The following is a 288358-nucleotide window of genomic DNA, read 5'->3' as shown; positions in this document are numbered from 1 at the left end:
ATCATCCTTCATTACACTACCCTGTCTCCCAAGATGAGCTGCATCACAAATAAGGTCACCAGAAATGACACCCTTATGCCTAGCTAAGAAAATAACCACCTCAGTTGGACAGTGCCACACTAGATGCAAGCACAGCACTACGATGGAAACTAAAAACCGCAAAAAGAAAAAAGCAGAACATGGGTGTCCTCCATCTACTCTCAAAGGACCTTAAAACATTCCAGTCAAGATCAGAAAAGATCAATCCCTCCTCCAATTTAGAAAGGACTTGAAAACTCACCTTAAATAACACTACACCTCACAATGTTAAAAATCGCAATCCATTTTCTGCGCACCATTGCTCTGTAGTTCATGTTGCACTGTATACACACGTGCATGAAAAGAAATAAAAAATAAATTTATAAAGCGCAATACAATTACCTGAAGGTGTCAAGGCGCTGGCTCATCATGTAAACATATGCCGTGGGGTCTTAATTCTGAGTCAAAGGTTAAACAGCCATGTCTTCAGCACCTTCTTAAAGGTTAATAGGTGAGTTTAGTCTTTTAGCCTTAGGGGAAAGAGTTCCAGAGTTTGGTCCTCCCGACTAGAAAGCTTCTACCGCCCCAGCGCTTTTCTTGAACCTGGGGTCACCAGATTATGGACCTGAACTGAGCGTAGCTGACGTGCGGGAACATACAGGCGAAGATTTTGCTTTAAATGCTATGCAAAGGGCTTTAAACTCAATCTGTCGCTTCACTGGTAACCAGTGCAATTCTCTTTAGGCGGCAGTGGCCGATTTATGTTTAGGAACGTTCAACAAAAGACGGGCAGCAGCATTTTGCACGATCTGTAGTTTAGTCAGGCATTTGGACCTGAGGTCGATAAAAAGACCGTTGCAATAATCGGCTCTGGATAAAACCAAAGCAGTGATCACCAGCTTGCGTAGATCAGCTGGAATAAAAGGGAGGATCTTTCTCAAAAGTTTTAGCATATAGAAGGATGCTGAGGTCATCTGGTTCACATGACCTTCAAAAGTGAGCTTTGAATCAAAGGTGACACCTAGGTTTTTACCTTTTTTGGGGGGGTGGGCAGAGGGCCCGTTCCGATGGCCATAGGGCTGGGGACCAAAAGGTGGGGTTGCTTCCAAAGAGTAGAGTCTCAGTTTTGTTGGAGTTTAACTTCAAACAGTTAGTAGCCATCCAGTCTCCAACTTGACGGAGGCAGGTATAAAACTAAGATGCCCTGTCCGATGGTGAACCTGTCACTGGTACCACAATTTGGGTATCATCCGCATAGTATATTGTTAAGAAGCCCAGGCATCTAATCAGCTGCGCCAATGGGGCAACGTAGACGTTAAAAGGGGTAGGGCTTAATAATGAGCCCTGAATGAGCCCCACAGGATAGTGTCAAGTCATGAGACTTGAATTCAAAAATATCTCAAAAAAATTCTCAGTCACACAGAAAGGATCTAAGTAGGGGGAGAGCTTTTCCTTCCATGCCTATCCTCCCAAGGCATTCCAGTAGTTTTGTATTGACTGACAGTATCGAATGCAGCAGAAAAGTCAAGCAGCACAAGTGCTGCATTACCCCTGCATCGTCCGTCTGACTAATCTGACCTGATGCAGAGATCAGTGCCAGTTCCGTACTGTGGTGTTTCCGGAAGCCGAACTAGGTGGTATCCAGGAAAGCATTTGTCTCGATATATTCAGATAGTGCTGCGTTCATGGCCCTCTCGACTGTCTTAGTGGGTAGGAGTAGTCTTGAAATTGGCCAATACTTATTAGGATCAGCCTTATCAAGGATAGCTTTCATTAAAAGGGAAACTACGGGGATGGGAGGAGCTACGCTAGCAACCAAGATGGCCGCTTAGGCTCCCGGCTCCGCCGACCTCCGTACTCAGCCAGATAATCCTGTCATATATCCTGATCGTACGCCCGACCTCCGAGTAGATGAACCGTTGCTGAGTATGATGGAGCAATCCCGGGAATTTTATCGCCCTGAATGACGGAGTTGTGTCGTGTTTTGGATCTCAGCCTAACCCAGCATGTGAGCCGGGGCCTCGAGTACTGGCCCAGCCGGGTTACAGTTGAACAACATCAGCCGTGGGACTCAGACAGGGTCCGGTCTCTCGCAGTGGAGGTTATCCTGTCCCGATTCTGATGGCAGTCGTTTGGCCTGATTGATATCGAAGGAGTGGTGTCAATTTTCTTCTGTGGCTCTGTGGGGGGGGGGAGTCCCCGTCCTGGCTCCCCGGTTTGCCGCCCCCGGAGTCTGCTGGGTTGGGGCTCTTGCTTGCGGTAGCGGGACACACACTGAGACTGTTTGTCCGACGATGCACCCTCCGATGCCGTCCTCTCTGCTCTTGCTTATTCCCCCGGAGAAACCGGGCTCTCCGGGGAACACGCCTATGATTGAAATCGACAGAGCGGAGATGGGTCGGCCGAACTGTGAACCGTCATTGAAGACCGTATTGGCCGCCATCGGGGCCCTTCATTCACATCTGGAAGCCATTGTTCATAAAATGATCGCTGGTATCATCGAAGCCGGGTGCCCGAGTACGGACCCTGATTCATCACAAGAACAACAACGACCTGAATTTTCCACAAGGTACATAGTGCCGGAGGATGAGGACCCCGTGCTGGAAGAAGTGTTGATGCCCTTGGCTAGAAAGCAGAGTGCTTGCGGACTTGGTTCTTTGACAGTATCGCAGCAATCACCATCGCTGCCGATTGAGACTGATCTACTTGGTTTTTCACTCCTGGGGACCTCCATTAGTGACTATCGTAAGGCAAAGACGTCTTTTCCCTCCCTTGCGGTTTTCCTACATCTACGGAGGAAACAACATCTGGACTTAATGTAGGTGAGGGAGATCATACGTGTGGCTGAGGTTTGCAAAGACTCATCGTTTTTGACCTGTCCCAGACTGATCTTTATTGCACTCCTTTCGAACTTTGATTCTCCTGGGATTGTGATGGTGTTGTCACATGAGGGATCGGAAGGGCCAAGGATGAGATTGTTTGCCTGGGTCTGATTTCGGGGCTTTAGAGGACACGGGATCTGTCACCATAATGTTTGCGGAAGGTTGGGCGGTGTTTAACGTCTCCCCTGTGTAGCTCTGTCTATAACTTCTGACTACTTTTTAGTTTCTACAGGGGTTGTTCGTTGCTGGCGGGGGGAAGGGAGACCGGGAGTCTGTATGAAACTCTCCTCCTCCGTTTTCTTTTCTACTTTTAGAACTTAGTTAGTTGGGGCGACAGGCACACTACTAGTTGGGGTTAGGCGATAGCCATATGCAGGGGTGCAGGGTGGGGGGGATGGGCCTATTGTTTTGTTTTGTTTTAGCTTTAGTTCTTATGGTTTCCTTTTTTCCTCTCTCTCTTTCAGTTTCTCTTCAATAATATTGGGAATTATCCTGCACTTGTCTATATTCTAGTATCTGGTGAACGTGCTTCTTTTACTATCCTGATTCTATGGGTGGGTGGGTTCTGAGGACTTGTGCCTGAGTTGGGTGGTAGATTGAAATGTCGTAAATCCTGTTTTGTAATTATTAGCACAGGCGTCTCAGCTACCCCCTTATCGCAGCGTGTTTATCCTGTTTTTGTACCGATTCGCCTATTATTATGTTTGAATGTATGATACCAAATATGTCTATTCATATTCCTTGTTTTTAAAACAATAAAAAGATTTATAAAAGAAAAAAAGGGAAACTACGGATGCTAGTTTCCATTTAGTAGGAAAGTTGCCTGAGGAGAAAATTTGACTAAAAATGGGGGAAAGATGAGGAGCAATTGTTTGTGATAGAAGATTAAAAATCATTGGGGGGCAAGGGTCTAGTGGTGATCCCGATTTGGTAGATAGAAGTAGTTTGATGACCTGTTCAGATGTTAGAAATGGAAAATGTAATAGTACATAGATTTTGGGGTGGTTGGCATGGCTCCTCTTTCATGTTAGAGGTGACCGACGTATCTTGTGGGACGGTCGCACATAGATGCAGGGATGTAGAGAAGCCACTGTAAACTAATTTAAGTTTATCCTGGAAGAAATTAGCCAGGGAATTATAGAAAGTCTGGCTTACTGGAGTGTTGACTATTTCAGAGGGTTTGCCTAACTTTTTTACTGTAGCATATAATTATTTACACGTATATCCATACACACTGGAAGCCAAGAACCACACTTCCCAAGGAAAAAGCAACTGCTCAGAAAAAAACAACTCCTAATTTACTATGTAAGACAGAGATACACAATCCACTATAAAATTTAAGTTACAGACACAAAGAAGAAATGCAATATTGGAAATGTGGCTTTATTATACAAGGTAAGGGTCTTCATTAAGTAACTCCATGGCTGCTGCTGCAAAGGTATATGTCCTTATTGATCACCTCTTGGTTTATATTATTGATAGAAGACAGACCTTCTAATGTCTACAGTTTCCACTACTATGTCTCTTCACAAATCCCACACAGGAAGATATACCATATCTCCTTTACTTCCAATAAGTAAATACACAAAGGACCAACTCCCATTTCTAAGATTAGACGTGGAGCTTCAAGCAGCATTGGACTACTATTTTGTTTTTAAGATCTTTTTATTGTTTTCAGATTACTTGTACATTTATCCACTTTGCATACAGTTCGGGTTCAGTATTGCATGGTATACATTTCAAATACACATTGTTATATATTAGGATCCGTACATCATCATCATAGACACATCAGTTTGGTCAGGGTACCTATTCTATCCATCCCTACTACTTTGTGCGTTTATTGTACCGCCATTCGGCTCCCTCAGGCACATTTCTACTTTAATTATCCCACACGATCTAATTGACATATCACAGACTGCTGTGTGGTTAAACAGTACACCGAAGCATGTATTATACCACAGTCCCCAATCCACAGACATATTTAATTCCAAAACATCATTACAATAAGTGCTTTTCTACTACCAGCTATTTCAAGGAGCCTCAGTTCTCGTCCCTCGGGTGAGCAATCAGGTAACATGTCAACAGGCCCCATATATCATTGGGTCTGGAGGACACAGGTAGCAGCTCCGCATAAGTAGCTATCCTTTCCTGGCACGTTATCAAGTCACCTAGCCACATCTTGAATTTAGGCACCCGCCCCCTACCCCATCAACATGCCAGTCTCCTTTTGGCTAGTAAGAGCGCTACAGCAACAAATCAACGATGTTCTGCGTGTAGGGGTTTGACATACCCTAGTAAGGCCAACAGGGGATCAGGTTCCAGTGGAGTATCAATCATCAATTGCAGTGCGTGAAACACTTGTACCCAATAGTCCTGGACACTAGGGCAGTCCCATGCCAGGTGTAGAAAATCTGCCCCTTCAGCGTGGCATCTATCACATCTATCATCTACTCTAAGTTTATACTTGTACATCCTGGCCGGGGTATAATATAGCCTGTGTAAAAATTTGTAATGTATAATTTGGAGTCTGCTACTCGCGGGGACGCGCTCGGTCTGCAAGCAACATGTCTCCCATTTTTCGTCCGATAGGGCAGTTCCCAGCTCTTCTCCCCATCGCGTGCACGACATCGCGGCTGGAAGCTTTCTCTGCGTGTTTATTGTCGTGTATATCTGGGAGACTAATCTTTTGGCTGTGGGTTTATTCATGATGAACTGTAGGGGGGCCAGCACTCGAGGCTCCTCTGGAAAGTTAGGAGTAAGCATTAGAATTCCCTGCCTTATGCTAATGTGCAAGAAGACGTCAAGAGGTGTCTTCTGCTAAGTTTGAAACACATGATCAATAGCAAAAAACTTGCCTTCAAAGTACAGATCCCCCCAGTTATTGATGTTGGTCTTTTGTTTAAATTTATGAAATACATTCTCCTGTAGCAGTGGCATGGTCGGGTGGTATGCTAAGGGTAGCAACGGTGAGTACAACAGGGGCACATCTAGCATACGTCCAATACGTTGCCATGCTGTTATGGTGCATGCTAGGGCGTGGGGCTGCCTATCTCGATACCCTACAGGAAGGTATAGCGCTCCCTCAATAGATGTGGGGTGTGCCAACCAATGCTCTGCTGCCACCTGTGGCATGTACCTCCGTTGCTTCACCCAAAACCACAAGTAATGTGCCTGTGCAGCAGTAAAATATAGTTCAAAATTCGGTATTCCAAACCCTCCCTTCAAGTAAGGCTGTGTCATTATCTCCCACTGGAGTCTGGGCTGCTTACCTTCCCACACAAGGCATATCATCTCTGATTTAAGCGTCTTAAAGAAGTGCGCTCTCGGGTTAAAGGGTATGTTTAAAAATAAATACAGTATCTGGGGGATTATAACCATTTTTATTAATGACGCACGACAAGCCATTGACAAAGGCATGTAACGCTGTCTGCAATTCGAGTTATGGCTGTCCCATAGTTCACTCTCATAAGCTCCCCCCTATCTCTGGCGACTCTGATCCCCAAATATTTCAAGTCCTCCTCACACCACTCTAATGGATAGTCCATCGAGAAGCGCTTAGTAGCTTCTGTAAGTTGGAAGAAACTAGACTTCCCCCAGTTTATCTGGACCCCGGAAAGTCGCACAAACATTATGAACTCAGGCAGTATCGGATTCAAGTTTTGTTGTGGGTCACGGATATACAAGGTAATGTCGTCGGCGTATAGGGATATGAGAATTTGGCATTGAAAACATTGTAGGGCCTTGTCATTATGTGTTTGCTGTAATTTCGCTGCCAGCGGCTCTACAGCGATGGCAAATAGTAATAGGGATAGTGGGCACCCCTGTCTGGTCCCTCTTGTTATACTAAATGTTTGCGAGGTATGCCCATTGATCAGAACTTTTGCTGCTGACAAGATGTATAGGAGTTTGATCCATGACAGAAACAATGGCGGGAACCCCATTTGTAGCATCACTCCAAAAATGTAATCCCACTCTATGGAGTCGAATGCCGTATTGGCATCTAAACAAAATCGCCGCCAGAGGGAAGTCCGGGGACACATTGTTTAGGATCGCGAAGAGCGTCCTCAAATTATGGGAAGTGGCTCTTCCGGGTATAAAGCCCGTTTGGTCTGGCAATATTAAATTCTCCATGAGCAGGCTCAGTCTCGTAGCAATGAGTTTGGCTAAGATCTTGGCATCACAGTTAAGGAGGTCAATATGAATCGCAGTGCTCAGGTGCTTTTCCCGGCTTCAATAATGATAATATGAGAGCTTCCCTCATTGTAGGAGGTAGATGTCCAACATTCAGCACATCCTCATACACTTCCCTAAGAATGGGAGCTATCAAGTAAATATAAGTTTTATAGAACTCAGCTGGCATCCCATCTGTGCCCGATGCTTTGCCAGATTGCAGACTCATTATTGCATCCCTCACCTCGTCCAACTCAAATAACGCACATAAAAAGGCCCTCTGCCCATCGCTAAGCCAGCTCAAGGCCACATCCCCAAGAAAGCTATCCAGATCAAGGTTGTCTTGCATTGTCGTAGTATAAAGCTGTCTATAATACCCCAGAAATGTGTTAAGTATAGTGGTTGTATCCCGGCATACCACTCTTTCCAAATTTTCCATTTCTGTTATGTAATTGGAACAGCGAGGTTGCCTCACTTTCTGCGCCAAGATCCTGCCAGGCCTGTCTCCCTCTCCATAGTTCCTGGCCACCCAATACATACCCTTAAACCTTGCCTCTCGCTGTGCGTCCTCCGTATACGCAGTGAGTTTCTCCCTAAAGGTAGCTTGGGTTGAGCCTCTTGGGTTCACAGCAAGTTCAGTTTCCAGATTTTTAAGTTCCGTTTCCAACTTTCGTAACGTAGCTTGTATGTCCCTAAGGACTCCAGCTCCCTTCGCTATGCAGTACCCTCACATTGGTATTTTGAAAGCCTCACACAATGTCTCCACACTATCGATTGAGTCTTTATTGCGCTTACAAAATTCACTTATCTCCTCCCGCAGTTCCTCTTGGAACACTGCATCAAGTAGCATAGGTGCATAGAGTTTCCAAGGGCTGCGTGGCACATAAAAATCGGTGGAGGAGAGGGCCATCAGCACCGGAGCATGATCTGAATAGGTCCTAGCAAGGTGCCTTGCAGCAGCTATCGCTGGTGCTATTCCCCTAGTCACTAGATAGTAATCCAATCTAGCCCAAGACTGAGCCTGCGCAGTAAAATGTGTACCTTCCAATGTCTGTGGGTGCGTGTGTTGCCAAGCGTCAGTCAGCTGATAGGCTACTATAATCTCCTTTACCACTGCCTGTGCTTTCGTGTAATGGTGTGGTGCTGAGTGGGATCTGTCCACATTGGGACTGTATGTAACATTAAAATCCCCCCCCAGAGTATGTGTGTGGTTTCCGTCTCAAATATCTTTGCCTAAAGCCTCTCAAAGAAATCAGGATTGTCTGTGTTGGGCCCGTAGCAACAGGCCAGTGTCAACGATTGGGATCCTATCCGTCCCCATGCAATACAATATGTATCCTCTGAATCCCAGGAGGCTCCCGACAGCTGAAATGGTGCTTGTTTCTTAATCAATATCGCGGTACCCCTTGCGTATGTGTAGGCTGTGGGGTTTTAGGTTCAAACCTACAATAACTGATAAAACCCCACTGAAAGAGAAATAGCCCTCACCAGTGAAAACATATAAACACTGAAAAAACACCTGCACAACCAAAAACTAAATGCCATTCAAAGGAAGGAAAAAGAGAGTGATAGAGTATTTTGTTTTCATCCTGAAGGGGCCAATACAATGTAAATGTGTTATACAAGCTAGCAGAAAGAAAAGCTGCTTGAGTTTTGTTGTTTAGGGTTTTCACTAAAATATTGTTTCTTTTTCCTTTTTCTTTTTCAGTTTTGTGGTCTTTGGTCTGAAGATGCTGGGTTTAGAAGTCTCATTTAATTATTTTATAAACTGTAGAGAATCAGGAAATATCAAAATCATATTTGATATTTTGGCTGCATTTGATTATTTAACTGACAGGTAAAATGGCTGGTTTCCTAAGAATCTTTCCTAATATGTGTCATCACATTTACCCACAGAGAATGGGTAAAAACCCTTAATACAGCCGCCCCCATACTCTAGTGGGTCAGTATTGATAGTAGGTGAATTGCTAACACCTCAGGCTTTAAACATTCAATGCAAGATATAGTGATGTATGAGAAATGGCTTGCAATGATGCATAGAAATGTCCCTTCACCACCAATGTCATTTGAAGTCAATGAAATCTCACTGTGGTACTCTGTACAAGTTCAAGATCCCTTCAGTAAAGGAGAATTTCCTCCGTAGTTTTAAAAGTGCTGCTTCATTTTTGACTGCTTCAATAACTGAGGGTATAAGCGCCCATCTCAATGCAAATGTTGCCGAACCTGCCCTGAGAATTGCAATCTTCAAGTGCACTAGTATTGGCAGGGAAAGCTATGTCAGTGACTAGAGTTAACAAATTGTGTACTGGCTGTTTTGGCGTTGTCTGTCCCAAGTGCCGTTGTTGAGAGGGCCTTTTCACAGAAGTTTACATGGGAAGGAAAGAGCGAGCACACATGACTAAAGACTCACTGAAGAAGTCTTGTATGGTGTACTAGAATAAGTTTAATTCGCAAAAATCTATTTGGATCTCATATACACGATACGTACACTGTCTATATACCATGTTCTCCCAGTGCAGAAAGCAAGCAATAATAAAAGCAAAACGTTTCATAAGCACCGGAAAAACACCTTTTCTGTTGTTTTTAGTGGTGTCAAACTGTGTAACCACTGATAACAACTGTTTTTTAATGGTCTTGAAATCACTGAAAAAACCCCACCAGAATTTACCAAAAATAGAAACTGAAAACTGGAAAGACTACGTATGCATTGTAGAATAGGAAGATAAAATTCAATGTCCCACCCATTTGCTGGCGAAAGTGTTTAATGTTTTCCGTGGAAAGTGAGTCTCTTGCAGAATCGCTATGTGCACATTATGTCTTTCTAAATACGATAGGATTTGCCTCTTCTTCCCTGGATCCCCTAGTCCCCTCACATTCCATGTGATGATGTTCAGTGTGCCTAAAGTCGCCTCAGCCATATCCTCTTAGCTCTGGTCGTGTATCGGGTAGTAACCTAACAGCGTGTCCCCTCTCCGGTTCCCCTCCCATAGCTTTGACGTAGCGTGTCGGTGATGATGCACAGAATAACTCAACAGAACCCATTCGTACCTCAAATTGTCCAATGCTAATACATACATTCTAAAAAAAAATTACTACCCAACCTCCACCCCCCTCCCGCCTCCCACTGAAGCAACCCAAAATTGCCAGCATCCGTTTCCCTACCCCCAACCTGCCTCCCCAACAAAGTCAAATAAATCTTTGATACCCCTGCACTAAGTGTGCTGTGTTCAATTATAGGGGTACTCCCTTTGGGGGCCATCTCCAGACGGCAACACAGTCACACCTCCCTCCGTAAGGCCTCCTATGTTGTTCCGCCCGGGCCCCGTTATGGAGGAAGGGGAGCCTGGATCAAATTACCTTCGAACGACTGGTACAAAAATCACAAAAAGCAGCCACTGCATCCCATTGTCACTGTGAGTCTTCTTCTGCTCCCGTCGAGGAGGATTGATGGGAACCACCAGGGCCATCCCCGCCACGGTGCATGTTTTTCACCTTGCAGAGGAAATCTTCCACTTGTTGGGGGTTGGTGAAGAATCGCTGTTTTCCTTGAAGTGTTACCCGCAATCTCGCCGGGTAGAGTAGTGCGTAATCGATTTGTGCCATCCATAGTTTTTTCTTCACGTCGGTGAACTTACGCCTCTCTTCCTGCACTATGGGCTATGGGCGTAAAATCTGGATATATCGAGAACGTGTTGCCATCGTAATTCAAAGACTGCTTGGTTCTTGCTGCTCGAAGGGCCACACCCCGAACTCGATAATTGAGCAGGCGTGCAATGATGGGCCTCGGAGGGTTACCAGGCGTCAGTCGAGGACCAAGGGATCGGTGAGCCCATTCAACTATGAACTGTGAGGAGAACGCCTCCATCCCAATGGCTGCTGATAACATTTTTCAAGTAGTCCTCCATCCTGCCTGTGTTGGTTGACTCTGGGATACCTATTACATGGATGTTATTCCGTCTGCTTCGGGCTTCCAAATCTTCGTTTTTATCCGCTATAACCCTCAGTAGTTTATCGATGCACGTAATCTGTGTTGTATGCCCGGCTGCCGTGTCCTCATTATCAGATATTCGTCTTTCAGTCTCTTTAATACGTTCCTCGTGCACGTCCATTTTGTGTGCAATTGCATCCATTCTAGACGACATGCGATCGACTTTGTCAACCACTGTTGCGAATCCTTGCCTCATTTCTTGAAGGATATTGTGCATGTCTGCAGTTTGTGATGTGGCGCCACCGTTGAGCCTCCCTCCGTCCTCATCATCCCGCCATCTTGCGTGAGCCTGGCCGATTATTTAGTTTTGGCTGCCTGGTATCGGGTTTGTCCATTTTGCCCCCGGTGTCCCGCTTCTGTGAGGGTATGTCGTTTCAACTTGCCACACTGCCTTATCCACTCGAGTGCAGAGTCAGTCCCAGGGATTGGCACTTCTCCAACCTTATAGACTCCTGTCCTTTATCCAGGTATTTATGCAGTGCACACGGGGTCAGCAATCTGTACTCTGTTCAGCCGGGGCCACCGGGAATCCGCTGTAGCGGCCGATCCTTGATACGCTCCTCTTTACCCCAGCAGGGCTCGTGAAATGACCGGCTCACCCAGCTTGCGGCGAGCGTGTCAGCTCTTCAGTATACTTCATATCACTACTATAGTGCCCCCCGTTCCTGATCTCATTGTACGCTCCCTTCTCAGGGTCACAGTGCCTTCTCCTCCACAGGCGCCATGTCGATCTTTGCGCCAATGCCGGGTGGGGGGGGGGTCACCCCGTCCCTCAAACGTCTGCCACAGCTTTTTTCCTCTTTTTATGCAACAATAAAATAACTGCCTGCACTGGCCATTGTGGCATTTAATCCCTCCGTCAAGCCATTATTCGCTGTGCAGATCGATCTCTTAGTAGGGTCGTAAGTGGCACCGTCCCGTCACCACTTCCAGGCCACACGCGCTCCGCATGGCCTCCCGCAGCTCCCGGGTGGTCCAGGCCCTCACAGTCCCAAGTCTAACCGCTTGATCTATTTACCGCTCTGCTCGCTGCCTGCTGGTATTGCAGTGCTTCTGTACACATCTTGAGGCCGCTCGAGCCGACAATACTCTCCGCCCTTCTCCCAAACGTTTCAAACTCCACTCACCACTGCTGAGTCCGGTTTCCCAGCGTTACTCACGGCTGCGACCTCCTCAGCCGGCTTCTCTTGTGCTCTAGACCACCTCTCACCTCAGCGGTGCTATAGCTTCGCAGATATTCCCACTTTCGACTCTTCTGCTCGTTGGCGTTGCGCGGTGCGGCCCAGGTGCCATTATTGAAGCTGCGGTCTCGCCCAATGAGCCACACCGCACCACACTTCCACTGCCCTGTAGCGCGGTCATCGGCCAGATCTTTTACAGGTCAGCGCTAGGGCACACAGCGTTTGTTCGAGCCCAAACTCACACCGAGGGTGCAGCGTCCCCAGTACTTCGGTTTAGCGAGGTTACAGCCGCTCTAAGTCCCAGTTGTTCAGGATAATTGAAGGATTAGTGGTCCAGGCAGCCGGAGCCTCACGTAAGTGCAGCCATACTGCATGTGCGCCCTCTAGCGCCCCAGCATTGGACTACGATGTTTCCCTGGCTGAAATAACTGATGTGGTGGGACAGATGCAGATGGGCAAGACCCAAGGCCCTAATGGTATTCTCGTCTAATGTTATAAGCGTACCTTGTCGATTCTGGGGCACCATCTCCTGGCAATGTTCAATGAAGTGTGGGAGAGAGGACAAATGCCCCGTGTCTGGTGACGATAGTGGTTCTTCTTAAGCGGGGTTGCCAGCGACAGAATGCACTGCATACAGACCGATCTCCGAGTTGAACATTGAGTTGAAGACCTTAGCCACTAAAGTGGTGAATCGCCTAGTCTGTGTCATCTCCTCCCTGAGCCCCAGAGATTAAACAGAATTTATGCCTACGCGGGCGCCTAAGCAAAATCTCCGCTGGCTTCACACCTAGCTTGACTATCTTAGGGTTTCTCTGGAGCCTTGGGCTGTCATGGCTCTTGATGCAGAAAAAGCATTTAAAAGGTATTGGGGCAATTTAGGTTCGGCCCAGTGTTTTGCTGCGGGGTTGATGTGCTATCACTGGTCCTGCTGCCAGAATGAGGATTAATGGGGCTTAGTCTGTGGTCTTTTCACTGGGGTGGGTACGAGCCAGGCTTGCCCACTGTCCCACATGTTATTTGCCCTTTCCATGGAGCCATTAGCAATAAGGTTATGAATTAGGGCGGACATAGTGGGCTTCCCAGCGGTGGAGTCAGTGCCAGAAAAAGTATCTGTCTAGGCAGACAATGTACTGCTTAACTTATCAGACCTTGCAACATCCCTGCAGCTGGTAATGTCCATGTTTCTGAACTTCAAGAGGTATGCAAGGTACAGGATTAGTCCAGGTTATTCATACTGGAGGAGGGATGAGAGGAGCTCCCACTCCAGACAGTAATCCCAGTGGTTACCACAGGCAGGCAGGGGGTATAATTGTTTCCCTTGACAAAGATTCATTCCTGGCCAGCAAGTTATTTATTTATTTATTTATTTATTTAATGTATTTTTATAGCGCAGCTGACACCTTGCAGGTTTCCTGGCGCTGGAGAATACTCTTAACTGAGGAGAACAGGACCGGTTGGCAGGCGGATGGAGTTAGGGAAATAGCCAGGTCTTGATACGTTTCCTAAAGGGGAGGAGTTGTGAAATTTGGCGGATGTCAATGGGCAGACTGTTCCATAATTTAGCCGCTGCGACCCTGAAGGATCTGCCCCCAGTTCTGACTTTGTTGTATCTAGGCACTTTTACCAGACAGGCTGAGGCAGAGCGCAGGGTTCTGTTAGGAGTGTACCAAGAAAACAAGGCTTGCAGAGGTCTGGGGCCGACTCCATGCAGAGCCTTAAAGACAAGGCAGAGGGCCTTGAATGCCACACGCTGCTTCAGAGGTAGCCAATGTAGCTCGGCTAGGGCCGCTGTGGCCGAGGATCTCCTGGTCCAGCCGAGAGCTAGCTTAGCAGCGGCCGACTGAATTCTTTGAAGCCGATCCAGCAACACAGCTGGAGACTCAAGTAACAGCGCGTTACAGTAGTCGAGGCGACTAAGAATAGTGCACCTGACTATCAATGCCCGAGCATGTGAGGGGAGGAGAGGCATAATTTTGTGCAGGGAACGCAAAAGGACTGAGCAAGTCACTACTGTTTTTGCAACCTGGGTTTCCATGCTCAGCTTGTTATTGAGCATGGCCCCTAGGTTGCGGACCGAGGTTACTGGCAGAGGTTTATCCGGTGTTTCCGGAGGCCAGAAATCGCTCGGGAATGGGCGAGGTATTCTATTTCCAGCGCAGAACAGAACCTTAGTTTTTGAGGAGTTAAATTGTAAGGAATTTTTGTGCAACCACCCAGCCGTCTCTCTTAGGCAGTCATGGAAGAATGTTAAGGGGATAGAGTCTTCTCCCTCCCAGGAGAGAATAAGCTGGGTGTCGTCAGCATAGTTGATCGTTTTTATCCTGTGGGACTTTATTAACGTGATCAAGGGTTTAAGATACACGTTAAAAAGAATGGGACTGATAGAGGATCCCTGTGGAACTCCCTGGGGCACGGATGAAAATGCGGATTGGAATGGGGGGAGGGATACAGCCTGTCTCCTGTCCCGCAGGTAGGAGTGAAACCACAGCAGAGCCGTGCCATCCACACCGGCCTCACCGAGTCTCTCCAACAGAGTCCTGTGGTTGACCGTGTCGAATGCGGCAGACAGGTCCAGCAGTATCAAAGCTACTGCCTGGCCCCTGTCTGTGCGCATACGAAGATCCTCCATGGCTGTTAAGACAGCTGTTTCGGTGCCGTGGGCTGGGCGAAAACCGAATTGGAGGTCCTCCAGGATGTGGTTCTGCTCCAGGTGAGTGGAAAGACAGGAGCTGACCCATTGTTCGGTGACTTTTACTGGGAATGGCTGGAGGGAGATAGGCCGATAGTTTGACAAACAGTCAGGACTTAAGGAGGGCTTTTTCAGAAGCGGGGTAACAAGAGCCTGCTTCCATAGAGTTGGAACATATCCGCAGTGCAAAGATTGGTTGCAGATACTGCGCGGAGTGTCGAAGAGTTCGGTTCCGAAGCTTTTCCAGATTTTAGGAGGTAGAGGGTCAAGAGGGGAGCCCGAGGTGATTCCGAGTGCCAGTCTTTCAAACTCGGTTTCTGGAATGGGGGGGAATTCCCGCAACCTTGCCATGGGGGGGGGGGGACCTAAAAGTGTTGAGTCGAGGCTAATGGTGCTAGATCCCGGGCTGTTGGGGCAGCCCAACGAGGGGGAGGTCTTCAGATTGTGGATAATGGTGTTGATTTTATCTATGAAAAATGCTGCAAGATTGTCACAGAGTGCTTGTGTAGGTGGCAGAGTCATTGTGGCACAATCTGGGTGGGTTAGATTTTTAAGGATCTGAAAGATGCTTTTAGAGCTGTTGGAGGCGTTGGCAATAGTTGAGCAAAAGTAGTTGGCTTTACTTTGCACAATAGCAGTTTTGTATGCCCGAAGGTTATCTTTCCAGAGAGATTTGTTGCTGTCGGAGTAGCCTTGCCTCCATTTTCTCTCCGATTGTCTGCAGGCTAATTTGAGGGCTCTCAAGGAGTCGTCAAACCAGGGGGCTGGTGCTCTGCTCTTAGGTTTGCACTTTTTCTGGGGAACGAGGGAGTCCGAGGTATTGGAAATCAATGTGCAGAGGGTCTTGTAGTTGTCCTCCACAGATATAGAGGGGGAGAAGCTGTTTTCCACATTGAATACAGGGCCGGCCGATCTTAATTTGTCCAGAGCTTTCCAGTCTCTGTACAGAGCATTGGGAGAGGTGCTTTGTGGCGGCCTGCTGGCTCTGCTACCAGCTATGTGGAATTTGATAAGTGCATGGTCGGTCCAGCACATAGGCAGGATGTCGCTTAGGTATACTAGCTGAGGGGAGGAGAAGATTAGGTCGAGTAGATGCCCTGCCGAGTGGGTGGGTTTGTTGACCAGTTGGGAGAGTCCCATACTTTCACAAGACATTATAAGATTATTCAAGGCAGTGTCCAGGCTGCCGTTTGGCCAAAGATTGAAGTCGCCTAGAATAATTAGCTTGTTGTGGGTGGTGGCCATGTTGGTGAGGGTGGTGAGTAGCGAGTACGACTTTTGCTGCAGGGAGTTGAAGGCTCCTGGGGGGCGGTAGCATATCATGGCAGTGAAGGTGACTCCGGACTGACAGTTTATGGAGAGGCCGAGGATTTCCGTTCCAGCGACTGGATCCATGTCTAGGATAGTTATGGACCAGGAGGCTCTATAGATAATGCCTACTCCACCACCACGACCCTTGGGTCTGGGAAGATGTAATATTTTAAAATCTTGTGGACAAGCCCAATCCAGTTCGATGTTACAGTCGGAGTGGGTCCACGTCTCAGTAAGAAATAATGCATCGAGGTGATGATTATCAATGAGCTGTAGGATTTCATTGGCGTGTTTAGGCAATGACCTAACCTTCAGCAGGCCACCCGATAGCAAACCTCTGCAGGCAAAATCATGCAGAGGGTAGGCAGTGTCGGAGAAGGAGAAATGACCTTCATGAGCAAAATCTCTGAGACGAAGTAGAGACTCACGGGTTAGATGCGAAAGGAGGGGGGTGGTCTGGGGGGCCAGGGCAAGGGGAGTCGCTCCGGTCGCGGCCGAGGCGCGGACGAGCGCAGACGAGCTTGCCTTATGCGTGCCTTTGGCGCGCAATCGTCGCGCCCGCTGCGCTCGTCCACTGCGCTTCCTGCAAAGACTCATGTTATGTAGTGGGGCTCGGTGCGTGGGAGGGGGGGGCGTGGCCAGCCGAGGTGGGCGTGTCTGGCGGGTCCCTCGACCAGGAAATGGCGGCAAGACGTGAGACCAGGGCAAAACAACAAGCTGTCTATTGCTCAGCGCTAGCGCGTTAATGCCAGGAAGTTTAAAGTGCAAGAAGGTAGTAAAATCACATTAATTACACTGCTAAAATACGCACAAGTTTTAAAATTAGCTGCTCTAGGCTTTCCGCCTCAGGAGTTTTCTCGGAGTGAAAATGCAGCGCTAGCGGTCAGCGCGCATTTATATGAGCCGGGGAGGGGGGGGCGTGGCCAGCCGAGGTGGGCGTGTCTGGCGGGTCCCTCGACCAGGAAATGGCGGCAAGACGCGAGACCAGGGCAAAACAACAAGCTGTCTGCTGCTCAGCGCTAGCGCGTTAATGCCAGGAAGTTTAAAGTGCAAGAAGGTAGTAAAATCACATTAATTACACTGCTAAAATACGCACAAGTTTTAAAATTAGCTGCTCCCGGCTTTCCGCCTCAGGAGTTTTCTCGGAGCAAGTCAGGAAAGGTCTATCGAGAATTTCGGCTCAATTTGTTGCCGCGTCTATCCCTCTCCCTGATGGGCAGGACCATCATTTCCAAGATGATAACAGTGCCCAAATTCCACCATTTCCCTCAGAATACTTCCTATCAGATACCTGGCTCCTTTTTTAGGTCTCGCCTAGCGATGCAGCGCATACGCTCCTCGCCATGGAAAGCTCTATTGTTGTCGGTTTTGTGTCCGAAAGGAGACAGGAGATGTGCACTCCCTTACCACAGATTGTGCACGTGCACTTCATCTCGCAGCGTCACTACCTCCTTGTTATTTATTGTTATATTATGTTATGTTAAAAATATTTTTATAGCACACTTACACCGAACGGTTTCATGGCGCTGTGAACACTGGGTGAGCAAAACATTAAGACAGTGTAGTGGATTTAGGAAGGATCAGAAAGGGAAATGTTTATGCATAAGCTTGACAGAACAATAAAGTTTTCAGAAGGGATCTAAAATGGGGATAAGAAGGAGTGAGTCTCAGCTCAGTGCATTCCACCGAGACGGGGCAAGAAATGAAAATCTGAGACCGCCGTGTTTTTTACGGTTAAATGTGGCGGTGGTAAGTAGGGCCAAGTGAGAAGAGCGGAGATGACGCAGAGGAGAGTAACGATGGAGAAGAGAGGATATAAAAACAGGACGAGGCCGGCCAGGGCTTTAAAAATAATGCAGCCAAGCTTGAATTCGCTGTGTTTGGCCACTGGGAGCCAATGAAGGGATTTGAGTAAGGGACGAACATGGCAGTGTCTGGGCTGATGGAAGACTAGTCTCGCGGCCTGATTTTGCACCAGCAAATTAATTAATTAATTACACCAGTCCAAAATTTCTACAATTGACTGCCAAAATTCAAATTCTATGTGGCACTATGACAGGCAGGCTGCGGGGAAAATTATTTTTTATAAAAGTTCGCTCTCGGGGTATGTTTCAATTATAACACCCTCACTAGAAATTTTGGACTGGTGTAATTAAATGATACAAATACAACAGTGTTTTGTCTTTGTTTTTGATTATAATATGTTTTTGTAAGATGTTTTTCATACAATTTTGATTCGCACAATATACTGAATGAAATGTGTATTCCTCCTATGCATCAAGAGTAATGAAGTTGTTTGAAATGAAGTTGAATCAATACAAATATGAAAGTAAAGTACAATGATTTTTTGCGTTGTATTTCGAATCTGCAGTATTAATTAGCAGTACTGAAATTGGTGGCCTGGTACCCTTTGTTTGAAAAAAAATATCAATTTGCATATGTGTCATCGATGCGTAAACACCAGACATGCATAATCATCAGATAGGGCGCACTGTGACATGCAAACGTGCCTTGTATTCTGGTCCTAAAGAGGCTTCTTACTGGGTTCTGTTAATCGTCCTACTAAATATACACACATCCGGTCTCTTTCACATACCCAACAAACGTTTCACACAACTACCAAAACAAGCATTTGCAATGCAATAGGTCTCGCACTGATGCGAGTTTGAGCTATTGAGATTGCAAATAACAATGCCTTTTTATTTTTGTTTTCGTTTTAAAAACATAAATAAAAAGCATTGTCATTTACAATGCTACTATCTTAAACTTGTGTAACTTCGAGACGTATTGCATTGCAAATGCTTGTTTGAGACAATTGACTGTACCTTGCACACACTTCTCTGGGACAGGAGCCCGTCCCCGAATAGCTGTATGAATATTACAGAGAAATATGTGCAATGGGCTTGTCTCCCTGCCAGATCTAAAGACTTAATACTGAGCAGCCCACCTACTGGTAATCAACAAGTGGGCTTTTGCCAGTAGAGAAGATCCTGGAGCAGTCTCTGAGGGAACCCAAGTCCTATATACATTTTGTATATGGCAAGACACACAGACCAGAGCTCTTGGGACAGTCTCAGGCAACACTGGAGGCATGGGATAGGGTGTGCGATGTGTGGGGGAACAGCACACCCACACCAAGATGACCCCCTCTTTAGAAGGGTGACAAGTTAAGGGAAGTGGGCAAGTTAGTGGGGTACTTAAGGTGGGATGACGTAGGTATTTCAACCTGGTTTGGGAGGAAGGGATGACATTTTTCACAGATCTGCAGGAAGAATAAGAATTAGACCCCTCACAAAGGTTTCCCTAATGTAAACTAAGACATGCTCTCCGAACAGAAGCAAAAGATTGGGAGGCCCTAGAGAGCGATAACCCCATTGAGAAAAGGGCTTTAACCGAGGCAATACCGGACCAGGTGGTTTTCCTTGCTTATTGTACACTTATCAATAACAGGCCTGATCATTTCACATGACTGAGGGCCCGTTGGGAGTCCAAGTTGGTACAATTGGACGCCGTGGACTGGGTGGGAGCTTTGTGCATCCTCGGGAGACTGCAATAAAACAAGTTTCAGGCACATTTAGTTACAAATTCTTTCCAGGGTGAGTTATGATTGAAGTCGCTTCTTTAAGGTGGGGAGGAGTCCCACGCCTGATTGATTGAGGTGTAGGGATGTGAATAGGGCCTTCTTCCATACATTGTGGTCATGGCCCTGCATACAGGAATATTGCTGTGAGGTATCTGAGGTGCTGTCCAATATCCAGGTGTTGGTACCTTGAACACCCCAATACACAATTCTAGGTATCCCGGGCAAATCATTGCCACTTTTTAATTCATTTTTGTATGTTTTTTATGACAAGAAATGATGTGTTGAATATTATGTATATTTTTTATAAAACTATGATGTTTTTAAGAAGTGATTATCAAATTGGAAATATAGTCTTGATACGTCTCTTTTTGTTGCGTCTTACATAATGACATTTATTGTGTTCTTTCAAAACTATTCAATTGCCTAGGAGTTACTTTTCTCATATATAGTTACCCTATCCTGGGAATTGTTATATCAATTGTTCAGGGGGTCCTTGCTCTTTTCATTTGTTCTGCTCCGAAGGACACGCCTCTTCTCTTCCCCGGGGTTTCCACTGGCAAAAAGGGATGTTGCGAAGAAATGGGGGAGCTTCCTGACGCCCACCAAGCACATGCGGATTACAGGTATGACTCAATGTATGGAGGCAGAATGGGTGGTGTACACAGCCAGAGGTTGCCTGTGGAACTTCAAGAAGATATGGGAAAGATGGATTTCTTATTTTGGACATAACTGCCAAACAGGCGTGGCCATTCGATCTCCCCCACCCCTCCCTACGGGGCTCCTCTGCTCTTTGAAGACCCAGATGAAGGGGGAGTCGACGTACTTTCCAACCGCTGAAGGGCTTGGTAGTTTCCCCGCATGGTAATCGCTCAGCACCTATGTATTGGGTCGTGTGGTTAACCTGCTATATGTTGATTGGGCAACTGTACTGTAAGCCTTGTGTACCTGTCGTGTCGTGGGTGGTGGATCTGAAGTGAATGTTTCAAGTTGAAATAGTTTTAAAAAGAGGCCCACCTACCACTCCTTACACCAACAGAATACTCTTACTGGAAAATATAAAAAGAAATCAGAACAAGCACAAACCATAGTAAATCTCACACTGCAACATCTGACCCAAGTCAAGGCAGCAGGTGAAGGAACACTTGCCCACTGCACCCAATACCCCAGGCTCTCTGAATGTAAAACACGATCCATTGCAATGGGGATAAAACACAACTATAAATGCCCAGCATATACAGCTGACAAATTCACCAATCAAAGAACATTACTGTATTAGGTTAGATGCAATACCCTGAGCATCCAAAGTTACAAAAATACAATATATGTGTACAAAAAGTTTCTTTGTTCCTAGTTCATTTATTTCCTTTTTTCTTCACATTTCAATTGTTCTTATTTCTTAGTACACTTCATAATCACTTGGATAGCTTCTAACGGCATTACGCACGCATGGATGGAGAACGCTCTTTCGGATGGTGTAACAAGACACAGAAATAACTGGGGAACTGCAATTTTACCATTCGAGTTTAACCTTAATAAAAATTGATGGCGGAAGCCCTGATGAAGTCAGAGGTGATTACGTACTTTACTAACAAAACACGTGCCGGCTACAGATGCTATTCAAGTGATTATGAAGTGTACTAAGAACAACAATTGAAATGTGACGAAAAAAGGAAATAAATGAACAAGGAACAAATAAACTTTTTGTACACATATATTGTATTTTTGTAACGGTGGATGCTCGGGGTATTGCATCTATTTGAAGTGACCGAGGTTTTCTCAGACAAGTTGGGAGTGCTGGTGGCCACTCTTTTCCCCTTGGAGCACCATCAATTTTGAGAGATTAATTTCGGAACACTCTAAGTTTGCGCTAGTACCTAACCTTGCCACATCATATAACTGTATTAGGTTATGTGGGACCACTGCTTCACATACACTATCATTATGAAAATCTCCTCTTGCCTACTTCTGCCCTGATCACGCCTACACGATCACTACACTATATAGCAAGATATACTAAATTTTCTTCTCAGACATATCTATGAACAGTAGTCTTCTTCGCTGCCTTCAAAGTGTTAAATGAATACCACAACCACTTCTGCCTCCAATAACGTTAGCGCCATAAAATAGATACTATCAGCCTCACAGTGAGTTCCAAAGCCAACCCTCAACCCATGGAATAAGTCCCTTCCTCACCTAAAAGCCCTTAAACTTAAAACTCGTCAAATGGAGCGCAAATGGCGCGCAGCCTACTTAGAGCATGACAGAGCCAACTTCCGTAAGGCCCGCAGGGAATACCAAAATCTCATCCTCAAATGCAAAACTGACTATTTTTCGGATAAAATTTTCAAGGCCCAAAATAAGTCAAAAGAGTTGTTCAACATCGTGGAAAATCTCAGCTCTAGCGACAGAACTTCCCTTCCTATGGTTCCTACCCAAGAGCTCTGCAACACACTCAACTCTTTTTTCTATGATAAAATCTGCATGATCAAGCAAAGCATTTCTACTACTCAGTCCCCTTTATTGTTTGCTGACACCTGTTACAACCCTGCCACTCTAGACTCTTTCCCCCTCATAGACGATATCAAGCTACTCAAACTATTTACCAAAGTTAAAACTGGCTCTCCTGATGACATTTGCCCCCCTCACATCTTGAAAGAGGTGGGCACCAATCTTCCTGAGTGCCTACTTTCTTTACTGAATGGGTCACTTGTACAGGGCAAAGTTCCACGCAAATTGAAAAAAGCTCTTCTCGTTCCCCTCATAAAAAAGGCAGGAGCCAACCCGCTAGATCCCATCAATTACAGACCTATATCGCTGTTGCCATACTGTGCCAAGCTGCTGGAGTCACATGTGTGCGAAACTATCTCCAGCTTCTTGGAAAAGTCTGAATACCTGACACCGAATCAAGCAGGGTTCCGCCCCTGCCACTCCACCGAGGCGGTCATCCTCTCGGTGTTAAACACTCTGAGGCGGAATGCAGATGCAGGAATCCATCAGGCGCTTGTGCTACTGGACCTCTCTGCTGCGTTCGACACGGTCGACCACACCATCTTGGTCGATCGTGTCGAGCAGGCAGGTCTCAGGGGCCCCGCATTGAGCTGGATCCGCTCTTTCATTTCGGACCTCACACAATCGGTCAGACTCGGCTCCTTCTCCGCTCCCATTATACCTACCACCTGCGGGGTACCACAAGGTTCCTCGTTATCTCCCCTTCTTTTTAATGTTTACTTACGCCCTCTTTTGCACTCCTTGCGTCATGCTAATGTAACCATCTTCAATTATGCGGATGATTTGCAGCTCATCTTCCCTCTCAACAACACTGACTCAGTGGACGTATTCCAAAGAACTATTTCCCACATATTGAGTTGGATGAGCTGCAATCATCTGAAGCTCAACCCGGGCAAGACCGAGCTGGTCCTGCCCGGACAGAGCCCACTAAGCTGGAACCCTAACTTCTGGCCCACTAACATGGGAGCCCCCCCCACTAAATCTTCCGTGGTCAAAAGCCTAGGCATTTTTATCAGCGAGGACCTCTCGCTAAAAAGACAGGTTGGAGCGGTGGTATCTTCCAGCATTTTTCAACTGAAGACAATAAGAAAAATTGCTCGCTTTTTCTCTTCAGCAGCCCTTACACAGATTGTCCTCTCCTTGGTTCTGTCCAGGCTGGATTTCTCTAACAGTCTTTACCTCAGCCTCCAAATTGGTGAGCTTAAACGCCTCCAGCTTGTTCAGAACCAAGCTGCCAGGCTACTGCTGAACATATCCAGAAGGCAATCCATCAGACCTGGCCTTAAGCAACTACACTGGTTGCCAGTTGAGCAACGTGTGGCCTTTAAGGCTGGGTGTATTCTGTTCCGCTCTCTGAACGACTCTGGCCCTTCTTTTATCAGAGATCTTTTAAAAAAATATTGCCCCTCCCGTCACCTTCGATCCACCTACAAATCACTTTTGATTGTTCCTCCATTCAAAAGGAAACGCCTCGGAGGCAGCTGCTTCGACCATCAAGCTGCTGTACTCTGGAATTCTCTTCCTCTCCATATAAAGCAGAATGATAACATCCTCAGCTTTAGGCAATCTCTGAAGACCTGGTTGTTTTCTCAAGCTTACTATTGATAGCACTGCTTATCCTTTGACTGTCTTGTTTGGCTCCTTCTACAGCGCCATGAAGCCTCCGGGCGTACGAGCGCTTAACAAATCCCAACTAACATTAACATTAACATTAATGTCCTATAAACTATACACTAAGGTTGCTTCTATGACACGCCACACCCACAACGCACTCTAAACATGCTGCATTAGTTCCATACAATAGCATGTGCATGATCTGTTCATGTAACAGACTGCAACAGCTTGAGTTAAGCTCACATTTGCCAACTGCACATGTGTCTCTTGCTTATTAATGTTTGCTCATTTCGAAATGTCACCTCATTCATGAAATGTCATCGCTGAGTCTAGTGGACTTTCTTGACCATGACAACAGTTGAATTTGATTAGCAGGCGCACTTCTTCATGCTTTCAAGCAAATGGATGTGCTACCATGTGCAGCCCACTTAGTTCAAAAGCAGTCACGAAGGTGGGTCAAACATCCTGCCCCATATCTTCACTTAGGCAAATACAAAAAGAGTTAAATTGGGCTATCTGCCCCCCCCCCCCCCCCCATCTGGCACATCAGCCTATGTCCTTAGGAAGTATTGGGCTGTTTTTAACGAAATTCATGGTCAATCTCTCCCATTACATGACCACCAACATCTTCGCTGGAGGACAGATCAGGGACAAAGCTCTGCCAGAGCGCTAGACACTCTAGCAAAGTCGAGCTCCACAGACTGACCTGGAGATCTCTCGCACAGCCTCTTAGGTTGTCAGCTCATACTCATCAAGTAATTCTGCAACCCCACAGAAGAATCCTGATATCCCTTGCTGGCAGATGTGAGGGCTGAACGACCTGCAGGGTCTTCCCGGTTTCTTAAGGGCTTGCTACAGACTTCTTCATGGTAGCAGATTTAGCCTCCCATGCCCTACAGAACCCTCTTCATTGACATGCTGGTCCTTTACTCTACTGGTTACCAAGCTGTAGAATATACATTGGTAGTCTTCTATAAGTAATTCCATGACTCTGGGTGCTACAGTGTCTTCTTAATTGGTTTATCTCTCAGGTTACAGGTTGAAGGCAACACAATTTCTTAGGCCTTTATCTCCTGCCAGCTGAGTCCCTTTATAGATATCAGTCACCGATTCTGCGCAGTATATCCCACCGTCATATTTTCTGACTTTACCAAGTATCCATGAATAGCATGCACAGCATAACACAAACTCAAGGCAAAAAGGTGGAGGTGCAGGGACATCTCTCGTCTGCTTCAGTGCAACCTTGACCCCACCTTGTCTTCTGACTCATTTTGCTGTCTGTATCCTTCTATTTTTCCTGTTAGCTGCTTGTTCTGCCTCGACTCTGTAACTAATCGTTCTTTCTTTGTGCTGTGTGTTCCATCCGCCTCTATCTTTGTTTAACTGCTCTTTTTTGTATCATTTGTTCCTCTCATCTGTCCCTTTTTGCATCTTTTACTCTTCTTACTGCTCCATTTTGCATCTTGGTCTCTTCTGTCAGTTTTTACCTCCCGACTTGCTCCGCAGATCGCGTTTTCCTGCCCTGCTGCTCCCGCTGGACTTTCCCGCTCTTCTTATCAGACTTTCAAGCGCTTGCTGAGTCTGTCAACCCCGCCCCCCCTTCCCCCACTCTCCAAGACCCTTCTCGATGGAGGATGCAGCGCGACCTCATTGAGCAGGTGCCCAGACATCTCTCTTCTGCTTCAGTGCAACCTTGACCTCACCTTGCTCTCCTGACTCATGTTGGTGTCTGTCTCCTGCCGTTTTTTCCTGTTAGCTGCTATTTCTTCCCCCGACTAGATAGTTACTCTCTTTGTTTGTGCTGTCCATTCTACCTGCCCAACTATATTTACCTGCTCCTTTTTGTATCCTTTGTTACTCCCAACTGCGCCTTTTTCCATCTTTTGTTCCTCTTACTGCTTTGTTTTGCATCTTGGTCTCTTCTATCAGTTTTTGTCCTCGACTTGCTCCAACGAATGCGTTTTCCACCTTGCAGCTCCTATCATGATTTCCTGCCCTCCCCGCCAGACTTTCCGGCTCTTATGGGACGCCCACCTCCCCACCACCTCAGGCTCCTCCCACTCTCTTATTGGAGGTTGCAGTGAAGTCTTGCAGTGGTCATGCTGCAGCCCTGCTGAAGGCACACTAAAGGCAAGGCCTTAACTTAAGCGCCCCCCTGTGTCTGGACTGTGCCAGGCACCCATGTCCAAACACCTCCTGCAGCTACACTGCCGACAAACTCCATCTGCTCAAACCTGGACACCACCACAAACACTGCTGTCGAGCCGCACCTCAGGCCACGGTGGGACCCTTTGCATGCTCGCATTGCCACTTCGCCTGCCTCCACACCCGCTCCCACGGCCCAGACACGCACTGCACCCCTCACCAAGTCAGATCTCAAGATGCATATTAACGTAGGACCCCACACCCACTCTGCACAACAACACTCGCATGCATTCTCCTCAACCACACTCACTCTGAAAGCACTACACCAAAATTTGGAACCTCATTAACTCCAACTCACCAGACCTCCTCTTCCTCACCGAAACCTGGCTGAACCCTACATTGGCACCAGACATCATTGCAGCCATCCCGAATGGATAGCAAATCCTGCACCCGGTCTGAACCCATAAAACAGGAGGAGGACTCAACATCATCCACAGAGAACCCATAAAATGAGCATCTTACACTGACCCAGAAGCCAGTTTTATGAAACACATGCACTTCGAGCTTCAGACAGACAGTAAAACACTATCAAAGGCACCCTCCCTACCAGCCCACAGGACCTTGCACCCACTTCAACAACCTCCTCACCAATAACCTCGCCATGGGCATTAAAGACTTCATACTCTTAGGTGATATAAACTTTCATCTCAACGACCCCACGGACTCCAACCCCATGGTCTTGCTTAAAAATTTACAGAACATCGTTCTCACCCAGCTCGTACAAGGCCTTACCGACATCACCGGACACACCCTGGACCCAAATTTCACCTCCAGTGACAAGTTTAAAGTCAGCCACATCACTCCATTCCCATGGACAGACCACTCCATCGTCCACTTCCACATAACTAGGCCACCAACCCTCCCTACGGAGTCTAGCAAGACCCCAAGCCACTGCTGGAAGAAAGTTACAGAAACAGAATGGCTCAAATCCCTCCAAGTAAGCTACCTAGACCACACCAATGACCTCACCAACGACTCAAACAACTTCAACAACTAGTTTACCACCTGTGCCAATACCCTGGTGCCCCTGAAAAACACCAAACCCAAAAGATCCAACAAACAAGCTAGCCAGTACAGTGCTGAAATCATGGAGACTAAGAGAGGTTTTAAATAAACCAAAAGGGAAATGGAGAACCACCTGCAGAACCACCACAAGACACACCTAAGAGGACGCACCTAGACACTATCACTATCAAGTGAAAAAGACCAAGAAAAAGGCCCTGACCCTGAGAATCCAATCTATCTCCAACACCTGCAAGGACCTTTTCACCATCATCATGGAATTCACCAACTTAATAGCTGCAACCAAAACCATTACCCCTGCACAAGAACTCTGCAACAACCTCTCCAGCTTCTTTCTCGAACAAATCACCAAGATCTAAACCGACTTCGAACCTCAGCCACCCCCATCAACGTTCCCAGCCTCTTAACCTCGTTAACCAAACACTACCAACTGACAGCATGGAACCCTTTATTCATCGAGGACACTGCAGCAATAATAAAGACAGGCCCATTCAGGGGTGGCCACAGACCCCTACCCCACCATATCTACAACCTGGGAAGAGCCCTGATCAGAGCTGCACTCACTTCCATCATCAACACATCCCTGAAGACAGCCACCTTCCCAGATAGCTCGAAACATGCCAAAGTCACCGCCCTTCTCAAAAAACTCTAAGCCATCCCCAAAGTACTCAGCATCTACTGACTCATATCGCTGCCCCCCTTCCCAGCTAAAGTCACTGAGAAGACCATTGACAGATAAATCTCTGACCACTTAGAACACCACAAAACTCCTTGCCAAATTGCAATCAGGATTCAGAACCAGCCCTCATCGCTACCACAGACGACATACGCACCATCCTCGACTGTGGACAGACTGCCACCCTCATCTTCCTCAACCTCTACGTCCCTTTTAACACCATCTACCACCATGCACTCTTCACCAGAATACACGAAAAAGGAATACAAGGACCAGCACTCAAATGGAGAGCTTACTTCCTCTCCAGAAGAAGACAATGAGCCAGACTTATGCTGTGCATATCAGAACCCAAGGACTTCATATGCGGAGTCCCATTGGGATAATCACTCAGCCCTACACTTTTCAACTTGTACATGACTCCTCTGGCTAACATCATTAGAGCCTAGGGAATCAAAATCATCTCCTACGCTGACGACACCCGGCTAATTTTTTCACTCTCAGACGGCACAGTTACCACCAAGACAAACGTCAAACAATGCATGAGCAGCATGGCCAACTGGATGAAGGAAAACTGCTCAAGCTCAACACTGACAGAGCTGTGCTAATCTTCGGTAATAGGAGCTCATCCTGGGACTCCACCTGGTGGACCGCCGAACTCTGACCCACACCGACTAACCACACTAGGAACTTAGGCCTTATCCTAGACACAAACATCACCATGAAGTCCAGGTCAATGCCGTCTCCTCCTGATGGTTCCACATCCTCCACATGTTACGTAAAATCTTCAAGTGGCTCTCACTGGACACCAGACGTGCCATCACACAGGCCTAATTACAAGCAGAGTGGACTACGGCAACACACTCTACGCAAGCACCTCAACCTATCTTCTTCACTGACTCCTAACCATCCAAAATGACACTGCCAGACTCAAACTTGACCTTCTGTACCGATCCCACACCACACTACTCAGGGCGCTCAACTGGCACCCCATCCAAAAGCACTTACTGTTCACACTACACAACTCAGGACCCACATACCTCAATCACCGGCTTAACTTCCACCAACCCACCCAACAACCTGCTCAGCATCACTCTCACTCGCACACATCCCACATCCACAGAAGCAGAATGTGAGGTCAATCATTCTCCTACTTGGCTGCCAAATCCTTGAAAAATATCCCCCAACTCGTCAGGGCCTCCTCCTCCCTTCTTGAATTCAGCAAGAAGCTGAAGACCTGGCTTTTTAATTAGTCTTCTTGCGGGACCAGCAAGACTGCCTGTACTCAGGCCGAGCCTCACCACACGCTTACTGTCACTTACTCAGTGCCTGGATACCCTCACAGGTGACAAGCAGTGCTCTGCAAATCCACCTTACATTACATTACACGGTAAAGGTGGCGAGGTGTGGTGCAGCAGCCAAGGCAGCTGCTTTCGGAGCACAGGGTTCCACGGTTCGATCCCCAGCTCTGGCGGTAGCTCAGCTCAGCACCATGTGACTCTGGGCGACAGCTCACTTAATACTTCATTTCCATGACGGCTCCCAGTGCCTTGAGACCTGTAAGGGTGAGTAGTTCACGCTTTACAAATACGGGTTTACATTTTTTTTAAAACATTTTACCCAATATCAATATATATTCACAGTAGTGAAACTCGAACACAGACATATAACCAAATGCAGGGTCAGTGACCACAGATAAGAAACTGATTGAAGACTGGATAGCTGACCAGGACTAGACTTATCCGCAGCTAGCAGCCCGTCCCGACCTTGTCCGGGAGCAACAGGCTTCCCCGACCCCCGCCCGCCCCGACATTGTCCAGCAGCCCGGGCCCCCGCCCGGCCCGATATGGGTCCCCTTACCTCAGCCGCCGCTCCTCCCACCTGTCCGCTGCTCGCACCGCAGCTGGCCTGTCGGCTGCTCCTCTCGTCACCGCTCCTCCCCCGCGCCATGTCCGCCGCTCCCTTACCTCAGCCGCCGCTTCTCCAGCCTGTCCACTGCTCGCACCGCCGCTGGCCTGTCCGCTGCTCCTCACGTCACCGCTCCTCCCAATGCGCCATGTCCGCCGCTCCTCGTCGCGCTCATGGACGCCGCTCCTCCTCGCGCTCCTGACGTGAGCACGCACGTCGCGGCCGGCGCTACTCCGGAGGGACTACATTTTTTTTACTGTAAATTTTTTAAATAACTTTTTTTATTTATTTATATAGCCTATAACCATCTACACACCCTGACGATTCCAACGGTGTATCGGGTGTGTGGATTGGCGCTGTGGTTCCCGAGTTTACCTGCCTCAAAGGCTAAAAGTTCTTCCTTTATTATAGTAGTATAGATGAGACATAGGCTGGGTGAAAGTGAGATCCAGTTTCTGTTAAACTGCCCCATGTAAAAAGAAACCACTGTTGTGGAAATTTTCAAGGTGGGTCACTGATATCACAAAGCTAGATGATCTACAAAAAGATTCAGCTTCTTCCGGAGAAATAGTATATAGAAATCTATCAGTTAAAAAAGCTTTGGCAAAACGTTTCCATCTGTAAAACTTTGTATATACTCAAAGAACTGCAAAGAATTTCGTAGTCAGCTCAAAAAGATCGAATTCAAGGAAGGGTTTCATGGGAATATGAGAAGAATACCCCGATCATCCTCAGTCTGCGGGACTGTTCGTTCCCACAAAATAAGAGCAGAACAGATCCTACAAATTCAACAGTGTCCAGTAAGGTGTATTGCTTTTCATCCTCAGCTAACCTATGTTTATCTGGCAGTAAAACACTGACCATCACCTCTAATTACCGAAGCTCTTGGACGCTACACAAAGCTCTCTCTGGAAAAACATCCAAGAAATAAACTGGCACAACATCACAGCTGAGCAAGGGCCATTACATTACTGCTTGCAGCATTTTTTTATTGTCTGTCTACACTTTTAACCTTATCCATGAAGGTTGTTCCTGTGCACCCTTGAGATGATGCATTTTCCCAATGATGTCAGTACGTAGCAACGCTGAAAAAATATTGGTTTACCTTCTGTCACTTGCCAAAGATAACCCAGGAGCCATGTTGCTGTACATGTTAGTGAATCTGGGTCGTCTGGCCTGATGGGCGTTGGTCCCTCCGTATGTTCAAGTTTGTTTTTTTATGACTTTGGATGAACTTCTCATGTTTGATTTGCCTTTACAGAAATGTCCTTCTCTCTTTTAGGGCTAGACGTTACTGAATTGAGGGGCCCACTTCCATGATAAATACCAGGCCACGGTGCCTTTCCACCCGTCACAGATTAACCCAGGCCACCTTTGCAAGCAGTTCCCTGGGCATCTCCAAAAAGTGTCCCTCATCGGAAAGCAAAGCTTGCAGAGCTGGTCGAGCCTCCTCTTTCGTCCATTTTTGAGCAATGAGATATCACTTTGGTCAGTTCATCCAAGTGTAGTTATTGGAACCAATGACAGCCCTCGTTAGGTGTTAATTTGCTATTATTTCCTTCACTAGGATCAGTACAAACAAGCATTTGCAATACAATAGGTCTCGCATTTGCGAGAGTTTAAGCATAGACATTGTGAATGACAATGCCTTTTATTTATCCGTTTTGCTAATTAACACATATATAAAACACATTGTCATTTACAATGATAATAGCTCAAACTTGTAACTGCGAGACCTATTCAAAGAAGCAGCCGCCATTGTCCCAGGCTGCTCGGAAAGTGAAATCACGCATGGCGCGCTGAATGTTGCAGAAAGCATGTAGTGGCTGCAGTAGGAGAAACTCATTAAAGAAAATAGATTTTACAGACTAAAAAAGATGTACCTTGTATCAACCGAAGTAAAAGGGCCAGTCCTCCTGGGTTATCACAAATGAAGACAGGCCGGAACCAAGGAGGGACTAACAAGGCTATTAACGAATCAGAAGCCAGCATTTACGTACAGCAATGAGACAAGCCAATGACAAATATGCCCTGACTCGACCTAAAAAGGGAAGGACCAATGGGTGCCAGAGATGTAGAACCTTGCTTTCATTTCTCTTTGTCCCACCATAGGTTTCTCCTCCCATATCATATTTGCTGGGTAGCCAATGCTACTTGCACCAAGTAAGACAGGACTCATGATATCAGGCATGTCTTATAAGCTACTGTAATTGGAGACTTCCAGGATCGCTATAGACAGCCGCATCCGGTGGTCGCAAAAAGATATTATATTGGAGGCAAATTGTTAGGTCAGATTGCCTCTTTCTTAACTGATTGCTCTTAGGCAGGGAGATTGAAACCTCGCTGATATTCATTTTCAAGTCTTTGTCCTCCAGGATACCACAGAGCGCTTTCTTGAGTCCTTTGTTATTTGATCTTTATGTGACACCCTTAGTTAGCTCGTTCGATATACTACGCTGATGATACCTAGCTCGTACCTCACATAGACACTAATGTAGATTGCGTTAGGGTCAAATTTCGTGCCTGCTTGATGGCAGTATGTCAGTGGATGAAGGAGAATAGCCCAAAAATAAACTAGGATAAGGCTGAAGTTTTGGTTTAGGGCAGATTACCTTTATGTTTGAATTGGCCATCATCTACATTACATACAAGCTCAGAAACACTCTTCCGTCATTCAGGCCATTACAGGGTCTCACCTAGACTATGGCAACAGTTTTTATCTTGGAGTTCTTTGTTATGTAACTTGATGCTTACAAACGGTGCAAAATGAGGATGCTCAAATTGTCTTAGGGTTGACATGCAGACAACCTACTTCACTGCACCTTAGATAGCTTCAGTGGCTTCCCATAGCTCAACTATCGAGTTTGAAGAGTCTATGTAACGCCACAATGTAAGTGCAATTTGTACCACCTCTGGTCAGACTCTGAATAATCATTTACCCTCTCGTATCAAGTTGTAGATTTGTGCAAAACCAAAGAGGATGGCACAGGGAGCTGAGCCAACCAGTGGCCTTGAGGAAGCAGTATTAGTAGCCTCATCGCTTTCCTTGGAGAAAATGGCAGCAATTGGCTATAACCAGAGGCGCAGAATGCCCTTCATCCCTCCCAGTCTGGATTCAGAGCTGGGCATCGCACCCAATCAGCCCTCCTGGGAGTTACAGAACATCTCAGATGGCTCCTGGACATGGGTGGCATTTTCGCGATGATCCTACTGGATCTCAGCTCGGCACTTAATAATGTGTCTTATGACACCCTTTTTCAAAAGGCTGACACTCATGTGTCTTCGGGGCACTTCTGTGCCTGGTTCTTCTCCTTTCTGACGGGTAGCACTTTTCAGGTCTTCTTATCAAATGTCCTTTCTAGCACGCACTTGCTTACTTCTGGTGTTTCGCAGTAATCTGCCCACAGTCCTTTACTTTCCAATATCTATGTCTGCTCTCTGGTGGACTTAGTGGAAAGCTGTTGCCTTACTCTATTCTCATATGTGGACGATACCCAGATTATTTTCTCTTTGGCACCAGAGCGAGATTCCATCCCAGAAGATCTTAACTTCTGCCTCTGCCATGTCTCCACTTGGATGAATCCCAACTCTCTACAATTAAATGGTGACAAGACAGAAGTCATGGTTCTGGGTCAGAACCCTCAGCAGGGCCGGATTGGGAGCGCAAACCGGCCCTGGCAATTGAGTCAGACGAACCGCGCATAGCGGAGGAAATGAGGGGTGAGTGTGATGAAAACACTGTTGCTGCTTTTGGTACAGGGGCCCGATATTGCAGCACTGCTGCAAAACTAGCCCCCTGTATCAATAATGGCCCCCCTCTGGTCCGAAACCGGCCCTGCCTTTCAGGCCGACCTGGAAAACTCCTGGTGCCTGCTACAACCAGTCCAGCCCTGACCCTCAGCTCTTGGGACCCCAGCATTGGCCTGCCTCGCCTCGCTGGGATCCCTCCCTATCCCTGCCGAGAAGGTGAAGAACCTTGGTTTTGGGCTAGACTCCACTCTATCCATGAAGTCTCAGGCAGCCAAGGTGGCCTCCTCATGTTTTACTACTATGAAGTGGCTTAGAAAGATCCTGCAGATACTTCCCTTCGCTGCTCAAAGAACCGTAATCCAGGCTCTGATTACGTCCAGGTTAGAATATGGTAACATCTTATATCTAGGTGCAGACAAGTCTGTTATCAGGCGTCTTCAAGTGGTTCAGAACTCCGCTGCAAGGCTCCTGTTCTGGCTTCCTAAGCACTCCTCTCCATCCAGCCTTCTTCATGGCCTCCACCGGCTTACCATGGAGAAGCGTATCACTTTCAAGGCACTCTGCTATATGAACAAAATACACTCCCACTCCGGACCTTAGTACTTGCCTCTCCCTACCACCACCCGTACTCTATGCTCCAGCAATCAAACCCTGTTTACCGTTCTTAGAGTCAGCGGCACCCTGATGGGTGGTTGCTCCTTCGCTCTTTTGGGACCAAAGCTATGGAACGTGCTCCTGGAATCTCTATGATGCTGCACCTCTCTGGTTGCATTTTGGAAGGAGTTGAAAACCTGAATATTCTGAGCTCTCTTCTAAATTATCTTGCCCGCCGTCTAGCGCTGCGCTGGGAAACCCTCTGGTAAGCCATGCGCCATACAAGATTTAAATAGTAATAATTATGCAGCAGGGTTGACTAAATTATGTGTCAAGAAAATGGAAATTATGCAGCATAATAATGCACATTTTTTGATAGTGTTAATTCATTATTTTATAATTTTTTTACACATTGAAATACTGTTAGGGCAATTATTTCACCTAATTAATACCAGTTTAACAACCTAACACAGAAATAAGCAACTGAAAGATGACTAGTTAACCTTTTCCAAGGGCCTTCCAATGCGTGCGAACACATGTTGCAACGTTTTAAGTAACTTTTGATCTATTTGAGCTAGAAATAAATTTGTTTTGCTAAAATCTGCCGATTATGCAGCAGATGATGAATTATGTGGATTATGTGGCAAATTCATAATTATGCAAAAAAAAAAGCAGCGGCCGCAGAATCGCATAATTCCAGTGACCCTGGCTATAACTCAGGTGCCTGTAAACCTCCAAGGTTTTCTACAGTTTTTCAAGTGCAAGGCGGACATGGGTCAAACACCTAATACTATCATGCCACTGTCGATTTTTAAACAGGGAATGAGTTTATGGTAGGAGTAATGATAGCCTGGAGTACACATGCCCCTGTGAACCTGCCAATACCATTTAAAACATATTTATTTAACTTAAGTATTTATTTGTGCTCATGTTGAGCGTGGACTAGGCTCCTTGGGGTATCAGAGTGCTTTACAACGACAACGATAAAAAAAATATATATATATCATGTTGCAACAAGACGGAAATACCCCCAGTACATACACCATTGCTAGTAAAACATATAAATGTATCGGAAGCATGAATGTAATTTCCAAAATAACTCATGAGATATATATGGGTATGCTTGTTGTCACTACCAGGAAATTGAGACGAAACATTCACCCGCCAGACCAAGAAGCGAAGGTCTCTCTGCAAAAACAGACTTACATGTCCGCTCGTTGGTGTCTTTGTTGAGTATGAAAACACCGGGGAAGAGTGATAGTTGTCCTCCCCTTTCATCTTATCATTTGTGTCGAACCCGTGTTAAGACCGGGTTGGAATTATCACTGGTCCAGCGATTTTCGCACATCAGATTTTCTATCCTACAGCCCTGAAGAGTCACGGGATTACTCCCTAGTGACGAAACACGTGTCGGCTGGTTTTCTTTCTGTATTTATCTAAGAAACTTGATATAAAAATAATCAGGCGGGCAGCTAGAGCCAAATTTCGGGGGGGGGGGATAATTCTTCGAACCATAGACAGAGTGGCTGTAAGATGGGGTGAAAACACAACAAAAGCCTCATTTACAAGTAGATGGTCTTTTAAAGACCTGTTAAGTACCTGGGTGTGGCTGCAATTAGATCATCACCAGCCCCCGAAGCTGTCTCTGCCTGGGCTGACTCACACGACGGGGGGGGGGCTGAAGCCCCGTGAGCCCAATGGTTGTTGCGCGCCTGAAAATCATCATATAGAAACACCTGATGTCGACCTTCATAATTTCTCCACAGAAAGTACTTTGAAAAGTGTTTTTTACACTAAAACCAATACCCTAAACGTGTGCACAGGACTTGGTTCTAATCCTTGTTCTGGATGTTGGGTAGCCTACTACGTATTCTCTCAATGCTGTGTCGTGAGAGTTTTTAGAATATTTATTGATGAGGGTGCATAGGCATTCCAGAAGGTATGGTTGCTCCTTGCCAGATGGCTGGAGTTCATTATACAGAAGAATACATTTGCTTGGATCCTATCTGCTGTACTTCATTTTGTGAAGAATCTTGCCATAATTATATAGGAGGGCTTGACAATGAATGGTATTACACCCTAACATAACAAAAGTATTAGTGAAAAAGGACTAAATAAAAGGAATTTCAATGTATTATAAATCACAAAGATCTGAGGGGCAATCAGACCAACATACACTGAAATGACGGCAAAATTGCCAGGCATAGACAGAAGAAACCAGAGATTATCTTTCATTTTTGATCCTTTAGTTCATATTTATTGGAGAACTTGAATAGAGCCAGCACGTTTCACCCATATCTGGGCTTCTTCAGGGCATTCAAGAAGACAAGCTCTCCTCAGTTTCTTGGCTACTCCCAGTGAAATATCTTTTTAATGAAACAGAAGCTATATGGCTTATTATATTATCACGCCGCACAAATAATATCCAGATTTGTGGATGCAGAAGGTCTTCTTATACAGAGCTGTGTGACTAGGGTTCTCCGCGCACGTATGGAATTTAAAAGAGCTGTAATCAGCATCGCCAGTATGAACCGTGTTCGAATTCGACGTCAAGCGTAAGTGTAACGTGTGTCTCTAATGGGAAGCTTCCATACGTGTGCAGAGAACCCTAGTCGCACAACTCTGGAAAACTACACATGAGCATAATAGCATCAGTTTTCTAAAATAGAAAACGAGACAAGCTATTCCGATACATACAGTGCATAATACAGCAGTATTTGGTCCACAGCAGTAAAATGTGTTGTTTCAGTCTGCATGCACACAATGTGGTCATAATGCAAGATTACATGTGAAATAGAATTTGAGAGAAACTCAACATTATTGAAATATTTTCCCCATTGAAGAACATCATTATGACATTGGTACAATGACATTTAAATAGGACAGATTCGCAAAAGTAAGAAATGTAAGTATATAAAAGTTGAAACTTGTAATACATTATGCTACGACTGCACTGAAATGACGACCTACAAAGAAGAAAGTCGAGGTGGTTGAATGATAGTGTACTAGTTCTTTAAAACGGACACCAAGATTTGATTTTTCTTTTTTCTAAATTCAGTCTCTGTGGAAGGTGGATGTGGGAGGGGTTTTCATGGTTTAAGACTACCACTCAAGATTCAAGATTCAAGATTCAAAAGTACTTTATTCGGTTAAAAAGACAAGATAACCATGAAAGTAGCATGTAAGGTGCAAGTTACAAAAGGTAGAGTAAGTATTTTTCCTTTAAAATCACAAAATAAGAAAAACAACAAAATTAAATCCATATCAACAGTATTAAATTCATAAATACAATAAAAAAGATCAATCCATTTGCATTGATTTACGACATTTAAAAACCAATTTTAAAAATTCTGCAATAGAGGCAACCATAAAAACAGTATCCATTTTCTGGCACTCTGTAAACGCTAGGCGGCATCTGTAAACGTTAAGGTCTTTAAGAATAGGGATGATAAGTTTCTTTCGAGGAAAGGTATAAAATTTACAAAAAAATAAAATATGTATATCTGATTGTTGGGAAACATCATCACATGGACAAAAACATAAGTCCTTCAACCAACAATTCATCACGGGGAATGATAGTGTCCTGAAAACTATATTTAATCTAAATCGGGTCAAAAGGTACCGTTCATGATTAGACATATACAGTGAAAGATATGGCTGCAAATTCTCTCCACATATAATATCCTGGTGGGCAGAGACAGTCTTTTTTCTTGCCTCCTCTATATTTCTCTTTTCCTTGAGGTAGGTCATACACAAATATTTCAAGTCTCTTCTAGATATGTATTCCATTAATTGTGGATCCTCAAAGTATTGGGGGCAACTTATTTTTTCAAGAAAGTCTCTGACATAGCCTATCCATTTGTAGTCCCTGATGTTGTCCAATACCATGATGTCCTTAAGAATAGCCCGATTGACAACACATTCTTCATTTGTCCAAACCCTATGCCAAAGAAGAACTGGCTGAATTCTGATAATGTCGGTGACATAGGATATTCCCAGTTCAGCATGGCATATCATTGTTGCAGTACTTTGGGGTACAGACAGGATGTGACATAGAAACTTATTTTCCAGGATTTGAATTGAGGTGATATTTGAATAACCCCATAATCCTGCCCCGTAGATGGCTACCGATATACAGGTCGCATTATAAACGGTTAAAATCTCTTTTATGGGTTTTTTACCTAATTTTTTCATAAAACATTTTAGGGCCATGATAGTCTTAGAGAATAGCAGAGATCTAGCGTGAATTGCTGTAGTCCATGAGCCACTTTCATGGAACAATATCCCTAGATAAGGGAAGGTGGGGGTCCTTTCTAAGGGATTCGAGTTTACAAAGATTTGCTTCACATGCTTGTTTGTTCTGGACCCGCAATACATAGATAAGGTTTTAGAACAATTAACTTTCAAATCTAGGTCAAGCATGAAGGTGTTAAAGGCTGTGACCAAACTTTGTAAGGCCATTGGGGTGCGCGCCATTAGGACAGCATCATCAGCGTACATCAGTGCAGGGACAGGCCTACCTCTCACCATGGGCATGTCCCTGCCCTCCTGCACGAGATGTTTTTCCATTCCATTTATGTACAACAGAAATAGGAAGGGGGCTAGGACGCACCCTTGGCGCACACCCCGACCGATCCCAAATTGTCTACTACATTCACCATTTTTCCCAAATCTGACACTGGCAGTGGCCCCAGAATACAGCTCTCTCAGAAAACATATAATGGCATTGTCTACCCCCAAGTCAGCCATAATTGACCATAACTTAATGTGTGACACACAGTCAAAGGCTGATGATAGATCAACGAATGTGAGGTATAGACGTTGTTTTTTGACCTTTATATACTTCTGCTGCAAGGTGAAAAGATTCAGACCTTGCTCAATGGTCCCTAGGCCCTTTTGGAACCCAAATTGAAAGTCACTTAACACCCCAGTTTCATCGGCCCAGCTTTGTAGTTTAGCTAAAATCACTCTTCCCAGAATTTTTATAGAAGAGTCCAATAAGGAAATTGGCCTGTAGCATGTACAACTTAGCCTGTCCCCTTTCTTAAATATTGGGACTATTGTTGATGTAAACCAGGTAAGTATTGGGCTATTTGCCAGAACGGCATTAAAGAGCTGAACTAACAGTGGCCCCCATAATTCGATGTTAGCCTTATAGAGGTCAGCTGGTATACCGTCTGGTCCTGCTGCTTTGCCCCCCTTGGTCGCCTTTAAGCTTGCTGTAACTTCAGGGAGGGTCACAGTCAAGGTTCTAGATATATCTAGATTTAGCAACCCCGTCTCCTGGCCTACTTCAGAGATTGATTCCACAGCCATATAAAGGGAGGAAAAATGGGCCACCCACTCATCTTCTGAGATGGCAATTTCCATGCGTGCTTTTTGTTCATATAGGAGGGGGGTGTTAATAACCCTCCAAAAAGCCACCGGATCCTTTGATTTTGATGCGTCGCATAGGTTATCCCATGCCTCCTTTTTTATCGAGATCTTCCTATCCCTTAATGCTAGGTTATAGTCCTTCCTTGCAATTCTAATCTGGTTTACATCCTTTGGTCTATTATGAATTGCATATCTAAGCTTTGTTAAGGCCTTAGTGCACTTCCTATCAAACCATTTCCTATTGGACTTTAGGGAATTTTTCCTATTAACCCACAGTGCTTCCTTAATTTTACTGGAGATAATGCTAAAGTGGGTTATTATTTCACATTTCTCTGCATGTTCATCTAAACAGATAGAAAAGCTACTCATACAATTAGTCAGTATTTTCTGCAGGAAATCATCTGGGACCAGTCTGCTCCATTTAAGGTTATAACCATTTTGAGCACCCACCCTTACGTCCTGGACCATTTGGTTCTGACATTCTCTAATGTCAGCTGCGGTAAATAAGTTTTCCATTTTTAATACCTGTGGCAGATGATCACTCAATGGTAGATCCATAATGTTTGCTTTAATCAATCTGTTTGCAGAGCTAAGTGTGCATAAGCTAAAATCAATAATGGTTGAAGCACCTCGCCCGACAAAGGTTGGGGCAAACGTCGTTGTGTGGTGTGCTAATTCATTTACAAAGCCAAGGTTAAAGTTAAAAATCATTTCATTCAGTAAGTCGCCTAGTAGGGTGTGTTCAAAATGCGTCAAATTAACGTCTTGTTCCAGCATTAGACCACAAATACCCTTTTGGCCCTTTTTGCAGAGAGTACAATTAAAATCACCCCCCCATAATATCATAACTTCCGCCCTCTTACTCTTATCAAATTCATTTTGCATTTCTAGGGCTAGTGTATCAAGTACATCCTTAATCATGCTATCTGAACAGTTATTATAGAAATTAAAAAGAACCATCTTTAGACCCTTCCTTGTATGTATCACAATTTTTTGATAATAGCTGGATCCGGGGGAAAAAACAATTTTATCATATACTAAAAGATTAGATATGTATACAATCAACCCCCCCTTAGGTCTTCCGTGTGCTCCGCCCACCGCAGGGGTAAAGTATGTCTTGTAGCCATTAAGGTGTATCGGCGTGGTGGCCCAAGTTTCTTGAAGGGCTAATATTCCCACGTCGGTAATGGCCTCATCCCAGCTTGGATTTGTAATCTTTTGTTTTAACCCAGCCACGTTCCAAAATAATACCGTACAGGAATCTTTATCTACGGGAGACGTATCTACAGTGTCCCCTAAACTGTTGGCATGGCTCTCTTGTGTGTGCTCATTCCCCCCCTGTATTTCTATGGTTTCCTCCTCCCCGAGACAGCTTGTAGAGTCCTGGACTACGGGATTAATAGGTAGCCAATTATCTTCCTTAATCTTGGGGAGTCAGTCCACTGCTTCCAAGCAGTCAAACCGATTATAACATGGGAAAAACGGGGGAATTTGGACATTGCCTATCCATCCTGAATCATAACCCTGTGGGTGAAAATAAGGAGGCCTGCCTTTGTGTTTCACAATGTTCCAGCCATCATCATGCCTCCCATTCCACAGTGTATTGTGGTAGTTGTTATCAGGGAATTGACCAGTATTACCACCATGTCGTCGATTTTCCTTGGTCCAACTCCACCTATTGTCCGGTTGTTCACCCTCCGGGTAAAAGTAGGATAATGGCCTAGCCACAACTGACAAACCGTAGTTTCTTGGGGGCCTTGATGTAATAAATTCTGCGGTGCGGGGATTCTCAAATGTTATTACCACACAGTCACCTTGTATCCTTTTTTTATTATTATTGTACCCCACCCAAGGAGCCCTTTCAACCATAAGGATATTGCTTTTGAAGGCCGGGGGGAGAGGATAGTTATCATTTAACCAATGTATTGTTTTATTTACTAGTCCCCCATTATTTTCATATGATTTATCAGCAGGTTGGGGTACTCCAGTAAGAACCACAACATATGTTGAGGCTTCTGGTGGTAAATGTATGTTTCTACGTGTCTCCCTCTTTTCTTCATTAACTTTAACCTTAGGAATTTGCGTGGGTGTCGCTGTTTGATCATTGACGGTGGGATTTTTAGGTGTAGGTATAACTTTTGGTGGTGGGTTAGTGGTGGGTTTTGGAGGTGGAATAGAGGTAGTTTTTAAAGATAGATTGGTATTACCATCGCTTTTTGCAGCTATGGGTGGTCTATTCGTAGTTGATTTCTTTTCAGGAACTTTGTTGTTCAAATTGAAGCTAGGGGCACTAATATCTTTATGGATATTAGTCAATATTGTTTCCAGGCATCGTAGCCTGACCTCAATGGGTTCCAAGAGAATTTTTAGCATTGCAAAGATGTTATTATTAACCATGCTTAGGCTACTGCTGTCTTCGTTCCCTCCAGCTTGATTATCAACTACCCCACTTAGTTCCAGTATCCCCTCCAAACTGCTATCCAAGATAGTTTCATCTGGCAAACTTAATGTTATGCCCACACTTACCCGGGGGCCACCTGCGGCACCGTTAGTATTAGTGTGAGTGTCTGGGTTTGTGCATACATTTAATAGGGTGGGATCCGGCTGGATTGGGTCATGGATCTTACCAGTCTGGGCTTTTTTCCCTTTGCGAGTAGTGGTTTTAGTCGACTTTTGTTTACTACTCTTTAATTTGGGGATAGCCCCCTCCTTCCTCCCCCTTTCTATTAGGGTACTATCTATAGTTTCGTTTTCTATTGCCACCGGACCATTTTCCAGTAGCAAAGAAAGATTTGGGGTTGCCTCCAGACCTTCCTGAGTGGCAGGTAAATCACTGCCCTGGTCTTTATGAACCATTACAAGTGACTTTGGGACAGATACATTATTAGGTGTACAAGCATGTGCAATGTGACCCAGAGAGGAACGCTTTGCCATGGCTAGGTCTTGGGACACCCTTCTGTCCATCAGTGTGATCCCCTCATCAATAAGGGCATGCGTGCGCACTATGAAATCATCTAGGGTGCCAGTAAGTTTCTTAGCCCCAGCTAAAGCCATACTTCTAGTCTCTGGGTGATTCATGGCAGGTCCAATATGTGGCACGCTTAACAGATAAATACAACTTATAAACAATTACCGGGCCAAACCCCGTGTAACAAGAGGTTCAATTATGTGTGGCAGCCAACTTACAGTTCTGCAGTCTCGATGTCCTTTGGCTGATCACAACCGAGCAGGGTACCTGGCACAGGCCAGGCTCCTCGGGCCTCTGAGGGCCTAAGAGGGCCCGCCCTTTGCCCGGGCTTAGCCCCGGGCGTCCCGCTCGCGTCCCGCGACGCGGGTATCTGCCCGCCTTTTCAGTGTGCTCGCGCTCTCCGTGCGCGTCTCTCTACGCGCCGCCGCGAGGCCTGACGGGTGTTGTGGTTCCCGGAGCGGCGGCGCGGAGTGCTATGCCCAGATGACTCCTGGCGGTGGCGGCTTGCTCCCTGTGTGGCGGTATCGGCGGTGTCAGCGTCTTCCAGGTCAGGTGCGGTCTCCCCCGCTTGCCGGTATCTGCCCGCCTTTTCAGTGTGCTCGCGCTCTCCGTGCGCGTCTCTCTACGCGCCGCCGCGAGGCCTGCCGGGTGTTGTGGTTCCCGGAGCGGCGGCGCGGAGTGCTATGCCCAGATGACTCCTGGCGGTGGCGGCTTGCTCCCTGTGTGGCGGTATCGGCGGTGTCAGCGTCTTCCAGGTCAGGTGCGGTCTCCCCCGCTTGCCGGTATCTGCCCGCCTTTTCAGTGTGCTCGCGCTCTCCGTGCGCGTCTCTCTACGCGCCGCCGCGAGGCCTGCCGGGTGTTGTGGTTCCCGGAGCGGCGGCGCGGAGTGCTATGCCCAGATGACTCCTGGCGGTGGCGGCTTGCTCCCTGTGTGGCGGTATCGGCGGTGTCAGCGTCTTCCAGGTCAGGTGCGGTCTCCCCCGCTTGCCGGTATCTGCCCGCCTTTTCAGTGTGCTCGCGCTCTCCGTGCGCGTCTCTCTACGCGCCGCCGCGAGGCCTGCCGGGTGTTGTAGTTCCCGGAGCGGCGGCGCGGAGTGCTATGCCCAGATGACTCCTGGCGGTGGCGGCTTGCTCCCTGTGTGGCGGTATCGGCGGTGTCAGCGTCTTCCAGGTCAGGTGCGGTCTCCCCCGCTTGCCGGTATCTGCCCGCCTTTTCAGTGTGCTCGCGCTCTCCGTGCGCGTCTCTCTACGCGCCGCCGCGAGGCCTGCCGGGTGTTGTGGTTCCCGGAGCGGCGGCGCGGAGTGCTATGCCCAGATGACTCCTGGCGGTGGCGGCTTGCTCCCTGTGTGGCGGTATCGGCGGTGTCAGCGTCTTCCAGGTCAGGTGCGGTCTCCCCCGCTTGCCGGTATCTGCCCGCCTTTTCAGTGTGCTCGCGCTCTCCGTGCGCGTCTCTCTACGCGCCGCCGCGAGGCCTGCCGGGTGTTGTGGTTCCCGGAGCGGCGGCGCGGAGTGCTATGCCCAGATGACTCCTGGCGGTGGCGGCTTGCTCCCTGTGTGGCGGTATCGGCGGTGTCAGCGTCTTCCAGGTCAGGTGCGGTCTCCCCCGCTTGCCGGTATCTGCCCGCCTTTTCAGTGTGCTCGCGCTCTCCGTGCGCGTCTCTCTACGCGCCGCCGCGAGGCCTGCCGGGTGTTGTGGTTCCCGGAGCGGCGGCGCGGAGTGCTATGCCCAGATGACTCCTGGCGGTGGCGGCTTGCTCCCTGTGTGGCGGTATCGGCGGTGTCAGCGTCTTCCAGGTCAGGTGCGGTCTCCCCCGCTTGCCGGTATCTGCCCGCCTTTTCAGTGTGCTCGCGCTCTCCGTGCGCGTCTCTCTACGCGCCGCCGCGAGGCCTGCCGGGTGTTGTGGTTCCCGGAGCGGCGGCGCGGAGTGCTATGCCCAGATGACTCCTGGCAGTGGCGGCTTGCTCCCTGTGTGGCGGTATCGGCGGTGTCAGCGTCTTCCAGGTCAGGTGCGGTCTCCTCACTCATTTCTACAAGACTGACTCACTAACCTCTCACGAGAAGGTGTCATTATATAGTTTGCAATGAAGAACATGACCAAAACATATACCACCAGAAGAAAACCATACCACTCTTAAACAACTTGTTGGGAAAAAGAAGGACCTGTTCACAAGAGGAAACTAGGACACAAAGAAACATGGTGTGATCTGGAGCTTCCGTGGCAGAACCCACGTACTTATAAAAAATATTCTTTAACTTAACCAGCTGTAGATCAGGGACTGTAACTGAAGAATGTCGTAAAAAACCCAGGCGCACACAATTGATCTCTATCTTCACCCATCTCAACACAAATATTGAAATATAACATTCCTCTTCATCATAAGAAGTGACCAAAAGAGATGTGACGTCCTTTATAAAATTATTTTTTAAATAAATGCGTTAAGTACCTGCCAATAAAGTACGATCACAGTTTTATTAAAATTATATCGCAATTGTTATTTGTTTTTTAATGTATTTTTTTTGTTGAAATCATATGGTGATCAGGGAAGCCATCCATAGGCTGTAGTATGTTTTATTTCGTTTTAATGATTTTTATTAGGTCTCACCTAGGCAGCGCTTGCCCTGTCTCTTCGAGACATGCTGTTTTCATGATATGAAAACACAAAGGCACGTGACTAATGCACTGCTTTAAAAGGGACCTTTTCCCTTCCAGTACATTATTTTTATCCATATTTTATCAGAACTTGACCTTGTAATCACTGTTTTTTTTTTCAAAACCAATTTTATTGAGCAGAAGAGTATCAAGAATGTGGTATCTTCACATACCAAGATCCCCACAACAGTATCAATGCACAGTGATATACTCGTCAATCCATGAATCAAATGATGAAGCTCAGCTTTAAAGACGTCCTAGCTGCCCACCCCAACCCCAACTACTCCCCCACCCCTACCCAACACCCCCCCCCACCACACATGTACAGAGGCAACATAAAGACGGTACACATAAAAGAATCAGGTACGATGCAACCAGGGCTTTGCCATTCGGGCCAGAAATGTCACTGCGATCAAATGTCCTCCTCCTGTTCCGCCGGGGGTTCCAAGGACAGGCCGCGGTAGTCGGCCCACCGCTTCCAAATTTTGAAATGTTTGCGCGGGCAACCTCGCGCCTCAAAGACTGGCTTCTCAAGGCCCATGAAGTAGTCCAGCCCAGCCTTCCATGCAGACAGGGGGGGAGCCCTTACAGATTTCCAAGCCCGAGCCAGGTCACGCTTGGCCACGACCAGGCCCAGGAGCAACAGGAGGCGCTTATAGACGTTACCCCCTACCCCTTCCATAACGTGCAGCAGGCCTAAGCGGTGGGTACGAGGAAGATCCCATCCCAGGACCTCAGCCAGGCAACTCCATACTCCCCTCCAGAAGCCAGCCAGGCGACCACACGACCACACTGTATGCAGCAAAGAGCCAGGCACCTCCCCACAACGCAGGCACTCCGAGGACGCAATCAAACCAGCCCTCCACAGGCGTTCACGTGTGTAGTAGGCACGATGCAAGTATTTGAATTGTATCAGGCGGAGCCGAACCGCAACAGCGGTGCCACGTGGGGACTCCAGTGCCTCCCTCCAATCATCCTCGTCCAGGGCGCCCACATCCACCTCCCACGCTTCCCGAAGGGAGCTGAGAGTGGAGGAGCAGTGTGTGACAAGGGACTGATAGATCCTAGAGACCTTCTTATCTCCCAAGTCACCCATAAACACTTTCGCCTCAATGGGGCTGAACTCGGGCAGGGAGTCGAGGCCGGCGATACTCGGGGCCAGGGCATGCCTCAGCTGGAGGTAACGGAAGAACTGGGAGTGAGACATCTGGAACTCCGCACGGAGGTCCTCAAAGGACTTGAGGGCGGTGCCCGACATGACCTGGCCCAGTTGTGTAATTCCAATAGCCTCCCAGCCCTCAAACCCGGCCAAAGCCGCCAATTCCGGGAGCATGCCATTGTGCCACAGCGGCGTTTCGGCTGTCAGTTTGCCCCACCAACCCATACGGCGCAGAGACTGCCGCCACACGGCAAAGACCACTTTAGTGACCGACGGCAACCCACGGCGTATACGAGCTGAGTAAAGAATGGTGTGAAGTGTGCGATCTCCCATTAGGTGTCTCTCTAGGGCATAGGCCGGATCACCCCTGTCTCCATACCACCAGTCATTGAGGACAAGGAGGTGCGACGCCTGATAGTAGGAGAGAAGGTCGGACGTGGCCAAGCCCCCACAGTACGTGGACAGAAAGCACGTTCTCAGGGCCACCCTGGCAGCTCCGCCATCCCACAGGAAGCGGCCCAGCACCGAGTTCACCTGACGGAACCACTCCATGCCAATAGGGTGTGGGAAGTTCTGGAGTTGGTACAGCAGCCTCGGCAGCGCCACCATCTTAAAGATGGCCGACCTCCCATAGATTGTAAGGGGCATCCTGGACCATGTTTTGACATCGGTTTGGACTCGGTCCCATACCGGTAAGACACTACGTGTCCAGGCCACTGCCCGTGAAGTCGAGAGGAAGACGCCCAGATATTTCAGGCCGTCCGTCGCCACGCGCAAGTCGGCGGCCCAAGGATCGGCAACCACTCCGCCACGTAGAACCCACAGGGTTGATTTAGACAAGTTAAGATGAAGCCCCGAGACCTCGCCAAACCCACGCATGATCTCCAAGACTCGGGGACCCGAGCGCCGCAAATCAGTAAGGAACAGGAGGACGTCGTCAGCATAGAGTGCAATCCTATCAGTTAGATGGTCATTCCAGACAAAGCCACGTAGATGGGCATCCATTCGGACCCGCGCCGCCAGGGGCTCCATGGCCAGGGCAAACAAGTAGGGGGAGAGTGGACAACCCTGTCGGGTACCACGGCCGATCCGGAAGCGCCCAGAGACCGCACCGGCGACACGGACCGAGGCCGTGACATTGGTGTACAGGAGGCGAATGTATGACAGGAAGACCGGCCCTATATTGAGGCGGGCCAGCAAGGTGAACAGATATGCCCAACTCACCGAGTCGAAGGCCCGGTCCATGTCCGCAAGAAGGAGTGCGGCCTGTTCATCCCTGTCTCCCATAGCGTCGATCGCTGCCTGTGCCCGTCGGATATTATGCCGGGTAGCCCTGCGCGGCATGAACCCGGCCTGATCAGGGTGGACCAGGTCGGCAATGTGGGGCAGCAATCGGTTCGCAAGGGCTTTCGCCAGAACCTTGGCCTCTATGTTGAGGAGAGAGATCGGCCTGTAGGAGTCGTGCCGATCCGGCGCCCTGCCCGGCTTCAAAAAGACCACTATCTCGGCGTGGCGCCAGTCAGGTGGCAGCTCGCCCCGAGACCTCGCCGCCTCCAGAGCGTTGCGGAAATGGGGTCCCAGTTGAACGTGGAACTTCTTGTAGAATTCGGCAGGATAACCGCTCGGGCCGGGCACCTTCCCGGTGTTCAGCTGGCCAAGGGCCTCTCCAAGTTCTTCGGAGGTGAGCGGGGCCTCCAGGGCCGCCCTAGTCTCATCCGGGACTGCCCGTGGGAGAAGGTCATCCAAATATGAGGCTATGTCGCTCTCCACCACTGGGTCTCGGGGAGCATATTGTGCCGCGTAATAGCGGGCAAAGCTCGCCGCCAGTAAATCCGGGTCGGACATGACCGACCCGTCATCCGCCGCAAGGCCGGGCAGTTCTAGGGGTTGGAAGGTCGCCTGGCAAAGCCTATGTAACATGGTGCAGGACTTGTCGCCCCACTGGTACACCCTGCTACGCGTGGCGAGCCACGCCTGTCGGGCCTCCTCGTATAGAACCGAGGCATACGTCTGCTGGGCCTGCAGGAGCCGTCGCACGACACCCTCGTCGCCCCCGAGTCGGCTACGCTGCTCTAGGGCCTCCACTCGGGCCGCGGCGGTCACAATGGCCTCCCGATGCTCCCGCCGAGCGGCCGCACACCAAGCTATATCGATGCCCCGTATCGTAGGCTTCAGCGCTTCCCACACAACAATGGCATCGACACCCCCCACCAGGTTCTCGCGCCAAAAATGGTCGATCGCTTGGCGTATATGCGTCACGTATTCCGGCCGCTGTAGCTGCCAGGCGGACATGCGCCATCGAAATGGCTGCCGTTTAGAGGGGAGGGTCACGGTGGCCAGGACAGGGGAATGATCCGAGAGGCCCCTGGGGAGTATCGTTGCGTCCCTGACACGGCTCAGACAGGCACCCGGTACAAACAAATAGTCGAGCCTAGAGAAGGACCCATGCACCGCCGATACATACGTGTAGGCCCGCTCCGCGGGGTGGAAATGCCGCCACACATCAATCCAGCCCAGACTACGCACTGTCGCACACAACCGGGTGGGAGCAGCCGCGGGAGGGGGATCAGGCACCACATGCACCCGTCGCTGGCGGTCCAGGCTCACATCCATGACTTCATTCCAGTCACCCCCCACCATGGTCAGGACCTCTGGGATTTCATCCCACAGCGCAAACAACCGCTCAGACAATGCCCACTGCAGGGGGGGAGGGGCGTAAACACTTCCAAAAACCACCGGCTCGGAGCCCAGCAGGCCTTGAATAAAGACAAATCTACCCTGAGGATCAATCCACTGTTTCTCATGAACATAGGCCACCCTACGATGTACCAATATGGCCACCCCCCGTGAACCCCTCGCAAAGCCAGCATGGTAAACCTGTTGATAGCCGAACCTCTGGAGGCTGAGGGCCTTGGAGCCCAGCATATGAGTCTCCTGGAGCAGAAGGACATCCACCATCTCCCTCTTCCCCCATCGCAGCACAGCCCCACGCTTAATCTTGTCGAGGATACCCCGCACATTCCATGTCACCACCCGCAGGGTTTTCGAAGGAGACATAAGCGCAGTATCAGCCATTGTCGATACACAGTCCAAAACCTGGCCCTCCCTCCCACCCTGGTGCCACCCGCAAACCGACAAAAATCAAAATTGTAATCACTGTTTTGATCCATCTTTTACTTGTAAATGCCACGGAGGCAGCGAAATTCCATGTAGTTGTTTATTGAACATTTTCAAATGCAGCTGCTTTCCATTCCAGGCTTAAACAACGGCATGTGTAATTTAATAAACACCAATGTAGGCCCTGTTTATGCAACCCAATGCATTTCGAGCCTAAAGCTCTTCGTCAGGGGTTTCTGGAAAACACAATGAGATCAACTGTACCAATTGCGCAAAACAAATGTGCTATTAAAACAACAACAAAATACGGTAAACCCTGCTCACTTCCCAATCCCCTAGTGATGTGCTAACCAAAGTATTTTCAAACGCTGTAATCACGCTCCCCCTACTAAAACAAACCAGCTAATACCAACCCACAACTATCCCAAACATCACCCTAAGTGAAATAATCGTTTCTCTAATCTATACCCACTGTTTACCTTGTGAAACGCAATCCTGTGTTCTTAATACAACTGTTATCCTCCTCTCTGACTGTCTCAAAAACTGCTCTCACAATCACCCTCCTAGGCAAACCGTTATAACCAGTATTCTCACTCACGTGTCCTCAATCATCTTAAACTATCCAACCACATGATTCGATCCCAACACACTCCTACTACTACAACCCCCACAAAGCACACCATATGATTGGTGAAATCATATGGTGATCAGGAAAGCCATCCATAGGCCATCCATAGACTGCAGTATGTTTTATTTTGTTTTAATGTTTTTTTTAGGTCTCACCTAGGTAGCGCTTGCCCTGTCTCTTCGAGACATGCTGTATTCAGGATATGGGCATTAAACACACCCAGCGCTTCTGGGACCTTATTACACATTTTCATTGTTTGCGCTGGGCGCACTTTTTAAAAGGTGCACTGGGCGCAAACATTACAAATGCGCCCTATTACGATGAATGCGCTGCCCCAGGGCAGCCGTGAACTTGCGCTGCTTCCAAGGCAGCACATTCATGTGAAAACAAGGAGCTGTTGCTTGCAGCCACTCCGTGTTTTCACAGTAGAGGCGGTAACCCGCCTGCACTTTTGAAGGTGATTAGATATCCCCTTGCAGGTGGGTACAATCAGTGACTGCATCCACATGCAAGGGCTTTCCCCCTTCCAGAAGGCTGCTCTCAGGGGGTGCACTCACAGTGCGCTACCTGGATGGGAGCGCATTCCCACTGTGCCACCTGGAGGTGGCACACTGTGAATGGACCCCTTGAGAGTATCTTTGCCTCTGTGCCTGCGTCGGTAATACAGTGTGGGTGCAGAGGCAAAGGAATTTCCTCATTTGCATAGGGCACGCCCCTATGCAAATGAGGGACTGCCCCCTTATGGTATCGCTGGCCTTTTAAGTGCGCCGGCGCTATTGGTATTACTGAAGGGAACGCACACGCATCTGGCCCCCCTTCTGTAATACCAAAGTGCCTCGGTTGGGTAGTTGGCCTGTCTTTACAGATTCCTTTACTCTGGTTAGTTAATACTGTCCATATGTCTCACCTTTGTGTGCTTGGTACCTTCCCAGTGGACATCAGCAGTTGTTTTTTTGGTTGGCCATCTGTTGCCTCCTCGCTTGCACCCCCTCACTACCATCATTGCTGCTGTCCTTCCTGGTCTGCTGCTGACCTGCACAACACTGCATTGACTTTTGTAGCAATGGCACCATGCTGTTCCTTAGCTTTAAACGTCAAAAGCTAAAGTGTGGCATTCCACCAATGCTACAAAAGTGATTTTTTTGCAAAAACAAAGGCCGTGGATGCCACATCTCATTTCAATGTATTTACTTTTATAGCAATGGCGGCACAACGCACTTTAGCTTTAAACATCTAAAGCGCGGCATGCCTCGATTGCTACAATAGTAAATCAACAGAAAAAAAGGCGACTGCACAACTTTTTTTTCTATTTATTGACTTTGGGAGCAATGGCGGCACGCCGCGCTTTAGCTTTAAACATCTAATGCGCGGCATGCTGCCATTGCTACAAAAGTAAATAAATAAACACACAAAGGCAGGCGGACGCCGCATTTCTTTTCCATTTGCAAAGCTAATAGCTCTGCATTTAACTAATGTGAGACCTATTGCATTGCAAATGCTTGTTTTAATATGCTTCCAACAACACTAAAAAGATTGCTCATACCAGAACTATTGGCTTTACCAATGCATGTTTTCTTTTTCGGGCCAGAAGGTACCCCTTCGGATTGTAGGAAGGTTAACTTCGTGCAAAAGTTTGCCCTGTTCTTCCCTTTAAAAATGGACCACGCAGTGCTATATTTTGCTTCACATCCTGTGCAATCCTTGACCTTTCAATGGGTAATTTAGAACAGTAAGTAAACTAATGCACGCAGTGGGAGATTTGTAAATCGTCTGGTCCTAAATGACCCTCGTGACCCGGAAGTACTAAGTAATATACGGGGGCGCAGTAGTGATGGCATCACCTTGACCTTCCAAGATATTAAAACTAAAGCAAGGAAAGTGCATATGGCGGCACTGCGAGACGTTTTGCTACGCATTGGCACGGGAGCTGGTCCGCCATTATTTCCTATCCAGTTACGTAAACCGTTGGGCCCACATGTAGCAGACGAATAAATGGAAATGTGCTTTTCCCAGCCTGTGGCAATCCCACGAGACAGAGGAGGGGGCAGGGATGTCGGCAAAGGAGAGACGCGTTTGAGCAGACGGGAACCCTGACAGTGAGTACAGAGGTGACACGTGTTGCCCACAGGGAACCCAGACACTCAGTGCCTGACAAATGGCGGCCCGCAGCTGACCCACTGGCAGCTGCGTCCGGCCGCACGTCCATCTCTGCTGTCACACCGCGTCTTGGGAGGAAAGCTCGCTACTTGAGGCACTTGGAAGTATGTATTGATTGAAAGAGAAACGTAACCGGTTGTGTTGGACGAGTTGACTGGGCTGGGGAAGGGGGGAGGATGGGGGCAAAGGGAGAAAGGAAAGGGATAGATGAAGCTAGAAAAATAGCTCATCCCGCTATGCACAGCAGCCAGCTTAGGCTAACTGAGCGTACCTTTAACTTACTCCATGGTTTCCAGAGGTAAATCATGTCCACTAATTGAAGATAGCCTTGTGAACCGGGCCGAAAGTGTAGTTTGGAAAGTCCTCAATGATACAAATTACATGCTATCAGAGTTAGGGATTAAAAATCGTCCGGGCAATGCCCAAAAAGTGGCCCATCTTTGCATATTGCCTTTCTGCAAAACACTGCTTTGGCGAAGTTTTATAAAAAGAAGGGGGTGGGGGTTCTCTGACAGAAGCATGTTTTCTTAACTTAGATTTAAAAAAATGCACGGATTAGTTCACACTTGTGAAACACACCTGAAAACAAGTGAGACCACTTCTGCTCATGCAGGCCCCTTGCCCCCGCTCAATATGCATACAGTAATGGACTTGCCCAGCAAGAGAAAGGGAGTAACACCTCTGCCCTTTGATAAAAGGTAATGGATGCCCATTTGCCTCCAGAAAGGCCACTCAGGCACCCACTGGCCCGCTGGCAGCATCCGAACACAGGCAAATCGGCCCCCAGGCTGCCCAAAAGAGCAGCCCACAGCTGTAACTCAGATACCGGCCCCTCAGCCATTGCCTAAGTACCTGCCTTACCAATCCGACACTGTATGCTACTCAGGAGAAACCAGTGTTCACAATTTGGGCAAGAGTTGACAACATAGAGCCTTGGGTGCAGCCCTTCCAAGTTTACCAGGTTCATGCATGATGTACTGCACGAGTGTGGGTATTTTTCTATGAATTCTGGGACCTGCAGTCTTGTTTTTTACAATTTTAAGAAAAAAAAACGAACTGGAGCGCACACCTTGCATGGATCTGGGAAAATTGGCAGCTATGCCAGGGTGGGCATGGGGGTAGCTTAGTCAATAATGCAACGGGGTGTAAGGCCGAGATTTCCCAACAAAAAACAAGGCGTGCCCAACTCAAAAGGTTAGGGGGTGCCTATGCCATAGGACAGTGGTAATTTACAGAGTATGGGGTGTTTTCAGGAATTTGGAAAATAATGCTATCCAGTGTGGGAACACTGTGGGATAGTCTGGATTATGTTGTCCACTTCAGTCCAGATCCTCCTCGGAGCACTGCAGGGAAGGAAGGCCCAGGAGAGCGGACTAGCCTAAGACCATTCTTAACATCAGCAGACCAGGCTTAGGATGGGGAGCGAGAGCAGGCCTTTTAGTAGCTCAATTGGATGTGAATGAAGTATGAACACCTTTATGATACAGTAACAGGCCCTGTGAGAAATGTACTCGGCATTCAGACTTATCTCTAAAGCTCTCACTTGTGTCCCATCATGAACACTCACCCACAATCAGAACTCACCCTCACACCTAGAAGCGACTTCGTTTACATAAAGGAGTCAATCAAATCAATCAAACTTTATTTCGCATTAAAAATGCATAAAAGTACATACAATTTCATTTCTTGCACTTATTTTAACTACAGTGTTATCTATACCCATGCAGTTTCTAAAATAATAAAATAGTTATATTTTAAAATCACATTTTATTCAATTAGTTTACATCCAGATGTATAAAAATTCTTCAAAATAATATGCAAAAACCTATATGATGTAACACAACCAAATATAAAAAATTGTCAATTGCACTTAAAATCGGTAGCCTATATACGCCATTATGTATAAGAAATCTGTGTTATATAAATGCACTATATGGGTTACCAAATCCAACCATCAGTTCACAAAACACTAAATACATAAAAAGTTAAACTATACATTTATTTAGTAAGCTGTTAGTTTTCTATATTTGTACCTCGTTAGGGTATTGTGAGAATTGCAGCCCTTTTGGTTTTTACAGCAGCCTGTAAGAATGTTGCGATCATAAAACTTACAAATGGCGTTTCTAATTGTTGGAGGACTAAAAGTGTTATCGTATGACTTCGCAGAATAAACTTTCTAAAAAATGGAACGATAAGCTGTTTCCTTCCTGCCTCCTATAGAGAGCAAAGAAACAAAAAATGTGTGAAATCGATTCTTTTGATTTCGCATCACAAGGGCATACGGAAATATGATTTAATGAGTATGTGTGTGAAGGATAGCCTAGCATTAAAGGGATATAGTTTAAACAAAATCTTATCAAGATGTAGTGGTGCAGGGAGTTCTTTACAAAGGAAAAAGAAAAGTACGAACAAGGCCCAAAGGGCGCCGGGGGCATAGCCTGATGTGTCATTACTGTACGTTTCTACTTTATTCCTTTCACATCCATCATGTGTACTTTTGACTATCAAAAGTTATTTTAATCTAGATTTCGGGTAAATTTCAGAACTAGTTGGGGATTCATAAAGTTCCTCCAAACCCAGAGACCTGAGTCTGTCTAACATCGGCTAGCTAGGGGATAGTTAAGGCATAATTAAGCTTCATAATATCTTTTAAAATAGGCTGATTTAGTTGAACCACTTTTCTTTTCCGTATCGATAGCCATAGTAATAATGGGGCCATTTTGATGGTATCACTGATATAGGGCAAACCTATTTCTTTATAAGCGATAAAGTTGGAGCATGTCCCAGGGATGGGCAATAGCCTTTTGGCAAACTTATCTTCTTTGCTTTGTAATAGCTCAACTTGTGCTGTACCCCAAATTGCTGTACCATATGTAGCTACAGATATGGTTTTTGCTAGATACATTCTAACCATTTCCTGAATTGGTTTATTGCCTAGATTTTGTGCAAATTTAAAGACTGCAGGTATACTTTTAGGCATGGGGTTCGCTCTATTTATCACCATCTCTTTCCATTTTAATTTGGAGTCAAACAAAACTCCTAAATGCGTAAAGTTTTCTACGCATTCAATATTTCTTACATCTATGTGGAACCTCATTGCCCTAATAATCAAGATCGCCCTTGAGTCAACACCTCTTAGAGTATATGTCATTACACCATATTGCATTATTAACAGGTGTTGTAATTATTTCTTTTGCACATGAGTTCAAATAGCATAGGGCTTCTTTTTATATCTGGTCAATAGAATTTTGTAGGGCCATCAAAAAAAGGTGTCATATGGTGCATGAAAAAATTACAGAAACACAACATATGGGAAAAAAAAACAAATACTCTTAGGGAAAAAGGGAATGCAAGTTGAAGTTAAAATGTAATGTAGAAAGGGACTGCAGTGCTGTTATGGATAACCCCAAGGCTGTTTAAAGTCCTTTTGGGAGTTTGAGCATTGTTTTTGCCTGTAAAGGATATGCATTTAGGATCTGATAGGGACCCATTCTGAAATGTTTAATTACTGCTGCATTTGTGACCTGGCAGGACCCGACTCACTTAAAGCCCTGCAGGTGGTACTGATGTGATATGAACGTCGGGTGGGGGAAGGTCAGGTTGACCCTGCCTGCGCCTCCCACATAGCTCCTTGGGCTGCTCTGAAACCCCAGGCTCAGTCTTAGAGTTGCGCATGCTACTCTTATCACAAGGCAGATGATGCCTGATTCTGGCTCACCTCAAGGCACTCTTGGACCCTTGAGCCCGAAACAAGCTAAGCTTTCATATAGCGTCTGCCTACCCCAACATTCTAACCTAATGCACTAAAAATTAACAGCAATGTGGTGCCTTTAATGTAAAATGAGTGAAAGAAAGAGATACCCATCTAGTAGCTGAATCACACAATGTGAAAATCTGGGGTCTATCCCTGCTTCCTCACTTGAGCAAATTGTGTGATCCTCGGTGTTGGACTTGGCCTGTCCCCCGAAATGTTTTGCTTTTGCCCCCCTAATTTGAAATGTCTCCCCCATGGTAATAAACCTGTATAGGCCATGTGTGGTGTGAGACACCTTGTTAATATGTAATGTCATGTAATGGTGTGAGCACTTGTAAATTCCCCCCATGGTGTAAAATGTACCCTGGTGAAATGCTGTGTTTTTAAAATGGATGCCCAGGCTATGTGTGTGCCACCTGACTGCAGGAGGTTAGCAGTCTAGTCGTTAGGTACCCAGTCACCCCTAGCTTTTGGAGGGAAAGCCTGTCACCCAGGGTGCTCAACCCCTCCCCTTGAGCCAGTTTAGGCCAGCTTTGCCAATATTCTAGAAGGTTCTGGCACTGCCAGGGAGGAGGATATAAGTAAGGGAGAAGTGCCACCATGCAGTCGCACAGAGCTGGGACAGGAACATGAGGGGACCTGCTGCGAGGTGTTACTGCCACATGGGCCTGTGAGCTGGGCCTTGCGCCCCTCAAAAACCCCCTCCCCTCTGCTGTCCCCTGGGCCCCTGAAGTAGGAGGGCCCACCTAGGTCGCTGACAGTGTGGGGGACCGTGAACCACGCCAGCGCTGCACGGAAGAAGCCCCCCTGGAGGTGAGGAGTGTGCCCCTGGGGCTGGCTGTGGAACTGTTTGCCCCCTGTGAGGTGTGCCTGCCAGACGCTGTGCTGCGAAAGCGCTGTTTTGGGGAGGTTGGTGCCCCCAAGGAAGCTGTGGCCCCTTTGGAAGCGCTGATGCTGTGAGGCACTGCTTGCACTGGCACTGCCTGTCAAGCGCTATAGCTTGGAAGAAGCGCTGTGTGTGGAAAGCGCTATAACCTCAACCTGTGCCCTGCATAGCGCTGTGTGTTGGAAGCACCGAAGCACCATGTGGCCTGAGGGAACTGCCTCCATTCTAGAGCGCGTGGAGTCTGCGCTGATGGGGTGGTAAATAATTAAATGAAAGAGAGCCTACCCCTTACTGCTGCCGAAAATCACCGTAGCAGCCCGGGCGCCGAGGAGACTGTGGCACTGCCAGAAGATTGCGCTTGGGGCCGGAAATCACCGCCGTAGCCCGGCGCTACGTTGAGGAGACCACCCGCTGTTGTGGGCATCAGTGCCGCGGCCCCTGGTGCCAGAAGAGGGCGGCCGGTGTGAGGAGAGGGCCGCGCTAGGCCCTGAAGCTGGCCGGGCCCGCATCACTTGGCTGGGGCGCCGGTGACATCACCAGTCGGATGGTGCAGTGAGCTAAAAAACGGTGATGGATCAAGCCCTGATCTCTTGAGTGGATAAGAGTATTCTGCATCATTCAGAAACTCTGTCCATCACCACCCCCTTTTCCGAAATCGATTTTGTCCACACTAAGTGTGGGAGGGTATACTCAGACTTGAGTCCATTGCTTATTGCACCATCAGGATTCAAGCAAGCCGGGCCGACGACGGCTGAAATGCCAGAAACCGGTCCCCGGAAGCTTGTTTCCTTCCCAGTATAAGAATTGGCTTGGTAGTTTTGTTTGCCCTGTTCCCATCATGCACTGGGACAGGAACAGACTAATTTGCATGTAGCCAGGTTCTGAGCTGGGATGGTGCAGTGAGCTAAAAAACGGTGATGGATCAAGCCCTGATCTCTTGACTGGGTAAGAGTATTCTGCATCATTCAGAAACTCTGTCCATCACCACCCCCTTTTCCAAAATCACCAGCCGCTCCCCCAGCCCGCCGCGCACGGATTGGCCTATGCGGCCACGCCCCTGGAAGGCCGCGCAGGGATTGGCTGCCGGCCGACAGCCAGAGGAGGAAAAGCCGACCCTAAGCCCCGGGTCCCCGTGAGGGAGGGGAACCCGGGTGAAGGCCGCCGTAAAAGAGGAGGGGGCATCGAGGCACGTGATCGGTGCCTGCCCCAACCCCAGTCCGGCTTGGAAGTCCCCACAGGCCTGAGGGAGAGAAGCCTGCAGCCTAGCGGAGGCTGCCTCAAAGTCCCGGGTGAAGCGGGAAGCCGGCTGCAGGAAGTCTGCACTCCTGCGGGGCTCCCATCCCTTGAGGAGAGCCCCGCTCGTCGGTCCAGTGGTGCCCCGGGCCCCCGGGAGGCAGAGGGACCCGGGTGAGGAGAGCCCTGCTGTGCCCACCGATTCGGAGCAAGAAGGAGGGGGCGTCGAGGCACGTGTCGGTGCCTGCCCCTCCCCCCACCTTGCGTAAGAGTCCCTGAGGACCCCGCAGCAGAGGGTCAGAGCCCACAGGAGGAGGTGAGGGGGCCTCGAGGCACATTGTCGGTGCCTGGCCCCTCCGCAGTGAAGATCCGGCTCCCGTGTTGGGGAGAGAGCCCCGCCTGCCCACAAGCCTGAATGGGGTGGCCGGAGGCAGAAGAGGAACCCAACAGTAGCCGGTGAGTGGGGCCTTAATTAGACTGTGACGGAGTGGAGAGGGCAACGGGGCACAGGGTCGGTGCTCGCCCCCACCCCTCTTCTGTTGGAAACTGGGACTGGGCCCTGTAGGCCCTGGAGGTACGCAGGAGACCCCCTAGACTGGGCAACACCCCACAGAGGACCCGGAGGGACTCCCCGCTGTCAGTAGTCGACCGGGACTAATTGTCCCTACAGTGGCCCTGTCTATTTTGGGAGTCGGGTTGTGCTTCTGCCCCTGCTGAACCGCCCCCTCTGTTTACATTGCAGGTGACGGTGCTCTATGGTAATGCAGCTATGTTAAGGTGCCTGGCATGGTAATGGGGCCCCTGCTGGTATGATTAGGCCCATGCATTTATGGTGATGGGTGACCAATGTTAATGTGCGGTGGTGACATGCCTAATGTTATGCCTAAGCTAGGGGATTGATGCCCCAGGTGCAATGGGATTCAGGCCTGGTTCATATGTTATTGATGCCAATGCACTGCCTGATGTTTGTGTTGCAGGTTGGCAGCTAAGGAGTCATGTTCCCCAGGTCTTTTCCCTAAGCCTACAGCACTGGGGTTCTGCATGCCCTGTAGATCTTGCGAAGGAGGCCTAATGGTCCTATGGTTATACCCGCCTGCTATTAGATGCTGGGATGCCATGATGTCTTTCCTTACAGGGGTTATGCAGGATGTTGCATTTTGTAATTACAGCCTACTACCAAGGATGAAGGCCTGAGCTGGCCCTGCCTGACGCGTAGTTCTCATAGGTGGATGGTGGAAGAAACCTTGTTGTGTTTTATTACAGGTGTTCCTGCCTGATGTTAATGCAGGGTGATTCCTATTCTTTTTGCAGGAGTCGCCAATTCCAGCTATTTTGGGTTCTTACCCCTAATGTTTGATTGCATGATTAATGGGCGTCCACGCCAAGTGTTTTCTTCCCTCATATTGATGACGCTGATGTTACATGCCAAGTGCTAACCTTTTTATATTTCAGCTAGACACTATGGACTTATTTACCGGTTCAGCCTTGTTCCCAATTACCTTGTAAATAATCCCCCGGGCATATACTGCCCTGGCGCTCACTAGCGCCTTGTTGTGATTGCGGCCTATGTTATGTTTACCCTTGCAGGTTGGAGTCAATAGAGAACGTACTAATTTTCCAACTCAAGCTGGTGTCGTGCCTCTTTTGTGGTGTGCCTGGTGTGTCGTCTGTGGGTACTGCATGAGTGCTTCACATGTCCTCCTGCCCGCTTGGTTCCGTGCTACCCCCCTGGAGATTTGGTAACCCCATTTCTTACACTCTGCAAATATTTTATGTCACTGAACCTCCTTTTTTTTCATTATCACATATGAAAGTACCTTCAAGTAGATGACTTTAAGAAGTGTGCTGTACAAAAACCTTTTAAGTTTAAAATACTATAATAATGCTCCATCTATAAGAATGTATGCCACAAGGGGTACACATGACAAATGACTTGCCTCCCATTTCAGTAGTGGCATTGTAGTCAGGACAGGAGAAAGCATGAATCTGAGTTCATGTTTTAAAACTATTACTTTTAATAAATTCCTCCCAATGCAGTGATATAATCTTAAGTACTAAGGTGAAACGCATCCACATATTAAGGAAATACACTTTTTTGGAAGGTGCATTTATCATATGTTTACATAATGTTTGTTGCATGACTTACATGCCAAATATTTTCATGCCTCGACTCGTGCACAGGCTTTTAGAGCCAAGCCAGACCAGAGGCTCGGTTCTGACTCGACTCTCCTTGTTAATATGTTGGCTAGCTCACCTCTACCCATTCTGTAGCAGCAGTGAATTGATGTCACTGTTGCTGCTGAGAGCCGATGTGATTGACACTGTGAGGCCTAAACGAATTGAGTATTTATTAGAGGGGGTCTCACCGGGGTTGGCTCCCACCCCAGACACACCTACTCCCATGAAGCTACATCCCTGGGCACACATGTGACCATCACTCTGTGCGCTCTGCAGAGGAGCCAATGATTGGATGTGCTTGTTGTCTGAACAGCCCTCAGACCCACTGATGGCACATTGAGAATCCTATACGGCCTTCAGCCTCATCTTCAGAGCTCTCAATGGTGCCCGTCATAAACACCCACCCACAACCCAAGCTCGCCTAGATACCAAGAAGTAACAAATTTCACATTACACATTATTGAAGAGTACTATGTCGCATGAAAAAACTACTGAAACACATCAGGAAAAAGCAAATACTCCAAAGGAATGTAATATGAAACAAAACTTGCAAAATATAAACAGGGCAGCATCCCTGACATGGATTACCATTACCATAAGGGCTTTTACAGTTTATGTTGCGTTTAAAGTGAAGGACAGGTTTAAAGGGCCTGGTAGGAACATGTTTAAAAGTCAATTACGGCCACAACTGAGACATGCAGCCCAACTTAAAGTCCTGCTTGAAGTCAAAAATAAGATGAAATTATTTGATCTTGGTCAAGGTGAATGATGTGTCCAGAACAGATGCAATGGCACGTGGGCGGGAGAAGGTTTGCTGTTGTGGGGGACAAAGTGAAGAACAGGACGCCATTGAATGAAGTAGTGTCAACTCGAGCGCCTTGTGCGTTGTGCTACTGGTGTCATCCTGGCAAAGAGTATGTGAATGACAGTCAGGGGCCTGTGGTGACAGAGTGCAATTTCACATCAGACATGCACTCAGCAGTCTCGCAACAAGCAATAAAAACCCCACCTGATAATCACCGTCCCTGGCCGCCTGGGGCCACAATGACCCGACTCTGAGAAAGTATTGGGGGGGGGGGGGGGGGGGAGGGGGGGGGAGGGGGGAGTGGTGTTTCACCTCATACCCTCTGAAGATACGTCCCTGGGTGTGGGTATGGGGTGAAGCAGGGGGTCAGTGGAGTTGGATAAAGTATCACAGTGCAAAGCCACCTCAATTATATTGAGGCAAATTACCTCTCCTGTATAAAGCGCCCTTATGTGAGAGGACGGGGTAATTCTTTAAACAGTATCAAACTATATCAAGGTAGAGAAAGGGACAACGTGCATTTAGCGGGGATCAAAACCATAACCATTTCCTGTTTATTGTTGCTGTGCGACTGGCCCCCTAGTCAGGGCTGGCTTTAGGGCAGTGCGACTGGCGCAGCCGCACCTGGTGCTGAGCTCAGGGGAAAGGGGTGTTTCGAAATAAGTATAGATTTAAAAGCACCTGCTGCAGAGGTCTGTATCCAGCAGTTGTGAAGTCCTCCACCCTCTCCCCCACTTGACGGAACTTTGCATGAAGGAGCCAAAGTGGATGAACCTTTTTTGGAAACTTTAACACAGATTTCGTCAAATGGTGCCAAAGTTATTAGGAAAACACCAAATGCCTTTTCTATGGAAATTGTGACCTAATTATAACTACAGGGGCAGCCCTGCCAAGTGCCACACATCTCGGGTTCAGTAATGCATATTCAATGTTTTCTTGTATCCCCACAGGGGCTTAGATTTAAAACGCAATCAGCTGAGCAAGGCTGTTAATTGTGTTCTTGTGGAAATGATGCTCTGCTCGTACCACGTAGTTCACCATCACCACACCCCCAATGACACATGCAGCCTATCCAAACGGTCGTCATTGCTATTATTGGAAGTCAAGCTCTATCCCCTTATAAGTGCCCCTCATTGGTCAACCCTGAGACGCCCCTTCACCTCTGTAGAAATGTGACAGACTCACATGGACGACATGTCTACACATAGCTTTCCATTCCTCTTGAGGATCACCATTCTCAATGCCTTATGACTTTCCTGGTCACTTGTTCACACAAGGTTGTATCTTGCAGCTCGCGTTGCAGTGCTAGTAGCCCCCTGTAATGACCCCTGAGCCGTGCCCAGCAGCCTGCCTGTTGAGTGAATGCTTCATTCAGTTTGTGAGATCCAGTCTATAGGTAATAAGCAATGGCATATAGTAGCTTCCTGCCCCAGGCTTATCGGATATCCTGTCCACCTTATTAAAAGAGTATTGTATCCGATGGCACTTGCAATAAGGCAAACCTGATATCTGTCACGTTTGTGAGGGAATAACACATCTGCCAAGGTCTAAATCAAGGCCCATAGTCAGTGAGTGAATGGAAAAGTAGCCGGATGTCTGGGAAAGGAAGCAGACTTATACTGCATCTTGATGTAGTGTTCTTTCAAGAAGTCGGTTTTCAGCTATTTGCAAAATTTGGGCAGGGTTAGGGTTGCCCTGATGGATATAGAGATGTTATGTTATTGGTCTCTTGGCTCTTTGTAGTTCCCAGATCCGAGGTGCATAAATGGAAAAGGCCTGTTGCCTTGTTGCCACTGTGTTATAGCATATCTCTGAGAGTTCAACAGCCTCTGCAAGGGCCGAATGTATTTTATGACAAAGGGAGCAATTTATCCAATCAGCAAAGATGATGGTGCGAACACGACACAGCAGTGATATGAGGTGCTTCACTTGCTGCCAAAACGATACCCATATTATGCACCTGTGACCAGCATCGAGGATTGAGGTGTTCCAAAGGGATGCATTCCATCTTCAGTCAGCCAGCAAGGAAGATCGCAGTCTTGTTAATTTTTAGGCACAGTCTGCTGTCACACATCTTTTGTGACACGCTTATCATTCTGGTCGCTCTACCCAAAGCTCCCAAGTGAATGGATTGATAAACTTAAATCCATTGGTACCTCCCTTATTCTGGTCACATCAGTCAAATTCCCAAGGTTCCTACTAGAGTCCAGGCTTCGCCTAGGCACAGATATAAAGAAAGTGGCCAATATTGCCAGTAATCAGTTTTAATGAATGATTGGCCTTTCATTCCCAAATCTGACTTTAAACCTGTGATTTAGTCTTGAATTATTTCACTCACCGGCAATGGAAAAGCTAGCTAATTGGCAGCTAATTGGCCTTTTTAAATTCCACATGGTACATTTCAGGTTATTCCTACACTCTGAGCCTCCTTTTTATATGATACTGGGAAATATATTCCCATAATCCCTGTACTTGTCTCTTTGAAATAAATATCTTCCTCTGGAATCTTGTAGTCTTTTTAAAATGGTATGAATCATCTAAAAAGCACTTCAAGTGTCATCCCCCAAATAACATGCACTTAAACCGAAAAGTTCTGGGGAAAGTTGAGATCTTGAAAGTTGACCCTTCAGGCATCTTGAGGTTAGTAACCAAAAGAAAACTACCCTGAAACTCTTTTTTTCTGTGGATGGATGAGGGCAGTCCTAAATTAAACACACTCGAAAATATCAGGTGTTACCACTCCAATCTGACCTCACTCAATGCATTATAGTAAAGGTAGTCTTCAATTTTGAATTTTCATATTTTTTTCACAGTAAGTGTGAATGATATCCTGGCCTGAATGACAACACAACTTAGTTCAATTTCTTTAGTGTTGTGTCTATTCTGGACTTGAGTCTTGAATTTTGTATGTGGAATGACCTCAGGCGTCTGCCAATGTCTTGTCAGTGATGCAGAGGTCAGGTCTCAGTGTACCATGTTGGTTACGCAGAACAGAATTTATTAGCTCTGCGCAGGTATTGCTTCTGTTTGAGGCCTACAGTGACACCCAGTTTGTATACCATGTCCCTCGCTAGTATGTCACCCAGCGTTTTCAGATTGTCCTTTCCACTCCTTTATCGCAATAACTCGAAACTAGAAGACCCCTGGAAAGGAAAGACCATGGATCAACGCCCATCCAGCTAAAATCACAATAAACTGATACATGAACTAAAAAAAGAAACTATAACAATATCAATAGGAAAACGTTTCCACTTATACAGTTCCACATTAGACAAGCATTGGAAATGCAATAGGTCTCGCATTAGAAAAGTTGGAGCTATTGGTCTTGTAAATGACAAATATTTTATTTATTTGTTGGTTTTTAAAATAGCTAAATTGATAGCTTTGCCATTTACAACGCCAATAGTTATAACATTCGCGAATGTGACATCTATAGCATTTGGAATGCAACATGTTTTGTATTTACGTGACTTAGATGGCAGCTCTGGTCGTTAGGCCACACCTCTAGAGAGCAGGAGAGTGCAGCAGGGGAGAGAAGCACAGCAATGCAATAGGTCTCGCATTAGGAAATTTTGAGCTATTGGTATTGTAAAGGACACATTTTTTATTAATGTGCTTGTTTTGAAAGTAGCGAAATTAATAGCTTTGTTATTTACAATGCCAATAGTTTTATCTTTCGCAAATGTGACACCTATTGTAACACAATATGTGGTGTGAGGGTGAGGGGTGTGAGGGTGAGGGGTGTGAGGGTGAGGGGTGTGAGGGTGAGGGTGAGTGAGGGGGTGTGAGGGTGAGGGGGTGTGAAGGTGTGTGAGGGTGTGTGAGGGTGAGGGTGAGTGAGGGGGTGTGAGGGTGAGGGTGTGTGAGGGTGAGGGTGAGGGTTAGGGTGTGTGAGGGTGAGGGGTGCGATGGTGAGAGGGTGCGAGGGTGAGGGTGTGAGGGTGAGGGTGTGAGGCGGAGTGAGGGTGAGAGGGTTGTGAGGGGGTGAGGGTGTGAGGGGAGCGAGGGTGTGAGCGTGAGGGGGTGTGAGGGTGAGGGGTGTGAGGGTGAGGGGGTGTGAGGGTGTGGGGGTGTGAGGGGGTGAGAGTGAGAGGGTTGTGAGGGTGAGGGAGCTGTTGTGTGTGTGTGTTTGTGTGTGTGTATATTTGCTATTGTGGAGTTTTAGTTCTATTTTTTTGTGTGTGTGTGTTGTGTATGTGTGTGTGTTTTTATATAAATGTTTGTTGTTTTTATTTTGTGTGTGTGTTGTGTGTGTGTGTGTAATAAATGAAAATGGCAGATGTGCTAATGTTCCCTAACGTTACTTACGTTTGTTAGTGTAGCGGTCTAGTGTTTTATTGTGTTTATGTTCTTTTTTTGAATGACGTGTTTCACAGCCAATGAGATTGGTACGTTGTGTTACGTAGCGTCCTAATTGGAGCGCGTAACTTTGGAAATCCCCTGATTGTCGACCGCGCCGTTCTTGGAAGGCGTGCCGGGTTTGCTGTCTGTTGGCTGCGTCGCCTGACAGGTAATTTTTTTTTTTTTTAATATTGTTTTGTGTTTTGGTATGTATTTGTTGACTTGTATATTTTTTTCTAGTTTAGTGTTTGTTTCGGTAAAAAAAAAGTCTTCGTTAAAGTAAATTGTTTATTAGTTGACGGTGTCTCTGCTGCGTATGAACGCAATGTATAGCTTTTGGATGTTCATATTATTAATATTTTTGTTGTATTGTGAACTATTCGATTGAATATATTGGCAAAGGTTATTATTTTGTCGTAATAGTGCAACATGTTGCATAAGTGCGTGACTTACCTTTTATAGTGGGAACGTTTTTTTTTTTTTTTAGCAATTTGTATTTGTAACTGCCGTATTTTTTCGGGTAGTATTGTGTTGTTCAAATTTGCAAATTTTGTTTATTTTTTCTGTAGCATAAATTTCGAGGGCGTAAAAACATTTAGAGAAGTGATTGTTTGTTTGTTATTATAAGTGATTCCCGTTAGTGTTCTGTTTGTTTTGTGAGTCTGTAACATTGTATGTATTTTGCGCCACCATCGGTCAGAATCGTGTTGTTTTTGTTCAGCTATGAGTATGTTGTACACGTAGCGAAGTTTTAATTTTGTAAAGCGCCACCATTAAGATTGGTGGAGATAGAACATGGGTGTTTTGCTTTTTTTTGGGTGCACACTTCTTCTAAACGATCACGACTTTCCTCCCTCTTTCTGACCATAAAAACCTTTTTCATAGTACTTGTTGCCTCATCTGCTTTTCTTCCTGCCCATGTCTATAGCAAACATACATGTTTCGAAGCGGATGCCTGACAGTCGTATGCTGGACCCCAAACTGTGGTGTGTGGGCGGCTGTGGTGTGTGGGTGGCGGTGGTTTGTGAGCATGTGAGAGAGAGTGTGCGTGGGCGTGTGAGAGAGAGTGTGCGTGGGCGTGTGAGAGAAAGTGTGCGTGGGCGTTTGAGAGAGAGTGTGCGTGGGTGTGAGAGAGAGTGTGCGAGGGCGTGTGAGAGAGAGTGCGGGTGAGAGAGAGTGCGTGTGCGTGGGTGGGTGAGAGAAAGAGCGTGTGCGTGGGTGTGTGAGGGTGCGTGTGTCTGTGTGGGTGGGTGAGAGTGGTGCGTGGGTGGTTGAGAGTGCGTGAGTGGGTGGGTGAGTGTGTGTGTGTGTGTGTGAGCGTGTGGAAGTTGGTGTGTATGTTTTTGTATGCTAAGACTTTTTTTTTTTTAATCTGCAAATAAACATATTCTTAGCCTGTCCTTAAGTTTATAATCAGTTACTTTTTATCTTGTACCGTCGACTAGATCTGCTGCAGTAAATTTCCCTATCAGATGATTGTTACATGTATGTGTTTGAGTCAGCAACGTTTGTTATTTTTCCTCGTACTTTATTTGTTTTTTGATCAGAAAGAAGATATGTGTTGCATTAGGTGAACTAAAGGAAGAGACATATATATTGCATTCTCTGCATTAGAGCTGGTCTGTGTGGGTGGGTGAGAGTGGTGCGAGGGTGGTTGAGAGTGCGTGAGTGGGTGGGTGGGTGAGTGTGTGTGTGTGTGTGAGCGTGTGGAAGTTGGTGTGTATGTTTTTGTATGCTAAGAATTTTTTTTATAAAAATCTGCAAATAAACATATTCTTCGCTTGTCCTTAAGTTTAGAATCGGTTATATTTAATCTTGTGCCCTCGACTAGATCTGCTGCAGTCATTTTCCCTATCAGATGATTGTTACATGTATGTGTTTGAGTTTCCCTCAATTTTCTTGCATTTGTGCTCAGCGACGTTTGTTATTTTTCCACGTACTTTATTTGATTTTTTATCAGAAAGAAGATATGTGTTGCATTAGGTGAACTAAAGGAAGAGACATATATATTGCATTCTCTGCATTTGAGCTGGTCTGTGTGGGTGGGTGAGAGTAGTGCGTGGGTGGTTGAGAGTGCGTGAGTGGGTGGGTGAGTGTGTGTGTGTGTGTGTGTGTGTGTGGGTGAGCGTGTGGAAGTTGGTGTGTATGTTTTTGTATGCTATGAGTTTGAGTTTCCCTCAATTTTCTTGCATTTGTGCTCAGCGACGTTTTGTTATTTTTCCTCGTACTTTATTTGATTTTTGATCAGAAAGAAGATATGTGTTGCATTAGGTGAACTAAAGGAAGAGACATATATATTGCATTCCCTGCATTAGAGCTGTGCATTCCCTTTCCTACACCAGCTGGCAGCATTTTTTGTTTGTCCTGTAGCAATTTTGTTATTTTGTACTCGAATGTAGAAATTCCTGAACATGGAGTCAAGTGAATGTAGCACATGGCTGCGACTACTGTTATTGTATGTAGTGGTGATCAGTTAGGTAGAGTGTGGGCGGTAGAGTGTGGGCGGTAGAGTGTGGGCGGTAGAGCGGTGGCGGTTAGGGTGGTGGCGGCTAGGGTGGTGGCGGCGGCTAGGGTGGTGGCGGTTAGGGTGGTGGTGGCTATGGTGTTGGCGGCTATGGTGGGGGTGTTGGCGGCTAGGGTTGTTGGCGGTTAGCATTGTTGGCGGCTAGGGTGATGGCAGCTAGGGTGTTGGCGGCTAGGGTGTTGGCGGCTAGGGTGATGGGTGCTAGGGTGATGGGTGCTAGGGTGATGGGTGCTAGGTTGGTGGGTGTTAGGGTGGTGTGGGCTAGGGTTGTGTGGGCTAGGGTGTTGGCATCTAGGGTGTTGGGGTCTAGGGTGGTGGTGTCCCTGAGTGATGTGGTGGTTATCCCTGAGTGATGTGGTGGTGTCCCTGAGTGATGTGGTGGTGTTCCTTAGTGATGTGGTGGTGTCCAGGAGTGGTGTGGTGGTGTCCCTGAGTAATGCGGTGGTGTCCCTGAGTGATGTGGTGGTGCCTCCGAGTGATGTGGTGGTGTCTCTGAGTGATGTGGTGGTGTCCCCGAGTGGTGTGGTGATGTCCGTGAGTGATGCAGTGCTGTCCCTGAGTGATGAGTCGTGGTGTCCCTGAGTGGTGTAGTGGTGTGCCTGAGTGATGTGGTGGTGTCCCTGAGTGATGCAGTGGTGTCCCTGAGTGATGCAGTGGTGTCCCTGAGTGATGCAGTGGTGTCCCTGAGTGATGCAGTGGTGTCTCTGAGTGATGCAGTGGTGTCCCTGAGTGGTGCGGTGATGTCCCTGAGGGATGCGTGGGGGTGTCCCTAAGTAGTGTGCCGGTGTCCATGAGTGATGTTAGGGTGTCCCTAAGTAATGCGGTGTTGGCCATGAGTGTTGCCCCAGAGTGTTGTTTGTCGAGAAAGTGATTTTTAAAATGTGAGTGAGAATATGAGTATGTTTACATAAAAAAGTAGAAACGAGTTTGGGCGCGTACATTTCAAATTGAAAAAAAAAGTATGTAAGCAAATAAAAGTAAAGCACATGCTAAATGCTTGCATATCAAAACAAAAGAAAGCGTATTTGACCGTAAATTATGGGGCATGGAAGTACATGGAAAAGGCGCAGTGCGTGGTCAGAAAGGAGCCAGGGAGAACGTGTGGCGAAGCTCAAAGTAAAGTCAAGCGACCATATGGAGAGGGAGGAGGTGGGCTGCCTGCAACTCGAGGGACATAGGGAGGAGGGGGTGGTCTGCCTACGAAGTGTAATGCGTGTGGCAACAGAGGGAGAGCGCGGCGCGCGCTGGAGAGGGAGGGGGTGGGCTGCCTGGTCACTTTAATGCGTTTAGCAACAGAGGGAGAGCGCGGCGCGCGCTGGAGAGGGAGGGGGTGGGCTGTCTGGGCAGTTAAATGCGTGTGGCAACAGAGAGAGAGCGTGGCGCGCGCCCCGCCGAAAGGATGCAGGATTAAAGGAGGAGTAATGTCTAGTTTGTACTCTCCTGGCTCCGCTGTTCTGTTTACTTCTGACACTTGTTAATTGGCCCATTGTAAGGGAACAGCATGGAAATGGCGCTATCGGCATGCCTGCACCCAAACGTCGACTTCGTTTTTTATTTACATATAAAAACAATCTTTGCTCTGTTGGTAGTGATTTGCTCTCGTAGTGTCAACCTGCTCACCGCAGCCGTGAAACTGCAGGGAGAGAGAGGGGAGGTGCTGGCGGCTGGGGAGGGGGAGGAGAAATGCGAGCCTGGCTGTGTGCGGGGAGAGCGAGGGGAGGTGCTGGCGGCTGGGGGTGGGGATAGCCGTGGGAGCCTTGTAGCTTTCATGTGCACGCGCTTTTAATGTCAATGCGCTTGCGCATTGAGCTTAAATTTGACGGGCACTGCAAGGAATCGCCATGGAATCGCAAGTTGGTTAAAGTCTGTTTAAGCCCCTATAGTCTCGCAAGCTCAATGTGCATGCGCATTGACAGGCAAGACCTAATAAACGGATCTATTCCATACTCCTTCAACCAAAGCCGACCCATACGCTTCTAGCCTAAATACCTTACTTAAACCCTTAATCTGATTCCCCTCCAAAATTAACTTCCAGAGTGGTGAAACTTGAAAGCGGGTTTCCACAGCCTAGGGAGCAGCATGGTCCTGCAAGGACCCTTCCGGAGAAGCCTAGTTGCAGCATGGAAGCCGTGCATCTTTCTTGGCATCTTTCGGGCCACAGTCTCGATGACTGGGGGTGCGGGGGTTGTTGTTGGCTGCACAGGTTAAAAATAAACTTGCTCCCAGGGGATTTGCAGCCGCTTTGTCTGCATTCTCCCCTCACAGGATAACCATTTTCACCTTTCTCCGTCCAGCGTTGCTGTTTTTTGCAAACAGTATCCCTGATTTTTGCAAGTAAAGCTTGTATATTGAATACTGAATTGAATACTTCGCTAACACTTTGACTAATGTTTTTGTTAATTACCAAGGAAAGCGTCAATTTTGCGTCTGCCTTTTTTCCCTCAGGGCGAAATAATAGGGTGCACAATCCATAGGTGTGCGAGAAACAGGCTGGCCCAGGGCGTCCTAGGATTTTTAGAGATGTTCAGGAACTTCTCTCGATTGGGGTGCTGGACGGCTGTTGTACAGGGTCTAATCTAAGAAACAAATTTCAAATTCTGTGGTGCTCGGTGGTCATAAACTAGAAAATCCTGACAACATATAGTGGGATCTGTGTAGCGAGGAGAATCTCAGAGCACCAACATTCCGTGAGAATTTTAAAATAGGCCTTGGTCTTGGTGCCCTCACACACAGAATGTTTGATGCAGTTGTCATAATCCGAGTAGGGGAGATGTCTGGGTGCCCACACATATTTTACATGCAGTATCGTTATGCGGCTACTGAGTTAACATCACGTTTTTATTCACGTATTTCTACAGCTAAAGAAAGATTACATGTTTATTAAATGTGACCCGAAATACTTTCCCACAGACTGTATGGCCTCTTTTTGTGCCTCAGGGATCTACAGCTAGAATGCCTTGAATGCCTGAACGCACCCCAAGCAGAAGCAGAATTCAAAGAAGCAAATGGTCCAGGAACAGTACCTTCAGCTAAGCTACTACAAGCAGTTGTAAAGCATTCTTCTGAATATGCTACTAGTTTTTGGACCTGGGAAGCTAAAATGGCAGATACGTACACACACAAAAGAATCCTATAGATTGATGTTTGGATGCTCCCCCAGCGCCAAGAGATGCAGCCTCCATCTTGGTTTGGCTGGCCACTGGCCTCCCTGTAGTGACAGCCTAGCTTCCTATCATAGTTCTGCAATTCATTTTTTGACCCCTTCAGCCCAGAAGCTTCTTGAATCACTATTTACCAGGCTGCCCAATTAGACCCTTATGACCACTGCATGTGCTTTGCCCGGCAGTGTTCTATTGTGCTAGGAATATGATGGCACACACTGGCCCATTCAATAAAATTCAGTAACAACGTTTTGACCATGTACCTACCGCATTCCTCTGTTTTTTTACTAGGTTTGCGCTACAGAAATACCACATATATACAAGCTTGTACATAGAGTAAACCCCAAATCATTTCTCAAAATCATGCACCTGGCAGCATGTTGAGGTCTCCAAGCAGACTCTGCCTCATTCCACCCAAAAAATACACATGGGGATTGCCAGGGCTGGACAACAAATTTATTGGACCCCCCTGACAGAACCCCGCCTTCATGCATTTCCAAACAAAGCGGGAATTGGGCATTACCTCCTTGCCCGTCTTCCTCGCCACAGTATTCACTCATGAGCTTCCGGCTCCACACAGAACTCCAAGTATAAAACAAAAAAACGCTCTAGTCTCCCTCTCCCTCCTCCAAGATGGCCCCCAGTGGCTCCAGCCAATCCCATAAAGGGATACAGCTACATCCAATCGACCTGTTCTTTTTTTCTGCACTACTCCGAGTGCTGTGTTCTTGCTGGTCAGGTGAGTGGGGCTGGGGTCTTGCTTGAGCAGCCCCTTATCTCCTTGGGTATTTGTTAGGGGGAAGTTAGCTATACTGTTTTATTGTCACTTGTTACACGCTGTGGTGTATTGAATTTCGATTTTTTCCCCCTTCTTTGCCATGCACCCTGTCCTGCTATAGCGGACTTTCTGGTTCTCTTGTTTGGTGCGAGTGCGTTGGTGTTCTCGCTTCGGGTGGGGGCTGCGACGGCGCTTCCCGCTGAGCGGGTGGTTCATTGCTTTTGTGGCCCCATGCCAACCGCGCGTCCTGCTTCAGCAGGGGATTTGCGCGGTCGGGTTTTGTTACTCTTTGCCGCTTTGGGCGCTTACCTGATGGCAGTCGGTATAGCCGGCTGCGGATGTCACGGTGATGGGGCGCATTTGCTTCTTGTTTGATGGAAGTGTGGGGTCTCGTTAGGAGGCGCGCACATGACTTGCTCGGTTTTTGTAATTGCATTGTGGGCGTGCAATGGGAGTTTCCTTTGGTTACTTAGCAACCTGATGCATATATTTACCGATCAGGTGCTTTTGGTGCCTTGATGGTGTTTTGCATTCGTGTCTTGCTGTCATGGAGGGTGGTTCTTCGAATTTGGCAGTTCCTGACTCCTTGGAGGCTTCTGGTTCCGGAATGTCTGTTCCTTCTATGGAATTATTGCAGAAAATTATAAATTCTGCGGTGGCTGCTGCCTTGCAGGATAGAGTTCCTGTTCCTCCTGACAAGAAGGTGCGGGTTGATGGCGTTCCAGCTGTTGAATCTGACGCTGAGGAAGATGTTGATGTCAAGGGTCGTTTTGTGCAGGGTGCCGACCTTAAGGAGGTGCTATGGCCCACATGCATCAAGCACTTTTTCATTCGCAAACGGTGCGATTCCTTAAAATCGGCCGTTTGCGAATGCAAAAGTGCTTTTTGGGATGCATGAAGCAATTTTAGAATTCGTAACATTGTTGCGAGTTCTAAAATTGCGGGTGCTTTTAAGAAGTCGCAGATGTGCGACTTCTTAAAAGCAATGCATCATTACTTTTACAAGTGGAAATTCGCAATTAGGGTTCCAAATTTACCGAGTGGTTGAACCACTCGGTAAATTTGGAAAAAGTGTTTAAAATGTTGAAAATGCTTTTTTTTCAACATTCATGTTACGGACACACATGTCCTTAGGACATGTGTGTGTGCAACATGATGCGAAAAATACATTTCAGGGGTGCATGGGGGGGTCCTTTGGACCCCCCCCTGCACCCATGAAATTTTCTAAGTGCCACTCGCAATTTGCATTGACTCCTATGGGCCTTTTGGCCCATAGGAATCAATGGGAATTGCGAAAATTAACTTAAGAATTCGGTATTTCTTTGGGATTCGGTAAAAATTGCGATTTTTACCGAATCACAAAGAAATACCGAAAAAAATGATGCATAGCATTTTGCACTTCTTAATTTGCGATTCCTTATTTTTCGCAAATTAAGAAATGCAAAATGACACAATGATGCATGTGGGCCTATGTCACATACACAAGAACTTGGTTTTCCCTGACTCTGTTGTGCCTCTGGAGGATGATTTGTTTTCTCAGTATCAGCGTCTTGAACCTGATTCATTGCACTTCATTCTTCGTTGTTGAAGGTGTTGAAAACTGAATGGAAAGATGTGGACAAGGGCTCTTTTCCTCGTTTCCTGAATAAGCGCTATCCTCTGCAGGATTTTGCGGAAAAATTTCCTTCCTCGGTCAAGGTGGATTCCTTGATGGCCAGTATGACGTCTCATAGGACTGTGGTCTCTGAAGATTCTTCTCCTGCTGACCCTGTAGATCGGAAGGTGGATGGTGCAGTGAAGCGCACTTTTGCGGCTGCTAACTTTTCCATTCGGGCGGCGGCCTATTCCACTTACACGATCCAGTCCTTGCTTAAGGATTTTCAGTCTCTGTCGGAATTGTTGGACCAGGGGGAGGATGTATCTTCTACCCTGGCGATGATGGAGCAGCAGGTTCACCTGCTTTCAGATGTATCTTTTGATTCTTTGGGGGCGGCGGCTTCTGCAGCTGGGTCTTCTGTGGCTGCGAGGCGTCAGCTGTGGCTTTGCTCCTGGAAGGCTGATGCTGCGCAGAAAGGTCTCCTGATGAAGATCCCCTTTTCTGGGGTTAAGCTTTTTGGTTCCCCTTTGGATGAGATGGTGAAGAAGACAGCGGAGGACCATAAACTCCTCGCTCCTGAAAGGGCTGGTCGCCTCCGTGCCTTTGGTTCTCAGAGGGCTTTTGGTCCTTCTAGGAGGGGTCGGGCTGGTCAGCCCTTTCGTGGAAGGGGGTGTGGCCGGGGTGCTCCTTCCTTTGATAAATCCCGGTTCTCCGGGGCTTCTGCCTCCTCCTCTCCTTCTTCCAAATCGTGACTGGGTCGCTCCTGGCGTGGGTCCGGTTGGGGGTCGGCTCACTTGCTTCATGGACTCTTGGTGAGAGACTGTGCCAGACCAGTGGGTTCTTCAAGTGGTTTCAGAGGGTGTACATCTTGGGTTTACCCAGACTCCCCCAGACTTTTTCAGATCCACGCCTTGTCCCGGAGACCCTCTAAGACGGTTGGCACTTTTGGAAGGCATCGATTCCCTGGTGGTCAAAAATGCGGGGATTCCTGTGCCCAGCTATCTGTTGGGGTTGGGCGTGTATTCCATCCTAAATCTGGTGTCCAAACGCACCGGGGATCTTCGGCCTGCGATGGACCTGAAGTGGGTCAATACTTTCATCCCTCGCCAGAAATTCAAAATGGTTTCCCTACAGTTGATCCTTCCTCTGATGTCTCAGGGCGATTTCCTGGCATCCTTTATACTTGAGAGATGCTTATCTGCATGTGCCTGTTCATCCCGACTTTCAGCGGTTTCTCCGGTTTTGTGTCCCGGGTCGTCATTACCAGTTCCAGGTAATACTTTTTGGACTCTGCTCTTCTCCCAGGATCTTTACTAAGATTCTGGCTCCTCTTATTAGACATTTGCATGGGGAGGGCATTAGTGTTTTTCCTTATCTGGACGACATTTAAATTTCTGCTTCTTCTCTTTCTAATTTGTTATAAAACAAGGGGTAACCCAATAGGAGCCAAAGAACCTGGGTATCAAGTATTATAGTCAACAGGTGGTCCTAGACATTAATTCAAAATGCACAACGCAAATATATTTCAATTATTTTCTTTGATCAGCATCCGATTGAATCCACTATGGTTGATATAGAACAGAACATAACAGATACAATAGCCCGAGATATTAGTTGAGACAAGAAGAACACTTAAAACAAAGCGAATATGTCTCACCAAAGTCCGAGAGACTTACTTATTTAATATATATATTTTGAAAAAACAGATATAAAATACAAATATTTACAAATGGGTTCACTGTCAATTAGAGTGCACAGAAAAGGGTGAGAGTAAGTGCTCATGTGAAGGAAATGACCAAGACGGTCTGTGAAAGAACATAAGATTATTGATATGAGAACACAGGTGAGCCTGCCCTAGATCATTAAATCCCAAAAAATGTAATTCTTTCTTTCTGGCATATAATTGAGTAATCCTCCGAATTCCTTAATTGGCACAAGAGACAATGGGAAAGGGAGGAGGGGCCGGGGGGTGGGAAAACGTAGGTACAGGCTCCGGAAAAGAGGAGAATTGTTGATGTTTCAACCCAAAACAAACGGACTGGGTGACTGGATTCCTCAGGGACGGGTCTTCATTAGGACGGGGGGCTCAATGTGCACTATGATAAAGTGACCCCAATATCAGTGGGCACCCTTCACTGGTGTGTCACTTGTGCGACGTAAATCTGCACCAAAAAGGGGGTTTCCAATGTGCTGAAATTAGCACCTTCCCTAGTGTGCCACTTGTGCGACGTAAATCTGCACCAAAAAGGGTGTGTTCTCATATCAATAATCTTATGTTCTTTCACAGACCGTCTTGGTAATTTCCTTCACATCTCCTTCAGAGGTTGTCTTTTTTAGTTGTTATGCCTCTTGTTATTAAACTGTGTTTTTGCTGCATTGATGGTGTGGCCTGTTTCCTTGCATGAAGCTGATTTTCGCTTTGGTATCGGCTCATGAGTGAATACTGTGGCGAGGAAGACGGACGAGGAGGTAATGCCCCGGTTACCTACCAGTAATCTTCATTACTCCGAGTCCTTGTCTTTCTCGCCACAGTATAGATTCCCTTCCCTCCCGGCCCTGGTGGTGGCTTCATGTATACGGCTTGGTTTTTCAGGGCGATTGGATGTATCTGTATCCCTTTATGGGATTGGCTGGAGCCACTGGGGGCCATCTTGGAGGAGGGAGAGGGAGACTAGAGCGTTTTTTTGTTTTATACTTGGAGTTCTGTGTGGAGCCGGAGGCTCATGAGTGAATACTGTGGCGAGGAAGACAAGGACTCGGAGTAATGAAGATTACCGGTAAGTAACCGGGGCATTCTCAGTGGAAACCTAGGCCCTGCTGTAGTGCTGCTCAGGCAGCGAGTGAGCCTTGTTCCTGTTCTGTTTGCATTCGGTGTTATTGTAAGACAGAGTCGAGAACGACACCAGTTGATGTGTCTGGTCTGGTGTAGCGAGGTATAGTGCACATTTTATTTATTTATATATATATATAATATATATATATATATATATATATATATATATATATATATATATATATATATATATATATATATATATATATATATATATATATATATATATATATTTCTCTATGGAACATCTAGCACGACTGATTTAAGTTTTCGACCTGTAAAATTAAACAAAGTTCGGGAAGTTCCTCGTAGAAATGTAACCTCTAACAGACATTTATTCATGGCCGAAGAGTCAGAAATGTTCACAAAAGCTTAAAGCACGCATTCTTTAACTCCTGTGTGTATATGCGGCAGCTGCTCCCTATCCAACACCCCCATCCCCTTCCCCAACCCCTGGCTTTAAAAACATGCATTGCTAAACAGATTCCAGCCCTTTGTTCTTGGTGGTAGATCGCAACTCTCTCTCTCTCTCGCGCGCGCGCGCGCTCTCTCTAGCTCTCTCTGAGGCAGCTAGCACCAGGGTTGGATTGGGATTAAAAATCGGCCCGGGCACGCATAAAAAAATCGGCCCACATTTGCATAATGCCTTCCCTCAAATCACTGCTTCAGCGTAATATTACATTAAAAGGGAGGCGAAGGGGGAATATGCATGCATCAGTTTACACTAGTGAAACACCCCTGAAAACAAGTGAGGCCACTTCTGCACAGGGCCCATGCCCCGCTCAGTATGCCTATATTAATGGGAGGCCCAGCGAGAGAAAAGGGGTGACACCTCTACCTGTTGCTGCTATACGGGAGGTAATGAGCGCCCATCTCCCTCCAGAAAGGCCACTTAGACACCCATTGGGCCGCTGGCGGCATCGAACAATAGAGACACCGCCCAAATCAGCCCCCATGCTGCTCAAAAGCAGCCCTCAGGTGGAACTCGGACCCCTGCCCCTCGAGCATTGCCCGAATGCCCCCGTTACCAATCCGACGCTGGCTCGCACAAGCGCATTTCTCCTGTTAGCGCCACCTAAAACGGAACCAACTACTAACCAGGAAACAGGGAAGAGGATGTGGCTTAGTGGCCAGAGCTGCCAACTTCGGAGCTGGGGAACCAGGCACGACTCTTGGTGTCAGCTCAACTTCTGGGCAAATCACTTAGACTCACTTAATCTCCCTGTGCCTACATGAATGTGTCCTTAACTGGTGCTTATGAAAAGTGCTGGTGCTGACCACCGGGAACCACTGGCTCAAATTAAGCACTGCAGCCCATCCTGTAGCGACCTCCAACTCTGCGGTCCAGCAACTGACTTGCTAACAGCCACAACCGATCAGCACACAGAACGGCAGAACTTGTAATGTCACTCAGAAAATGTGCAATTACATTTAAACACAACATAGAATTGATGGCGCCCGCAAAGCATGGCACCCGCATTAACTAAGTATGGCAACAAGCCGTGCATTACCCCTATAACATCAGATACAACACTGCCCTTACCCTCTGTCTATTTAGACAGAGAGTAAGGACAGTGTTGCATCTGATGTTGTAGCCATAATGCACACGCTTGTTGCCATGCCATTTTTTATATATCTTAATAATGGTCACACAAGCCCCTGACTCTCACCCTCCTTGGGGGTCACTGTCCTGAATCAATCTGATATTTTTTATAATGCGTTTTCTTTGTTTGTTTCTCCTTAAAAGGCACTGCGGTCCGTGACCCACAACAGGGAATTGAAAAATATCCGTTTTTGAAATCCACATTGTCTCATAGTTATACTATTCGTTTAATTCTCCGTTTATGTCTAAACTTTTGTTTCAATTTTTTGTGACTGTGACATATTTATTTATTTTAAAAGTTTTATATGGCACTAGCTTGACCCGTAAGTATCAGAGCGCTTTACATACACACAGTAAGCAACAGAAGGACATTTTACATTACAAAGTAGGCCGGCAGTAAGGAAGCACACCAAAGAAAAAATACAGCATGGTAAAATAAATATGCAGTGCAGCAGAGGGCGAGAGAGCAATAAAAGAAAAGGTGAGAATTACGTAGTCCGGTCACTCACTATCCTTGAATGTCCAGAGAAAGAGGAGACAACTCGGATAAAGAAGACTAGGCTAGTTGACGTTGGTCATGAAAGTATTTGTTTTGGAGATGGAGTTTCAGGTCCCTTTGGAAACCGGAGAAGGAGGGGTTACATCTGAGTACTCCAGGAAGAGCGTTCCATATCCTGGGAGCGTTGCCAGAAAACGATCGGTATTGGGTGGTTTTCTTTTTCAATTTCGGAGGAATAGGAAGGAGTGAGTTGGAGCTTCTTTGTGTTCTGGATTGACCTGCTCTAATCAGTTTGTTATTTAAGTAGTTAGGGGCAGGAGATTGAAGGGTTTTGTGTGTGATGCAGGCCAATTTATAGATACATCTCCCTTCCATGGGAAGCCAATTGAGGCAGTTGAGAGCTGGAGTGATGTGTTCAAATCTTTTAACTCCAGATACGAGTCGAGCGGACATGTTCAGCACTGCCCTTAGAGGGGCTAGGTGAGCTTTTGGAGTCCCTGTAAGGATGGCGTTCCCATAGTCGATTTTAGAGAGAACTAAGGATTAGACTACTGTCTTGAGGTCATCGTGGGGTAGAAAAGGTTTCAGTTTCTTGATGTGTTTTAGAGAGAAAAGAGCACTTTTTGCAGAGTTTTTGATGGGGGCCTCCATTGTTAAGTTCTTGTCAAGGGTGATGCCTAGAGACTTAACTGAGTCGGATAGGGTAAGGGGGCAGTTTAGGGCAACCAGATTCTTGAGCCACTCTTGGATTGGACGATGAATACTTTTTGGAGAGAATAGGATTAGTTCCGTTTTGTCTGGGTTGAGCTTTAAGTGGTTAACGTAGAACCAAGTTTGGATCTCGGTTAGGGTGGTATTGAGGATTTGGATGTCGCTGGGAGACTTGATCCTGAAATAGATTTGGGTGTCATCCCCGTAAAGGTGGTAATTCACTCCGGCTTTTTTCAATATGATTGTGAGGGGCTCCATTAAGAGATTGAAGAGGGATGGGGAGAGGATCGAGCCTTGAGGGGCCCCAAGTGTGACTTGAGGTGTCTTTGAGAGACAGGAGTTAATTTTAATTTGTTGCAAGCGGTGTTGACGGAAGGAGGTGAACCATTTTAGTACTGTGCCATTTATGCCGGAACGTTTCGACAGGGTCTCCAAAAGGGCTGGATGGTTTACTGTGTCGAATGCCGCAGATAGATCAATAAGGATGAGTAGGCAGGCATCACCTTCGTCTAGGGCAATGTGAATGTCATCTGAGACCTTGAGCATAGCTGTTTCCGTGCTACAGCCTTTTCTGAAACCGGATTCAAAGGTGTCAAGGAGGTTGAACTCATCAATGTGTTTGTTGAGTTGGAGGAGAACACATTTCTCCAATGTTTTTGCAAGGAATGGGAGGTTAGAGATAGGTCTGAGGTTGTTAAGATCATTAGGGTCAGCCCCAGGTTTCTTGAGAATGGGTGTGATTTGTCCTATTTAGGGCACTAAAAACATTCACCTGAGCTACAGAGCTCTAGTGGTTGGTAACAAGGTGGGGGCACGCAACACAGTTTAATAGGAGAGCAGCTACTGGTCTTCGAAGGCAAATTGACAAAAATAAGGTCTAATGGTGTTTTTAAAGTTCACCCAAGTCTGCTCCCACTGACGTTGGGGCGCAATTTGGGAACAGCTGACTGCAGTCCAAATTTGAAAGTGGTAAGTTATTGCTTCCGAACACAGCTGGTGCCCAGTAGTAACTGCGCAACTGAGACTTAGGTTCCAATTCAGTCTTCACAAAAGTGGTTGAAACCTAATGCTGAAAATGGAGTGCTACCATCTCCCACAAAGGCAGGGGTGGTATCATCTGCTCAGGGTGATGAGGCACTGCCCTGAAATGTATCCTGCAGCTCTTCATCCCTCTTGTAAATGTGAAGCCCTCAATTTCGTTCCGGTTAGTTGGGCTGTGAGGTCCCCGGTAGAGCCTAAAGCATGAGGCCAGGGAATGTGGATTGGGTCATGCATACATCAGATCTCCTGCGTCAATGTTTGACCAGATCTTGAGGAGGGGCTGCCATACAGTGGAACCAGTTTTGATCAGTGTGTACTTCAGCCAGAAACTAGACACGTGCAACGTTTCTATGAGAAAAGGCCGGACAGGCCCCTACAAAAGCAGGGAAGCCAGGCTAGTTTCACCCTTTTTAAAGAACCCCAAGCTCATACTGCATGTCGCATGCTTTCAGAGCACAATTCATGCAACCCATAGATTTCATGCAGACAACATGTAAAGCCAAAGTTCATAAAAGACACTCACATAGAAGGGAATACCCCAGTGATGGGGGGAATGAATAGGTTGTGTCTGGAGGATGGAACAAAGGCGCGACCCCAAGTCCAGAAGAGCCTTGTGCTCTGAGCCAAATAAAAGATAAGGCGTACCCCCAGTGGATTTTTAGATGGAGGAAAACTAAAGGCAGGACGACAGAACTGCATACACAATGAAAAAAACTGTTATTACAGTACTTGATACTGAACTGTCTCACCTCAGTAGGCCATGTGGAAGCATTTTAGTTATACCCGCCTCAAACTGGAGAGGCTTGCCATCTATCTTGGTCTTTGACAGTAGTATATGATATTTCTTGTGGGGTTTTGGAGAAATATTGCTGGAATTAGTTTTTGTTTGTGGAAATAGGAGATTATAAACATCTCAAACTCTCTGTTTTACACACACACTCAAGCACACACAGACACACCAAATGCAAACACCACCTATACCCACCACCGCACCACCAACACTCTACCATACTACCAAATCCACACTACCACTATTCTACCACTACCACCCTACTAATCTACCACCTCCACCCTACAACCACTCAACCACCACCACTCTCTCACAACCACCTTACCAACACCACCCTACAACCAACACCCTATCACAACCACATTACCACTATTCCAACACCCTACCACAACCCTACAAACATCACACTAACATCAAAGCGTATGACACCTTACATGACATGTTTTGATAAAGCCAAACCAAAGTTAGCATTCAACCGCGAGGATTATAATGCAATTTAGAGTATATGGTATGGCTATATCATAGAACAGCTATAAGGACATGGTTCCGAAAGCTGCAGACAGGCTCAGCTCATGCTAGAGCCTTATCTCACATAAAACCAAGCATTCTGCCTCCAGGATTGTTAAGGCCTGCCACAGGAGTGACTTATAGGTATATATGTGTCTATATGTAAAGGTAGGTATAGGGATAATACACCTAAGCAAGGGGTGATTACACGACCTTGCCCCAGCTTAGAGATCAGCCAGTTGTGTCAATGTGAGTGGCCAGCCAGGGGTGGCATAATACATGCTGCAGCCCTTGGCAGGCCTTGGATGCACCTATGCCCTGGGTACCTATATTACACTGTACAGGGGCTCATAAGGTGACCCCATATCCAATTGGAGATGTACCTAAAGTACATGGAGTCCATTTTACAGTGAGAGCAGATAGCCTGGGGCCCTGGCCAACTAAGTCGAAAACCAGCTAAACACTAGGCAAAACATCTGGGGTAACCATAGTCAGGTATTCACCTCCCTACAATTAGCTTCTCCCTCTTCATGCGTTTGTGTATTTTACCATTGGTGCAGCAGGTGCAGTGGCACAGGGTCAGGTGCCTTAAGGGGCCCATTGAACCCTGTAAATTACTGCATATTAGCAGCACAACAACAGTCAAATTGATCACTTTCTTTGCTTGCACCTGGACTCATGGCATCCTTGGTATACTACTGGTTATTACCACTGTGCACTCTGTATACTGGTCTTTCCAAAAATAGGCATAACCCCGAGTGAGGTGTTACTGCTTCAGCTGATGGAGGGTTGTACTTTTTGGAATGGGAGTTGATTTGCTCAGGACCGTGCACAGATAAAATGATAATTATTACGAGACACTGTAATGCCAACACCTTCGTCTACCGCTTCTTGGTTCATTCAGAATTTCATTATACCAAAAATAAGTTTCCCACGTATTTCATTTAACAGTGTTGAACAGTCCATACGATTTTAACTGTAAGTGTTTTGGAATTTCAAAACAGATACACATGCATCTACTGCTTTATAAATATCCAAGCTCTATATCCATTATACTCCACCCCACATGTTGTTTACGATTCCCCAGCACGGGGAGAGGATGCCTTTACAAAGAGAAGGGTCAAGGATGTGTTGCATTTTAAAAGGCATACTAACACTATCAGTCTTTAAGCCTGTGATCTGCATGCAGTAGATGTCTGCAGTGGGTGTGTTAACCATCTGCACTACCTTACATGTTTACTAAGACACAAGAATAACGGTATAGGTGTATTAATTCGAACTGAGAATCAACCTTTTGGTTTAGAGGATGACCTAAACCTTTTGGTTTAGTAGCTAAAAGCACTTTTTCATTAGCACATTGCACTGTGCATTTTTTTTCATTGTGTTGTGGCTCACCATAGGAGCACCTGTGATTCATATGCTGCTGAATGGCTCCTGTCACTCCATTTAAAAGAGAATAAATACACTGAGATACGTGGATGCTTCACATATTATTTCATCCAGCATTTACAAATATTGTGTAGTAATTTTGTATGCAAAATATGACACTTGTGCAGTGAATACTGTACACTGTGCTGCATCCAGGTGTGTTATTGAGAGAAATTGTCGGTGTGTGATTATGATAGGATGTGATTGATAGCTCTGGATTTGAGGCAGAATGCAGGGTCAGTTTCACATACTGCCTGTCAGTGGGTCCTATAGATGTACAGACTATATGCACCTCCAATCTTGTCCTCTCTACACACCACAGAGAGTGATGGTCATGTGTGAAAATTGCAAGTGCAGGAAAGTGTTTGGAGGAATTACACAACAGTGCCAAAGGGTAACAAAATGCAGTGCTTACGGCAGGCGGTTGGTGTATGTTTGGGGATGTTGAAATAAGGCTATGAAAGGAAGTATGTGCAGGAGAGTGAAAGGATGGTGTTGAAGAGGAAAGAGATGATGTTCGAGATATGCATAGGGAGGATTTAAAAAAGATATGGGAAGAAAAGGGGTCAAGGTGTCTAACAGAGAGAGCGACTGCAGAGAAATTCGGTGTGAATGGCAGAACTTTTCAGTTCTCATTATAACAACACAATCATTGTTACTCATCTATTTGATACAGGTAACAAGCAATGACAAAGCCATTGGCTTCTTTTAGGTATAGGCCTGTTGTTGCTATTTCTGAATGTAGTAACAGCAAACTCGGAGGCTTCCAAATACTGGTCAGGTTGAGCGCTCCGTGAAAAACAGGATTCTTGTTCACATGTTTTCACCCATATCTTTTCGAGAGGATTCTTAGTTACACTTATTTTACTCCATTTTAGAGACCCCTTAGTCCATTTAAAGTAGTGCCACTGCAGAGAGTGGTATCCCCATATTATCTGTAGCCTCACAGAAGGGCCAAGATCAAAGCGTGTACGCGTCTTTTCAGTTCCTTCAAACATACTCGTACATTCAAACACTCAACATACTGATGGTGGAAACGTAGAATGAAAAGTACACCAATTGAGAATCTTCAGTAAAATATAAAATGGTACAACCTTTGGAGCCTTGTCTTTTTCTAAAACTGGAGTGTACGTGTCTGTGTGAACAATTCATGTAATTGTGTATGTATCTACATTGCAAACCTGTATCAAGACCCTGTTATGTAAAGCTGTATGTGTGGAAATGCACCTTTTTCACTCTTGTCATAAACAAATATTTAGAATGGTATTTACACCTGATTTTTGTAAGTTTCTTGGCGCACATAGCCTTGGCTGCAGTGCACAGAGAACTTATACTGCTGCACACAGAAGTAAACATTTAGAGGGAATATTGGATGTAACAGTTGTGTTTAGTCTACGACGCCCAACAAGGGCTGCAAAAATTGTTGAATGCAAGCTTCGCCTGTGGGTGTGAAAGTTTCAACTTAGCGACCCCCTCTCCCCATTCTCTTAGGTACTCCATCCAGTCTCTTTTTCTGTATATATTGATATATAGATTGCGTGGGCTTCATTTTTACCTTGTATTAGCTGTACTTATTTTATATTTGGAATAAGGGTTTCCTCATACCTCACTAGGGTTCACTTCCCAGTATTTCCAGGCCAGCCTGTACCAGAAAGGGGGGGGGTCTGCATATTTTAAGGGTGTTCCATTATATGAGGACTTAAATTGATTCTACTTATTTAGTTCCACTATGTCTGGATCCAATCCAACTGTTTTAGCAGTAGATTTACCGCAGGAGAGTGCGTCAGATTAGATATTGACACGCGATAGAGTGGCTGTGTCTCAGGCCATGCAACATTATGTTCACAAGACCATTACAAAGTCCTAGGGTCCTGTTGCGGAGAAACTCAAGGCCCTTTTTTAAGGCATGCCCCATTCATTGCTTCTAGGCGCATCACTTCCGACAGACCCAACACCTTCTCAAAAAGTCCCGTACAAGATGGCAGCTCTAGAACATTTCAAATCCGCCTTTCCTGTGGAAGATGTGTGGGAAGATTCCCCAGTCAGTATTGTCCCCTTACAAGATTTTGATCCCCTTGAAGGGGATTCAGATGTGGCTGAGAATGAGGACACCAAATCATGGCTACTGGCTCCTAAGAAAAGGTGTTTGGATGCCTCTGCAAAGGAAGGCCCATCTGGCTCCTCTCAATCCCTGTTATTAAGGCAACATTTAATCGGGAGGACATTGTCCACACTTGTTTAACAGTGGGCACCTTCCCGAAAAACTTCAACATATCTTCAGAGTAGACTGTAAAACTCCTTCCCTAAAGAGATTAGGAACAGACTGAAAGCCATAGACCTTCTCTTGAGGGCAAGGTGGCTTTAACTCCTAATATTGATCCTAAATTGTCCACTTTCAATGGTAAATTTGTGAGGGTCCCTAAAAAAGGCATTGATAGCTCCTGGAAAGCTTGCCGAGGTAAATTATTGGGTATCTCTGGTACCTTGGTGAAAATTCTGGATTTGACTTTCTTAGTGAAGGATCAAGGCACTCCTAAATCCTGAAAAAAAGTGTAAGCTGGTTGAGCCCAACAAATTGTATGCTTGTTGTTCACTTCAAACTTTGCCCTGTCACCTGAACACTGGTATTCCAACTTCCTTTGCACTGACCCTAAACTTTGCGAGCTGGCCAATAATGAAGCAGGTCCCTTGGTGGATGGCCTCTTTTTTGGGGAACCTTTTGTGAAGGAGGTGATGAAATGTGTGAGCAAGTTCACTTCTCTTTATAAGATGATGCTTGAACATGAAATACCTGGAAAAAAACCAGAGGCATTTGGCCAAACAGGAACTGTTTGTTTATTTAAACAATGCAGCAGGGTGCACAGTCACATGCATAGGGCCTGAGGACTCAATATATTCAATTGGTCTAATATGGACTGATATACAGTTCATCGGATGCAATAAAATGGTTTTTTCAATCCTTTTTTGGAAAGGGATGTGAACTGCTGTCTTTGGAGGCATAACTTGAATGTGTTGGACTAGGAACCCAGGTGGACCTCGACCGTGCGTGGACACAATACAGCCAGTAGATAGCATGTCCAGATGTCCAGCATAGGGAGCGCCCGATCACTGCGTGTGTGCTGTGTCCTGATTGGCTAAGTGTTCCTAACTTTATGTGGCATCTGATTTATGGTGTTTTGGTAACAAGCCCACCCCCGACCATGTGTGCTTTATTGGGGCCAATCTCCCTGGACCATTGTGGTGTTGCTGCGCCTAACTATGAGCTTGATCTGGGATTTCCTGCTTGCTGGCTATGTGCTACCCCACCTTTGATCTGTCAATCAGTGACCTCGGGCCTGGGTCGCAGACCCTGCCTCACCACGTATTTCTGAGTCGGGGTTGATGTGGAGATCACAATTGGTGAATTAGTCAATAAAGATGTGATTTTGTTTCTGTACATGAATGTATTGTTATCCATATTGACTTTTTCAATATTAACAAAGGCTCAAGCGGCTTTAAAAGAGGTGTTCCAAACCCACCTTTTTTCCAAGGCTGGTCGAGGCTGGGGCCGCTCTTCCAGCTGCTTACAGTCAACAGGCCCAACCTTATAAGGACAGGGCTGGAACAGATCATCAGTTTGGAGTGATGGTTAACAAACAACCCCTTTTTATCCGACACAAACAAGAGGTTTCAGAGGGTGTTTCCACTTTGTGAACGCTTGTGCAGCAGCTTCAAGCCCCTCCTACCAAAGAAAGGCTTCCCCTTTCTTCCCATGTAGAATTGGGGGCAGGATCTGACTTTTTCTCCACAACTGGATATCTATCACCAACGATGCGTTGGTGCTTCAGACTGTCAAAGGTTTTCAATTGCAGTTCTACAAAACTCCAGTTCAATCCGTCACCTATCATCAACTCCAGTTTTCTGATCAGAAAGCTTCCTTCATCGATCAAGAGTTAACCGGTCTCTTATAAAAGCAAGCCATATTCTTTCTTCATGCCATCCTGTGGGGTTTCTCAGCAGCATCTTTCTCATAGACAAGAAGGGTGGCGGATTTACCTTGTCATCAATCTCAGAATTTGGTGGCTGACTAGAACTTGAGACAGGGATGCCAGTGAGTAGAAGTTGGATCCCCTCTTGTTCTCCAGGATCATACAGAGATCAGCTGGAGACTGGATCCGCTAGCCTTAGTGACTGATGCGTTTTTACAGACATGGGCGCGTCTCAATGACCCCTTTCCTCCCTTCTCAGTGTTGCTGATGGTAGCCCTCCAGATCAGGCAGCAAACTTCAGAGGTGGTTCTGAGTTCACCTCTTTGGAAGACCCAATGTTGGTTCCCAATCCTTCTGGAACTCTCTTGCAAGTGCCCTATGATACTCCTTTGGTTTCTGTCTCTCCTTCTGAACCCTCGCTGGAATTAAAATCCTTTAGTATTATTACATCAACTCAGACTAGTGACGTGGAGACTTTCCGAACATGCTGGCAAGCACTAGGCCTTTTGGAACAAGCTCTCGACCTCATTGATAAGGCATGGGCAGGTTCCACTGAGGAAAGATACCAATCTGGTCTGTAGAAAGGGAGCTGGATTCCATTACAGCAGATGTGATTCATGTCACCAATTTTCTGGCTTCTTTATCTTCTGATGGGCTCGCTTGTCGTACTATCAATTCTTTCAGGTCGGGGATATCATCAGGGCATATGGCCGGTTCGTGATAAAGCTTCTCAGGGGAATGTGTTTTTCGTTTCCCCCTCAACCAAAATATTCTTTTTTGTGGGATGTCCTTTCTTTTCTTTAGTCCTGGGCTGATAATTCTTTGCTGTCAAGGAAACAACTTTCTGAGGAACTTACATTGTTGTTATGCCGGGTCTCTTGTAAGAGAGTACGTAATTCAAAAAGTAGCCAAGGGGGATTTAAGGGGTACCATCGGGATAGCCCCCCACTCAACAAATTTCAATATCAAAGAATCCCCGTACCCTGGACACAGGTTAGCAATAGTCTAACAGGCAGCCAAACGCTCTCTTCTGGAAACAATACACTAATCATTTGAATCCAATCTCACCCCTACTCTATATTGTTGGGTGTGTTCTGCCTATGCCTAACCGTCCAAATCAAACAGTTGTTTGTGGAGAAGAGGGGAAGGTCTTAACCAGAATTCAACTCGACAATTCCCGTGATGGCTGCTTCACTGTAAACAGTCCTTCCAACTACACTTAACAGTCAAATACCCAGAAAAATGTGTGATGAAAAAGAATGGCACCTCACAGGCGAACAACCCTCGGGGCCCTTGGCAGGTGTTACCGCTTTCCAGCCCCTTTCTCATCATCGGTTGCCATTCCTTCTCAAAGAAAAAGGAGAAATGAGTGTCCAAAAAAAAAGAACCAAAAGTATTGGTGAAAGAGAACGGGTGCACAATAAAAGAATCAAGGACACGCTCCTTGATGTGACAAAAGACTGTGATTAAAATCAACAGCTACACCAATAGCAAAACTTTATTCATAGATTTGGTGTGAACTGGTGAAATAAAATGGCTGGTAGCTTAAAGTCGCATACCAATACCTGTAGCCGACATGTTTCACTGCCTAATAAACTTTACGGCAGATTCATCAGGGCTCACCATACAGTCACTGCACCAGAGTTGGACATCATCCGTGTAGGGACTTTCGAGTTGAAAACATAACCTCAGTTAAAAACGAATGGACCCGCATCTCACATTCATACTGTGTTCGCAATCCTTCTATGTAAATAGAAAACATGTTACCCTTGCGCAGCCCCGTCCACTCGTACTGGCTGGCAAAGGATGGCTCTCTACCCTACTGTCGATTGTTGCATCAATCTGTAGATAAACATATCACAGTGTCAACCACGCTGAGTATAAAGCTGCGCTTAACATTCTTGGCCACATGCTGTTACTCATTGTGTAGTTTGGCATGTATCATTTACCCAATAGCACTTATTGGTGAAACGCACACTCAACATTCGCACTATTGGCCACTCAATGTGTAGTCCGGCATGTGTCCTATTCCCAATAGTGTATATTGCATTTTTAATGTGCCTCTGGTAACCAGTCACTCCCCTTTACATCGGACTCTGTACACAGCCCCTTTTTTTTAAATCGGGCACCACACTATATACACTGTACTCCCCGCAGCTTTTGCGCGTCATTTTAAAAACAAAAGTTTTCACTGCGTGGCGTCTCAGATGTTAATCGGGGTTCTCATGACATGCTCGTCCAGTGACCAGTCATGCTCTTTGCGTGTCGGGCTCATCATGTAATCCTGTTATTAAAGCAGTGCCTCTGACGGCCCCATATTCGATGTGCCCGGACACATCGAATATGGGGCCGTCAGAAAATATTTGATCATAAGCCAGTAAGCAATCGTTTTTCTTTGGTGGTGGATAAGCTTGAAATGTTCATAATCTGAAGCCTCTGGTCCTGAAATAGAATCGAAAATGTTATAGCATTCATGGACAAGAGTTTTCAATTCTATCAAGGACACAGAAGTGAAGATGATCCCACCCGCTAATGATGTATTGTTCTACTATTCATATGTTTTAAGCGATGAAGATGTCTTGCTCATTTGCTGTCTGTATATGCAGAATCTTTATCCACCCGATTACTCCTCGATTTTAGTATCCGTCATTTTCAGTTTCATATCAACAGCAGGAATTAAGTTGTACATTCCATAATTCAAGAACAGTTTCCCTCGCAACAGAAGAAGAGTTAAGATGGTTCTACTTGTTTATTCAAGGATTTGTTCACTGATTGGATGTTGGACATTCTATTTTATTTTGTGTTTTTTTTATAACATTCCTATGTGGTTTGTTTGTTTTTACATGGCTGCTAATCAAATAAAACAACAAGGAGAATACTTAATCTTTGCCTCTGTGTCCTTAATAGAACTGAAAATTCTTGTTCATGAATGCTATAAAATTTTCGTTTCAACCTGACCAATACCTTTCATGGCAAAAGTGAGTTGTTAAGTCTTATCAAAATGCAATGTATTTTTAACATTTTTTGGGGGTACGGGTGATACTAGTTTGTTGCACATTACTGTCACTGTGTCTTTCTGGTGCTTGGCTTGTATCTTTCTTTCTGCACAAACAATGCTATATTCTGTCCACCCTGTGACTCTTCCATGTCTTATTTCCTCTCCAAACCAAATATGTTGTACTTTTTGCTGAGGCTGTCTTTAAAACTTTTCTACTGCAAATGTTGTCCCCATGTATGAGCAGGCACTGAATCTTAACTCTGGACCCCTTCCTCCAGCTCTCCTTATTGTTTGTTTATTTCTGCTCCGCTTCTCTGCTATATCGCTTTTGTTATCCCTCCTGCAAGCTCAGGAAGGAAAAAGAAGGAAGACTACCTAAATGTCCATTTCCCACCTTCATTTTTAAAATTATGCTTTTTGATCTGTATTATTTTAGGTTTTGTGAGAAATATGAGTTTTGTTTTTTCTCCTTTTTTTTCAGATCCGAGATTTGATATTCGATCTGTAGTTTTTTAGGTCGAGGACCTAAAGGCTGCGCTTGCGCAGTCTGGGGTCGGAGGATTAATGTCTTTAGGTAGGGCAGTTTAACCCGCCTCCCTGCCCCGTCTCTCCTCCATTGGCTGGCTTCCTAAACGGAGGCCAGCCATTGGAGGAGAGATGTGTCACTTGAATTTAGCCCCGTCTTTTTCGGATTTGGGGGCGTAAGTTTTGCTGTTTTTGAGACAGTGACGTTGTGCGTCACTCAGAAACACAAAACACGCCCCCAATTCCGAAAATTTCGGCCGCCATTGTTATTTTAGTTGTTGTTGTCTTTGGGGCAGGCCTGGACGCTGTTGCGGCAGGGGAGGACGGGCTGGGGCTGCAGAATTCTTCAATGTGCTAGGAAGAGGGCAGAAACTTTACAGAAGCCCCTTGTGCAGAAGGAGAGGGTGGGCAATGAACGTACTTACAACAGAGAAGAAGTTGGTAGAGCGCTGCCCATGGGATATGGTGGGTGAAATGCTTATTTTGGAACCCAGTGGCGGTTGCTCTAGTCCTGGGGTTACACAAACGTGTGATCCTGGACACATCGCCTTATCTCCATGTGCTTTAGTCCTCCTAAAGTATGTATCGGGCACAGTGACAGTGGTGTGCATTGCTGCAGAGTCGAGCACATGGGTAGCTGCAACAATGAAACTCTTATTCCAAGTTTCACCCGGTGTCAGGGTGCCTGATCCAGCCTGGGTGTGTGGGGGTAAGGGGTAGGGGGGGGGAGTGAAGACAGATTCTCGTCACTGTGCCCCGCCGACTTTTGCCCCCACATCCCTCAGCTTGGGTCCCGCGGGCAACCAGCAGCACTCCCTAAACCGCACTCATAAAGGGATTTAAGACTTGTTCAAAGTAAATGTAATGTCGCGTTTCTCACTTACAAAATGTTCCGTATTAAACCTTGTTTAATTAATCCTTCCTTGCTTCGCCAGCTCCCTCCACTGCCGGAAAGAGGAACGTTCCTATTTTCACTTGGACTTCCAAGGTAAGCGCAATCCTAGTGCTCCTGACAATGCCTTCATGCCAATAGGTGGGCTACATGCTTTGATCCCACCTTAATGTACATATTATTTTACCATTTCTGTTCCAAGAGAATTCACCAAAGACAGTTGAACCCGTCAATCATCCCTCATTGCCCTGTGCCCCGCTCGCTTCCTGCTCCTCCTCACGGCCTGGTCGAGGCAGCGCCGGGGTATAGGAGTCCGCAACCCGCACCATGAGAAGGAAGTCCCGTGCCCTTCTCTGCTTCGCACTGCTCTGGGTGCTGGGCATCGCCTACTATATGTACTCGGGGTCGCGAGCAGCAGCGGCGGCAAGGTAATTACCTCCCCCTCCTGCCCTTCTCTTGTCTGTTCTCCACCACCCGCTGCCTCTCCGGCGGCCCTCGGCCACAGGCTCCACAGCTCCCGTTATCATTGTGCAATCCTACTGCTGGCTGCACACTGAGCCGCCGCCCCCTTCCCCCCCCCCCGTTCATTGCTCACAGGCTCCCTCCTGCAGCCATGATTCATGGCAGTGCTGTCAGCGACACTGTGATCACCCGGTGCCTACCGCGCCGGCCTGCAGAGCTACGGGGCAGAAACTAGGAGTATCTGTCGCTGTTCGGCACACAGAGTACTCCCCGGCTTGCACCAAGCTAACCCCCTCACATTCCACTCTTATTTTGCATTGTCCATAGTAATGTTATTATTTTGTGGTTGATGTGTCACTTGCATTATGTGCGATCAGCTCTTCAGCAGTTTGTGTTACTGTTATTTGCTAGTGGTGCTTTGATCTTTATTTGAGTCAAACTCTCTCTTTTACAGGCAAAGGCTCATTACCATAAACGGTTTCACAGCATTTGTCAGATGGCATCCCGCATTAACTCTCTGGTTTGTTGGATATAGGCTTTTGCAGGTTGCACACTGCAGTGGTACTGTTTTGGATTTTGTTGTGTGTTTTGCTGTAATCCCTTTTGTATATCCTGTGCATCCTCTGTAATGCATTTAGCTTGCTCTGTGGTTCGTAGTGCAGCTCTCTTGATACTATGGTAATTCTCGATGCAACAATCCTATCTGTGCTCTGATGGTGTACACACACTGGAATGGATCGAAATGCAAATATATTCATAAAGAGCTGCGGTCACCCCAAAAAGTAGATTGGTGATTTAGTTAGACCAGCTTAATGGCAACGTACAGACCCCAACTTCTGCCCATTACATTAGTCTCCAACTATTGTCGTGCCCCTTATTGCACTTTGTGATACCCCTGCCTTTTAAAATCATGGTCAGTTGTTACTTTAATATATTAAACATTCTAACACATTTTCTTTGTCTATACTTCTCACCTGGTTTGGGTTTCGGATTCTATGGTGTTTAGCAGGAGGTACAGTTCATCTTTCAAACGAACACTCCTTGGACAGCATGCTTCATTTTAAAGTGACAGACTAGGAAAATTCAATTTTACCCCAGTGACTGTAAAATGTGGCCTAGTCCCTCCAAGCGCGAAGCATTTTGGGGGCTGCAGACGCTTCCCTGATGTGCGACAGCCTCCGATTCTGTGCAGGTATTGGCGGGTGGCACGCTGTCTGTGCCACCGGTGAACTGATAGCCGTGTGTTTTACAACCGCCCGGCAGCTGAACTGCCAGTGCCCACTGGGTTAGCGAAGAGACAACGCTAATCGGTTTGACCGGCTCAGTGGGTTATTGTTCCGGGTGGCACTGGGGCCACGATTGCTGTCACCTCACGGGAAAGGGGGCGTGTGAAGCAGACAGCCTTTTGCCGGTTGATCATTCTCTGCCCAACTGAAAGTAGCCATGTCCCACTCAAGCTGCGAGGAGGAGGAGTAGTGGGCGAAGAAGAAAGGAAAAGGTAGAAGATGGGACTAATGCTTTTTACCACTTTTTCCAGGAATCTTTTCTGCTTCCTTTTGCGGGCCCTGCGTGGCTTGTTTGTTTCTTCGAGATCATTTTAAGAGAGATGCCCGCTATCCAACATGTCTGGAAACCATTTGATCCTTAAACGTCTTTCTGGCTCTCGGATCTGTTTCCCATTAAAATGCCCCTAGCATGTATGTCAGTGTCTGGACTAAACTAACCTCTCTCCTGGTTCACTGACGCTTAACTTTGCAGATTACAAGCATGTTGGCTTCCAATGTTAGTGCTTTGAATTTAACGTAATGTTGTATTTTAACTAAACTGTCCTTGATTAATAAAAAAACAAAAGAAAGTTAAATAATCTCTGGCCCTCCGTAGACGCACCTATGATCTGGTTTTTCGTGCCTTTGTTCCCTCCTGCTTGTGATCCGGTTTTTCGTGACTCTGTTGCCTCCTGCTTGTGATCCGTTTTCTGTGCCTCTGTTCCCTCCTGCTTGTGATCCGTTTGCTGTGCCTTTTTTCCCTCCTGCTTGTGATGTGGTTTTTTCGTGCCTCTTTTCCCTCCTGCTTGTGATGTGGTTTTTTCGTGCCTCGGTTCCCTCGTGCTTGTGATCTGTTTTTTTCGTGCCTCTGTTCCCTCCTGCTTGTGATCTGGTTTTTTCGTGCCTCTGTTCCCTCCTGCTTGTGATCCGGTTTTGTGTGGCTCTGTCTGTGTGGCTCTGTCTGTGTGTGTGGCTCTGTCTGTCTGTGTGTGTGGCTCTGTCTGTCTGTGTGTGTGTGTGGCTCTGTCTGTGCATGTGTGTGTGGCTCTGTCTGTGTGTGGCTCTGTGTGTGTGTGTGTGTGTGTGGCTCTGTGTGTGTGTGTGTGTGGCTCTGTGTGTGTGTGTGTGTGGCTCTGTCTGTGTGTGGCTCTGTGTATGTGTGTGTGGCTCTGTGTGTGTGTGTGGCTCTGTCTGTGTGTGGCTCTGTCTGTGTGTGGCTCCGTGTGTGGCTCTGTTTGTGTGTGGCTCTGTCTGTGTGTGGCTCTGTCTGTGTGCAGCTCTGTGTGTGTGGCTCTGTTTGTGTGTGTGGCTTTGTGTGTGTGTGTCTGTGTGTGTGTGTGGCTCTGTGTGTGTGGCTCTGTGTGTGTGTGTGGCTCTGTGCGTGTGTGTGTGGCTCTGTGTGTGTGTGTGTGTGTGTGTGTGTGGCTCTGTGTGTGTGTATGTGTGTGTGTGTGTGGCTCTGTGTGGATAGCTTTTTTTGTAGGTGGCTCTATGTGTGGGTGGCTCTGTCTGTGTGAGGGTGGCTCTGTGTAGGTGGCTCTATGTGAATGACTCTGTGTGGGTGGCTCTGAGTGGGTGGCTCTGTGTGGGTGGCTCTGTATGTGTGTGGGGTGACTTTGTGTGTGTAGCTCTGTGTGGGTGTAAATGCAATAGGTCATGCATTTGCCAGCGATTAAGCTATCGGCATTGTAAATGACAATGCCATTTATTTAACGCTTAAGCTATTGGCAATGTAAATGACAATCCCATTTATTTATGATTAAAAAAAAAAAAGATTTTATGAGCAATGCCAGTAGCTCTACCTTTAATAATGCCGAGACCATTGCATTGTAAATGCTTGTCTCCTTAGTTTGTCAACTCCCTCCAACTGCACCTGATTACCCAACGACCACTGGAACAAGGACCCTTTCCAATCTCTAGCAGCAAAGTTAGAAACCATGCGGTGATCATGCACACTGAACTCTCTCTGTCTTATATCCCATGTAAACTAGGATATGAAAAAGTCCTTCACCGTAACTTTATATAGCATTTTCCAGTACCTCAAGATCTCCCTCAACTTCGAGGCCACAACAGTCAGAGTTTTTACAGCAACAATGGCGCCAATAGACTCTACCTGTTGCCAGTGGCGACTAGCATGTAAGGAGGGTGGTGAGGGCAACAATAAATAAATACAAAATCATTCCATTTACCTTCCTTCTGGTGGGACGCCCTCCTCCTCGCTCGGGCCTTCTCTCCAGGCAGGCAGGCATGCTCCAGGAAACTGCAAAAAGCAATCCAGGCACTGCTCTCATGCTGAATGAGAGCAGCGCCAGGATTGGAGGGAGCGGCCTATCTCGCGCTCTCGAGGGCACTGGAGCCCTATGCTGTCTCTAACCCAGCTGTCTTATGATAGCTGGGTTACAGTGGTTTAAACTGCGCATGTCTGGCTGACCGTCCTAATACGGTCAGCCAAAAAGACATGCGCACTTTAACCCTAAGTGCCCTGCCTATCACTGCTTTCTGCTGCTGCCTGACTGGCAGCAGCAGAAATCAGAAAGCCCTGCCCCTCCTATTTTGACCCTCGGCCTGGGGGTTTGAAAAATAAAATGGTAATAAAGGAACTTAATTACCATTTTATTTTTCTATCTTTGAGGGCAATTTTTTTGTGGGGCGATGCTCCTCCGCCTTAACAGAAGAGCCGCCCCTGCCTGTTGCCCTAGTGTATGTATTTCAAGCACACAACTGTGTATTCTGATTATAACTGCTGCCATAAGCCGTGATCATGATGTCCCCACCCTTAAAGCTCTTCATTGTCTCCCACAGGTCAGGCATATCTCTTTCAAGGCCCTCTGCATCAGTCATCAAGCTATCCATGGGACTGGCCGATCTGTCTCCCAGCCAAACGTCTGATGATGTACACATCCCCATGTAATCTTTCAGAATTGAAAATGTTTTATCCTGCAATATGCTTAAATTGTTTTAGCACTGTCTTTTTTTTGGGTATGCCTATTGAAGCGTATGCATTGTTTGCATTTGGAATGTATTTATTTGTTCTGCAACCTGCTTACTGTGTTGTCTTGTTTTCCCTGCGCATTCTGATTGTTAATGCCCCCATGTAATTACATTTTCAAATTAGATAACGATCTATACTCGTTATTCCGCTCATAAAAAAATGTTAAAGAAATGTACTACACTGTGGCTATGTTAGACCTTACACAAGCCAAACACATCTGTAATTTGCTATAATGTTTCTTCCCTGTTCTCTCATCCTACGGTCTGGTGACACAAAACCGCAAATAAAATCCCACAGATGTTCCTCCCAAGTTTCGCTGACTGGAGCGCGGATATACGTCAGAGAACATGCCGTCTCTCCCTGGCTGTATTGTGTTCCCCCTCCCCGCCCCCCTCGGGCTGCCCAGAGCAGCCTTATCCATCACATGGCTGTCACGCTGCTCCTCTCACCCCACCCAGCAGCGGCCGCTCAGGGCCATCGCTGTGATTCCTCACAGCAGTCAGCCTTCAGCCTGCATCACCATCACACCAGGAGGGGGCATGACCCTTGACCCCTCCCCCAGGGGGGGAGACAGGAAGCCGGTGGAGAGGAGGTCACCGGGGTCAAAGAGCAAAGGTCAGAACAGACAGACAGACACCATATTGAGTCTAGCAAGAAGCAAGAGTGCGGTAAATGGTGGGCAACCTCATGGGACTGTGGCATAAACAGGCCAGCCGCGGCTCTGCGGGGCAGCAAGACAAACTCGTATTGTTTATTTCCGTAGCGCGTGCGTGCGTAGGATCATGCAAAGCACTGCTTCGGTCTCTGTAGGCCCTGGCCCTCATTATAAGTGGCCACTTAACTGCCATTTTGGGCGGAGCTCCAGCCAGTATTATGACGACCCGTGCAGTATCTCATTGGCCAAAATTGGAGAAATTTATCCCGGGAAAAATACTCGGCATTCAAGGTTAACATGTAGGAAGTTGTGCGGTAGTCACCTCTCCCGGGCCTTACTATTGATTTAGCAATTAACCGTCTCATCTCTTGTTGCTTATATTCCACACGCTGCAGCTGTTTCCATGTCCTCCCGCTGTTTCTATGTTCACTCGTTACTGCACGCATGAGTTTAGGGTTGGGGGACTTTCTATGTGGGCCACTCACAGACCCGCAGACTCTTTTGTTGGTATTTACTTGCAAGCCTCAGTCAGTTTCGTAACCCGAAAACACATTTTGTTTTCCTCTGGTCAGAGGCAGGCCTACCTGCTTTTCAAGGTTTGAGTGGAGAGGGAATGACATAAATTAAAACCACAAAAGAAGCAAACGGGAAGGGGTTTCCCTAGATGAAAAAATATTGCAATGGTAGATTGACAATCAACCATTAGCAAATCCTATAGGTCTTGCCCTTTCAAGAGCTATTGGCTATGCCATTGTGTTTTAACCATGTTGTATACCAGCGTGGTGGCTGTTCAGCATGCCCTAAAGTAAGTGGCGTAGAGTAGCGTGGAGTGGTATAGAGTTGCATGTCCTAGAGTGGCGTGTCAATGGATGTACGACATTACAACGCTTTCTTTTACATCGCATGCTTTTACAACACGGTTTTTACAACGCATACCATTACAACGCATAGTGCTTTGGGGCGCTGGATAGTGAATAGTTTACTTTACTATTCCAACTCCAGTCCCCGTGGATAGTAGGGAAGGTGTTGGACAGTAAATTAAACCTATTCCCTATCCTAGAGCGCCCCCCAGCGCAATGCGTTGTAATGGTTTGCTTTGTAAAAGTTGCGTCGTAAAGGCACTGCGTGGTAAAAGTTGCGTTGTAAAGGATGTTTCCCGTGTCAATGAGTGGGTTGTCGTAGAATGTTGTGTTGTAGAATGGCATAGAGTGAAGAGTTGTGGAGTGTCGTAGGGTGGAGTGTTGAGTGATGTGGGATGGTGTGGTGTGGAATAGAGTAGAGTTGCATAGAGTGTAGTTGCTTGGCATGACATAGAGTAGAGTAGAGTGGCGTGGAGTGAAGTGGCCTAGAGTAGAGTGGCTTTGTGTGGAATGGGTAAGAGCGACATAAAGTACAACAGTGTTGAGTGGCATAGAGTAAAATTGTGTAGATTAGATTGTGCCGCTCCCCTCTACGCCAGAATACAGTGGCGTAGAGTCTAGCAGCATAGAGGTCAACGGCGAATAATGCAGTGACATGGAATGCAGCGTATACAGAGTAGAGTGGTGCAGAATAGAGTGGAATGGCCTAAAGTGGAGTGGCATAGAGTTGAGTAGAGTGTGTGGCATAGCATGCACTAGTGTAGAGTGCAGTGGTTTAAGTAGAGTGGTTCAGAGTAGAGTGGCATAGAGTGCAGTGGCAAAGAATGCAGTGGTGCATAGTAGAGCAGAGTAGTATAGAATCCCATGGCGTAGAGTTGTGCAGAATAGAGTGGCATACAGTGCAGTCACGTTAAGTAGATGGTGTAGAGTTGAGTGCTACAGATTAGAGTGGCATAGAGTGCAGTGGCATAGAGCACATTGGTGTAGAGTGCAGTAGAGAGGTGTAGAGTGCAGTGATGTAGAGTGAAGTAGTTCAGGGTAGAGTGACAGAGTTAAGTGGCAGAGAGGGCAGTGCTTCAGAGTAGAGTGGCGTAAAGTGCAGTGATGTAGAGTTGTGTACACAGAAGTGGAGTAGAGTGGTGCAGAGTAGAATAGAGTGACGTAGAGTGCAGTGATGTAGTGTGAAATGGTGTAGAGTGCAGTGGCATAGATTACAGTGGTGTATAGTAGAGTGCAGTGCTTTAGAGTAGAATGGCATAGAGTGCCGTGGCGTAGAGTGTACTGGTTCAGTGTAGAGGGATGAAGAGTGGAGTGACGTAGAGTGCAGTGGCACCAAGTGCAGCAGTGCAGAGTGGATTAGGGTGGCATAGAGTGCACTAGCATAGAGTGGAGTAGTGCAGAGTAGAGTGCATTAGCGTAGAGTGCAGTGTTGCAGAGGAGTGCAGTGAATCAGAGTGAAGTGGTGCAGAGTAGAGTGCATTGGCATAGAGTGTATTAGCGTAGAGTGCAGTAGCATTGAGTACAGTGTTGCAGTACAGAGTGGCGTAGAGTGCAGTGATAGAGATGGAATCGTGTAGAGAAGAGTGGAGTGGTCTGGAGCGGTATAGTGTATAGTTGAGTAGAGAAGAGCACTGTAGAGTGCATTGACATAGAGTAAAGTGGTTCAGAGTACAATAGACGGGCGTAGATTGCAGTGGTATCAAGTGGAGTAGTGCAGAGTAGAGTATAGTGGCGTAGAGTGCAGTGATGCAGAATGAAGTGGTGCAGATTGGAGTGGAGTGGAGTGGAGTGGTGCAGAGTAGAGTGGAATATGCATGATGTGTTAGCACACTGCCTTTACAGACAGCACATTTTTAGTTAAAATGAGCATTACATTTGCGCAAAAATACAATTTTAGTAATAAAACTATATAGCTTGAAAACAATAATGTGTGGAAATGGCATCACCTAGTGCATTGATTTGTTTAGAGAATATTAAAATATTTTTTTTACCACACTTCAAAATTACCGTATTTTCCGGCGTATAAGACGACTGGGTATATAAGACGACCCCCCTAATTTTCTTGTTAAAATATAGGGTTTGGGCTATACTCGGCGTATAAGACTACCCCTCTTCCAACGCACACCAAATACTGCGCGAAGACAGTGGCCTCCCAGTCAGGTATGGCGTACGCTTTAGAACTACAGTCCCCTTTCTATGGCCATTAACTGTAGAGATCATGTACTGACGCTCCTCTCCTTCCGATGAACGTGAGATTTATGGCCACATCGGATACGGAGCGAGAGATGCCAGATTAGCAGACTGTGCACGCTGTGTGGATTGATTCCTGGGTAAGTTCCCCTTCGGGACATGGCGTGGGCAGACTTAGTCGATTAGCATGTTAGGCAGGACTTTGGTAGTAATACCGTTATTTGTATTCCCAGGTGCCCTCGAGGCAGTGTTGTGGCAGGTGACTCCGTCCCCGAAACGAATAAGTGTAGAAGTGGATTTTTTCACTGAGGCCAAAGAGGTAAGCAGGGCATTACCGCCGTGATATTCATGGTGGCTGTAGACGCTTAGATTGATTGTGAGACTGTGGGGGACACTGGCAATTAATTGCCAGTGTCCCCCACAGTCTCAGAAGCACCATGGGCGTCACTCAGCACACCAAATCCGCCTCACTTCTCTCATCGCTTATGGCGCAGCAGTCCAGAGCACTGTAGTACCGTCTGCAGTGGCCGCCTTCAGTAGCTACTGACCCCTGCCATCGATCTATGGGTGCAGCTCCTCACAACGTTAAGTTGCATGAGACAACACCCGGCGTATAAGACGACCCCCAACTTTCGAGAAGATTTTCAAGGGTTAAAAAGTCGTCTTATACGCCTGAAAATACGGTACCCAAAAATGTGCTTTATTTGTGCCTTCCTAATTTTTAAATATTGTCAATTATCTGCACAATTCATTTACTGACATCTAAATTTTGCAGTGTGCTAGAGAAAAGTCACTACGCTTGCAAGCTTGTCACATAAATCCTCACACTTTGAAGGTGGTAAACACCAAGCTCCCTCAGAAGACAGAGCCTGACATTTGACCTCTGTCTTTGAACACAGAAAATATGACAAGATAAGAACTTCATTTACAGGCCTTTTTACAAAATAAGGGAGCCCTCAGGAGAGTACAGTAAACAAGGTATACTCCACGGGATGGACTAACTCACAAGCTGGACAGTCTAAAACAAATAAAGCCAGCAAACAGAAAGTCAGAAAATAAGAGTTACAAGCCACAAAGTCAATGGTAAGCAATGGGCAGAATGCATTTCCAGGGAAGGTTTCAGGATGTCCACAAAACATCTTTTTGCAAACAAACAGCTGTGCTGTTGGGTAGGCTTCAACCTAAAAAACATTTCCAAAAGCAGGTTTGCCACATTTACTCAGGCAGAAGTTAACTCATAATGAAATATCTGTATAAATAAATGTTATGCTTTGCTATAGGACGAAGAGCTAATGTGACACTGATGCTAGTCGGTTAGGGGTTCTAGGTACTGAGGTGAGTTTTTGGTCCACCACAATTCACTGAGGTACTGGGTCTCTGTGCACAGTTCTGTGTATGAGCAGAATCCCTGCAACATGGCGCACCTAACGATGTGGTCTTATTTTGAGACTCTCAAGTAGTGCTTATATCAGTCCACGACACCCTCACTATTGTTTCTGGTTGACGGTGGCGACGGTTTAACCTTCCTATATATACATAGGTTTGTTCAAGTTTGATCATTTAAAAAGGTTCATTCTTTGAATTACTACCCATTTGTGCTACAATTCTTTTGCATTGTACTTATTCTCTTCTGTGTCCCTATGGCTGACGTTGAGATCTCACCGCATAGTAGGGTGGCCATCCACAATTATTTGCAGACGTATGGCGTCACCGTGGATGCCATGGCAGTCGTTTTTGTGGTGAGCGCTGAAGCGGCGTACCCTTTTGAGCTCTTCTACTCATGGGTTACCTTTCCTGCAGTTAATGCTGGTACTGGTACTTTTCACATTTATACTCCCAAGTCCGTGTCTCTGGTATACACTCCATATAGGACACTGGAGATTCCTATTGCAGCCTAGCAGCATCGAGTTTGGTTTGATGGCGCCATTCCTCAATCGGTAACGGCGGTTTGGTTAGGCCCTTTGTCTATTCCTGGGGCCATGTGGACGGTTTTGGCCGGTTACACACCGCATCCACGTTATCTAACAGCCAGTATAGCTGAGTTACGTGTACTCTATGCCTCCTTGGTTGGTGTGCACCGGGCCTTAGTGCAATATGTATCACGCAACGTCTAGGTGGGGGCACCTGGTGCTGCGGCACAACCAGTTGGACTGGCTGGGATGAAAATTAACCCCGTCATGCAGAATTCGGTTATGGGCAAGCGCCCTCAAGATAAAGAGGATATGACTTTTTGGCTTGCTGAGAAATTTGACCAACTGGAAGCAGTATTTCTTAACACACTTCTGTTGAAAAACAGAATTCCGACCATTAGTTTGCAGAAAGACTTAATACCTGAGGTGCCTGATTGTGAGACCTGGGTTTAGAAATTTGCGACAGTCTATGGTAAGTGCTTCGGCACTCCGTCAGTGGCTGTCCTACCCTCTGTCATTTAGCGTGTACAAGATGAACACGGACCGGAGGCGGCGGTTGAATTGGGGTTTAGACTCAGGGTGTTTGAGGTTGTTTCAGATCTCGTCCTTGCTAATGTTAAGGGAGATGCAGTGAACTTCCAGGTGTCTAATTCTTTACGCTATGTCCCCAATGCCGATCAACCCAGGCAGTTACCGAAAATCATTGCGGAGGCTTATAAGACCATTGGCCGCATTAGTTTGGGTGTTAAGCCTTTTGCTAAAACAACAGCTTAAAAGCAAACGAAGGGGGTGAGTTCTAATAAAGATGAACGCCCCAATTTTCCAAAGCAGAATTGGAATAAGAATAAAAAACAAGGGAAACAGCAACAGAAGTAGGGGTCACGTCCTGCATCACCAATACCTGCGTCTACTGAGCGCACATATGATTTGCGCGACCGCACTAATATTAAGTCACCTGATCGTTTTCAGGTTCCTGATCAACGTTGTCCTCACTCTTTGCAGGGTACATCGGTCTCACCTACCGGTAGAGGAGACAGTGGCAAAGGTCGGGGTGCCCAACAAAGCTGTGAGCAGCCCCATAAGACGGAAGTTAAAGGCAAGCAAGACAACTTTCCACGTCAACTAACCCAGTTTCAGAAGAAGAAAGTTGCCGCTTTAACAGCAAGGTATGCCACGGATAGTGACAACACAGCTTCGGAACCTGACATGGGCGCTGACGCTGCTAGACAGAGCAGCGGAAATTACAGTAGTGCGGAAAGCATTGCGTACGTATCTGAAGGCGACAGCAACTGACACGTTTGTTGCTGTTGAGACAGCTGACACTCGAGTGGCTCCCTCTGACAGACTTTATGAAATAGTTCTTTTAATGGAAGGTGACTTACAGTGTATGATAAAAGGGGTCTATGCCACAGCCTCAACCCCCAATATCCCATGCGACGTGAAGCAGAAGCTCCTGTGGCAGAAATCCTTGAACAATTGGAATATCAAGGTTTAATTGAAACATGTGTGTCAGCGAGGAATAATCCTCTTTTTACTGTGACCAAGCCTGATGGCTCGTACCGTTTGGTATTGGATTACCTGCCCTTGAACTCCTATTGTCGGACCTGCGTGGTACAGAATACTCACAGTTCAGCCCTTGTGGATAGTCTCGTGCGTAACCGGTTTAAGACCACACTTGACATATCCAATGGCTTTTTAAGCCATAACCTGTCCTCTGTTAGTAGTCAATGGACAGCTTTTACCTGTGGCGGTAAACAAAAACAGTTCAAAAGATTAGCTATGGGCTAGAAGAACAGGCCAGGCGTCTTTGCCGCCCGCATAGTCTCTCTTTTAGAGAGACTCGACCCTGATGCATGCTCGTATGTTGATGCCATTTATTTCAAAGATGACGAATTATGGCTGCATCTATGTTGCGTTGACCGCATCATTTGCATGTTTGCGTACTTCGGTTACAAATTTAACTTTGCAAAATCACACATTGCGGAGTACACATTGTTGTTCCTAGGCTATGAGCTCAACAATGAAAGTAGAGGTTTAGCGCCTCACTTCCTGGAGAAATGCGCACAGCTGCGTGCTCCAACAACTCTGAAAAAACTGCAATCTTTGTTGGGTTTTTTGAACTTTGGGCGTACTTAAATTCCCGATTATGCCCAGTGTATCAAACCGCTTTATGCATTGATACAACTTACTTTCACCAAATCTTGCTGGCAGCTTGAACATTTAACTATATTGCAATCGTTGCAAGCTGATCTTCTTGAACCTAAATTCTTACGAAATCGTGACAACCACACCAACCTGGTCAAAAGAATTGTGCCTGGGGAGATGAGTTTCACGTACCGGACTTTTAATGAGGGTGACACTGTCCCCATTGCCTACAAGTCACACTTGTACACTTCGGCTGAAATGCGTTTTTCCACAGTCGAAAAGGTTCTGACTGCAGTTCAGATGGCGATTCTAAAAGAACGCTCGCTGTCGCAGGGCTAACGCATGTTGGTTGTTACACCGTATCCTGCCTTGGAGGCAGTGACGAAAGCCAGTGTACCAAATTCAAAAGCTTTGCATCCTCGGTGGAAACAATGGGCAACATCTTTGACATCTCTGGATGTCACTTTCATTTTTGATTCCTCTTTGCAACTGAGGATGGATTAGTTCATCCGGCTCCTTTGACCATGCGCCCCCTTGAATAGAACAGAAGTGGCATTTATAGAGCGCATGGCAAACCATGGGCATCCCAGCGCTAGGAAGTGAAGGAAGCTTCTGAAACTTATCTGGGAAAGAGCCAGGTTTTCAGCAACTTGCGAAAGGACAGATGATTGGTTTCTTTCCGCAGCTGAAGGGGAAGAGAATTCCAGAGCTTGGCGGCGTTATAGGAGCAAAGCCGACCTCCGCTTCTGGCTCCTTTGAACCTTGTTACAAAGGCCAGGTGCAGTTCATCCGAACGTAAAGGCCTATTGGCTTGATAGGGTTTGACTAAAGGGGAGATAATCTTAGGTCCATTCCCTCCAAGCAATTTGTGAGTGATACAAAGAGCTTTAAAATGGACTCTCTCCCGAATGGGCAGCCAGTGTAGAGCTTTCATGGCAGATTTGGCTGACTGTCGGTAGGGAATTCTAATAAGGGTTCTTGCTGCACAGTTCTGAATCATTTGGAGTTTAGAAAGTACTGCCTCTGGGGCACCCAGGTAAAGTACATTGCTGAAGTCCAAGCGTGATAGAATAAGTGCTTGGACTGCAAGTTTCCTGGCTTGAAATGGAAGTAGAGGAAGTACTTTACGTAGCATTCTAAGCATGCTAAAGCAGGCGACGACTACCTTTCTGGTTTGGAATTTAAGAGTAAGGTCTGAGTCCAGCCAGAACCCCAAACTCTTTATATTTGATTTGCGAACGGGTGCTGGTCCCATTGCAGTCAGCCACATCTCAATTGGTCTAAATAGTGACGGGTTACAGAGGAGCATGAGCTCTGTCTTATCACCGTTCAGCTTCAAATAGGAATAGTTCATCCATTTAGCCACTTCTTCAAGACAAGTACAGAGGCGGGATGTGGATGGATCAGGATGGTTAAGTAAAACCATTAGTTGAGTATCATCTTCTGAGTTTTCATATAATCTTAGATTATTTTGAGTTAGGACATATCGGCTCCAAATATGGAGTTGTATTGAACTTCGCTCTACCCATCTGATATACTCAATGTATATATATATAAAAAAATACATGCAGTGGATTTCATCACCTTGGTATAATAGCTACGTACCATTGCAGCTACGTACCATTGCGGTGACAATTAAATAATAATAACAGCTTAATGCAATTTCAATGGTAAACGCCATATATATTAATTTCCTTCGTATCACACGATTTTATATAGCCATCAACATCCATATATATTATATATAATCTTTTTGAAGTTGCATTACTATTACAACTCTTAACTAAATTTAGGTAAATTGTCGAGCTATAGACTTTATTCGCGCCATCTTGAACCAGGATCGAGATATGGGAACATAGTCCGTCTTCGATCTGACTATTAGCTTCTTCCGTGAATTTTTGACAGAGTTACCATATATAAAAATGAATATATGTATTGCCACCCATTCCCCTACTTTAGGGAATATAAATACGGGCAATCATGGCGATAAATGAAAAAAGCTGAATAACCTAAGTGAAGCTGATTAATATATGCTATACAATGCCATATAATTTTTTTGGCTCTTCTTATTAAACAATTTTATATAGCTGTCTACCTTACATATAAATAAATAATCTTTGTCGGATGTCACTTTGCAAGTGCAACCTTTTACTAAAACATTCGACATTAACATTGGTCGCGATGTTTTGCGCGCCATTTTGGATCAGGATCGAGTATTAGGGATATTGTCCTTTCTCTACCCGACTATCGGTATCCCACACGATCACTTTCGCGCGCAAATTACTTCCTTTAAATATGGAAGCTCTGCAACCCTCGATACATTGTATCGCCAGGGAAGACGAGCCCCTACACGTCGGAAGACGAAGCAGCTACATCTTGCTGTCCGCCCGCTTTGAAGTTAATCAAGGTAAGCCCTAGCTATAGGATAAATCGAAAGCACGTTCAGACAGCCTTGGCTTTCTGTTGTGCGCTAATATATTACTATAACGCGATTTGCTCGACTAGTAACTAATTGAGCACTCTGATGTTATGTCTTTCAGAGTGTTTGATTTTTCCACATTACAAAGCGCAGTTTTAAAGCCACCATCCTAATTACATTGAAAACAGGCACTAGTTCGTTTGAAGATATACGAAGGTAATCTTATTTCTTATTTTTTTTAAATACCATTGGATAACTAGTTGGTATAGCCAATACTACACGGATGTGTAGAGTTATACCTTAATCTGCCACTAATTTCTAGATATATAAATAGAATACTTACACACTTACATATTTGAAATTTGTTTCTTTAGAGTCTGTTAAATCTCCAAGAGACAAGGTGCCATCAACAGCGACCTTTGCTCAAGTGTCAAGTCTACCATCTATTGTAGGCTCCAATTATAGGTAAACATTATATCTTCCCTTTTGTTTCATGTATGTATTTCAAGACCATTGTAGTTACCATTGCAGCGACCATGGTCATGAGTAGATTCTGTTTTCCTCTTTTTTCATCCATAGTGTTTTTACGGTACCCGTTGGTTGGGACACGTCGAACTCGGTTATCAAGTGTGTTTTTCATGAAATAACCTCGTCAGCAATATGTATCCTTCACTCATGGAATCATAAGGTACACAGCTGTCTTTTACGTTATGGCGCTACTATATTACTTAACAGTGCTAATTAGCCAATACCGATTTATCCTTTACTATCGCTCTTTTATACTTGGTGATAAATAGATAGCACCTGATAGTCTTTTTTGAAACTACTGGAGAGGCTATATCTACATGTGATGCGATTAGGATCATAGGACAGAGACACCTAGCGGGTACCATACATATGAATAGGTATAATTCTCTGTTCCATTGTCATGAGAAAAATAAATCCTGTAATGTCTGTATGACTAGGTACAATACTTTGTTTCATCACTACGAGGAACATAAAACCTGGAGTGCCTTCCACATGCCAAGAGCAATCGATATGCCAAACGTGTTTGTTATTAAGAACAATAAGTTTATACCATCACCTTCTAATATTATAAATTTTATTACTAGGAATCCCACTACCATTACTTTTTCCATATACACATCACGTATATATGAAGACCCCCCTTGGGTGTTTTTTGCTGCACGGATAGAAGCCTACCTTTGTGAGTATACCCTGATGTTTGAGCATTGTTGTTTTGGATCAGTTATGTTGTTTTCTCTCAACAAACAGTCATTCTGAAACATCAAGTTACATAATTATCCTATGCTGTGAACTATCAGGATTGATTCCGGTATATGCTAATAATTAGAAGTGATTCTATTTTACCATCTTAGAATATGTCCAAAAACGATGTCCCTTCATTATAAGGGGTTGTCTTTATAAACCAAAGTATAGGAGCCTTTAATGAGTCAGATACTGTACAGTTGGTAAAATACATTGCCCATCAAAGGCTTGGAGTGTACATAACAATAGCCAAGGTCAGTGTCCTAGTTAGGAATGTAGGTTTTTAAATGCATGTTAATAATACTTGTATATGTTGTCACTACAAATATTATGGATTTTTAGATAACACACATATTCTTTTAAATTGTATTTCAGGAATTAAAATTGTGTCTCCTGAAGAAGGCGGTCCCCTGCCGAAACGCGCGTCGAGCTCTTATGCTTGTTTCATTTTTTTGTGATTATTTGTATGCTTTTGTTAATATATTTCGTTATTTTATGTATTATGAATTTTATGTTTATGTATTATAAGTATTGTATGTAATTTTGACCAAGCGATTTTAAAACCTGGCATATTGGTTTGACCCCCGGTCATTTCTAATATGATTTTTAAATATATAAAATAAAAATATACCTTTTATTCAACTTCTTTAATTTTTCCCTACTATTCCTTCTGGATAATTGGCCTGTCTTATCTGTACACCCATATACTTAGACGTCCTAGGATTTTTTTCACGTATGTTATGATGTTCACTCCATAGGGGCTGTATGATCTCTGCCAGTGGGGCCATGTAGGCATTAAAAAGCGTTGGGCTTAAAGAAGAGTCCTGTGGAACGCCACATAAAAAGGGCCAAGGCTTGGTAGTGGTTTCACCCTCAAATACCTGGAAGGATCGCCCCTCCAGGAATGACCGCAACTAAGTTAAAGCTGTTCCAGACACACCCAAATGTCTGAGACTGTCAATCAAGATACGGTGATTCACCGTATCGAAGGCCGCGCTCAGATCCAAAAGGATCAGGGCAGATGATCCTCCTGAATCGAGAATTTTTCTCGATTCTTCCAAGACAGCTAAGAGAGCTGTCTCTGTGCCGTGACCGTGACGGAATCCTGTTTGGGTTGGGTGGAGGAGATAGTTGGATTCTAGATAGGCAGAGAGTGTAATATTTACATATTTCTCTAGGATTTTGCTGATTCCGGGGAGGAGGGAAATCGGACGATAGTTGGCCAAGCAGTCAGGGTCTAAGGTAGATTTCTTCAAAAGAGCCCTGACCATAGCTTTTTCCAGGAGGGGGAACTACTCCGGATAAGATGGAAGAATTAACCAAGTCTAGAATGACCGGGCCAACTGTCTCTGTTATTTGTTTGAGAATTTTAAGTGGGGCAGGGTCACTAGGTGATCCGCTTTTTACCCGGCTGGCAGTCACTAACAGACAATTATAATCCATTGTAGGAAAGGCTTCTAGGCATGTTTCCTTGTCCTCTGTATAGGGCTTATCATAATAGATAAGATTGGGGTCTTAAGTGGAAGAGAAGGATCCATAGATATTCTTAATTTTGTTATGACATTTTTTTGCCATTTCATTACAGCATAGATCTGAGATAGTAGGGGGGTCGGGGAGAGAGGGAACATTCATTAATTTCTTAACAGTTTGGAAAATTTCACGAGAGGAGTTAGTGGAAGAAGCTATGATCTCATAATAGAGAGCTTGGGTGTTTCTGATTTCAGTTTTATACGTTTTGATGGCATTCTTATTTTCCTGCTTCTTGTCTGGGGAAACATTCCTTCTCCAGCCTCTCTCTGTCTTTTCACAAATTTGTTTCAGTTCTCGAAGCTTTGGAGTGTAATAAGCCGCTTTATTAGGTCCTTTATGCAGCTTGATTGTTGTTTTGGGAAGGACTGAATCCAGGGAGTTATTAATCCAGTTGCCAAATTTCTCATTGGCCACTATCGGATCAGAGTCAGGAGCAGGCCTAGATCTCTCCAGAGTTGATATCCAAGTGTCTAGTGGGAGTTTTGACCAGCATCGGGACTTAGTTTGTACTAGTCGGGTTGGGAGACCAGGAGAAGGGGATGGGGAAGTGATCCGACCAAGGAATAGGTATTGGGGCTTGGCAGGATAGCTCCTTCAGACATGAGAAAATAGGGTCTAGGAGGTGTCCTTTTAAGTGTGTTGCTGACAGTACTTTATGAGTAAGCTGTAAGGCGGCTAGGTCTGAAATCAATTTGGTTGCATTTTTAGAGGTTACATCGTTGAAATGAATATTAAAATCTCCAAGAATGGTAAAGTTAGCAGTGGAACTTGCTAGTTTGGAGACAGTCTGTAAGTGAGTTACAGAATTGGCCTATAGATCCTGGAGGGTGGGCAGGGGCGATAGATCAGGATCCCTGAGAGAGTTAACATAGGCGTGAATCCTATTGAGAAATGAAGGTTTTCGCATTTTGAGAGAGGGCTCCCCAGGATTCTATAGATGAGGTGATTCTTTAAAATGATGGCAATTCCACCCCCTTTACCATTAGTTCGATCTAACCTCTGTATTATGTAACCGGGAGGAAGAGCTTGAACTATGTCAGGATCAACGGCTGTATTTAGCCAGGTTTCAGTAAAGAACAGAGCATCCGGGCTTTCCTCCATAAGGAGCAGGGATTCTTCCTCAGCATGTTTTGGTAGGGAACAACAATTTAATAAAAGTAGTTTATAAACTTGGTGTGGTATAGCTAAATATGAGTTGGTAGGACTAGGGTCCTGAAAATTATAAGAATAGCGCTTACATCTATAGTTCAAACAGCCAGGAGCGATAGAGTGAAGACAAGCGGGATCTGGGGTTGAGTTCAGATGTTTAAGTTGGTTTGTGCTATACCGGAATTTTCCTAATGGGAAACCACCAGGGGTTCTGGCCCCTGGTCCCGGATGGGCCCGGATGGGCGCGGATGGGTGCAGACGGGCTTGCCTCTGGCGCGCCTTTGGCGCACCCGCTGCGTGCGTCTGCTGCTCGGTCGCGTCATCAGGCTTAATATAGCTTTGGTGAGCTCAGCGACTAGAGTGCTGACTTGCAAGATGGCGGCCAAATTATGCTGGCAAAAAGTTCCCCCTCGATTCCCACAAAGTGCAAGTGAGCAGTTCCTGCAACAGTGCAATTTAAGTAGCAGGTAACGATTTTAAAATTCAATTTACAAGCTTCATAGAACAATTTTTAAAAATTCAATTTTCCGTTCTTTCTACTCAGAAAACGTTTGCGCCAGTAAAGACTCAAGCAGCTTCTTTCACGCTGCGCAGTCGCGTCATCGGGCTTAATATAGCCCTGGTGAGCTCAGCAACTAGAGAGCTGACTTGCAAGATGGCAGCCAAATTATGCTGGCAAAAAGTTCCCCCCTCGATTCCAACACAGTGCAAGTGAGCAGTTCGTGCAGCAATGCAATTTAAGTAGCAGGTAACAATTTTAAAATTCAATTTACAAGCGTCATAGAACAATTTTTAAAAATTCAATTTTGTGGTCTTTCTACTCAGAAAACGCTGTTCTCGCGCAACTAACGACTCAAGCAGCTTCTTTCACGCTGCGTTGTTGCGTCATCGGGCTTAATATAGCCCTGGTGAGCTCAGCGACTAGAGCGCTGACTTGCAAGATGGCGGCCAAATTATGCTGGCAAAAAGTTCCCCCCTCGATTCCCACACAGTGCAAGTGAGCAGTTTGTGCAACAGTGCCATTTAAGTAGCAGGTAACGATTTTAAAATTCAATTTGCAAGCTTCATAGAACAATTTTTAAAAATTCAATTTTGCGGTCTTGCTACTCAAAAAACGCTGTTCTCGCGCCAGTAACGTCTCAAGCAGCTTCTTTCGCTTGAGGATTTCCATTCTATCATTTACACTGACGGATCGGCGCAACCAGTGACAGGATCAAAGCATGCTTATTCAGCAGCCTGCACAACAGTGGTGGGTAGAATGGTGGATGGAGGGTTCAAGTCCGATGTCGTGCATACACAGACATTAGGGGACTGCACCGCCCAATTGGCAGAGCTCCGTGCTCTGTTGCTTGCACTGGAGTACGCTGACCCTTGTGTGACTACTCTGATTGTAAGTGACTCCTACTACTGTGTTCAGTCTTACAATGACAATTTATTTTTTTGGACTCAAAATGAATTTCGTGATTCCAAAGGTAGCACAATCAAACATAAAATCCTATGCAGTCAAAAAATAGGAGCGCTAAATAACTCTCTTATTGTCTTTAGTGGCTGGCTTTCTTCATTTTCCAAAAACAGAACATTAAACAAGCATTGAAAATTTACATCAAGACTCAGCGTTTGTATATAAAGACAATAAGAGAGTTATTTAGCGCACCTATTTTTTGACTGGATTGATTTACTAAGCGGTGCTTTTCCGAAATGGGACAAAAAATTGACATTTTACCCCAGGTTTGGGTGGTGCTCTGAGGACAGAGGGCATTTGGAAACAGCACGCTTAAGGCTGAAGATTTATCTGATTGGTGAACATAGGATTGGTGCCTTTCTTTTTCGCTAATAGGTCCACTGTCCAAAGTGTTGTTGTATAAATAAAATCCTATGGGTTCGAGTGGTTGAGCTTAAAGAACGGCTGCCACTCGTGTTTGTAATTCATACTCTTGGTCATCAGCGCGTAGGGGTACACGCTGTTGGTAACAGTCTTGCTGACGAAGCAGCAAAGACAGCAGTAAAATATGTTGTAGCAGCAGCAGTTACACGTTCCAAAAGTGTAGGAGAGTAGGATCTGCTTACTATGGCTACGCCCACTTTTTGCTGTGTTTCCCTGGTTTATCGACTTTAGACTGGCTGTGGCCCTGCTAATCAGGACCACAGCCTAGCTGTTCTCTCTCTAAATTGATTACCTGTACATTAGGTACACCCCAGATTGGTTACTGGGTCACCCTTATGAGTCCCTAGTATATGGTACCTTAGGTACCAAGGGCATAAGTACCCCAGAGGTCTACCAGGGGCTGAAGCATGTATTATGCCACCCCTGGAAAGCTTTCCAAAATGGCACCACAGGTCTGCTACTGCAGCCTGGGTAAGGTGGTACTTGTACCCCTTACTTAGATATAGTATACCTATATCTACCTATATATAGACACATATAAACCCATAAGTCACTCCTATGGCAGGCCTGGACAATCCTGAAGGCAGAGTGCTTGGTTTTGTGTGAGAGGGTGCCCAAGCATGAGGTGAGCCCCTCTGCAGCTTTCAGAATCCCTTCCTTATATCTGTCATATGATACAGCCATACCATATACTCTTAAGTTCATTATAACCTCGCGGTAAATGCTAACTTTGGAATGGCTGCATCAAAACTTGTTGTGTTTGGTGTCAAACACTTTAGAATACTACCCCCGCCAGTTCTGGCAGCGGGGGTAGCATTCCATCCTTCTAGAGGGAGAAGACATGTACACAGTGGTAAACCCGGTAGAAGTTAAACAGAGCCCCAGCATCACAAAATGCATGCTGCTGCCTCAGACACGAGTCTGACCTCCTGCTGCTGGACGAAACTCCGGCAGGGGAGGCCTGGACAATAGGTTTCCTGTCCAGGGAGGTGCCAGCACCTCCCCACATAGGCTTTAGTGTATTGGGGCAGGGTGGGTTGCATTCAGTGAATGCTTTTCAGACAGTGCCCGGGGCACACAAGGTGTCCCCGTGCATTTTCCAGTTCAAACCGGTTGATGGGGCACTCAGCCCCAGCTCTGGCGTGAAACTGGACAAAGGGGAAGGGGTGTAACCACCCCCTCCCCAGGTTCTCCCATAGGTGGGACCCTAGAGTTAGTCCAACCCCTAAACTTAGTATACGTATAGGAACCCAGTCCCTAGGACTTTAGATTACCCTGGATGAAACTCTGAAACAGAAATCTTGGACCTTCCACATTCCATATCAACTGGAAGACGGAAGAAATCTCTCTTGGGGTCAAGGAGTGACTCCCCTGTTCAAACAGGCACCAAAGAAGCTCCTTGCTGGTCTGCCTTTTCGAGGCTCTCGCCAGATCCCGAAGAATCTGCGTCACAGGACAAGGACTTCCAGACATCTCTGAGGCTGACACGGGTCTCCAGCGAAGCTGAGACCTGTAGCTATCACGAGAGACGTGGGACCGGAACTCCTGGACATCCTGCACATTTGCTAGTGCATCAACTTCCCGAGCTTTACCGAAGTTGTGCATTGGGCTACTTGTAGTCCAAGCCCTGAGCACCTTTTGCACCGAAGCTGAGAGGCCTACACTCCACAAGTGTTCAGTGGGCCTGCTTCCTGCATTTCTGCTCGAGGCCCCTTTGCGATCCCTGGTCCGTTGACTGGTGGGTCACCACAAAGGAATCTACTTTGTTTCTTGGGCTTCCCTGGTTGCCCCAGAAGTGCCCTAACTCCCCTCCAAAGGGTGAGTATCTCAGACCTTGCTGGTCTGCACCAAAGCCATTCTGGTCATCTTGAGTGGGTTGCTCTTGCCAAGGCTTGTTGGGTCCAATCCAGATACCGACGCTGCAGCACTCGACATCCAATGTGGGACAGCTCGAATCCAGCTCCTGGTTGTCGTCGACGCCTCCTGGAACTCGTGGCTGAAGAGTCAAGCTTCACTTACATCACTTGAAAACACCCAACATCGGCTGGCATCTTCTTGTCGCCTTCCTGGTCCCTGGCTAGTGACCCAGACTCTGTCCCCTCTGCTTTCAGGTTCTTCAGATCTCCGATCCACCCTTGGATCCATCCGGACACTCTTTGCCTGGACGCCTGCAGCACTTCTTTGCAGCTCTCCGTTGAAAACGACGACGAAATCCGACACGAAAAGACACCTATGCACCCAGCTTTTCTGGGTGAGGTAAAACGAGTACTTTAGTGCTCCTGTGGGTCTTGACTCTCAAAGTGTCCAGTACTAAAAGGGTTTCACAGTAGTCCACTGCTAAGTGTCATTATTCTTTAAAATTGTAACTCTAACTTTCTCAATAGAAGTCCATGGTGATTCGCCGCTGTGTTTAGACACTGCACGTGTCCCCGTGGGTCTCCTGCATCCCTACCGTGGGTGGTTCCTGGTTGCCCCAGCGGTTCTACAGGCTCTAGGCCTGGTCTCTATGTTGAGAGCGGTACTTATACTACTTTCTTAGTATATGGTTTATGAGGCCCCTAGGGCAAAACATATAGGGCCAGATGTAGGTCGGTCGGTAACGGCCGAAAATAGGTATTTTTGGCCGTTACCGATTGGTAAATAGGTGATAGGTATGTAGGGGGCATTATTTTACCGAATCGGTAAAATTACCGAATCGGTAATTTTACAGATTCGGTAAAATAAAAAATTGGTACATTTACCGAATGTGAGCCACCCAGATGTAGGTGGGACTCTTCAGAGTCCCAGAGGCCTTACTGAATCAGTATTTTACCATCAAATCCAATTTGATGGTAAAATACCGATTCTGGTGTGCATGCACATGTGTGCATGCACACCTATGCCATGTGACAGGCAGACCTGCCCTTAGGGCATGTATGCCTGCCACATGGCACCCAAGCCTGTTTTGGGGGTGCCAGAGGGTGTCAAAGTGACACCCCCTGCACCCTTGTGAAAATCGGTATTTACAGATTCGGTAAATACAGAATCGTTAATGCCCATTCATTCCTATGGGCTTCAAAGCCCATTGGAATGAATGTGCATTACCGATTCGGTATTTACCGAATCGGTAAATACCGAAATCATCCGATTCGGTATTCCAGCACATCTGGAATACCTACATGTCCACCCCATAGATTTACCGATTTTTAATTACCGAATCGGTAAAATTCGGTAATTAAAAATCGATAAATCTATTTCACCTAGATCTGGCCCATACTGTGCTAGTTTACTGTGTGCTAACTAAGTTCCTGTATTGTACTTTTACCTGTTTTTATATGTACCTGGTGTGGTGCTCTTTTCATTTGGTCATTCAAGAGATTATAGACTGGTAAAACAAGCTGCTTTACATTCCTTCAAGTCTTAGCCTGAAGGCTGCTCTCCACAGCTACCACTAGGATAGCTTTCTATAAAGGTTGTCTAAACCTACCATCAATAAGGGTAGTTTGGACTGGTGCATGGTGCCCACTACAATAGTGGACATCATATGCCTGGCCAACTTCTCACAAAAAGTAAGATTGATGATGACATCTTGGCAGCCATTGCTGCAACAGAGAAGGGAGGTAATTACCCTAGAGGTTTCCCTTCCAGATACTCTTATCATTTAAGTCCTGATAAAGTTCCCTATGTGAGAACTAACGATGATGGTGACAGATTGATTCCCAACGCGGACCGCAGGTCATCCTTGATAACTGCTGCTCATGAGGGTATGGCCTCGGCTCCTGCAGGCGTCTTTGCGACGGTATCTCTTCTACAACAGCGTTACTGGTGGTGCAAATTGTACGAACAAACGCATGATTATGTCCTTCATTGTGACATTTGCCAGCAGAAAAAACCTTCAACTGCTGCGCGCCCGCCCCAGACACTGTTGTACATATCTAATAAACCACTTGGGTGTGTTTATTTAGATCACTGCGGTCCTTTCTCCTCAGATACTGCGTATACGTACATCTTAGTTGCAGTAGATTCAAACACACGCTTTGTTTGGGTGTAGCCAAACGGAGTGCTGATGCCCGCACTGTCATAAGGGATTTGCGTGTCTTTATAGGAATTTTTGCATGTGACACCTTTCATTGGGACCAGGGTCCAGCTTTCGCCTCTAAGGCATACAAGGATACCATGCGTTCATTGGAGGTACAAGTCAAATTTTCGTCTCCATACAGACCTGAGGGTATTAGTGTTGTGGAGCGAATGAACCGTGACTTAAAGCTATCCTTGACAGCTAGGGTTTTAGGTACTGGCAGGAACTGGCTAGCCCATCCCTATAGTGTTCAACATGCACTTAATAATCTTCCTAGAAGGTCTCTGGGTGGGCGGGCCCCATACGAAATGCTCTTTGGCATCAAAAATGTTTGTTCCGGACCTTGAGGGTCTAGACATGGCGGCGTCTGCCGCACCCTTTGCGTAGATGACCATTCTGCTGTGTTACAGAATCTACAAAAGACCCGTGATAGTCTTGCGAAGGAACATTTGCCCTCCACGACTGATAATACACTACAGATTCCGGTAGTTGGCTGGGTAACCCGAGTTGGTGATCTGGTTCGTGAGAAGGTGGAGAACAAGAAGGAGTTTGGCCCCTCATATTGAGCACCAGTTCCTGTACTTGGCATGCAGGGCACAAGAACAATCATTTTACCTCCACTTCCTGGTCACAAGGAAAACAGGTACATCTCCATTGACAATGTCAAATTACAGCGAGTGGCCAATTCTTCCTAGTATGACACCTGCGGTCTCTTGTCCAGCAATGCAGAGAAATTCTGTTTTGGCTCCAGCGAGTACCACCAGGCCTGACGTTGGCATCGAGATGCCTACAGTTACAAATCCTTTATTGAATCCACCGGCTGGTGATCCCCTTGATGATACTGAGTATACCCCACTGACAAGTGAAGTTAAACAGTCGCGCTTTTCATTTGACACTGACTCTGCTACATCAAAGTCCCCATCAAAAGTTTTGATTTTTGCTGTTTGGTTTAAAAAACATTTTTTGATACCCTCTTGGACTTGCATTTGGCTGGTGCTTTTTTCAATTTTTTTATTCATGTCAGTTGGATTTGTGGTGTATTTTTTCTGTTTTGTGAATGGACATTATGTTAAAGAAAGAACTACAATTAGACTAATTGATGGAACTGTGGCACCCCATTCCTCATCACACATAATTAAGAGGGACCAGACTTTTGTGAATATCACTGCTTGGCCTGTCTTAGATGGGATTGGGCGGGATGATGTGAAATTTCAGATTTATGGCCCCACAGAGTTTATAAATGTCCCCAATGTGCTTCGTGTTTCAATGGGGGATGTAGTAAAACAAAACATACGCTCTGATGATTGGGACGTCCAAGCCGTAGAGGCTCTGTTATCTGATTTGAAATATTAGGCTGCTTTTGATGCTGAAGATTTGTACTTAGACTCAGCCAATTATGCAGACTTGTTTTGCTACCAACATTATGGCAATCATTTTCTGCATAAAGCCAACACGTTTAGAAATGTGGTTAATTATACACAATGGGAACATTGTCCAGATTAATTAATTAATTAATTGTGTGCTTATATAGCGCTGGAATCACTCCCGACGGGGTACCTCCGCGCTTCGACCGCTGCGAAACCCTTCCTGGCTTCCCTGAGAGATGGTCCCTTAATGGGTATCTCCAGGGTGAGACCAGGCATCCCCGGCAGTCTGGTGGGGCCGTTAGTGAAGATGAGGCAAGCTAGTGCCCAGAGTTGCCGAGTGTGATCGCTGATCAGAGTGGGCACCGAGGCGAGAGAATTATCGAGTCCGCTGACCCTGGTCCAGAAACCTGCCGCGTCGGGAATCGAACCCTGGTCCCGGGCCGTCCTCTGCTCTCGGGTCTGCCGCCTCTAACCAGTGAGCCACACTACTCCACTCATCCCGTTTAAGGCAGCTCCAAAACCCTTTTGAAAAAGGTTACTTATTTTACTGATTTTAATCTATCAAATCCTGACACATTTTATTTTAAGATGACTGCTAAGTCCTCTTCCAAAGTTAGACTGACCCACACTAAATTATTGTATTTTAACTCCTTTATTGATCAATTAGCTATAGGGGGCTATGAGCTGTGGAAAGATACTATAGATCTTAAATCTATTTGGGGTTCTAAAAGTTGGCATGTGCAAGGCACCGAGGCTTTGCATCGTGCATCTCTCATCCTGAACCATATGTTGTTTTTTAATTCGACTCTTTCTCAAATGACTTGCTTTGGATTGGCTACGTCTAAAAAATTAAATGCCCCTTCCATTCCTGATTTGGGTAAATATCCTACCTGGTACAATCACACTGATAGATCCCTTGATGATCTGAAGTCCCTGATCCTGAATTCCTCATTTAATGTTTCCAGCTTAGATTCCAAAGGTTGGTTATTATGGCAAAAAAAGTTCAGATTCATGTCAACATCATTTTCTGGGTCTGGCCCCTGGCTACACAAAGGTTAGAGTGGATCCCCATTTTGAGAGCGACCATTCTGTCACTACCTATTCTGTAGACAAGTTATGCCAGAATTGGCTCAAACATTCCACTTTAGCGTCAGTTAAGCTCCATTTGTCCAAATTGACTGGAAATGTTGATTTGAATGACTTTGTGAAAGGTCCTGCCACAGGCAGATCCAAAAGATGGATATATGCTGTTTACAATGAAGTTTGGAAACTGTCGCAAATTGAAGATGCTTCTAGATTAAGAGCTATTGGTCAAGCTAATTTAGAAGAAGTGCTTGCAGTTGTAGATAATAGCATTAACACACTTTCTTCCCGAATGTACACATTAGATAATATTGTTTCATCTGTTGTTGATATTGTGCAAGATGAAGTGTCTGTATTGTACCATGGTCAAAATCAATTATGTTCCATTATGCAGTTTGCCTGGACTTTGCAAACTTTAAAAGCTGGTAAAGTTCCATGGGACTACATGAACACGTCCTCTCTTTTTACCGTTTAATTTGACTGAAAAAACAACAATTTATATCAATGAAGGATGCTGCATATTTACTTTTGCATATTGAAAAGTTGGAAACTTTACCTTTTTCTGTAGCCAAATTGAATTCAGCAGTTTGGTTAATTCATGGGTTAATAACATTACCTTTTCCCCTGTTCAAATTGAGTGCATGCATGCAACACTATGCTATAGGCAGATATGAACCTTTGGGTAGTGCCTATCTCTATGAAGTATGGTCTCTGCCGTTTACCTATAGGTGCCTGAGGGAGGGTAAATACGTTTATTTGAATTGTGAAGAGTGCACTTCTACACCTGATCACTCACTTGTTTGTAAAAAATATCCAATTGAACGGCTCTTGTAATTCGAACGCCCCAAATTTGGCCTGCATTTTAAAGGGTACACCCGCGCCGGCTATAACACCAACTTTCACGTTGCTAGCAAACGGTAGTTATTTGCTTTTAAATAATGAAGATTGCTGTGGGATGCTGGCAGGGATTCCATACATTGTGACTGTCTCCCAACGTGTAGTCTGCTGTAAGAATGTGCTGTTTCCTCCTACACATGGGAAGCTTGATGTATCCATCTGGCCTTCCATTCAGACCTTGAAAGCAGAGTACAAGATGAGTCGAATAAGGGCTCTATTGTCACAGAAAGAAGTTACCCTTACCTCTTCGCGTGAGTCATTCGTCCTTCACATTGCAAACACCCGCACAGAAGGGCATGCCCTTTTGAATACAGATCTCCCCCTGCATTTTGGTGCTTTGATTCACACAATATTCAATGCCTCGTCGGCCATAGGCATGGCACACTTTTTTAAAATCGTGAGTTCTGGCCTTGTGACCTCATTCCAAACCATATTTGGTGTGATACCGGCATTTTTTCATTCTATTTTTCAAGCCTCTTTGGCGGTTTACCAGTAATTCTTGCCCTGGCTGCTGGTGTACTGCTGTTATTTCGCTTGCTCAGAAATGGCTGCACCGTCTGTGTCACAAGACAATCGGCCCCGGCTGCTTCAGCTTCGCAACTGGATGCTTGATTACTATGGAACGCTGCCTCTGGCTACATTGAGTGCAGCATATGGATTATCATTCCGGTTCTCCTACTTTACATGCGTACTGCCTGTCTTCTATTGCTTGGATTGCTGTTTTGAGTGGGCTCTGGATGCGTGTCTCTGCAATACAGTATCTGTTCCAGAGAGAGAGAGAGCTTTTGCAGATCCTGATGTGATTCACCTCTGCTGATCTTGGAGGTATGGGGTTCCCCATTCAAGCCTAAGAGACCTTCTAATATTATATAAAAGGTATGCAACGCTTACAACGCGCGCGTTACCACGACCTACCATTACCACGCGGTTGTAACAACGAAAGTTGTTACAACGAATTGCACTGGGGGGCGCTCGAGGATAGTAAATCATTTAATTTACTATCCCAACACCTTCCCTACTATCCACGGGGACTGGTGTTGGAATAGTAAATTAAATGTTTTAAATTTGCGCCTCCCAACGCAAGTCGCGTTGTAATGGTAGGTCGTTGTAATGCGCGGTTGGTAACATCATATATCCTATATAAAACATAGTTCCTAGCTAGGGAGGTTGGTATATAAGGCACTATAGGACCTGTTTCCACTATCATTATAATATGATTTCTCCCTTTGTGTTTTATGGAATTGTAGCAATGCTGATCGTATTATTTTAATCATATGTCTGCTTATGTTAGCAAAAATACTGCATCTTAGAGCACGTCGTTAAAAAATAAACATTTTAAACTTTTTTGTGTCTCTATTTACTCACATTTTGGACTGGTATGAGAATAAAACAAAAGAGTGTTCTTGATTCCCACCATTCCTAAGAGTATCGTAAGTCGCATGCTCTAGGTTGTCTAATCATCGGTACCTTTGCTATAGGACAAAGAGCTAATGTGACACTGATGCTAGTTGGTTAGCGGTTCTAGGTATTGAGGTGAGTTTTTTGGTCCACCACAATTCACTAAGGTTCTGGGTCTCTGTGCACAGTTCTGTGTATGAGCAGAATCCCTGCAACAGGCTGAAGCATGTATTATGCCACCCATGGGAGACCACTCAAATTGTGATTCCAGGGCTGCCATTGCAGCCTGTGTAAGCTTGTGCTAGAACCATTTACAGCAGATATGTTTCCTTAAATCTTAGGTCACTAAACTTAAAACCTAAAAGTCACCTCTAAGGCAGGCCTTTTAATCCTGAAGGCAGGGTGCTCAGTTATAATTAGGAGGGTGCCCCTGCATGAGCAGGACACCACTACAACCTTCGGAGTCCATTCTCCTGGGTTGTAAGTGCATCAGCCATTACAATACATAGAGTGGCCATGCGTCATTACACAATGGCTGTCTCTAAACTGGCTGTCACGAACTCTGTCATGTTTGGTATCAAACATGTTGCAATCATACACCTACACCGTAAACGGTGTTAGAGGTAAACACTGTGAACGGTGTTGAAGGTATGATTCCATGCACTTTAAATCTCCTCTGGGATGCCCTCAGTACTCCTGTTACCATTCTTCTGGACCCAGACAGCAAACTATGGCTGCTGCCGACAATAGACATAATTATGCCCTCATGCTGGTGAGCCGAGCTCCTCGAGCAGGGAAAGGCAAGACAATAGGTTTCCTATCACAGTGAGGTGTGACCACCTCGCAGACAGGGTTTAGTATATTGGGACAGGGTGGGGGCACCTTCCAGCGCCACTAGACTGCTTTGAAGGGTACAATTGCAAACTCCAGTTGAAACCAGTTCAGGGAGCCGTTGGCTCCCACTCTGGTGCAAAACTGGACAAAGGACATGGAGTATCCTCCCCACTGTCCAGCCCCTCGTCTGGGAGGGACCCCTGAATCCTCCCAACCCTCTCCTGAGGGTACTTAAGGGCTTACCTGTGGCTGTGTTCCTAGATTCATCGTGGGACAAGATTCAGATCCAAAACCACATCAACTTCAACCGCCTGGAATCTTTGGACTTTGCTCGACTTCGCTTTGGGAACAGAGACTGCAACTGGGAGGAATCCTACTGCTCCTGGTCTCGTCGTCCTGCTAGTCTTCTACAGCGTATGTGCCTGTCCTCCATACAGATTTTTTACAAGGCCTGTGGACAGCCAAGACACCCAAAATAATCTCCCTTGGAGTGAAGGAATCGGTCCCCTGCCTCTGCAGATATTGCAACAAAGCTGACCGGTCTGCTGTTCCTGAGCTCTTACAGACTCCGAAAGGTTCAGCAACACAGGTGGTTGTTCTGCAACTCCCTTGAGGCCTGCACTGTCTTCACAGTAAGTTTGATGCCAGAATCCCTTGTCGGAACTTCTGGAGCAGTACCCCTGTGCACCGCGTCGAATTGACGTTGCCAAGGATTGTTGACTCTCTTCACCAAAGATATTCGGGTTCCAAGGAGCTCCAGCCTCAAGCATCTTCTGCAGCCAAGATCTTCACCGGCACCGCATGCTCTGCACCGTGGGCCTTCATCCTTTGGTGAGCTGCTCAAGGTTCTCCTGCGACTCCTGTGCCTTCGGCCTGTGGGTCATCTTGAGGGTCTTATTTGGCTCCAGTGAGCTCCCCTGCTTGTTCAGGCCTGCTCTAACTTACCTATGCTTGGTGAGTCACTGGACCTTACTGGTCCCGACATTGCACCTTTTACTACAACTATGTTGGTTGCTGTTGCCAGGGCTGCTGGACACTTACCCTTTGGCTCTTGCCATCCGACGTGGGGCAGCTCGTGAATGGCTCCCGGTCTTTCACGGAGTGGCATGGTCCACACAGCTACAACTCAGAGGGACCGTCAACTCTCCTGCATCTCTGACATCGGTGGGCATTCATCTTCCGGGCCTCCTGGTCCCTCCTTAGTGGCATAGACTCAGTCTCCTCTCACCTTGAATCCACCTTTGGGTTCCACCGGACTCTTTTGCCTTCTTCGCCAGCGGCATCTTCACTGAAGTCCCCGATTGTGGTCTACGGCGGTTTCTGACATCACTTCTCACCTATGCACCTGGCTTCCCTAGTGCAGGTATCCTGATTCCTGGGGTATCCACGGGTGGGGTAACTCTCCAACTTTCTATCTTCCACGGGGTTTCTTCAAGGTGCACTGGGAAGGGTACTTTTTCTTTAAAACTGCAACCGAACTTACCTATTGACTTGCATTGAACACGCTGTTGAACTGTGATTAAAATGACCCACGAGACTCCATTTTGTGTTGCCATGCTCTCTGCAACCTGGTGAAGAATTGCTGTCCACGTCCCTGTTGAAACTTGCACAACCCACCTTCCTCCTTGTGGTCGAGCCGATTCCGAGAAGCTGCCTGTGTGCCTCACCCCCAGTGTGTCAGAGACTTAGCCACATCCTGTCCATTGTTGGCAACTCAGCCTGTCACGACCAACTCCTATGCCCTGTGACCACGCCATCTGGTCAAGGATGCCCGAGGCTGTGCCCCATGACCACACCTTCTGATCAAGGAAGCACAAGGCTGCACCCTGTGACCACACAATTGAGCAAGGAAGCACAAGGCTGTGTACATTGTGGAATCTGAGACAGATGTCCACTGGCCATGATTGCACTACAAGACTGACGAAGAACTTGTCAGATGAGGAATTTATCAAAATGTGGAACTATGTATTGTGCAAATGAGCGTTGCTAGTACTATAAGTATGTGTGTGCTGCGGATTGAAGCAGCAGTCTCCATAGAATTGTCTTTGTACCATTCTGGGACCCTGTCCTTAGCTCGAGCTAATAAATAACTTACTTCCCTTCACGGCTGGTTGTCCTTGTCTCTTTGGTAATGTATGATTTAAGCAAGAAGAACACGTAGATTCTAGGTGTCCCCTGCACCGCTGGCATTGACTTCCAAAAAGCCTGTTCTACAATTTGGCATCCAACGTGGGGCGTCTTCGGTGGTCGTCATTGAGCCTGGTGGTCGTGAGGGGTCCATGATCGAATTCCAAGAGAGGCGCGCCACTACATCGGCTGAAAATTGTCTTTGTGGGCCGAAGTCTCCGATTGCGTGATTACTCCCTACAGTGGGCTACCCGACTGCGGCCCTGACTGACGCCCCAGTTCTGGTTCCTAGTTTTTGGAGATCGAGACCTTTGTGACACTTGCCGTGCGATGGAAGATTAACGGTCAGGTAAGAGTGGGAGTGGCCCACTTCTTTGGTGAATTGTATTTTGGTTTTGGGTATTGTTCGACTTTTGCAAAAGCTGAAGCCAGAGGGTAAGTACAGTATATAGATATATAAATATTAGATTTTACCCTTTGATGTTTGGAACCAGGATACACGTCTAGAGATGCCGGGATTTAGTACGTTTCGGAAATGGTGTTGTTGTTATTGTACACAGGACTCCGCATTGGAGGAATCTTGTCCGATTCCTCCTTTGGGGACCCATAATCATAAAATCTATGCTAAACATGGTGTTGGCCCGATTATGTTTTCCTCACTTTGGCACAAATATACAAAAGGTAGTGTTGAATTACAATGGCCAATGTACGGTAGTTTTGAACCTCCTGTATTAGATAATTTAGAGGAAAAGATTGTTTCAAAGAAAAGCTAGACCTGCGATGTTTGATTCCTTTCGGGTTTGGCGCAGAGTCCAAACAGAAAGAAATCAAACTCAAAAATAACGAAGCTAAAATAATGCGTATGAGTGTGATTCAGAAAGCCCAGAATCATGATAATCAGAGAATAGAAGAGGGTAAAGTAATACAGGATAGATTAAATCGAATGCAGGTAGATGGATGTTACATTACAAAAAAGGTCCCCGAAAAGGCCCGGGACAAGGAGTATGACCCTCATGTTGAACACCCCTCCACCCTATACTCCCGCCATGTATCCAGCCCTGGATCCCGCCCAATTGATCCCCGCTACTGCTCCCGTTGTTGCCCCTGCCCATGCCCTGGTTTGTCCGATTCCTCAGCCAATTTGTCCCCAACGCCCGACTGTTCAGGCCACTGTACCAATGCAAGTCCACCCTTCTTTTTCCTCTTGTTGCACCTTCCACTGGTCCTGTAACTGTCCAACCTAATATGCCTTCAACTCCTCTTGCAACCAACCCATTTCTTTTTGACAGTCATCCAACACCTTCCCCCAGTGCAGGGCTATTAGCGAATGCATGGTCAGTGGTCCGTGATTATATCCCTTATGTAACTCCTCATAGACCACCCACTCCCAGACGACGCACCTTGTGCAGACTGATAGGTAGTACACAGGAACAACTCGATATGAGTCAACAAGCTCGTATGTGGATGGAAAATAACACTATGTACACCGCTCAGGATATATGGATGACAATGGATCAGTGGACCGCATTCAACAGATTGACATTTTTTGTGAAATGTGTGACATACTGATCCAAATGTGGGAGGATTTTGTAGAATCAGGTCCACCCCCAGGTCTGTCTGACCTTCGCCATCAGGTTGAAAAAGGGGATATTGAGGGCCCAGCACTATTATGCAATCTAATCACGTTAGTAGCCTACGTAGACTCCTTATCTGGCGTTACGTTAAATAAGGGTTTTCCAATGAGGGAGGTACAGCCTGTTTGGAGAGACCGTGTTGTTGGCATAGATGGCAACCCTGACACACCGGCAGGTTTTAGACAAATGTGGGTCCATGTCCCTTGGAAAAGGTCTGACGTCCTCCAACTTAAAAGCCAATTGCCTGACCCGCGTAAAAATCCAGCAGGTTATTATAAGGAATTGACTCAGACACTCCAATCTCGCGTAATGACTGTAGCAGATATAGATATGTTAATGGGACAGGTAGTACCGACTGAAGTATGGTCCAAAATACGCCATAATGATCAGACAGAATTTGGCCATACGTGGAAGGAATTTGAGGAAGCTGACAGAGCTCGAACTGGTGGTGAGAAACCCGATCCCATGATCTTAGCCCGTCCGGCCCAGATACTTACTGCCATGAAAAAGATGTTGACACCTCACCGTATCAATTGGGACAGATCAGCTGCTTGCAAACAGAAGAAAGATGAAAGTGTCTGACTTTTTCACTCGATTCGAAAGCACATTCACCGACTATAGTGGACAGGACATGAGTTTAGAAGGGGGACAGCGACTGTTTGCGGATAAATTTGTGTCCAATCTGTTACCAGAGCTTGGGACTAAGCTAAAAATGTCAGAAAGTGCATGGCCCATCTCCACCCCGTCTGGTATTTTGACAATGACCCAGTACTATGATAATAGGGAGAATGAAGAGCGAGATAGAACGGATAAAAAGACTAAAGACTTAAAGACAAAGGTATTACTCCAACAAGCATACCCGACCCAGACCCAAAACAGAGATGCCCCTAAGTTTCAACAATAGCTCAGAGACCTGCGCCTGTGACTCTTCGCCCACTGCTGGGACCCAACCAGTGCGCTTATTGTTGCCAGGAGGTTCATTGGCGCGACGAGTGTCTCTTGTTGGCCCAGAACAACTCTGCTCCCACTGACCGCTTCACAGGACAACGTCCCCAGAGATGACGAGGCGGACCTAGAACGCAGTTACAGGACAGGCTCCCCCTTATGCAAGAGAATAGATTTGATACCGCTAATTATGAAGACCGCAATTATTTTACTGAGGATTATGAGCCTGAAGAAGGGACAGGGTTTTTGTCCCACCAGGATTGCCAAGGACAAGGGAAGGGACCCGTGCCTATTCCTGTTGACCAAAAGGGACCGTATGTTCATGTTACAACACTGGGCTCTACGGAAAAATTCTTGGTCGACACTGGTGCAACCAAAAGTTCTATTGCTAGGTCTAAAGTCCCTGGGGCCCCCTTGTCTGGCGCAAATAACATTTCTGTGGGGTTTTCTGGCACCCCAGTATTTAGCCCTGTTTCACAACCACTGGAACTAACTTCCACATGTGGCGAAAATCTGTTGGGTTTAGATCTATTAAAAAGATTACATGCAACCATATACTGTTCTCCTGATGGGGTTTACATCACTATGGGTCCCCTTACCACACATCCAGTATACTTAGCCTCCTCAGATCCCATTCCCCCTGGAACTTCAGAATGTCCCTCCTGCTCTTTGGGCACAAGGTGATACTGATGTCGGCCTTTTGTCCATACCCCCCTTTTCTGTTACACTGAAGGAAAATGCTCGCCCTCCCCGACTTCCCCAATATAAAATACCCAAAGAAGGGGAAAGGGCATTAATCCAGATCATTTCTGAACTTGTTGACAAGGACGTGGTTGAAGAGACAAGAGGAAATGTGTGCAATAGCCCAATTTTGCCTGTCCTAAAACGCACCAATCCTTCCAAGCCCCCTGTTTATCGTTTTGCATGGATTTGCGCGAGATAAACAAAATAGTAGTACCCCAGTTTCCCGTGGTCCCAGATATCACCACTCTACTGACTATGGTTCCCCCGTCTGCATTGTTCTTCTCTGTCATTGACTTAAAAAACGCCTTCTTTAGTATACCCGTTGATGAACAGAGTAGGGACCTTTTTAGATTCTCATTGTCAGGACGAAGTTTCCGGTTCTGCAGAGCTCCACATGGATACACAGAGAGCCCCTCAATTTACAGTCAGGCCCTCAAGGGACAGCTTGATTCCCTGACCCTACCCCAAGGTACTGCACTACTCAAGTACGTTGATGATTTGCTTATAGCGGCAGACACTGAGGCATTATGTAAAGAAGCTACAATGAAATTTCTCCTGCATCTGGTACAGTTCAATCACAAAGTTTCCCTCTCCAAACTCCAATATTGTCGTCATGAGGTGACCTACTTAGGTCATCTCCTGTCGAAGGAGGGATGCTGCCTCATCCCTGAACGAATACAAACAATCAGGAAGATGCCCCCACCAAAAACGCAGAAAGAGGTACGTGCTTTTATTGGTGTCACCTCCTACTGCCGCCAGTGGATAACCAATTTTTCATTACTCATTAAACATTTATTGAGCCTCACACTTAAAGATGTTCCCCACCCACTCCCTTGGACAAATGAGTGCCAGCATGCATTTGAAGAACTAAAAACAACCTTGTGTTCGGCCCTGGTGCTAGGCACCCCTAGTTATCAGAAACCCTTCACTCTTTTTGTACACGAGCATAATGGTTGCGCATTGTCAGTGCTAACGCAGTGTTTTGGTGACAGACAATGCCCCTGTGCCTATTTTTCTGCAGTTCTAGATCCCGTAGCCCGCGCACTACCCAGTTGCTTGAGAGCAGCAGCTGCAACTGCCATATCCATTCGCCAATCTGCTGGCCTGGTCCTTGATACTGCACTTACAGTTATGGTTCCTCACGCAGTTTACACTTTATTAAATAGGACAAAAACTCAACACCTTACTAGTGCACGTTTGTCCGGATATGAATTGATTCTCTTAGCCAGTCATATCACCATCCGACGCTGCACTACGCTAAATCCAGCCACATTGCTACCCTTTGTTGATAGTGACACTAGTTCTGATCCACATGATTTTGTCCTCTTTACGGAGGAAGAGACTAAAGGCCGTGTGGATTTGACTGACACACCCCTCACTGACCCTGATGGTACCCTGTATGTGGACAGTTCTTGCTTCAAACTTCCTGATGGTAGCTGAACTGCTGCCTATGCTAGCACCACGTTACAGACAGTAGTGGAAAGTGAGAGAATACCTTACCAATCAGCACAGGCTGCCGAGTTAGTAGCACTAATAAGAGCCTGTGAATTGAGTACAGGGATGGCCGTCAACATCCACACTGACAGCCAATATGCCTTTGGAGTGGCCCATAATTTTGGGCAACTCTGAGGCTGAGAGGGGCTTTTTTACTTCTCACGGTACTAAGATACAGCATGGTCATCTGGTCAGCAGGCTGTTAGAAGCATTGACTCTTCCTTCAAAGATAGCTGTGGTCAAATGTAGCGCCCACAAGAAAGTAACTGATGACATAGGAAGGGGTAATGCATTTGCTAACCAGACTGCAAAGGCAACAGCTAAAGATGTCTCTGCCCATATGTATGTAGCTGGCCCCTCAAACTGGGTACCGGAGAAAGGGATGCCCAAGGATACTATTGAGAATGTGAAGGAAATACAGGCAGAGGCGACTAGAGAGGAAAAGGCTCTCTGGGAAGAGCAAACAGGCCTATTAAATGAGAATGGCTGTTGGATGGATCTGTCTGAACAACAGCGATGGTTGTTACCCGATGCCTATGTTTTGCCAGTGGTCACTATGGCTCATGTCCCAGCTCACATTAGTGCAAAAGGTATTTGCAAATTGCTAGCTCCAGTATGGCAAAACAAACATCCCAAAATATGCTGAGAGGTTAGTCAGGAATTGCATGATTTGTTTGATGCATAACCCGGAAAAAGGCACACCAACACCTGCTGGGAATTTTGCACCCCCATCTTACCCCTTCGAAGTGCTCCAAATAGATTACATACAGATGGAAAGATGCAACAATCTCCGATATGTCCTGGTAGTTGTGTGTGCATTTAGTAAGTGGATCGAAGCCTACCCCCTTAAGGACAACACTGCTATAAGCACTGCCAATATACTGTTGAAGGAATTTTTTCCCAGATTTGGGATGCCCAGAATTATCTGGAGCGACAACGGAGGCCACTTTACAGGGGAAATAATGAAGAAAGTGTGTATAGGGAGGGGGATCAGACAGAAATTCAATGCCGCCAATCACCCACAGTCAGCAGGTTTGGTTGAGCGCCACAATGGAACACTGAAATTAAAAATGGCAAAGATCCAGGCTGACACAGGACTGTCTTGGCCGGACGCCCTGCCCCTTGCCCTCCTATCAACTAGAGCCACGGCGCATTCCCGTACCAGACTATCCCTGTATGAGATAGTGTTTGGTCGGCCAGCAAATGTTTGGGGAGTACCCCGCCCAAACAAATATTCCGATATTGAATACCCATTGTTGATTGATTATTTACATGAATTGACCACTAACCTACGTCTCATTCATCGTCCGGTACAAGATATCCTGCCAGCCAAACTCGAGGGCCCTGGTCACACCATCCAGCCAGGTGACTGGGTCTGCATCCGAAATTTCCAGAGAACAAAGAACTTGGAGCCGAGGTGGAAGCCGCCCCAGCAAGTGTTGCTGGCTACCAGGTCTGCAGTGAAGGTGGCAGGAAGAAAAAACTGGGTCCACTGAGTGCATTGCAAGAAGGTGCCTCTACCACTACCATACGACCGGTGGGTCAAGGAAGGCCTGGGAGACGACGAATGTGAGAAAGTCCCACGCTTTGTACCCTTCAGTGACACCAACATTGCCTGGGCTATATCTAAACAAGAGGACGATGACATCCTGCAATCTGCCGTTCCTTCGCATCTGAGGTTGCGGGACATTCAACAGCCAGAGCCTTTGTTTCCTGATCAAACAACGGTCAGGTCCACCCGGTACAACCTCCGACCCAGAAAAAAGGAATGAAGAGACAAAGGGCTCTGCCCTCTGCTTGACATGGTCTGACAAATCGCTGCAGGGCTGTGATACACTGGCGCATTTTTTTGACCGGAGCCGGTACAGCGGACCGGAATGTGCCAATAGGACCGCCGGAATCACTGACCGGTGAAGCAACCACCAATCACAGGCAGCAACTAGGGAAGACAGGGGCGTAACACAGGGCCCCGCAGCCCACGCATTGTGGAGGGGCCCGAGCTCCAGGGGGCCCCCCTCAGCACAAAGTACATTATTTTACAGTAACGTCCGTGCACCACGCTGGGACGTAGTTTAAAAGTTGTGCTCCAGTTCCCTCAAATAAATGACAGGCTGGAAACTGGCGCCACTCCATCGACTCCCGTTAGAGCCACTGACACCTATTTGTGGCCACCTGGGACATTATCTGCATATGATCATGGGCATTTACTATCTTGAATTGGCGCCATCTGCTGCTCGACTGGGCCGCTAGCGCCTGTCAGGTCACGTGAACAGACTCTGACTTCGCTGCAGTGTCTGGACTCAGTGCAGGCTGTGGCAGCATGATGTGTTATTTATTTCCTGCCAGTGGACCTGGGCCCCCGGTAGTTGCTGCCACCGGCCGAAGCTTTATTGTCCTCCCTGACCTAGACAGACGGACACTTCAGGTCAGCCCACGGCAGCAGGACGGTGTGGCACAGAGTTTGTGACATCATGAGCTTGGTGTCCGACATCATGGGCCTGGCTTGCTCTGAAGATTGCTGCATGCTTCACTCGAAGTGGACGGGCCTCCTTTTCCCAAAGTTTTTAAGTTCTAAGGTAGGAACAGTTTTTCTTTGAATAATGGAGTATTGTTTGTTTCAGCTGTTTTGTTGCAAACGCCAGGTTTCACTCTCCAGATGGTGTTTCTGTTTGCTTATACTTTTGCTTCTTGCAGAGCAAAGGCCCGTGTTGTGTATTTGTGAATGGTTGCAGCCAGTGCTGGGCCCGCTTCCTTTTGTTTTACTTGTTCTTTCTTTGAGTGAGAAAGAATCAGGGGAATCGGCTCTTTTAATTACGACAATGGGGGGACCACCTCTCCCCTCAAGTACTGTGTTTTCACAAATAAACAAACACCTTCTGATAAACTTGTTTCCAGGAGTTTTTGGGCAACAAATAAAATCATGCCAATATAACTCTAATGAATAATGTTCCTGCTGAAGCACGATCAGCCTTTTGTCTAGTGGCGGTTTTCACCCACCCTGAAATACCACAGAATGTTAATATGCTTGCTGCAAATAACGTGTACATGCAGATCACAAAGTGTATTTTATGTTGGTAGGTAGCTCAGTAAGTTACTGCTTTTATCACAGAGATTCTTTAGTTACTTACAGTTATGAGCTAAAATCCTAATATAACACAATTACTTCTGAACTGAAGTGAAGAGTTTGTATTCAAACTGTATAGTAAGTTTAGAAACATGTTTTCCCCCTCCCCAGACTTTCATTATCCTCATGTTGAGAAAAGGTTTTGTTTGTCTAGAAATACATTGGGGCATATTACCAACAACTAGCGATAATTATCGCTATGTTCGTTTAGCGGCGATATTTTTATGGCCGAGCTGCGGCGAGTTTTATCGCTTAAGAACCTTGCTATTATCAAGGTTTATCTCCTAAGCGATAAAAATCGGCAGAAATGCATGAATATCGCTGAATATTACCGAGCTAATGCTCTTAGCCATGTTATCCACCTACCATTGGATAACATGGCTAAGAACTGCTCAGGGGCAGGTGTTAGCTTTTGGAGATATTCGCACTTAGGGCGATTATCTCCAAAAGTTGGTAATAGGAAATAGCGATGTTAGCGACTGTTTCCAGTCGCTAACATCTTGGCACGCCCACTTTGCATGTCATTAGTGATAAATATCACTGACATGCAAAGCGGGGCCCAAGATGGTCGCTATCTCCTAATAGCTGTCGCTAACTGGTGTTAGCGACAGCTAGGTAACAGGGAGATAATTTTATCTCCGCTTTCTTGGCTTTTAAAGCCAAAAAAAGTGGAGATAAACCCCCTTGATAATATGCCCCATTGTTCCTAGGATAACCAACCACTGTGGTACGATGTAAGTCCTGAGTTTGTGCTTCTCCAAAAAAAACACTGAAAGAATTTATAATCCTCACTGTCTTATGTAACATTTCTTTCAGACTGATTAGACACGTATGATTCATTGTCTCTCTATAATGTGTGTATGATGTAGGGTTCTGACACCCTACACTAGTAATGGTGCTTTGCAGCAGTTTAAAGATCCTCTTTTAGTTTCTCATTGCTAATATGGTGGTAACTTTTGGTATTTATCTGTTTCCATGGACTTCATTGCTTTATTGTACACGGGAGAAAGTGTCAATCTTAGGTGTCACCCATTGGTTGTTGTATGTCACTCATAATTACGCTGAAACTGTGAAAATGTCACACATAAGAAATCTCGAACCGTGGCAGCTATTTGCATTGTGCGCAGTGCTCAGCACAAAGCTTTGTGGATTTTGGCCTCAGGGTGGAGCATACTGCCAATCCCCTCATAATGAATGAAATGATGCGTGGTGCGCATTGCACAGCGTACAGCTTCGTGGATGTCAGCCTCATGGTGGGGCATGCTGCCAGTCCCCTCACAATAAATGAAATGCTGCGAGGTGCACTGTGGTCTTGGCCTCATATTGGGGCAAACTGCCAGTCCCCTCATAATGAGTGAAACGGTGCGCTGTGCGCAGCACACAGCTTTGTGGATTTTGACCTCATGGTGGGGCATACTGCACGTCCCCTCATAATAAGTGAAATGCTGCGTGGTGCGCCGTGCGCAGCAAACAGCTTTGTGGATTTTGGCCTCAGGGTGGGACATACTGCCAGTCCCCTCATAATGAATTAAATGCTGCGTGGTGCGCCGTGCGCAGCGCACTGCTTCGTGGACATGGCGTCAGGGCGGGGCCAAGGGTGGGGCAGGGCTGGACTGGACTGTATTGTGCAGTATAAACGGCTGACCAATTTAAAAAGTGTTTGCTGTTCAAAAGCAGCATCAAAATAACGCATGGTGCTGTAGCCTGACTTCAGGCAGAAGAGACATCATGTTTCTAATTTACACTCTAAAGCTTTTTAAAGGTATAACAACGGCCTCTGCAGCTGGCCCTGCATTTTTTTACGATATATGAAAGCTTTCGTAGACAAGGCCTTTTCTCTGCAAACATTTTACATGCAGCCCAGTCTAGCCTACCGGCAGCCCCGAGGGCGTTGGATTGAATGATGTTTGTTGAATGGAGAGTCCAGTGACTCTGTTCGCTGCAAGGGATGGAGGGGCTGGGTGGAGTTCCTATGGGGTTGTGATGGCACTGCTGGGTTTTTTTTGGGGTTGCTTGCTGCGACTAGGTACATCAGAGTGGGCTCTTGTCTCAGTATGTTTGTGCTGCCCTTTTGCTAGCACCTCCTTTGTTTTTCCTAGGTCACGATTGCTGCCTCTTATTAGGTTGCCATTACTGGATGGGAGATTGTTGCAACCAATTAAGGGCCGATGCCAGAGACGATATAAGGCATGGGCAAAGTGGGCTCTAGCCCAGGGCCCCAGCATTTCAGGAGGCCATCTGATAGAACCAGCTTTGTTCTGTAGAGTCTTGCTTGCCCTGATTGCTTTGAATGATTCTTAAACAGATTGTTTTAAATACAATTTTCCTTTGCTTTATTTTCACTGTGGATGATATGTGTGTCTATTAAATTGTGTAGATAAATTTGTGTTTGTTTCATGCAACATCCATGAAATAGTTTCTTTTAGATCAAATAATGACCTTGCATATGGGAAATGGGAGTGTGTCACAGAGATTATTTGCAATAATATTAGCAAACATCTGCTGTGTTACAATATTGAAAACACACATCCTAGTCCCTGAATATGTACCACATTTAGAATTTGGACAAGTGAGTCTGTGCCCTGTCAGTGACTTGGCCAAAGAGGGCATGAAAGAGGTGAAATAGAATCATAAATTCAAAACTGTTCCTTACAGGGGCCCCCAAAATATGCTTGGCCCATGTCCCCCGCAATCCTTAGGAGGACCCTGGTGCCGCCATCTGCGAATATGATGACCCAAATTACAAATTTTTGTACAAAGTTCAGCAAAAAAGCAAATTTTAGCAAAGCTTCAGAATGCTTAAACTCTGCATAAGTGTGTCTGAGGTTATATGAAATGCCCAGGCTCTTTACATCAGTTCTCTTTGTATTACAAGTGTGCCCACATCCCCTCAATGTGAAATATTACCTTAGAGAAAGAGCATAATGATGCAGAAACGAACCCAACATCTACAGATGTACTTCATCCACACATCTCTTAGTATGAATATATACCATAACATCACATGCATTTACCACGCCTGTGATTACAACGTAGTCGTTATAACAGTCGTTATAAGACGCTATACTCCTATGCTGACGACACCCAAATTGTCTTCTCTCTGTCTGGCAGTGATGATAACAGCCCTTCTGCTTTAAGGCTCGGCCTGGTACATGTGGCCGAGTGGATGCAGAGGAGCTGTCTGAAATTAAATGGGGAGAAGACAGAAGTGGTGATACTGGGCAAAAATAAAAATCTATGGGGCCCCCAACACTGGCCTAGCGATATGGGACCACTTCCTCAACCAGCTACAGTGGTGTGTAATCTTGGTTTTCTTGTTGACGACAAGTTATCTATGAGGCAACAGGCTAAAAAGGTTGCCAGGATCTGTTTTGTCACCTTAAGATGGCTACAGAAAATCTTATGGATGCTGCCCCTCTCCACTCACAGAACTGTTGTCCAGGCGCTGGTTGTTTCCCGCCTGGACTACGGGAATGTTCTCTATTTGGGAGCTGATGTTGCAACCATTAAAATTCTGCAGGTCGTCAATTTTGTGACGATTTTTATTAATAAACTGCATGATTACTTAAAATCTTTACAGTATAAGATAAAAAATAAAGCTTTATGAACGTCCCGACTCCCTCCCTCACATGTCCCATCCACTCATAAAAGTGAAAGTCACTTTAAGTTAAAATACTAACATATTAGTCCTGATTAGCTGTCCAAAACAGAGTTCTTTTAAAAGGAGTGATGTATAGGTTGCACCAGTGTTTCCCAACTGATAAGGGGAGGCACATGAAAGTTCGGTTGAGTCAATTCATGTACCAAGGGCTGTTGACGAAAGATGGATTCTTCGTGGATCTTTAAACCAACCCAGGTTGGATAACTGGGGCCGAAGGCTTCCAGTTACTTTGCAGACAATGCCGTTAAGTGGGAGTCGAGTGCCATTTTTACTTGGTGTATAAATTTCCCAACTCTGGCTATCAAACAGGTCGTGGAGACTGAGAGGCAGCAGTCCGAAGCCTCTCTGCAAGTTCTATAGTCCGTGTTCCGTAAAATCGGAAGCAGCAAGCGATGGCGGTCATTGGCCAGCTTTGTGCAGCAGCACAACAAGTGTAGCCAGGATTCTCTACGGTAATTGCATAGACGACAGGCTAAGGTGCCATCCGTACGGGCCCATTTGGGGTTGAAGTCCATGATCCTGAGGGCCAAAAGTCGAAAGTAAAAAATTTTCCTTCTTGCGTAAGTGGATACTGGGTCTTGCAGGTAAGGTTGGGGTTTACCTGGAATATATGATTTGTCCAGGGCCTGAGTTAGTGGATTTTGCCCAAGAGATGCAAGGTCAAGTCCAAAGGAAATTATCAGGACTTGGCGCTTAACTGCTTGGGCCCAGGCTGAGAATGGAATTTCGTGCAGGGGCAAACTCCTTCTTTCGATTTTCAATGCTGCAATAGCTTGTCCTACCTTTGTGTGCCAGGGGGAGCCCACCTCATCAAAGATTGATTTTAGGGAGTGCTTTAGCGAATGTTCTGGCGCTTTCACTACTCTAATATAGAGTTTTAAAATGTCCCCCAGTAATACCAGCTCAGGTCGCTTAAGGCCTATTTCTAGCCTTAATCTATTGTTCCTTTACATTTACATTTACATTTACATTTAGGCTATGTGCCCATATGCAATGGCAGGGATCAATTTTGCCCTGAGCACTGTCAACATTGGTTCTGCTGAGGGACTGTCCAAGCGATGGGATAAGCGTCTTAGCCACAGAATGGTTTTGTCAATTTTAGGTTTAAGCTCCTTCAGATGTTTAACTGCAGAGGCACTCTCAGAGACCCAGGTGCCCAGATAGTTGTAGGATGGGGCAGTGACGATACGGGGCTCCCCCAGAGACCATGAAGCTTCTTTTGTAAAGGGGTATTTGCCAAAAATGACGATTTTGGTCTTGCCCACGTTGATCCGTAAGTCATTTGACTTATTGTATAAGGCCAAACTGCTTAAGGCTCTTTGGAGCCCCACCCTAGTGTGGTCCATGATCACCGTGTCGTCTGCATACTGGGGTGTTCCCAAGACGAGCCTCCCCAGTTTTGGAGGTGCTAGGTTAGCATCTTTCAGAGCTGTCCCCATATCCGCAGTATACAAGTTGAAAAGCATGGGGGCCAAGACGCACCCCTGTTTGAGGCCCGAGTTGGTGTCAATTCTTGCAGTTGTTATTGTAGGGCTTAGCTTCACCTTGACCCAGGTGCCTTCATAGAGCGCTTTTATAGCTTTTAGCAGAGCCTGTGGTAGCCCCCAGGAGTCAAGTTTTGCCCAGAGCCGGCCCCTGTTCACTCGGTCAAAGGCTGTGGAGTAGTCTATGAAACAGCAGAACAGGGGCGTTTTGTTCCTCGTATTGGCCTTCTTCGCAAGGTAGGAAAGGGCTAAGATGTTGTCAAGAGTGGAGCTATGAGCCCTAAAGCCGGTCTGTGTGGGCGGAAGAATGCCGTTCTTGTCCACCCAGTCCTCCAGATCCCTAAGAAGAAGGCGGGCGTATATCTTTGCTTTTACGTCGAGGAGAGCTATAAGCCTGTAATTGGCCGGGTTCGTGTGGTCCCCTTTTTATGGATGGGAAATAGAATAGAACCTTTCCAAGAGGATGGCAAAATTGCTGTGGCAAAAGAATGGTTAAATAAAGGGGTGAGTCTGGATGCAAAAAAGGCTGAGGCAGTTTTCAGAACCTGGGCCGGAATCCCATTTGGGCCTGGAGCGCCATCAGTTCTAATGGCCTTGATGCACTTTAGTACCTCCATTTCTGTGAACGATTAGGTGCAGGTCGAGTTTACGCCTTCTGACGTGGCTCTTTCAGGTTTGATCATTTCTGCCGCCACCTTGGACCACGCACGGCTTCCTGCAGTGGCCTGATTTGACTCGCAGGTATACAGCCCCTTGGCATACTGTTCCCACACTTTCCCTGCAACACTATTTTCCTTTTGCTCTCCTCTGGGGGTCAGACTGTTAATGAAACGCCAAAGCTTGCTATTATCATTTCCTTTAATTAAGGAGAACACAGTCAGCCAATTCTGTTCAGTCTGCAGTTTTTTGTGGGCCCAGACTTTCTTTTTATAGTCTGTTCGCAGAGCAGCAATGGAGTATCTCCCTGACAAATGAGTGCCTTTCTTTTGTGCCTTGATTGCCTTATTTAGAGCACGCTTACACTGTGACAGGCACCACGATGTTGCACAGCGAGGATCAGAGTGGAATTGGCGACTTCTTGAGTGGTGGTTATTGCCCAGACATTCCAATAAGTCGGAGGTCAGAGTTTCCCAGAGGTGGATGATGTTCTTAGTTTGAGCTAGCTACATAGTCTAGCAGGCTATGACTGAGATTGATTGACCATTTTATTCTTTTAAGCACTTTGTGATGTTCCTCCCCCGTGGTAGTTCCAATAACTACTTGTAATTCTGCTTGTACCCGCGCCAGATTGAATGTGGCGCGGAGGGGCCTATGATCGCTTTCCTCTCTGTCGTCCACTGTAAAGTTGCAAAGATTGTGGGCAAGCCCTTCGTTGATAAAGATGTAGTCTATAGTAAAGACATTTCTAAAGGTCGGGTTGGTGGTCCATTCAGGTTGGGTCTTTTTTTGTATTCTATGGGTGGAGTGCAGCTTAAAATTTGCGAGAAATTCAGTCAGTAGGGCTGACTTCTTGCTAGGTGGTATCTCCGAAATTAAACCCAAGCCTCTGTGGTTGAAGTCGCCCGCGATTATTACATCTTGGTCCTTCCAATTTATTAAAAGATCTTCCAAAATTGAAATAAGTGATTCCATGGCCTGGGAGGATTGATACTTAATTGGGTTGAAATAACAGTTAATTAATAGAAGGGGGCGAGATTTTTGACCCGATGACAACCCACTGATTAGGATGGCTTGAAGATCAGGAGACCCCAACTTTAATTCATTCAGTTGTGTTAATTTTGCACGCATGACTTACGTAGATAGAGAGACCCCCTGACGGGCGTCCAAAGATTGTCCTTTTGGTCGCTGGTTTAAAATGTTCGTAAAAGCCACCAATGGCGGTCGTTGCCCTTGCCCAGGTTTCCTGAATACATAGTATGTCCCCCTGTGTGAGGTATTCAGGTGTAGTTATGTCCCTAAAGATGTTGCTCACCCCCGCAATATTCCATGAGATAATGGATAACTCGCGGACTAGGCCCCTAAGTGGATTTGAACAGGCGTTATTTACATGGCTGTTTATTAGGTCAGGGACACTGTCTCCATGTGGCCTCCAGGTGATCTGATGTCTGGTAATGCCGCTGCACGCTCCGTTGCCCGTCGTTTTGCTGGATTTAGATTTTTAGCGGGGTTTTTGCCCGCCCTTATTTCGCTCCTATATCTGGGCGGGTGTGCCTTATGCCTTTAAGAATGGATGACGGTTCGTGTGTGTCCTGTTGCGGCAACAGGACGTGTGGATATTTCAGTGTCCTTGGCGCAACGACTTCAATGCCCCATTCAGCGAACAGTGTTGCTTCCTTAAGGACGGCCTGTTGGACTTGCTGACTCGCAAGTCCGATTATGGTGGAATCGTCATGGGTGTCTGTCTCCAGTCTCTTGAATATCACCCACTCAATATTTTCTGAGGTGATTTGGGCCAGCGAGGCAATATGGCCAAAGAGGCGGACACTGTTGGACCTGTTCAAGATGTCAAATGAGCCTTTTGCTGTGTACCTTGGGGTTAATAATTTTATTGTTTATGAGAAAGCAATGCACTGTGATTTTGAAATTTATTCAATTATTATTATTGCATATCTTTTTGTTTAGAAAAACTGGCTGACCATCCGTTTCTGTCCTGACGAAGACAACCAAGTTTGTCGAAACGCGTTGATACACGATATACAGCCATATGTTATGAAAGAAAAAGAATTTCTCTCTTTTTGAGAACAAACAAATGAATTTTATGAAATAATATGTCTATTGTGTAATTTATTTACTTTTTATGTATATGTCTATCTTATATTTATATTAAAGTATATCCTTTTGATATCATTCCAGTCCATTGCTTAAATCATTTTTTTATTTACTTTTGTGCCATTTTTTAACATTGTTTTATATAGTCAGCCAGCTTTTGTACTCTCTAGCCTGCCTGGGTATTTATCCCTACAAGAAATACCTTGGGGTTAACTGCAGCTCATAGGTGGATTGTTTTTTTTTTGTGTGATGGAGCACAAACTCACCCCTTCACCCTGGAGCTTTAGCCTCTGGTTACTGAAATTTAAAGGGTTTTTGTGAGTGGATTCTGGCTGCTGCCCAATGGGCCCCATGCTTGATTGGCCTTCCACACTCGGACATCCTTGCCACTCCCCCTGGTCTGATGTTAAATTTAGGTAATTTTTGAGTGCGAATCCTGGTTGCTGATTCCCTTGCCCCTCAGTTGGTAGACCTACCACTCTAGACTGTACTGGCTGTGCGCCCTGTTGTAGTTTGGGATTTGTTACAGACTCATGTTTCAAAACCCAACCGGAAGGGCTGGGGGCACTTAATGGTGCGGCGACGGCCACCTGTGAAGGCCTTTGTTGGAGAGCCTCATTGGTTTGACCCTCCATGAGAGGGATTTGTTGACTTTGGGCCTCACCGCGACCAAAATGCGGCTGCCCGATTGCTTCGGAACGTTCCCAGGAGAACTTCAACATCGCTTGCTCTGCGGGACTTACACTGGCTTAAAATTTCAAGCCGGATTAAATTTAAAGCCTTATTTTACCTGTTTAAGATCAGACAGGGCACAGCCCCGAAATACCTACAGAACTTAGTTCAACCATATAGGACACACCGCACCCTTAGATCTTCTGGCAATGGAGGCTTTGGTATCCCGAGATTTAAATTTGCTAGAATGGGTGGGTGATCTTTCGCTCATTTAGGCCCCAAGCTCTGGAACACCCTACCAGTTGTCTTAAAATTAGAGAATAATCTGTTACGTTTCCGGAAGGGACTCGAGACTTTGCTTTTTGAGTGATCTTTGTCTTTAGTTAGCCCCGCTGTCCTGAGTTTGCTGGTATTACCTGATATGTTCTTTTCTTCTTGAGTCTATCCCTAGCGCCGGGAAACCCACTGTGGGTAGCTGTTGCGCGTTACAAGTTAAATAAATAAAATAAATAACAACTGCATTGTTACATCGCAACACAAGTCATTACAACAACTTGCTCTAGATGGCGTACTGGACTTTGGAATAGTATAATTTACTATTCCAACTCCAGTGTGTGCAACAGTAGGGAAGGTGTTGGAATAGTAAATTACACTATTCCTTAGTTTAGAGCACCATCTTGAGTAAGTTGTTGTAACAACTTGCGTTGTAATGTACAGCGATGTAACAACGTGGTCGTTGTAACGACCCCATTGTAAAGGTAACATGATGTAAAGACCGCTTTGTTAAGGATGTTTCCCCTTAGGAAATAAAGATTGATGAATTCTGCATTGCCCAAAATTCACAGAATTCAGAGTTGGTTGACCGCACAAAGCATTTTTCAAATGTGAGTTTGAGGTTTGTGGGTGTGTTACATGGGAAGTGGGCAGTCTGGAATTTATTTTAATATGTGTAACACTACTCTAACATGTAAGAGACATTGGTAGTATTTACACACTATTGATTGCCCTAACTTCTTTTTCGTAGACTGCCTAAGTCAAAATAGCAAATTTTCTTGCTTCATATCATCAAGAATGGTACAACCAGATGAGCAGCTTAAGAAGGGCTAAATTATAATCAAAATGCATGTTTAAAAAAAAAAGTATTTATCATTCAGATGTGAGGTAATAATTTCCATCTCCTTTGTTATTTACCAGAAAACTCATGTGAAATAAGTTGAATGAACTTTGACACTCCTGCAGGCAGTAACATAATGTAAATAATGTTGGACCAGCACAGTGTCTTAGAATCCTGAAGTCAAGTGGCTGGTAATGATGGAACACAACACTGCCTGGCTTCCTTAAATTTGAAATACACTCTATTTTTCTCAGCATTTGGCATTAATAAAGACAATCAGTTCTGTAGAGCTGCTGTGACAGTTTAAAGTTATTGTCCATCAATTTAAATTCTAATTCAGGCCCTACATAGTTGTTCTTTGTTCTTCAGCGATAAGCAGTTCCAGAGACAACAGGACCGCTCCGTTCTGATTGCTGTCTCAGTTAAATAATCTGCTCTTGACAATGTTACAAAGGACACTGTTTAATATGTTAAGAGTGTTTCCCACTTTCTCCTTCGAACTTTGAGCAAGACAATATAGAGGCCTTTCATTAAATATTGGAGGTTTCAAATCAAAATGTACTAGATTTTTGGGCGGTGGGGCAAAGTGGAAGGTGGTGGGCCGGGTGGACAGCGGGGCCCCCTTCATATACTTTGCAGGGGGGCCCCCTCAAGTTTTGTTACGCCACTGAGGGAAGACCAAGTGAGCAGACGATGAACAAAATGAACACTGAAAGCTTGAAGAGCAAAGAAATAAAGAAACAAGAGTACATAAAGACAATACGTGGCTGGTACTCGATCTATCTAATCGTACTAATGACTATTTCACTGGGACTGGCCTGCCTCTGATGGGTAATACACGCTGCCCTTGCAGCACCTCAGCCTCCTACCTCTACAGAATCACCTCATCAACATGTGTCATTACCCCCCCATGAGAAGAATAGAAGGACAGGTTTCTTTAACGACACTTTCATTCAAATGTTACACCAGCACCAGCTTGTGGTGAACATGACAAACTGTTGGGTATGTGGGCTGCTGCCCCATACTGCAAGCACCGGAATGTCCCTGATAAGCATGGGCGGAAAATCCGTTCCGCTCGCGGATTTTGCGGATTTTCGGTAAATTCGCGATCCGTGAACGCTCGCGAATTTACCGAAAATCTGCAAATTTGCACGCAGCGGATTTTTTTTTCTTGGTGATACAATTTTGCGGCGTGCGGCGTAAGTTCGCAATTGCGAACATGTAGGTGCGACGGGCAGCAACAATCTCGCACTCGCAAAATTACAAAATGTGCAATTCTGCGCAAGAAATCCACTAGCAAGCAGCATATACCTTCTGAAAATGATGATTTTTATCAGAATAACTCCTCAGGTTGACATTTGCCTGCCCTTTTTTGGGTTTGAGGCCTTTTGACTTACTTTCTTTGGATCACTTTTGGATTAGAAATCAACTTTCACAAGTAAGTTTGTTTGGGGCATTACATTTGCTGTTCTGCAGAAAAACGAGTTTTGCTAAACTGAAAGCACTCAGCAGGTGCAAAAGTTCAAAATCATCATTAGTAACCATTCCCTGTAGTGCTTCCTGACTGGGGCCCCTCCAGAGTTCAGTTGCTAGTTGCAACAATTGTATGACCCTGCTCTGACCCTCACAGCCGGATCATAGAATAGCTACAAGTAGGCCACAAAGGTCCTGGAAAAAAAAATTGCACTGCAACAGAAAGCAAATTACAGATAAGGTAGCAGGTGCCAGACTGGAATTTTAAAACAGTGACACATTAATAAATCAACCCCAAATTAATTCATGTCAGTTGAAGCAGGGCAGGTGTGCTTGCTTTCCCCCCCCATAAGCTACAGTGATGATGATGAACCAGAGGGTGGCAGTGTTGAAACAGAGGGTGCTGTGAACCTGTGATGATGAACCAGACAAACAAACAACATAGTCGCGACCGTTGCGTGCCGACAAGTAAGTTCGCAATTGCGAACTGGTACAAAATCCTCGCGAACTGGCAGAAACCCTTGCGAACACTATAAAAACAAAAAAATCCGCAAATTCGCGAGAATTCGCGGATTTTGCGGATTGCGAGTTCGCAAATACGCAAATTCGCGAACGCCAGATTTGCAAAATTCGCCCATGCTTAGTCCCTGATTCCTGCTCCTTTCTCTCGAGCTGGTTCGGCCTACGGCTGGTACACTGTGTTCTGTGATGCTTTCTATTCAGGTGATATATCCACACGATCCCTGGGGAAGATCAGTAGCAGACAAGCCTTCCGCCACATCATGGCTGCGGAGTGGTCAAGCATGGATAAAGATTCAGCAGAAAAGAACGAATGTGAGAACAATCATGGGTCCTTTTATCCATCAAACATCTACAATGGTGGGAGAAAGAAAAGTCTGCCACCTCTCAGGGATCTCCCTGTCTACCCACATCCCGGAAAATACTGCATGAAGAGCAGTGGAACAGTATGGGTGGGAGAAAGTGACTGTGCCTACACACTTTAGCTCAATGGTTTGACTCTCCCAGCTCTGATGTGTGGGAAAAAGGCCTACACCTGGCTGCCCAAGTCTTGGTCAGGCACCTGTTACATTGCTTAGTTGCCCCCCCACCTACACAGCCGATGCAAAACACCACATCCAGAAGAGAGATGTAGTTGATACCGAAGACACAGCTGGCCAAGAATTTGGTGACTTTGCAAAGGGGTTCCTCCCTTTTTTGGGCCCAAGGGTTTCCTCCCTTTTTGGGGCCCTATGGTCAATAGTCGCAATCTCCGACATTTCACCAGGGTGGTGGAGGCCACCATCAACGCAACTGCTGGTGCCCTTGGTAACATCACGGCTGAACTTCAAGCGGACCGCCTCATGACTTTACAGAACAGAATGGCGCTTGACATAATACTGGCGGATCGTGGAGGAGTCTGCACATTGATCAAAACAAGTTGCTGCATTTACATCGCTGATAATGCACCAGCAGTTTATCAAGCAATCCAGAAGCTCCATAAGATTGCTTCCGACATCCATCAGGATGAGGGTTCATGGTCCCTAACAGGCTGGTTTTGGAACATTGTATCTCAGTGGGGATGGAAGATAATGATTTGCATTGCAATCCTTGCAGCCGCATTGTTCTCTTGCTGCCTCTGTGTTCAGCGCATACCCGCGCTGTGTGGGCTCTGTGCCACCTCTTTGCCACACAAACAAGTGAATTCAAACCATCACAATGCCATGATGATGATCGAGAAAGAGGTCCAGGAGATGATGACATTGACCTGGATGACGACTGATTGTTGCCTCTGCATGGCAAAAGGAGGGACTGTTGAACTGTAATTAAAATGACCCACGAGACTCCATTTTGTGTTGCCATGCTCTCGGCAACCTGGTGAAGAATTGCTTTCCACGTCCCTGTTGAAACTTGCACAACCCTCCTTCCTCCTTGTGGTCGAGCCGATTCCGAGAAGCTGCCTGTGTGCCTTACCCCCCAGTTGTGTCAGAGACTTAGCTGCATCCTGTCCATTGTTGGTAACTCAGCCTGACACAACCAACTCCTGTGCACTGTGACCACACCATTTGATCAAGGAAGCACAAGGCTACACCCTGTGACCACACAATTGAGCAAGGAAGCACAAGGCTGTGTACATTGTGCAATCAGAGACAGATGTCCCCTGGCCACGATTGCACCACAAGACTGACGAAGAACTTGTCAGATGAGGAACTTATCATAATGTGGAACTATGTATTGTGCAAATGGGCGTGGCTAGTACTATACGTATGTGTGCGTTGTGGATTGAAGCAGCAGTCTCCGTAGAATTGTCTTTGTACCATTCTGGGACCCTGTCCTTAGTTCGAGCTAATAAATAACTTACTTCCCTTCACAGCTGGTTGACCTGGTCTCTTTGTTAATGTATGATTTAAGCAAGAAGAACCTGTAGATTCTAGGTGTCCCCTGCACCGCTGGCTTTGACTCTCCTAGTGGGGGGGGTCTCCAAAAAGCCGGTTCTACAACGCGGTCGTGTTCCCACTTTGCACACAACCTCCGTGGGGTTCCTAAATACTCACCTTGGGTGGCTCCTTGGGTCCCCGGCTCATCTATGTCTACTGTGTCCATTTTCGAGTTAGGTTGTGGTTCGCATTCCACTATTTTGGTATATGGTGTGGTCCCCCCCCCTGGGGACCACTGTGTATTTGTGCTACTTACGTGTTCTAATTCCAAAGTATTTGTGTGTAGTGTGTTTATATCTCTGGGTAGGAGATATTGCAATGTTTTTGTGAGTGTTTGTAATAAATACATATTTTTATAACTACACTGTGTGGTTCTTTTTCACTTAACCTATACCATAAGATTAAGTACTGATAAAACAAGCTGCTTTACACTCCTTCTGGACTAAGCCTGAAGGCTGCTCACCACAGCTACCACTTAGAGAGATTTCTAAGGTTGTCTAAAAACACTAAAATCACTAAAAGGGTTGTCTGGATTAGTGCGGAGTGCTACACTTACACAAGTATGCACCATAAATTAAGCCAGTCTCTCACGGCGGTGTTGATCCCCTCTGTCAAACCACTACATTTAACAGCTCTTTTGGTGATGATCAGGATATGGAAGGGGCTATGCTAGCGAGGATGCAAGGAGGTTGTCTTCTGGTGAATGCTTATTAAGACCCACTTACCCAGCTTGAGGGAATAACAGGCTTCGGTCAGGCACTCAGATAAGGGAGCTTGGACCCGAGAATGAAAACTATATAACTAAGCAGCAGAGATGGGAAGGTTGGAGGGCAGCATGATGGGGCATCCCATAACTATCTTATATAGGCTCAGCTTGGATTTCTACATCAGTAAAGCTCCCAGGGCCTACAAAGCTACGGGCAGAGCATTAGTCAGTCCAGTTTGGTCTCAGAACAAATGCTAGCAATCTTATTCTTGAGTATGCCATTATTTCTCTCCACCTTGCCCGTTGACTCTAGGCGATAAGCACAGTGGAACTGCTTATCTATCTCTAGGGCCTTGCAAATCTCCTGGACTCCAGATAAAATTAAATGTATGCCTTGAGGACTTGAGAGGCGGCTTGGACTTCTGAAATGTGGAATAAAATTCCTTTGCAACTGTCATGGCATCTGCTGTTGGACAGGGCTAAGCTTCTACCCACCCTGAAACATACAACAACTATATATGAGTATCTAGCACACAGTGGCATCTGGATAAAATCCAGCAGCAGTTGGTCTGATCTCTTTATCAGAATTATGGGACTGGCGGGTGAAACGAGTGGTTGCCCATCACTACCAACATGGGCACTCCGTGATTTAACCATGCAACTAGCGCTGGGACGCTCAAGGGCAGCCATGCGCTCTATAAATCCAATTCCATTCCATTCCATTCCATTCCAATGCCAGGGAGTGGAAATTGCAATGCGACCACTTGCCCCGAGCTGTCTTGCGACACTCCTTCAGGATCCTTTGTGCAGTTCTGCTTGATCCAGTACTGTTTCTCATTTCCAGAGGCTTGTTACTGTAGCAGAGACAAATCTTTCAGGGAAAGTATGGGAAACAATTCAGTTTGTACAGCATGCATAGCAGCATCATTAGCGTGGGCAGAGCAGCCTTTCTAGAAGCTGGGTCACCTATGGCATTCCCTCGGGGCACTTCATCATGAGGATATTGGTGGGCAGCACACTTGACTAATGCCATTTGTTGCAGTAATATGAAAGCATTTTACAAATTCTGCACATATTGATATTCTTCATTGGGATTCCAGCAGATGTTAGGAATCTCCTTTGCATCCCGAGGAGGCCAAAGTCTTGTGTCACGTCAAACGCTTACTTTGAGTCAGTGTACAGGGTTGCAGTATTCTCTGCAAGGATGCAGTCTCGAGCTAAGGCAATGCGTTTAACTACCTGAGCAGGACTGGCAAGCAGCAGTTTTCATCTATTTGATATACAGTACATGCGACTAGGACACCATTGTTTCTAAGACATGAATCATCAACGAAATACATCAATTCACAGTTTGGTATGGAAATGTGAGTTAAATCGATGAAGAGAGTTTGGGAACATAAATAATGATAAACCCACACTCATGGGGTTCTTCCTCTTCAAGGGGCAGTGGACAAGAGTCATATGGGAGGCAGACAGTAACACTGTTCCATACCTGGACAATCTGCCAAAAGAAAGGTGTGAGACATGGGTCAGGGTTACTTGGTCCCCCGAATGAAATAAAGAGACAGGAAGTCTATGCGTTCTTGTTTTCTTTATTAGACTCTCTTTTGGCAAAGCAATGTATGCAGTTCCAATGGCTCTTTATTACCATTTAATTCTGACTTTTCTTAAAATTCTTTTCCAGGTATAAAAACTCTTGGCTGCAGTTGGAGCTCCTCCTCTTTGACCTTCGTGAGAACAAAGGGTAGGTGTCTGTGTGAGTGAAAAATAAAGAAAACTAAAATAAATTAATAAAACCCCCAAAATCTTGGTTCGTTCTCCTATAACTTGGTTTTCTCTAGTCATCTTCTTCAGCATTTCTTGCCATTCTTTCTTCTTTTCTCGCCCTGTACTTCCCCCTTGATTGCAGCTTGATTGTATCCATAACAATTCTTGCCTTATCTTCTTAGTTTTTCTTTTCTAAATGTATCCTCTGCTTTCTCTTCAGGATCTCCTACAGGTAGTTTGGTTAGTGGTCCACTGGTGGAGTTTAATATAGCGGTTGGGTTTTGTTCACCCCTTTCTTTTCACAGGTTTGTCCGGGGCTGGCCTGAAAGGGGTCTTTCTGTTTTTACAGCTTTCCTACCTATTTCCATATGTTCTTTACCCCCAAAAGCCATTTTGTAGGGAAAAGATAAGAGAAAGAGAAATCACATTTCCACCCGTTCACCACCTAGTCATCCACCTCTGGAGCCATGACCCTTCCCTGGGCTGTGGTGGGTCCGGGACTTGAAATCGTGGAACTGCGGTACCTGTCTCTTTGTCTTGGGTGAGCGAGCCCGGGTCTTCCCCCTCTAGCACTCTTCTTCGAGTTCAGGCTCCTTCGGTGGGTGTTTTGGCATCCACACTAGCGTTCTTCTCCTTTTGATTTCTCTGTTTGCACACTTCCCTCTGGTCTTTGGCTTCCACTTCTGGTTTCTGTTGTTTAAAGACAGGTGCATGCATGACTTTTGCATCTCTCTCTTCTCTAGCCTGTCCTTTAGTGTCAGTGTGCTCATTTGTCCTTGCCTTCTTTTTAACAGTGGTACAAAAGGGGGTGGTGATGGACGGAGCATCTGAATCGATCAAACACTCACACCCAGTCAAAAGATCTTGGTTTAATCCATCACCAATCTTTAGCCCACTCTGCCACCCCAGTTCAGACATGGCTATATGCAAATCAGTCTGACCCTGTGCCTCATGGGAACAGTCCAGTCCGAACTGCCAAGCCATGTCTTCCCTGGACCGGAAACAAGCTTCCGAGGACCGGTTTCTGGCATTCCAGCCGTCTTCAGCCCGGCTTGCTTGAATCCAGTGGCAATGTGAGCAAGGGACTCACGTCTGAGCATACCCTGCCACACTTATGGCGGCCAAAAGCGGTACAAAAGGGGGTGGTGATGGACGGAGCATCTGAATCAATCAAACACTCACACCCAGTCAAAAGATCTGGGTTTAATCCATCACCGTTCTTTAGCCCACTCTGCCACCCCAGTTCAGACATGGCTATATGCAAATCAGTCTGACCCTGTGCCTCATGGGAACAGTCCAGTCCGAACTGCCAAGCCATGTCTTCCCTGGACCGGAAACAAGCTTCCAAGGACCGGTTTCTGGCATTCCAGCCGTCTTCAGCCCAGCTTGCTTGAATCCAGTGGCAAAGTGAGCAAGGGACTCACGTCTGAGCATACCCTGCCACACTTATGGCGGCCAAAAGCGGTACAAAAGGGAGTGGTGATGGACGGAGCATCTGAATCAATCATACACTCACACCCAGTCAAAAGATCTGGGTTTAATCCATCACCGTTCTTTAGCCCACTCTGCCTCCCCAGTTCAGACATGGCTATATGCAAATCAGTCTGACCCTGTGCCTCATGGGAACAGTCCAGTCCGAACTGCCAAGCCATGTCTTCCCTGGACCGGAAACAAGCTTCCGAGGACCGGTTTCTGGCATTCCAGCCGTCTTCAGCCTGGCTTGCTTGAATCCAGTGACAAAGTGAGCAAGGGACTCACGTCTGAGCATACCCTGCCACACTTATGGCGGCCAAAAGCGGTACAAAAGGGGGTGGTGATGGACGGAGAATCTGAATCAATCAAACACTCACACCCAGTCAAAAGATCTGGGTTTAATCCATCACCGTTCTTTAGCCCACTCTGCCACCCCAGTTCAGACATGGCTATATGCAAATCAGTCTGACCCTGTGCCTCATGGGAACAGTCCAGTCCGAACTGCCAAGCCATGTCTTCCCTGACCGGAATCAAGCTTCCGAGGACCGGTTTCTGCCATTCCAACCGTCTTCAGCCCGGCTTGCTTGAATCCAGTGGCAAAGTGAGCAAGGGACTCACGTCTGAGCATACCCTGCCACACTTATGGCGGCCAAAAGCGGTACAAAAGGGGGTGGTGATGGACGGAGCATCTGAATCAATCAAACACTCACACCCAGTCAAAAGATCTGGGTTTAATCCATCACCGTTCTTTAGCCCACTCTGCCACCCCAGTTCAGACATGGCTATATGCAAATCAGTCTGACCCTGTGCCTCATGGGAACAGTCCAGTCCGAACTGCCAAGCCATGTCTTCCCTGGACCGGAAACAAGCTTCCGAGGACCGGTTTCTGGCATTCCAGCCGTCTTCAGCCCGGCTTGCGGCTGAGTGAACTAAAGAATGGTGATGGATTAAACCCAGATCAGTTGACTGGGGGGAGTGTTTGATTTGTTCAAACGCTCGGTCCATCATCCCCTTTTGTATCGCTTTGTTCGCCCTAAGTGTTGCAGGGTATGCTCAGACGTGAGTCCCTTGTTCACTTGGCCACTGGATTCAAGATAGCCTGGCTGATGAGGATTATGAATCCGAAACCGGTCCCATGATGCTTGTTTCCGGTCCAGGGAAGACATGGCTTGGCAGTTCGGGCTGCACTGTTCCCATGAGGCACAGGGGCAGACTGATTTGCATATAGCCATGTCTGAACTGAGGTGGCTGAGTGAACTAAAGAATGGTGATGCATTAAACCCAGATCAGTTGACTGGGGGTGAGTGTTTGATTTGTTCAAACGCTCCGTCCATCATCCCCTTTTGTATTGCTTCTTTTTAACAGTGGCAGCTGGCACAGGTAAACGCGGGGGGCTGTTTAGAAGCAACAGACGACGGAATAGATATAAATAAATATAAATACAAATGCCTATTCTGTCGTTTCACCTCCCTGTCGTGCCCTGCCAAGCTTACCTGTGCCGGCCACTGCTGCTTTTTAATGTTTTCATATCATTTTCTCTTTCGGGTTGTTGCTGTGGTGCCGACGCAGGAATCCTCAGTGGGATCCCCGCTACCCCAATGGGTACGTTTTTCCCTCAAACAGTGTACAACAATCAGAATGGTTCTCTGTACAGTGTTTGAACAAGATGAGCAGCCACAGAGGGGACACACAGAGAGAGCCCACCCACAACTATGTTCAAAGCTGCGCAGTAATAGGCAACAGGCTTTTTCTAATCCCTGTGAACTTGGACCAGTACCCCATGGGCAAATCAACTACGTTCTTGACAATAAAGAGTAAAACATTTAGCATACTCAGGGATCCCCAAAGTGGGTGCAGAAGTCAGTGCTTGTTTTAGTTGCACAAAAAAGCAATTCAGCATCTTTAAACCACTCTGAGGGTTCAGGGGTGTCTTTTCTGACAAAAGGCCTGATTTATAGTTTGGTGGAGAGACATTTTTAGGAAAGGACCATTACCCATCCTCATTAGTGAGTCCTACCCATTGTTTCATTCGCTTGCATACAGTTTTTCCGTACTGGTGATGCATAGTGTGGGCAGCAGGCTATTTAGGTAGGGGCTCACTATGTTTAGGGTTTTAGGCTCCAATAACTATTTCTTATCATTCTCGCACACAAGAAAAACAGGAAAAAGGGTCTGCTGACCTTGTGCCTTAATGTAATGACTAGGACAAAGACGCCACTATAATAGTTCTGACTGAATATTTAGTTTATTGTGTATCATTCCCTCATTTTTTTCATTGAGAACATGTTTAATTCTCACAAGAACAGGCTTCAGGCCTGTGCCTCACTTTTGCTGGCAAGTCAGACTCCTAATCGCCACTCAACATGCAGGAGTTAGTGTAGAGCAAGCAGTCTCAATTCTCATGAGCACAATATATTTGCTTGCCTAAGTCTGCTGCTCTGTCGGTATGGGGAGAAAACCGATGATCCAAAGAGTCGCGTCGACCAGGCACGAGGCCCAAGAACACTAACGTGTGATGGAATGGTGACTGCAATCGGAAACACCGATGTTGAGGCGTCTGCAGCTAGATGAGAGCGGATAATTGCAAAAGTCTGTACCAGGCTCCAAGTGAGAGGAAGGAGGTAATGGCGGCCAAACGAAACCGAAACCCATGAGGCTCCGAACCTGCGTTGCAGCACCATTTCTACCACCGCCCCGACCCTGTTCGTTCAACTTGCCTAATCTGCCTGCTGTCTGCGGATGTGGTGGGCAGAGGGAAGCACAGAGGAGCGGCTAACTGTGGGAGGGGCCGCAAAGGAGTCTCACTAGAGAACGGAGAGCATTATGCAAAGCGTAGAGCTGGAAGGACCGGACACCGGAGGGATGCGCTGCATAGATACATGAGGATTGAGGCGAGAACGGGGATAAGGAGAATCACCCCTCCCAACAACAAGGAGCTCAGAGAAGACAAAGGGGAAATGGCGGACTGCAGACAAGAGCTAAACTGAAACCTACCTACGCTGCAGCAACAGCACCACTGCCGCCATTTTAGCCGGAGAGCCGGGGAGAGGAGCTCAGCGGTCTAGATAGGAAACAGCAACCTGAGTGGGGGTAAGCGCCGAGTTTTGCCCAACAGCAGCCCCGCTATCGATCACCATGGCACTCACCCGGAAGCACAGCACATCAAGTCTAAGGCGGAGGAGGGGGGGCGTGGCCGCGGCGGCAACCGTAATGGCCGCTCCGCTGTGAAGCTCCTCCGGGCGGGCGCCCACTTCGGACGAAAAAGGAATGTGAACCGCGTCCCTGCCGACACTACATGCCGTGTCCAGCCTACTGATGGTCGGGGGCAGCCAGCGAGAAGTTGCTGAGCCACTGGGGCGGCTGGCCGCAACAGCCACGGCGGAGGGGATCTGAGGCCTCCGGCCTCGGCGCCATCTTCCCTGCTGCGCTGGAGGGCCGGGTGAGTGCGACTCGGCGGACTGCGGCCGCGACCCCGCTCCTTTAGGCTCCTACCCCTGGCGGCCTTGCACGCTATTCCCCCCCCTAACCGCTCGGTCCCGTCTTTTCCCTGGTTTTCCGGGCTCTCGGGTGCGGCTGCGGCCTTGGCCCGTTAGGGAGCGGGAGCCGGGGACTGGATTTCGGACTCGTGCGGAACTGGTGGGGAGTGCTGCGGGCACGTTCGGAGGTCGGGGGGGCGGTGCGCGAGGCTGCTAGGCGGCCTGGGAGCGCTCCCTGGTAACAAACAGCGGCCCCGCCGTGTGTCCGAACAGCGCGCCACCTTCCATCGCTACCACGAGGCTTCTGCTGGCTACGCCACGGTTTGGGTGGCCTTCTCCTGCACTCCGCGGCGCCATCTTGCGCTGCCTGGTCACCACCATCTCTGCTACTTTGACTGCGGCCTGAACACTTGCCTGCTGTCCTACCCATGTGGCCGGTCTTTGAAGGTCTGCAGGTCGGCCTGCTTTACCATTGATCCCTGCTCACCACCTCTGACGCAGAGACTGCGGCCCCACCACGCGTCCTCCACGATGGGGAAAAAAGATCCAGCCCAAAGGACTCTTAACTTCGACAAGACTCTCCCTGCTGCCGACCCCCCTCCGGGACCTGCTGCAGGAGCTCCAGTGACACAGGACACTGGCGATGCGACGTCCATGATGGCCACCATGATGGGGGAGATGCGTGCAGGCTTCAAAGCCCTTGATACAAGGTTCGACAGTCTGGAACAAAAACTATCTGCCATCAACTCAACTGTGCAAGCCCACGATCGGCGTCTGGACCTGGCGGAGTCTAGAATATCTGACCTTGAAGACGGATCCTCCAAAACCCTAAAGAGACTGGAGAGGGTGGAGAAAATTCTTAAAGATGTCGCCATCAGGAACGAGGATTTGGAGGCGCGTGGCCGGCGAAACAACATTAGAATCCTTGGCGTGGCGGAGACTACTGCCACTGGCCGGTTCGACACCTTTGTGGAAAATCTCCTCATCGAATTGTTTGGTAAAGACACTTTCACGGCTGGTTTTGTTGTAGAGAGAGCTCACAGGTCCTTGGGGCCTAGACCACGCTCGGGACAGCTACCCCGACCCATCATTGCCAGAATCATGAACTTTAGGGACCGTGATGCCGCGCTTCGGGCGGCGCGAGAGATGGGCGAGGTGAGATGGCAGGGGAGCAAGTTGTCCTTCTTTCCGGACTATACTGTCATGGTGCAGGAGGCTCGGAGGAAATACACCAGCTTCAAGGCAGCTCTTCGTAACCTGGGCCTGAAATACAGTATGCTCTACCCAGCCCGGCTGAAAGTGGACATTAATGGCCGGTATCGCATTTTTGACTCTCCAGCTGAGGTTCAGGACTTCTGCCACACGTACAAGAAAGGGCCTGGATCGGCCCCTGGCTCCAGACCCACTTCTCCCCAGCAGTCAGACACGCAGGCCAGCGCTGACTTGTTTACAGACGCTGGACAGGGCTGAATGTCCATTCCGCTCCAGTTTTGGTTCATTCTTCTTCTTGCAGGGATGGCTAACAATCCTTTCATTCCTATCTGTTTATGACATTCTCATCGTTCCGTTGGACTGCCCGCTCGGGGGCTAGCGTTGCCTCCCCCCCAAGCGCGGGCTGATATGTTTTGGTTCTTCTTCTTGGGTTTCCTAGATTGCGTTATGCAGCCATTTTTGTATGCTTTTCCTACATGGCACTTGTTGTTCTGCTTTTCAGATTTGCAATTTGGGGGGTTCTGCCTCTCACGGGGTGTTGGGAGGCTGGGTGGTGGGTGGGGGCGGGGGTGTTTGTATTCTTTTTTTTTTCCTTTTTTTTTCCTTTGATTGCGAGACACATGGCACTGGTTTGTTCGATGACCACTTCTTGCCCACGATTCTAGATTTGACTCTATGGCCCGGGTAGGTTTGCAGACTGGCCCTTCTAGTCTAACATTGATGACATGGAATGTCCGAGGCTTGAATTCCACCCGGAAACGGAAGCAGGTTTTACAATATGCAGTGAGACATAAAGTTGATATTCTTATTTTACAGGAGACGCACATGGTTCATTCAGACACACCTTCCTTTGCACGGAGTTGGGGCTCCCACAGAATGTTTTCAAGCTTCAGTAGATATGCTCGTGGGGTGGCAGTTTTGATACACAAACGAATACCCTTCGTCTTGACTGGTAGCAAAGTGGATGGGGAGGGACGATATGTGATTCTTCATGGGCTGCTGTTTGGTTACAAGATCTCCATTGTAGGGGTTTATGGTCCTAATGTTGACTCCCCGGCCTGCCTTGAGGAGCTACACCTGTCTCTACTACACGCAGATATTGACCTACTGGCGATGGGGGGCGACTTTAACTTGCTGATGAACCCCGGCAGAGACAGCACATCCCCCTCCCCTGACCGCAAACCACTATCCCGCGCTGCGATGGCGGATATTTGTTCCCACTTTTCACTGCAAGACATAGAGGCTACGCGTCACACTGCCTTCCCGTCCTTCACGCACCACTTTGGCTACCACAACACGAGCACCAGGATCGACTACTGGCTCCTGTCTCCAGGCTTGGCGGGTTGGGTTACCGATTTGCGCACCCTACCGCGCACCATCTCTGACCACTCTCCGGTGGTTCTGGCGCTTGCGATTCCCAGGTTGGGTGGATATGAGCGGCAATGGAGATTTCCTGGGTGTGCACTCGCGGACCCAGTTTTCACGGAGGAGATCCGCTCGGCGATAGAAGACTATTTCGAACTTAACACTGGCTCGGTGACTGCTTGGGCTACACTGTGGGAGGGTTTCAAGGCTACCATCAGGGGGGTTTGCATTACTAAAACTGTCGGAACGCTGCGCGAAATCCGAACCACCCTGTCCCGCCTAGAAACCGACCTGTTAGCTATTGAATCCCAGATCCTGACTGACCCCTACCCGGTCGACGAAGCAAAACGTATCGAGCTCCTTTTAGAGTTCAGAGACACAGCGGATAGGGAACTGAAATATTTGGGCAAGTACCATTCGGCACGCCAATACGGCGAGGGAGACAGACCAGGCAGGTTACTGGCTCAATTACTGCGCCCTCCCCGGCAAGCGGCGTACATTACACAAATTGTTGCTGCAGATGGCACACCTCACTTCAATACTCCTGACATTTGCAACACTTTCTTGTCTTACTATAAGCACCTTTATAAGTCTGCCCTAACAGAAGAAACCCGTAACCCCGGTCCTTATATTAACGAAATAGCTATGGTCTTCTTGGAGAAGTTCATGCAAGACTTCTTGGCGCACCCCATCACGCCCGAGCTGATCGCGGAGGCGATAGACTCGCTGAGAGGTTCCTCGGCGCCGGGCCTGGATGGCTTCACGGCCGATTTCTATCAAACATACAAGGAGGAGTTGGTTCCCATTCTGGTCGAGGTCTACGCCGAGGCCCTGGAGTCCGGTATTCTCCCCCCTACGCTCCGTGAGGCGGTTATAGTCTTGCTTCCCAAACCTGGCCGCAACCCAACGGTCTGCAGTTCCTATCGCCCGCTGTCACTCTTGAACCTGGACTACAAAATCCTGGCCAAGGTGCTTGCAATGCGGCTCGCGTTACTGGTGAACTCTATTATTTCACCGGTTCAATCTGGCTTCGTCCCTCAGAGGCCGACATCCCTGAACCTTCGCACGGTCTTCTCGGTCCTGCACAGAATTGACCCAGCCGTCCCGGCAGCTGCGGTCTTTCTGGTCACCGAGAAGGCTTTTGACACTCTGGAGTGGCCCTTTTTTCTGGATGTGATGCGGAGGATGGGCATGCCCGCTATGTTTGTTGTGACCGTTGAATTGCTGTACACAGCACCCACGGCACGTATTCGCCTCAATGGCACTATCACCGACAGGTTTACTCTTTCTAGAGGTACCCGACAAGGGTGCCCCCTATCCCCTTTACTTTTTATTTTGGCTATGGACCCTCTGGTCCGACACTTTCAAGAGAAACACTTGCACAGGGGGCTCCAGTTCCGCACCGGGCCTCTTCTTTTATCGCTCTACGCGGACGACATGGTTCTCTACGTCCGCACCCCGGAGACCAACCTGCAGCCTCTGCTATCAGAAATTATGCGTTTTGGTGAATATTCAGGCCTCAAGGTTAATTGGCACAAATCACAGCTGTTCCCCCTCACCCTTGCCACCACAAGATGGCCTTGCTCCCTCCCGCTGGAATGGTGCCAGGACTCCGTTAAGTACCTTGGGATTCACATCCACTTAGATACCGTGTCCATTATTCGCATGAACTATGGACGCGCCCTCGACTTTTTGGGAGATAACACTGACAGATGGCTCCGCCTACCCTTGTCGATGCCTGGGCGCATTGCCATAGTGAAAATGGTGGTACTGCCCCGGTTCTTATATCTTTTCAACAACATTCCCATCCCTCTAACACAGGTTTTTTTTTACCCAACTGCGCACTGCCCTACTGAGACTGGTTTGGGGTGGGAAGCGCCCTCGCCTTGCCTGGAGCACATTAACACTGCCTTACGAGAGGGGCGGATTTGGAGTCCCAGACTTCCACCTTTACTACCTGGTTGCCCAGTGCTCGTATGCCCACTCCTCGTACCATCCGGATGCCAGGATTCAACATTTGAAACCTGAAGCAGACGCCGCGCTCCCAGTGTCTCTGGACGCTGTGCTCCCCAAGGGCCTTCCCCGCGATCCACATGTCATACTCCCTCTCACCACAACAACTTGGGCCTGGGACAAACTCAGACGCTTACTGCGTGTTGACACTCTGTACTCACAGGCCCTCCCGCTCCCCAATCCCCACTGGCTCCCTATAACAGGCGAAACATTGATTAGTCGCACACTCACTAAATACCAACTGACTACAATCGGTGACTCATTCCCAGATGGCCACGCTCTTTCCATATCCGAAGACCCCCGCTTCACTGAGCGCACTTTCATGGATACCTTTGTGTTTGCTAGACTCAGGGCACTGATGCGCGCTACATTTCACACTTTCCCATTGCCACCTGATGACACTCTGGCACTCACTTCCATTATCCAGAACACTTCGGGGGCCCATGTGGTCTCCAAACTCTACAAACTCTGCCTGTCCTCACTTCCATCGTCAGACGAGGCGGTTCGCGCCGCATGGGAAATGGATCTGGGCACCCAGATCTCTGACGATCAATGGGAAGCATGCTGTGCCACGACAAGGGAGGTTTCAATGAATAACAGACACAAGCTCATAAACTTTAAATTCCTTCGACGGCTATACCACACCCCAGCGTTGGCCAACAGAATCAACCCGGCTCGTCCCCACACTTGTCCCAAGTGCAACGCCCCTCAGGCGGACTTTGCCCATCTTTCCTGGACTTGCCCGAAACTACACACCTATTGGGTTGACCTGCATGACACACTGGGTGCGATTTTAGGCCGGCCGCTGTCAGTCCTACCGGAGATTGCCCTGATGGGATACATGTCCAATTTTCCCCGCAAAATTCGCAAATTGGCATCGAGCTGCTTCCTTCTGGCCAAGAGAGAGGTTGCGCTGCACTGGTGCTCGAGATGTGCTCCCACAGTTGCCGCTTGGCTACGAAGTGTGGCGTATTGCAATGTCAATAGTGTGGAATATTCTGACCAACTCCCTGCCTCCTCCCGCCCCACAGACATTTGGGGTCCATACCGTCAATACGTTGCGGGGAAAGCGTTGGAAGCACCCTCTCAGTCCCTACACCCCAATCTACCGACTGGGGTGGGCTAGACCTTGGGACCCCCATTCTGTACTCCCACTCTGGTATTGCTTCTGCCGTAGCCTGCCGCTCCCCTTTGGATGCGGACCGGGGCCTGACAGACAGGAGACCCGATGCGGTTCCCGGCTTAGGGGTTCTTATGCCAATGAAGGAGATGGTCCTTTGCTCTCTACTTTAGCCTACTTTCGGTCCTACATGGCATTTTTGTACTGTGCGATCTCCTGCTTTCGCTCCTGCTCCTCCCTGGGTGGGATGGTTCATTAATTGCTTTTATAGAAATGTGGTCATTGACAGAGGTACCACCTAATGTGATACAGAATGATTTACTGTGCTGGTCTTGCATTCTGCTTCCTATGACTATTGTCTCTCTTATCCTTTCTTTGTTTTTGGGACTACTGCTTATGTTTGCTTTGCATTTAAGTTGCTTATCAGAAAATTTTCCTATTGTAACATTTACTATGCTTCATGGTGCAACCCAAATGTTTATTTTGCTAGTGTCATCCTTATGTTATTTGAACTACTTTGCTGCCACAAGTTCAGACTCTGTAAACAGACCATGTTCATTTTAATACTGTGGTTTGCATCATTTGCCCTAATAAAATGTTTTAAAAAAATAAAAAAAATAAAAAAAGTCTAAGGCGGAGGACCGAGGCGAAAGCTGTGATGACAGTGAGAGTGGGAGTAGCACCGAGTCTGCCCAACAGCTCCGAGTCTGTAGCCCTGCAATCGCTCTTCAAGGCACTCACCCACAAGCGTAGCACAGCGGGTCTAAGGCGGGGACCTAGGCAAGACTGTGACTGAGACAACAGTGAGACGGTTCATCTCTCAACGCGATATGTAAAAGGCACATCGGTGCAGAGTAAAAAAAGCGGAGAGTGGCGCCACACTCAGCACAAGCTATACTGATGACAAGGAAGAGCTCTGGAACACCATTTACAGGACTTACGAGCTGTTGTGATCTGAAGGTTTTTCTCTTGTGGAACAGGATAAGGTACACAAGTACACAAATATAAACACATACATTGAGGTGCAGGTACACAGCGCACTGTGGATCCACTCCCACAACAAGGAATAGTGCCAAGAGCGGAACTGAAATCAAGTGCCCCCGCTGCCATTGAAGCCAGGTGTGGAGATCAGCGGACTGGGAGGAAAGAGGAGACATCAACCCCAGCGGGGTAAGCCTCGCAGTTAAACCAGGGGAGGGCGAATCTGACCGTGCCCTACGAGACGCTGTGGGAGGAATAAGACACTCATCAAGACGCTCACCTGCAAACAGGTACACACAGCGGGACTGCCAGAGGTGAGCTGGAAAACTTGCAGGTGGGGGAGGCTTAGACCCACAGAGCGACAGGGCGACAGGAGTAGCGGTCCTGGCAGCCGGCATAAGAGAGAGGGGCACGTGGGACTGCTAGCAGGCACGGGAAAGAGGAGCGCGAGGGGTGCAGAGTAAAGCGTCCAGACTGTAAAGCCGGGCAGAAGCCTGACACTATCCAGGGCAGCCGCTAAACAACCCATCAGCAACCGCATAATCGCTCCTAGAAGAGGACTGGCCAAAGAGAGAGGGCCAGATCGAGAAGGGTGAAAAGTGAGCCACCAAGCAGAACCAATCTGAGGAAGACAAGAAACTGCGCTGGGGAGACAACTGGGCACAGAGCAAATTCCCGGTACGACTAGCCAAGAGGTAGAGACCCAGTAGGCCCAATAGAACAAGGCCAGACAACCTAGCACAGCAAGAGAAACAGACAACAAGCCAACGGTGGAGCCTAAACAGCCCCAACAGACACAGGGGAAGACAGCTCGAGATCACAGAGCTCTGGACATAGAGCCAAGGAGAAAAGGGAGACTTGGCCTACACTAGGAGAAGAGAGGTCTAGCAAACATGGCGGGGAGCGAGGCAAGACTTCAGCAACAGGTTAAAAAAACAAGGGCGAACCCACAATAACTGACTCACCTATCAAGCAGAAACCAGACATCAACGGCACACTAGAGATGATCCTAAAAAAGCTAGCGGATGTTCATGATCTGGCCAAGACCAAAAAAGTAGGCCACAGACTCAATACCGCTGGAGTTAGCAGCGGTCAGGGCAGACATGCACACAGCTAACAACAGACTAACCGCAGCGGAGCAAAGAATAAGCGATATTGAAGATGCAGACCTGCAAGTAAACAAAGAACTAAAAATCCTAACAAAAGTTACAGCAACACTCCAGAAGCAAACTGTAATTACACTGATATCTAAAAACTCCAACCAAACCATTGAATCACCGTGCCACGACGAAGTAGGAAACTCTTGATAACAAACCTGAGAAGGGGGGAGGAGCTTATTCACCTAGCTAACATATAGGGCCCAAGCATAGATGACCCCGCCTTCTGGGAAGGGGTATCGCACAAACTCGATAGCCTCTCACAGGACGACCTTAGGGTGGTGGCGGGGGACTTTAACATGCCTCTGGACCACATATTCAATAGACAATCACCCTACCAATACCAACCCACAAGTGCACACTCTACACTAAAGAACATCTGCTTCAAATTCAACCTCAAGGACCCATGGTGGCTCCAGCACCCGGACACTGGGGACTACACTTTCTACTCCAATCTTCACAATTTGTACAGCAGGATAGATTACATATTAATCACAGGCCCACACACACACCTTATAGAACATTCTGACATAGCACATAAACCATTCATGCATCAGCCAAAAGCTGAGCGGATGCCACAATGAAGACATCCCCCGGAGGTAGTGTTTTAACAGTGATGTCTTAGCTACCCCCGAAAACAAAAATAAGATTGGGGAGGCCATAAGAGAATACCTCAGACACAATGATACACCGGAGACTAGCCCCACTACTTTAAGGGATGCACTCAAGGCTACAGTCAGAGGCACAATATTCGAAATTAAATCCAAAATAAACAAAAACACAAACTTACAGCTGGTCCAGCTCGAGCAGGACATCAAAAGCCTAGAAACGGCTCATGCCAGGGCCCTCACGATACTAGAATCCTAATGGACTTAACCAGAAAAAAGTATGAATGCAATAAAATCTTGAGTGAGAGAGACGACTGTGGGTTAACAAATACAAGGCCATTAACCTCTGGGAAGTTAATAGGCTGGGGAAGCTTCTAGCTTCATACCTAAAACACAAACATAACCAATTTACCATCTCATCCATCACAGACCCACACAACAAAATCCACACAAGACACAAAGACATCCTAAAGACCGTTCAAGAGTTTTATCAGGGACTCTATAAAAAAGACCGGATCCTAGATCTGGAGGTGTGCACAAAATACCTCAACAGACTTGGCCTCCCACAGCTAACCAGTGTAGAAGCACAGAGATTAAGGAAAGAAATTAGTACTGCCGAGATTGAAATGGGAGTCAAGATTATGAAGGATAACAAAACCCCAGGCCCGGACGAGTACACAGCCACCTTTTATCAAGTTCTTTCTTGAGCACCTAAAACCTACCATGAAGAGGGTGTTCAATCACTGTGCGGAGAATGGTTTGGTATCGCACTCCACGTCCGAAGCCAACATAATTGTCATCCCAAAGGATGGTAAGGAGCAATTGCTACCCAAGAACTACAGGCCCATATCCCTAATTAATGTGGACTGCAAAATATACGCAAACATCCTAGCAACAAGACTAAATCCCATCCTACCCAATCTAATAAGCAACTCAGAAGTAGGTTTCCTAAGTACCCGAATGTCTAACGACAAAACCACACTCCGCTGCCACATACTAGAACATACAGCAAAAATAACAGAGCCAGCTGTGGCTATCACCCTTGATGGACCTTCCTGGAGCAATACATGCAATCCTTCAACTTAGGGGAAGGTTACATATGGAAGGTGATGGCACTGTATGGGGACCCAAGAGCATATATCGTCATTAATGGGTCACTCTCCGAACCACTTGCGCTACAACACGACATGAGACAGGGCTGCTCACTGCCCCCTCACTCTTCCTGCTAGCATTGGAGCCCCTGACCAGCTACATCAAGGCAAAAGTGAAAATAAAGGGGGTCAACATTAACGGGGTGGAAATAAAACTGTCCGCCTACGCGGATGACATTCTTATTTTAACGTAGTAACCAAAGACCTCAATTGAGGCCACCATAGAGATATACTCAGGACACTCAGGATATAAGCTCAACAGGGACAAATCAGAATGCAAACCTCTCACCATCCACTGCACTAGGGACACCCTGGGGGGTTCGGGTCTGGCCTGGCAAACAGGGTTCATCAAATATCTAGGTATTCACTTTGGTAACGACCTCATGAGCACACTAGGCCACAATCAGAAACTATTGCTAGAAAAAATAAAGAAACCTTGGAAGCCTGGTCCCCCAAATCTATTACCTGGTTGGGCAGAATAGAAACGATCAAGATGATGATCACCCCAATGGTCAACTACCTGATGTGCATGCTCCCACCACTACTCACAGAAGACTTCCACCGTAAAGTAGATAACCTGGTCACTAAATTCCTATGGCGTGGAAAGTAAGCACAGATAAGTATCAAAAAACTAAGGCTGGATAAAAAACTGGGAGGGTTAAATCTAGAAGACTTTAGAACTATTCAAACCACATTCCTGGCAAAACAAGAAGCCTGCTGGATGTCACCCCCTCACGGATACACACCAGAATGGCTATTGGTTGAGAGAGCCATACTAAACTACCTAAACCCAATGGTGCTGCTAACAGCTGACAAACACACTCACGCCTCCAGCTCCATTTTAAAAACACAAAAATTGTCCTACTAAGAATAGATAAGAAAATGGAGAACAGCGTAAAGGACTCAAAGCTGGAGTCTCTCTGGGCCAATAGCAAGATCAGATACAAGGGAAAATGCCTAGCCCTTGACACATGGATAGAGAAAGGCATCTCCTACCCAGCCCAACTAGAAGAAGGGTGCTACCCCATCACGTTTGCCATACTGAAAGCTAAACATAAACTTCCTGACATTGAGTTCTACAACTTCCTGAAAATCAAAACGGCCTTAACCAAAGCCAAACTATTGCCTGCCAACTCGTCAATCATACAGTATATGGTGAAAATCAAAAGACTAGGTCATCGGATATCACACATCTACAAACTTCTATGCCCAAACTCCACCAAATTTAACGATAAGTCAACTAACTACTGGGTAAAACAAGGCAATATATCACTTAGGGCCAGATGTAGGAAGGCAAATACCGGTCGATAATGGCCGATTTCGGCCGTTACCGACCGGTATTTGAAGATGGAGATGTAGGGGCATGTTAAAATACAGAATCGGTAATTTTACCGATTCTGTAAAATACCGAATCGGTAAAATTACCGATTCTGTATTTTGACATGTAGGTAGCACTGCAATCAGTGCTATTGAACTGGTATCGTAGCGCTCTGATTGCCACGCATTGCACGCATTGCTCGCACTGCTAGAATTTGTTAGTCATCGTAGCGCTTATTGCCAGACTTGCTCGCTCTGCTGAATACTAAGTCATTGTAGCGCTGTACTATCAGACCATGCTTTATTATTTACTGTGCCATTATTATTTACTGTGCCACTCGCTTTGCCTGCTCTGATAATTGTTGCCTGACTATGCTGCCCAGTTTCATAGCGCTTCATTAAGGTCGTGCCCCAATATCGTCCTGTTTTGCTTTTGGCTTGCTGCCATTTTGTTGTTTGTTGTTGTGCCTCCCAGCCCGGCTCTCCACCCCGCTCCCGCCTCCCAGCTGCTCCTCCCTCCTACAGAGAGTGTAAGCCCTACCCGTCCAGCAATAGCGCTGTGACCGTCCTGAGCTTCTCAGAAGCGGTCGCTCCCCTCGCTGCTCCCTGCTCATTAAACTGGTATCGTAGCACTCTGATTGCCATGCATTGCACGCATTGCTCGCACTGCTAGAATTTGTTAGTCATCGTAGCGCTTATTGCCAGACTTGCTCGCACTGCAGAATACTAAGTCATTGTAGCGCTGTACTATCATACCGTGCTTTATTATTTACTGTGCCATTATTATTTACTGTGCCACTCGCTTTGCCTGCTCTGATAATTGTTGCCTGACTGTGCTGCCCAGTTTCATAGCGCTTCATTAAGGTCGTGCCCCAATCTCGTCCTGTTTCGCTTTTGGCTTGCTGCCATTTTGTTGTTTGTTGTTGTGCCTCCCAGCCCGGCTCTCCGCCCCGCTTCCGCCTCCCAGCTGCTCCTCCCTCCTACAGAGAGTGTAAGCCCTACCCGTCCAGCAATAGCGCTGTGACCGTCCTGAGCTTCTCAGAAGCGGTCGCTCCCCTCGCTGCTCCCTGCTCATTAAACTGGTATCGTAGCACTCTGATTGCCATGCATTGCACGCATTGCTCGCACTGCTAGAATTTGTTAGTCATCGTAGCACTTATTGCCAGACTTGCTCGCACTGCTGAATACTAAGTCATTGTAGCGCTGTACTATCATACCGTGCTTTATTATTTACTGTGCCATTATGATTTACTGTGCCACTCGCTTTGCCTGCTCTGATAATTGTTGCCTGACTGTGCTGCCCAGTTTCATAGCGCTTCATTAAGATCGTGCCCCAATCTCGTCCTGTTTCGCTTTTGGCTTGCTGCCATTTTGTTGTTTGTTGTTGTGCCTCCCAGCCCGGCTCTCCACCCCGCTCCTGCCTCCCAGCTGCTCCTCCCTCCCACAGAGAGTGTAAGCCCTACCCGTCCAGCAATAGCGCTGTGACCGTCCTGAGCTTCTCAGAAGCGGTCGCTCCCCTCGCTGCTCCCTGCTCATTAAACTGGTATCGTAGCGCTCTGATTGCGACGCATTGCACGCATTGCTCGCACTGCTAGAATTTGTTAGTCATCATAGCGCTTATTGCCAGACTTGCTCGCACTGCTGAATACTAAGTCATTGTAGCGCTGTACTATCAGACCGTGCTTTATTATTTACTGTGCCATTATTATTTACTGTGCCACTCGCTTTCCCTGCTCTGATAATTGTTGCCTGACTGTGCTGCCCAGTTTCATAGCGCTTCATTAAGGTCGTGCCCCAATCTCGTCCTGTTTCGCTTTTGGCTTGCTGCCATTTTGTTGTTTGTTGTTGTGCCTCCCAGCCCGGCTCTCCACCCCGCTACTGCCTCCCAGCTGCTCCTCCCTCCCACAGAGAGTGTAAGCCCTACCCGTCCAGCAATAGCGCTGTGACCGTCCTGAGCTTCTCAGAAGCGGTCGCTCCCCTCGCTGCTCCCTGCTCATTAAACTGGTATTGTAGCGCTCTGATTGCCACGCATTGCTCGCACTGCTAGAATTTGTTAGTCATCGTAGCGCTTATTGCCAGACTTGCTCGCACTGCTGAATACTAAGTCATTATAGCGCTGTACTATCAGACCGTGCTTTATTATTTACTGTGCCATTATTATTTACTGTGCCACTCGCTTTGCCTGCTCTGATAATTGTTGCCTGACTGTGCTGCCCAGTTTCATAGCGCTTCATTAAGGTCGTGCCCCAATCTTGTCCTGTTTCGCTTTTGGCTTGCTGCCATTTTGTTGTTTGTTGTTGTGCCTCCCAGCCCGGCTCTCCACCCCGCTCCCGCCTCCCAGCTGCTCCCCCTCGCCCCACCCCCCTCCACTATCCACTTATGACAGATACTTTTGCGTGCTGCGTTCACGCGCAGCGATTGCGCCCTATGCGCGCCGAAGGTGCGCCAAAGGTAAGCCCGTCTACGCCCGTCCGTGCCTGGACCGCGCCCAGTGCCAGACCCCCTGGCCCCTGCAAAATCCATTCCGCCCGCATAACATACGACGCCGCAACCCTCTCAGCCCTTAACCCCGGCCGCACACCAAAATGCTACCAAGCTGCCCCAGGACACACCCACGGACCCTTCACCTGCCACTCCTGCAAGTTCGACTGCATCAGGACCCACACCAAATCCACAAACTCCAAACAGAGCTCCGACACTAACCACCTAAAGTGCATCCTACTCATCACCCGCTCGGTCCACAGACACTCCATTGAACTCTGGAACCTACTCGACACTACATCGCCGGACGTCGCCTTCCTTACAGAAACCTAGATGAACGCCTCTTCAGCGCCCGACATCGCCATAGCCATCCCGGACGCCTACAAGATCATCCGAAAGGATTGCACCAACCAAACAGGAGGAGGCATCGCCATCATCCATAAGAACACCATCCGCATCATGACCAGTTCCGACGATAACTTCGCTACCGCCGAACACCTTCACTTCCAGATCCACACCGACCCCAAGACCACACTCAGAGGCACCCTCATCTACAGACCACCAGGACCCCGCACACAATTCAGCGAAGACATCACTGACTTCATCAGCCCACATGCCCTCCCCTCCGAGAACTACATTCTACTGGGAGACCTCAACTTCCACTTGGAAAAGAAAAACGACAGCAACACCACCACCCTTCTGGACAACCTGGCCAATCTCGGACTCAAACAACTTGTTAACACCCCCACCGACTTTTCCGGGCACACGCTCGACCCAATCTTCACCTCCAGCAAGCACATCTCCTTCGATCACACCACAGCTCTCCATTGGACGGACCACAGCTGCGTTCACTTCAACTACAAAAAGACCACGACCCACAACCCCCCACAACCTATTCCCCGAAGAAATTGGAACAAAATTACCACCGACCAGCTCTTCACATCGCTTCACCAAAACCCTCCTGCCAAATCATCGGACCCAAACCAAGCAGCCACCAACCTCACACAATGGATCACCCACAGCGCCGACGAACTAGCACCCTTGAAAAACCATCAAATCAAGCAAGGTAGCAAAAAAGCCCCCTGGTTCAACGATGACCTTAAGAAATCCAAGAAGTTCTGTCGCACCCTCGAGAAAGCCTGGAGAAAAAACCCAACCACTGATAACCTGACCACCTTCAAGAACGCCACCCGCAAACACTACCAACTGATCCGATCTACCAAGAAATCAGTATTCAAGGATCGACTTGACAACAACGCCCAAAACAGCAAGGAACTATTCAACATCGTCAAAGAATTTACCAACCCCACCGCCGGCACCAACGACATCACTCCATCCCAAGACCTCTGCGACTCTCTATCCTTATTCTTCCACAACAAAATCGCCGACATACATAACAGCTTTGAAAACCAGTCCGAAGACCAGTCCACTCCACCCACCTCCGAACCAAAACCGCACTCTAACAACCTTTGCGCCTGGAACCCAATCACCACTGAAGACACCATCCGCCTGATGAACTCCATCCACTCAGGATCGCCAACCGACCCATGTCCCCACCACATTTTCAACAAAGCAGACTCCATCATCGCACCCCATCTCCGCGATGTCATCAACTGTTCCTTCAACTCCGCTACCTTCCCGGAAAGCTGGAAACATGCTGAACTCAGCGCCCTTCTGAAGAAACCCACAGCAGACCCCACTGAACTTAAGAACTACCGCCCCATCTCGCTCCTACCATTTCCTGCCAAGGTCATTGAGAAAGCCGTCAACAGTCAGTTCGCCGCCTTCCTGGAATCCAACAAATCCCTCGACCCCTCACAGTCCGGCTTCCGAGCCAAACACAGCACTGAAACCGCCCTCATCGCAGCTACAGACGACAGTCGAACTCTACTGGACAATGGAGAAACAGCCGCCCTCATCCTACTTGACCTCTCCGCAGCCTTCGACACAGTCTGTCATAGCACCCTCATACAACGCCTCAGCAACGTCGGAATACAAGGAAAAGCATTGGTCTGGATCATCTCGTTCCTCGCCGGAAGAACCCAAAGAGTCCGCCTCCCCCCATTCAGATCAGAGGCCACCGAAGTCATCTGCGGCGTACCACAAGTATCATCACTCAGTCCCATCCTCTTCAACGTATACATGAGTCCCCTCGCATCCATCGCGCGCCAACACAACCTCAACATCATCTCCTACGCAGACGACACCCATCTGATCATCTCCCTCACCAAAGACCCAAACACCGCCAAAACCAACATACACAAAGGAATGAAAGAAGTAGCCGAGTGGATGAAGAACAGCCGTTTAAAACTAAACTCGGACAAAACGGAAGTCCTCATCTTAGGGTCATCCCCCTCTGCCTGGGACGACTCATGGTGGCCACCGGCCCTGGGAACCGCACCCATACCTACGGATCACGCACGTAACCTGGGCTTCATCCTGGACTCCTCCCTCTCGATGACCAGACAAGCCAACGCCGTCTCATCATCATGCTTCAACATCCTGCGCATGCTCAAAAAAATCTTCCGTTGGATCCCCACCGAAACAAGAAAGACGGTCACCCACGCACTGGTCACCAGCCGACTGGATTACGGAAACACCCTTTTCACCGGAACCACAGCCAAACTACAGAAAAAACTCCAACGCATCCAAAACGCCTCAGCCAGACTCATATTGGACATTCCTCGTCAAGCTCACATTTCCGGTCACCTGAAAGACCTCCACTGGCTCCCCGTCAACAAGAGAATAACGTTCCGTCTCCTCACCCACGCACACAAAGCCCTCTACGACCTAGGACCCGAACGCCTCAACGCGCGACTGTCCTTCTACACCCCGACCCGCCAACTTCGATCGTCCAATCAAGCCCTCGCCGCAATTCCGCGCATCCATAGATCCACCATGGGGGGAAGATCCTTCTCCTACTTAGCGTCCAAAACCTGGAATTCTCTCCCCACCCACCTCCGCCTTACACAGAACCACCTCTCCTTCAGACAGAAACTAAAAACTTGGATATTCGATAAGTAAAGTACCCCCCTCCCACAAGCGCCTTGAGACCCTCTGGGTGAGTAGTGCGCTATACAAATTTCTGAACTTGAACTTGAACAGGGGTTTAAGAATTCGTTATTTACCACCAACTAGAAGTTGGTGGTAAATAATGAAAACCCTTTAAAAAGCATTTTTTTTGCTTTTTAAACAGTGCCATGTTGCAGGGCATGTATGTCTGCAACATGTGCACCCATGCACAATTGAGGGGTGCAACAGGGTGTCAAAGTGACACCCTGCCACCCTTCAATGTTTCCCCAATTACCGAATCGGTAAATACTGATTCGGTAATTACCAAATCATACAGATTCGGTAATGATATCGGTAAATTTACCTAAATCCCGATTGCCAGTTCTTAAATACCGAATCGGTATGATTCGGTATTTAAGAATCGGTAATCTGGGATTACCTACATCTGGCCCTAAATGAGCAAGAGCTGGCTATGTTTTGGACCTCTCCCTCATGTGATAAAATCTCTCTGGTACTATCACAAACAAAATTTTGGCTACTCCAGAAGGCTTTCTGGACCCCTGCTCGATTATACTCACTAGGCCTCAGGGAAGACAATCTATGCTGGAACTGTGTCAAGGAGAAGGGGGATCTAGCACATCTTATCTATTACTGCCCAACACTCAAAACGTTCTGGGAGAAAATCTTTGATTTTATAAATAAAGCACTGGGGTGCACACTAACACCTGGATTTTCCTCACTCACCACCACATTCATGACCACAGAGCTAAGTTCACTGCATGACAGAGACCTACTAGACCTCCTACTGAGCACGGCAGTGAAACTGGTTCTGTCCAACTGGAAGGACACAACTAAGACCTCATACAAAGGCTAGGTCAACTGGGTGACGTACCTCAGAGGCGCGGATAGCAATGCGCTACAAAACTCACCCTGGAGACCAGCAACCAGGGGGATGTGGAAGTCACTCGACACATATCTAGACTCCTACGAACCCCCGTGAAGCCACTCTGACTCCCTCGCACCCCCCCACCCCCAGTGGGGTGTCGACTTTGACATAGAGCTATATACTCAAATTAGGCTCACCGCTATAGAACCTCTCTTGTATCCTCTCTTCACCTTTTCGTTCCTATTCTCTCTCTTTCTATCATCCTTTGCCTAATTTCCAAGCAAGTCAATGTAGAGGGGATTAGCTAAACATGTATACCAAAGTACCTGTATTACTGCAACACAAGCTAAGTTTGGCTAAACCCCGTAACAGAAATGCTAATGTACTTGTTTATAAAAAATGAATACAATATTTTTACATCAAAAAAGGAAAAGGAAAAGTCAAAAACTCATCTGAAGCATAGGTGCACTGTTGGATCTGAGGCAGATTATCTGGGTGTGCTGAGAGCATAGTGCAGTTGTAGGTCCTCTTTATATTAAGCTTGGTTGACTTCCTAGACAGTGATGTCGCACTACACCTCGTTCCTTCGTGTGACTGTTAGACTTGGAACTGTGCTAATCACTTAGTGGATTTTTACTGAACCTGTCTCTCCAAAAGGCATTGAATTTGGCAATCTCAATATAAATATGTCAAACCCATTTGGTCCTACAAAAATGACAGACAGTGAAGTCTTAAGCCTTAAAGGTTTATGTTCAGTTTTAATCGAGTAGGAATCGATTAATACATACAACCCCCATTAATCAATGAATCAGAATGCAAAGCTAGGTTAAAGTACAGAGTCAATCGAACAACTCAGTAAAGTTCAGGTCAGTAGCATACAAAGTACAAAATAGGAAGCAAACCAGTATGGATTCACCTTCAAGGGTCAGTAAGGAAGGCATGCGGCACATCCAAAGAGAGTACACTTTTACAGGGTTCTAAACAAATGATTTTATACATTCACTACAGTTGTACATGGTTCCCATAAAATAGACCAATCAGAGTTAAGCAGAGTGACAGAGTTTCAAGCAAATACATTTAGGAAATCTCTTGTAACTCTACAACATGGAGCTTCTCACAGACACTCCCTGTACTAGAACAAGCATTGCTGCATTATGCGTCATTTTGCTTAGGCAGCTCTGAGCAGCCATGAACAGCAGCAGTTTTACTGAAACAAAATATAATGTTCTCATGAAGGTCGTTGTCTTGCCTGTGAAAAGTACATTAAAACATTATTCTACAGAGGAATATCAGTTTATTCAGGACATGCAGGACATAGACAGCAAACATCACAAACAAGATGGAGTATGAGGCCTAACATTTCTACTTTAGCTAGAGTTCAATTTTCATTAGTGCAATGCATTTAATTTCATAAAAACATTAACACTCCCCATCCACCCCCCACCTCTGATGATTCACTAGAATCATCACAAGTCTGCCATTCCACAGAGATTTCATAAAAAAGAAGACATCAGCTCTGGCTTCTTTCATCTGGATTCTTCCAGCTCCCTCATCTCTTAGACCTGACTTTGGCTCTCCTCAAGTTCAATGTCACTCTTTAACTTTTTTCTTCCGCTCATTGCTGACAGCTTCTTTTCCCACAAATTGTCCCACTCTTTGATGAAAATCCTTTAATAAAGAGAAGAACACACGCTGACCCAATTAGGATTATTAGTATGCCTATTAGCAATAGCTTACTGATTCTTCCTTCTACACTTTCAAACCACTCACCTATCGTTGAAAACGTTTTTCCTATTGAACTAGATAAAGAAGCTATTCCCTCCCATGCACAAGTTTCTTCTAGCTCCTTAACTTCATGAGTTATATTAGTTATAATCGTAATTTATTAAGCTGGTTATCTACTTTAGGAAAAAAAGCACAGCATTGCCTTATTTGAAGCAATTTACAAATGATGCCCTCTTTTGCAAGTAGAATGACTAATGCAAGTCTATTTTGCTTTATCATAGCTCTCATGGCATGCAGTACCTATTAAGTACAATCATTGCACCTGGGGCATTAGCAAGCTAGCCTATCCACTTACGTGGAAAATTTGATAATATTTACTTCTCCAACAAAAGGCATTAAAGCTCCAAAGATGTCTCCGAATAATTGATTAAAGCTATGCCTCTTTCTCCTTAGATAGGTTTTGTTCCCTTTATTCAGATTATCTGCATGGTATATCCTTGAAAAGATTAACGCCTCATAACAACTTCCCAACCAATTAAGTGGCAACTGGAAATAAGCAGATTTGCCACAAACATAGTATATTTCTGAAGAACCTCATTTAGTGGGCTATGGGACAAGCAGGAATTACTGGGTTCCAACTGTGGTGGTTGAGGCCTTTTACTCCTGATGTCCCAGGCCTGGACTACTATGGGCTTTTATGTGCTGAGCCTGAACCTTCAGCACTTGATTCTCCGTGGTAGCATGGGTCGAGCAGTCCATGGCTTCTCGGGGAGGAGGTAAGTGTAAGGCAAGCACAGACTGACAACTCACAACACATCCAGCAACCCCAATAAATGATTGCCCAGTCAAATACTTGCTTTACGTAAAAAGAAGGATTTATTTACTAACACAAAGTACAATACAGCACAATGCAAACAATATACACAGCCTTCTTTAGGCAAGCCCACTAGTGTTACCTGGGTCAGCTTTTCAATCCCACTTCCCCATTTATAGCTGATGGTTATTCCCCATTCATGCTTGGTGACATCTAAGCTAGGCCCCGCTAATGCGTTCATGTCTCAGAAGTCCTATGGGACTCTTTAAAAAGATCTCCAAGTCCCTGTCCTAGGGCAATTTAATTCAGAACAAGTTCCCCCAGGGCTTGGCAGCCCATTTGTCAGGTTTACCTACTCTTGCAGAGTGGTGGTTTACAGTCCCCAGGTGCCCCTCTGCCGTCGGGTGGTGTCCAGACCTTGGAAAGCTGCAGTTGCGGTAGCCATTGTCCTAGTTGGCACCTCTGGTACTAAATCTCTCTTGGGGTAGGTCCGTGGTGTCTTCGCTGCATGTGGGGTCAGGGAGACAACACTTTTTCTCCTTCATAGACTCTTCTTCCTGACACACAAGTAGGGTTGCTGCAGCACACACAGTCAACTGCCCTCTTTCTTCACTGTGGTTCCCACCTGGCATACGGGGGTTGTGGGCGGCACAAACAAGGTGATGATCCTTGTGGGCCATGGTGCTGTGTCGGGCTAAGGCCCTCTGTCTCTAACAGCGCAGCACCAAGGGCAGTAACCCTTATTCTTCACAGCAGCCCCCACCTGGCAAGGGGGGCTTGAGCACATGTGCCAAGAGCCCGATCAGTTCAGCAATCCCGATTGACCAGATTCTTACATTCCACTTCCGGGATCCCATCAACAGGATGACCTCAGCTCTATCCAAGTGGATCTACTTCACTTCACATGGCCCACTGGTCTTAGGTCGGGCACAAGCTGGCACTACAGACTCCATGCGAGTGTTCCTGATCCGTCTCTGTGATGTCTCCTCTTCCTGCATGGGAGACTGGCAGACCTGTATTTCCCAGTCCTGCTCACAACAGGCAGAGCTCATGCTGAGCTTTTCCACTCTGATGCGCAGCTTCCGCTTGATGACTTGGGAGTCTCAAGCTCTATTTTTTATAATCCCTTTCCAGACACACTTGTGATTAAGTGCCTCTATAGCTGAAGTTTGTGTTCTGGGGGTTGCTTACTTTCAAGTGTCCACTCCTTTGCTGTGCTGTTCCTCAATAGAAAAGTCTATCAGAACAGGATAGTCTTGAACCTTGATCTTGATTTTGCCAACAGAGGTCCAATCCAAATCATACAGGTCCAGTGCTAAATCATACTCTTCAACCAGAATGACATTGCGTTACACCTCGTTCTTTTGCGCTGCTGATGGATAGGGATCATTGTTATTCCTTTAACAGATTTTGGTGCTCCTTGCAGAACCTGTGTTTCAATACGCATTAAATATGGGAATTTAAATATGAACCCTTATAGCTGATTTGTTCTTACAAAAGAAACAGATAGAGAAGCCTTAAACCTTTAAGTTTTATTTTCAGTCATATAGAAATCGATTATTATAGACAAAATTAATTTATCAATAAAACAGCATGCAAAGCTCAGGTAAAGTACAGAGTTAATCAAAAAACTCAGTCAAATTCAAGTCAGTAAAATACAAAGTACAAAATGGTAGCTCAATCCGACATGAACTTGCCTCGAAGGGTCAGTACGGAAAGGACTCTGACACATCCAATTCAGAGATAGCACACTTTAATATTTTTTATGAACAAAGGTTTTCATACATTCCCTACAGTTGTATATGGTTCCCTAAAATAGGCCAATCAGAGTTAAGCAGAGTGAAACAGTTGCAAGAAAATATATTTAGGGATTCACTGATAATTCCCCAACATGGAGCTTTCCACGACACTAGAACAAATATTGCTACATTATGTGTGATTCTGCTAAAACAGGTTCAGCCTTGAACAGAAGCAGCTGTCCTGAAGCAACATTTAATATTCTCATGAAAGTTGTTGTCCTGCTTGTGAAAAGTACATTCAAGCATTATTCTGCTAAGGAATGAGAATACAAGTTTATCCACCTGATACAGGTCATTGACTTCAAATGTTACAAACAAGATGGAGTTCGAGGCCTAACCTTTCTATGTTACCTAGAGTTCAATGTTCATTACTGCAATGCATTTAATTTCAGAAGAATAACGTTATCAAGAGAGCATTATGGCCATTTTTAAAAAAAAAAACAAAGCTGGCAACCCTGCCTCGTAGTGATGAGATACCTCCTTCCATGGCATTGATCAGAGTGCAGGTCTCATGTGCCCAAAGGCATTGACCTTAGACTGTGCAGAATTCAAAGGACTAGAAGACAGGCTTGATTACTGCAGGCCTCCCAGGGCTATACAGCGGGCCTTGCTAGAGAGCAGACCTGCACTGCTAAGAGGCCACCCAACCCACGTAGAGCTGAGCTACGAGTCCATCAGGAGCCAGCTCAGCCCCGGCCTAACGCATCACGTTGGACCTCACAACTTTATTCTGCAAATTTACCAGAGACAGACAGTCGCCTGGGAAACGCGGCCACTACTCGGGAGTGATTGCCAGAGGGATGTGACTGACCGAGGGTCGTTGCCCTTCATGAGGAAAGGTCTGGGGAGATGGAAAGACAGATTGTGCAGAAGGAGATGTGGCTTAACGGCCTGTGCTGTAGACTTTGGACTTGAGTCTTGGTGCTAGCTCAACAGCTTGTGATTTTGAGCAAATCAGGTAATCTCCCTGTGCAGAATAGGATCTTGTGTACTGTTCTCTTGTGCTCATGTAAAGCGCTCTTATGCCCTTGGGCCAAGTTCGCACTATATAAAGTGCCACAAAAAACTATATATATATATAGTTTTAGGGCGTGGGAGGCACCGTATGCAGACAGATTTAACAGACCCTTTTGGGCCTCTGGATATTGTAATCAGCCTGGGACAATGGACTGACAGCACCGATAGCCTCCGTTTATTTATTTCTTCAGAAGGGAATGGCAGTTTCATTGTAGGCCGCCCATCCCTGTCCCAGGAGCCTCATTCCATTCTGAGTCCTGGAGGGAGATGGGAAAGGACGTCCAGTTCTGTGGCCGGGGCACTGTCTGGCTACCCTTACTGTAAGTAAGAGCGGCCTCATGGTGCCTTTCCTATGGACAGCCTCATCAGAAAAATGTTTTAATACTTTGGAGCTGAGCGTTATTAAACACTGGGGCAGGTAGGTCTGCAATACAGCCGGCCCGGGACTCCCGACCTTAATTTGAGCTGTATACCGCCTAAAATGGCTTCTACTTCAATAGAAATCAATGTGGAAAAATGTAATTCTTCCGATTTGGTTTTCAAAATCTTTCACTTTATATGATTACAATGTTGGCATGTGTGGGCTGCGTGAATGAGGCACCCGTCGCTTGTACCCAGAATCGTCCAAGTAAGCCGCGGAAGCCCCTCACTGAGCAGGACACGCGGTTATACCCCTCGAGGGTGGCCCCCCTCTGCTTCGGCTGTAAATCTCCACCCTGTTGCTCGCAGTTACCGGAGACTTCCCAGCATGGCGCGGCTTCCTCGTGACATCTCGCTGCTCACCGCCAGCGCCCTTGAAGAGTCTACAGACAGCGCCAGGTCACTTAAAGGGGAACGGCAGACATGTTGTTTGCATGAGTCCATCTGATTCACCAAACTTTTCTGAGCAGTTTTCCATGCAAGGAGGGCGTCCTTACATTAGAACATTTTCAGCTGACAGTTACTTGCTGACAAAGCTCCTGATGTCAGTGGAGGAATTATCTGAAACCGATTATTCAGATGCAAAAATGTGCTTGTAGGTGACTCAGTGTTCATAAGAAATACCCACCAAGTTACCTCCCAACTTTCTGCCCACTGAGTGGAGTAAGGGCCGTGGGAAAGAGCAACTTTCATCTCCTAGAAAGGAACCGAGTTGGTTCAAGGTTAGTATCATACAGGACGGGGCATCCGTGCATTGGAGGTGCGAACAATACATAGGAGCCTATTTATGAGCCCTTGCGACACTTTCGCCCTGCCGGTGCGTCACTTTTTGTGATGAACTGGTGGCATAAAAAAATGGGCCATGTTGCACCCTATTTACATAGTGACGTAACTAGACAGGTGCGTCACTTTCTTAACCCTGCGCTACATTATACCTGCATCAGGTATAATGTATGCAGGGTGGGGTGTTTCCCCGCATGAAAACTTCGTAGAAGTGGCACATTGAATTCTGTAAAATTTCAGTGCACCAGTTCTATGACGCCATTGCATGAAAACCTTACGCCTGCAGGCGTAAGACTGACGTAGGCCCTTTCACTTGGGGCTTGCCCCACGTGAAAGGACACGTTGCTGGAGTTGCGTCTGCTTTCAGACACACCGCAGCAATGCACCACTTTTGTGCCTACAGATACGTCAGTAATACTGACATTATCTGTAACTCCTTGCGACATGTTGCGCCATATTTTAAATACAGCGTATTTACAGTGTCGCCGGGAGGGCGCACTGAGAACTGTCACATTGTTGCTTTGTCGCAGCAATGCAACACTTCTCATATAGGCCCATAGTGTCCCATGCTCTTGAAGAACATAACCATATCTAGTGGTGGTCCTAGAAATGCCATTGAATACCATTTCCTTCATTCCAGGAAGCACAGACACCAAGTCCATGTTTGCCAAGCTCCTTTATTGGAGAAATTACAGATGTGTAGGCTGCAATCTCACTGGACAATTACAAGTGGTTATTCTTCTAGGTTCTCCAAAGTCCGTCTTGGAGGGCCGGATCCATGCCAGATTTTTAAGATAATGACATTTATCTAAATGCGGATATGCAAAAAATCTGGCATGGATCCGGCCCTCTAGGACCTACTCTGGAGAACCCTGTCAGGGGGATGAGATCTACCAAGACCATCTGTAGGTGCCACACAGTCAGCTTCATTCCTATCGGCCTTACACCATCAATGAACTTAGGATAGTGTGAGCAAGAAGGGACCTAACTTTCAGGGACTGTTGTGGTACCACTGCTAAAGTAATGTTTGTGCTCCAAGGGTAGCCAGTATAAAATGCACAGTGTAGGAGAGTAGGGTCTGCTATCCTATGGTCACCCCAAATTTTTGCTTTTTGCTTCACTGGTTTCTGACTTAATGTGGCTGTGGGCCTGCTAATCAGACCCACAGCCTGCTGTTCTCTCTCTAAATTGATGCCAATGCACTTTAGGTGCATTACGAATTGGAACTGGTTCACCTTATGAGCCCCTGTAATAGTGCACCCTAGGTGCCCAGGGCATAGGTGTATCCAAGGCCTACCAGGGGCTGCAGCACATATTGTGCCACCCCTGGCCTGGCCTCCATATTTGACACAACTGGCTGATCACTCAGCTGGGGTAAGTCGGTGTAACCACCTCTTACTTAGGTACAGTATGTCTGTGCCTAACCCTAAACTGGACACATATGTTCCTATCAGCCACTCCTATGGAAGGCCTCATCAATCCTGGAGGCAGAGTGCTTGGAAATATGTGAGATGGTGCTCTGGCATGAGCTGAGCCTGTCTGCAGCTGTCGGGAACAACTCCCTAAGCTGTTCCGGGATATTGCCATACCATATACTCTTAAGTGCATTATAATCCTCGCGGTTAAATGCTATCTTTGGTTTGGCTTTATCAAAACATGTCGAGTAAGGTGTCATACGAATTGGAATACTATCCCCTCGCCAATTCTGGCGACGGGGATAGCATTCCACCCTTCTAGAGGGACACGACATGTGTGTAGCCTTAACCCCGGTTAAAGTTAAACGGAGCCTCAGCTTCACAAAATGGACGCTGCCACCACAGACACAAGTCTGGCCTCCTGCTGCTGACCGAAACTCGGCAGATGGTGGCCTGGACAAAGGGTTTCCTGCCTTGGGAGGTGCGAGCACCACCCCAGACAGGATTTTGTGTATTGGGTAGGACAGGGCTGAATAGAATCAGACATGCCCGGGGCACACAAGGTGTCCCCGTGCATAGGCCAGTCCAAACCGGTTCTGGGGCCTTCCAGCCCCAGTCCTGGCGCGGAGCTGGACAAAGGAAAGGGGGTGTAACCGCCCCCCTTCCTGGTTCCTCCCAGAGGAGGGACCTAGTAGGTGATCCACCCCCAGTTTGGGAATAAGAGGGGGAGCAGTGCCATTGCACAGCAGATCATCCCGAAATCAACTTAAAACTAAGAAGAAGACTGGACTTCGACATTCTGCTGCACAGAAGACTGAAGAAGAATCTCCCTTGTGGCCAAGGAGTGACCACCCTGTGAACACAGGTACCAACCAGCAACTCGACGTCTGCTTTGCCGCCGCCTCCCGCCGGAGACCGAGCCCAGAGCCCGACAAGAACCAGACTCCCAGACCTCTCAGAGCCCGATCCACAGTCCCTGCGAAGAAGGGACCCGTGGAGGCACCGAGCGACGTGGGACCGGACCTCTTGGAAGACACTCGTAAAGCTGACTGCGCAGCTTCTGAGGCATCCTCGACGTTGTGCTTTGGGGATTGAGAACCCCCACCACCGAGCAGCCCTTGCACCGAAGATCAGCCCCCCAGCATCTCCACGATCTGCGTGGGGCCCTTTTGCACTGTGCCACTCGACGCGCCATCCCGGCCACTAGCCACGTGGTCAGCGGCCATCTTGGCGACGGACCCGAAGATTTAAACAGCAGGTCTGGTTGCTCCAGACCTACCCAAGCTCCTGTGAAAAGGAGCACCCGCTCTGACCTTGCTGGTCCGAGTGAACAGCATCTTTCAACTCCTGCGTGGCTTGCATTTGCCAAGGCCTGTTTGCTCCGATCAGGTCGCCGACACCGCCAACAGCGAGAAGCCTACGTGGGACAGCTCGTGACCGACTCCTGGACGTCCTCGACCCCGGGTATCCACGTGGCTGCAGAAAGAAGCTACCCGACAACGCCTGTTTGCACCCGACATCGCCTGGTTCCAATCTGGTTCCACGGTAGTCACTGGCTAGTGACTTTGAACACTGTCCCCTCTGCTTTCAGGTCTTCACATCTTCCGATCCACCCTTGGATCCACCGGAACTCTTCTCATCGAGCCGCCTGCAGCATCTTCAGCTCCAAGCACCATCGACCAGCGTGACGAAACCCGACACAACTTCGACCCTGTGCACCCGCTTCCTGTGGGTGAGGTAACTCAGCTCCGCCGGTGCTCCTGCACTGGTACACATCCCAAGGGCCTGTGTTTTAAGTTTCAGCTCCGTAGGTCACTCGGAAGGTTCCTAACTTTCTAACTTTGTGCTTTTTACGCACCATAGACTTTGTATTGAGAAGTGCGTGCACTTTGAACGCTGCACCCGAGTCCCGTGGGCCTTTCCCGACTTAGTTAACTCCAGTCTCGAATAGCTCCAGCGATTCCCAAGGCCCTAGGCCTCTTCACTTTCCTTTAGGTATCTCTTATACCACTTTCTTAGTATATGGTTTAGGTGGCCCCTAGGGCTCATCCATATTGTGCAACTTTTGTGTATTTTAAACTGTCTTGTGATTTTACGCTTGTGCTTCTGTGCTCATAAAGAGTCCAGGGGATTTTTATAGTTAATAAATCAATATATATTTTCAATATATATCTGTGTGGTGTCCCTTTCATTTGGTATTCAAGGGGGTTGTGTATGGTATAACAGCTGGCTTCACATGCCTTTCAGAGTTTAGCCTAAGACTGCTTTGTCCACGTTACCACTAGGATAACTGGTCTACAAGGTTGAATTACAACCATCATCATAAGGGTTGCTTGGCATGGTACAAAGTGATCACTAGAATTAGTGAGCATTATATACCAGGCCAACTTCTCACATTGGTGAGCAGCGGATTGGGATCTGAGCTTGCTGTTGTTTTACCATTACAATCTTTGAGATTATCATTTGAAAGATCATACAGGTACCTGCTAGGTACATATAAAACAAGACTAGTATACATAAGTTCTACTGAACTTAGTTGTTGTAGAGCAAAGGGAGTAGCACACCCTAGCTACAACTACTAGATAGGTTTAGTAGGTAAACACCAGTGTAGGTAGATTGCAACACATCCACCCACACTAGAGCAATGTCTGGAGCAGAGGGGTCCAGTGGACTTACTCCTGTTGAGAGTGACCCTCCAAGGGCACCATCCAAATTTGCTATTTTTTCCTTTAAGGAATTAAGACAGCTTTGTGTCTTAAGGGGTCTGAAGACAGGGCCTTCCCCTACTACAGACCACCTAAGAGAGCTCTTAGACCAGTCTGAGACTCTAAAGCCCTCCAAGGCAAACCCCACAGGGGATGCTGAAGGAGGCCATCCTTCAGAGGATGACACTGTAGACACCCCTGCCCCTATCATCCTAGTAGATGAGGAAGCCTCCACCACTGGAGCTCCTCAAGTAGATGTAGAGGAAGAGGAAGAAGAAGAGGAGGAGGAGGTGGAAAGCAGTGAGTCAGATGATGACAGAGATAGTCAGGTGCTGGTCAGTAGACTGAACCAGGCTAACTTAAGTCAACTTGGGAATGAATCAGGTAACAACCCATTCAGACCCCCAGGTGGACTTAACCAGGGCCATAGGAGGAGGAGGCATCACTCAGGTGAATCCAATACCTCCCATGTCTCTAGAGGCTCTCATGGTCACTCCAGAAAGGAGATGACTAGCCCTCAGAGAAGGGAACATGAGGCCAAGATGAGAGAGGCTGAGCTTAGGATCCAGAGGCAAGAGTTAGAGGTTGCCCTGGCTAAGGAGAAACTTGCTAGAGCAAGACAGCCTAGAGAGAGTGGGGTAATAGAACCCACTGGTGGCAGCAATATCCACAAGGATAAAGACAGGTCTTTTGACAATAGAAACCTGAGTAAGATTGTGCCCCCCTACAAAGCTGGGGATGATATCCATAAATGGATTACTGCAATGGAGAGAGCCTGCAGAGTACAGCAGATCCCTCAGGAGCAGTGGGCAGCAATCTTGTGGCTCTCCTTTGAAGGTAGAGGCCGAGACAGACTCCTCACAGTTAGTGATGGGGATTCTAGAAACTACCTGGTCCTGAAGAGTGCTCTGATTGATGGGTTAGGCTTAACCACTGAACAGTACAGGTTAATGTTCAGAGATACCCAGAAGACACAGACTCAGGACTGGTCTGAATTTGTTGAGTGTGCCACTAAGGCTCTGGAGGGATGGTTGCTGGGAAGCAAGGTTACAGACTATGAAGGATTGTATAATTTGCTGATGAGAGAACAAATTTTAAATAATTGTCAGAACCAGCAGTTGCATCAACATTTGGTTGACTCAGATTTGACCTCTCCCCAAGAATTGGGAAAGAGGGCAGATAAATGGGTAAGAACCAGAGTTAAGCAAAAGAACCAGAACCAGAACCAGGGTGGTGACCAGAAGAAAACAGACCAGAAGGGTGGGGAGCAGAAAGCTAAAGACCAGAAGTCTTCAACAGGGCCCCAAACTGAGACAGAGGGTGGGTCCCAAACTTCCAAGAAGAAGAAGAAAGAAGGTCAGAAGAAACCCTGGTGTAAAACTTGTAAGAACACCTCTCACTGGACAAGTGAGTGTAAAAAGTGTGGAGCCCCCAGCACTGCAGCCCCTAAGGCACCTGCACCCACTAGTACAGTTAGCAGTGCTGGTCCTCAAGCCAAGGGTTTAGTGGGAATCACTTTGGGAACTGAAGGAGATTCTGACCTAGTCAGAACCCTTACACAGGCTGTTCTGGTTTGTGAAGGGGACATAGATTTGACCCCTGACATAAGTCCCAGTAACCTGGGCAAATACAGACAGACACCTTTGATTAACAACAAAGTGGCTCAAGCTTACAGGGACACATGTGCCAGTGTCACTATGGTGACACCTAACTTTGTGGACCCTGGACAATACATGCCAGGCGATGATTACCTGGTGACCAATGCCAGCAATGTCACTACTACACATAGTGTGGCACTTGTTAACTTTTCCTGGGGAGGGGTAACTGGCCTAAAGAAAGTTGTGGTTAGTGCTGATCTCCCAGTAGAATGTTTGTTGGGCAATGACCTGGAGAACTCTCTATGGTCAGAAGTTGAGTACAGGACTCATGCAGAGATGTTAGGGATATCATCACATGTCCTTGCTGTGACCAGGTCACAGGCCAAAAAGTGCCTCTCTGAACCTCAGGTCTTGGATCCTGGAACAATGGACCAAGTACCTCCCAAGAAGAAGAACAGGAGGGTTAAGGCTGCGCCTTCCCAACTGCCTACAAGTGAGGATCAGGCTTCACAGGAAACTGATCTTGAGACCCCTGAAGGAACTGTCCCTGAAGAACTTGAACCTGATCAGGTTGAGTTTCTGGGGACAGGGGGACCTTCTAGGGCAGACTTGGGGCAGGCTCAGTTAACCTGTCCTTCTCTTGAACCCCTCAGACAGCAGGCTGCTGCTGAGGCTGCTGGGAATGCTCAAGGTGCCCATAAAGTATATTGGGACGATGGACTCCTTTATTCAGAGGCTAGAGACCCCAAGCCTGGTGCTACCAGGAGGTTGGTTATACCTCTGCAATTTAGGGGCTTCCTACTCACCTTGGCCCATGATATTCCTTTAGCAGGACACCTAGGCCAGAACAAGACTTGGGACAGGCTTGTCCCTCACTTTCACTGGCCTCACATGTCTGAAGACACCAAGGAGTTTTGTCGCTCCTGTGAAACCTGCCAAGCCAGTGGTAAAGCAGGTGGAACAACAAAGGCCCCCCTGATACCACTACCTGTGGTGGGGGTTCCCTTTGAGAGAGTGGGGATTGATATTGTTGGTTCAATGGATCCCCCTACAGCATCTGGGCACAGATTCATACTGGTGGTAGTGGATCATGCCACCAGGTACCCAGAGGCAATTCCCCTTAGGACCACAACAGCCCCTGTTGTGGCCAGGGCCTTACTTGGAGTTTTCTCCAGAGTGGGGTTTCCTAAGGAGGTAATATCCGATAGAGGTACCAACTTCATGTCTGGATATTTGACAGCTATGTGGAAGGAATGTGGTGTAAACTACAAGTTCACCACTCCTTATCACCCACAATGCAATGGGCTTGTTGAGAGATTTAACAAGACCCTAAAGGGCATGATTAAAGGATTACCTGAAAAGCTCAGGCGAAGATGGGATATCCTTCTGCCCTGCCTTTTGTTCGCTTACAGAGAGGTCCCTCAAAAGGGGGTTGGCTTCAGCCCCTTTGAATTGTTGTTTGGGCACCCTGTAAGAGGACCCCTATGTCTTGTGAAGGAAGGATGGGAGTTACCTCTCAAAAAGCCTAAACAGGACATAGTGGACTATGTACTTGGTCTCCGCTCCAGGATGGCAGAGTACATGGAAAAGGCATCCAAAAACCTTGAGGCTAGCCAAGAATTACAAAAAGCTTGGCATGACCAAAAGGCTGTCCTTGTTGAATTTCAGCCTGGACAGAAGGTATGGGTGTTGGAGCCAGTGGCCCCAGCAGCACTCCAAGACAAATGATCTGGAGCCCATACAATTCTGGAAAAGAAGGGAGAGGTTACCTACTTGGTGGACCTAGGAACTCCCAGGAGCCCCCACAGGGTGCTCCATGTGAACAGATTAAAGGCATATGTCAGCAGGGCAGACATGGGCTTGCTCATGGCTACAGATGAGGGACAGGAGGAAGAGAGTGACCCTCTCCCAGACCTGCTCACTCAGAACCCTGAGGATGGCTCAGTTGATGGTGTGGCCTTAGGTGGCAGCCTCACTGAACATCAGCAACATGACTGCAGACAAGTTCTACAGGCATACAGGCATATGTTCTCCTTGACACCCAGTCAGACTAACTGGTGTACACATGTGGTGGACACTGGTGACAGTCTTCCTGTAAAGAGCAAAATTTACAGGCAACCTGACCACGTCAGGGACTGTATAAAGACTGAGGTGCAAAAGATGCTGGAATTAGGTGTCATTGAGCCTTCAGAGAGCCCCTGGGCTAGCCCAGTGGTTCTGGTCCCCAAACCTCACACCAAAGATGGCAAGAGAGAGATGAGGTTCTGTGTGGATTACAGAGGACTCAATGCTGTCACCAGGACAGATGCACACCCTATTCCAAGGGCAGATGAGCTCATTGACAAGTTGGCTTCTGCCAAATATTTGAGCACATTTGACTTGACAGCTGGCTACTGGCAAATCAGGTTAGCTGAGGAGTCTAAAGCCAAGACAGCATTTTCTACCCCTAGTGGGCATTATCAGTTTGTGGTGATGCCCTTTGGTTTGAAAAATGCACCTGCCACCTTCCAAAGGTTGGTGAACCAAGTCCTCACTGGGTTGGATGACTTTTGTGCAGCTTATCTGGACGATATTGCTGTCTTTAGCTCCACCTGGGAGGATCACCTGATCCACCTGAAGGAAGTGCTTGAGGCTCTGCAGAAGGCAGGCCTCACTATCAAGGCAACAAAGTGCCAGATAGGGCAGAGCAAGGTTGTATACCTGGGCCACCTTGTAGGTGGAGGCCAAGTTCAACCACTGGAGAGTAAGATCCAGACCATCAAGGACTGGTCCCCTCCAACTACCCAGACTCAGGTCAGAGCTTTCTTGGGCCTGACTGGGTACTACAGGAAGTTTGTTAAGAACTATGGGTCCATTGTGACTCCTCTTAATGATCTGACATCCAAGAAGATGCCCAAAAAGGTTCAGTGGACAGAAATCTGTCAAAAGGCATTTGATGACCTGAAGAAGGCCATGTGCTCTGCACCTATCCTGAAGAGTCCTGACTACTCAAGAGAGTTCATTGTCCAAACAGATGCTTCTGAGTTGGGAGTGGGAGCAGTGCTTTCACAGCTTAATGTAGATGGCCAGGACCAGCCCATTGCTTTCATTAGCAGAAGGCTGACCCCCAGAGAGAAACGTTGGTCAGCTATAGAGAGGGAGGCCTTTGCTGTGGTGTGGGCCCTGAAGAAGTTGAGACCATACTTATTTGGCACTCACTTCAAGATTCAGACCGACCATAAGCCCCTCCTATGGCTTAATCAGATGAAGGGTGAAAACCCCAAACTACTCAGGTGGTCCATTTCCCTACAGGGGATGGACTTTACAGTGGAGCACCGCCCAGGGACTGACCATGGCAACGCAGATGGTCTCTCCAGGTACTTCCACTTAGAACATGAAGACACAACTGGTCAAGGTTAGTCTAATGTCCCTGCGTTTGGGGGGGGGGTTATGTAGGAGAGTAGGGTCTGCTATCCTATGGTCACCCCAAATTTTTGCTTTTTGCTTCACTGGTTTCTGACTTAATGTGGCTGTGGGCCTGCTAATCAGACCCACAGCCTGCTGTTCTCTCTCTAAATTGATGCCAATGCACTTTAGGTGCATTACGAATTGGAACTGGTTCACCTTATGAGCCCCTGTAATAGTGCACCCTAGGTGCCCAGGGCATAGGTGTATCCAAGGCCTACCAGGGGCTGCAGCACGTATTGTGCCACCCCTGGCCTGGCCTCCATATTTGACACAACTGGCTGATCACTCAGCTGGGGTAAGTCGGTGTAACCACCTCTTACTTAGGTACAGTATGTCTGTGCCTAACCCTAAACTGGACACATATGTTCCTATCAGCCACTCCTATGGAAGGCCTCATCAATCCTGGAGGCAGAGTGCTTGGAAATATGTGAGATGGTGCTCTGGCATGAGCTGAGCCTGTCTGCAGCTGTCGGGAACAACTCCCTAAGCTGTTCCGGGATATTGCCATACCATATACTCTTAAGTGCATTATAATCCTCGCGGTTAAATGCTATCTTTGGTTTGGCTTTATCAAAACATGTCGAGTAAGGTGTCATACGAATTGGAATACTATCCCCTCGCCAATTCTGGCGACGGGGATAGCATTCCACCCTTCTAGAGGGACACGACATGTGTGTAGCCTTAACCCCGGTTAAAGTTAAACGGAGCCTCAGCTTCACAAAATGGACGCTGCCACCACAGACACAAGTCTGGCCTCCTGCTGCTGACCGAAACTCGGCAGATGGTGGCCTGGACAAAGGGTTTCCTGCCTTGGGAGGTGCGAGCACCACCCCAGACAGGATTTTGTGTATTGGGTAGGACAGGGCTGAATAGAATCAGACATGCCCGGGGCACACAAGGTGTCCCCGTGCATAGGCCAGTCCAAACCGGTTCTGGGGCCTTCCAGCCCCAGTCCTGGCGCGGAGCTGGACAAAGGAAAGGGGGTGTAACCGCCCCCCTTCCTGGTTCCTCCCAGAGGAGGGACCTAGTAGGTGATCCACCCCCAGTTTGGGAATAAGAGGGGGAGCAGTGCCATTGCACAGCAGATCATCCCGAAATCAACTTAAAACTAAGAAGAAGACTGGACTTCGACATTCTGCTGCACAGAAGACTGAAGAAGAATCTCCCTTGTGGCCAAGGAGTGACCACCCTGTGAACACAGGTACCAACCAGCAACTCGACGTCTGCTTTGCCGCCGCCTCCCGCCGGAGACCGAGCCCAGAGCCCGACAAGAACCAGACTCCCAGACCTCTCAGAGCCCGATCCACAGTCCCTGCGAAGAAGGGACCCGTGGAGGCACCGAGCGACGTGGGACCGGACCTCTTGGAAGACACTCGTAAAGCTGACTGCGCAGCTTCTGAGGCATCCTCGACGTTGTGCTTTGGGGATTGAGAACCCCCACCACCGAGCAGCCCCCCAGCATCTCCACGATCTGCGTGGGGCCCTTTTGCACTGTGCCACTCGACGCGCCATCCCGGCCACTAGCCACGTGGTCAGCGGCCATCTTGGCGACGGACCCGAAGATTTAAACAGCAGGTCTGGTTGCTCCAGACCTACCCAAGCTCCTGTGAAAAGGAGCACCCGCTCTGACCTTGCTGGTCCGAGTGAACAGCATCTTTCAACTCCTGCGTGGCTTGCATTTGCCAAGGCCTGTTTGCTCCGATCAGGTCGCCGACACCGCCAACAGCGAGAAGCCTACGTGGGACAGCTCGTGACCGACTCCTGGACGTCCTCGACCCCGGGTATCCACGTGGCTGCAGAAAGAAGCTACCCGACAACGCCTGTTTGCACCCGACATCGCCTGGTTCCAATCTGGTTCCACGGTAGTCACTGGCTAGTGACTTTGAACACTGTCCCCTCTGCTTTCAGGTCTTCACATCTTCCGATCCACCCTTGGATCCACCGGAACTCTTCTCATCGAGCCGCCTGCAGCATCTTCAGCTCCAAGCACCATCGACCAGCGTGACGAAACCCGACACAACTTCGACCCTGTGCACCCGCTTCCTGTGGGTGAGGTAACTCAGCTCCGCCGGTGCTCCTGCACTGGTACACATCCCAAGGGCCTGTGTTTTAAGTTTCAGCTCCGTAGGTCACTCGGAAGGTTCCTAACTTTCTAACTTTGTGCTTTTTACGCACCATAGACTTTGAATTGAGAAGTGCGTGCACTTTGAACGCTGCACCCGAGTCCCGTGGGCCTTTCCCGACTTAGTTAACTCCAGTCTCGAATAGCTCCAGCGATTCCCAAGGCCCTAGGCCTCTTCACTTTCCTTTAGGTATCTCTTATACCACTTTCTTAGTATATGGTTTAGGTGGCCCCTAGGGCTCATCCATATTGTGCAACTTTTGTGTATTTTAAACTGTCTTGTGATTTTACGCTTGTGCTTCTGTGCTCATAAAGAGTCCAGGGGATTTTTATAGTTAATAAATCAATATATATTTTCAATATATATCTGTGTGGTGTCCCTTTCATTTGGTATTCAAGGGGGTTGTGTATGGTATAACAGCTGGCTTCACATGCCTTTCAGAGTTTAGCCTAAGACTGCTTTGTCCACGTTACCACTAGGATAACTGGTCTACAAGGTTGAATTACAACCATCATCATAAGGGTTGCTTGGCATGGTACAAAGTGATCACTAGAATTAGTGAGCATTATATACCAGGCCAACTTCTCACACACAGTGACAGCCATATGTTTGTCCCATTGCTGATAATAATTATTCTAATGTCCCAATCTTCCTTGCAGTATTAGAAGTATTATTTTAAGATGATCCAGAGTGTCTCAGGGTACTCCATCAGCTGGTGGTCAGTAATCAGAGGGATGGGCAGTGGCTGGAGATGTCTGCCGTTTAATAGTTGTGCCCTATGATGACAAAGTATTGAAACAGAGCACAAGTGTTGACAGCCTGCAGAAGAAGTCAAAGATTTAGACACCTGAAAGGGCAGGATGCCCAGATGCTAGCACCGCATTGGTGAAGCACTTTCTGCAAAGCAACTTTGCCACTCATGTTTAAAGTAAGCCACTGTTTTTGTCCGGTTGTCTTGTGACAGCAACCTACACATGCACATTTTAAACAGCTCAAACCCAGCTGTCTGAAGACAGCTAGATTATGGCAAGCCAAACCTGCCAGAGCACTGTGGAGTGCCAAGTGAGGCAATTCCCACTAATCCTAGGGCAGCTCTCTTGCTGGTGAGACAGACAAAAAATGGTCCGATCGGAAAAAATCAATAAGAGGCACAGGAGAACTGAATATATCAAAATATATCCCAACTTTATATGAAAAAGAAGAAAAGCAGTCTCGTAGATTCAATCCAGAGTTACAAGGTTAGGGCAGCAGGCAAGATTTCAAAACCAGAAGATTAAGACACATACACATAATTGCATTTCTGAAAGTTTAGTTACATACAAGTCATCCTCAAACAATATTCTTATTTACACATTATATCGAAAACTCTTAGATCCACAAATGGATAAAGCAATAATGATGAGTGCTCAGAGAGTACATGGAAGCTTGTCCGTTATGCAATTTCTAAAACAGTTACTATTGACACTCTGCACAGATATCCAAACAATCCAGGCTTGATGAAAGAGCGTCGATGTTTCAACCTGACTCCTGGGGAGGAAAGGGGTCCCGGAATGCCTCAAACGCGGGTCTTCATCAGGACAAGGAAGGTGAAGGAGCGACCTATAGAGAAAGCAGGAGTCATATCTTCGAGTAAAGTATTGTGTCACTTAAAAACCCTATAGCTGGTTAAAAACAGATAACAAAACCAAGCTGCCCATACCTGGTTGCCGAAGTCATCAAACTGAGAAAATAGACCTGGATAATTCCATGAAGAAGAAGGGCCCAAAGGCTCCACTCTGATGGGTGAACAGTCTCCACTTTAATATGTGGTTGTACCAGTGACCATAATGGGGAGAACACAAGCCTTCAAATTCAGCTTAGCCGCGTGGTCCAACCTAAAATATCACAAACATGGGAGCACTGTAATTGCTGCATATTGACAAGAATGTAGAATTGAAGATTGGAGTCTCTTGCCAAGCTCAACTCGTTTCCACTCAACTAGCCATAGCTAGGAAAAGATTCACAATCGTGACTATTCATGCTGGTGAGAGCAGCACTAGGATTGCAAAAGGAGTTACTGCATCCAGTTCCTGTGTCGAAAAAAGAGGTCCGGAGTGAGGATGTCTCTGAATTCAGATACCTTTTATTTTTATTTTAATGCATTATTTTAAGCACGCACGCGCACCCCCCTCCCACAGAGATGCCAGCCACCACTGAGTCTAGGTTGCTTGAGATCCTAGAATATAAAATCAATATTCAAAAAATCTGGCCTATTTGCTATCATTTTAACTTTCTTGCTGATATCACTTCCAAACAAATGGCATGCACTACTGTACTGTGCGTCACTAAATTTATCAATCAGGATCTTGTGCAAAGCCTCATTCCCCTCTGTTTCAAATTTTGTATTTTACCCCTCTCAAAGAGAAGCCAACTGTCAGCCTTAACCACCATCAAATCAGTCAGTCAGTAAAAAAAGCTTTATTATCGGTTAAAAACCATAAAAGCAGAAATACATGATTTAGCTAAAAACATACCTTTAAACAACAATTCAATGTGGTCATAAATACACAGAGCTCCATATACAGTATAAAATAAGGTTTTAAAAGCATGAGATAAAACCAGGCCCTTCACAATTTAAAATTAACATTTCCTAAATAGTTACAGAGGAGTGCTAGTAAGGTTGTGGCAGCTTCGCGTTTTTAATTTTGGCACCTCTGATACACCACACAGAGAACAAGTATCTGGAGGTTGCAAACACAATCAGGGGGGTGGTGTCATATTTCAATAATCTAAATACTTCCCTATAATCCCTGAGTCCCATAGACTTACATAATTGGATGATCCATTTGGCTCTAGCCTTGGTGTAGAAAGGGCAGAAGAGCAGAACGTGCAGATCCGTCTCTTCAGTATTTCCACACCGTGGGCATAAGCTAGATGCTTGAAGAGCCGTTGACCACTTGTTTGACACTGCCATCACTGGGAGAGTTCCATGCCTAAATTGGACAGATAATTTCTTCGCCAGTGGGGGCTGGATAACATTCAAGAATTTCTCAGGGTGATAATTATCCTTGACCTCCATAAAGCAGCTCGTCAACCTTCCCAGAGATGGATTTGAAGTTATCTGATCCATTCGATATTGTTTGAGGTCTTTGACCAGCTTCCTCCTGGGGGTTAGGGCGGAAGTATGTTCTGGGGAGAGCCACAAAACTCCCTTCCCCAGTGCATGACTAAGCTGTTTTACATGCTATAGCCTAGGGATTTTTCCCAGGCCCTTTATGGTCATAAGGTCCCTAAGGTCCTCCCTATAGCTTAGGAGCTCAGGTGGAGACCAGAGTCTCCTCCAGTACAGTAATGGACGATTAGCGATAACCTCCTCTATGGGGACCAGACCCAAATCTAGCCGTAGCGGGGTCAAAGGTGTGCTCTGTGGGAGTCTAAGTAGGCGCCTAGTAAAGCTGTTCTTAGTAGTAGAGAGCGGGAAGCGCTGACGTGGCCCCATAGCTCTACCCCATAGAGCGCCCCACCTCTAGCCTGCACTTTATAAATTTCCACTGGCAGACCCAGGGTTCTAGATGAGCACTCATTAAAGACCTTTAAAATGCCTCCCGAGGCTTGGGCCAGCTTCATGTTAGCTTTGGCAATATGCGACCCCCATTCCATCTTGTCATTTAGGGTGACCCCTAGGTATTCAAAAGTGGAGACTCTTTCGAGCACCATGCCATCCAAGTGGGGATGGGGGCAATTATGGGCCGTTGCGTTTAAAACCATACATTTTGTCTTAGAGAGGTTGATTGCCAGGTTTCTTGTTCTACAAAAGGAGCAAAAAGCCTCCAGTGTTCACTGTATACCCGTGGAGGATTTTGATAGCAAAAGGGTATCATCAGCGAACATCAGGGCAGGAATCTTTCGGGAAGCTAGACTGGGGGAGTCTAAGTCATTCGCTCCCAATAGATGTTCGATCAAGTCGTTGAGAAACAGGGAGAAGAGCGTTGGGGCCAACACACATCCCTGCCTCACGCCCTTTTCCACCGGGAAGGGCGCAGAGAGCTCCCCAATCCTCCCAAACCTCACCCTTTCAAAGGTGCCATGATGTAAACGTTTAAATAGTTGGCACAAATAGACTGGGGCGCCCATCTCTAGCAAGATCACCCACATCTTCTCCCTCTGGACCAGATCAAATGCGGATCGGAGATCTACAAAGATCAAGTACAGACTACCGGCCCCCATAGTCACTGTCTTCCAGTAGACCAACTGTAATCTAAACAGTTGGTCGATGGTGGAAACTTTGGCACGAAAGCCCGCTTGGAGAGGTCAGGATGTGATGGTCGTCCATCCAGCACTGCAACCTCATTAGTAAAATGCGTGCAAATAGTTTCTGCAACACGTCAATAAGACTAATGGGGCGGTAGTTGATCGGGTCCAGGGGGGAAGCCTTTTTATGAATTGGAATGATCTCAGCCCCCAGCCAGGTATGGGGAATTTCCATGCCATGGAGAATGGCATTAAAATATAGGCTAATATACCGGACCCATACCTTTTGCTCACTCAAAAACAGATCTCCAGGGATTCGGTCCAGGCCTGGGGCCTTCCCTGTAGACATGCTTTTTAGGGCCGCCTGGATTTCAAGCATGGTACAAGGATAATACTCCGGATCTATTGTGTCCGATGAAACTAGGGCAGGGGTACTACTCAGAGGGGCAGCTGGGTCTGGTGGGCGGGGAGTATCAGTGTGGGCAAAGAGGGGCTTGAAGTGTGCTATCCAAACCTCTGCGCTCAAGTTAGGTTATAAAGCATGCATCCCCTCTGGCAATCCTGATCTAACTAGGTTCCAGAACGCCCTGTAGTCGCGTCCATCCAGGGCTTCAGTGGCGGTTTCCCCATGGGGGCGTTTGGGCGCCGCCCCCCCTGTTTTCTCGCCGTGCGAGAAGAAGGCAGAAACAAATGGTAGTTATTTATTTATAACTACCATTTGTTTCTGCCTGCCCTTCTCGCACGGCGAGAAAACACTACAGTCAGCAGAACAGAACTTCCTTCCTGGTTACTAACCCGACTCGAGTCTCAGGGAAGGGGGGAGTGGCTTGGGGGAGTGGCTTGCCCAATGTTGTTAATACGGACTGTTTGGACAGCCTGAGAGGCAGTCCAAACAGACAGTATTAGCAACAGAGGGCAAGCCGCTCCCCCAAGCCTCCTCCCACTTTCTGTTCTGCAGGATGCAGACTAAGTGGAATGACGTTTTTAGGGCAGCCGGCCGAACCAATCAGCGCCGGCTGCCATGGAGGGGAGGGAGGCTGCCTGCAGCCTTCCGTGACGAGAGCGGCGGCATTCGAATTTCAGGATGGCGGGAGCAGTCTCGGGACTCAAGAGTCAGAGCGGGAACTCGGGAAGCCATTGCCAAGGTAAGTTTTTTATATTTATTTATAGAGTTTTATTCTCTGTGGGCGCTGAATGAGCTTGGAACATGCTTAATCCTGTTCTCAGTGTCCGGTCATGGAGCCACGATTGCCTCTTTAGAACTACTTCACTTTCCTTCAGGGATTGAAAGGTGGAGGGAGATGTTACCAATGGATCAGTGACTACTGTTTTTGCTGGGAATACTAGTTCCTCCATCCTAGAATTTTAACGCTATAATTGTTGGTATAAACGCTAGGTTAGTACAATCATTAAGGCGGGGAAACAACTTTTTTTTAAAATAGGCCAAAGAGCAAGAGAAGTAACGAAGTAAAAAGCATGACAAAATGTCCAAGAGCTATTAATGCGAATGTAAAGGCTCCCGCGTCCAATATGGAGGACATAGAAGGACGCTACAGGCAAGTATCTCTGCCTAATATTCATCATTGTTATAGAACCTGTCTGTTAAAGTTTGACTTTCTCCTCAGTTTGTTACTTGTACAACTGCAAGGCACGAGTACCGAGAATGCCCAGACAAAACGGGCAAGAGGCCATCTTGAATGTACATAAATTAGTGTTGTCTGGGACCGTTGCAGACTATCAATTGAGTGCATTGTTGACGTCAGTTGTGCAAAGAGTGTTGTGAAACAGAGCAGCCGGAAAGAATCCTACCTACCGGTTCTGTTTCACACGTTCACAATTATACGGCAAAGGAGCGATTCCTTGCATGTCTGTTAAAAAATGCGCCTCCGATGGGAACGCTTCGCTGGGATAAACAGCGAGAACAATATCAACAGGCAGCCCAGTGGGGCTGTAAAATCAATACCGGGGCCTGCTGTTTTTAAAATAAATTGAAGTATCCGATAAGAGCAGACAAACAGCCTGCTCACTGTGGTAGTTTGTTCTGCAGCAGCAGAACAAATAAGAGGGTATGGTAAACGTTTTTTTAATGACAAAGTGCTGAGCTAGAAGGTGGCAGGCGCATTACGGCCATCAGGCTGAAAGGGCTTTATTTATTTTTATTCAATTTACAATCTGAAAATCAATTTCTGCATTGACTGACATTTTACGCCCCACTACTTTCAAATGTCACCAGCCGCCACTGTTTATATTTGTCCATCTGAGGGCCTCCCATTCCGACTTAGCCTCTGTGATTAAATTTTTGTAGGCGAGTCTTGCCCCTCTAATGCTCAGGACAGAGCCAGATTTAACCTCCCTAACAAAAGCACGGTTGGCCTCCCTACAGGATTTGTTGAACCATCAAATCTCTCATCTAATTGCTAGTCTTCCCTGGCTATCTAAAATACTTAAGCACACAGTAGACAATAGCCAATCGCCAATATTTCCATCTCATCGTAATTGACCATTTTGCTAGTATCAGGGCTAAATCAGGAAAACAGTGTGAGAGGGTCTGTTTCTTGCGCTTGCGGCGCAGTCCTAATATACAATATTCTGCTGTGTCACCTCCCACAACACCGGTCACAGTCCCAAGGAGTGTTGTAACCGCTGTCCAGGAGGAGGTCAGGTGTGGGCAGGCCCATAACATATGCGCCAGGTCAGCTACCTGTGCCAGACAGCGGGGGCACTGGTCTATAACCTTCGGATACATCTTGCTGAATCGGTGCGGCCTGAGGGAGGCCCTGTGTAGCACCATGTATTAAATGAATTTAAATTTTGCATTTTGGGAAACTTTGTTGGGATATTCCAAAAGGGAGGTCCATTCCTTATCTGATAATTCTCTCCCGATGTCAGTGATCCGTTTTTCTCTTAACGCTGCCAGCAAAGTCATTGCATGGGAGCAGATGCCCCTCTATAGCCATCGGGTCAAATGCCGCCCATTACCCATTAGGCATAGTGTGTGTACTAATTCGTGCATAGGAGGCTCTTTATTATCTGGTGCCCAGGGTTGCTTGATGTACCTATTAATTTGTGCATGTATAATATTAAGGGAACGCAGAACACCTTGTTCTCTGGTAAAGTTTTCGTGGTCTAGCAGCGTACCATCGCCGAAGAGAGTCCCCACAGTGTGTAATATTCTTGCCTCCACTTGGAGATTCTTTTAGCTGTAATTACCCCAGCCGTCGTAGGGGTTCCCAAAAAAGGGACATTGGGGGCGTAGGGAGGTAATCGGTTAGTGTAATATAGCGCCTTTTTTCAATAGATAAGGGCTACTTTTAATAAGGTGGGAGCTGCCTGTGTTGCCTGTCCCCCATGCAGCAACAGAGTATGAAGGGTGCCTCGGTCCAATGCCTGCTCTGTCATCCCTATCTCGTGGAGGTTGTGGCCTGCAGTCCAGTATGATAGCCACTGGAATTGACTGGCAAAACACTATGCCCTAAAATCTAGGACTCCCATACCCTCTCTGTCTGTTCCTAACTGGAGTTTCGAGAGCCCCACCTGTTTGCGGCCTTTTCACCATATTAAGTCTAATAATAGTGTATTCAAGGATTAAAAAATATTGGTCGAGATCGCTATCGGTAAGTTGGTAAAGTAGTATAGCAGTCTTGGGAGCATGACCATTTTTGAGACGGCCACTCTACCTGCTACTGAGACTGGCAGTAAGGTCAAGAAGGTTATTTGGGTTTTGAGTGCCCTGTTTGCCAGGTTACTGTCTAGTAGCTCCTGTGTACCTCTATATACTTGTATACCTAGGTATTTGAAAGTGGTGGGTGCTACCAGGAGTACCAGGAGACCAAAATGAGTTGGCTCTATTCGCTCTGTGGCATGGAAATAGAAAGCATAAGACTTGGAATCATTAATGGTAAGGCCCGAGATATTCTGAAATTGAGTGAATATGCCAGGAATAGGCGCCAACCCACTCTACTGGTTATCTAAATAGAGAATAATATTGTCAGCGTATAGTGAGAGGAGGTGAATGGCATTGTCTATCTGAAATCCCTGTCCAGTTGCCTCCTTCCATAGTTTAATGGCTAATGGTTCAAGTGCCAACATGAATAGAAGCGGTGAAAGCGGGCAGCCTTGGCATGTGCCGCGAACCACCGGGTAGGACTGAGAGATGTGGGCTCCTCTGCGTGCTCTCGCTGTGGGCAGTGTGTATAGCAGCTTTACCCGCCATACAAGCTCTTGTGGGATACCAAATTTCGGGAAAATTGTCAGCATGTAAGTCCAGTTAAGTGTGTCAAACGCTTGCCTCAGATCTAGGGAAATGCAGCCTGCTCTGTGATGATCCATGGTTGTGGAAGTCATTACATGATATAACCATCTGATGTTAAGGGAGGTGCTATGGCTGTGTTCAAAACTGCATTGATCTACATATATCAGTTGCGGCCAATATTGAAGTAGACGTTGGCACAATATTTTACTTAAGATTTTGTACGCAGTATTTAATAAAGAGAGATCAGTATTCGTACCTATCCCTAGAGTCTCTGCCTGGCTTTGGGAGGGAGATGACCAGTGCTTGCATTGTGGTGGGGGGAGAGAAGCTGTGTCTAGTGCTGCCTTATATAATCGTTCTAGGTGGCGGAGTAGTGCTGACGCATAGGTGTCCTTAAACTCCACTGGGAGTCCGTGCAGTCCCAGGGTTTAGTAAAGAGGGAGCTCTCTAATTGCTGCTATAATATCGTGCTTTGAGATAGGGTCTACTAGTTCTTTTTGGTGAGCTTTCAGTAATTGGGGGAATTCAAGATGGTCTAAGAATTTGTCAGGCGCGTCCTCTCCTAGTTCTTCAGTTGTTGCATAAAGTATTTCGTGATTATAACTAAATGCTCTATTTATATCATATCAGATTGAGTTTTTGCTATTGGGCCCTTAATCGTGGTTACTTCCTGTATAGGTGTGGGGATGAGTTCATCCTTCAGGATCCTGGCTAAAAGAGTGCCTGGCTTATCCGGCAGCTTTGTATTGTTTGTGCGTATATATTTGGTAGTCTATGCCGTACTAAGAGCTCGGCGTACGTTATACCTGCTTCTTGCAAGCCTACAACAATCAAGACTATATCAACAATTTTTGTCTTCGAGTTATATTGTGTATGATTTGACTGGCAATACTGTACAGTGTAATAATTGACGTGTGCACAGATCCCATGTTGTATTGTATCTAGGGACCTAGGTCCAACTTGGGGGTTTCAGGCTATTCCTCCTTTCTGGGGCACCGTCGCAAATTGGATGTTAAAAATTATAATACGTGATATACAGCAGGCGCCACAACAGGTCGTTCTCTTTAATTAGCCCTGTCTTTTGTATCACCCCTCTCATCACTGTTTGAATGCCTCCCACTCCGTTTGACGTGAAGATGTGGTGTCAGCATTTTCAGAAAAGTAAATGGAAATAATCGAGGCCAGAGTATCCCGAAATACAGAATCTTCAAGTAATTATGGTTGCAACCTCCATGTTGGAATTGGGGTAGGGATTTTCCCCAGGAGAGCGTGACCTCCAAGGAGTTATGGTCAGACAATGTTTTCCCCAGATATGTGGTATGAACTATTTGTGCTACAAGGGAAGGGGAACAGAATATCCTGTCTATAAGTATGTGCAGTTTGTGAGGGGGACAGTATAACGAATATTAACGGCAACCCAGGTTCTTAGTGCACAAACCATTAATTAGTGCCCAGCCCGTTTCCAACCCTGGAGCTTGGCCGCCTGCTTCCTGGCACCCGCTCCCTGCAGCGGTGGATGTGAGCGATCGAGGTCTATATCCCGGATTGAGTTGTAGTCTCCACCTAGGAGCCAGGGATTGTCAGCCCAGTCAGCCAAAACTGTGTTAAGGGTAACCAAGAATTTATCCTGTTCCGAGTTGGCGGAATAGATACTATCAATTACTATAAGCGTGCCGTGGATGAATACATATCTACCGTTCACATAATTATTTTGATCTTAAGCCACGAAAGGGGTTCCGTTTCGAACCCATATGGCCGCCCCCCTCGTAGATGCGGAGTATGATGTGTAAAATATTTGTCCCCTCCATTTTTTGTGCAGCTTTGCAGCTTCTGACGTAGTGAAGTGGTTCTCCTGCATTAATACAATGTGGGACTTTCTTCTATTCAATTGAGCGTATATTCTATGCCGCTTGTGCACTGATCCCATGCCCCTAACATTCCAGGTTGTTATTATGTATTTGCCTGTCACGGCCATACCTTTGTGTAACGTGTCTTATGTCCTGCCCTGATGTGATAGCCAGGATCTCTGGAGGATATATCTAGGAGTAAGTCAAATGGATAACTTCCCTCTATACAACCCAATACGAGGTTCACCCAAAAAAATATGGTAGACCAAACCATGAAACAATGTTTGCAACAATTTAACTTAAACCTTGGTGCAGTCGCTATGGAGGAGTTAGGTAGTGTTCTTTGCATTACTCTGGATTACCAAAGTTGTACACATCTGCCCGGGCCATATATCCAATTATGGCCTAAGATTCATATAGATTATGCTTGATCTACTGCAGGGTAACTTAAATTCTGTGTTAATCTCAACCCATAGTTCTTAGCCCAAGTAGACGTTTACCAGTTGCGGGTGATGGAGGAAAAGAGAGCAAGGCTGTTCTCTGAGTCCGAGTGGAAGTTGGTATCTTCAGAGGAGTCCGATGAGGACAGTGGATCTCGATCTTCAAGAGCCACCGCTGCCATGAGCGCCGATTGTTGGCTTTCCTTAACTTGTTCTGGATGGGCTTGTTCTCTGTGCTATTTGTTTTTTTTGGCATGTTTTCTCTTTTCGAGGCTTTTGCGACTTTTGCTCAGTGGTTTGTGTAGATATTTACGAGGTGTCAGGAGAGAGCGGGACTTCAATCCATTCTGCGGCCTCCTCCGGGTCCTCAAAGAAGTGCGACTTCTGTTCATGTATAACTTTTAATCATGCTGGAAATAACAACCGGCTGCTTAAATGAACTTCAGCTGTTCTTGATGAATGGAGTCAGGAAAGAGGTGCTGTTTCTGGGATCCACCCACAGAGTTTGCTATATTGACGCCATTCTTCAACTTCCCGACTTGTTTGGCAATATCACTGTATTTATCATCAAAGCAAAACATTTGGCAGTAATTTGGGACAGCAAACTTACCTTTGGGAGACATACCAAGAGCATTGTATGTTCTGCGTTCTTTTGCCTGAGGCAGTTGAAGCAACTTCTTGGATCACACCTCTTAGAAAGGAATTGTTAGAGCTAAGATTTATAGGAAATTTGACTCTGCAAAAGCAGTGCTGGGAACAGGGGGGCTTCTCAAGTTCTAAATCAAATGTTTGCAGCAGATAGAACTTTCTGTGGTGTGTCTGTTTCTTAAACTCAGAAAGTATGATAGGGTCCTTGGGCAGGACTGGCAGACATCACTGCCCTGGCTGCCAGTAGGCGAATGGATTATATTCAAATCTCTATGCTTTTTGTAATACATGGCTGGAAGTGCCCCATCATATCTTTAGAAAACAATCACCTTTTATAATTCCAAAAATGGGTCATCGATTAGTCTTCAGTATTCGGCCCTTGTCTGTACAATCCCATGTTCTTTGATTTTAGATAACTCTTCAGTTTCCAGACTAAAATTAAACTTTATTTTGGAAGGGATCCCGTCCTGCTACCCAAGCTTTTGCATAGTTTGAAATATTTTCCCTTTCAATATGCTTCTAGTTATTTTTAGTACAGCACCAAAAGATATTTTTATTTGATAGAACTGTATATAAATTATATATATATATGGAGCTTCGCCACCAACAGTTGCCTTCCAAAGACAAAAATGACGATGAGCGGACCCAAGGTTCCTGGTGCCAATCAAAGTGCTTTTATTGTGCCCAGCAAATCCGCCATGACACATTTCACTTCCTAACGAAGCTTGATCACATGACCATATATATATATATATATATTAATGTTCCATAGTTATCATAGCTGATATGCAGAGTTATAGGGACCTGGGGATGAAAAGTGCAACAGTAGTTTCAAATCTGAAGTCATCTATATTTGATTTAGCACCCCTGGAGTGGGAGAGTGTAAATCCTGACCTATTGAAAATAAAAGCCAATGTAGTGAAGGCAAGTTGGAAATAGGTTATTAACAGGCTAGGTCCTATTCAGTGGCATACCTGCTAGCACAATAATAACCCTGGCTGAAGCTCTGCAGTTCAGAACCAACTAGAAACAAGAGAAGGAAGGTGAGTTGCCTTCTGCAGCTGGCAAGGTACCACAAACAACGGTAGCGTGGCAGGCACCTTGGATATGCTTGTGGAGCGGCAGCCAGCTATCTCCAGGCAACTGACTTCGCCGATCCTTGCCAAAAAGAAATTGCAATGGTAATAGTTCCCAAAGGTGAGATCACTGGCCGTAGGCAATGCGGCTGCATGGACACAGCTGACATCCACATTGTGATCGTTGTCTGCATACACATTTCTTGACAATAATGCCAAGCAATGGATAACAACGGTAAATGAAGTAAGATGTACAATTCCCACCAAGCCTGCATTTTTTGCCATTAATGAAAAAAAGATGGTCTACCTTCTCTGGCCTGAAGACCTCAGCTTAGAACGAGCTGCGGAAGGACGTTTATGGCTGCCTCGTTAAGAGGACAAGTTTGGATGCAGACATCAGACCACTCCTCTGTTTAGAGCGGATGGTCTTTTATATTTTCTGTTTGGGACCACCAGGGTACATCTGGCTGAACCAAACAAAAACAATACCAATCACTCCCACACACTGAAAGAAAACTCCCAGGTGGTCAGGGTCATTAGTATTTTTTTTAAAACAAACTCCCACTCTGAGTTTCTGTTTGAAAAGCAAAAATGTTTGGTGAGGACCCCCTGAAACATGGCGGTTGCTGGCCTATGAGCCGCGGCAGTGACTCTTGTGAAGGCACAAGGATCACCACAGCCTAAAAAATTGGCAATAATCTGTCAGGATTGCAGACTTAATGTCCTCCACCAATCTGACAGACAGAGGACTACCCACCCAACCTTAAATCAGTCCCATGGTCTTCGTATCAACCAGCTTAACCGCATCGCTGCGGCGGTTATTTTTCCGCTGTGCAGCTTTTTTCGAAAAGCCGCGTTAGATGACGAGCTCAGATCGTCATCCGCACACGACCACCGTGGCTGATGACGAGCTGAGCTCGTCATCAGCAGCAAAGGGGTTAAGCATTGCTGTGAGTAGACAGCTGATGGTGAATGATGGTAGAGAGGAAAAGTGCAGTAACTTTTTCCCTCACTTTCTACTTTACCAGGAAAAAGATGGTTCAGTGAAAGTAAAACTCACTTCCAGCCTGGCAAGAACAACAGAAGGGTTGCAAGTGAGTGTTGATAAGTTTCCTGACTTGTTTTCCCTCCAATTTGGACTCGCACACTGGGGTATCCAGAGCAGTGGCGCCGCAGACATCATGCCTGTCAAAAAAAGTAAGATATGCAGGCTTTAGGATAAAGTAAATGTTACTCGAGCAGCTACCCTAGACTGTGTTTATGCCCACAGTATATGCCACGTTTTGTACTTTCTATTCAAGAATTATCGTATGTGGTTGTTGCACTTATATTGTTCCCTTGACTTAGTAATATGGGGGCATATTATCAAGGGGGTTTATCTCCGCTTTTTTGATTTTAAAAGCCAAGAAAGCGGAGATAAAATTATCTCCCTATTACCTAGCTGTCGCTAACACCAGTTAGCGACAGCTAGTAGGAGATAGCGACCATCTTGGGCCCCACTTTGCATGTCAGTGATATTTATCACTAATGACATGCAAAGTGGGCGTGCCAAGATGTTAGCGACTTGAAACAGTTTCTAACATCGCTATCTCCTATTACCAACTTTTGGAGATATTCGCGCTAAGCGCAAATATCTCCAAAAGCTAACACCTGCCATGAGCAGTTCTTAGCCATGTTATCCAATGGGAGGTGGATAACATGGCTAGGAGCATTAGCTCGGTAATGCATGAATATCGCTGACTTTTCAGCGATATTCATGCGTTGCGGCCGATTTTTATCGCAGTTGCGATAAACCTTGATAATACCAACGTTTATCAGCGATAAAAATCGCCGCAGCTCAGCGGTCAATTTCTGTCTCTAACCAAGCGATAATTATCGCTATTGCTTGGTAATATGCCCCATGGTCTCTAAGTGAGTCCGAGGGACCACTTTGCAGTTTTGACATGTATGTAGAGGGAGAGGATGTGATGTAACGGCCAGAGCTGGCAACTTTAGAACTGGGCAACCAGGTTCGAGTCTCGGCGTCGGCTCAAACATCTTGTGATTCTGGGCAAATCATTTAATCTCCCCGTGCTTACCAAAAAAATGAATGTGTCCTTGTGTAATGTAACTGGTGCTCATATAAAGCGCTCCAATACCTATGGGTCGAGTTTGTGCTATATCAAACTGCAAAACAGAACAGAAAAGTAAAATCAGGTATTAAAATGTAGTTGTCCTAAATGCTGGACCTGGAGAAAATTTAGCCCATTAGTAGCACCTCGGTTTCATAACCGTCAAAGATACAAAACAACCAATTAATTCATTTAGCACATTTCACTACATTCAGTATCCTTTATACTAAAATATAATATTATAAAAGCATTAAAGAAATATATCAAATTCATAAAACTTAATCCCGGCAGACTTCATGCAATTTGCAATTTCATTGCAGTTGTTGTAGTCGGTATATATCAAGATACTCCCCCAAATTGATAATCCTAACTCAGCAATGCCTACATTATTAGCTAAAATCAGCCCCAAGTTAATAGATAATGAAACTCATGCTGTCGTATAAAGTGCAATGATCGCTAAAGTGCTGTTAGGAAGGATTGGCCAATAAATGACAACTATATATACACATTCTTGTAAATAATGCATAAATACTTAAAATAGTTTCCATAGGACAACCCATACACTAAATGTGCAAAAGTTTACAATAATTTCATACACTTCTCCCGCTTTGTCCAGATGTTGACCAAGAAACTACTCACAGAGAAAACAACCAGGCCAGTTGTGTCAGTCAGTCAAGTCACATTTTTTGCACCAGTCTTGAACAAACCTAAATCAGGATACCTGCAAGCATGCCCCATGTCTCTTACATCTCTCAAGGAATCTCTATAGTCAACTAATTCCGAAGTTTTCCAGATACATATCCAAAATAATAGTGATTTTAAGTGCCCCAGATTAGATACTCTTTTCATCTTTTGATCATAAATCATATAAAGCAGGAAATACATATTGGTGATGTAATTTCTTTGCAGCCAGATGGCACTCGCTTCATGACGTATATGGAAGCTAGTGATACTGATAACTGTTATGACATTACTATCTCCACTGCTGACTGAGCCCTGAATCTCAAAGACTGGTGTAGCCAGAGGGATGTGCCTCCCTGCTGAACTTGTAATGTTTGTGTATCCTAGTTTTTAAATTCATGTTCAAACCATTGATATCAGTGGCCTACATATAATCAACAATTGGTGACCATGATTAAGCAGCAAATTGTTTCGTACATCTGAGCCTGAAAATATGCCTAACCTGTCTGGGTGAGATCTTTTTACGATCCGATCTGCTTCCCATTAGATTCTTAGTCAAATAATAATAGAATCAGGTTTGAAGGTGCATAATTAGAAACTGAAAGGGTAAAAGTGAAGGAAGGAAAATGGCTAACAAGTTTTTCTGACCTCCCTATAAAACCTATGACATTTTAGCAGAGCCACTAGAATTATGCAGCAAAAGAAGGCCAAAATATTTAGCATGGTTCCGTAAATTATGTGGCAAGAAAAGGCAAATTATGCAGCATACATTGGCATAGTATTACTTAATTATTTTGCACTTTTTACACTTATTAACACTGTCTGGGCATTGGGTGTAACTCATTGGCACCAGTTTAATACCCAAATATAGCAATATGCAGCAGAAAGGTGACCAGTCAACCTTTGTAAAAAGGAATTCCTCTGCGCAGCAACATGGGGCAAAACTGAACTGAAATTTCGGGGCCTTACTCTGCAACTATACTAAGATCTGTCCCCTGTTAGACTGCGGAAACAACAAGAATTTAAGCCAGTCACTGAAAAACGTTGTGAGTTGGGGATTCGATATCAGTGGGGTCACCCTTTTGCCCTCCGCAATTTTATGGGAGGGTAGACACGGATCACTGATATCACTTACGGAGGTGAAACACCTGGTGCCACTTGCAACCGTGCTGCCCCTCCGAACCGAGACCCTCCTGAAACCGATCTCCGACCGGCTTAGACCATGGTTAAACCACAACGCCCTGATAAACACCAAGCAGCGGCATCCACGCAGGTAAGAAAACGGGATATCATCCACCACCCCCGAAGCCTCGGGGGGATCTTCCCCTACACAATCTACTACAGGCTCCCTTTAAACCAAGCCCCTCTCTCCACTTGTGTTGGCTGTTATGCATCGACCGACCCAGTCTAGTGGACTCAGTTGCATCTTCCTGGCGGCGCTGGGCCGTGGGCCCCGAGAGAGATGCATCACCCAGGCTTCGCAGGGACATCTGCCCCCTCCTTTGGATGGCCACCCTCGACGACCATTACTCCAGGAGGGTGACTCCTCCAGTGGAACCAGAGCACTTCGTGCTGGCTACCACAAGGAGTAGGGGTCACTGTTTGGCCCTGTTGGCCCGTTGTTAATTTTGGTTGCAATATGTTTTACTTTCTAGGTCTACCCACATCACGGGTGGGCTTTCCCCAAACTGGATAGGGTTCTGCTCAATAACAGGAGAGACAGGAGGCATGGGTGCATGCCTACTGCTTCCCCCTATACTACCCTCCCCCAGTGGACCCTTTTTGTTTGTGGTTAGGCGGGAGTTCCCTTAGGTTTGCTCTTCTCTGGCGGTGGGAGGGTTAGCATCGCCCTCCTCTTCCTTATAGACCCGGTGCGCCCTCTAGAGCTATCCCCCTTCTTGATGTAGTGCCCTTTCCATGCACCACCGGCAGTCATGCCAATTGCGGGTAGTATTAAATTGATATCTCTGAATGTGCAGGATCTCCCCCAATAAGCACAAACAAATCTGATCAAATATACCTCAGTCCCTAGGGAGGTTCGGGATGGGGAGGGAGGCTATCTCACATTCCATCTCCTCAAGGGACAGCAAAAGCTTACTCCTTAACATCTATGTGCCAAATACTTCACAGGACACATGCCTCAGACGGGTTTTGAAAGAACAACTGGAAGGGGTGAAAGGTGACAATTTATTATGTGGTAAGGGGACCCCACCCTTGATGTAGTGGAGCTACATTCCAAAATGCGGGGCCTATGTCGCTGCACCTCGAGCGTGACATCGAAAACCTGGGCTTAGTCTTTGCGTGGCACTACAAGCATCCAGGCACGATGGATTACTCCTTTTTCTCACACATACTCCTACTCCCACATCGACTATGCCCTTGTCACCCATTCTCTTCTTTGTCTTTTATGTACCATAGAGATGTCGGACATCTCAATCTCGGACCACGCATACATAGAACTGACTGGGAGGGTAGTAGCTATTCAACAAAGACCCCAGCGCCCTGGCACTTACCTTCACATCTATTGCGAGGCCCAGTAGACGTGGCCGAAATTCAAAAAGGCAACTCTGAATATTTCTGCCTTAACTTTGACTGCATTCTCTTTGGGATGGCTTTAAGGCCACTATCCAGACACGATCACATCTATTGCAATCGCCCGAGGGAGGGAGTCTAAGCTAGTGGAATCCAATCTCACGACGAAAATCATACAATTGCAACAACAGGACAAAGCTAAACCCACATCTGGCACATTTTAGCTATGGAACAGATATCACACAATTTCGCAAAAACGTAGAAAAAGTTTCAACGCATATGGAAACCCCTAATCCAAAATCTGTTGGGCATTGAAATCACTTGCTTTAGCCCTGTGAAGCTTTGATCGCTCCAGCTTTTTGAGTAAATTATCACCTATGCTTCACACCGCTGCGCTCTCCCCATTCAGGTTAGGGAGAGTGCGGTACCCCATGCCCGGGATGAGACACCATCGCCCCTCCTCTCGCCTTATCTGCTGGAATCTTCGAGCTGTTCCTTTAATGTTCCACATGGCTTTTACAAAGTTATAAGGAAATGTCCTATTACTTACCAGTAATCTTCATTACTCCTTCTCCCGTTGTCCTCGTCCCCTTCATTACATGTGAGATAGTCCTATCTCCTGCACAGAAAAAAGAAAGAAGGAATGCTGGACCTACAGGTTCCAGCATTCCTCCTGACAATACCAAGCCCAGATGAAGGCAGACAAGTCATGGAGGGAGGGAGGGAAGCCATGAAGGGGCCAAGGACAACGGGACCAGGAGTAATGAAGATTACTGGTAAGTAATAGGACATTACCCCCAGGTCCCTCTAGTCCTCGTCCCCTTCATAACATGTGAGAATACCCAAGCAGAAGCCGGCCATCATCATCAACAATAAGCCACCAAAACCAACCGAAATGCAAAAAGGTCAGGGATTTATTGAACAGCAAACACAAGAAATTCAGGAGCACACAGCATTCAGCACACCCAAAGCAAAATTAACATAATCCCCCAACAAATTTTGAAGGCGATAATCTATACTACTATTATAAAGAGAGAACTTGCACCTTTGAGCCAGGTAAACTCGAAAACTACACCACCAATCTGAACACCCAAGACATCTTAGAAAACCGCAGGGCAAGCAGAAGGACATAGGCTACATAAAAATAAAAAATAAACGTTGTTTAAAATATTTAGAAATAAAAATAAAGTAGTCCCTTGCAAGTAGCGCCGGCCGCGACGTATGCGTGAGGGGAGTAGCGTCGTTCACGAGCAACAGGAAGAGCGAGGACATGAGCGCCGGGAGGAGCGTCTGCGTGAGGGGAGGAGCGGAGTTCACCAGCAACAGGAAGAGGGGAGAACATGAGCGCCGGGAGGAGCTGCGGTGCGGCGACAAGCTGAGGAGCAGTGGCAGCGCGGGGAGGAGCAGCGGATGAGGTAGCTGACAAGCGGTCAAGCAGTGGAGAGGTAAACACTCCAGCGTAGGGAGGAGCGGCGGATGAGGTAAGTCGGGACCTGGGGAGGGGTTACAAAGCCGGGGCGGGAGGCGGGAGTCTCAAGGCGCAAGGCGCGAGGCGGGAGGCGGTAGGCGCTATGCCCAATGTCGGGGTGGGGGGCGGGGGCGGCGGGCGGGAGGCTCAAGGCGGGAGGCGGGAGGCGGTATGGCCAATGTCGGGGTGGGAGGCGGGAGGGATGCGGACTGGGCAATGTCGGGGGGGGTGCAGTGCACAGAGGCTTAAAATGCTGCCCCCTTCTGCCCCGGGCAAAGCCGGGGCGGGCTGCTAGTGCCGAATAAAGGTGTTAGAGGACACCCAAGTGGCCGCACGACAGATCTCAGAAAGAGGGACACCTCCAACCTCAGCCCAGGAAGCTGCCATCCCGTGGGCAGACCGCCCCTGAACCCCCGAAGGAGGAGGAGACCCAGAAAGGGAGTAAGCCAAAGCATTGACCTGCTTCAGCCAGCGACCAATGGAGGCAGAAGGAGCTTTCCCCCCACGAGAGGACACACCAAAAGAAACAAAAAGGGACTCAGATTTACGAAAACCCGCAGTGCGGTCCAAGTAGATACTCAGCGCCCTGCAGACATCCAACAAAGACAAAGGAGGATCCCCTGGAGAGCCCAGAGCAGACCCCAACGCAGGTAACACCAACTCCTGAGAGCGATGAAACTGGGAGGAAAATTTCAGAACAAATGCAGAATCCAAACGGAGAACCACCCCATCCTTGGAAAAGGACAAAAAAGGCTCCCGAGCCATCATGGCCCCCAAATATCCCAGGCAATGGGCAGAAGTAATATCCACAAGAAAGACCACTTTGAGAGACACACACTTAACATCCACCTCCGACAGAGGCTCAAACGGAGGGGACACCAAAGCTCGAAGAACCAAGGGCAGATCCCACAAAGGAAAAGAATGACGCACCACTGGACGAGACTGAGAAAAACTACGAAGTAGACGGGAAACCAAATCCACAACATCAGACAAATTCCCCCAAGGGGAACGAAAAGCCCCGAACAGCATCCCACTGAGCCCTCAAAGTGGAAACTGCCAAACCTTTCTCAAAACCCTCCCAAAGGAACTGCAGCACCACCTGCAAAGAGCACGCCAAAGGGGACAAATCCAGAGCCACACACCAACGACGAAAATTACCCCAATGACGGTCATAAGATTTGAGGGTAGACGGGCGACGGGAACCCTGAAGAGCCACAGCCAAATGCTCTGGGAAACCCCTCAGACGCTACCCCTGCCTTTCAACTTCCACAACAACAGACGCTTCCGTAGAAGAGACAGCGATGGAGCAGATCGCGGGGGAAGGAGACAGAGGAAGAAACCAGGGACCCTGGTGCACAGCCAATAACCGCAGAGTTGGAAACCAAGACCTCCAAGGCCAAAATGGAACCACAACCACCACCATCCGATCCTCCCGACAAAGGCGGGCCAAAAACCGGGGAATCAGCACCAGTGGACGGAAGGCATAGAGAAGCCTGGACGGCCAGGGAATCGCCAGGCATCCACCCCCCAGCAACCCTCCTGATGACCCAGAGAGCAGAACCGGGGCAGCTGGCCATTGAGCTGGGAAGCAAAGAGGTCTAGAAAGGGAAGACCAAACCTACTGCACACAAGACGAAAAGCCACAGGAGTTAGAGACAACTCCAGGGAGGCTGGGAAACAACGGCTGAGGGCATCCGCCACCCCGTTGTCCACACCCTGAATATGAAGACCAGAGACAACAGACGACCCTCCGCCCAACAGAAAAGAGGAATCACCACCCCGTTCAGGGATGAGGAGCAAAACCCCCTTGACGATTCAGGTAAGCAACTGTCACTGTGTTGTCCGACCTCACTACAACATGGTGACCAAGCAACTAAAGCCGAAAACCCATCACATCCCGGAACACAGCCGACAGTTCCCTCCAATTGGATGAACAACGACTCTCCGGAAGGGACCAACGACCCTGAAGGGACAGGGAACCCAGGGTCGCACCCCACTCGAAAGAACTGGCATCCGTGGTCAGGACGACCGGGTAAGACGGCTGCAGAGGCAGACCTTGAGACAGATGAGCCGACACAGTCCACCAAAGAAGGGCAGGGAGGACAGGAGGGGACACAGGAAGAGAAACATCCAGCTCGCGAGACACAGGATACCAACAAGACAGAAGATACAACCAAAGAGGATGGAGGTGAAAACGAGCCCTAGCCACAGTAAACACTGTCGCCGCCATGAGACCCAGAAGGCGTAACCAAAGGCGAACCGGAAATGAACCCCCCCATCAAGAACCGACGAGCCAGAGACACCAATGTCAAGATCCGAAGCACGGGCAGGAACACCCTGCCGAGATCGGTCCGAAACCTGGCCCCAATGAAAACCAAGTCTTGGGAGGGAGACAGCTAACACTTGGGACGATTCAGAAGGAACCCGTAATCCCGCAACACAGCACACACTACCCCCTGAGCCTCCAACAACAGGGAATGGGACGGAGCATGGATCAACCAGTCGTCTAGGTAAGGATACACCATGAGCCCCCGAAGATGTAAAACCGCCACCACCGGCGCCACAACTTTGGTAAACACTTGCGGAGCAGACCTCAGGCCGAATGGCAGGACCTAAAACTGAAAATGACGCCCCTGAACACAAAACTTCAAGAAGAGACGTGAGCGGGGATGAATCGGGACATTGTAGTAAGCATCCTGAAATGGCCTGGAAGCACCAAGGGAATCACCCTCGGAGGAGTCTCCATGCAAAAAGGCTGAAAAACCACCCACTTGTTCAGGGCCTTCAAATCCAGGACCAGGCGGAACCCCCCTGTCAATATGGGAACCAGAAAAATCCGAGAGTAATACCCCAGTCCGACTTCCATCTGAATCGCACCCTTCTGCAGAAGAGCATCCAACCCCAGAGACAGCTCGGACCTCTTGGACAGGCAGGACGGCCAAGGAGTTGGACGAACCCCTGAGTCCGGAGGAGGACAGGAAAACTCTTTCACATGACCCATGCGAATGATGTCCAACACCCAAGCGTCAGAACAGGACTTTACCCAGACCGACAGGAAAAACCGCAGCCGACCTCCTACTAATGATCCTGGAACCCCAGCCATATAGTCAGGAACAAGGTTTTGGAGGGGGGGACTTAGCCTTCCGATCCCATCCACGACCAGAAGAAAACCGTCCATGACCCCCAGAAAACTGCCTACGAGAGGAAGGACGAAAAAAGACTTGGGTTTAGAGGAAACAGAAACAGAAGAGGCCTGCTTAAAAGAAGAAGAATGCTTCTTTTCTTTAAACAACTTATACATTTCTCCTCCAATTCCTCCCCAAACATCATTGTCCCCTTGGAAGGCAGACGCAAAGTGCAAGCCTTCTGAGCAGAGTCCGTCTTCCAGTCCCGCAAAACAAGATTGCGACCAGCAGCCACACACGCCCCACTGGAAAGGGCAGAGGCCGCACCACATCAAAGGACACATCCGAAAGGAACTCCACTTGTCGCTTAATATGCTCAAGAAGACTGGAATAGTCAGTAGCATTGTCCATAGACTGGTACAGGGATTTGAGATCTGAAAGCAAGGACTGCGAAACATAAGTCCCATAAATGCCCGCCCTCAATGCCAAATGGGAACCAGAATACACCTTCTTGAGGGATGAACCAACCTTTTTGTCCACAGGGTCCTTCAGCACCGGATCCTCCGCCAAGGAAGTGCGACCCACCTGACTGGCCACAAAGGAATCAATAGGAATGGAATCCCGCAATACAGTAGCCATATCCTGCAAAGGGTACAGTTTGATCATAAAACTGGGCAGTAAGATGCGATCAGGATCCACCCACTCCCGCTGCAGCACGTCCTTAATGAAAAGATGAATGGGCCCATCAACAGTGGCAGACCTCTGAAACTGGCGTAACAAGGGACCACCAGACGTACTGGGAGCGTCATCATCCGGAAACCCCATGTTGGACTTAACATGTTTCAGTAGCCCAGCCAACATGTCCTTGTCGACGTACTTGCCCTTGTGCTCAGAGTCACCCAACCACTCAGCCTCGCTGTCAGAGGAACCAGAAGACACCGGACCGGATACTTTAGACCGGGCCCCATCACCCCCATCTCGCAAGGAGTCTTTTGAATCAGACGTTTCAGCCTGGCATCCCCGGACTCCCTGTGACGCCGAGATTTGGCAGGAGAAGGGCAGGAGGAGGAATCAGAGGAACAGGAGCGCTCCCTATGGCGGCTTTTCCTCGTACGTTTCCCCATGAGGATCGGACACCAGCAACCCAGGCAGTGAACAAAAGCTCACAAGGAGCAGCAAAGAAGAGCAGCAAGCTGTCGAAATGCAAAAGAAATGCCAAATACAGCCCTTACAATCCGTTATGCAGTACTCACCCAAGCGGGCTCCTAAATCCCCACAAAGCGAAGGAGCCCGCCTCGGAACGCCTGACGTCCGCCTCGACATTACTAGAAGACAGGCAACACGACCCAGAAGACGGAACCAAGCAACCCGCCTTCCGACTGCCGAAAACACCGCGCCCCCCAGGCAAAGCCCGGCAGAACCAGGATGGGCATGCAGAAGACCCCAGCAATTCCACAAATAAATGGGGCCCGAACCACACACCCCAAGCCCGGCAGGGAGGGTGAGGAACCGGAAGCATACGAGGACACTCGCCCAGCAGCATCCACATGAGTGAAACACAACAGGAGCAGGAAGCTCCAGCTCCTCTCCATAGAGACAGAGACAGAAAATAGAACAGGAGGAATGCTGGGACCTGTATGCTTATGTACTCCCAAAAGGAGGGGGAGGGGTAGGTCCAGCATTCCTTCTTTCTTTTTTCTAGCAGGAGATGGGACTCATATAGAGCAGTGGTGCACAGTAGAGTGCAATGGTGAAGAGTGCAGTGGCATAGAGTAGAGTGCAGTGGTTTAGAGTAGAGTGGCGTAGAGTGCAGTGGCCTAGAGTGGAGTGGCGCAGAATGGAGTAAAGTTGCGTAAAGCTCAGCTGCATATACTGCAGTGGCATAGAGCATATTGTTTTCAGAGTAGAGTGAAGTGGCATAGAGTGGAGTGGTGCAGGGTAGACTGCAGTTGTGTAGATTCTAATGAAGTAAAGTGGTATAGAGTGCAGTAGCATACAGTGCAGTGGTGCAGAGCAGATTAGAGTGGCATACTGTGGATTGGTGTAGAAATCAGTGGCATAGAGTTCAGTGGTACAGAGTAGAGTACATTGCCATAGAGTTCAGTGGCATAGTGTGGCAGAGTGGTATAGAATGTACTGGCATAGAGTAGAGTAGTGCAGAGTAGAGTGCAGTTGCGCAGAGTGCTGTGGCATAGAGTGGTGTGAAATAGAGTGGTGCAGAGTAAAGTGCAGTGGCGTGGAGTGGTGCAAAGTAGAGTAAAGTAACGTAGAGTGAAGTATGCATGGTATGAGAGCACACTGCCAAAGTGCAAATGAACATTTTCAGTTGAAATAACCATTACATTTACACAGACATACAGTTTAACTAATAAAACTATACAGAGCACAAACAATATTGTGTGGACATGGCATCACCTAGTTTATTGACTTGTTTTGTTCATATTAAAGTACTTGCTCCCAACACACTTCAGAATTAGCAAAAAATGTCCTTCATTTGAGCTTTCCAAATTCTGATATAGTCTGAAATACGTGCCCCGTTGTTTTTTTTTTAACTCAAATTCTGTTTATTGTTTATTTATCCATCAGTACATACTTAGCATATACATAGTATATTGCCAAATTTAGTGCAGACAAGTAATAGCCAGTCGTGAATGGATTTCAGGACAACATGAAAATTGTCTGCATTGGCATTTGCATTTAAGTAATGTTACATTAAGCGTATATAAAACATTACAAGCTGCGATGGAGCGGTGTCTAATCAATGCATAATATTTCGAGAACAGCTTCACATAACTGTGTACTTTATTAGGTACAGGAACGTTTAAGTTATGCATTACCCCCAGGTCCCTCTAGTCCTCGTCCCCTTCATAACGTGGGAGATAGCCACTGCACTCTATGCCACTGAACTCTACTATGCACTCTATGCTACTCTAGTCTGCATCAATCAATCAATCAATGACATTTATAGAGCGCACTACCTACCCGTAGGGTCTCAAGGCGCTAAGGGGGGGGGGGGGGGGGGTGGGGGGGGTGCTGTTACTGCTCGAACAGCCAGGTCTTGAGCTTCTTCCTGAATGCGAGGTGGTCTTGGGTCAGACGCAGGTCAGGTAGGAGAAGGACCTTCCTCCTGTTGTTGCTCTGCGGATGCGTGGGACGGCGGCGAGGGCGTGGCTGGCTGATCGGAGGTGGCGTTTGGGTGCGTAGAAGTTGATTCGGTTGTTGAGGTAGCTCGGGCCTTGATCGTGTAGGGCTTTGTGTGCGTGAGTGAGGAGCCGGAAGGTGATTCTCTTGTTGACGGGGAGCCAGTGCAGGTCTCTCAGGTGTCCGGAGATGTGGTCGTTTCGTGGGATGTCGAGGATGAGTCTGGCCGAGGCGTTCTGGATCCGCTGGAGTCTCTTCTGGAGCTTGATGGTGGTTCCGGCGTAGAGGGCGTTGCCGTAGTCCAGTCGGCTGGTGACGAGTGCCTGGGTGACGGTCTTCCTGGTCTCCGTGGGGGTCCACCAGAAGATCTTCCGAAGCATGTGCAGGACGTTGAAGCACGACGAGGAGACGGCGTTGACTTGCATGGTCATGGAGAGGGAGGAGTCCAGGATGAAGCCCAGGTTGCTTGCGTGGTCTGTCGGTTTGGGTGCGGTGCCCAGGGCGGGGGCCACCAGGTGTCGTCCCAGGCGGAGGGCGAGGAGCCCAGGATGAGGACTTCCGTCTTGTCTGAGTTCAGTTTCAGACGGCTGGTCGTCATCCACTCGGCTACCTCTTTCATCCCTTCGTGCAGGTTGGCTCTGGTGGCGGCGGGGTCGTTGGTCAGGGAGAGGATCAGCTGGGTGTCGTCGGCGTAGGAGATTATGTTGATGTTGTGTTGGCGAGCTATGGCCGCGAGGGGGCTCATGTAGACGTTAAAGAGGGTAGGGCTCAGCGAGGATCCTTGAGGGACGCCGCAGATGTCTTCGGTGGCCTCTGACTTGTACGGTGGTAGGCCGACTCTCTGAGTTCTTCCGTCGAGGAAGGAGATGATCCATTCTAGTGCCTTCTCCTGGATTCCGACGTTGCTGAGGCGCTGCACTAGGGTGCGGTGGCAGACAGTGTCGAATGCTGCGGAGAGGTCTAGGAGGATGAGGGCCGCTGTTTCTCCGTTGTCCATCAGGGCTCGGATGTCGTCGGTGGCGGCGATGAGGGCGGTCTCGGTGCTGTGGTTGGCTCGGAAGCCGGACTGTGAAGGGTCGAGGGATCCGTTCGTCTCCAGGAAGGCGGCCAGCTGTTTGTTGACGGTCTTCTCGATGACTTTGGCTGGAAACGGGAGTAGCGAGATGGGGCGGTAATTCTTGAGATCGGTGGGGTCTGCTGTGGGTTTCTTGAGTAGAGCGCTGAGTTCGGCGTGCTTCCAACTCTCGGGGAAGGTGGCGGCGTCGAAGGAGGTATTGATGATGTCCCGCAGGTGGGGTGCGATGATAGCGTCGGCTTTGTTGAAGACGTGGTGGGGGCAGGGGTCGGTCGGGGATCCGGAGTGGACGGAGTTCATCATGCGGATGGTGTCTTCTGTGCTGATCGGAGTCCAGGCTCGGAGGATGGTGGTGGGCGGTGTTGCTGTGGTCGTGGCGTGGGTCGGTTGAGTGCTGAAGCTGTTGTGAATGTCCGCGATCTTGTTGTGGAAGTAGGAGGCGAGGGAGTTGCAGAGGTCTTGCGATGGGGTGATGTCGTTGTTTCCGGCGTTGGGGTTGGAGAGCTCTTTCACGATGTTGAAGAGTTCCTTGCAGTTGTGTGCGTTGTTGTCCAGCGGGATCTTGAAAGCCGATTTCTTGGCGGCGCGGATCAGTTGGTGGTGCTTCCGGGTGGCGATCTTGAGGGTGGTCCTGTTGTCCGGTGTGGGCTCCTTTCTCCAGACTTTCTCGAGGGCTCTGCAGTTCTTCTTGGAGCTCTTGAGTTCGTCGGTGAACCATGGGGCCTTCTTGCTGCGGGGTCTGCTAGGCGGGGTCCTCAGTGGGGCGAGTTCGTCCGCGCAGTTGCTGATCCACTTCGTGAGGTTGTCGGCGGCCTGGCTGGGGTTCGCTGAGCTGGCCGGAGGGTGCTGGCTCAGGGATGCGGCGAGTTGGTCGGCTGTGATCTTGGTCCAGCTTCTTCGAGCAACCTGTTGCTGGTGGTGGTGGATCGTGGGTCTCTTGAAGGTGAAGTGGACGCAGCTGTGGTCCGTCCAGTGGAGTCCAGTGGCGTGGCTGAAGACGATGTCCTAGCTGGAGGAGAAGACGGCGTCGAGTGTGTGTCCGGCGAGGTGGGTGGGGGTGGTCACCAGCTGCTTGAGTCCGAGGTTGGCGAGGTTGTCAAGCAGGGAGGTGGTGTTGCGGTCATTGTTGTTCTCCAGGTGGAAGTTGAGGTCCCCGAGGAGGATGTAGCCAGCAGAGGGGAGGGCGTGCGGGCTGATGAAGTCGGCGATGTCTTCGCTGAATTGAGTGCGTGGCCCCGGGGGTCGGTAGATCAGGGTGCCTCTGAGGGTGGTCTTCGGGTTGGTGTGGATCTGGAAGTGCAGGTGTTCGGCGGTGGTTAGGGTGTTGTCGGTGCTGGTCGTGATGCGGATGGTGTTCCTGTGGATGATGGTGATGCCTCCTCCCACCTGGTTGGCGGTGCGGTCCCTCCGGGTGATCTTGTAGCCCTCTGGGATGGCGATGGCGGGTGCTGAAGAGGCGTTCATCCAGGTCTTCCTGATGAAGGCGACGTCAGGGGCTGTGGTGTCGAGGAGGTTCCAGAGTTGGACGGCGTGTCTGTGGACGGAGCGGGTGTTGAGCAGGATGCACTTGAGGTGGTTGCTGCTGGTGCTCGGCTTGGTGGGTGCGGGTGCAGTGCAGGTCCGGGTGCAGGTGAACTTGCAGGAGTGGCAGCTGAAGGGTCCGTGGGTGTGTCTCGGGGTTGCTCGGTAGCATCCCGGGACTCGGCCGGTGTTGAGTGCGTTGAGGGTGGCGGCGGTGTACGTCAGTTGGGTCGGTCGGGGTCCTCGTGGGCCAGGGGTCCTGGCACTGGGCGCGGTCCAGGCGCGGAGGGGCGCAGACGGGCTTACCTTTGGCGTGCCTTCGGCGCACAAACGGCGCGCCCGCTGCGCGTGACCGCTGCGCGTTCGCATGGTCGCCATTTAAGGCCAAGTGCGCGGGTGGGCGGAGCAGCTGGGAGGCGGGAGCGGGGAGGGTACAGAAAGAAAAGGGGCGGGGTTAAGGGAGATGGCGGGAAGCGGGGAGCGGGGAGGGATGCGACGAGGGCGGCAAAAAACGGCACAAGTGGGGAACAAAAAACCAAAAAATACACAAACAATACCAGGGCAGACAGGAAGCACAGTCAGGGAATACAGGCAGCACTACAGGACGGATCACGCCGCCCGAGGGCAGGGGGCGTGGTCACGCGGCAGAGCCGGGCAGCGAGGCACCAGGAGAGGGGGCACACGCAGCAGCTGGTGGCCGTGCGGCGCGGGGGTGTCCTAGAACTAGGTCACTACTGCATCACTACACTCTACACCCCTGCATTCTGCATGGCTCCACTTTATGCCATTCCACTTTGCACCGTTCTACTCTGTGCCACTGTGCTCTGCGCCACTGCACTCTGCGCCACTGCACTCTATGCCACTCTACTCTGCACCACTCTAAGCCACTCTACTCTGCACCACTGCACTCTGTGCCGCTGCGCTCTACTATGCACCACACTAATTAATGTCGCTGCATTCTATGTCGCTGCATTGTACACTGCTGAATTCTATCCCACTGCACTTGGCACCACTATACTCTGCAACACTGTACGCCAAAGCACTCTACAGCAGTCTACTCTACGCTACTCCATGCCACTGTTCGCAACTCTATGCCACTGCACTCTACTCTGCTCCTCTCTACTCTACACCACTGCACTCTACTCAGCAACACTGCACACTATGCCACTGCACTCTACGCCACTCTACTCAACAACACTCTACTCTGCGACATTGCATTCTATGGCAATGCACTCAACACCACTTTACACCACTCACTGTATGCGACTCTACTCTGCACAACTGCATTCTGTGTGCATTCTGTGCCAGCGCACTTTACGCCACTCTACTCTACACCACTTCACACTGCGTCATTGCAGTCCTTGCCATTGCACTCTATGGCACTATACTCTACTCTTCAGCAATATATGCCACTTCACTATGCCACTCTATGCCACTGCACTCTACACCACTCTACTCTGTACCACTCCACTCTGCAACACTTCGCACGGCAATGCAGTACTCCAATCTACACCACTGCATTCTACGAGACTGCATTGTACGTCGCTGAATTAAATGCTGCTGTGCTCTACACCACCTCACTCTATGCCACTTTACTCTGTAACACGCTGCATCAATGCTGTACACACTAGTCCACTCTACTCTACACCACTCCACTGTACCCCTCCATGCAACTCTACTCTATGCCATTCTAATACATGACGCTCTATGCCACTCTAATCTTTTCCATTTTACTCTATGACACTCCATGCCTCTCTCTTCTACGCCACTAACTTTTAGCCATGTTGAACAACAGGCACGCTGGTCTACAACATGGCAAAAACATATTGGCAAATCCAATATCTCTTGCATAAGAGAGACCTATTGGCTTTACCAATGCTTGTTACTACATGAAAGCTAATACAGAGTTTTAATATGTAAATTTATATTTGTCCAAGCAACTGTGTCTCTGGTGGCTGCATTGGCAGGCTCTGCTTCTGAATTTCACTAAAGCTCCATACACTAATTCATCCATTTTGAGTTTCGTTTTGGGCCTCTGATTGATTCTGATTCGGTCTTTCGGGCATGAAGGCAGCATGTTCTGTTCATTCTAAATGTACATCTATCAATGAGATGGGACAATGGCCACACATCCAAATTCTCTTCTACAAAGTTGCACTCAACAGTGGGTGGGATGTGGGACGTTTGATTCACCATTCTTGAAGGGCTAATGTCTTTTTAGGTCTCGGCTTGCGTAGGCTACGCTTGCGCAGTCTCGCTGGGCGAGAAATTATGTCTTAGAGTAGGGAGTTAAACGAGCCAGCTCTTCTCCATTTGCTGGCTTCCTAAACGGCGGCCAGCCATTGGAGAACAGCTCTGCCTGTCATTCTAATCCCCGTCCGTTTTGGATTGAGGGGCGTGTTTTTAGCTGTCCTTTCTATCCGTGACATCATCCGTCACTCAACAGAAAACACGCCCCCCAATACGAAACGGACGGGGCTTAGAGACAAAAGGCTGTCTCACGGCAAGCTCTTGTTCTTCATGCACTTTATGACCGCTGCTTGGAAGAAGCGCTTCTTCTGCGCACTGGTGTCAGCTATATTATAACATTGGTGTGAATTTCATAAACTAAATAAAATAAAGGATTTGAGTTCTGCGACAATATGGTTAAGGAGTGCATCAAAATTAGATGTTTGCCTAGTTCAGACAGCGTACATTAGTTGCAGACCGTTCTCCATCATTCATGTTGCTGACCCAGAAGTACTTGATCGTGCTCTAAACGTGCTTTTGAAGTGGTGGTAGTGATTGGTGGGGGAGGGGAGAGCCTTGGCCCACTCTGTCCTATGGGTTCAGGCGGGCAGGAAAGATGACAAACCGGCAGCCACTTTTGCCGATGCAACAGAAAGGACCACGGAGTAGGATAAGATCCGGGGAGGGGGTAGAATGCAGTCACTCGTTGGACTGTAATGTTGCTGCGTGGCAGGGGAGTTTGCGTAGTTGTTTGTAGGCAGCCAGAAGGGAGTCGATACATCTCCAGCGGGGGATGAAATGCTCAGCCAGCAACCGCTGTTGATGCAGTGCTGGCAGCCAAGGGCTTATGTAACCAGTTACGCGATGTACGGATAAGGAAATGCTGCCGGGCGGCAACAACAAAGCTGGAGATGAGCGCTACAGAAAGCACCAGGGTTGCTCTGGGGCACGACACATGTTGGGGGGTTGTGGATTGAAAGTATAGTAATAACTCTGGATTCAGACACCCACTGAACTGGAGAAGAATTGCCAAAGATGGGCACCTAAGTGCAGTGAAAGAGGATAGGGGACACGCATCTTTGTTTTTTTTGTTGGGGGAGGGATTATTTGTCAAATTCACGGCTCCAAGAGAGTGTGAGCCTAGTGTTTCTTTAACGAAACTGTTTGTCTCCGCTGGGTTTAATGAACTTATAAAGCTTGCGTGTTGCTTCAGGCCCAAGCAGTAACCCGGCATCCCCATGTAGCTTGACCTTCCAGTTATAAATCAAAGAGATGGAGAAAGGTTACTGGTCTGTCTGTGTAGGGGTTACCAGTGATTGGTAAATTATACTCCTTTAGGATTAATCAAATGAAGAGACGCCCTCAGTATGAAGCGGCAAGGCCACCAGGCAGGTACAAATCTGCCTCCTGAAGCGAGATGCGGTGTCTGGAGGAGCACACTTCTTCATGCCAGGAATGTTGACTGTTGATTATGTGAATTTATTCCTCTCTCATGAATGGGGTGAAGCCTGTCTGGGCAGAACTGCTTTGCGGCCTCGAGACATCGCCACCCGGCCTTTGGAAAGTGAGGCAAAGTCATGTTGCAAGGGCTGAAAAAGCAAAACGTAATTACTGCCTTGGAGATGGGGCAAAACCAACTTGTCGTTTGCAAGAGGGGCTGCAAAGCTAATGTGATGTCTGGATGGAGCACTTCAAATCTGGCTTGCCCTGCAAATAGCGAGGTCCACACATTGTGCTAGCAGTGAAAACATGCCTGGTACTTGTCAATAGTCAATAAAACAGCTGGCTTCGAGTTGAGGGGAGCTGCGAACGCCCACTGGCGTGTGACGAGCAGTGGAAGGAACTTGGAAGGAAGCCCTAGGCCACTTCTTTGTGGGACAGAAAGCCTTGGGCCCTATTCTGGGAGGGTGGGGAGATGATCCTGTCGCTAGCCGTGGGTTCAGAATCCAAACGCCCTCTTTATCAAGGTGGGAAGACCTGGCGCAAGCACTTCAAGACCTGAAGACCTAAGCTGGGAGGGGGGTGGATGGCGGGCAGGTTCCTGTTCCTTCGTTGTGCTTGCTTTTCTGCCCCCCCTGTTCCCTCATTGTGCTTGCTTTTCTGCCCCCCTGTTCCCTTGTTGTGCTTGCTTTTCTTCCCCCCGTTCCCTTGTTGTGCTTGCTTTTCTGCCCCCCCTGTTCCCTCATTGTGCTTGCTTTTCTGCCCCCCCCTGTTCCATCGTTGTGCTTGCTTTTCTGCCCCACCCCGTTCCCTCGTTGTGCTTGCTTTTCTGCCCCCGTTCCCTTGTTGTGCTTGCTTTTTCTGCCCCCTGTTCCCTCGTTGTGCTTCATTTTCTGCCCCCCCTGTTCCCTCGTTGTGCCTGCTTTTCTGCCACCCTGTTCCCTCATTGTGCTTGCTTTTCTGCCCCCCGTTCCCTCATTGTGCTTGCTTTTCTGCCCCCCGTTCCCTCGTTGTGCTTATTTTCTGCCCCCCGTTCCCTCGTCGTGCTTGCTTTTCTGCCCCCTTGTTCCCTCGTTGTGCTTGCTTTTCTGCCCCCCCCCCGTTCCCTCATTGTGATCGTTTTTTCTGGCCTCTGTTCCCTGTGTGTGTGTGGGGGGGCTCTGTGTGTGTGTGGGGGGGGGGGCTCTCTGTGTGTGTGTGGGGGGATCTGTGTGTGTGTGTGTGGGGGGGAGCTCTGTGTGGGTGTGTGTGTGGGTCTCTGTGTGGGGGGGCTCTGTATGTGTGTGGGGGACTCTGTGTGTGTGTGTGGCTCTGTGTGTGTGTGGGGCTCTGTGTGTGTGTGGGGGGCTCTCTGTGTGTAGGGGGGCTCTGTGTGTGGGGTGGGCTCTGTGTGTGATGGGGGGGGCTCTGTGTGTGTGTGTGTTTGTGTGTGTGGCTCTTTGTATGTGGCTCTGTGTGTGTGTGGCTCTCTGTGTGTGTGGCTGTGTGTGTGTGGCTCTGTGTGTGTGTGTGTGGCTCTCTGTGTGTGTGTTTGTGTGTGTGGCTCTGTGTGTGTGTGTGTGAGTGGCTCTGTGTGTGTGTGTGTGTGGCTCTGTGTGTGTGTGTGTGTGGCTGTGTGTGTGTGTGTGTGTGTGTGTGTGTGTGTGGCTCTGTGTGTGTGTGTGGCTTTGTGTGTGTGTGTGACTTTCTGTGTGTGTGGCTCTGTGTCCGCTAATACTCTCTACTACTCTCTAATGCTCACCTATTGCCATTGTAAATGACAATACCATTTATTTATGTTTTTTTTTAAATGCCATTTGCAATGCCAATAGCTTTATCTTTAACAAAACCGAGGCCATTGCATTGTAAATGCTTGTTTAACTGTTATTTTGAGTTTCATTTTTAACAAAGTGGCATTTTAAGGCATAGGCAAAGTGGGCTCTGGCCCAGGGCCCCGCTTTTTCGGGGGCCCTCTGATAGAGTCAGCTCTGTTCTGCAGAGTCTTGCCCTGGCGACCTTGAATCATTCTTAAAAAGATCAATCAAGGTACTTGTAAAGCGCGCTACTTACCCGTGAGGGTCTCAAGGCGCTGAGGGGTGGGGGGGCGGGGGGGTTGCTGCTACTGCTCGAAGAGCCAGGTCTTGAGGAGTCTTCTGAAGGTGAGTAGGTCCTGGGTCTGACGTAGGTGGGTGGGGAGGGTGTTCCAGGTTTTGGCGGCGAGGTAAGAGAAGGATCTGCCGCCGGCGGTCGTGCGTTGGATGCGGGGGACATCTGCGAGGTTGAGGCTGGCGCAGCGGAGCTGGCGGGTGGGGGTTTAAAAAGATTGTTTTAAATACCATTTTGCTTTACTTTATTTTCAATGTGGGTGATGTTTGAAAGTTTAGATCAAAACAGGACCTCACATATGAAAAGGGGAGGGTGTCAGAGAGGTTATTTGCAGTAATAGTTGCGAGCTACTGCTGTGTTACAGTATTTAAAACACACATCGTTATGCCTGAATATTAGATTTAAACATATTTAGAATTTGGGCGAGTGTGCCTGTGCATTGTCAGTGACCTGGCCAAAGAAGGCATGAAAGAGCTGAAATTGGATCATAAATCAAAACTGTTAAGAACAGGGGCCCCCAAAATCCTTTTAGCCCAGGGCCCCCAAAATTCTTAAGATGTCCCAGCGTAGGACAAATATGGTATTCGCAAGACATTTAGCATCTTATTGTATACAAGTCAGGTGATGTACAACATGCAGCCCAAAAGTAAAGCACCATCATGAGTATTATTCAATGTAATACTTACTTATATAACACAGCTGGCACAGAGGTTTACATTAGGCCTTGTTGCGGTTAGTTTAGCATATTATTATGTTACAAGTCTAGCAAGGTGGCTACGCATTGGTACCCATATGTCACGCCGGCAGGAGTGTCATGGTAACAATGTTTCATATAGGGGTGGGCGGAACTCGCAGAGTTTCACTCTGTGGAATTCCACTGAGTTACACAAAAACTCAGCGAGATTCTGCGGAGATCCGCAAGTGGGAGAGATTCGGCACATTGCGCTGCTCACACTGATTTTTAGCACCACAAGCTTGTTTTGTGCTGTAAAATTAACACAAATGGCACCACAATGCACGCCAGAAGGCCCTACTTCTTTCTGCAGCTCAAGTTGATTTTCTATTGAGTTGCAGCTTCCTCAATGCGAATGGTTGCAACCAGTCGCGACCCGCCTGAGGTGTTCTACCACCCAAAAATTGCACTAGGCTACGCACATTCTCGCACTCCAACATAACTTTGGCAAGCCGCGTGTGAGAAAACTGTTGTGTGGGCAAATCTCTATGAAGTCCGCTGATTGAGCTGAATTATTCACCCACCCCTAGTTTCATACTCTTCTGCATGTTAACAAGTGGTAAAATCGCTTAGCCAGCTTGAGTAAAGTCTTTTTACGCCAAAGTACGGCTATTCTACATTTGCAGGACAACAGTGCGATAGCAGTCAATTTTCTGTATGGTTTGGCAACCTCCTTCACATGTCCCAGTATTGCAACCAAAGGAGAGTGCAGGAACGTAATATTTGTGATTTTATTTATAACATCATTTATCCTGTTCCAGTATATCTTAATTGGGGGACAGACCCAAACCAAATGTAACAAATCTGCATTTGGAGCACTACACCTCCAGGAGGCAGCCAGACTGTGACGCGGCATGCTGGCAGGCGTGTAGCAGGCTCTGTTTATGAACTTTAATAGTATAAGCCAGGATTTCCCACAGGGCGAGACATCTTTAATTTGCTGACACAGTGCAGCCTTTGCGAGTCCAATGTTGTTTGCCCCAAGTCCAGTTTCCGCTTACCCCTTATAAATAGCTCATTGTAGTGAGTGTGCAATTGCACATTCGTGTTATCAGACGAGCTGAGCTCGGGTTCGTGATGAGTGAGTGAGTAAGGCCTGCTCTGGACGCCCATCAGGCAGAGGAGGGAATATCTCCCTCATGGAGCGGCGCAGCTGCTGGTAGATCAGCGTGTCCATCAGTGAGGAGGGGGTTCCGCCTAGGAATTCTGGGTATGACGTGAATTTGCTTTCCGAAAATAAGCTCCCCAGTGTTAATAGCCCACCTTTCCGCAAACATTCGATCATTCCAGGCTTGGGAGTTAGTGGCAGTTTGGGAAGGTGCAGCAGAGGGATGTGTTGTGCTTATAGTTCCTTGATGTTTGCTAATGACGCTAGTTGAGCCCCTGCCCCCTTGGTGCACTCCACTGTATGTATTTCAGCCGTTGGGCTCCGCGCGCGGGCTAGCCGAGCAGGGGAGTAAATCCCCACCTTTAGATCTAGATGTGGGGGCCGTCTTGTGGAATGAAGTGATGTGCGAATTCAAGTGGCTTCAGCTGAAAGACAGGTTAGTCCAATTGACTTGAGGAACTAGCCAATGGAATCCTCAGGGGTATATATTGGTGATTGATAAAACATACTACAATATACGAGAAATGCATATTTAAATCAGATTGGGTAGAAGCCTTCTTGCCAGAAGGTAAATGTATATGGAAATGAATAGCATGTGAAGTCATTTGTGTAGGAAGGTGGATATCTGACTATGGTTACCCCCAAACTTTTTGCCTGGTGTTTAGCTGGTTTTTGACTTAGTTGGCCTGGGATCCTCCTATTCAGGACCCCAGGCTGATTGCTCTCTCCTTAAAAATGGACTCCATGCACCTTAGGTGCATAACACAATTGGAACTGGTTCACCTTGTTGGCCCCTGTAACAGTGTACCCTAGGTCCCCAGGGCATAGGTGCATCCAAGGCCTACCATGGGCTGCAGCATGTATTGTGCCACCCCTGGCCTGGCCTACATATTTGACACAACTGGCTGATCACTCAGCTGGGGTAAGTTGGTGTAATCACCTCTTGCTTAGATATAGTATCCCTATATCTAACCCTAAACTGGACACATATGTTCCTATCAGCCACTCCTATGGAAGGCCTCATCAATCCTGGAGGCAGGGTGCTTGGAAATCTGTGAGATGGTGCTCTAGCATGAGCTGAGCCTGTCTGCAGCTATCGGGAACCACTCCCTAAGCTGTTCCGGGATATTGCCATACCATATACTCTTAAGTGCATTATAATCCTTGCGGTTATATGCTATCTTTGGTTTGGCTTTATCAAAACATGTCGAGTAAGGTGTCATACGAATTGGAATACTATCCCCTCGACAGTTCTGTTGACGGGGATAGCATTTCACCCTTCTAGAGGGACACGACATGTGTGTAGCCTTAACCCTGGTTAAAGTTAACCAGAGCCTCAGCATCACAAAATGGATGCTGCCACCACAGACACGAGTCTGACCTCCTGCTGCTGGGAGTCCTTCCAGCGAGGGAGGCTTGGACAAAGGGTTTCCTGCCTTGGGAGGTGCGAGCACCACCCCAGACAGGGTTTTGTGTATTGGGTAGGACAGGGCTGAATAGATTGAGACATGCCCAGGGCACACAAGGTGTTCCCGTGCATAAGCCAGTCCAAACCGGTCCTGGAACTTTCCAGACCCAGGCCTGGCGAGGAGCTGGACAAAGGAAAGGGGGTGTAACCGCCCCCTTCCTGGTTCCTCCCAGAGGAGGGACCTAGTAGGTGATCCACCCCTCAGATTGGGAATAAGAGTGGGAGCAGTGCCATTGCACAGCAGATCATCCTGAATCAACTTTACACGAAGAAGAAGACTGGACTTCGACATTCTGCTGCTCAGAAGACTGAAGAGAATCTCCCTTGTGGCCTAGGAGTGGCCACCCTGTGAACACAGGCACCAACCAGCAACTCGACGTCTGCTTTGCCGCCGCCTCCCGCCGGAGCCCGAGCCCAGAGCCTGACAAGACCCAGACTCCCAGACTTCTCAGAGTCCGATCCACAGTCCCTGCAAAGAAGGGACCCGTGGAGGCACCGAGAGACGTGGGACCGGACATCTTGAAAGACACCCGAAAAGCTGAGAGCGCAGCAACCGAGGCACCCACGACGTTGTGCTTTGGAGACTGAGAACCCCACCACCGAGCAGCCCTTGCACCGAAGATCAGCCCCCCAGCTTCTCCACGATCTGTGTGGGGCCCTTTTGCATTGTGCCACTCGACGCGCCATCCCGGCCACTAGCCATGTGGTCAGCGGCCATCTTGGCGACTACAACTACAAACTACACTGCGGGTCTGGTTGCTCCAGACTTGCCCTCGCTCCTGTAAAAAGGAGCCCCTGCTCTGACCTTGCTGGTCCGAGTAACAAGCCTTTCTTCATTCCTGCGTGGCTTGCATTAGCCGAGACCTGTTTGCTACAATCAAGTTGCCGACACCGCCAACAGCGAGAAGTCTGCGTGGGACAGCTTGTGACTGACTCCTGGACATCCTTGACCCCCGGTGTCTACGTGGCTGCAGAGAGAAGCTACACCTCAATGCCTGTTTGCACCCAACATCGCCTGGTTCCAATCTGGTTCCACGGTAGTCACTGGCTAGTGACTTTGAACATTGTCCCCTCTGCTTTCAGGTCTTCACATCTTCAGATCATCCCTTGGATCCACCGGAACTCTTCACCTCGAGCCGCCTGCAGCATCTTCAGCTCCAAGCACCATCGACCAGCGTGACGAAGCCTGACACTACTTCGACCCTATGCACCCGCTTCCTGTGGGTGAGGTAACTCAGCTCCGCCAGTGTTCCTACACTGGTACACACCTCTAGGGCCTGTGTCTCAAGTTTCAGCTTTCTAGGTCACTCGGAAGGTTCCAAACTAACTAACTTTGTACTTTTTACACACCATAGACTTTGCATTGGTGAGTGCATGCACTTTAAACACTGCACCCGAGTCCCGCGGGCCTTTCCCGACTTAGTCACTGCTAGTCTCGAATAGCTCCAGCGATTCCCAAGGCCCTAGGCCTGTTTCCTTTCCGATTGGTATATCTTATACCACTTTCTTAGTATATGGTTTAGGTGGCCCCTAGGGCTCATCCATATTGTGCAACTTTTGTGTATTTTAAACTGTCTTGTGTTTAACGCTTGTGCTTCTGCGCTCATAAAGAGTCCAGGGGATACTTTTAGTTAATAAATCTATATATATTTTCAATATATATATCTGTGTGGTGTCCTTTCATTTGGTATTCAAGGAGGTTGTGTATGGTAATACAGCTGGCTTCACATGCCTTTCAGAGTTTAGCCTAAGACTGCTTTGTCCACGTTACCACTAGGATAACTGGCCTACAAGGTTGAATTACAACCAATCATCATAAGGGTTGCTTGGCATGGTACAAAGTGATCACTAGAATTAGTGAGCATTATATACCAGGCCAACTTCTCACAATTTGGACTAGCCAATTTTTTTATTTTTTTTATTTTTATTTAATGCAATTTTATATAGCGCAAACTTTACCCGAAGGTGTCAGAGCGCTTTACATAACAACCAGTTGCAAAACATAAGGATTTAGGATTACATGTGTTACATAAAAGATACACACAGAAAAAAATTGCAAATGTACAAGATGTAAAGTCACACAAAGAAGAGACTGGTGATTATAGTTATCTCTATATACATAGGGAACGGATAAGAATGGATATACTCTAAGAGTCACATAGGAATGGTGTGGTGAGAGTACAAAGGTCTACTGCATATACTAGTGTGCAAGCAGACGACCAGATTTATCCCTTTGTTATGTATCCTAGCTCAATAGGAGAAATAGATATGGAATCTCGATGTTTCTCATTTGTCAAAATAAGTAAATCTCAAGGAGCGTATGCTTTCGGCCATGTCTGGGTTCATAGAAAGGAGCTGTTCAGCGTCATGCATAACAGATTCAAGTCTTACAAGGTATTGAGTGAGCATCCATTTAACACCCACTGTGGTCTTGAAACATAAAAACCCTGGTATCCATCTTAAAAGATTCCCATTCCATTACGGCTGAGGAAGAGGCCCACTCATCCTCACAAAATAAAACATCTTTATGTTCTTGAAGCGTTTGACATGACGGAATAAAGGTTAACCCCGATCACATGTTCATGACCATATGTAATGAGCTATAGTCACATATTGTTCTAGAGTACTAGGAAATAGAAGCCATTTGTGTGTGGATCCCAGAAGTGTAGACAAATCTCTCCCTGGCCCAAATCAAGCAGAGGTGCATGAAGAGGGGCGTGGGTAACCGCGCATAGAAGGAGGCCTTGGCCTGCTTGAATATAAATGTAATGGGGATTGGGCCCAGTAGTGGTGAGGAGATGGAGAGAAACGGTGACAACATCTATGTGGTAACTAAGTCCTACTAATACAACAAACAATTGGGGACACCCTACTTATGGAAAACTTAGTGAATGAGGAACTGCAGACCTGTATAGTAGAACCTTTGAGCTATATGGTTTGCACAACGTTGCAAGCACGTCAATCATATTGACATCTAAAAAATAATAAGGCACAGGTTACGTAAAAAAAAGGGAAAGCTTAAAAGTAAATCATCAACAAATTGTGCTGTTATCATGGGGTTCTCCGTGGTATCGAAGACTGCCAAGTCAGAAGACAATTTGCTGTCAGAAACGCTGGATTTTGTGGAAGCATATTTGGATTGGGGGAGTGCTGTCACCGCCTCACGCATCTCCTGCCAGACTCGAAAGTTGTAGGGCCTCTATGCCGAGGTCCCTGACAATGTACTCTCTGGACCGTTGCTGAGACATGATCAATTTTTGGGGCAGAAGAGGAGTGAGTAGTGAAGGCAATGCAAGTGTTACCATCAGATGCCTCCACCCAGTCCCAGACTTGTTCAGATTCTGTAGAAAAATGTGAGCAATGACTGTCTATGACTGTCTATGGTTTGCAGTCCTGTTTGGAAGAGTTGTGCATATTTAAGACCCAGGGATCGTAGTCTCTTCCTCACCTGCATAAAAGAGGAGCGTTTCCACTGCACTGCTGAGGTATAATCAGGAAAAAACATCACTGTAAGATTGTCCAGTTTAATTAGCCCTTCTTCTGGGCTTCCAGCAGGATAGTGTCTCAATGTTAGTAGTTGAGAATTTTAGCTAGCATGAGTCGGGACTGTGAACCCGGGGATAGGAGGGAGAGCTGTGCTGGAACTCTGTGCGCTCCTTCCACGACAAAGTACACAATCAAAGACTCCAGAGCGATCCCATTCTTCAGCCGGGCCTAAAAAAAACAGATGCAGTCAGTACCCTCGGACAGGTCAAATATGTGAATATTATTACAGCACGAGCGGAACTCCACCTCCTCAAGCCTGTTCTCCACATTACGTAGTCATTCGGTAAGCAGCTGGATGCAGTGGGAGAGATCCATTGTATGAGGTCTCAACTTTTTGATTGCAGTAGCATTTGCAGTGACCTTCTTTGTTATTTGAGGTTGGTTCTCCCACAGTAAGGCAAAGTCGATAGTTAAGGCATCAACTTTAGCCTCCAAAGCTGAACGAGTCTCTGCTATTGTGCAAAAATCATCTCAAGCTTATTAGGAGTGCCACCCCCCCCCCCACACTCCCTGAGTCGTCATTTGGGCGAGCCACAAACAGTGAATCAGGAGGGGGGTCCATAGCAATAGGTTATGTGTGACAGACCACCTGAGCTTTTTTTTAGATGGGCAAACTTGCAGGCACAAAATAGTTCTGCTAAAATGTACATAAGTGGGGTAGTAGATGTTAGGCCCACTTCACTCAGAGTGGTATAATGACCAGGGACAGTCACACTAGTCAGACCTCCTAGGTGCAGCTGCTGTATATGAGAATTGTACAATAGAAATATGGAGGCAGCAGCAAAAGTCAGTCCCTTTGGGGTAATATCACAGGCATGAGAGTGTTATAGGTGGTCATCCCTATCTTATGGCAGAGATGAGGGATCAGATTAGATGGGGGGCCAGTGGAAATACCAGTGTCTGGCACCAAAATGTTCTCTTTTGCTTGCCTACAACATTGCAATACGTTGTCTCCTTGAGGGTCAAAACCAACTGATGCAATAGGACCAGGGCCCCAATGAGGAATGGCAATTGTCTCACGGCAGGTGAACCCCAATAGACAGAAGCATTATACAGCTGCTAAAGATTATTGGCAGCTTGTGGCCCTGGTAGGCCAAGTCTGTCCTCTTCGGACTGCACCAACCTGTGCTGGCATGGTGCGAATATGGCACGTTAGTCTACATGCATTTACAATGAATGCCATGACAACGCGGTTGTTACAACGAACACGTTGTTACATTGCATTCCTTTACAATGCAAGTCGGAACAAGGACTTGCTGTATGGGGCGCTGGATATTGGAATAGTATAATTTACTATTCCAACTCCAATCTGTGCAACAGTAGGGAATATGCTGGATTTTAAATCCAACACCTTCTGGCCCCTACAACGCAAGTCGTTGTTCTGACTTGCGGTGTAATGGTATGCGATGTAACGACCGCGTTGTAATGGCATGCTGTGTCTTGCATGCGTGGTGAATGCTGTTTACCACATGGTGCAATCTCTCTGTCTCTGGGGCTCCAAATCCAGTCTTCAGATATGAGTCCCCACAAAGATCAAGAAACCAAAACACAGTATCTGGGGGCGTCCCAAAGGAACTCTTGGGCAGCAGTCCACTTCAAGCAACAGTCAGGAGCAAGCACTTATATGGTACGTCTTCAGCCCCAGTCGGACCCTCGCTGAGATGCATAAAAGGGATTAGGTCTCGAGTGCACCCTATAAATAACCCCTGAGCTGCTACGCCGACTGAGAGAAGATGACCGATGGAAGGATCGGCTCAGCCCGGTCCTTGTACAAGTGCGGGCAACTTCAGGCCTGATTTCTTTTGATCACCATGTCTCCCCAAAAGGCACCGGAATGAGACATGGCAAATGGGCCCAGCTCCAGTGCAGATGTTGAAGGATGGCGCGGGCCAAGCAGAGCCTCTCTAGATCACAGCTACACTGCAGGCGGTCAAGCCACGCCCCCCTCCACTTCATACAAGTAACAACAAGACGAGTAATGGAATTACCAATAAGTAATTGTAACATTTCTTGGCATACAATACAAAGTGTTCTTTTTCTTGCTTTCCTATTTCACATGCCTCTCTCAAGACTGGATAAAAGTGACTGTAAAATTATTAACCCAACGAAAACTGACATAATTTACCTCTTTAATGCCAGTTACCACGCACATCGAAATTCTGATTTTTTTTGCAGCCGTTGCTTCCCCCCTCCCCCGGCAAATTTCCACAGATACATTTCTAAATATGTATACATATAGACATGCAATATGTGAACCACACCCTCAAGATCGATATTTTCTGGGTACAGTGACTACCCCTGCTGTCAGTGTTTACCAGATGCAGTGCTACCCGACCCGCTTCCGGTGCATTCCTAATGGAGGCCCGAGCCGAGTCTCCCCCTCCGTGGACACTGAAAGGGCTGAGAGGTGTGACATATGCTCTTCCGTTAGTTTTCTCTGCATCGCGCTCAGCCTAAGGCCCTCGCTGAAAGTGGCCTGGTAATTGATGTACCATTTATTGCACCTGAGTAAAACGCGGATTAATAAATCAAGTGCGATATATACAGCCCATCATATGAGTTTATAGTTAATAAATGCGGATTGGTGCTTTCCATGCCAAAATCCGGGGGCTCCCTTAAATATGGACATTTGTCCCGTGATAGATGCTGACAGGTGTGACCTGCCGATATTGATAAAAACTCATAATTGCGATGTATGAGGAAATATGAGTTACCGCACATATCGCAGGCACCCGGGCTGCCCCTAATGTTGCCGGTCTCATCTGCTGATACCTGCGCCGTGCAGCCCTCTACCATCAACACCGCGCTTGGCGCCGTCGCTGTCTCTGTTTACTAAACGACTTAAAGATCACCTATTATCAAGAGCATTTCCTTTACTTTGATCTGTTGCATGTTCGCTTCGCGTCATTTTTTGACTGTAATTATCGTGGACTTTGAACAGTTTTTGAACTATATTCAACGCTTTGAGTATTCTCTTTGTAAAAAAAAATGCATTTAAACATGAATAAAAAGTCCACGGGGCGCTTGGCAGCTCAGCGCGCTCCGTTGTACTTTTTGGGCCCCTTTTTTCAGCAACAAAGGACTCTCTTGTCTCCCCAACGTGATTGAAACGGGACCAGAAGCTTAGTTTTCATTCAAGGCAGCGACAACCAATCCGAAAGGCTTGTTTTGGGTTCCAGCAATCAGCGAGCGGCTCGAGACGTCCCTTGCCTCTACTCAAGTATGAGGCAAGGAAAATCCCTTTCATCTCCTCATTGACTAGAAGGCTCAAGTGAGTGTTCCAATAAGATTTATTGCCGTTTTAACATCCAAGTATGAACTATAATTTTCTATACCATAAATTTTTGAGGTGGATTACTTGCCCGTTTGAGAATGGATTTTCAGTTTCTTCAATTCTGTGCATACTCAGGTTCTCTTCTGCTCAGCCTGGAAAAAGCCCTGCTGAAGATTCCGAGGGCCCGATTTAGGGTTAGGAAGAGTGGGTACTCTTCGCGCATGGGAGGGAGTACCCTCTGCGTCAATCTTATAGTAAGGGACCTCAAAGCACTGGCTATGTGTCCGCCCGCATGATTTAGAGTGGCCCAAAACTTGCCCAGTTTTCCCTTTTACAAACTGTGGCTCGTGACGAAACCACTCTGTCACGAGCCACGGACGTGCTGTGCTGGTGACGGAGTGGTTCCGTCACGGCGCGGCTGCCCCGCCCACGGGGCAGGATTTCCGCGCCTGCGGGGTCGTTCTAATGAGCGGGCAGGGCCGTGCCGGAACCACTGCGTCACAAGCACAGCGCGCCCGTGGCCCGTGACTGAATGGTTCCGTCACGAGCATGGCGGCGCCGCGTGGCCCCCCTCCCCACCAGCGCCGTAGCGGAATTACCGCCACGGCCAAGGGGTTAAAAATGTGACAGTATGTAAAAGTAAAACTTTCAATAGCCTCCTCACCATAGGAGAAAACTCCCATGGCGGAGGGGTCATTGCTTTTTTTATTTAAAAAAAAAAACAACAAAATCAATGTAAAGATGACAAGTAGATCAGGTATGTAGAAACTGCTTTATTAAGGTACACAACACTGACACCGAGGCACGTCTACTCCTCAGAGCCTCTCGCAGCAACTGTCCACATAACTGTCATCCTGCCAGTGACCAGGTAGAACATCCTGACGTCACAATACTTTGGCAGGATGCGCGTGCAATAGGCAGAGCGCGCGTGCTATAAATTGCATGGCACCCTAACCAAAGTAAACATAACACATCTCCTCTTCAATAACAACAAGAAGGACTGTGGTGACACGAATGAGGCTTATGGGAAGGAGAGGAGACCAACTGCTAATCACGAATGAAATCGTGTAACTTAGCTGGAGGTTTGACCACTCTCCCATATCTGCTCACAGTGGGCTCGTCCTTACAACTGATGTCCTGAGACGTAACATCTTCATAAACAGAATCATCTGAATCAGAATTTATATCGCTGTTGGTCTGATACCTGTACTCTTCCGATGTCTCCTCGTTCTGCCTACTACTACTGTCATCCACCCGTGCACTATCAGAAGTGTTCTCACTCCCAGAAGATACATCGTTTGTACCCAAAGATACAATGTTTGTATCATCTGGACGAGACCCTCCAATATCCTCACGATCCAGAATCCAATCGTAGTCTTGAGAATAGGAAACATCTAGGTTATTTGGAGTGCATTGAGAAAAAATCATTTTCTACCCATCTTTACACATTGATAATGAAGAAAAATGCCAAGTTTTGCCATCGCTCAAAAGGGCAGAATTACAAAAGACTTTCTTGACTTCCATAGGTTGTGAGTAGTGATTTTTTCCTTTGCTTGAACCTCTGGAATTCTTCACTCTAACTCTGTCACCTGCTTTGACGACGACCTTTTTACATGCATGCTTTGAGTCATAATATTTCTTATCAACACTTTGTGAATTCCGTAAATTCCTTTGAATCTCTTCGGGAGACCAACACTCTCTTTTGGGGGTAGCCCAACCCACGTTATCCTTGGTAATGGGGGTCCTCCCTCTCAAAAGCACAAAGGGACTGGTACCAGTAGATTCTATGTCAGGACCGGAGGCTTCAGATTATGCTATATCTTCCTTCGCTTTATTAACATAAAGACTCCACAGCAGCTTAGGAAAAGATATATAATAGTAACCAAATGCTTTAAAACATAAAGCATTGACGGAACGTTCAACAAATCAAAACAACAACTCCCAAGAGTCTCTTTGTATAATAATAGTCCATAGTCCTTCCACTCTGTCCATCACCGCTATAAATCCGGCCTTCTCATCCTCTTCCTCCTCTTTCTTCGCTGCTCCCGCAGCCAGATAAGTGCTTTTCATGTTTTTTCCTTTCAGTGTTTGCTGATTGTATTGTGTGTACGATCGTTGGGGGACTCACTACATGGTTTATTCCCTTACAGAGTCCCCGGTCGCGGGAACGCTCTTTCGTTCCTACGCGATCTTCTTTCCCACTTGTGTGCGGTGCGTAAGTAAGCCGCCAGGGGGCGCCCCGACGTCTCGCCGACCCTTCGGCGCGCCTCCGCAGTGCCAGGAGCCGCGCCGTGGAGTCTGCCTGCGCAGGAGCCAACCCTCGCGTACCCCTCTGACACCTGGTGCTCCGGGTCTGTACCTCCCTGCTCCTGACGCCCCGTGGGGGTCTGTATTGCGGCTCTGACCGTGTGAAACACCTTCGGGTGAACTTTGTGCACCTCTTTGATTGAAGTGTGGCTTAGCGCGCTTGAGGGGTGCGGAGACCCGGTCCCGGCGAGGAGGGTCTGCGCGCTTGGGGGTTGGTGCAGCCCACCTGCCACGTCGGTTGGCCAAAAACGTGATCGCAGCCAGTTGGCCTGCCCATATCTGAGATCTATCTCGACTGCCGCCCTACAGGGTGCCCCGGATTTGCCCTTGTGATCCAGGATGGAAGGGGAATACGAGGAGGAACCCTACTCCTATCTGCAGGACGACAAATTTTACCAGGCGGTGGACAATTCGATTTACCGCTGCGTGACGGAGGTGGTAGGCCCCATGGAGGACTGTCTTTCCGCCCGCATCGTGGAAGAGTGCGCGAAGCTGGCATCAGCGCATGTGCCTCCGTCCCCCGATCTCCCGGGGACGTCCGGCGGGTTGCCACCCGCCCCGAAGAGGCCTTGTAAGGAGGGGCCGTCATCGGAGGCCCAAGGAGTGGACAAGGGCGCGTTTGAGCGTCTTTGGGACGCCTTCCTGGCGAAGGCAACGGCGGTGCCCCCTGCTCCCTTGGTGGACCCTGGTGCTTCGGGGGACGTGTCGACGGCCCCCGCTTCTCCGGTGTACGACTCTCCGGATACCGATGACGACGGGGAGTCGACCCGATCTTGGCTTCCGGCGTCCTCTGCCAAAGAGATGCCACGAGATGAGTCGGGCATGCTGGACCCGGACGAGATCGTCCATCCCCCTCCGCGGCTTGGACACCGGGAGAGACTGTGGCAAAATTTGTAGCGGGCAGGCTGCGCAAGCCCCTGGAAAAGGAGGCGAGAGGTTGCCTGCGTGGGGAGTGCCCTAGGCCGACTTTGGAAGGCAAGGTGGCCATGAACCCGGAGTTGGATGCCAAGATGGCCACCTTCCTGGCGAAATTTATGAAGGACCCCAGGAAAGGCATCGATCGGTCCTGGCGGGCCTGCCAGGATAAATTGCTGGATGCGGTTGGGCCCGCCACGAAGATCCTCGATATGGCGGAGAAGGCTAAGGCGAATGGCACCGTCATTTCTCCGGAGGTGCTTTCGAATTGGGCCCAGAGGGTGATAGTGTTCTTGGGCAACGCCAACTGCGCCCTATCTACGGAGAGGCGGCGTTCGCTCCTGATTAAATTGGACCCGAAGTTGGGAGACCTGGCCTCGTCGGAGGCGGGTGCTGTGGCCCAGGGAGGCCTCTTTGGCAAACCCTTCATCAGGGAGCTGGGCAAGTTCGTGAACACGTTCACGTCGCTGGATAAGGCCCAGTCCAGCATTAAGAGGGTGTTTCACCAACGTTTCTCCGGAGGGGCCGGTCGCGGTAGGGGCCGCGCGATCGGCCGTGGCCAGCAGACCAACAATAAAGGACAAGGCTCCGGAAGAGGCCAATACCAGACCTCTGCGAACTTTAACAACTTCTACCCCACCAGAGGGCAGCGCTTCGGCGGCAGAGGGTTCAAGAAGAACTCCGGACAAGGAAATGCCCCCGGTAAGTGTCCTTTGTTTGGATCAAGTTCCGATTGGGGGGCGGCTGGCAACCTGTTACGAGGAGTGGGAATTGCTCACTGCCGACGCATGGGTCTTACAAACTGTACGTGGGTTCCACATAGAATTTTACGACCAGCCCACGCAAGCGATGCCCCCGCGCCCAATGGTCTTTTCGGAGTCCGACGCGCGGTTGATAGACGGGGAGGTCTCGGACTTGCTACGCAAAGGGGCCATCCGTCTATCAACGCGCCACCCACACGGGTTCCTCAGCAACGTGTTTTTGGTGGACAAGACAGATGGGGGCAAGAGACCTGTGATCAATCTCAAGGAATTCCATGGGTGGTTGGTCTATCGACATTTCAAAATGGAGGGTATCCACCTCCTTCGAGACGTACTCCTCCCTCGGGATTGGATGGTGAGACTGGATCTCAAGGATGCCTACTTGGTCGTCCCCATCCATCCCCCTCATCGTCGTTTCCTTCAATTCCTATGGGACGGCAAGGTGTTCGAGTTCACCGCACTGCCGTTCGGTCTGTCGTCAGCCCCATGGTGCTTCACAAAGGTTCTCCACCCGGTAGTGGAGTTTCTCAGAAGTCAGGGGGTCCGTATGTTAGTGTACTTAGACGACATCCTCCTCATGGGGCAGTGCCCGGAGGTGTTGGCGGGCCAGCTGCGACAAGCTGTCCATCTGCTCCAGAGACTGGGGTTCGTGATCAACGGCTCCAAGTCGGTTTTGGTTCCCACTGAGAAGATCGTCTTCTTAGGTTTCGTGGTGGACTCGGTGCAGGCGGTCTTGAGCCTGCCGGGTCGGAAGGTCGCAAAAATACGACACCTGCTTCGGCAGACGATCGCGAGGGATCGCACGTCCCTGCGCCATATCGCCAAGGTGGTAGGACTTCTCTCGTCCTCCATCCAGGCGATTTTCCCGGGCCCACTGCATTACAGGGCTCTCCAACGCTTGAAGGCGCAGCACCTGCGTCGTGGGATGAGTTACGATCAGTGGGTCCCCCTCACGGACGGAGTGAAGGAGGAGATGTCCTGGTGGCTGTCTCACATAGAGGCATGGAATGGTCGGGCGATCTTCGGTTCGGCCCCGGACCTGATCATAGAGTCCGACGCCAGCAGGTCGGGCTGGGGCGCCCGGTGCGGGGATTTTTCCACCGGCGGCGCCTGGTCTTCAGAAGAACAACGGTTGCATATCAATTGTTTGGAGCTCCTGGCGGGCTCCTTCGCAGTTCGTTGTTGGACCAAGGATTCGGTCAAGGCCTGTGTCCTGTTGCGGATGGACAATATTTCGGCGGTTCGTTATGTGAACCATCTAGGGGGTCCTCCTTCCCGCGCCTTGGCGGATCTGGCGAAGGACTTCTGGGACTATTGCCTGTCACGCCACATTGCGGTGACGGCGGAATATCTACCGGGTCAGTCCAACCAAGTAGCGGATTGGCACTCCAGACACCTCAGGGACGCCAGCCAGTGGAAACTGGATCCGGAGGTCTTCCGGTGGCTACAAACTCTCTGGGGTCCTTTTTCAGTGGACCTGTTTGCGTCCCGTCTCGACCACCAGCTGCCGCGTTTTTTCAGCTGGAGGCCGGACCCTCTGGCGGAGGCCACGGACGCTTTTCTGCAGGATTGGAGTCGGGAACAACCGTTTGCGTTTCCCCCGTTCTCCATGATCATGAGGGCGGCGGCCCAAATACACCGCCAGGGAGCGGAGTTGGTGTTGGTTACACCGCTCTGGAGGTCTCAAGTGTGGTTTCCGGTTCTTCTGGAACTTTTTTGGGATTTTCCAATCCTACTCCCCCTGTTTCCTCTGCTCCTGACAAATCCGGATCGGGACCGCATCCTCTCATCACGCAGAGCTCTCTTCGCCTCGTGGCGTGGAGGCTCTCAGGAGACGCTGGTCGCTCCCAGGCCTTTCGGGGTCTGCTGAGCACTTGCTCTCCAAAGCATGGGCCGATAGTACGACGAAGCGCTACAGATCCGCTTGGCTTAAGTGGATGCGTTGGTGTCTACGAAGGGATTTGGATCCCTTGGTCGCAGGCCTCGTTCCCATGCTGAATTTCCTGGCTCACCTAGCCGACAAGGGCTTGGCCTATAGAACGATCAATGCTATTCGATCGGCGATTTCGGCGGGCCATAATAACATCGATGGCCACCTAGTAGGGGAACATCCTTTTGTTTGCCGGCTTCTGCGGGCTATTCGCCTCGCGTTGCCTCCTGAACCCAGGTACTCCGTCCTTTGGGACGTCAATTTGGTTCTGAACTTGTTCTTGTCCTGGCCGGCTAATTCCTATCTGTCTCTCAAAGAACTGTCGGCGAAGTTGGCCATGTTGTTATGTTTGGTTTCTTGTAGACGCGTCTCTGATGTGCGCGCGCTGGATGTCTGTGCACGCATTTTTTCCCCGGATGGGGTTACTTTTACCGTGGGCCGACGCACTAAAAGGTCGTCGCGGTCCATTTCGTATCCAGCTTTTCTTGACACTCCTAAGCTGTGTGTTGTGCAATGCCTCAAAGCATATGAGGATCTGACCTTGGATTTGCGCCCTCCGGGCGAGCGCCAGTTGTTGATTGCCCTGCGAAAGCCACACAAAGCTGTCTCCTCTCCCACTATTGCTCGGTGGGTGCGATGGGTCATGCAAGAAGCGGGCATCAATACTTCTCTTTTTGGAGCACACTCCGCCAGGGGGGCCATGGCCTCTAAGGCATTCTCAGTGGGTGCGCGCTTGGAGGACCTAATGCGAGCGGCGGATTGGTCCTCGAATTCCACCTTTAAGAGGTTTTATTTCAAGCCGGTGGTAAGTAAGCTTTGAACTAGCATAATCTGAAGCCTCCGGTCCTGACATAGAATCGAAATTTGCCTAGCTTACGTAACGGTAAGTTTCAATTCTATTAAGGACACGGAGGCGAGGATTATCCCACCCAGGCTACAGTGGTGTCTCTACCCACCCGTATGGCAGTAAGTAAAGCGTTTTCCTTTACATTGTCGGTACTGTATTAGTCACTGAATGCTCCTCGCCTTATTGTCGCATTCCTGGACCCTCTCGCTGATGCTGTTTCTTTTTCGACAGGCAACGAGGGTGCTAAACAGGATCAATGAGGCTCAGGCGTGATCTGCGCGAAGAAAGAGGAGGAAGAGGATGAGAAGGCCGGATTTATAGCGGTGATGGACAGAGTGGAAGGACTATGGACTATTATTATACAAAGAGACTCTTGGGAGTTGTTGTTTTGATTTGTTGAACGTTCCGTCAATGCTTTATGTTTTAAAGCATTTGGTTACTATTATATATCTTTTCCTAAGCTGCTGTGGAGTCTTTATGTTAATAAAGCGAAGGAAGATATAGCATAATCCTCGCCTCCGTGTCCTTAATAGAATTGAAACTTACCGTTACGTAAGCTAGGCAAATTTCGATTCACAAGGAGTTACTCTGAATGACCAAAGATTGTTGATAAGTTGTTTTTTCCAAGACATGTCATTTTGATTTTCTAGTTTTATAATTCCTTTAATCACACAATTGAACCTTTCGACTGCACCATTTCCTGCTGGATGATAAACAGAAGTGGTTTTGTGTTTGACCCCATGTTTCATCAGAAATTCTTTAAAAATTGCAGATGTAAATTGTGGACCATTGTCAGATACAATGCAATTTGAAAGGCCCTCTCTAAGAAATAGTTTGCGCAAAAACCCCACAACACTTTTTGCTTCTGCATCTTGGACCACTTCTACCTCTGGCCATTTTGAAAACTGGTCTACCAGTACTATAAGATATAATAGTTCACCCTGCTCTCGAATAGGTTGGCAAATGTCAATACCCAATCTAACTCAAGGCATGGATGGACAAGAAAGGGGTTGAAGGGGTGGTCTCAGCGTGTGTTTGGACTTGTCTGAATTCTCACAGGCTGCACAATTTCTGACACACCTTTCGATTTCTATGTCATAACCGGGCCACCAGTATGAATTCCTGACTCTACTCTTGGTTTTTCCTATGCCCAGGTACCCCTCGTGGCAAATCTCAAGGAGTTTAGTCCGTAATCCCTAGGGAGGAACGACCTTGCCATTTCTCAAAACCAAGTCACCTTCAACTGATAACTCATCCTTGAGTTCCCAAAATGAACGTAATTGTTCAGGAATCTTTTTCTTTTCAGGCCAACCCGCTCTTATATACTTCTTCACCTCAAGAAGTACATCATCCTCCTCCATTGCTGCTGACCACTCTGCACCAGAAATACATGGTATCTCTTCTACAATGTTAGCTATGCAAAAAGTGTTGATGTTTGAATCCTGGTCATCAGTGTTAGGTAAGGGTAAACGGCTTAAACAGTCCGCAATCTTGTTTTTAACACCAGGAAGATACTCAACTTCATAGTTAAACTCTAGCAACTTCATGGATATGCGTGACCAGCGGGGAGAAGCAACTTGAAGACCTTTAGTAGAAAGCACCTTTACTAGAGGTTTATGATCACTTCTAAGGGTGACTTTGTAACCCCAAATGTATTGTCTAAAATGATTCAAAGCCCATGCACACGCTAGTGCCTCTCTCTCAATCACAGAATACCTTCCTTCTAAGGGTGTGATTGATCGTGAGGCAAATGCTACCGCCACTTCTTTTCCTTCTCCAGTAATCTGTGAAAGCACAGCTTCTAACCCCTTATTACTAGCATCAGTGGTTACAATGCTGTGGAGAGAGGGGTTGAACCCTTGGAGGGATGGAGCATTACAAATGTCCTCTTTAATCCTACATTTCTCACAAACTTGGCATAAAATTCCGAAAGGCCTAGGAATGCTCGGACCTCCTCCTTGTTCTTGGGTGAGAGGGCCTCCCTGATAGCTGATAACAGTTCTTTTTTTGGTTTTATGCCACTGCCATCAATTTCGTGTCCCAAATAAGTGATTTTATTAGCAGCAAATTTGCACTTACGCAAATCAGCTGTAAGCCCATGATGTTCAAGCACTCCTAGGACTCTGTTCAGTTTTGCATCATGTTCACCTCTGGTGGCGCCTGTTACCATGATGTCATCCTGAAAAATTAGGAGATTCTTTTCCCCCTTTAATAGTTCGCTCATCAACCTCTGAAACATGGCCGCAGCCGAGCCAGTCCAAACGGTACCCTCTTAAACCTAAAACATCCCAAGGGCATTACAAATGTGGTAAGGCTCCTACTCCTAGGATGTAAAGCCACTTGGTGGTAGGCTGAGCTTAGATCAATAGTAGAGAACCATTTAGCCCCATTGGTATAAGACAGCATTTCACTAATCTTTGGCAAAGGAAATTGATCAACCAGAATGTTCTTATTGAGGTCGCGTAGATCAATACATAGACGGAGCTTGCCGTTGGGTTTCTTAGCGACAACAAAGGGCGAAACCCACTCTGCTGATTCTACTGGCTCAATAATACCCTCCTTTTGTAATCTCTTTAATTCATTTTCCACTTCACCAATGATGGACAACGGTATGTTTCTAGACTTGTGTATACATGGAACAGCATCTTGTTTCAGTTTGATTTCATGAACAAAACCTTTAAGTTTCCCTATGTTCTCAGAAAACACTTTGGGATACCTTTTCCTAAAGAAATTATTGCACTCTTCTTCAGTTTGTAAGATCAGAACAGGATCCGGGCTGTTAGGATCCAGAATTATTCCCAATTATCCTTGGTCGATCCATCCTAACACAGACGGACCCACCTTAGAGACATACAGTTTGTCTATCATTTTGCGAGACTTAAATTGAAACTGTAATTCTCTGAAACCCAACATTTCAATAGGATCATAATTAAATGATTTGAGAAAAATATAAGGGTTCTGTAACTTCTTGCCAATGACGGGAAGAAATTTCTCCAACCATACCCCTTTGTTAACAATGGTGTAGGGTGAGCCGGGATCAGCAACTATTGAAATATCTACCCCACCAATGTTCATGTCACATATCGGTTTCTTCTTTTTGCTACCTCCATCATCCACATTCAACACAATTAAATTCATATCCTCTTCATCTGAGGATATAAAATCTTCTTGTTCATCTAGAACCACTGCTTTTACATTTCTTCCCCCTTTCTGTTTCTTAGGACACATGGCACTGAAATGTCCAACTATTCCACAATTTGAACACTTTTGTCTCTAAGCTGGACACGATTTGTCATTTGCCAAATGGTATCTACTACCACATCTAAAACATTTTCTATCATCAGAAAGTTTTGCTTTATAAGTGGGATCCTTTCTCTGTACATAACTAGAACTGGGTTTACTGTTTGTTTTCTTTGAACTTATGACTTTTGCCACCATGGACTTGTCCTCTGTTGAGGATTTATCTTCCTGCAACACAGATTTAGCACATCTACCAGTTAATTCTGTACACTTAACTATTTCCACCACTTCTTCTAATGGCAATTCACCTTTCGCCCACAATTTCTCTTGAACATACTTATTGGAGGACCTCATAACAACCTGGTCGCGAACCAACTCATCATGTAATGCCCCAAATCTGCAAGTAAGCTCCAAATTTTTCAACGCAGCAACATAATCTTCCACAGATTCCTCAGGGGCTTGTCTGCGTTGAAAACACTTGAACCTGTTAACTGAAATAGAAATAGTGGGTTTGAAATACATAGTCAAATCTTCTAAAGCGATCGTGTACACATCACCTGTCCTAGGTTTCTTGTTAATACGGTTGTACATTTTCATAGCTTTAGCACCTAAACAATGAAGAAGAATTTTCTTTTTCTTCTCAGGGGTCAATTTTCATCGCCTTCAAAAGTGAACATATAATTCTCAAAGTATTCCCGCCACTCTTCCCATTTAAGTGCTGTTGAGGGTATGAAAGGTAATGGAGGAGATAAATTCCACACATTTCCTGAAGCCATGACTGACTAGGTAGTACTAAACCAAAAACAGAACTGATATATGAAAAGTATGAATTTATGTTCCAGAAAAACTTCCTTTCAGACAAGGTGTACAAATATTCCCATAAATATTTGAATAAATGTTATAACCAATTTAGCTATTTGTGTCTCTTGTTAATAGTTCCACCCAGGATGCAGTCACACAGATTAGTTTGCGTGTCTCTGTTTCCAATATCAAGGAAAATATACACTAACCAAACGCACTACCTAGTTCCTCGGTACAAAATCTTTTTGAATAGTGTGCGTGCCACCACTGTATAGGACACGCTTAATTATCTCAAAAGTAAGTGTGCGTGTTACTGTAGAAAAACGCTCCTAAAGGAATAAGTTAACGAGGTTTCCTAACTGCGTAAATTGGTGTGCGTGTCCCCGTAGCTGGAAACACGCTCAATTAGCTCTTTAAAAAAGCACGAACAAAACCTTCTAATTGCGAAAACTGGTGTGCGTGTCACCGTGACTGGAGACAAGCTCAATTGGAGATTTCCTTTCTTCTAAAATGGCCGACCGACGTCAGAAAACGTATGCGTTCCACTGACGTCATCTGAAATCCTAACAGGAAAGCCACTCGTCAGAAGTGCGGCGTGAATCCTGACAGGAATGCGGCGTTCGCATCGATGGCAACAACAATGTTCAAGGGGTGAATAGGTCACTCACCCACAGATGATTATAGCAGCCACTCACGGAGATGGATTTCCCTCACAGTGAATGTGCCTTCCAACTAGACCAGAATTTTACAGTTTGACTGGTTGGTGTATACAAAAGCAACTCAGGGCCTTTACATCACCACACAAAGTCCTGCACAGTGCTTCCCCCAAAATGAAAAAAAACACTGTATGCCGAATCCAGTACAGGTTTTCTCACGGAAAACACTGTCCAATGGCACTAGAAGGCATTAAACACGAGACCCTGTCGATATGCAGGGTATCTACAACCGGATCCAAAACTCACCCGATATAATCGGTGGACGGAACGATGTCCAACTTGCTGCCTCCAGGAATGATCAACTTCTCAAAAGGGAACCTGAACTGCCAACCTGCAGATCCTGACCCCGATGACAGATGAAGACACTGACTGAATGGGGTCAAACAGCCCATAAATTCCTGAAGACTCCGCTAGAAGCAACCGCTGGTAAATAGCTCGAGACTCCAACGGTGGCTTGCGGAAATGAAGATGAGAGGGCAACCTCTTCAGGCAGAAGACGTCCCCAGAACATGGAACAGGTGGCTTCTGGTGGGTTCTTCGCTGTGTCAGTCCCGTTTCGTCGCCAACTTGTAAAGATGACAAGTAGATCAGGTATGTAGAAAATCCTTTATTAAGGTACACACCACTGACATCGAGGCACGTCTACTCCTCAGAGCCTCTTGCAGCAACTGTCCACATAACTGTCATCCTGCCAGTGACCAGGTAGAACATCCTGATGTCACAATGCTTTGGCAGGACGCGCGTGCAATAGGCAGAGCGCGTGTGCTATACATTGCATGGCACCCTAACCAAAGTAAACATAACAATCCAGCTTTAGGATTCTTTTTTTGAAAATAGAAGAAAATGAAAGAGTGCAGTGCTGCGTCGTCATGTTGACGGAGCCGTAAGGCACAATTTCAATGACTGTGGTTGCTGTAAATGCAAGAGTGTTTGCTGGGCCATCTCTAAATTTGGTAGGCAGAATACCCTCACCAGCGCAAGACTAAAGTACTCCACCAAGGCGCCAGTACTAACACCATCCACCAAAGTAAAAATCAAAGCCCAATGGCCTGATTTAAAGTCTGGCGGGCGGGTTACTCCTTCACAAACATGACACTCTTATATCCAATAGCACTTGTAATACAGTGGATGTGATATCCACCACATTTGTGACAGAGTAACCCACCCGCTAAACTCTAAACCAGACCCCAAGGCTTTATGCTCAAAAGAATTACATCATTTGATAAAACCTGTTCATTTGTGTTTTGTTGTTCTAGAACAGTTTTCTGCATTACATCAACTGGAGCTCCACCATATGTAACCACTCTCCCAAAGCAACCCCATTAAGTCAATCAAACCCCCATTTTTACAAGTATTTGATTTTATGATAAATCAAGTTTGAATATATCTGTGTAAATTATATCTTTTATATTAAATGTGCTTGTATTTTAAAGTCATACTACATTTAACCATTTTCTTCTACTCTTTCACAGAAAGCCTTGTTCCCCACCTGGCTACCAGACAAAGCCATCTTTGCAAGTTCAAATTTCATTTAATTATGCTATTTCAGAGGGTTTCTTGATACTGACTTGATTGGCCACTCCTTGAGTTACAACAAAGTCTTTGGAAGAGCCTTGACCAGGCCACATCATTTGACCTGGACTTTGTCTATCCACCAGCACAATATACTAGGCTCGATCCTAAACGTTACACTTATCAAACAGTTCAATCTCCATAACAGTTACTGATAATCGTTCTTCAATTGATTAATACTCCAAGGCTCACCAAACTCACCAAGGCTCATACAAACGCGATTGGTCCGACCTTCCTGTGCCATTCTACAGGAGGCTCTTTTTTGTGGGTCAATCATTCTGTTGGTAGGTTCATGCCCTCTAGCACTGGTGGTCTAGTCTATCTGGTACTATTTTCTTGATTATATTTTTAGGTCTTGCATACATACAGCTTTCAGCGGTCTGTTGTCAAAGACTTATTGTGTACAACACCAATACTTAAAGTGGGTTTTGTTCAGTCAAAGTATTGCTTACCATTGAATGGCTTTCTTGTTAATCTAATTTTATTGCTCCTAATTTTATGGCTTTCCATACCTCTTATTGTGTTTGTCCCTTCCCTGCATCACAGCCCTTTTGATTGAATGACTTGTATCCTTCCACAGTTCACAACGGGGAATAACTTTTTTTTTTTGCTTTGAGGACTTCATACGAGTGCTATTTTTAAGCCGCAACATGCTTTTTGTCTTGCTCTCTCCTCCATGTGCTATTTCCCAATTACAAGTCTACCACTACACTCTCTGTTCTGACCCCCACCCCTCTCAGCTCTTTTATAGAAGCACAGCAACAGGTATATTTACTCCAGGTTGGACTAAGAGCAGAATTTATTGGGTTGGTTTTCTTCTATCTCCTGTATGTTGCATGTTGCATAAACGCCCAGGTCGGGGCATGCAAAGGCAGCATTTATAACCCTGTGGGAGGTGTTGTGGCAGAAGTTGGACTTAGTGTGATCTTCTCCAGTGAGTAGTTTGCGAGTTACTGATAGCTATCCAGCAACCTGTAAGTAGCTCTCCTGTTTGCAGTCCTGCCTACTAGATTAGAAGCATTCACTTGGCTTAATTAATATATCTATACCAAAATTTAGAGTGTGTGTTAAGATGAAAAAGTGTGCCTTTTCAAAACTCATAAGCTGATGCTTGGAGAAAACTGGCTCAGCTTCCAACATATAGTTAAATATGATATGTGAGTAATAAATCATGTGGAGTTAGGATGACGTATTGCTAGTATCATAACCTTGGTCCCAGGGGGAATGCGGCTATGGCTGTTTTGTATCACCCAGGAAGAGGTATTTGAAATTGATAACGCCTTTTTAATTGCTGGTAACCATGCCTGATACACTGAGGTGATCACTGCTGACAATTTTGCTTAGGTGGCCACTAATTTAATATTATATGATTTAGTCACTCTAACAGCACATATAATATTAGTAGCTCGGAATGGTTTTCTTTGAACATAAGTAGCTCTTATTACATAAAAAGGCCAAGACCCCTGACTTACAGTGACTGGAAGGATGCTTCTTCTTCCACTAGCTCATTAATCTGCTCCATGAGTTGCTGCAGAGTACTGAATTGGCCATGTTACAACGCTTGCAATACATCGCTTGCCATTACAACACGATCATTACAGCGACTGCGTTGTTACATCGCATACCATTACAACGCAAGTTGTTACAACGACTTGGTATAGGGGGTGCTGGATTTTTTATGTACTATTCCAACTCCAGTCTGTGCAACAGTAGGAAAGGTGTTGGATTTTAGATCCAACACCTTCTGCCCCCTACATCAAGTCGTTGTAACGACTTACGTTGTAATGGTATGCTATGTAACGTATGCATTGTAAACAACGTTTCCTCAGAGCACCTGATGGCGGAGCATTTGTTCCAGTTCTGAATCATATGGAAAATAAATGGCAGGCATTTTCCTTTAAATTATGGCACTGCATCAGACAACTGTTAGGTGCTTTTAAGTACACGCAACTATTCATTTATGGTATTCTTAGGCAGCAACAGGTTGTTTAGATTGTTTATGTTCAGAGTTTCCTGTGTGAAATTTGAAAAATAAACCATGCTGGTTATAAATCCTGAGTTCAGTGTATATTTTTTAGAAATCTTAAAATATGTGTTTGCTTTTCGTCCAGAATTTTGAAATGTTTTGCTTTTACTTCTTTGAACCATGCTGTAATAAAAACAACAATAGCTTAGCACCTGCGTTATAAGAGTGAGATCTATTGGCTTTGCCAGTGTTTGTTGGTGAATGATACTTAGGTTTTGTTTAGCTACAGTATCACAAAGTGATTCTGCTGGGGGTCTAGTTACACAAAATATTTTCTCTTTTGTGGTCATGAGGACCCAGAAGACCGTGAAAATGACTAAGCGCATGTCGGAAACTACTGAGCACTGAACAAGCGAAGAGAGGACAACTAGCGAGGAAGCGGCGATGAAATAGGGGACAAGACAACAACCCAACGGCAGAGACCCGACGAGCCAAGGTGGCGACCACCAAATGAACAAAGAGGTCTCGGAGCCACCAGAGTCATCAAAGACTGAAAAGAAGAACCCGAGAGGGGTCTTGAACCGAGCCAAAGCAGCCAAAAACAGGCAGACCCGCAACACCTCCTAAATCCGTGAGCAAGCACTACTTGTACCTCGGGAGGGGACTGAGCCCAAGCCCGATATCGAAACCGATACCATCATGGGGGCCGCCATCTTGGATTAGGTGGGGCCCCAAAGTAAACATTCATGTCGGAAAGAGGTGCATCGAGGGAGGCACGGAGTATACAAATGGAGCAAGGTCTGCATGCTTCGTAGGGGGAAGACGCAGGAAATATACCCCCAACCGACAACCTCAAATCAAGACCCCGACTCCTCACTGATGGAGGTCAGTCACAGGCACCTCGAAACCAAGGAACACAACAGCTTGAAGGCAAGGGTGGCAAGGCGCTCACACTGGTGAATGCACCAGCGAAACAGCTCGCTGCCCACAAACTAGTGCATATCAACAAAGCCAATACAGCGGCCAGTGCGAGGTCCACAGACACTGAGCAAGATACCGAAAACTAAACCAACAGCGCGGGCCTCCATCTTGGAAGCAGAACAGAGGACCACAACGGCTTGAAGGCAGGGGAGGCAGGGAGCTCACAATGGTGAGTGCGAACAGTACTCTGCCCGCAAACTAGTGCTCACCAACAAGGCCAACATAACGGCCAGTGCGAGGTCCACGCACACCGAGCAAATTACCGAAAACGAAACCAACCACAGGGCCGCCATTTTGAAATCAGAACGAGGAACACAGCGCCTTGAAGGAAAGGGCGGCAAGGCGCCCACACTAGTGTATGCACTAACAAACAGCGATCTGCCTGCAAAACTAGTGCACATCAAGAAACCCAAACAGCGGCCAGGGCGAGGTCCACGCACACCGAGCAAGAAGCCGAAAACGAAACCAACCACGGGCCGCCATTTTGAAACCAGGGTACTGAAGGACTGGGTTCTTTTGGACCCAGCGGTGCCAGGGCACAACACCTGAAACCTTCGTGGGTAACCTGCTCCGGCGTACAAGTCACAGAGACACGGGACACTTCCTTCGGCGTCAAAGATTCAAGGTTTATTTGCTGCAGGGAACACAGAAGTCACAGGAAGTACATCGAGTGTAGTTCGGGGAGACTGCTTCAAATTGGTTCTGTGGATCGCTCCTTTTATACAGTTTTTACCCATAGGATAACATTGAACACAAAAGTTTACAACCCGGTTCCCACATTTAGCTCCCAGAGGGGTCGCTTTGGTCACTTTGAAACACACAAGGTCCGGAACATAAGTGCGGAAACATTTGGCGGTTCCCAACTGTAAAAACCCATCTTCCCACCATTAGCAAATTCCAATCAGCAGTAAAGTAGATCGAAATAGGAACGAAGACAGGTGCAGAGGAAGACGGAGACAGTGGGGAGATCGGAAAGGGTATAAAAGGGGAGGTATCGAGAAACACGAGATACAGGCATCAAAGGGACGTGCCTAATGAGATGCACGGCTTGAGACAATAAGTCCGTGCGGCAAGATGAGCCTCGAGCGGCGCCATCTGCCTTACAGCAGCAACCCCCTCGTCATAAAGACACTTACAAAGATCATGTGTCTTCCGCAAATATCTTGGGAGTCCCAGGGTCGCGAAGCGGACAGCGTCCGTTCGCTGGCTACTTGAGGGCAAGAGACAAAATGGATGCCGTATCTAAGATGGAACCCGTGGGTACAGATGAAAAGCCCACATAACAAACGAACGGTTTAAGTTAGCACAGCGAAACTGCGCACACTTACTAAACTCGTCATTTGCGGTTCATAGATACCAGACTCGACCATATTCGTGCGAGTTAAAAAACACCACTTACAATTGTCACAGAACCTCAGACGCTCCTTTTGCCCTCATGTAGGCAAGCACTAGTCGGAATCATATTCGATATTCATCAGACCATCAAGATGTTGTTGTAGCATAGCTCTGTCCAATCGAGTCCCCTTGGTAACAGATGGTTGTCTCATACACGTTGTAGCACAGAGGCCACATAAGGCAGGACCACACTGCACACAAAGGCAACACGTGAACAGGAACACTATCACAACCCCGATGATCATCAGAATCTTCCAACCCCAAGTCGATATCAGGCCCCAAAACCATCCAAGTAGTGTCCAATCCCCTACATCCACGTGTATGGATTCGGAGATCTTATGCAACTTCGAGATGGCTTGATAGACAGTAGGAGCATTATCTGGAATGAAAATGCAACAGCTCGAATGGATCACTTTACATACCCCACCGCGATCTGCTAAGACGACATCTAAAACCATACGGTTTTGTAACGTCATAAGTCTCTCCGCCTGAAGTTCTGTGGTGATATTACCAAGGGCACTGGCAGTAATATTAGCTGTCGATTCTACCACTCGAGTCAACTGTCTCAGGTTCCTACTATTAACCATAGGTCCCCAAAACGGGAGGAAACCCTTGAAAAAGTCTCCTGCCTCTTGACCGGCAGTATCCTCTTCGCTAATTACGCCTCGTACAACTCTAGTCTTATGGTAATCGGCATCTACAGTGAACGTCGGAGGCAACAAATTTGCAATAAAACATGAGCCCATGAAGTCTGCGGGCAACCATGTATATGCACGATCATAACAGATGAAGTATGTACCCTTGGCAGCCAGAAACACAGGGGACGAGAATATTGGCAGAACGTAACTTTCAGTGCAAGCACTTGCTCCAAGTGGGGCGTGCGAACCACGACCCACAAGACAAAGATTACCAGTGTGGGGTACGACCCATATTGGAGGCGAGCTTTTAAGCTGCTTTTCATTAGTGAACATACTATATTCCCCTCTACTTAGGACCCTATAGGCTTGTACCTCCTCTTTAGGGATAAGAAAAGGATCATGGATCTCATCTTCCATATCCTCTATTGCCATTGATAGCAGCCTCTGATACGAAGTAGGACCAGAGTTGGGGGAACGTTGTTCTTGAGTGGGGTGGAAACCCAGTGTGCTTCGAAACATTGTTTGGAATGCTCGAGCTGACCCTTGGGAACTATACGGTAACACCAGATATGGAATTCCCTTACCCGCAGTATGTGGCATCAACCCACACACCCAACAATTAGTAGCGTTAACCACTAACTGATGCTGATGGAGGAGCTGAATAAAGGAATTGTTACGGAATTCTACACGTCTAGCCTGCTCGTGTTCCGGTAACATATGAAAGGAATGGGGAGAAGCAGTGGTGGTAAGATTAGGGTGAGGAGTAGGAGTAGGTGCAGAAGGTAAAAAGTAAGACATAGTGTAATACACCCCACCCGCCAATAATGCAGATGCAGTCAGAAACAACACAAACAACTGAAGTATAAAACATTTGGTACGACTGAGTTGCTGCAGCTTGAATCTGTAGACTTGAGCTCCTTCCAAATCATTCAGCTTCGAAAATGCCATTCCCTACGACCGTCCGCAACGTTTCTTGACGCACTTCGTTCTGTGCAGCAATAGTCAATCCCCAGGAGTTCCTAGGAACCGACGGCCTTTAACCTAGCGTCAAGACCTACTGTCCAGAAGGAAGTACGCGCGCGGCCCTACGGCCTTCAATACACAATATGTATATATATATGCACAATTTTTCTCCGCTGTGGAAGTAAAAAGATACAAGGAAGGAAGCTTGATATATGTACAAAAAATTTCAATGATACGAATGTTCAAAGTTGATCATGGGAAACGAGGATATTGCAGTTATCAATTTCAGCAAAGCAAAAATATTTTATTTGTCCTTAGTGTGAGATCGCAAAGAATATCGATGTTTCCCGGGACGTGTCTGCTCGTCGAACAAAGGATCCGTTGAAGAAACAGCGTCCTGCTGATCAGTTGATTGTTCTGGTCTTGAGTCTTTTGCTGACAAGTGTTCAACAGTGGCTTTCTGCTGTGCTGAGGGTTCTCCAACAAGCTGTGCGTCGCTGAAAGGCACAAACGCCGGCAATGTTTCTGTTTCTGTTGACGCAATGCCTTTCCTCACCCACGGGTCTGCCGGCAAAGGAATAGGGACTCGCTTACAATGGGTAGCATGTACCCAATTTTTCCGCCCCTCAAGACGAACGGCAGTCCTCGTGGCCAGGAGCACCTGGTAAGGTCCAACAAATCGGGGGTCCAGATTGTTCTTGCGTGAGAAGTTACGGGTAACCACCCAATCCCCAGGCTGGAGCTGGTGGCCTGGACCCTCCGTCTGCGTCGGCAAGGCGTTGTAAACCTGTTGGTGAATTAACCTCAGTTTAGCAGTCAAGTCATGTAAGTAGTCAATCAACATCGGATACTCAAGATCAGAGAATAATCCTGGCCTAGGAACCCCCCACACATTCGCAGGACGGCCGAACACTATTTCATAGGGACTAAGCCCTATTCGGGAGTGTACAGTCGCCCTAGTTGACAGTAATGCTAGAGGCAAAGCGTCAGGCCACGAAAGTCCAGTCGTAGCCTGAATCTTCGCTAGCTTTAGTTTAAGGGTGCCATTGTACCCCTCAACTAATCCAGCTGACTGAGGATGATTGGCGCTGTGGAATTTCTGATTAATTCCAAGGCCCTTACACACACTCTTCATCACACTTCCAACAAACTCACTTCCGTTATCTGACCACACGACTCTAGGCATTCCATACCGAGGAAAGTATTCCTTCAGTAGGATTTTCGCAGTAGACAAAGCAGTATTATCTTTGAGGGGATAGGCCTCAATCCATCGGGAGAATGCGCAAACCACAACCAGAACGTATTTCAGGTTATTGCATCGCTCCATATGGATGAAGTCCAATTGGATCACCTCAAAGGGATACGAAGGAGGAGCAAAACTGCCAGGGGGAGTTGGGGTTCCTTTGCCAGGATTGTACATTATACACACCATACAATTCTTCACCAGACGTTCAGCACATTTCGTAATGCCATCATTCTTCCACACAGCAGCCAACAACTTGCAAATACCTTTCGCGCTAATATGTGCTAACCCGTGTGCCATTGTCACAACGGCCAGCACATACGCATCAGGCAACATCCATCTTTTCTGATCTGACAAATCAATCCAGCAACCATTCACATCCAACTTTCCCGTACTTTCTTTCCACTTCGTCTTTTCAGTATCAGTGGCCTCATTCTGTATTGCTTTCACACTCTCTATAGTATCCTCACACATACTCGATTCTGTAGGCCACCTAACCGAACTCGTCACATACATTCGAGTGCTAAGGTTCCGGGCAGTCTCCTTAGCAATCTCATCTGCAAACGCATTACCACGACCCGCATCATCCGTCACTTTACGATGCGCACTACACTTAACAATCGCAACTTGTGCAGGTAAAGTCAATGCATCCAAAAGATCGTTCACAAGCTGGCCATGCTGGATTTTCGTGCCATGCGACGTCAAGAAACCACGCTCTCGCCACAATCGTCCAAAACTATGCGCTACACCGAAAGCGTACTGGCTATCGGTGTACACATTCACACGTTTCCCTTTTGATAACACACATGCTCTAGTGAGAGCAATCAGCTCTGCAGCTTGGGCAGAATTCTGATTCAATCTCGCAGTCTCAACAACAGTATTCAACGTTACAACAGCATAAGCAGTAGTCACATCGCCATTCGGCAACTTAAAACATGACCCATCCACATACAGAGTGCCATCCGGGTCTTCCAATGGGGTGTTTTTAAGGTCCACTCGACCTTTTGTTTCCTCTTCTGTCCGCAAGTAACAGTCATGTTCTGCTACTTCATCTGACTCTGCACTAATTGGTAACAAAGTTGCCGGATTTAGGACATTACAACGTTTTATCTGAATATGACTTGCCAAGAGCGTCAATTCGTACCCAGATAACCTTGCACTCGTCAAGTGCTGAGTTTTCGTTCGATTCAAAAGAGTATCGACTGCATGCGGAACCATCACCGTAAGCATATTATCCATGACCAATCCTGCTGATTGTCGGATGGAGACCGCAGCTGCCGCAGTTGCTCTCAAACAACTCGGCAATGCTCTAGCTACTGGGTCTAAGGTCGAGGAAAAATATGCACATGGACGTTGCTTACCACCAAAAGGTTGCGTTAAGACACTCAAAGCACAACCTTCCCTCTCGTGAACATATAACGTGAACGGCTTACTGTAATCAGGGGTACCTAACACAGGAGCCGAACACAATGAATCACGTAATTCAGAAAAACTTTTCTGACATTCTTCCGTCCATGGTAAAGGAGTTGAAACATCCTTGCACGTAAGAGCCACCAATGGTTTCGCTAGCAATGAAAAATTAGGAATCCACTGCCTGCAGTACGACGTGATACCTAGAAAGGCACGCACATCTCTCTGGGTTTGTGGCACAGCCATTCGCGCAATCGCTGCAATTCTCTCTGGGGTCAATCTCCTTCCCTCCTTTGACAATAAGTGACCTAGATAGGTTACTTCTTGACAACAATATTGGAGTTTAGAAGGTGACACCTTGTGATTTAACTCACAGAGATGTTGCAACAACGATACCGTAGCAATTTTGCAAATGTCCTGAGTATCAGCAGCCACCAATAAGTCGTCGACGTATTGGATTAAAGCCGCACCAACCGGCAACCTAAACGCATCCAGTTGACCCTTCAAGGCTTGACTGTAAATCGATGGACTTTCACAGTAGCCCTGAGGAGCGCGTTTGAACCGGAAGCTACGTCCACCGAGAGAGAAACCGAAAAGGTCCCTGCTCTCTTCGGCGATCGGGATGCTGAAAAACGCATTTTTCAAATCAATCACCGAGAACCACGAAGCAGTAGCTGGAATCAGAGTCAGTAGCGCCGTGATGTCAGGTACAACAGGGAATTGAGGAACCACAATTTTATTTACCTCCCGTAAATCGATAACAAAACGATAAACAGGCGGTTTGGTAGGATCAGTACGTTTAAGAATGGGCAGTACAGGGCTGTTGCACACGTTTCCCCGAGTCTCCTCAATAACATCTTTCTCGATCAAATCATAGATGATCGCTAACAAAGCGCGTTCACCATCAAGGGAGATACGGTATTGGGGGATACGTGGCAATCGCACATTCGATTTCAACTGAACAACATAAGGGGAGATATCAAGTAGGCCCACGTCATTCGGACCCGTCGCCCACAAAGACGCAGGAAGAGAATTCAATTCCAGTGGAAGCTTATCGAGAGACAAATACATGGGAGAGACTACTCTCTCTCCTAACGTAAGCTTTACACCCGCAGGAGAACAATACAAAGTTGCATACAAGCGTTTAAGCAAATCCAGACCCAAAAGATTTTCACCACAACCAGTGGTCAAAATCAACGGAGCTTCGAGCTCACGAGGCCCAATTTTAAGGGGCAAAGGGCGTGAAACTGGATTGCTAACGGGGGCGCCAGAGAATCCAACGGAAACATTTGTTAAGCCAGACAAAGGTGCGCCAGGGAGTTTCGAATGCATGATAGAACTTTTCGCTGCACCAGTGTCCAACAGAAAAGGCTCAACGACGCCCGATGTATCAACTGCGACGTAAGGCCCTCTCTGATCAACCGGAACTGATACCACTCCCTCTCCTTGTCTTTGGCTGTCCTAGTAATTACGGTCGTCAGTTCCCTGATCGACGTAATAATCGTCTACATTATACTGCGCAGATCGTCCTTGCGACGATCCACGTTGATCGAAACAGTTATTAGAATTTGAGGAATGGTCAGAACGGTCGTTCTGAGCACCACGACCTCTACCACGTGATGCGTGCTGTGAACCACCACGGCCCCCTTTAGATGAAGTACCGCTATTACGTCCATTTAAAGCAGGACAATCAAATTTAATGTGTCCCTCCTGTCTACAATAAGCACATTGATTGTACCCTAACGAAGATCTTTGGAAAGAGGAATCATTACGCGGCTGCGATCGATTCGATTGCGTCTGCGATCTATTCTGTTGAGGCGCATTCTGATTAGAACGTGGCGGATACGCTTGTTGTAACAACACTTTAGTTTTGAGCTCTTTCGTCTTTTTATCAGCACGGTCATTCTCCTCTTTCTCTCTATTCTCGTAATATTGTGCCGTAGCCAATATCTGAGCTGAAGTAGAAACGGCCCATGCACTTTCTGAATTCCTTAATTTATTGCTCAAATCGGGCAGTAAGTTCGACACAAATTTATCCACAAACAACCGTTGTCCACCCTCAGTACCCATATCCTGTCCACTATGATCAATGAATGCTTCCTCAAACCTCGTAAAGAAGTCTGATACACTCTCATCTTTCTTCTGCTTACAGGCTGACAACTTGTCCCAATTGACCCTCATAGCTGGCATAAGTGTTTTCATTAATGTTATTATTCGCCCAGGAAGAGCAGTAATCAATTGATCGGGTTTAGTAGCAGCCACTTGTCCAGCGTCTGCCGCTGTAATGGCAGCCCAATCACCGCCTAATTCATTTGCGTGATCTTGGTGACGAATCTTGGCCCATACCGGTTGCGGTACGACATTGCCAAACAACATGTCGATATCGGCAAGATTCATTACCGTAGCGTCTACGAGCTGCGATAATTCCTTGTAATACCCAGTAGGATTTTTACGAGGATCGGGCAAAGATTGTTTCACCTGAAGCACTTCCGATCGTTTCCATGGGAGGTGTATCCACACTCTCTCAAAATGTGCCGCTACTGGCTGGGCAGCATTAGTATTATCAGCTGGTATCCAAACCGGCGGAACTTCACGCATAGGATATTGGCCAGACTCGTCTTGTCTTTCAATATCCTCAACAAACAATGCATGAGGAATAGGAGCGGGACGAAGAGATAGTAACCGCTCAATAGCACGTCGGACATTAGTATCTACTATCAGTCCAGTGGCGAACTGAAGTCGAAGTTCAGACAGGGCGGTCAGCACCTCGTCAGGCGCATTGGCCACTATCTGATCATGAAGGAACTTGCACATTTCGTCAAACACATATCTCTGGGTTGGTATGTTGAATTGATTAAACGTTTCGAGGACAACACGGGGTGGATTTCTAAGAGGGTTTACCATCCAACCCATCGCCATGTTATATAGCGCAACACGTTCTCTATTACCAGGAAGCTGGCTACGTCTCTGAGGTCCATCAGAACCAGCAGACCCAAAAACAGGTCCGAGCGACTGAAAGAAGTTTGTCGCAAGGGGAGAGTTACGATTACGAGTAGAGGGAGAAGAGTAAGACACAGGACTAACAAGAGAAGGAGTAGAAACAGTAGCAACAACAGGGGTTAACAACACAGGAGCAGTAGCGGGAGCAGGAGTATGTGGAAGCGGAGGAGCAGTAGGAATAGAAATAGACAAAGGAGCAGGGATAGTTGGAAGAGCGGGTGCAGGTTGAGGAACTGGTGGAGGAACAATAGGTGGAAGAACAGGTACGGCAGGGACCACAGAAGCTGCGGTACCCTGTACGTACGGAGGTGGCGACTTCATAAGATAGGACATTAAAGGATCCTCAACTGCCTCTTCCTTCTTATCCGACTCCGTAGGCAAAGCAGGATAGCATTTATCTATGGTCATACGCTGTAGCCTCTCAAACACTTCCTTATCCTTATCCTCCTTATCACGCTGAAACTGCTCAGCTTTCTTCACTATGGTAGCAACATTATCTCGCTGACTACGTTTATTCTGTCTGATTTCTTTCTGTCGGGCTTCTTTGCGCCACAACCGAAAGGCATCAAACATGGCCGGCCTAGATTTACGTTCGAACAACTTTATTTCCAAATTATCTAAGATCGACGCTTCGAAGCTACCGTGAGGTGGCCAACGAAGATCGCCGTCATTCTTTGTATATTTTATCCAATAATCGTTAAAAGCAATCGGGCCTAGCCCATGTTTGCTATATAAGTCATAAGTAGGAGTTCCAACCGGAGGTATCGGACACGAGTCCTCCAGCAGGGAACCCGCACCACAAGGTCTAAAACAACTGAACAAAGTACTGCGACCAGGCATCTTGCACACTAGCCGAGTTTCACAAACTTCAAGGGTTACGGGATTTACCAAGTCCCTGCAAAGAACAAATACCCTCGGTTTTTGGCGGCTGCAGTCGTCAAACAATACAACAACAAAGTACGCTAGCAAAGTGTCACCGACAAAAACACTCACACAGCGTGAACAACAAAAACACTCGCTAAAGTGTCAACAACCAAGAACTCTGGGAGCGACCCACAAATACTTAACTCAAAGATCGATGGCGTCCTCAGGAAGGCCCGTCAATCGTCTCGCTATACCAAGGTCTACGCCAGGCGCCAAAACAGGTCTACAGTCAGGGCAGCAGTCCGTCGCAGCCGTCAGGAGGCGGGAATCTTCGCGGGAAAAGTCTTCGGGCCACTTATTTCGACAACAGGATCGATGAAGCGGGGTGCACCTTCCCTCGGAGATTTCACACGAAGTTCCTCACGATCGTCGGGCTTGGACCGGTACCACTGATGCAGCCCCACGTTGGGCGCCAACTGAAGGACTGGGTTCTTTTGGACCCAGCGGTGCCAGGGCACAACACCTGAAACCTTCGTGGGTAACCTGCTCCGGCGTACAAGTCACAGAGACACGGGACACTTCCTTCGGCGTCAAAGATTCAAGGTTTATTTGCTGCAGGGAACACAGAAGTCACAGGAAGTACATCGAGTGTAGTTCGGGGAGACTGCTTCAAATTGGTTCTGTGGATCGCTCCTTTTATACAGTTTTTACCCATAGGATAACATTGAACACAAAAGTTTACAACCCGGTTCCCACATTTAGCTCCCAGAGGGGTCGCTTTGGTCACTTTGAAACACACAAGGTCCGGAACATAAGTGCGGAAACATTTGGCGGTTCCCAACTGTAAAAACCCATCTTCCCACCATTAGCAAATTCCAATCAGCAGTAAAGTAGATCGAAATAGGAACGAAGACAGGTGCAGAGGAAGACGGAGACAGTGGGGAGATCGGAAAGGGTATAAAAGGGGAGGTATCGAGAAACACGAGATACAGGCATCAAAGGGACGTGCCTAATGAGATGCACGGCTTGAGACAATAAGTCCGTGCGGCAAGATGAGCCTCGAGCGGCGCCATCTGCCTTACAGCAGCAACCCCCTCGTCATAAAGACACTTACAAAGATCATGTGTCTTCCGCAAATATCTTGGGAGTCCCAGGGTCGCGAAGCGGACAGCGTCCGTTCGCTGGCTACTTGAGGGCAAGAGACAAAATGGATGCCGTATCTAAGATGGAACCCGTGGGTACAGATGAAAAGCCCACATAACAAACGAACGGTTTAAGTTAGCACAGCGAAACTGCGCACACTTACTAAACTCGTCATTTGCGGTTCATAGATACCAGACTCGACCATATTCGTGCGAGTTAAAAAACACCACTTACAATTGTCACAGAACCTCAGTACCAGCATTACGAGGGGGAAGAACGAAATACAGGAAGAACGGGCAACGCCGGAGGAGTCACGAGTGTACTAGCGAGCGAGGCACCGATAATAGGTACACCGAGAAATAAACGCCTGATCTCCAGCGAAAGCCCGGGGGGAAGAGAGGAGGGTAAAGTGCACCAAAAAGGAATATAGCCACAAACGAGCTACACAAGGGGGAACAATTGTGCCAACAAAAGAGACCAATGGTCACACAGCCCACCATCCCCAGCAACTAAGATCACTGTGCAAGAAATCAAGAACGCAAAAGCAAACAGCAACGCAAGGGCATAGGTAAAGAGGGCGCCATTGGGGGTAATCAACCGCCACAGAACAATACCTCAGGACGACAGGGGCGACGCAACAAGTGGACACATGGCCATACGATAAATTACCACAGGTGAGAGAGTGGCACCAAAAACAGTGGCGAACATAAGGGCACCAGAGCCACCCACGAAAAGAATAGCTAAGGGGAGGTCACTATATGAGCCCAGAACTGCGGCAAGAAAAGCACAAAGCCCACTAGCCCCGTAGACACAGCCCCAGATCAAAAGATAGCGGAAACCAAAGGGACAAAAGCAACAACCAAAGACCAAGGCGGTCATGCTACGGGACAAAAAGAAGACAAAAGATTCCAACTAATTCAAGCAAAAAGGGGCCTCCTCACAATGGCAGGCCAACAATCAAAGAAAAATAGAGGAGACTCCCCCATAAAACAAAGAGCAGACCTGAACGCCATGCTGGACATGATGCAGAAAAAAGTAGCCGAAGTGCACGACCTGGCAAAGTCCACCAAACACACCACGGACGCCATCCAGCTGGAGCTGGCAGCGGCCAGGGCAGACAACCACGCGGCGAACAACAGGATCACAGTGGTAGAACAGAGAGTCAGCGACATAGAAGACGCGGACCAAAACACAAGCAAAACCATCGCTGCCCTGTCTAAATCCACAGTGACGGTGCTAAAACTCACAACAGAACTGGACGACCGCAACAGAAAAGGCCACATAAGGATCCTAAGGGTGCCAGAAGGAGAAGAAGATAAGGCCGGCTCATGCATAGCCCTCATCGAAGACCTGACCCCAAAATCACTAACGTTAAACTGGACCACCCCTTTGAACTAGACAAAGCATACAGAGTACCAGCAATCAAATCACCAAACAGACTGGGCCCGCAACCAATTATAAGCAAACCCCTTTGTTCGCATCATACGGAGGCCATCTTCATGATAGCACGGAGGAACCAAGTCACGCCTTGGAATGGTCACAAAATAGTCATAACCCAAGTCTACTCAAAGAGAACAGTGGACATAAGAAAAGGCTTCCTGGCCCAGCGAGACAAACTAAGAAAAGAAAATATCCCATTCTCCTTTGTGGGCCCAACTAGATTCAAAATAACCAACAAGGGGAGATCAATAGTCTTTGAGTAGCCCTACGAACCGTACAGATACCTGCAAGACCCGATACAACAAGAAATGGAAACATCACTGCCAGGGTCAAGTCAAGGAAGGGTCTCACCAGAACCAAGAGTGGAGGAAGTCGACGACCGCAGCGAACAAAGGAAATGAAAACGCCGCTACAGTCACCCAACCACATCTACCTCAGAAGAACCAGACGAGCCAGAACTTTTCACCAGCACAACGAAGCTACCTCAGACCTGCGCTTTTATATCCTTTGCACATAAAATTGACTATCTAAATCTTGTGTTATGGGGGGTAATCATTCAAGCGAACACTGGTACACTTAAGTGCCAGGACTGAAGGTCAGCCTTATAAAGCTAAGTCAACTAAGAATGAGCAACCCAATATACCCTTGAGGGCTTGGGCGATAGGTATGAAAGGGTAATTGTGCCATCAGGGGTTTTTGTTAAACTGTTGAATATTCAGAATTATATATTATTTTGTGGTCCTAAACATTTGACACCACTGATGCACAATTTGTGTCAGACAAAGTTTTTAGACAAATAGAGCTAATACCAGATGGTAATAAAAAGAGAGAGCAATAGCAGGGTGTATGGAAAAGTTCTGTTTGTTTTAATTATTCACAAAACCAGAATAAAATATACATGGGTATACCATTTGTTGCAAAAGCTACAATAGGAAAAATATCAATAAAACAGCCTATTTGCAGCAATTGTTGTAGCTTATCCACCTATTTACAGATTCTATCATTACAAGCGGTGGAACAAGCGCAGTCGACGTTTCGGTCTCTAGACTTGCGTTATGGAGACCATCCTCAGGACAAACAAATCAAATCATGAATACCTTTTCTTATAGATTAGTGAAGATCATGGAGTTTAAATGGGCCTCAAATTCAAGTAGATGGTAGCGCTGAGTGCAATCATCTGTAAAGGCAGGAATCGACTGATTTTATCTCTCCCTGTGTAACTTTAGAGGTGGCACTGCTGATAAACACGTACATCTAGTCTGTACTTCAGTTCTCTGTATATTTAAACGATTGGCAGGCCCTCGGTCACTTTTACATGAAGTTCACTTAACACAGCAGTCCTGGCTAAACAAAGGTCGAAGGCGATCCTCACAGTTCAACAGGCAGCAGCAATCCGGCAGAGATCATGAGCCTTATAAAGCAGCGCTACCAGACCAGACTGATATGATAGGGTAACCAATGACAATCTCTCAGGGAGGCGGATATGGGGATCTTGCCGTCGCACGGTCAGCGCACAAAGTGTAGGGAGGGGGAGAGGGGAGGGGGCAGGGGATGTTTGTCTTGTCCGTCATTGTTGTCCAGTCCTCTATAAAGTAAAACCTATGTATCTCAGCTACTCTACAAACACCACTACACTTTTCCCTTTTCCTTTTGACAGCATATGCACCAGCTACTCACACACTCCCAGGTACATTAGGGGGAGGACCAAGGAGCGATAGTCCAGGTTAAAGAGAGGCTAAACGCAGCCCACACAGGAAGGCGGAGAAGTTACAACCTGCGCACGCAGCCTAGCCCATGATACACAACAACCTCCCCTCTCTAGCATTTGACCTCAAGATAGTCTCCCTAAATGTCAAGGGCCTCAACCACCCAGTCAAGAGAAAGAAAATCCTAGATTACCTAGCCAAAACCAAAGGGGACATCACACTGCTACAGGAAAAAAAACTGTCTTTGGAAGACACGTCCAGAATCAAAGCAAAATGGATAGGAGAGGTTGCTTGCTCACATGCAACAGGGGGAAAAAAGGAGTCATCACACTCACAAATAAGAAGGCCAGAATAAAAATAATAGACCAACAGCAAGACACAGAGGGCAGGATACTAATAACACAGCTGAAAAGAGACAGCGAGACAATTCAGGTAGTGAACCTATACGCCCCAAACACAGACGACACCAAATACTGGGAGGATGTGGCCAGGAGACTGGAAACGAGCCCCCCATCCGACATGACAGTAGTGGCAGGGAACTTCAATCTAGCACTCGATCACATTCTAGACAGACAATCACAGACACACAGCCAACCCCCTGCTTCACACGTCACCTTAAAAAATATATGCAAAAGATTCGACCTCAGAGACCCCTGCAGACTCCAACACCCAGACACAAGAGATTACACATTTTACTCCAACCCACAAAATTCCTACAGTAGGATCGACTACATACTAATATCGGGCTCCCACACCCACCTAATAGACCACACAGAGATAGCGGCTAGGACAGTCTCGGATCACTCCTGTATCAGTTTGCATCTGACAGGCCGACCCAATGAACACGTCACACGCAGATGGAGGTTTAACAACATGGCTATTACCAAACAGGAAGACAAGGACAGAGTAGAGAAAGCCATTAACGAGTACTTACAGCACAATGACATGCCTGACAGAGACCTATTAACGCTGTGGGATGCCCTAAAAGCCACAGTGAGAGGCAACCCAATCAAAATCATGGCCAAGCAAAACAAGAAAGTGAGAGAACTCCTAGACCGGGTAGAAACAGACATCAAAAGGCTAGAGGGAACCTATAGCAAGAATATAAGCAACGTAAGCGCACTAACCGAACTTACAAAAAAAAATACGAATGCAATAGAGTTCTGAGTGAAAGAGCGGGCCTATGTATCAAAAAATACAAACAGATAAATCTATGTGAGGCCAACAAAGCAGGGAAATCCCTTGCGGCTTACCTGAAATAAAGACAAAGACAGCATTGCCTATCCTCCATCACGGACGGAAACAACATCACGCACACGAAACAAAAGACATCCTGCACACATTCACCGAGTTTTACCAAAACCTATATAGGAAGGACAACACACTAGACCAGGAGGGGATCCCCAAATACCTAAACCGCCTAAACCTACCCAAGATAACCAACGACGAGGCATGCGCACTAGGTAGAGACATAAGCGCACCAGAAATTGAGATGGCAGTCAAGTCTCTCAAAGACAACAAGGCCCCTGGCCTCGACGGATACACAGCCTCCTTCTATAAAACCTTCAGGCCCCAACTACTTCCAACAATGAAAAAAGTCTTCAACCACTGCGAAGGGGTGGGCAGAGTTACAAACACTATGAGAGAAGCAAACATTATAGTTATCCCTAAGGAAGGCAAAGACCCGCAACAACCACAAAATTATAGGCCCATCCCCCTTATCAACTTAGACTGCAAGATCTATGCCAAAGTCCTTGCCATGAGACTCAACGCGGTATTCCCAAAACTAATAGGACACACACAAGTAGGCTTCATGAAGACTCTCATGCCGCACGACAACACAAGACTCCTATGCCATGTCCTAGAACAGGCAGCCACACTCACCAGGCCTGGGGTAGCCATCACCCTAGATGCTGAGAAAGCATTTGACAGGGTGTCCTGGCACTTCCTAGAATAATGCTTAAGGTCTTACAACCTGAGAACCGAATTCACACGGAAAGCTATGGCACTATACGCGGACCCAAGGGCGCAAATAGCAACCAACAGGGGAGTTTCAGAGCAGTTCAGTCTACAACGTGGGACAAGACAGGGCTGCCCCTGTCCCCAGCACTTTTCCTACTGGCTCTCGAGCCTCTAATCAGGGACATCTTAGCCAATGAAGACATCAAGGGTGTCAACATAAACGGGACTACCGCAAAACTAGCTGCATATGCAGATGACATACTCATTACCCCAGAAGACCCCATTTCATCCATTCCAGCCCTCATAGGTACATACTCTACCCACTCAGGGTAAAAAGTCAACAGAGACAAATCAGACTGCATGCCACTTAACATCCACACCACAAGAGAGGTGGTTGACAACTCAGGGCTTGCGTGGCAACAAGGGTTCATTAAATACCTAAGAATTCAATTCAGGAAAAAACTCATACTCACACTTGAACAAAATGAGAAAACCACCCTAGAGAAGATAAAAAAGCTTCTTGAGACCTGGTCCCCCAAGTTCGTATCCTGGTGGGGGAGAATAGACACGATTAAGATGATGATCACCCCGCTGATCAACTACCTCACAGGAATGATCCCACTCATAATAACAGAGGATTTCCACCACAAAACAGATAAGCTTATAAACAAATTTCTCTGGCAGGATAAAAAACCTAGAATAAGCCTGAAAAACTGAGATTAAGTAAGAACTTGGGGGGCCTAAACCTGACTGATTACAGAACGTTCCTGTCCGCGGCTATAGCAAGACAGGGTATATACTGGATCACAACCAACCCAATGTACACGCCAACATGGTTCAAAATAGAGAAAACCATACTTAACAACCGTGACCCACTATCACTCCTCACCACACACAAACAAGCACAAAATGGGAGCCTTATACTCAAGAACACCAAGCTTGCCCTCCTCAGAGTGGACAGGGTACTAAAGCATAGTATCAAAAATTCGAAGTGGGAATCTCTGTGGGAAAACTCCAAGATAAAATACAAAGGGAAAACCCTAAGGCTAGACGCCTGGACAAAATTAGAACTCTCCTTCCCCGCCCAGCTGGAAAAGGGGGGTACACCCCTTACATTCAGCACTCTACAAGCCAGACACAACTTTGCGAACATAGAACTGTACAATTTCCTCAAAATCAGAACGGCCTTAACCAAAGCAATCCAAACCAAGCAGACTCCATCAATCTTCCAATATTTGTTAAATCTGAACATTGTGGGCCATCAGATCTCCCACATCTACAAACTTCTCCGACCCAACATGTCCTCACTTAACAACAAAACATCCAAATTCTGGGAGACTGGCCTAGATGTCGCACTAACAGAGCAACAAAGCCACGCCCTATGGTCAGCCCCCACTAAGAATATGGTATGCCCAGACAAAATTCTTGCTATTACACAAACTCTACTGGACCCCGTCCCGCCTGGCGGCCATGGGACTAAGAGAACACGATCGCTGCTGGAACTATAACTTAGAAAAAGGAGACCTGGCTTACCTCATATTCTACTGCACAAAAGTCAAGAGATACTGGAACAAAGTCTTCTCGTTCATAAACAATACGCTAGGATGCACTCTTAAAGAAGAGTTCTCCTCTCTCACGACCGCATTCATAACAGCTGACCTAGACTCGCAACATGACAGAGAACTGCTAGGGGCTCCATCGCCAGTGCAAATAAGAGTGACGAGAGCGGACACCCCTGACGCGTACCCCGTCGGATCGGGAATACCTCCGACAGCTCCCCAGTAATGAGTACTCGGGCTCTGGGATTGGTGTTTAAGACTCTGACCAGATGGCGGAACGAGGGACGAGGGACCAAAACCGATCCAGTCCAGCAAATCCTGCAGGTATTCCTTCCCAATTCACCGTATTGAAGGCCTTCTCAAAGTCTAAAAGGAGTAGTGCCAAATACGGGGTTAGGCGCTCCATATGGGCCAGAGCCAGGTGAAGCCAACGAATGCAGTGACGAGTGCCCCTGGCCGGCATGAACCCACATTGGTCAGGGTGGACAAGGTCCTGCAGGAGGGGGCAAAGCCATTGAGCCAGGACCGTGGCGAAAATCTTGATCTCCGCTGCATCTTCGGAATAACCACGATCGTGGCGTTTCCCTTCACCGCGGCCCGACTCGGCTGCCGCAGGATGCAGGGGGGGGGGGAAAGAGAGCCCACACTGCTAATCCCCTCGCCTCCTCACCTCACCTCACCTGGATCGTGCTTCAGGCATCACCACCTCCAATCCGGGGCCCGACAGCCCACCACTCCACCGGGCGCTCAGCCCGGATCCGCCCCCTCAGGTCACAGGCAGAAGTGGAATCCTCTCAGCAGGGGGAATTGCCAGGCCAGGTCCTCCCTGCACTCGAAACAAGCATCCTATGACCGGTTTCGGGGTTTCACCCTCATAAGTCAGGATAACTTGACTCCAGTTTGAACCCAGCCATATGCCCCCACGGCCCCTCCCCCATCCGCTTCCTGCTCCGCCACACCCTGCTGCTTCTCCCTACCCCTACCCCTATTTAATGGCGGCCACTGCGCGGACGTCTGAGCAGGACCTTTGACCTCCTGGTCATAGACCCAGCTCTCCGCCCCGTGCAGCTCCACTGACTGAGCTTCCCTGCTGCTGTCCCTCCAACTCTGCGCCTGTCAGAGGTTCGAGTCCTTACTGAGGGTATTGTATCTATGTGATACTGTGTGTGTATGACAGAGAACTGCTAGGTCTCTTATTAACAGCAGCAACAAAAATAGTCCTCACTAACTGGAAGGACACCTCCAAGGCCACCTTCAAGGGTTGGCTGAACTGGGTGACGTTCTTGAGAGGGGCAGACATCACAACCCTTCGATACGCACCAGGGAGAATACCCAAGAGGGGACTGTGGTACGCCTTAGACAGATTCCTGAACCCATTCGACCCACCGTGAGTAGTAAGCCATAAACCACTAGCTCCCACACCACCCCCCTTTACCCTCTCTATCTCCCCATCTACCACCACGAACCTCAGAGTAGCCCAGGGGTCAGGAGCCAGATGTACTCCACGAACCAAGGTAACCAGCCACACCTAGCAGGCACCCCCCCCCAGCGCTCAACATCATAGGAGACTTGTTATATGTTATATATAATACAATGTTGATAACAGGGTTGCCAAGCCAATGTAACCCAGGCTATCAATATCACACCCTGTACAGACAACGAGTCACGCATATCTGTAATGTATTAAATGTCTGTAGAAAAATCCCAATAAAAATATTGTTTAAATAAAAAAATAAAAAAATGATCCCAATTGAAAAAGGGCTCAGTGCTCATGATGGTGAGGTCATGACATAACATACATACAATATAGAGTACATAGAAGAGAGCTTGAACATCTTTTCAACAGAATCATTAGGACAGTCAATTCCAATCCATTGAACAATCAGTCTCCATCAAGCTCTTAATTTGTTTCAGTATTGATGCTTCGACCCATATATATGTATGATTTGAAGCCGGGTCTTTATCAGGATAGGCCGTGTAGGCCTTCCTGCCAATAGGTGAACATGAGCTGCAGCTCAAGTAATCATATAAGCCGAACGCAGTGTATCTCGAGGTCTTCTGACTCAGTTACCTAAAGCAGCAGATGGTTATTTGCCGCTTTACCTATAGGAAGGAAGGCCTACATGTGGGAAACAGTCTTTACCACGCAAGTATTACCACGCACTCTCATTACTACACATTTATTATCATGCAATGCCTTTACCACGCATAGCATTACCAAGCATATGCCTTTACCGTGCATGCCTTGTGTGTGTGTGTGTATATGTATGTATATATATATATATATATATATATATATATATATATATATATTTATATAGATACATATATATATGTGTCTGTGTGTGTGTATATATATCTATACATATATTAGGAATTAGATGAAGGGTTTAGGGGTGGGTAACGGTATAGGGTGGTAAGGGTATTTTTAGGCTTTAAGGTGGATATGGGTATTGGGTGCTAAAGAGTATTTTAGGGTATAGGGTGGGTATGGTTATTGAGTGGTAAGGGTGTTTTTAGAATTGGTAGGGGTATTGGGTGGTAAGAGTGTTTTTAGGGTTTAGAGGTGGTACGGGTATTGGGTGGTAAGGGTGTTTTTAGGGTTTAGGGTGGGTAAGGGTATTGGGTGGTGAGGGTGCTTTTAGGGAGTGGGGTGGGTAAGGGTATTGGTTGGTATGAGTGTTTTTAGGGTTTAGGGGTGGGTAAGGGTATTGGGTGACTGAGATATTTTTAGGATTTAAGGTGGATAGGGGTATTGGGTAGTAAGAGTTTCCAGGGTTTAGCGGTGGGTAAGGGTAATGGGTGGTAAGGGTGTTTTTAGGGTTTAGGGTAGGTAGAGGTATTTGGTGGGTATGGTGGTATTAGGGTTTAGTGGTGGGTATGGGAATTGGCTGGTAAGAGCATTTTTAGGGTTTAGGGTGGGTGGGGGTATTGGGTGGTAAGTGTTTCCAGTGTTTAGCGGTGGGAAAGGGTAATAGGTGGTAAGGGTGTTTTTAGGGTTTAGGTTGGGTAAAGGTATTGGGTGGTAATGGTGATATTAGGGTTGGGTTAAGGTATTGAGTAGTATGGATATTTTAGGGTTTAGGGTGCGTAGGGGTATTGGGTGGTAAGGGTGGGTTTAGAGGTGTGTAAGGGTATTGGGTGGTAAGGGTGGTTTTATGGTTTAGGGTGGGTAGGGGTATTGAGAGCTAAGGATGTTTTTAGGGTTTATGGATGGGCAAGGGCATTGGGTGGTAAGGGTATGTTATGGGGTGTTTGAATTTAGATGTTGGAGTTGATAAGGTAATATGTATTTAAAAATATATATATATATGCATATTTATATATATATATATATATATACATACACACACACACATAAATATACATATATATATATATATATACATATATATATATATATATATATATATATATATATATATATATATATATACATACATACATACATATATATATATATATATATATATATATATATATATATATATATATATATTCGTTGTAAAGCTATGTGTGGTCAATGCAATGCATGGTAAATGCACCCCAATTAAAAGGGGACTCATGCTCTCTGGTTCTTAATCTCTTTACTTTTGAAATGTGTCTGCACCACTACTGATTTTGCATCAAATCGTGCAGGTCAAGTTTGGCTCATGGAGAAGATCGAGAGGTACACAAAAAGGATCTCCAGGCAACAAGTGAATAGCAAAGTGTTTTCATGCCACTGTATTTATTATTCCTAAATTGATGCAGATCTTTGTAGAACAGGTCTGAGATCCAAGGTCCACACATTATGTATTAATATTTTTGCTAAAAGGTGGTCCTTGCTTTATGGAAAAGATACCCTTGCCGTGGCTTAACTAGGTCCTTGCAGGATAGGACCAAGGCTGGTGAGTCATTTCTATAAAACGTCAGTGAAAGGTGTGGCTGGATCTATTGTGGTTACTGCATAACTTAATGATTGGTGATACCACTGTGTGAACTTTGCTCTTGTCTTGTGAAGTAGCAGTTTGTTCTAATTTAAAGAGCCGTAGTATGCTGCCAATTGGAAGTGGGCAAGAGGACGTTACAGTTATTTATTTATTTATTTATGTGATTTGTTGAGCGCGAACAATTGCCCAAGGGCGTCCCAGCGCTATGGATGAGGCAGAAAGTGCACGGGGAATTATTTATTGATTAAAAAGCCATGTTTTTATTTTTCTTCTGAAGATGGTCAGTGAAGGGGCGGACCTGGCATCCAGATCGAGGGAGTTCCATAGTTTTGCCGTGGAAACGTGGAAGCTGCGATCACCCCATGTGACGGTTCTGGTGCGTGGAACTGTCATGTTAAAATTGTTCATGGAGCGAAGTGACCGACTGGGGACGTAGAACGTGAATGGGTCAATAAGAAAGCGAGGGCCTTGTTTGTTCTATTGTGCTTTGTTCTTGTGCTCTATTCTGAGCCACATACAGAAGAGGCATTTGTTTTTTCAGTTTTTTGGTGCCTTGAATTGATGGGGAATATCATGAAACAATGGTTCTTATCAGAGATATATCAGAATAATCAGTAAGAATAAAGCACAATGGATGTGTGCAGTTGTACTGTTCAAGGCTATAGTAAGGAAGGAGTAGACAAAAAACTGTTCATGTGAAAAATTATTGTATTATCTATATACATTTAGATATTGTGCAGTGTCCCATGTGAAAACGGAACAACAAAGGAACAATAAAATACAATACATATATATAGCCAGCAATAAAACATATATTAAAGACTTTCCACAAAACAGCAATCAACCACATAGAAAAAAATATCAATTGAATCCAAGCTCTTCTATGAACCAAGGGAATTGAGTAGCTGGTTAGTTTGTATGCGTCGACGACCTTTCAAACTGATGGGGATGCATTTTTTATGAAGGTGTGACATAGGCCCTCATGATGCCATCGGTGGGACCACCGACCGCCATCGTATCGGGCAGGTGACCGTCGGACAATGAGTCCGCGGTTCGACCTGCCCTATTATGATCAGACCACTGTGCAGGCAGTTGAAAAGTGTTTTTTCCGCTGCAGCCCAGGAAAAGGCCACAGCACAAACCGCAGTAGAAAATGGCACGTGTGTACATCCATGTACCGTTTTCCAGGCACCCTGTGGTGCCTAGCACACGATGCATGGATGTATGGCAGGCCCCCCAGAGGACGATGGGATCGCCATGAAAAGGCAGTTGGAAAAAGACATCCTAATCACTAAGGCGGTGCCTGCGCAGGCACCACCTTCTCTGTAGGGATAATAGTCCGCCCACTGCCCCAACAGGATCTTGGATCCTGTCGGACACGGCGGTCCTACCCCCGACATCTGCGGTCCGACCGCCTGCATCAAAATGCGGCAGTCCGACCGATGCCATGGATGTCGGGCGAACTGCCACCAAATGCCTGTCAGTGGCTGTCTGCCCCCCATCATAATTAGGGCTTTAGTATTTAGGGGGACTGGTATTTTGACAGAGACGAAAGGATTCAGAAGAGAATGGGGATGAAAGGCGATTGGTATCCCTTATCTTTAATCCCCATATAGTTGCATTTATACACTGCTTCAAATCCCTGATGTTAATTTACAGACAGCACCCCGCATTGTGGGTGTTCTTGACTGGGAGGATGCTGCAGTGCTGCGTCAATTCTGAGTGAAGTGTTTGGTGCAGGGTGCAGTGACCAGAGTGTTCCCTTGTCCTCCTTTCTGTCACTGCGTGTCCATGTGGTGGAGCTGAGAGGAGTGTGGAAGACACTTGAGCTTTGTTACTGTGTCTGGTTCCAAAATTGTGGGATATGAGTGTGGTCTATGTAGGATTTTTTTTGTCATGTGTGGGGAGGAGTGGAAGGCACTTCTTGTGTTGTTGCACCGTGTAGCTGTGCTTATGCCTGGAGTGGTATGAGCAGAGTGAGAGATGCTTGTGCATGTACTCTTGTCTACCAGGCTTTTTAGGTCGAGCCAGGGCAGCGCTGCGCTGTTCTAAAAGGCATACTGAATTTGGGTATGGACTTGAAGCTCGGCCCACATTTTTCATTGGCATATATCATCGTCCACTGTAAACTATGGCTTTTCATTGGTCAGTAGGCTTAGTAGCCCCTCCTTAGTACCACTTTGTCTCCTCCCATGAGGACACCCCCTTGTTACTCCCTAGTCTTTTTAAATTTAGCCTCCGAGCAGGACACGCTCTATCCTATCACTTTGTTTTTCTTATATCTTTATAGCGCGGGTGCCGAACGCATATGCAATGCAAAAGGTATCGCATTTTCGAATGTTTAAGCTATTGGTATCTGTTTTAAAAACAACACATAAATAAAGGGCATTGTCATTGACAATGTCAATAGCCCAAACTCTCGTAAATGCGAGACCTATTGCATTGCAAATGCTTGTTGGAGGAAGAGGCTGACATTGTCCCGAGTCACCTGATGTCCATATTCTTATGTGCCTGCATGGGTCGGTTTCTGAGCTCAGCGTAATACAAATCACCAGTGAGCATAGTAACCAGAGCATCACATCTTCCAACACTCAGGCTAGAAGCGGGGATCTTTATTTTCCAAAAGCCTTGCCTGGCAGGCCTCTGTCAGCGGCGGCCTCTCCTTCCTGCGGCTTAGCGGGAATGTGTTGTGTAGGGGAGCCCTGGCAGCTCTACAAAGGAACAGCCCTGTTTCGCAAACGGCCCTTGTTTTGTGCCTGCAAAGACCGAAGCGGTGTTTGCTTATTACAATGGATGGCTTGTCTGGGGTTTCTTATTTCGGTTTCATCCTGGGAGAACACAGCCTGTTGCGGACTCGGTGATAGCAGGCTGTGTGTTGCAACTAAGAGGACATTGGTGGAAAAAGGCTTCAGACGACATAATACGTGTTAAAGCCCTGCATACCTTAACAGCAAACGGCAGGCAGCCCTTCCCATGACTATCCTTCCAAAAAAGCACAGAAAACAAAGCGTTTGAAGAAGTGTACGACCCCTAAAGGGACTCTAATGTGAGACCCTCTCGCACCCCCTTTACCACCCCCACCTGTGGGACCGGGCCCTTCGTCTTGTGTAAACTCCCTCTTAAGCTCCCAGCAGTCACTATCTTGATTCCGAGCTTCCGCCCTAAACTCTATTTCCATCATCGCTTTCCTGCACGTGCTGCAAAAGGAACTTGGTACCACGTCCGCATGGTGCGAATTAAGTACTAAATTCATTAAGAAATAAATAGAGCACCCACCATAGAATGCGTGATTAATCTTTTGACGAATGTTTTTATGTTTATATCAAATGTAATACGTGTTGCAACACAAATTGTGACCTTCTCTCTGATACCCTAGGATTACATTGATGTAAAACTATCCTGGGAAATAAAAGAGTAACGCTTAGTATGCGTCTCACTTCCTGCGTTAGTCTGAGGAATCCAAGCGACGTGCCTTAGTGGCTTAACGGCTAGAGTGGCCGACTTTGACCCTGAAGCTGGAGAACCAGGTTCGAGTCTGAGGGGGGCTCAAGCAGCTTGTGATTCAGGGCAAATCACCTAATCTCCCTGTCACTGTGCCTAGATAATATGAATGTGTCCGACTGTAATGTAAAGCGTATTGATACCGTTGGGTCTCGTTCACGCGATATAAAACTGCAAAAAAAGAGGGTAGCTCCTCACTGAATAACTGACGACTATACTAGCCCCCGTGACCATTATCTGCCCAAACCTGCACTCTCTTACCCTGGGGACGCCTGGAGAGTGGAGAGAGAGGGTATGCCGTGATCACGTCACTGCGTACAATGAATACTTATTTTTACAGTAAATTCTCCACCTTGAAACGCTGCGGCTTCGAGGGTGCTCTTCGTGATGCAGAGGCAAGATACAGGGGCGTACCACAAACTCTTGCAGCGCGGGGAACCTCGTCCACACAGCGCCCGCCCCTCCTCCCATCCCCCCTTCCCCTTCAGGCCAAGGTCAACGAATAACTCTGAGGTATGTAAACAGGAGACTCGGTGCCCCACTGCCCTTCCATACATTCCGCAGGGGACGCCATCATTTTGCGTTACGCCCCTGTGACGGGCCAGATCTCTTCCAAGCTCAGTCTGCCCAAGGGCTGCCCTGTCGCCCTGGCTGATCAGTGGCAGGACACGCTGTGTGTTGGTGCTGCGTTAAAAACACTGGCTGGAAAGTGTCCCGGTTTCCGCGGCAGCTCCCCCGCCCCCGCCACCTGGTGTTGCAACTCTGCGGATCTTCAAAAACTGCTCAGGAAAGCTAGGCAAGGTGTCTAGAACAAGGGAGTTTAACGTGATAAAAACAGGCGGTTTTTACTTTTTACCCGCAAAATTTGATAGTCTGCAAAGCGTCCATTCACCGAATGGGGCAGTTTCTTGGCACTGATAACAGATGCTCAAATCAAATCAAATCAAATTTAGCTTTATTCGATTTATCTGATAAAATCATAAAAGCATACAAGTACATTTTATACAACAAATTTAAAAAGTTTTCCCCATCGAAACATTTATAAGAATCTATAAAACAGTTTTCCATGTGTAAAAAAGTCGATGATGAAGTTACGGCAATCGGCCTCATGTTAAAGCGTCTAATAAATTTTAAACATATAAGGCTTACAGCATAGAATTTCTATATTTTATCACTGACATTAAAAAGCGGGAAACGACAAAGATGACATACACCTCATCTAACAGGAGTAACTTCAAATAAGCAGTTTTGCATGTTCTTATGCCCCAGTGTTTAAGAAGAGGTAAGAGGTACAATTTCCTTGGGGCAGAATACAGATTGCAGAAGAACATAATATGAATGTTACTTTGTGATGAATGATCATCGCATGGGCAAATAAGGTTCGGCGAGATCCAATCATTTTGTTTTGGAAGAGTGACCATACGGAAGAAAGTTCCTAAACGCAGCCTGGTAAGAAGCATACGAGGATAAGGTGCAGTTTCAGTCCTGAGATACAATTGCAAACCTTCGATGGGGGTGATTATTTGGTAACTCAGGGTAGTATTTTTGAGTTTCTCAGTGTCCCATCTAACGCCTTCCAGGTGTGTGATTAAAAGTTTTTTGAGAGCTGACCTAGACAAATGTTCTAAGGACTCTGGGTCGTCATAGTATTCAGGATGTCCAATCTTAGAGAACATCAACCGGACGTGTCGCAGCCATTTGATCTTGGATGCAGCATCCAAGTTCATACAATCCGTGATGAGTTCTCTATTAAATTGGCATTCCATAGTGGTCCAGATTTTGTGCCAAAGCAAACACAGTGATAGCTTTATGGTGTTGCTAACGTATTTGAGGCCAGTCTCAATGTGAGTCATAAAGGTTGAAGTGGATTTACTCACACCTAATAAGTAACAAATAAAAAGATTCTCGCAGATTTGGAGTGAGGACACATCTTCAAAGCCCCATAGGCCTGCTCCATAGGTAACTGTCGCTACACATTTGGCTTGGTAGATCTGTATCATCTCAGCAGTTGGTTTACCCCCGATTTTAGCTGCAAAAGTTCTCAGGGCCCCAATAGCACGGGTAAAGGCAAGCCTCCTAGCTGATACTGCATATTTCCAGGCTCCTTTCCTCTCAAAAACAACACCCAGATAACAAAAAGTGTCTGTACTCTCAATTCTTTGCTCGTCAAGATATATCGAACATTGTGGCCTTTTGCTTTTTTGGGTGCACGGCATGGAGAAAGTTTTAGAGATGTTCACTTTCAGATTTCTTTTCCCCATGTAGGATGAAAATTCTCTTACCGCTCTCTGCAACCCTACCTTAGTCCTAGACATAATTGCCGCGTCGTCGGCATATAATAGGATGGGTACAGGCCTACCATTGACAGCTGGATAGTCACTTGGCAGATTTGTTAAATGCTCTACAATAGAGTTGATATAAAAGCTAAATAGAAGGGGCGCAAGTATGCAGCCTTGCCTAATCCCTCTGTTTATGGCAAACTTCTGAGTACATTGCCCCTGGGTCCCGAACCTCACTCTGGCACCGGCATCTCTGTACAGTTCTTTTATAAATACCACGATGGTAGGATCCACCCCAATAAGCTCCAATGGTGACCAGAGCTGCAGATGATCCACACAATCAAATGCTGAGCTAAGGTCAACAAATGTAACAAACAGGTCCCCTTTTTTGGCCTCAGTATATTTGGACATCAATAAGGACAGGTTTAAACATTGTTCCTGGGTACCCAATCCCTTTCGGAAGCCATATTGGAGTTCCGAGATGACCTTTTTTTCTGTCTCCCAGTGCTGAATTCTCTTAAGGACGATCCTTCCTGCGATTTTCATGAGGCCGTCCAATAACGATATAGGACGGTAGCAAGCAGGATCGTCCCTACTTCCCTTTTTAAAGATGGGCACCACAATAGCGTCTGACCAGGTGTTAATTAAGCCGCATTTGTTTCCCATATTTAAAACGTTAGTTAAGAGGGGAGCCCAAAATTCCAGATTTGTTTTATAGACATCCACTGGTGTGTGGTCCGGGCCAGGGGCTTTCCCTGAAGGGCTTTCCCTAATCGCATTTTGAACTTCTAGGGTGGTAAAGACTAAGTTGATTGGGTATGGGGAAACTGGGGGATCACTTAACTGATAGTCCTGCGTAAATTTATTCAAGGATAAGAGTGCCTTTTGTTGATTCTGGTTGTCCCCCTGGCTGTTGGTGTAGAGTTTGCCATAGTGTTCTACCCAGAGCTCTGCCGTGATTGCTACATCTATGCAATTGTCAGTGTCTTTTGTATTGTATACTGATCTTATCACTTTCCAGAAGAGGTTAGTGTCCTTGTTCCTGGCAGCTTCTCCCAAAGCTTCCCAGGCCTCCCTTTTCATAGTTGCTTTCCGGCGATTGATTTCTCTCTTATACTCTCGTCTGGCCTGGGAAATTTGAACCCTGTTTTTCGGAATGGCGTTTAAAGCTTTCTTCAGATTCTTTAAAGCAGCTGTGCACCTAGAGTCAAACCACCCGGATGCGTGTTTCCCATTCTTTTTGTGGCTCTTGGTTAAAACATCTTTTATGTACTGCTGAATATTAGCAAAAGCTGCCATAATCGCCTTAGGATCAATATCTTCTTCTAAACAGACAAATATGTCTGCCAAACAGGATGATATAAGATTGTGAAAGAAGATTGTGGGGTTCAATTTCTCCCACTTTAACACATAGGCGTTTATCTTTGTTAAGGTGACCTCTAGTGGATAAAGTGGGCCGCTAGATTCCTTTGCTTTCTCCACTGGGAGCCTAACCCCAAAGGTAATAGGGTAATGGTCACTCATTGGGTCATCCCCTATCTCCCAAAAAGTTATAAAATTGGGTTTAGTGGGGGATATCAGTGCAAAGTCAATTGTGGTTTCACAGCCTCTTCCATTATATGTTGGGGCAAAGGGAACTGGGGGAGAGCATGCCTGATTAATGAAGGTGAGATCAAAAGAAAATATAATACTGTTTAGGAGAGACCCCAGATTGGTGTGTGAGAAGTGGAAAGGGCCATCCTCCTCACGATCTGCAAGGCCGCACAAACCTAACTCAGAAAATGGGCAGATGGCACAATTGAAGTCTCCCACCCAGAGAACTGTATGGTCTCCCGTATTTTGCTCTCTCACCTTATGGATGTGGTTTGACATTTTATTCAAAATGAGTTCCATTTCATTTACTGGCATATTGTTATAAAAATTCACCAGTATGACCTTTTGTGTGGTGCCCCATTTAAAAGAAAGGATTTGGAAATATTGGTCAGAGTAGAAGTTGTATACCTTTATATCCCCTACATTCGAGGTGTATATGCACAGACCCCCTTTGTTGCGACCCTGGGGAGAGGGAGCAGCGGGTGAATGGAATGTTCGATACCCCAGAATATGCCTTTCCTCTGCAAGCCAAGTTTCTTGCAGGCAGAGTATACCATGTTTCTGCACGGTCTCCAGCCAAGGTGTGTGCATGATCTTATTGCCTAGACCTGCTACATTCCAGGATAATAGTGAGTGCTTTAGTTCGCTAACTTCCTGATGTGTTTGGCCCACGTTCTCCGTTACGTCTAACGGGACTTGGAAATGTACCCTATCTAGGTGTTGTGTAGCTCGCAGTGGGAGGGGGTGCTGGACAGGGCAGGGTTGTTCCACCACCAAATGGGTCGAGTTGTTAACAATGAGTGGTGAAGTATCACTACTACTGGCAATCATTGCGTGATTTTGGCCACTTGGCCGGGGTGTGGGATCGACGGTTCCCAGTCAATCCACCTGATCTAGGCATCCAAACCTATTCATAGTGGGTGCTCCTTCCCACCAATTATTAGTGGGTTGCCATCCCTGCCCCTGCCACTTCCATCTATAATTGTGGGCTATGGTCCAGGCCCCAGGACACTCTACTACCTGTTTTGGAGGGTAAAAAAAGGTAAGGGGTTTAGTGACAATGGCTTGTTCAGTCGCGTATGGGTCCCATGTGGTGATGAGATGGGCTGTATGAGGGTCTGCAAATGACACCACGATGCAGTCTCCTGGTATCGATTTGTAAGTACGGCCCACCCATGGGACTCTCCTGACCATTAGGACCCTACTCCTGTTGGTATGAGGGAGCTGCCTGTTGACATTTAACCAGTAGATCACTTTGTTCTTTAAGGACCACTGGGTTTCCACAATGTCAGGGTCAAGCGGAGGTACCCCAGCCAAGATAACAACGTAGGGCCCAGCCTCAGGGGGGAGATCAATATAGCCTCCGCGAGAGTTCTGGTGGTTTTGATGTGAATTAGGTATGCGCTCTAAGAGAGGAGTGATAGGGTTGCTCGCCTTCTGGTCAGCTCTAGAAGAAGATTTGGGCTGGACATGTTGTTTGGGCGTTTTTTTCTCTATTTTTGGTGGGTTGACAGCGACATTTGCAATTGTCCTGGGTTTGGGAATTGGAGTAGGTTTGGGTAATGGGGGGGGGTAAAGGTGAGGGCAAAATTAAAGGGACGGGGGGGGCCTCCTTAGACGCTGAAGCTGCTTTGATGCCAGTGTTAGAGACTGGAGCGGGTTGAATGCCAACGTTACTAACCTGGGGGGGACCCTCAGTAATATGGGGATGTGTTGCTTCCAGCTGTTTTAGGCTAAGCGTGGCCAGGGATACTAAGGTTTTATCCATTTCAAGAAGGTGATTCTCAATACGTGACAGTCTGAGTTCAAAGGGTGTCAATAGTTGTTTTAAGGTGACCCAGACTGTTTGGAGAAAATCTTCATCATCACCCGCTTTATCCATGTCCCTCCCTGACTCATTTAGCCCTCCCATTGTTAAGTTCTCGACAAGGATGGTAGGATTCTCTACAGCAGGGGCAGTAGTGGAATTAAAATAAGTGAGATTGCTATTACCCCCTGTTGGCTGGGTAGCTGGAGGTGATGTTTGTTTAGAATCCCCTGTGTTGGGTAGAGTTCTTCTATGGTTGAAAAACTGCTGCCTTGCAATTTTGGCTTTCTTACGAGCATAAGCAGATTTTGCATTGTTTTTCTTTTTCGGGCCTTGGCGACCTGGGTTTGTACTTTTTGCTACAGAAAAGGAAGGGGCAGTTGTGTCCGGCAAAGTGGTAGGGTTTCCCTGTTCAATAGGCGGTTGGCCCTCACTAGGTTTGGAGGTCGTGGGTGAGAAGATAAAGGAAGAATCTAATGGTGGTGGAGAGGAAGAAGGGGGGGAGTGATGAACGTCGGCGGAAATCAACAAAGGGGGGGAACGTGCAGCCTGTTGGGGAGATGCAGCAGACGCTATGTTTCCCAGGGAAGATTTTTTAGAATTTGCAAATGTTTGGGAGAGTCTGCGCGCAGCGTCTAACTCAATTGAAACCCTCTTCTGCATTTTTGTGATTTCGGCATCTATTGCCAAATTTGTTTTTACAAGGAAATCGTCCAAGGTACCTTTTGGCTTAGTTAAACCCAGCGCAGTCTTACTGCGACTCCCCCGAGTACACATAATGTATAAAAATTATGATTTCTATATGGTACTCACTAAACTCAAGGTCCAGGCACGATAACGATGAAAAGAACCAAGGGGGGGGCCAGGCCAGTCCTCTTAGTCCTCGAACGGCCTCAAACGGTCCCGCCCTTGTCCCGGGCTTCTCCCGGCGCCCTCCCGCGCGCTCCCGCGCTGCGGGAAAGACTGCTCCTCTTAAATAAGCACAAGGGTGGCCTAGGGGGCGTGGCCGGCAGGGAGAGGAGCCCAGCTGACAACGGGCGCGCGGGGACTCCTGGGAGTTTGAGTCCACCCGCTCTACCCTCGCAGCCCTGCCGGTGTCCACACGAAGCCCCTAGCAAGTGTCCCACAGCCGCCTGAGTCCGCGAAGCGGGACCCGCGCAGCGGGTCCGGCGAGCAGCAGCGGCTCAGCTGGCTGGATTTAGGTGATGCGGAGGTCCGTGGCGTGACAAGGATTCCTGTTGAAGTTTTCCACTCCTATGTGGGCTGGAGGCGCTTAACTGGTGTTATGTTGGAGGTGGGGCCGGCAGGGAGAGGAGCCCAGCTGACAACGGGCGCGCGGGGACTCCTGGGAGTTTGAGTCCACCCGCTCTACCCTCGCAGCCCTGCCGGTGTCCACACGAAGCCCCTAGCAAGTGTCCCACAGCCGCCTGAGTCCGCGAAGCGGGACCGGCGCAGCGGGTCCAGCGAGCAGCAGCGGCTCAGCTGGCTGGATTTAGGTGATGCGGAGGTCCGTGGCGTGACAAGGATTCCTGTTGAAGTTTTCCACTCCTATGTGGGCTGGAGGCGCTTAAGTGGTGTTATGTTGGAGGCGGGGCCGGCAGGGAGAGGAGCCCAGCTGACAACGGGCGCGCGGGGACTCCTGGGAGTTTGAGTCCACCCGCTCTACCCTCGCAGCCCTGCCGGTGTCCACACGAAGCCCCTAGCAAGTGTCCCACAGCCGCCTGAGTCCGCGAAGCGGGACCCGCGCAGCGGGTCCGGCGAGCAGCAGCGGCTCAGCTGGCTGGATTTAGGTGATGCGGAGGTCCGTGGCGTAACAAGGATTCCTGTTGAAGTTTTCCACAGATGCTCATTATTACCAATAACAATGAAAAGTGTTGTAGACCTCAACAAGGGACTACACGTGTAGACATGGTTCTCTGAATAGATACAATAGTCCACTGATCCACAGACTGGCTCCATTTAAAAAGAAGAAAAATCGTGGGTGTGGAAACACCTTTGAGCTCTCTTTGTGGTGGCCATACTTGCTACGCAGTCTCCCACTCGGAGAAACATTGGTCTGGTGATAAAGCATTTAATGACCTGACGTTAGCTTAGACCTTTTAATAATAATCCACATTTGTAAAGGGTCTCTAGGCGCTGGGGGCCGTCGGGAAGATTAAGCGCGCTATTGCCCAGAGTCACATGGTGCTGGGCTAATCTGCCGCTGGTGCCAGGGATCGAACTGTGATCCCCAGATTCCGGAGTCAGTCGCCCTAGCCACCGCGCCACACCTCTTTCGGCTTTACTAAAACTATATGTATAACACACTCAATTTATAAGTGCCTACGGCCAGTCCCCTCCATCCGCAGGTCTGTTATTGTGTCATTCATGATTTTCTTCCACTTACTGCAGCATACAGGATGGGGTACTGGGTCAGCTCACTTCAATGGCATAGCTAGGTCTTTGGCCGCCCATGGCCGCCCCTGCGTTTGCCAACCCACAGTGGGCGTATAGAGCGGGGGTCAGGGGGAAGCCACAGCCCCAAACTCCTGCGCCTGGTAAACAACAACTTAGAGTGAATACAGTGGTCGAAGTGGGGGGAAAAAAGTAGGGGAACTGTGGGCGGAGAATCAGAGGGCGGGAATAACCCAAGGATTGGATCAGTGGGCAGAGCCAGATGTGTGGCCAGATACACAAACATCCCAATTTTTAGTATTTGTTTCCCATTTCACTGCCTAGTTTAATCAACCAATGGATACACACGATTATTTAAGGTTATAATGAGTTATTGACATTAAAATACATTCACAAAGTGGGATATGCTTCTAATCACAGAATGTCCCAAATACCATAAAATGTGGAAGCACAAGCCATTTGTTTCCGAGCCATGGAGTTTCTGTCATCAGCACTTCTCTCTTTTTCCACAACAGCAGTTCAAACATGAATGGCAAAATATCCTAGTTTGTAATTGTTTTCTATATAATTATGGCTCTTCCATATTTGCCTCATTATGCAAGATCTGCTGCATGACCTGACCATTTACTCGCTTGCTGTTGTCGCAGCTAAGACGTGGAACGCCCTTCCCCTCTCCCTGAGATCAACTGAGAGTTTTGTTTCCTTTAAGAAAGCACTAAAAACTCATCTTTTTAGAACAGCCTATTAGTGTTCTTTTTCCTTTAGCTGGCCACTTGCTTGTTTTTTCCTTTATCGCGCCAGGACACTCTGGTAGTAACGGAGCGCGTTATAAAACAGCAAATAATAATTTAAACTAATAAATTGTTTATAGCGCAAACGTATCAAAAGTTAATAAAAAATGTGACTTGTTTTGCTGCGGAGTAGATGGCTTATTGCAAAGGTTGACTTATCACCTTTCTCACTTCTGCATTTGTATGTTACACTGGTACTAATAAGGCAAAATCTTTCCAGAGGCTGTTAGCATGTGTTCACGTCAAAATAATAAATTATCAGAAAATATACTGCATACGCTGCAGCCTTTTTTTAAATGCATAATTTAGTGAACACTGTGGCATAATTTTGTCCTCCTTTGCTGCATAATTATTTCCAGTGGCTCCACAGCAAGCAGCACATATTAAAAGTGCTTGTGAATGAAGCAGAGAGAACGTGAAGTTTGTGAACTTAGGTGTACTTGCAAATCCTGCATTGCCAATCCCTTGTGACTTGCAGCTTCTACTGCTGAAACAAGGCCAATGGAGGTACCTATTGGGTGAGGCAGACTGGCCTCAAGGGCAGGGCTGGCCTTAGCACTGGTGGTGCCCTGTGCACTAATGTTGGTTAGTGCCCCCCAATGACCACCTCTGCCATGGATTCCCTCACTACCACCCTTTAACAGTGCCCCTCAAGTCTCCATACCCACACTCTCTATCAGATGCATTTAATTTGATTTACAGCACCACTCATACCATTGTAGGGTGTCAGAGAACTTTACATCACACACATTACTCAGAGACAATCAATATGTTTGAAAATCACTGTATAGAAAATGTTACATAAGACTAAGGACTACAAGGTGTAGGAATCACATGACAACCATACTAGTAGGCCGTATAGTTTACTAGTGATTAGTCTGGAGAAACACAAACTCAGAATTTAAAATGTAATACTATGGTTGGGGGTTCTCTTTAATAATCAGAATTGACTTCTGTCCAAAAGAACACTTTTTGCAACATTAGGATAATCAAAGACTGGGGGGGGAAAAACATAACGCTCTAATTTATACCTTGCCGTTTGTATACAGCTCTTAGATGACAGTTTATATAGTTCACTGTTCCATTTTAGGATTTTAACTATAAACCACAAGTAACAAAAGGATCTCTCTGACAAAAGCAGTAGCCCACTGACCTATTTACATTATGTGCACTTTGTGCTCTGCAAGGTACATGTTCTTTGCAGCAGGCACATTAGCCCTCTGAGCTACCTTTCCATGAGTCTAAATTTCCACTAGACAAAATTCCGATCTCTCGCTAGGAAGAACATTAATCCCCAGGGTCATCATTCCCCCCATCCCAGCCTCTGTGCGACCAACTAAACACCTATTTTTTGGATAAGATCGTAACCATCAAGGCCAACATCCCCCTCCCCTCGTCTGCCTTTGTCGATCCTTCCCCTCCCACTGTTCAATGCCATCTTACCTCCATTCCCCCCCTCACTGAGGAAGTATTCCTGGAGATACTCCCCAAAGTAAAATCGGGCTCTCCGGCAGACATCTGTCCGGCACGAATCCTGCAACAAATCTACTCCTTCTGTCCCGAACCCCCCATTACTTTCCTCAATAGTTCCCTAACGCAGGGAGTAGTGACCCCTGCGCTCAAATCAGCCACCATAGTGCCCATTTTAAAGAAGCCTGGCGCTGACCCGTCAATCTCAGCCAACTACCGCCCCATTTCCCTGCTGCCCTATTTGGGCAAGGTGCTGGAGCGCCATGTCACCGCGGTACTCAGTGCCCATGTAGAGGCAAATGGGGGTCTGGCTTCCCGCCAGGCCGGCTTCCGCCCCAGGCACTCGACCGAATCTGTTGTGGTATCGGTCCTAGACAACCTCAGGAAGGGAATGGATCACAACAAACACCAGGCGCTGGTGCTCCTCGATCTCTCCGCCGCCTTTGACACGGTGGACCACACCATCTTACTGTCCCGTGTCAAGGCGGCTGGAATTGAGGGATCAGCCCTGGTCTGGCTTTCCTCCTTCCTGAGGGACCGCACCCAGGCGGTTCGTCTAGGAGACTTCACGACCACCTCACTCCCCGTCACCTGTGGTGTTCCCCAGGGTTCCTCTCTCTCCCCCTTACTGTTCAACCTTTATATCTTTCCTCTCATTTTCACACTTCAGCAGCTGGAGGTCACCGTGTTCAATTATGCGGATGACCTCCAGCTCATCTTTGACCTATCCTCTTCTCCCCTCTCTGTCTCTAACTTCCAGTCCACTATGATCTTCATCAGGGACTGGATGAACCACAACCATCTCAAGTTGAACCCGGATAAAACCGAGTTGGTTCTCACCGGTGGTTCTTCCAGTCCCTGGAACTCTCTCTTCTGGCCCTCCTCTCTTGGTCCCGCCCCCACTCCTTCAATCACGGTCAAAACACTGGGTGTCAAAATGAACAACCATCTCACCCTCCATTGACAAATTAGCTCTGTAGTCTCCTCCTGCTTCCTCACCCTCCGAACCATCCGCACCGTCTCCCGCTTCTTTTCCCCCCAGGCACTCAAGTTGATCATGGCCGCACTGGTGATATCGCGGCTGGATTATGCCAATGCCCTATACAACGGCATCCCGGCATACAGCCTGCGGAGGCTCCAGATGGTCCAGAACCAGGCGGCCCGGTTGGTCTATGGTCTCCCACGTTACCACCACTCCACACCCCTCCTCAGGGAGCTCCATTGGCTTCCTGTTAAGGAACGTTCCCTTTTTAAAACCGGCTGCATGGTTTTCCAGGCCCGCCAAGGCACTGCCCCCGCCTTCATTTCCTCGTTGATAAACGAATACGTCCCCACCAGAGAGCTTCGTTCCTTTTCCAAGTCTCTCCTTCAAATCCCACGTTTCAAGCGCAAAAAGTGGGGTGGAGCCAATTTCTCTACCTTGGCTCCTACATTCTGGAACTCCCTCCCCGACCACCTTCGTTCTGCCACTCATTATGTTTCTTTCCGCAAAGACCTAAAAACGTTCCTTTTCAAACAGGCCTTTTCCGTGTAACTGGCCCATTCTTGCCCTACGACAGGTTTATTTTGCCTCAGTTGCCGGACCCCTCACTAGCGCCAAGAAACCGTACGGTGAACGTTGCGCTTTATAAATGTTTTAAAATTAAAATTATAAAATTAAAATTAAAATTAATTTTTTTAATTTTTTTATTGTTGCCGAAAGTTGCTGGAGGCCAGGAAGGAGGCATCAAGCACTTTTAAAACCATAATATACTTGCAAACATAATGCCTCCACCCAAAGTCTGTACCCAGTGCGGTCCCACCGGTTGCACCGCCCAAGAGCTGGCCCTTCCCAAGGGTCCTGTGACCTCAGTGACAGAGTCACTGTTGTTTTAGGGTGTGCTGCTTCATAGGCCTGCCCACAGGACTGGAGGTGAACTTCAGTATGGATTGTGGTGGACAAGCCTTGAAGGTTAACCTACACTTGCCATGCTAGGGTCCACCTGCTGGTGCTAAGACACTGAGAGTGATCTGGTGGTCTGGTTATTAACGCCTTAACAGCGGCGGCAATTCCGCTGCGGTGCGGGCGTTCTAAAGAGTTGGCGGGTCTGCGACGGCCTATGGCCGTTTGCAGAACCAGGCAGCCGTTGGCCGACGGGAGCACGGAATGGGTTAAGGCTGAACCTGGTTCCCTAGTTCCAAATTTAGCACTTCTGGCCATAGTGCCACATCTTCCCCCCCAACTGGACACTATACTGCCCCACTGAGAAAAACTCACACTGCCTTCAACTACAACCGAATTGTTCAGAAATCAGTGAGTGCTTTTGTCTGAAAAGTTCACTTCATGACTACAGGCCTCTGAATGGATCCATTTCAATATCCATTGCTTATATCCTTAAAAAACGTAAGCAGTATGGTAAAAAGACTGCATCCCTGGACACAGAGCAGCAGTATACATTTTGTATTCCAATCCACACATTGCAGTACCTCCAGGATTGGTGCACTAGTTGCAAGCCCGGGGAATACAAAGATAAGAAAAAAAAATAGCGCTTTACTGACAAACCCTGTAAAAGTGGAGCTAATGTGTTTGGAGTGAATAAAAACAATCTGGCCAGTTTTCTACCACTCTGTCTTACTTTATTTAGTTATTTTTCATATTTTTTATGTTTTATTCCTGATGCTGCACTTTGGAATTAAAATGTCAGAAAAATACGACATTTCCAGCAAAAGTGTCTTTCTTTTTTGGATCCATTTCACAGGGGAGCAAATACAAGAAAGGAGAGGAAAGAGGGTGAGAACCCAGTCTTGAAGTCACAGGTTTCAGTAAGAGAAGAACTGCTAGATAGAAAGAGAGGGAAGAGGGAAAGAGTGGACAGAGGGGGAGCTGAAGCGGCAGAGCAGAAGTGGACACTGTCTTTTTCTTCTCTGGGCAAGAAGGAAAAGACAGAGTCCTGTTACTTCACTGCCGCACCGCCCGTCACAAACGCCAGGAACGCAGAGCTTTATTTATAGGCATTGGCAATTTCTTAAAAATAAAAAAGTAGAGGAACGGAATCCTTGGCATTAAAGAAGTAGGGGCACGCCGTGCCCTGCCGATCCTGCCCACTTCGACCACTGAGTGAATATAACTAACTATTGGATTGTAATATAGGGGTAACGTGTTTAAGGATATACATTCCTCCAGTTCAAGCTATTAGTGATAGTGGCGTTTGGATTCAGTTTTGGGGGCTGCGTGAAAGGTCGGTGTCATCAGAGCTTGGATTTTGGAAAGTTATTGGAGCTCTGCCAGGGTGTCGGGTCTGATCTGTCAGAGTTCTCTCAGAGTCTTAGCGGCTCCTGAGACACCAGCAACCTGCTCTTCTCTCAGGGGAAGCCAGCCGGCGAGGCGGACACTGCTCCGTGGGCCTTGCGCTCTCTTCGTGACCCAGTGCGCTGCACCGGAAGCCCGCAGCCGCACTCATCCACAGCACCCTCTGGGGGTTAGACGGGGGGCATCTTTCAGTGGGCGAATTGGGCACTCCTCTGTCGCCCAGGTCCATGCCGCCTCTGGCGTGTCGAAGAAGTAAGATTTGTTGTGAAAGATCACATTGAGATGGGCCGGAAAAAGGAGTCTATAGGGCAGATTGAGGGCTTGCAGTTTCTGTTTTACTTGGATATATGAACTTCTTTGAGCCTACACATCTTTTGTATAGTTGGCAAAGATCATAATTTTGGCTTCTTTGTGAAACAACTCTGGTCGGGAGCAGGCTTCTTGCAGGACTGCATAGCAGTCCCTGAAATTTAGGATTCAGCAAGTCCCCTGACCTCGACCAGGACACTGCTCTCCCCGGCACGCAGCTCCAACGGTAGTGCCTCTGCCTCCTGATCAGCACCGACCCCGGTTCAATGCCTGCACCAGCTCCGCCACTCATCTCTGCCTGCCTGCTTGTGTCTCTCCCAGCTGTTCTTCTATCTTCTGTGCCCTATATTTCTTTTTTTTATTTCCTGCTCCTTATTGCCTGTGCCCATGTTGGTGCTCCCCGGCCCATTTCCTCTGCCCGTTTCCCCTGCTTTTTTGCCTCCCCCGCGGCCCCTCCCCTGCCTCTCAGCTGTGTCTCCCTCCTCTCTTATTTAATGGCGCCAGCTGCGGCCAAAGGCAAGCCCATCTGCGCACGTCCGCAACCCAACCGCAGCCAGCGCCAAACCCTTGGCCCTCCGGCCCGCCAACGATACAGCTCCTCGGCTCTCCACAATCTCAACGCCAGCAAGAACTACAACTGCAAACTCTCCTCACCTCTGGACACCCACTGACCTTTCACCTGCAGTCACTGCCACCATTCCTTCTCCTTCGGCGAGACCCATGACCCCCCCACCTCCCTCCAGCAACAACTTCACAGCACCCCAAACCCTGAGATGCATCCTCCTCAACGTCCGCTCCCTCTACAAACACACCATGGAAATCTGGGAACTCCTTGACAGCACCGCCCCGGACATCGCCTTCTTCACAGAAACCTGGATGAACGCCGGTCCGGCCCAGACATTGCGATCTCCATGCCTGCAGGATACAAGTTCACCCGGAAGGATCATCCCAACAGACTCCACGACTCTCAGAAGCAACACCAACCACCTGCGGAGTGCCACAAGGATCCTCCTTCAGCCGACCCTGTTCAACATCTAAATGGCCCGCTCGCAGCCATTGCCAGATCCCACAGACTCAGCATCACATCATACGTAGGCGACACCCAACTCATCCTCTCCCTATCCAAGGAACCCAACATCACCAAAGGCAAGTTTCAAGACGGAATGGAAGCCGTCGCCAGATGGATGAAGAGCAGCAGCCTTCAACTGAACACGGACAAAACAGAGCTACTCATCATGGGGCCACACCCGCCACCTGGAAGCACACCTGGTGGCCCCTCCGCCCTCAAGGACCCCCCCATCACCATGGACCACTCACACAACCTAGGGAACATCCTGGACTCCGAACTCAAAATGGACCACCAGGTCAACTCCATCGCCTCCTCCTGCTACCACACCCTCCGCCTACTCCGCAAGACCTTCTAGTGGATCCCCCCCAGACACACCTTGAGGTCACACATGCCCTCATCAGCAACAGACTAGACTACAGCAATGCATTCTATGCTGGGATCAACAAGAAATTCACCCGCAAACGTCAGAACATCCAGAACGTCGCCACCAGACTAGTCCTCAAACTACCACGCTACTACCACATCAGCCAACAACTACGGACCTTGCACTGGCTTCCAGTCGAGAGGAGGATCACCTTTAAGCTTCTCACCCACGCACACAAGGCCCTCCACAACGCAGGGCCTGCCAACCTGAACCACTACCTCGTGCTCCATGCTCCTCAGCGCTCTCTCTGCTCGGCACAACTCTCCCTCGCAACTGTACCTCGAATCA

Source organism: Lissotriton vulgaris, chromosome 5, assembly GCF_964263255.1.
Source record: "Lissotriton vulgaris chromosome 5, aLisVul1.2, whole genome shotgun sequence".
Taxonomy (NCBI): Eukaryota; Metazoa; Chordata; class Amphibia; order Caudata; family Salamandridae; genus Lissotriton; species Lissotriton vulgaris.
This window is presented reverse-complemented; position numbering follows the sequence as displayed.